This window comes from Thalassophryne amazonica, chromosome 21 (genome assembly GCF_902500255.1).
Source record: "Thalassophryne amazonica chromosome 21, fThaAma1.1, whole genome shotgun sequence".
NCBI classification, from domain to species: Eukaryota; Metazoa; Chordata; class Actinopteri; order Batrachoidiformes; family Batrachoididae; genus Thalassophryne; species Thalassophryne amazonica.
Window position 1 is genome coordinate 19,114,662 of NC_047123.1, and position 216,474 is coordinate 19,331,135.

Consider the following 216,474-nt stretch of genomic DNA (forward strand, 5'->3'; position numbering starts at 1 on the left):
TAAATGGGTACTTTAGAGCAAAATATATGAAGTATAGTAATGAAAGTCATAAATAAATAGACAGACAAAAATTATCTCACTCACCTTCAACCGCGTACTCCAATTAAGGGCTGGGGGGGTACACCCTGGACAAAACACCAGTCTGCCGATGTGCCACATATAGACAAACAAACAAATTCACACCCACATGCATGCCTGTGGACAATTAGCAAAGTTTCCAGTCCACCTAACCGGCATGTCTTTGGATGTGGGAGGAAGCTGGAGCACTCGGAGGAAACCCACGCAAACATGGGGAGAACATGCAAACTCCACACAGATGGGCCACAGGTGGGAATCAATCTCACGGCCTTCTTGCTGTGAGGCAACAGTGCTAACCACTAAGGCACCGTGCTGCCACAAAAAGTATCTATAAATAGATAATACAACAAATAAATAGAAAAAATGTATGACAAATAATTAAGACAAGATATTCATAAATAAAAAAGTAAATACAATAAGTGTAATAATTGAGTAATCAACTCAACATTCAGATTAAGTTTTGTCTGGTCAATCAGCCAATTTATCCATCCATCCATCCATCCATTTTCTATAACCGCTTGCTCCATTTAAGGGTCATATATATTACACATTTTGTTAATTTGCAAGAAATAAAAGACCTTCAACGTGAAAAGGGTGATTCTTTAACTACGGGCACTATTGGCCTTGTAAATGTAATTTCCACCACACCATTGCCTTACAATATAAAGCGCCTTGGGGAAACTGTTTGTTGTGATTTGGCGCTATATACATGGGCTCTGATGTCACTGTTTATCTCCATAGAAACTACCCAAACAATCTTTCATACAAACTGTTTAAAGGGACATTACAGTGTTGTGGTGGAAATTACGGCAATAGTGTGGGACAACTATTTTGTTTAAAAAAAATCACAACAGTTGTATGACATTGAATACCCCAGTTATGTTTTGATTATTTTACTGATATTTTATTCAGAGATATTTTAAAACATTAGAAAAAACATTTCTTTACCATTCATTTTTATCATTGAAGATCAAAAGTCTGGGTGTGGGACAAGCACAAAACGGCAATATTTGCATATAATGATGCTGAAAAAAGGTGAAAAAGTCATCATAGACTACTAGAACAAATTTCTTAACACACTTTCATTGTAAAGATAACTATAAAAGTGCGAAATTTCCCCTTTTTTCTGTTTTTCATACAATATGATCAAAGGACATAATAAGTGCCCGTAGTCTAAGAATCACCCAAAAATGTTTTGTTGTAATGTAGTTGGGTAACGTGAAGAAATTTCTTGTGGGAGTTTGGTGGCACCATAATGTTGGCCATAATGTTTGTTCCACATCGCCATCTCATCCTCAAGCAGGTTAATCATTTACTGGCTACAGATACACAATGCATGATGGATAATGGACAATGGCAGAGTGTGAAATATGAACATGCAAGACACTGTAGCCAGATATTATTTATCTCTTATGAGGGACCAACGGTGAAAGGTATGGCGGTCAGTACAGGGCGTGTACAGTAGCAGATGGCTCATTACTATACCTTGACAAAATAGCTATTACAATATATCTCTAACATTGTAAAAACATATTTTGCTGAGTATTTAAAGGCTGACTTCCTTTTACATTGTTTGCATATTGATTTACTGAACTTTATTGCCTCAGCCAGTGGCTCTGCCTGGAAACACAGGGGTCGCTTTCAGAGATCATTGCAGTGTTTGGGCTTTAAATGCACACTCAGAGTATTTGCTTTGAGCAAAGGTCTGAAGCCCAATGATGGAGATATTAACCACAGTTGTTCCTCGACAGACCAGAGCTCACAGACAACACGAGCGAGGTCAGAAGTCCAATTCCATATTTGGCAGCAGCAACATTCTCTCTTTGCAAGATAATGACATCATCACCATATTTTTCTGGACTTACTTTGAAGATATTCAAGTATCGTCTCATTAGTTTCACAAACTGGTCATAAAGTTTTACAACTTTAAATAAAAACATAGCAGCAATGGTGCAAATTGTGTCTTAGTAATAGACATTAAAATTCACATATTACGAAAGTTCCAAAGAACGTATCGCTGTCTGCTGTCAGCATTGATGCAGGTTTTTTTTTAAAATAATTTTTAAGTAACTCCTGATTAAATGTCTTTCAGTGAGTTTGGATTCTATGAATGCTAAATATTTTATTCACAACACAGATTAACATTAACAAAAGTACTGTTGATTATCTATGATCGATCAGTCATCAATTATCATCTATGATCAATTTGTCAGTGGTCGATCAACAGTGATTGGTCAATCGGTCATTGATTTCTTATCTATGATCGAGCTTTGATCATCTTTCTATCTACTCACTTCATTTTACAGACTACATACCTACAAGCCGAGGAAAAATGTTCTCACATTTGAATTTAAAAAAGAAAATGATGAAAAAAAAAACATGTACACTAAAGACTTAAGAAGTTTACAGTTTCACATTTCACTGGAGCAAATCTGTGCGCTCATCTGGATTAGCAAAAACATTTGCATAATTGATGGTTGTGGGATATTTATTAATGACAGGTTTAACTCTGAACTTTTTTAAATGGAGCTATTTTATTCATATGTATATACAACCCCTGGCAAAAATTATGGAATCACCGGCCTCGAAGGATGTTCATTCAGTTGTTTAATTTTGTAGAAAAAAAGCAGATCACAGACATGACACAAAACTAAAGTCATTTCAAATGGCAACTTTCTGGCTTTAAGAAACACTATAAGAAATCAGGAAAAACAAATTGTGGCAGTCAGTAACTGTTACTTTTTTAGACCAAGCAGAGGGAAAAAAATATGGAATCACTAAATTCTGAGGAATAAATTATGGAATCACCCTGGAAATTTTCATCCCCAAAATTAACACCTGCATCAAATCAGATCTGCTCGTTAGTCTGCATCTAAAAAGGAGTGATCACACCTTGGAGAGCTGTTGCACCAAGTGGACTGACATGAATCATGACTCCAACACGACATATGTCAATTGAAACAAAGGAGAGGATTATCAAACTCTTAAAAGAGGGTAAATCATCATGCAATGTTGCAAAAGATGTTGGTTGTTCACAGTCAGCTGTGTCTAAACTCTGGACCAAATACAAACAACATGGGAAGGTTGTTAAAGGCAAACATACTGGTAGACCATGGAAGACATCAAAGCGTCAAGACAGAAAACTTAAAGCAATATGTCTCAAAAATCGAAAATGCACAACAAAACAAATGAGGAACGAATGGGAGGAAACTGGAGTCAACGTCTGTGACCTAACTGTAAGAAACCGCCTAAAGGAAATGGGATTTGCATACAGAAAAGCTAAACGAAAGCCATCATTAACACCTAAACAGAAAAAAACAAGGTTACAATGGGCTAAGGAAAAGCAATCGTGGACTGTGGATGACTGGATGAAAGTCATATTCAGTGATGAATCTCGAATCTGCATTGGGCAAGGTGATGATGCTGGAACTTTTGTTTGGTGCCATTCCAATAAGATTTATAAAGGGGTGATTCTTTAACTACGGGCACTATTGGCCTTGTAAATGTAATTTCCACCACACCATTGCCTTACAATATAAAGCGCCTTGGGGCAACTGTTTGTTGTGATTTGGTGCTATATACATGTGCTCTGATGTCACTGTTTATCTCCATAGAAACTACCCAAACAATCTTTCATACAAAGTGTTTAAAGGGACATCACAGTGTTGTGGTGGAAATTACGGCAATAGTGTTGGACAACTACATTTTGTTTAAAAAAATCACAACAGTTGTATGACATTGAATTCCCCAATTATGTTTTGATTATTTTACTGATATTTACTGATAAAACGATAAAACGTTTCTTTACCATTCATTTTTACCATTGAAGATCAAAAGTCTGGGTGTGGGACAAGCACAAAACGGCAATATTTGCATATAATGATGCTGAAAAAAGGTGAAAAAGTCATCATAGACTACTAGAACAAATTTCTTAAAACACTTTCATTGTAAAGATAACTATAAAAGTGTGAAATTTCCCCTTTTTTCTGTTTTTCATACAATATGATCAAAGGACATAAGTGCCCATAGTCTAAGAATCACCCAAAGATGACTGCCTGAAGAGAACATGTAAATTTCCACAGTCATTGATGATATGGGGCTGCATGTCAGGTAAAGGCACTGGGGAGATGGCTGTCATTACATCGTCAATAAATGCACAAGTTTATGTTGATATTTTGGACACTTTTCTTATCCCATCAATTGAACGGATGTTTGGGGATGATGAAATCATTTTTCAAGATGATAATGCATGTTGCCATAGAACAAAAACTGTGAAAACATTCCTTGCAAAAAGACACATAGGGTTAATGTCATGGCCTGCAAATAGTCCGAATCTTAATCCAATTGAAAATCTTTGGTGGAAGTTGAAGAAAATGGTCCATGACAAGGCTCCAACCTGCAAAGCTGATCTGGCAACAGCAATCAGAGAAAGTTGGAGCCAGATTGATGAAGAGTACTGTTTGTCACTCATTAAGTCCATGCCTCAGAGGCTGCAAGCTGTTATAAAAGCCAGAGGTGGTGCAACAAAATACTAGTGATGTGTTGGAGCGTTCTTTTGTTTTTCATGATTCCATAATTTTTTCCTCAGAATTGAGTGATTCCATATTTTTTTTCCCTCTGCTTGGTCTAAAAAAAGTAACCGTTACTGACTGCCACAATTTTTGTTCCTGATTTCTTATAGTGTTTCTTAAAGCTAGAAAGTTGCCATTTGAAATGGCTTCAGTTTTGTGTCATGTCTGTGATCTGCTTTTTTTCTACAAAATTAAATAACTGAATGAACATCCTCCGAGGCCGGTGATTCCATAATTTTTGCCAGGGGTTGTATATGATGCAGTGCATCTGGAAAGTATTCATGGCACTTCAGTTTTTCCATGTTTTATGTTACAGCCTTATTCCAAAATGGAGTAAATTCTTTTTTTTTTATCTCAAAATTGTGCTCACAACACCCCATAATGACAACATTTTGCTTTGTTTTTTTGGGGGGGTTTGCAATTTTTTTTGCAATTTTTTAAAAAAGAAAAAAGAAATCACAGGTTGGATGGAGAGCATCAGTGCACAGCCAATTTCAGATCTCTCCAGAGATGTTCAATCAGTTTCAGGTCTGGGTTCTGTCTGGGCCACTCAAGGACAGTAACAGAGTTGTCCTGAACCCACAAATTTGATATCTTGGCTATGTGCTTAGGGTTATTGTCCTGCTGAAAGATGAACTGTCGCCACAGTCTGAGGTCAAGAGTGCTCTGGAGCAGGTTTTCATCCAGGATGTCTGTGTACATTTCTGCATTCATCTTTCCCTGAATCCTGACTCATCTCCCAGTTCCTGCTGCTGCTGAAAAACATCCCCATAGCATGATGCTGCCACCACCATGGTTCACTGTAGGGATGGTGTCTGGTTTCCTCCAAACATGACACGTGGCATTCACACCAAAGAGTTCAATCTTTGTCTCATCAGACCAGAGACGTTTGTTTCTCATGGTCTGAGAATCCTTCAGGTGCCTTTTGGCAAACTCCATGTAGGGTGCCATGTGCCTTTTGCTAAGGAGTGGCTTCACTCCATCACACAGGCTTGATTGGTGGATTGCTGCAGAAGTGGTTGTCCTTCTGGAAGGTTCTCTTCTCTCCACAGAAGAATGTTGGAGCTCTGACAGAGTGACCATCGTCGTCTTGGTCACTTCCCTGACTAAGGTCCCTTCTACATCAACTGCTCAGTTTAGACAGGGGCCAGCTCTAGGAAGAGTCCAGGTGGACCTGTACTTCTTCGATTTATGGCTGATGGAGGCTACTATGCTCATTGGGACTTTCAAAGCAGCAGAAATGTTTCTGTACCCTTCCCCAGATTTGTGCCTCGACCGTGGGACCTTATATGTAGACAGGTGTGTGCCTTTCCAAATTATGTCCAGTCAACTGAATTTACCCCAGGTGGAGTCCAATTAAGCTGTAGAAACATCTCAAGGATGAACAGTGGAAACAAGATGCACCTGAGCTCAATTATGAGCTTCATGGCAAAGGCTATGAATACTTATGTACATGGGATATATTAGTTTTTTTTAAATATTTAATAAATTTGCAAAAGTCTTAAAAAAACTTTTTCACATTGTCATTATGGGGTATTGTGTGTAGAATTTTGAGGAAAAAGATGAATTTCATCCATTTTGGAATAAGGCTGTTACATAACAAAATGTGGAAAAAGTGAAGCGCTGTGAAAACTTTCTGGATGCGCCGTATGTAACATGTCATATGTTAACAGATGAGCTCCACATCTGGATCTGAATCAATAATAATAACTTTTATTTATAAAGAATGCATGCTCTTGATAAGAAGGATCTTATCACAATTTCTTAGTGATTATCTTTTAATTCTCCAAACAAAAAAATGATAATTATCACGGCCTTGCTGATGATCATATTTCTGATCATTGTACACAAGTGGATGCTTTTGCCCCCCTGGTACCATTCTAGTGCAGGGAATCCTTTAACCAATGAGCATCATGACAAATACAGTATTGTTATGAATATAACTTAGAAAATAGATCACTATAAAATGGAGTCATCTTATATTCAGGGATTAAACCTTTACATGTAATATACATATGCAATAGTAGTTGGTGCCAAATTCCAGAAGTGTGTGCTTCTCAGGAGTGAAGTGTCCCGTCCCTCTAGCTTATGGTGCTGAATGACAGACATAATGATCATCATGAAACAAAGAACACCTCAAAAATTCAGTATGTTAACAGCACCTGAGAGGAAGTTATGCAAACTTTAAACTTAATTGCGAGAAATGCAGCAAATCATCAAACAACTCTCAAACAGCCAAGAAATAGGGTGAAATCTAGGCAAGATGACTTGCCTGTAAAGAAATAAATAACCACTCACCTACCTCCACGACAAAAGCTTTTATATATGCTAATAATCAAAAAAGCTTATGCGGTTCACAAAAGTGAAAGTCTGGTCATAAAATGTGCTTTAATTAGCATTATTTGCAAATAAAAAGCATTTGTTTTATAAGTATTTTGTTTTCAGAAAGTCTTTTTTCCCCACAATTATGGCTTAGGGGGAGGCTTCACCTTTTAAACATGGTTGTCTTAAATTCAGAACAATTTGGTATATAAATAATCATGTACACTTATGTATAAAACCTTGAAAAAAGCAACTCTTGCAAGATGGTTTTGCTGCTTTGTTTTCTGTGACAAACTCTTGGAGAGGGTGAAGTTTTACATTTTAAACCAATATTATTATGCAAAATCTTAAAATAAAATGCTTGTGACCTTCTGCCTACTCATTGCCATCTCTCCGAGTATTATCTACTGTATCAGCAACACAGTTGGACAGTTGTGATTACGCATCAGTTGCTGAGGGCTGTCATTGGTTATGCAACCTCTCTCCAGTGGTGCGGAGCGTGTCACGAGCTGTGTTCTCTAAAATCCTCATGTGGCTGCAAGCACATGTGACTTTAAAGAAATTGTCCCTTGAAAGATATGTAAAGAACATGAATGAAATGTAATTTGATTCTAGGCAAAAGGAAAAAATGTCACCTGAGGTAAACAAGTTGTTCCCATTATTCCATATCAAATATGTAACATTGTTGGCACTCTGTGGGCCTGCATAGACCCACATGATCTTTCAGTAAATTTTCTCAAATTTTGGAAAATCGTTAGTTGAGTTAGTAGGATTTTTAAAAAAGCTATAGTTTGGTTATCATACTTAGTTACTACATTGTGTGTTAACATATGTCATAGAATCAAATGGATCTTGACTGGTTTGCCTCTTACTTTAGAGACCAAACTGTCAAAACTCAACATTTTAAAAATCCTACTATCTGAACAAAGGATTTTCATCACCTTTTATCAAAACTGGACCAACTTTAATTTTTGGCACCTGTACAAACTGGTCTTTGGTGGCCTTTGTCACCATTTTTGCAGTTTTTAACCCCATAACTCCAAAACATTCCGTCATAGAAAGTAGTTGAAACTATATCTTTTTGTAATCCTTATGATCAGGCAATTAATGTAGTATACTTTTTAATATGATTGGTACATTTTAATAGTTTGACCTCTTTGTAGGCTTTCATTGATCCCTTACCTGGCTATAGCTACCATGCTGTGAAGGTTATCATGCATTTTTTTTTTTTTTTTATTGTTCATGGTATACTGAGTTTGAATCATACATAAGTGCTGTGCTGTGGGGAAAAAAAGAGCACCTCAAAAACTCAACACGTTAACAAGAACTGAGGGGAAGTTGGGCAAACTTCAGAGTTATTGTGAGAAATGCAGAAAATCATCAAACAACTCTCAAGCAGCCAAGAAATATGGTGTGAAATGTAATTTACAGTATGAAGAGGCCTTTCCTGAAAATAAGCAAGTTCTTTCTATTAGGTGATACTGATTTGGTTGTAATTATCTGTGGACTAAATTGGGCTAAGTTCCTGATTGTTTCAGTTTTGCAGTCATAATGTCAGGTCCCCTGCTCAGAACCCACATCACATTCCTTTCACATCCACATGCACCATGTTTAGCTACAACAATATGAGTACATATCTGCTCTGATGATCCAGACAAAGCTTCGTGACACAGCCGGCATGCAGGGGGTCGATCGTCAGGGGGACATCTAATCCTCAGTGACACAGAAGCAGCGCTGCAGTTTTGACATTAATCTGTGCCGAACTCGGAAACATTTTCAAGGGTCTCAGTCGATCTTTCTAGACAGAAGAGCACAATTGCAGCTGCCATAATGGCAGTGATTTGATAGCTCTTTGAATAATTTAAACACATCTCGGGCTGCAGTAAAAACTCCAACTGGCTCTGCTGCATCTGCATCCAAGTAATTTAACATCAGTGTGCCACTTCAGTGTGACAATTACATTTTCTTATTCTCCTTAAATCAGGTAGTAATACAGTTTTGTCTCCGACAGTGACAAGGTTTTTCTGTTTCTGAGCTAAATTTTAAAAGGCATCATAAAAGATTTATTGTGCAGCAAGGTTAAAAAACAATGTGTGTGTGTGGGGGGACACACACGACTGTTTTATGGCTGTCAAAGCAGAGTCGAGGTTCCAAGGTTGACATATGACAGAGTCTCCCCGAAGCGCCGACCACACTCTTACGAGAGAGCGTGTTGCTTTTTCCAGATGTGACTGTAACATACAGTGACACTGTAAGAACAAGTCGCCAAATGGAAAAAGTAAGAATTTAAAGTGAATTTATCCTAAATCTAATGAATCAGAATCATGGTTTAGTGAAAAATATTAATAAAAATAAGTAAGTAAGTAAGTAAACTTTATTTATATAGCGCCTTTCACAGACAGGGGTCACAAAGCGCTTTACAAGGTAAAACAATAAAAATATACAGTAAAACACTCAGTACTAAAAGAATATTGGCCATGAAAAGCCTGTTTAAAAAGTAGAGTCTTTAGTTGCTTTTTGAACATCTCAAGAGTCCAGGGATCGCAGGGACAGAGGGAGTTCGTTCCAGAGACGAGGCGCTACGGCTTTAAAAGATCGGTCTCCTCAAGTTTTAAAGGAGGTTCGAGGAACCATCAACAGGTTCTGACCTAAAGATCTGAGGCTGCGGGCTGAGGTGTAGGGCTGAATCAAGTCAGCAATGTAATCAGGAGCCTGACCATGTAGTGCTCTGAAAGTCAAAACCAAGATTTTAAAATTAATTCTGGAGGCAACAGGGAGCCAGTGGAAGGATTCCAAGATAGGCGTGATGTGGGCTCTCCTGTTGGTTCGGGTCAGAAGCCTCGCAGCAGAATTCTGGACATACTGCAACCGATTTATCTCCTTCTTACCCAGGCAAGTGAACAGGCTGTTGCAATAGTCCAACCGCGTGGAGACAAAGGCATGGATAATTTCCTCTAATTCTTTCTGTGACACCAACTGTTTAAGTTTGGCGATATTTCGCAGTTGAAAGAAACAATTCTTCACAAGCTTGCTTGCGTGCTGAGCAAGAGACATTCCTTCATCGAAAATAACGCCAAGGTTTCTAAGGCTTGTTTTTGCCGTTAAGCCCAAGTCACCAAGGAGGCTCCTGATAACAGGAACAGCACTGTCAGGGGCAACAATAAGTGTCTCAGTTTTTTCAGAGTTCAGTTGCAGACGGTTTCCATTAAGCCACTTCTTCACCTGTGACAGGCAGTCAAATAAAGAGTTCAGTTTGTGGACTTCTGAAATCTTAAAGGAACAGTACAGTTGTAAGTCGTCCGCAAACAGGTGGTAGGAAATATCCCTGAAGTCCTGAATCAACTGGCCGAGGGGAAGGACATACAATTGAAACAGCAGTGGCCCCAAAACAGAACCTTGCGGGACACCATACTGTAAAGCAGCTGTTTTTGATAGTTTATGGCCAGCCAACACAATACATAAATAAAAAATAACTTACTCTACAATAATAATACTCTACAATAATCATAATACTCACTCTATATAAATAATAACTCTGGACTCTCTGGTGACGGTGGCAGAGAAGAGAACACCGGACAAATTGCTGGACATTATGGATGATGCCAGTCACCCTCCGCACACCGTCATCAGCAACCAGAGGAGCCTCCTCAGCCACAGACTGCTTCTTCACAAGTGCAGGACCAACAGGCTGAAAAACTACTTTGTCTCTCAGGCCATCAGACTGTACAACTCCTCACTCAGGGAGAGGAGGGGTAACAGGAAGACAGAGGATGGGAATGAGAGGAGCAGTAGTAGCCAGTAAACCAGTATTGATCAGTATGTCAGTTATTTTTACATTTATATTTGCAAACTGTTTTTTTTTTTGTTTTGTTTTTTGCACTTTCACTTTTGATACCCTTTGTGCTTCTTATCCTGTGTGCTATGAGGCAATGCTGCTGGAACCTCAATTTCCCTAAGGAAGTCAATAAAGTTCTATCTAAACTAATCTAATCTATTTTTTAAAGCTGTGTGTGAGTGTGTATGAGGATATTGAATAAAATTTAATTGAGAATTTGGAATATAACTTGACAATATTTCATGAATTTGAATCTGTCGAGAAAGAGAGAGACGTGCACATATATACATCGGTAACACATCGGTAATTTCTGTGTCATGTAACAGTTATGACAGTGTCATAAACATTATTATGACGATACCTTCAAGTAAAATGTTACTCATACAACCCCTGGCAAAAATTATGGAATCACTGGCCTCAGAGGATGTTCATTCAGTTTTTTAATTTTGTAGAAAAAAGCAGATCACAGACATGACACAAAACTAAAGTCATTTCAGATGTCAACTTTCTGGCTTTAAGAAACACTATAAGAAATCAAGAAAAAAAAAACTGTGGCAGTCAGTAACGGTTACTTTTTTAGACCAAGCAGAGGGAAAAAAAATATGGACTCATTCAATTCTGAGGAATAAATTATGGAATCACCCTGTAAATTTTCATCCCCAAAACTAACACCTGCATCAAATCAGATCTGCTCGTTAGTCTGCATCTAAAAAGGAGTGATCACACGTTGGAGAGCTGTTGCACCAAGTGGACTGACATGAATCATGGCTCCAACACGAGAGATGTCAATTGAAACAAAGGAGAGGATTATCAAACTCTTAAAAGAGGGTAAATCATCACGCAATGTTGCAAAAGATGTTGGTTGTTCACAGTCAGCTGTGTCTAAACTCTGGACCAAATACAAACAACATGGGAAGGTTGTTAAAGGCAAACATACTGGTAGACCAAGGAAGACATCAAAGCGTCAAGACAGAAAACTTAAAGCAATATGTCTCAAAATCGAAAATGCACAACAAAACAAATGAGGAACGAATAGGAGGAAACTGGAGTCAACGTCTGTGACCGAACTGTAAGAAACCGCCTAAAGGAAATGGGATTTACATACAGAAAAGCTAAATTAAAGCATCATTAACACCTAAACAGAAAAAAACAAGGTTACAATGGGCTAAGGAAAAGCATTCGTGGACTGTGGATGACTGGATGAAAGTCATATTCAGTGATGAATCTCGAATCTGCATTGGGCAAGGTGATGATGCTGGAACTTTTGTTTGGTGCCATTCCAATGAGATTTATAAAGATGACTACCTGAAGAGAACATGTAAATTTCCACAGTCATTGATGATATGGGGCTGCATGTCAGGTAAAGGCACTGGGGAGATGGCTGCCATTACATCATCAATAAATGCACAAGTTTACGTTGATATTTTGGACACTTTTCTTATCCCATCAATTGAAAGGATGTTTGGAGATGATGAAATCATTTTTCAAGATGATAATGCATCTTGCCATAGAGCAAAAACTGTGAAAACATTCCTTTGAAAAAGACACATAGGGTCAATGTCATGGCCTGCAAATAGTCCGGATCTTAATCCAATTGCAAATCTTTGGAAGTTGAAGAAAATGGTCCATGACAAGGCTCCAACCTGCAAAGCTGATCTGGCAACAGCAATCAGAGACAGTTGGAGCCAGATTGATGAAGAGTACTGTTTGTCACTCATTAAGTCCATGCCTCAGAGACTGCAAGCTGTTATAAAAGCCAGAGGTGGTGCAACAAAATACTAGTGATGTGTTGGAGCATTCTTTTGTTTTTCATGATTCCATAATTTTTTCCTCAGAATTAAGTGAGTCCATATTTTTTTCCCTCTGCTTGGTCTAAAAAAGTAACCGTTACTGACTGCCACAATTATTTTTCCTGATTTCTTATAGTGTTTCTTAAAGCCAGAAAGTTGCCATTTGAAATGACTTTAGTTTTGTGTCATGTCTGTGATCTGCTTTTTTTCTACAAAATTAAACAACTGAATGAACATCCTCCGAGGCCGGTGATTCCATAATTTTTGCCAGGGGTTGTACAGTAGTACTAGTAGGAATTGTGTTTGTGGGATGGGGTTGTGTGTGTGTGTTAGGGGGTTGTGTGGGGGTGTTGCCATGGTTACCGTTGCTCGGCAAATTTAACGCGATACCATGTTAGTGCAAATTCTTTTAATGCCAGTAATTATTTGGACGCACAGTTAACGCACACACCTTCTGTGACCCTCAGCCGCTCTGTAGTTTGGGACATCAGGAAGTGTGTGTGTGATCAAGGTATTTTTTTGATCACCGATCTGTATCTGATCAATTAAACCAAATCACCAGAAGTCACCAAATATGTGCACGCACGCTGTCAGGCTTTGCTAAAAGCCCTGTGCCCACTCTTTAAACAGTGCATGTCAGTCTCACTCTGTTTCATAAGCACTGAGAGCTAGATGTGGGCGGATCAATCCTAATATCGATAATATCGATACCAATGCTGGTATTGATATTGAACGATCCTCATGTAAAAAGATCAATACTCAAGCTTTTTTCTCTCCTGCACGCACTGACTGCTGTGCACGCAGATTCATCAACGTCTACTCTGTCTGTAAGAGCAGCGCTGCGCTGTGTCACACAACACAGAGCAGCACACCATTGTATTGTGGTTTGTCAGCACTCTACCTCAGGAGATTTTAAGTTGTGTTGAGTGATTTTTTTTTTTTAACAAAAATGTTGATTGTGATAAAATATTTTGTTGTCACATTCAATGTTTGGCGAAATTCTATCCTAGGTCTTTTGGATCCTTTGGATCTATGAAGCTTAAATATGAAAAAGTATCGGTATCGGTATTGATATCGGTGATACTGGGCCTGTATTTACTTGGTATCGGATCAATACCAAAATTCCCGGTATCGCCCACCTCTACTGAGAGCTGTGACAGGCCCAGAGCTGCATGATGAAAGTTTAACAAAACATTTCACAGCACTTGAAGTACACACAGTCTGAACGTGCGTGTGATATTACCTTCCTCCCGACCAATTGTAGCGATTTCCACAAAAAAATTAATGAGTTTTCCTGAAGCAGTAAACTTCGATGGTCTCAGATGAGGCCCACCTGGAAGTAGAAAAAGCTGCAGTTCTTTGAGTGGCCACATGAGGGTGGCTCCAAAAGCAAACAGGTTCAAGTCCATGTCCAACATAAGAGCAGAAATAAACACGTTTACAGGCTAGTGTTGCCACTGTTATGTAGAAAAGTTACTTAATTAGTTACTTTTTTAGTTACTTTATACAATTAATTCATTAGCAGCTTTATGCAGTTTCTTTATTAGCTTCTGCTGACACTTGTAACTAATCAGTAATGGAACTAATAAGGTAACTAGTAAGCTGACTTGATTACTCTTAAGATTGAGTAATCAACAAAGAAACTAAACAGCAAAGTAACTAATAGTTACTTTTCTGAGTACTCAATCTTAAAAATAACCAAGTTAGATTACTAGTTACCTTATTAATTACATTCACCAGCTGTGGACAAGTTGTCTGCAGCTGCTAATGAAGTAACTGTATAAAGTAACTAATGAGTAACTTTTCAAAGTTACTGTGGCAACACTGGGTACCAAAACGGTTTTTGGTCTTGAAAGATCGTTTAAACGCCTGAGGGGTTTTTTTCTGACTTCTTAGTTTAAGATTTTTTAAGCCATAAAGTTCTGCATAATTAGGGGTGTGGTCACTTTGAGTGACAGCTGCTGAGCTAGGCACGTCTGACTAACACAGCGTCTTTAGCTCAGAGGCCGCTTGATGCAGCCATTAGCTGTCGAGGAAGGTTGTATCTGTCATTTTGAGCATTTTATTCCAAACATCTGGACTAATATGGCTTGTTGTGTGGTGAAATGTCTGAACAAGTCATCTAAGATGTTCCTGCTGCAATATTTGTGTTGTGAGATTCTTGTCTAATGGCGTTAGCAATTCTAGCATCTATCGGTAGCCGGATCCATTAAGTCCATTTAAAGCACAATTACTGAGAAAGTAAGTAGCTCATAACTTTTTATGTCCACACCAAAGCAAACTGTTATGACAACCACTATGCAGTGGCAAATATGATTGAATAAACACCAAAAACTGAAGTTAGCTTGTTAGCTTAGCTGGTTCAGTTTTGAAGATAGGGGTGTGTTCTGACGTCTTTCGTCACACAGTGGAGCCACTCACGCACCACTTCTTTATATATATGACATCAGCAGAGTCCGCACTGCCTCAACATGGCAACGCCCAGATACAGGCTTCATATGGGCTGTTCTGGGTCTCTATGGAAACCCTGTGGGTGACATAACACAGGCTATGTCCAGTACATATATATATATATATATAGTGGGGGTTTTTTCCTCACCGCCATCTGTTTAACTCCTATTTACTGAGGCAGTGTACAGATACGGAACCGTAGAAAGGTGTCAAAAGGGCCCTGCCCTGTTGTGTGGGCCGCTGAAGAGGAGGTACTGCTGGCCCACCACCACCAGAGGGCACCCTGCCTGGAGTGCGGGCTCCAGGCACCAGAGGGCGCTGCCACCTCACAGGAGCAGCCGGGGTGACAGCTGTCACCTACGACAGCTGTTACCAATCATCTGATCCGCAGCGGTATATCTGCAAGACGTCATCTCCACTTCTTTGCCGAGATATCGCTCTACCGAGGAGGTAATGTATCCAGCCAATCATATTGTCTTTTGACCATAAATACTTTTTTGCCTTCACGCAGAGAGTGAGTAGAACAGCAGGAGACTGTATTGGACCCCTTTTGGATAAGTACTCACATTCCTGCACTAACAGTGTTTTCTTGACGAGAGGTGGAGGTGGTTTTTCCACCATACGTGTTGCTGGGTGCAGGCGCACCCACATCTGACTGTTTCTGTTCCTCGCCAGCAGTACCAGATCCGACAAGCGGAGGCAGTGGCCACCTGGGAGTTCGGGACTTGGCGGCTCCAGTATTCCCGGGGTTCGGTGGCGGAGGAAATCGTGTGGTTCCGGTTCTGCTTGGGACAGACGTCTCCTATCTTTGAGCCTGCCCACATGACACCTTTGTGATTCGACTTTATTGTCTATTGTTGTAATCGGTTGTGTTTGTTGTGCTTATTTCACAACAGTAAAAGTGCTATTTGACTTCCTCCATTGTCCGTTCATTTGCGCCCCCTGTTGTGGGTCCGTGTACCTACACTTTCCCAACAGGATATCTCAGCCACGTCATGGATCCCGAGAGGCGTCAACCGGCTGTTGAACGGCCAATGGAAGAACAGGGCGCACAGGCGTCCGCAGGAGGAATGATCGGTGAGTTGCAGCGAATCCTCACCGCTTTCACGGCTCGGTTGGATCTAATGACCGAGCAGAACGTCCTCCTTAACCGCAGGGTGGAGGCTCTCGCCGCGCAGGTGGAAGCGCGCCCTCAGGGCGCTGCTGCGGCTCTCCCTCCTGTCGACCCTGTGCGTAACAGTGACGTTCCACAGGTCGTTCAACGACCCCTCCCACCTTCCCCGGAAGCATACATAAGCCCTCCAGAGCCGTACGGAGGTTGTGTGGAGACGTGCGCGGACTTTCTTATGCAGTGTTCGCTCGTCTTCGCACAACGTCCCGTCATGTATGCGACTGATGCCAGCAAAATAGCTTATATGATAAATCTGCTTCGCGGTGAGGCACGCGCTTGGGCTACAGCGCTCTGGGAGCAAAATTCACGGCTCCTTCAGACATATGATGGGTTTGTGAGGGAGTTCAGAACAGTGTTCGATCACCCAAATAGAGGAGAGACCGCTTCAGCCGTGCTGCTGTCAATGAGACAGGGGCGCCGGAGCGCAGCTGCTTATGCAGTCGACTTCCGCATCGCGGCTGCGAGGTCCGGCTGGAATAGCACTGCCCTCCGCGCCGCCTTCGTAAACGGACTGTCGTTGGTCCTAAAGGAGCACCTGGTGGCTAAGGACGAACCGCGGGATTTAGATGGGCTTATTGATCTCGTTATAAGATTAGACAATCGGTTAGAAGAACGCCGTCGGGAACGAGACGAAGGGCGTGGCCGGGCACGCGCCGTCCCTCTCCCTTCCAGCTCCGACCGAGCTCCGCCCTCCCCACGCTCCACGGCCCCTACGCTCCGTGTGGTTACAGCTCCCCCTGCTGATGAAGCTATGGACACGAGCAGGGCCACATTTAGACCACCGGATAGACAGAGGAGGCTGGTCCGCAGAGCGTGCTTTGTTTGTGGCTCGATAGAGCATCAGGTGAGGGACTGCCCCGAGCGGTTAAACTCCAACGCCCGCCCCTAGAAACTGGGCTAGGGGTGGGCCAAGACATTCACGTGGGACACACCCATATTGCCACACGACTCCCGGTTACAATCCTTTATGAGGATTTAACCCTTCAGGCCCCAGCACTGGTGGACACGGGCTCTGAAGGGAATTTGCTAGACAGCAAATGGGCCAGGGAGGCAGGGCTCCCTCTGGTGGCACTTACTTCTCCTGTGCAAGTACGGGCACTAGATGGCTCCCTACTCCCTTTAATCACACATAAGACACCTCCAGTAACTCTGGTGGTGTCAGGGAACCACCGGGAGGAGATCGAGTTTTTTGTGACTCCTGCCACCTCCCGCGTGATTCTCGGGTTCCCCTGGATGTTAAAACACAATCCCCGGATCGATTGGCCGTCCGGGGTAGTGGTTCAGTGGAGCGAGACCTGCCATCGGGTATGTTTAGGTTCCTCGGTTCCTCCCGGTTCCCAGGCTAAGGAGGAGGTCAGAGTCCCGCCCAATCTCGGGACAGTGCCGGTGGAGTACCATGACCTTGTGGACGTGTTCAGCAAGGATCTGGCGCTCACCCTTCCCCCGCACCGCCCGTACGATTGTGCCATTGATTTGGTTCCAGGCATTGAGTTTCCGTCCAGCAGGCTGTACAACCTCTCACGACCTGAGCGCAAATCAATGGAGACCTACATCTGGGACTCATTAGCTGCCAGGTTGATCCGGAATTCCACCTCCCCGATGGGTGCAGGTTTCTTTTTTGTGGGGAAAAAGGATGGCGGACTACGTCCATGCATTGATTACAGGGGGCTGAACAAAATCACGGTTCGTAACCGATACCCATTGCCCTTGTTGGATTCAGTGTTCACGCCCCTGCATGGAGCCCAAATGTTCACTAAGCTAGATCTTAGAAATGCGTATCACCTGGTTCGGATCCGGAAGGGAGACGAGTGGAAGACGGCATTTAACACCCCCTTAGGTCACTTTGAGTACCTGGTCATGCTGTTCGGTCTTACAAACGCCCCCGCGACGTTCCAAGCATTGGTTAATGATGTCTTGCGGGATTTCCTGCACCGATTCGTCTTCGTATATCTGGACGATATACTCATCTTTTCTCCGGATCCTGAGACCCATGTCCGGCATGTACGTCAGGTCCTGCAGCGGTTGTTGGAGAACCGGCTGTTTGTGAAGGGTGAGAAGTGCGAGTTCCACCGCACTTCTTTGTCCTTCCTGGGGTTTATCATCTCCCCTAACTCCGTCGCTCCTGATCCGGCCAAGGTCGCGGCGGTGGGAGACTGGCCCCAACCCACCAGCCGTAGGAAGCTGCAACAGTTCCTCGGCTTTGCTAATTTCTACAGGAGGTTCATTAAGGGCTACAGTCAGGTAGTTAGCCCCCTGACAGCCCTGACCTCACCAAAAGTCCCCTTCACCTGGTCGGATCATTGCGATGCCGCGTTCAAGGAGTTGAAACGGCGCTTCTCGTCTGCACCCGTTCTGGTGCAGCCCGATCCTAGTCGCCAGTTAGTGGTTGAAGTGGACACCTCGGACTCAGGGATAGGAGCTGTGCTTTCCCAGAGTGGGAAGACCGATAAGGTCCTTCACCCGTGTGCCTATTTTTCCCGCAGGTTGACCCCGGCCGAACGGAACTATGACGTCGGCAGTCGAGAACTCCTTGCGGTGAAAGAGGCTCTTGAAGAGTGGAGACATCTGTTGGAGGGAACGTCTGTGCCATTCACGGTTTTCACTGACCACCGGAACCTGGAGTATATCAGGACTGCCAAGCGGCTGAACCCCAGGCAAGCCCGCTGGTCACTGTTCTTCGGCCGTTTTGACTTCCGGATCACCTACCGTCCCGGGACCAAAAACCAGAGATCGGATGCCTTGTCCCGGGTACATGAAGATGAAGTCAAAGCGGAGTTGTCGGATCCACCGGAACCCATCATCCCGGAGTCCACTATCGTGGCCACCCTCACCTGGGACGTAGAGAGAACCGTCCGGGAGGCCCTGGCACGAAGCCCGGACCCCGGAACTGGGCCGAAGAACAGACTCTACGTCCCACCAGAGGCTAGGGCTGCAGTCCTGGACTTCTGTCACAGCTCCAAGCTCTCCTGTCATCCAGGGGTGCGAAGAACCATGGCAGTTGTCCGGCAGCGCTTCTGGTGGGCGTCCCTAGAGGCCGACGTCCGGGATTATATCCAGGCCTGCACCACCTGCGCCAGGGGCAAGGCTGATCATCGCAGGGCTTCGGGACTGCTCCAGCCGCTGCCCGTGCCTCATCGCCCCTGGTCCCACATCGGCCTGGATTTTGTCACGGGCCTCCCGCCATCCCAGGGCAACACCACCATCCTCACGATAGTGGACCGATTCTCCAAGGCGGCCCACTTCGTGGCCCTCCCGAAGCTCCCGACGGCCCAGGAGACAGCGGACCTCCTGGTCCACCACGTCGTCCGGCTGCATGGGATTCCAACAGACATTGTCTCCGATCGCGGTCCCCAGTTCTCCTCGCAAGTCTGGAGGAGCTTCTGCCGGGAACTGGGGGCCACGGTGAGTCTCTCATCCGGGTATCCTCCCCAGACCAACGGGCAAGCAGAACGGGCCAATCAGGAGGTGGAACAGGCCCTGCGTTGCGTGACGGCCGCGCACCCGGCGGCCTGGAGTACCCATTTGGCCTGGATCGAGTATGCCCATAACAGCCAGGTGTCGTCAGCCACCGGCCTCTCCCCTTTCGAGGTGTGTCTGGGGTACCAGCCTCCTTTGTTTCCGGTGGTTGAGGGAGAGGTCGGTGTGCCCTCGGTCCAGGCCCACCTGCGGAAGTGCCATCGGGTGTGGCGTGCCGCCCGTTCTGCTTTGCTGAGGGCCCGGATAAGGACGAAAGCCCATGCAGACCGTCGGCGGACCCCGGCTCCTACGTATCGGCCAGGGCAGGAGGTGTGGTTGTCAACAAAGGACATTCCCCTCCAAGTGGTCTCACCTAAACTGCAGGATCGGTACATCGGTCCATTTAAAATCCTCAAGGTCATCAATCCAGCCGCGGTGAGGCTTCAGCTTCTGACCTCACTGCGGATCCATCCCGTTTTCCATGTGTCCCGGATTAAGCCACATCACACCTCACCCCTCTGTACTCCGGGTCCGGCACCACCTCCTGCCCGGATCATCGATGGCGAGCCGGCTTGGACTGTGCGCCGGCTCTTGGATGTCCGTAGGATGGGCCAGGGCTTCCAGTATTTGGTGGACTGGGAGGGGTACGGCCCCGAAGAACGCTCCTGGGTGAAGAGGAGCTTCATCCTGGACCCGGCCCTCCTGGCCGATTTCTACCGCCGCCACCCGGACAAGCCTGGTCGGGCGCCAGGAGGCGCCCGTTGATGGGGGGGGTCCTGTTGTGTGGGCCGCTGAAGAGGAGGTACTGCTGGCCCACCACCACCAGAGGGCACCCTGCCTGGAGTGCGGGCTCCAGGCACCAGAGGGCGCTGCCACCTCACAGGAGCAGCCGGGGTGACAGCTGTCACCTACGACAGCTGTTACCAATCATCTGATCCGCAGCGGTATATCTGCAAGACGTCATCTCCACTTCTTTGCCGAGATATCGCTCTACCGAGGAGGTAACGTATCCAGCCAATCATATTGTCTTTTGACCATAAATACTTTTTTGCCTTCACGCAGAGAGTGAGTAGAACAGCAGGAGACTGTATTGGACCCCTTTTGGATAAGTACTCACATTCCTGCACTAACAGTGTTTTCTTGACGAGAGGTGGAGGTGGTTTTTCCACCATACGTGTTGCTGGGTGCAGGCGCACCCACATCTGACTGTTTCTGTTCCTCGCCAGCAGTACCAGATCCGACAAGCGGAGGCAGTGGTCACCTGGGAGTTCGGGACTTGGTGGCTCCAGTATTCCCGGGGTTCGGTGGCGGAGGAAATCGTGTGGTTCCGGTTCTGCTTGGGACAGACATCTCCTATCTTCGAGCCTGCCCACATGACACCTTTGTGATTCGACTTTATTGTCTGTTGTTGTAATCGGTTGTGTTTGTTGTGCTTATTTCACAACAGTAAAAGTGCTATTTGACTTCCTCCATTGTCCGTTCATTTGCACCCCCTGTTGTGGGTCCGTGTACCTACACTTTCCCAACACTGCCCCCCTTGTTAGAACAAAGCTACAGTTACATTAGCTACAAGCAACAGCAAACGACAGAGGCAAAGTATAAATCTAATATGTTTCTCATATATTTTGTAAAAGTTAGGAAAAATAAACACTTCTAAATCTAAAAACGCGGGTTATGTAACCAGATAACACCCCTGAAGTGATTTACAAGACATCTTACAGAGATGTTAGCGTGCACGCCCTGTGAACGCCCATCAAGCAACAAAGCTAAGTGGATGTCACCGTTAATTGTAACTCATGCGATCAAGGTCCATTTTTGAAGACACTTTAAAACATCTTTTTACAAACAACAATAATGAGAATGAATATATTATAGGGTGCACCCTGCCTCTTGCCCACTGGGCGAATGTATTGGCTCCAGCTCCCCAATGACCCTTAAGTGGATTTAAAAATATATGGATATGGATGGAGAGATATGGCAACAAATGTTGTCTTCTCTATCTACTCTGACAGTTTTGCAATGAGAATTAGCTCGCACTATTGATGGTCTGGCTCACTGGGATGTTTTCATGTCATTGAAGTGTGAATGAAAGGGACTATATCTTCTCCACTTCTTCTGGGCTGGCATTGTGGTAACTCAGTAGTCATATGGTTGTTTGGTGTTATTGAGATCTCTTTTGATTGAACCACCTGCAGTCCTTCTCTATCAAATTAGCCTGGTACACGTACCTGTTAGTCATGTGTTTGTTCTGATAGCAGGCTCACTGGTGATCCAACACCGAACAATTCATCAAGCTGAAGTTTGACGTCAGTCTGTTCACCACAATTGTCCCAGTTGTTTATTCAAGGTACATTTAATTTGTTCTGTTCCAAGAAAACTCTCAGATTATCCAGCAAAAAGAACCAGAGAGAGGGACAGATGGAAGGAGAAATAACAACAGCACGCTGCACACATTTTTTTTTACTGTGCGCTTACATATTTCTAGGTACACAGACCCAGCCCAGTCTATAGGCAGTATAGACATTTGCTCAGGGGGGCACCACAAATAAGAGAAAAGAATAAAGTCAACTTTCACCATTCTTATACAAAAACTAGTTAATACTATTTATCTTTTAATAATTTGTATATGTCATGGACATGAACAAGCGAAGCTCTTCAGCATCTCACCATGTCATTTAGGTAAATACTTCAGGGAAGCATTAGCATGGCTAAAACCTTTCAGCTTCTGGGGGGCGGGGCAGAGCTCTCCCCCAGACCCCCGCCTTTTTAAGCATTTTTCTTTATTTGCCTCTCACATGCCTGGAAATTGAATAAACAAATTAAATTGTGTGAAATATCAAGTGTTCCAATACTTTTGAGGGCAACTGAGAAACACTAAGGAGCAGCATCTTACATCTCATATATAGTGCAGCAGATAAGAGAATATTTAGAGTGGAATCCTGCAAATGGTGATACAAGCATCAAATTTGGCACAAATAATCCATAAACATTAACTCGTTTGAAAAAACTGATTGGCCACTTGAATTTTCAATAGGCAGTCAGGTAGGGGTCAATTGAAGAATTACACAGGAGCCAAAATTAAAAAAAGCTCCAATCATAGAGAAAACTACCACACATTATTTGCCTGATCATAAAGATTCCAAAAAGGTATAGTTTGGACTATCTGTGACTGAATTCTATGGAGTTATGGGGTAAAAAACAGAAAGAATGGTGACAAAGGTCAGTTTCAGTTTCTACAGGGGTCAAAAGTTAAAGTTGCTCCAATTTTGGTAAAAAAAAAAAAAAGACGCAAATTATTGGTTGACTTAATCTGGTTTTAAAAAGTAACAGTTTGCATCATGTGTCATGCTTAGTTCATGTTACAGGGTAACATATGTCACATGTCATAGAATCCAATAGACATTGACCTTGTTTGACCTTTTCTTTGGAGACCAAACATTCAGCACTGTCAAAACTATTCTATTTATTAATCCTGTTAACTTGCATCACTTTCTACCAAAATTAGAGCAACTCTTTACCTTTTGACCCATTTACAAACTGAAATTGACTGTTGTTACCATTCTTGCAGTTTTTACCCCAAAACTCCATAACATTCAGTCATAGATAGTCCAAACTATACATTTTTGGAATCTTTATAATCAGACAAGTAACATGATGTAGTTTTCAATATGATTGGAGCATTTTTAAATTTTGACCCCTGTGTAATTCTTCAATTGACCCCTACCTGTCCGCCTATTGAAAATCCAAGTGGCCAGTCATTTTTTTAATAGTGTAGTGTCTAAGCTGTATTTGTGCTGAATTTGATGCTTGTATCACCATTTGATGGATTGTTTCTGTTATCTGTTGCACTAATAAGCCAACAGAGCATGAACCAGCTGCTGTCTGTTAGCTTAAACATGTGTATATAAGACCCTCTGAATTAAAGCAGAAATGCTGCTTTTAACAACCTGGACCTCATTTTTGGCATAAAATATGGTTGTTTACTCACCAATATAAGTTTGGTGTGATTAGAAGTCCATAGTTCAAAACGACGTGTTCAGTTCAATTCTGAGGCAAACATTTTTCTTCTTCTACTAAGGTTGATTAGAACTTTTTGTGGTACACAGCACCAACTACTGGACAGGAGGAACCTTGCAGTCGATGTGAGTCAGTAATTTCAAAATGCAGCTCTTTCAACCAGACGTGTGGTGCCTTGACATGTCAATCATCTGTCTCCAATCAGATTTTAGGGGAGTCCAGTGAAATCCCGGCCTCCGCTTTAGCTCCACCCATGCCAGGAAGTGTTCAACATTTGACATTTCCTGTTTCACTGTGACTGAAAATTTGGCACTTCCTGTTGAGTGTGAGCTTGCCAATGAGTTCCCACGAGATTCTGTGAGATCTTGTCTGTCAATCCAGGGAAGTGTTTGACATTTGACTTTTCCTGTTTCACTGTGGATTAAGAATTTGGCACTTCCTGGTGGGCCACAGTGTACCATGAGCGAGCTTTGTGCCGCTGCGTACCGCTTCACTCGTATAAAATAAATATAAGCCCATATTGATTTAACGGCTATTAAACAATGATAATAGCTTCTTCATTGCACCCCCCCCCCCCAAAAAAAAAGTGTCTGATGAGCCCTTCCAGGTCATTACATCATTGCAGCATAACATCCTTGGCTGGGGGTGTAACCTGTGATGGACAGGTGTCCCATCCATAGGAAGTCATTGACTCTTATCTTCTTCAAGAATCCAAAGGATAAGAACTACACAGGCCTCAGGGTCGATATAGGACTTGTGTCTTTGTCTGCAGAACATTACACTAACAGGAAACAGGTAAAAAATGGGTCTCATCAGGTCCGCAGTTGACATTTTGATGCCATCAGCTGATGCCATCAACATGTCAACAAATCACAAGCTGGCATGGCCCAAAAACCTGGACTCATGTCAGAAGCCGTACAGGCAGAACGATTGCGGAGGAGATGGGGGGGGGGGGCTGTTCCACAGTTAGACAGCTGTACAGCTGGAGGTCACAGTTACATAATGACACTAATGTCAGACCATCACACAAGATGAGTGCGCCTGTTACTGGGTGTGCCACTTTCCCTCAGTTATGAAAAAAAAGTCTATATAGCAGATATGCTGCTCGAAAACACTGCATCAAAATGTTCAGAACATTACAAAGGTAAAGTGCAGATCACAGTGGGAGTCCTCGCTACAGAAAATCATCCACTGCTTCTGTGATTGACTCCTGAACGCTGTGTATGACTACTATCATCTCTGTTTATGAGTCACGATGGAAGTGAAACAGTGGCAGCGAGATTTCTTTGTTTTTATTTTTAAATCCTAAATGGATGAAATTGCTAGCTTCTTTTTGCTCGCCGGTTCTGTTGCTGGCCAGAAATCGGGTAATTATCAAGATGGTGGAAGTCCAAGCGCACACACACACACACACACACACACACACACACACACACACACACACACACACACACACACACACACACACACACACACACACACACACACACGTAAGCACAAATTTAAAGTTTATAGGCCGCGTCATTGGTGTCGCTGGTACCGAAATATTGGTATTTCTCACTGGAACATTTATGTGATCCACACGAAGTTGCTGGAGATCATTGCCAGCATATATATGTATGTATGTATGTATGTATGTATGTATGTTATGGCATGCCAAACAGGAAAATATGAGAACATTGAATGAAAACTTGAGAATATTGAATGAAAACTTGAGAACATTGAATGAAAACTTGAGAATATTGAATGAAAACTTGAGAATATATATATATATATATATATATATATATATATATATATATATACACACACACACACAAGTTTGGGTAGGATTACTTTGAAATGTAATCCAAAAGTAATCAGATTACAAGTGATCCAAATGTATGTACATACATACATGTAATCCACATGTATTCCTTCAAAGTAATCCTACCCCAACCCTGTATATATATATATATATATATATATATATATATATATATATATATATATATATATATATATATATATATATATATATATACAAATACAAAATACAATCCAATTGGAATACTTTGGATTTCTTGCAATATAAACACTTTTTGTGTTACTTCAAAGCCAATTACTGAAAATTATGTGCTTCACACAAAAAATGGACACAACCACAGTATTTATTTAAAATGCCATATAAATTATACTATATTGTGATTTTTCTTTTCTTTTTTTTTTTGACCTGTTGAATTAAAGCTAAAAGCCTGCAGTAGGAACACGTGGATTGATTTATTTCGTCTCCACTGTGATAGTGTATACAGAGAGAGAGAGAGAGACAAAATGACAAAAAATGTGTCACTGTCCAACTACTTATGGTCCTGAATGTAGCAGGTTCCTACCTAATTATCTTATGTTGGCCCACTTGCATGCAGCACTTTGTAGAGTATGCGAATTAGTGCTTTGCTTTCACCTACGGCTGCTTTCACTCTTGCACAGGTGACACAAAAAGCACCACCAAGAAAAGCGAAAAGGAGTTGATGGCTAAAAAAAAAAAGAGTGAGATGCCTTAAGTATCTGCTATTTTCCTGATGTTTCATCTGCTGTCAGGGAGAGAAAAGCTCCAGGTGTTGCTCAAAAAAAAAAAAAAAAAGTCAATCTACCTGCAATCTTGTCATTTAAATGTCACTAAGTCTGAGAATCCATACTGAGGCTTGCACATTTTCAGGGTCGCTACCTCTCTTAATGCCAAACATATATTGAATTTTATTGTATTGACTTCTAATGCATTTTAGTAGGAGGCCAGAAAAGACTGGCATTAATCACTTCTGAAAAGTATGAATCTTAACTGCAGGTTCAGCATGTGACAAAATTGATTTAATCTTTGCAATATTTTGCAAATGCAAAAAGGTTGACCTTGGTATTGCTCTCCTATAAACATCAAAGGAAAGTGCCTGATCAAAGGTCACACTAAGATCTGGAGCAAGATCACTGAGCTGAATGATACGGGAACCGTGATATAGTGATCATATGGATACCTCAACCTCGCAGTGGTTGAGAACACACAGAAAGATGCCATGCATATATGTTCAAAAGTACATCATAGAGCATCATTTCATTTTTTTGGTGAATTTTATATTTTAGTTTCTAAATCTACCTGTCAGACATCATCTGTGGCCTTAAATCGGTAACTCTGTGATATCCGGCTGCAGTTCTGGCTGTAATTTGGTGTCGTTTGTTCACATTGTGTTCAGTTGAGAGATGCACCGCAGATTTTTTTTTATTTTTTTTATTTTTTTTTTACACTGAGACTCTTCAAAGCTCAAGTTCTCGGTGCCACCTGTGTGTGAATGCAGCACCTGCCCGAAATGAATGAACACCTCAGAAAAGTAATCTGGCACAGTCTAACACGTGATACTCTTTAAACCAGACCGACACATTTAATTGCATAATTTAAAGTCAGCATTATGCAAATTAGCTTTTGGTTGTTATGGTAACCCCTGCTGTTTGCAATAGGCCTATGCTTTACGCCAAATTTAGTCAGCGGCTGCATGTAATTATATCCATTTCTCTTTGCTGTTTACCATTAGTGATAGAAAAATAACTCTTTACATGAAAATTTTGTATTAATATTTGGGCCACTGTTTCATGGCACAAAATCAACACTGTAAAAGTTTACTTCGTTGTACATACAGTGCCCTTCAAAAATATTGGTACACGGTATTTTACATATTGTAATTTATTTGTGCCATTTCAAATACAAAAATAAAAAAATAAACAAATTCTAAAATTATCTTCCTTAAACTCAAACTGAAAGCAAATCTGTACAACTTGATATAAATTATTTAAAAATATAAACGCCAAGATGATGAGTTGTATAAGTAATGGAAGGCTTTGGTATAATACTTTTAAATAATCAGTTTTATTGCCAGTTTTCTTCAGACAGGTCAGGGGATGGATACATGAACATTTCCAAGTCACTGAATATGTCTTGGACTTTATTTACATCAATTGTGAAGAAATACAAACAGTATGGCACTCTGTGGTAAATCTGTGTGGAGCAGACAGATCTCAAAACTGAGTGACTGTGCAAGAAAGAGAAGAGTGAGGAAAGCCACCAAGACACCCAGACAACCCAGAAGAAGTTACAGACTTCTGTGGCTGTGATTAGAGAAATTGAGAACTATCTACTCCACACAGATTTACCACAGAGTGCCATACTGCATAACTGATGTACATAAAGTCCAAGATGTATTCAGTGGCTTGGAAATGTACATGTATCCATCCCCTGACTTGTTTGAAGAAAACTGTCAATAAAACTGATTATTTCTAACAATCAATCAATCAATCAATCAATCAATTTTTTTTATATAGCGCCAAATCACAACAAACAGTTGCCCCAAGGCGCTTTATATTGTAAGGCAAGGCCATACAATAATTATGTAAAACCCCAACGGTCAAAACGACCCCCTGTGAGCAAGCACTTGGCTACAGTGGGAAGGAAAAACTCCCTTTTAACAGGAAGAAACCTCCAGCAGAACCAGGCTCAGGGAGGGGCAGTCTTCTGCTGGGACTGGTTGGGGCTGAGGGAGAGAACCAGGAAAAAGACATGCTGTGGAGGGGAGCAGAGATCGATCACTAATGATTAAATGCAGAGTGGTGCATACAGAGCAAAAAGAAAAAGAAACAGTGCATCATGGGAACCCCCCAGCAGTCTACGTCTATAGCAGCATAACTAAGGGATGGTTCAGGGTCACCTGATCCAGCCCTAACTATAAGCTTTAGCAAAAAGGAAAGTTTTAAGCCTAATCTTAAAAGTAGAGAGGGTGTCTGTCTCCCTGATCTGAATTGGGAGCTGGTTCCACAGGAGAGGAGCCTGAAAGCTGAAGGCTCTGCCTCCCATTCTACTCTTACAAACCCTAGGAACTACAAGTAAGCCTGCAGTCTGAGAGCGAAGCGCTCTATTGGGGTAATATGGTACTACGAGGTCCCTAAGATAAGATGGGACCTGATTATTCAAAACCTTATAAGTAAGAAGAAGAATTTTAAATTCTATTCTAGAATTAACAGGAAGCCAATGAAGAGAGGCCAATATGGGTGAGATATGCTCTCTCCTTCTAGTCCCCGTCAGTACTCTAGCTGCAGCATTTTGAATTAACTGAAGGCTTTTTAAGGGGGCAATTATTTATGCAACACATCAACTTTGCTTTTATATTTTGAATTAATCCATATCAAGTTGCAGAGATTTGTTGTCAGTTTAAGGAAGATAATTTTCATTTTTTTGTTGTTGTTGTTTTTTTGTATTTTTTGTAATTTTTGTATTTGAAATGGCATAAACAAATTAAAATGTGTGAAATACCAAGTGCTCCAATACTTTTTTACACTGTGTAGCAGGAGTCAGTTAAACTTGGCGATGACGTTACATTATCATTATTTGCTCCATTACTACTGAGATAATTTTTTTTTTATCACAACTATAAAGATTGACTTATCTCCTTTGTGTCTGTGGGTGTGGACACGAAGGACAGGTGATGTATATAAAAGTATAAAAAGTAAAACGTATAAAAAATAAGCTGGAGACAAGATGGGACAAGCGATTTAAAGTAACAAAAAAAAGATCTCAAGTGACTGGAGAAGATTTGTGTGATTGTAGCAGCATAGGTGCAAGTGTGGTGATTATATAATGTATATACCATCACAGCAGTGAGTGGACTTGGGGACTCACGTCTTACCTTTAGTTATGTAATGCTTCAGTACGGCTGAGCTGCAAAGTTAGAGCTGATGAAAACAGGAGTGACACAGATAGCTACAATACTGAATCACTGGAATAAATAAAATAAATAAATAAATAAATAAATAATGCTAGCCTCAATATAATAAAATAAAATATGTAAACTATAGCTTTGGAGCACAGAAATACAAATTATTACTTTTTTTTCTAAACAAAAAATAGTTTGGATAGACTCCAGCACCCCCATCACCCTTAATTGTAGTCAGTGGGTATACAAAATGAAAATATATATATATATATGTATAAAGTCAGTTTTTATTTCAGGTTTACGTATGTTAAATATTCCTGCAATAAGTAAAAAAAAAAAAATCCAGGAAACAGCCCGTTGGAGACTTGTGACATATGTAAAGGGGCTCCAGCTTCTGTCTGCCGCGTCCAACTAATCTGGGCAACAGGCACAGGTATACAATAAATAACATAAATAAATAATGAACATAAAAAATGATGCTCCCTGTTTCTAGGTTTTTGTTTGTGTTTGCTCCCCCCCCCCCGCATACCCTTCTCTCTTGTTTCAAATAGTTTTCAATTGTTTGTGATGATATCCTAGAATTATTTATTTATTTATTCATTACTTTACCCCCCCACCCCCCCAAGAGGGGGAATGAAGTACTGTTTTGAGCGGCTCTGTATGTGTGTGTGTTTTCGCACTTGACAATACCTGCAATGTTGTGTAACTGATGAACTGATTGACAGACCTTCATGACTGGGTCACTAGCCCAATTGATATTTTGATAATAAAATATGTATACATGTATATTTGAAAAATGTTTATATATATATATATATATATATATATATAATTTGATAGAATTTTTATAATGTTTATTTTCACCAATGATTTGATAAAAATAGTTTTGACAAGTTTTATCAAATAATTTGTGAAATGAAAAAATATTTAAAAAACTCTATAAATGTATATATACTCAACAAAAATATAAACGCAACACTTTTGGTTTTGCTCCCATTTTGTATGAGATGAACTCAAAGATCTAAAACTTTTTCCACATACACAATATCACCATTTCCCTCAAATATTGTTCACAAACCAGTCTAAATCTGTGATAGTGAGCACTTCTCCTTTGCTGAGATAATCCATCCCACCTCACAGGTGTGCCATACCAAGATGCTGATTAGACACCATGATTAGTGCACAGGTGTGCCTTAGACTGCCCACAATAAAAGGCCACTCTGAAAGGTGCAGTTTTGTTTTATTGGGGGGGATACCAGTCAGTATCTGGTGTGACCACCATTTGCCTCATGCAGTGCAACACATCTCCTTCGCATCATCCGTGAAGAGAACACCTCTCCAACGTGCCAAACGCCAGCGAATGTGAGCATTTGCCCACTCAAGTCGGTTACGACGACGAACTGGAGTCAGGTCGAGACACCAATGAGGACGACGAGCATGCAGATGAGCTTCCCTGAGACGGTTTCTGACAGTTTGTGCAGAAAATCTTTGGTTATGCAAACCAATTGTTTCAGCAGCTGTCCGAGTGGCTGGTCTCAGACGATCTTGGAGGTGAACATGCTGGATGTGGAGGTCCTGGGCTGGTGTGGTTACATGTGGTCTGCGGTTGTGAGGCTGGTTGGATGTACTGCCAAATTCTCTGAAACGACTTTGGAGACGGCTTATGGTACAGACATGAACATTCAATACACGAGCAACAGCTCTGGTTGACATTCCTGCTGTCAGCATGCCAAGTGCACGCTCCCTCAAATCTTGCGACATCTGTGGCATTGTGCTGTGTGATAAAACTGCACCTTTCAGAGTGGCCTTTTACTGTGGGCAGTCTAAGGCACACCTGTGCACTAATCATGGTGTCTAATCAGCATCTTGGTATGGCACACCTGTGAGGTGGGATGGATTATCTCAGCAAAGGAGAAGTGCTCACTATCACAGATTTAGACTGGTTTGTGAACACACACACACACATATATATATATATATATATATATATATATATATGTGTGTGTGTGTGTGTGTGTGTGTGTGTAAAAATTATACATTTTGTTTTATTTATTTTCACATATTAGTTGATAAAAATATGGGCAAAACCATTTTTGGGGTGCCAACTTTTTTCCATACTTGATTTTATTTTAAATATAATAATTGTAATATGTTAGTATTGTTCAGAAAATTCTCTCTCATTATCTCACAGTCTCATTTATTGTTATATTCCACTAATTGCATGAACAGGGTGAGGTCTGCTAGCTACGATCACCTTGTTATATGTTATTTAATTTTTGTTTTTTTACAGTTTGCATTTCATAATGTCTTTACAGTGTCATCATAGCAACATGCATATGTTTTGATTACAAATAATTTGACTGATTTCAGTTTCACAGCGTGTCCCTCTACTGGTTGCAAAGATATGCTTGAAAATGGTATTTCGACAATATTTTAGATGACCTTGACCTTTGACCTGATTTGTTCCAAAGGTTAGTAGTCTACAGACACTCGTCTATGGAATATTTCTACCCAGTTTGGTGGAAATCTGCTCACTTGTTTCTGCTCACGCAATTATTTTGTACAAAGTTGGACACACACATGCATATACAACACCGTGCACTATACCGCTGCCGTACACAGAGAAGTTTTAAAATATGATTTGACACACAGATGAGCAAACTACTGTTTTAAATTATGTCATTTTATTGTAATTACAGAGAAAAGACATACTTTAATTGTTGAGCCACACAGAGCTGTTTGCAGTCTTTATCTGAGCGATGTTGAACAGTTCAGCCAAAGTGTGTATTCCAGAAAAAAAAAGTGCAAATGTATGTGACTATTGAGAAAAGACAAAAAGAAAAACTTTAAAACTGATGAGTGATGCTGTAAAACTCAAGTGCGCGAGGTGATGTCATTAATTTGTGAGTCGTACCACTGTCATGATCAATCAGAAATGATATGATTTGTAGTTAAACGTGAAGACACAAAGAGTGAAATAGGGCACATCATTTCTTAATGCAATAAAATGCTGTGAAGCAATTGAAAAAATAAAATAAATAAAACTGTGCACTGATTTCCTGTGTTGTGAAACAGAAACTGAGAAACTGTGCATCTTCTAAGGTGCAGCAGTGACTGATCTATAAATGCTACGGTGCACAAAGTTGTGCATGGAAACATGCGACTAGGTCCACAAGTATTTGGACAACAATGCAGTTAAATTATAGCTTCTTTTTTCACCTGTTTGTTTGTGAACAGCCTGCAACCCACATTTTTTCATATATAGTTCTGAAGTTTTTTTTTTTTTTTAGAGGATTCCTATCCTGATAGGCAAGAACTGATTAAATTTTTCTAGGTCATAGGTCAAAGTCAGGAAAAATATTGGAAAAATCCCTATCCTTTAACATTGAACAAATGTTCAAAAATTTATAACTGTTAAAGACAAAATTTCTTTCATATTTGACAGCATTATGCAGGATGGTATCCTTTATTTTTACAATGAGGTGCAAACTGGCACTCTCAGTGAGTAGACTAAGTTTGATCCGCATCTAACATGTATTGCGGATTTAGTGGATATTATATTATGAAAAGCCACTTCTAACAGGACTTTGACCTTGAAATTTTTTTCCAAGTTAAAAATTTATGGAATTGGACACTAGTGTTGGCGGAAGTTAGCGCTCTAGTTATACATGGTTGCTACATTTTCAGAGGAAAACAGCAACCAGACAGACAGAAATCATCACTTTTACAGTGACCTATTTGGGGGTGTAACATGAACATTTCCATGTCACTGAATATAACTTAAATTTTATTTACATCAGTCAATAAGAAATACAAACAGAACAGTGCTGACGGCGCTTCTCAAAAATGGAGTGACCGTGCAACAAGACAGCATGTGTGAGGGAAGCCACCAAGCCAACCAGGCAACACTGAAGGAGTTACAGGCTTCTGTGGCTGTGATTGGAGAAACTGCTGCAGCTTTTATTTACTGTATAACCGGTTATACAGCTTCACAGTCGAGGGGAGCAGAGATGGATTTTCATCAAAAGAACATGCACAATTTCAGCTACAGTTTGCCAGAAGGCACATGGGAGACTCAACCCTGGATTTTCTTTCTGCAAGTCCTTCTCTGTGCCACTCCACCTAGAGGTTGTCACTGGTGATGCAAGGAAAAGTTACATGATGCACAGTTTCTATAATCACAGCCTCAGAACTTGATAACCTCCTTGGTGGCTTCCCTCATTAGTCACCTTCTTGCGTGGCCACTCAGTTTTTGAGACCTGCCTCCTCCACAAACATTTGACCATACAGTACCATCTATTTAATTATTGAGGTAAATGAAATCAAAGGCATATTCAGTGACTTGGAAATGTTCATGTATCCATCCCCTGACTTATCTCATGAAAACTGGCTGTAAAAGTGATGATTTGCATTATTATTCATCCTTACATACAGTGATGTGATCAGGGGAAAAAAAATGACATCACTGCCCAAATACCTATGGACCTAACTGAAAAGGTACATAAAGTAGATGCAAAGGAGGAAACCACACAAAAAAAGACATTTACAGTGTTTTGTACACAATACAACAGTGAGTTCTGACAGAAGTACCATTAAGCACAATATCTTCTATATTAATTCCATATTAATTAAAAATAATGATCAGCTATGTGTTTCAGTATTTTCCTGTAGGAAAAATAATCTGACTTGTACCTGAATATGAGTTGACACACAGGACAAGACACTGAGATTACAAAGTTCCTCTGGAAAAAATAGACTTTTCCTATGAGTGAAATGTCCCATTATATACAAATTTCACTGCTATGAATACAAAACCTTCATTAAATCCTTTTTTTTTTTACAAGACTATTGCAATGCACGATTACTCTTAAAATAATGTTTTCTGGAGTGCATTATTTACATTTTGTACACCTCCTGTCCCTAGTAAAATCACCTCACAGTGCAACTTTTCATGAGCAGAACATTTACTGTGCAAAAGTCTCAAGCACCCAAGTAGTTTTATAAGTGAGACCGTAAGATTACACACACTGGTTTAAAACGTTCCAGCCCATTTTGCCCCAAATCCACACATTCCATGTCCAGATATCATATATGTGGTCACTTGGAACGCCTAATTTATTTTTAGGTAGCTTTATTTTTAAATAATGTAATACAATATGTGCTGGTAGTGTCGACTTTAATTCAAGAGGTTCACCAGAAATATAGTGTCCTCCAAAAATATTGGAGCATTTGGAATTTCACACATTTTAATTTGTTTATGCCATTTCAAATACAAAAAATACAATAAATACAATAAATAAAAATATATAGAAGTATAGAGGAGGGTTTTCTTAAAAAGAAGACCTGAAAGTTCATCTACAATTTACCACAAAGTACATCTGGAAGCCTAGATTTGATGTTTTGGTGAAAGAAGATCCTCCTCTATATCACTTCATCATGAAACTGTATAACTGGTGGTACAAAATGCAAAACATGCACTGTGCATAATTTCTCCAATCACAGCCACAGAAGCCTATAACATTTGGGTTGTGTGGGTGTCTTGGTGGCTTTCCTCACTCTTCTCCTTCTTGCAGAACTCTCTACTCCACACAGATTTACCATAGAGCGCCATACTGTTTGTATTTCTTTATAAATGATGTAAATAAAGACCAAGACATATTCAGTGACTTGGAGATGTTCATGTATCCATCCCCTGTCTTGTCTGAAGAAAACTGTCAATAAAACAGTTATCTACAGGTATTATACAAAAGCACTCCATTACTTATGCAACCCATCATGTTGGGTTTTATTTTTTTAATTTATTTATATCAAGGTGTAGAGATTTGCTTTCAGAAAGAGTTTAAGGAAGATAATTTTAGAAATTTTTATTTATTTATTTAATTATTTATTTGTATCTATTGTATTTTTGTGTTTGAAATGGCATAAACAAATTAAAATGTGTGAAATACCAAATGTTCCAGTACTTTCGGAGGGCACTGTAACATCAACAGTTTATGAAGTACAGGTATTTGTATAAATAGTTCCTTCATATTTAGAAGCCACAAACAACTGGACAAATGATATAAATTATTTTTTGTAAAAAAAAAAAAAAAAAAAAAAAAATCACTTTTACAGCCAGTTTTCTTTAGACCCCTCAGGAGATGGATACACAAACATTTCCAAGTCGCTGAATATGTCTTGGACTTCACTGATATTAAGAAACAGAAACAGTATAGTACTCTGTCTTAAGCGGGTATTTCTTAAAGTAAATAGGTGTGGGAAGCCACCAAGACATCATGAAAACTCTGGAAAAAGTTATAGAATTCTGTAACTGTTTGAAAAGACTGTACATACTCTTGCCTGTTTTTTTTTTTTTTCTTTTTTTTTCAGGCAGCTTTACTTTGCCATCACCAGCTGCTGCTTCATGGTGGAGTGGAACCAAAAAGGACTTAAATGGGAGGAACAAAAACAAGAAAGCATCAAATCTAGGTTTGAGTCTCCCATGTGCCTTCTTCGTCTGCTATCTGACTTCATGTCTTCTTTTTAAGAAAATACTTCTCTGTGTCACTCCACAGTGAAGCTGTATAACAGAGTTTTCATGGTGTCTTTGTGGCTTCCCTCACCAGCCTCCTTCTTGCACTTCTCATTCAGTTTTTGAAACCTGTCTACTAACTGAAAATACAAACTGTGGATAAAATGACCATGATTCTGAAATGGCTACCATTGTAGCCCTTAAATTAAAGCGAAAAGTCAACACTACAAGCACATCTTCTTTTCAACCCCGTGATGGTGTGTACACAGGCTAAATTACATAAAAGGTGACATCATCCAAATATTTATGGGCCTGACTGTAAGAAAACTTGGAAAAATCTTTCTATCCTCTATCTCAGACTAATTTGACTTGATTATTTGCTTTTGCTCTTAAACGGCAAGAAGCTGCCAATTTTACAATTTTTTAACACAGGCACAACTACCCCAGTTAATGTCTTTTTTGTTGTTGTTGTTTGTTTTGTTTTTGTTGTTTTGTTTTTGCAAATTACTCATTCAAAAGCCATTATAACAATTTCTCGAATCTGTTCATGCTGTTTAAAGAAACAATCAACTTGGTATAGGCAAACCTTAACCCAATAAAAATCTAACATCTTGATCTTGAATAAGGGGCACTCTTCCTCTGTTGTTTGTGACAGCAATAGTCATAATGCTGCCACCACATGGCAGGTAGTGTTACTGCAGCGTTTTCACCATCCACACGGAGAAGCCGTCAACATTTTAGATTTTTGCAACTGTGGAAGGTATCTTTAAAAACCACATTTTAGGCCATGAAAAATAAAGAATTAGTACGAAAGTGAGGTTAAAACACAAAGATAAAAAAGGACCCTCAGACAGTGAAATACTCTCGCCTTATTAGTTTGGCATTGATGACGATTAATTCTGTTCTGTACATGGTTCTGTCAGGTCATGATATCTGATCTGTTTTGTCCCAAGTATTGAACAATTTGGTCCTTGACTGACACACAACCCTTAGTAGTTTAATCCATGTTGCTCTGATGTGTTTGAGTAAGGCAGTTATGACCAATGAAAAGGTGATATATGGCTTGATATTATTGTTTAATTAATAGCGGATATGTGCATATCTTTAACCAATTTCTTAAAATAGCCAGTCTAAATGAGTTTGACCTTTCAGTACCTCCCAAGGTCAAAGGTCTATATGACTAAGTATTGGTGTTTCATATTAACTATCGGTGAAAGCTCTTTGTTTAAGCACTTGGACAAAATTTAGACTTTGGATTGTGATGTTGACTTTTGACCCATCTTTCCTCAAATGCCAGTCTCTTTGTCACTGGTTGACCCTCAGTTATTCCACCGAGACTGATCCATGTTGGACGACCAAAACTGGAGTTATGTTGTTCTCTCTCACTCACTCACACACACACACACACACACACACACACACACACACACACACACACACACACACACACACACACACACACACACACACACACACACACACACGACCAGAAACAATGGGTCTCGTGTAGTTATTAATTGTTACTTTTCAGTAATCTTATGTGAAAATGATGTAATCATTATGACTGACTTAGTAACACACATAGTGTTTGGTGATATGAAATGTGCAGAATTGGGGAAAATTTGTTTTTTAAATGTTTTAGCCAAAATGTACGGTATGAAAATTCTGTATTCACTGTAGATTTTTTTTCACTTCATAATTAAGTGACCAAAAGACCATACATGAATTTGCCAAATCATAATTTCTGAAATGTTATTTAATTATTTTTTTATTTTTTTTATTTTTACTTTTTATGCCTCAGACTTTTGCACATCACAGTAATTTTTGTTTCATGACCAAAAAAAAACAAAAAAAAAAACAGTAAATGATGATATATATATATATATATATATATATATATATATATATATATATATATATATATATATATATATATATATATATATATATATATATATATATATCACATTCAATGTCAGGCTTCAGAGTTGCAGAGCTGCACATTTTTGTCCCTGTGATCAATACTTACAGAGTTTGTGTTACAAATGTGTTATTATCTAGTGTAATTCCTATTGGCATCTTTAAAAATGGGAGTCTGAAGTGGTTTGTGCTTCATGAGTTGATGTCTCCATCTGCCTCTTCAATCCTAGAAGTTCTGGATACCCCTGGTATGTACAGTCCATAGAGTACAACAATGGGCAGAGCCTCTGTCACCACACTGGATACAGTTGTATGCAAATGTTTGGGCACCCCTGATAATTTTAATGATTTTCCTTTATAAATCATTGGTTGTCTGGATCAAAAATTTCAGTTAAATATATCATATACCTGACGAACACACTGATATTTGAGAAGTGAAATGAAGTTTCTAGTTTTTACAGAAAGTGTGCAATAATTATTTAAACAAAATTAGGCAGGTGCATAAATTTGGGCACCCATGTCATTTTAATGATTTGAATACATTTAGCACTAATTATTGGAACATAAAATTGGTTTGGTAAGCTCACTGACCCTTGACCTGCTTGCACAGGTGAATTCAATCATGAGAAATGGTATTTAAGGTGGCCATTTGCAAATGTTTGCACTCTTTGCATCTCTTCAAATGAGTGGCAACATGGAAGCCTGTAAACAACTCTCAAATGACCTGAAAACAAAGATTGTTCAACATCATGGTTTAGGGAAGAATATAAAAAGCTATCTCAGAGATTTCAGCTGTCAGTTTCCACTGTGAGGAACATAGTGAGGAAATGGAAGACCGCAGGCACAGTACTAGTTAAGGCCCGAAGTGGTAGGCTAAGAAAAATCTCAGATAAGCTGAAGAGAAGGATAGTGAGAACAGTCATAATCAACCCACAGACCTGCTCCAAAGACCTACAACATTATCTTGCTGCAGATAGTGTCGTTCAACTATACGGGGCACAAGGAGATGCTGTGTGGGAGAGTAATGCAGAGGAAGCCTTTTCTGCGTACACACCACAAACAGAGTTGCTTGAGGTATGCTAAAGCACATTTGGACAAGCCAGCTTAATTTTGGAATAAGGTCCTTCGACTGATGAAATTAAAATTGAGTTATTTGGACATAACAAGGGGCGGTATGCATGGCTGAAAAAGGACACAGCATTCCAAGAAAAACACTTGCTACCTACAGTAAAATTTGGAGGTGGTTCCATCATGCTGTGGGGCTGTGTGGCCAGTGCAGGTACTGGGAATTTTGATAAAGTTGAGGGTCACATGGATTCCAGTCAATATCAGCAGATTCTTGAGAACAATGTTCACAAATCAGTGACAAAGTTGAAGTTGCGCCGGGGCTGGATCTTTCAACAAGACAACGACCTTAAACACTGCTCAAAATCTATGGCATTCATGCAGAGGAACAAGTACAACGTTCTGGAATGACCATCACAGTCCCCAGACCTGAATATTATTGAAAATCTGTAGTGTGATTTTAAGTGGACTGTCCATGCTCGGAAACCAACAAACCTGAGATGTTTTGTAAAGAAGAATGGTCCAAAATACCTTCAACCAGAATCCAGACTCATTGGAAGCTATAGGAAGCGTTTAGAGGCTGTTATTTCTGCAAAAGGAGGATCTACTAAATATTGATGTATTTTTCTGTCGGGGTGCCCAAATTTATGCACCTGCCTAATTTTGTTTAAAGAATTATTGCACACTTTCTGTAAATCCTATAAAATTCATTTCACTTCTCAAATATCACTGTTTGTCTGCTATATGACATATATAACTGAAATTGCTGATGCAAACAACCAATGATTTATAAAGAAAAACATGGAAATCATCAGGGGTGCCCAAACTTTTACATACAACTGTAATTAAGAGGGACTTAACCCATATCATGAACTCCTCACAGGGTCTAGATGGAGCTGCGGCGTTTGAGTCTCTTGTAGGTGTTGATGGTGTGTAGTCCAGTGGACATGGAGCTGATGCCCGAGTGGGGCTGCAGGCTGCACATGCAGCCGTTTGAATGAAGGGGGTTGGAAAACGCCTCCCCCTGCTCCATGTAGGTGTCCGACGTGGAGAGATCACGCGGGATGATCATAGGTATGGAGTACTGCAGCTTCTCTCTACTCTTGTACCAAAGGCAGGAGCACATGGACTGGAAGTGGAGAACCTCAGCGTAAACATTTCGTAGACCCCGACTCGCAGGTCCTCCCCCGCTCCCTCCAACCGCGCTCCCTCTACCACACCCCGATGGCGTGGACGGAACGGAGGTTGGGTCTACAGAGCAATTCTGGTGTCCACCCGCTTGCCCGTTATGTGCAAGGAGAGCGCGTTGCTCAGCGTCTCTCTTCTCATCCTCGGAGTTCATGGTCATGAAGCGCAACACGGCCAGATTGAGGAAGGCGCCAATGACGGCCAGGCCCGTCAGGATGTAGATGAAGCTGAAGGCCACGTAGCCGCGCTTGTTCTCCAGAGCGTGTTCGTTCTGCAGGGCCACATAGTCCCCGAAGCCAATGGTGGTGAGCGTGATGAAGCAGTAGTAGAAGGCTTGGAAGAAGCTCCAACCCTCAAAGTGGGAGAAAGCGAGCGCCCCCACGCAGAGCGTGCTCATACAGGATATGAAGCCAATGGTCACCATGTTCATCATGGAGACTTCAGTGCGCCTCATCCCAAGGCACTTTTTCAGGCGGTGGAGCAGGTACCTCACAAAGGTGTTGATCCGCTCGCCAACACTCTGGAACATGACCAAGGTGAGCGGGATCCCCAGGAGAGCATAGAGCATGCAGAACACCTTCCCTCCATCGGTGCTGGGAGCCGCATGGCCATATCCTAAGGGAAAGAGAAGAAGTTACTGGGGCAGAACTAATTAAACCCACAGTGCAGAAGGCTGGAGGCTGGTATGAGCCTCAAAACTGGACGAGACAGACAAACCCTATTTGTATTCTTCAAGCAGCAGTTCTGCACTCGGAGACGGTCCTCAATTCACGACAACAGAATGAAGCTGAAGATGAGAATGCAAAAGCAGTGCTATGGGAATTGCCAAGTACTGGTGTCGTGTATTTGTGGTGGTAGGGGGTTGGGGGGTAGATGACTCTAAATAATTCATTGCCCATTGGGCTCTGTGGACTGCTTTCAGCAAGTGGCACCAAATTAGTCTCCTACATGTTTATAGTTCCAACAAACATAAATTAGGTGTTGAATATTCCTCCTGTTTTGAACAACACGCCTGCATCTCCTGTTGGAAAATAAAAATCTGAAAAAACAAACCCATTGAAATCAAGCAGCTGCTTGCTACTTGTATAAATTTAGTTATTATACAATCTGAAGTTCACTGTATGTAAAACAGTGAAGTGGCTATATTTGAAATTATAGGTTGACAAAGATGAGAAACAATCACCAATATTTTACATGCAAATATTTCAACTTTTGGGTTTTGTATAACCAGTAAATCTCATCACAGCTACCTCAAGAGATGGGTGTCCTCATCAAGTCCCCCAGATCTGCATAATAATGAGTCCCAATCCCATACTTGGATTTTCCTAAATATAACACATGCACCCTCACACATGTAAAAGTCAATCCAGTGTGTATGCTTGACAGCTGAACAGCTCTGTAATGTTCCATCCAAGCTGCTCCCTAATGTTTGATTTAATTATTTTTAATTGATTTTTAAAAAATAAACAGTGATTTTTCTTTTTTTTAAATGTCATATAAATACTACTTAGTGCTGCATTGTAGTAGTAAAACTAGAATACTCATGAACTGGAGCCTGTGTTTTAGTTGTTAAAAATATATTCATCCTCAATAATAGTGTAGTAGTTGTAAAACTATTATAATAATACATTTTTTAAAACGTTAAATCATTTCATCCCCCAAGTTTGGTCTAAATCGGCTCAAAAGTCAAGTTATTTTCTTGACCCACGTGGGCGTAAAGGACCAAAAACAGTATTTCTTCATGTGTTACCACTACATATGCTGGGAAATAAGAAGGGTTTAGTGTGAGAAAGGTTCAGACAGTGAACGTATATAATGTTAGTTTATTAATTTCTTCAAATTTGCTGCTAGTGCAGCAGATAACTCAAACAATCATGCAAATGGTGATAAAAGCATCAAATTCGGCAGAAATACTCCTTTGACACTCCTCTTTTGAAAAAACCAATTGGCCACTTGACTTTTCAATCGGTGGTCAGGTAGGGGTCAATTGAAGAATTACACAGAGGTCAAAACTAAAAGATGCTCCAATCATATTGAAAAATATTCCACATTATTTGCCTGATCACAAAGATTCCAAAAGGGTATAGTTTGGACTATCTGTGGCTGAATTCTATGGAGTTACGGGATAAAAACAGCAAGAATGGTGACAAAGGTCAGTGTCAGTTTGTACAGGGGTCAAAAGTTTAAGTTACTCCAATTTTGGTAAAAAAGTGATGCAAATTATGGGTTGAGCTAATAGGATTTATAAATGGAATAGTTTTGACAGTGTTGAATGCTTGGTCTCCAAAGTAAAGGTCAAACAAGGTCTACCTCTATTGGATTCTATGACGTGACATATGTTACCCTGTAACGTGATAAGTAAGGATGACACATGGTCCAAACTATTCCTTTTTAAAACCGCGTTAACTCAACTAGCAATTTGCATTACTTTTTGCCAAAATTGGAGCAACTTTAACTTTTGACCCCTGTACAAACTGACACTGACCTTTGTCATCATTCTTGCTATTTTTATCCCGTAACTCCATAGAATTCAGTTACAGATAGTCCAAACTATACCTTTTTGGAATCTTTATGATCAGGCAAGTAATGTGGCATAGGTTTCAATATGATTGGAGCATCTTTTAATTTTGACTCCTGTGTAATTCTTCAATTGACCCCTACCTGAACACAAACTGAAAATTCAAGTGGCCAATCGTTTTTTTCACCATGTGCAGGATTTCGCTCTAAATATTCTTTAATCTGCTGCACTATGCACTTTAGATTGTAAATTAATCTGAAATGCAATTTAAAGTTGGCCACATTAACACATCAGTTTAAACGTGTTAATCTGTTTTCTCATTTTGAATTGTATTATTATACAATTTATATATTTATATTTATTTATATATTTTGTTTGTTTTGTGGTGTTTTTTAACAATGTGGCAAAAGATGAGCAACAATACAGCCCCAAAAATAAGATTACTGGCAAAGTGCTAATTTAATTAAAGGGTGAAACTGATGTTGGGATTAGAGTAAAGTGTGTCACAGATCAGAGGAGGAACTTTCCATTTATTTGCTTTCTATAAAAAGACAATGGATGACAAATCAGTAATAAACTGTCGGTGACGTGCACTGACCAAAACAGCCACTTAGAAAATACTGCACTCAACCATCTCCGATTTCAGATTTGACATGACTCACACAGTCTGTCACTGAGTGATTCAGTTTGCACTCTTATTGTTTTTGATAATACAGCGCATCAATTTCACAATGTTGACCGTCTCCCCTCCAACAGCACATTTCAGCTCAAGTGTCAGCCTGTGTCTCATAATGTCATATTTCCACCTGACATGAGGCACATTGCGTTACCTAATCAAATCAAATCAATTTTATTTATATAGCACCAAATCACAACAAACAGTTGCCCCAAGGTGCTTTATATTGTAAGGCAAGGCCATACAATAATCACGGAAAAACTCCAATGGTCAAAACGACCCCCTAGGAGCAAGCACTTGGCAACAGTGGGAAGGAAAAACTCCCTTTTAACAGGAAGAAACCTCCAGCAGAACCAGGCTCAGGGAGGGGCAGTCTTCTGCTGGGACTGGTTGGGGCTGAGGGAGAGAACCAGGAAAAGACATGCTGTGGAGGGGAGCAGGGATCGATCACTAATGATTAAATGCAGAGTGGTGCATACAGAGCAAAAAGAGAAAGAAACACTCAGTGCATCATGGGAACCCCCCAGCAGTCTAAGTCTATAGCAGCATAACTAAGGGATGGTTCAGGGTCACCTGATCCAGCCCTAACTATAAGCTTTAGCAAAAAGGAAAGTTTTAAGCCTAATCTTAAAAGTAGAGAGGGTGTCTGTCTCCCTGATCCGAATTGGGAGCTGGTTCCACAGGAGAGGAGCCTGAAAGCTGAAGGCTCTGCCTCCCATTATACTCTTACAAACCCTAGGAACTACAAGTAAGCCTGCAGTCTGAGAGCGAAGCACTCTATTGGGGTGATATGGTACTATGAGGTCCCTAAGATAAGATGGGACCTGATTATTCAAAACCTTATAAGTAAGAAGAAGAATTTTAAATTCTATTCTAGAATTAACAGGAAGCCAATGAAGAGAGGCCAATATGGGTGAGATATGCTCTCTCCTTCTAGTCCCTGTCAGTACTCTAGCTGCAGCATTTTGAATTAACTGAAGGCTTTTCAGGGAACTTTTAGGACAACCTGATAATAATGAATTACAATAGTCCAGCCTAGAGGAAATAAATGCATGAATTAGTTTTCAGCATCACTCTGAGACAAGACCTTTCTAATTTTAGAGATATTGCGCAAATGCAAAAAAAGCAGTCCTACATATTTGTTTAATATGCGCATTGAATGACATATCCTGATCAAAAATGACTCCAAGATTTCTCACAGTATTACTAGAGGTCAGGGTAATGCCATCCAGAGTAAGAATCTGGTTAGACACCATGTTTCTAAGATTTGTGGGGCCAAGTACAATAACTTCAGTTTTATCTGAGTTTAAAAGCAGGAAATTAGAGGTCATCCATGTCTTTATGTCTGTAAGACAATCCTGCAGTTTAGCTAATTGGTGTGTGTCCTCTGGCTTCATGGATACATAAACCTGGGTATCATCTGCGTAACAATGAAAATTTAAGCAATGCTTTCTAATAATACTGCCTAAGGGCAGCATGTATAAAGTGAATAAAATCAGTCCTAGCACAGAACCTTGTGGACCTCCATAATTAACCTTAGTTCGTGAAGAAGACTCCCCATTTACATGAACAAATTGTAATCTATTAGATAAATATGATTCAAACCACTGCAGCGCAGTGCCTTTAATACCTATGGTATGCTCTAATCTCTGTAATAAAATTTTATGGTCAACAGTATCAAAAGCAGCACTGAGGTCTAACAGAACAAGCACAGAGATGAGTCCACTGTCTGAGGCCATAAGAAGATCATTTGTAACCTTCACTAATGCTGTTTCTGTACTATGATGAATTCTAAAACCTGACTGAAACTCTTCAAATAGACCATTCCTCTGCAGATGATCAGTTAGCTGTTTTACAACTACCCTTTCAAGAATTTTTGAGAGAAAAGGAAGGTTGGAGATTGGCCTATAATTAGCTAAGATAGCTGGGTCAAGTGATGGCTTTTTAAGTAATGGTTTAATTACTGCCACCTTAAAAGCCGGTGGTATCATATTTAAGATCGAAGCATTAATTAATGGTAGGGCTTCCTTGAGCAGCCTGGTAGGAATGGGGTCTAATAGACATGTTGATGGTTTGGATGAAGTAACTAATGAAAATAACTCAGACAGAACAATCTGAGAGAAAGAGTCTAACCAAATACCGGCATCACTGAAAGCAGCCAAAGATAACGATATGTCTTTGGGATGGTTATGAGTAATTTTTTCTCTAATAGTTAAAATTTTATTAGCAAAGAAAGTCATGAAGTCATTACTAGTTAAAGTTAAAAGAATACTCGGCTCAATAGAGCTCTGACTCTTTGTCAGCCTGGCTACAGTGCTGAAAAGAAACCTGGGGTTGTTCTTATTTTCTTCAATTAGTGATGAGTAGTAAGATGTCCTAGCTTTACGGAGGGCTTTTTTATAGAGCAACAGACTCTTTTTCCAGGCTAAGTGAAGATCTTCTAAATTAGTGAGACGCCATTTCCTCTCCAACTTACGGGTTATCTGCTTTAAGCTGCGAGTTTGTGAGTTATACCACAGAGTCAGGCACTTCTGATTTAAAGCTCTCTTTTTCAGAGGAGCTACAGCATCCAAAGTTGTCTTCAATGAGGATGTAAAACTATTGACGAGATACTCTATCTCACTTACAGAGTTTAGGTAGCTACTCTGCACTGTGTTGGTATATGGCATTAGAGAACATAAAGAAGGAATCATATCCTTAAACCTAGTTACAGCGCTTTCTGAAAGACTTCTAGTGTAATGAAACTTATTCCCCACTGCTGGGTAGTCCATCAGAGTAAATGTAAATGTTATTAAGAAATGATCAGACAGAAGGGAGTTTTCAGGGAATACTGTTAAGTCTTCAATTTCCATACCATAAGTCAGAACAAGATCTAAGGTATGATTAAAGTGGTGGGTGGACTCATTTACATTTTGAGCAAAGCCAATTGAGTCTAATAATAGATTAAATGCAGTGTTGAGACTGTCATTCTCAGCATCTGTGTGGATGTTAAAAATCGCCCACTATAATTATCTTATCTGAGCTAAGCACTAAGTCACACAAAAGGTCCGAAAATTCACAGAGAAACTCACAGTAACGACCAGGTGGACGATAGATAACAACAAATAAAACTGTTTTTTGGGACTTCCAATTTGGATGGACAAGACTAAGAGTCAAGCTTTCAAATGAATTAAAGCTCTGTCTGGGTTTTTGATTAATTAATAAGCTGGAATGGAAGATTGCTGCTAATCCTCCGCCTCGGCCCGTGCTACGAGCGTTCTGGCAGTTAGTGTGACTCGGGGGTGTTGACTCATTTAAACTAACATATTCATCCTGCTGTAACCAGGTTTCTGTAAGGCAGAATAAATCAATATGTTGATCAATTATTATATCATTTACTAACAGGGACTTAGAAGAGAGAGACCTAATGTTTAATAGACCACATTTAACTGTTTTAGTCTGTGGTGCAGTTGAAGGTGCTATATTATTTTTTCTTTTGAATTTTTATGCTTAAATAGATTTTTGCTGGTTATTGGTGGTCTGGGAGCAGGCACCGTCTCTACGGGGATGGGGTAATGAGGGGATGGCAGGGGGAGAGAAGCTGCAGAGAGGTGTGTAAGACTACAACTCTGCTTCCTGGTCCCAACCCTGGATAGTCACGGTTTGGAGGATTTAAGAAAATTGGCCAGATTTCTAGAAATGAGAGCTGCTCCATCCAAAGTGGGATGGATGCCGTCTCTCCTAACAAGACCAGGTTTTCCCCAGAAGCTTTGCCAATTATCTATGAAGCCCACCTCATTTTTTGGACACCACTCAGACAGCCAACAATTCAGGGACAACATGCGGCTAAACATGTCACTCCCGGTCCAATTGGGGAGGGTCCCAGAGAAAACTACAGAGTCCGACATTGTTTTTGCAAAGTTACACACCGATTCAATGTTAATTTTAGTGACCTCCGATTGGCGTAACCGGGTGTCATTACTGCCGACGTGAATTACAATCTTACCAAATTTACGCTTAGCCTTAGCCAGCAGTTTCAAATTTCCTTCAATGTCGCCTGCTCTGGCCCCCGGAAGACAATTGACTATGGTTGCTGGTGTCGCTAACTTCACATTTCTCTAAACAGAGTCGCCAATAACCAGAGTTTGTTCCTCGGCGGGTGTGTCGCCGAGTGGGGAAAAATGGTTAGAGATGTGAACGGGTTGGCGGTGTACAGGGGGCTTCTGTTTAGAACTACGCTTCCTCCTCACAGTCACCTAGTCGGCCTGCTTTCCCCGCTGCTCGGGATCTGCCGGAGGGGAACTAATGGCGGCTAAGCTACCTTGGTCCGCACCGACTACAGGGTCCTGGCTAGCTGTAGAATTTTCCACGGTGTGGAGCCGAGTCTCCAATTCGCCCAGCCTGGCCTCCAAAGCTACGAATAAGCTACACTTATTACAAGTACCATTACTGCTAAAGGAGGCCGAGGAATAACTAAACATTTCACACCTAGAGCAGAAAAGTGCAGGAGAGACAGGAAAAGCCACCATGCTAAATCGGCTAAGAGCTAGTAGCTGCGCTAAGCTAGCGGATTCCTAAAAACACACAAAGTGAATCATGTGTAAATAATTTAGAGGTGATTCAGCAGAGGGAGTGCTTTAGTTAAGGCACGTGAAGATTACACTGGGAAACAAATCGTAATCTAGATAACTAGATCAATCTAACTGCGCAGATTAAACAGCTAACAGATACAGAAAATCACCGCTGTGCTCCGGAACAGGAAGTGATACAATACCGCAGTGAGAGCCAACCACCAGTAGAGGCAAGCAAGAGTCACCCGTATTTCACCTAATGAAATACGGTGGCCACATGTGGACTTGTTGCACACAGGAGCTGAGAGGCGGCGCTTTGATAACAGTCAGAATGGAAATTTAATTCTCTTCTGTCACCCCGACCTGCACAGTTGAGCCATCTGTCTGTCTGTTGCCAAATCTGTTTAAAGCTTTTCCACTTGTGCTGCCAAAAATGAGTCGTTACAACTGATGAATGTCCTTGTGGAAGGAGAAACCCTAATGCTGCTCCCCGTCTGGGAAGAGAGGAAGGAAGCAGCTGCATCAGATTATTTTTTTCTTCTGAGCACCGCCTATTTTTGTCGCATTCGCGCAAATTGGCCGGTTGGTATTTTAGTAATATCTTTAGAAAAAACAATCAAATTTGTGAATTTAGACCTTACTCGAACCCACTCGAGTGAACATTGTTTACCAACAATACAGAATTCTCTATGGTCACATGACCCCCCCCCCCCCCACACACACACACCAGTAAGGTCCACAAGTATTTGGACAGTAACCTATTGAGTAATTATAGACGTATTTGTACACAGTCCCTCAACTATCACAAAATAAATGTTTTTTATGTAAATCATCACTTTTACAGCCAGTTTTCTTCAGACAAGATGCATTTTAAATAATCAGAATGACTCCATTTTTTAATCCTATTAGTGCACCTTTAATTTTTGAGCCATGTGCAAAATTAAATGGGCCTTTCTCAGAATTTTAAGTGTTTTATCCCAAAATTCCATAACCTTTAGGGATCATGCACACTATAATGTTTGTAAATATGAAGATCACACAAGTGATAGGTATCTGTTGACAACTTCAGCGTTCTAATCACACAAATCATGTTATATTTTTCAATACGACTGGAGCGTTTTCATTTTTGACCCCTGTCCAAAATGAAATAGGCCTCTGTTAGCTTTCTTCTCATTTTTAACCTTATAAGTTGAGTCTCGGGACCCCCCCCCCCCCCCCCCCCCCCCCCCCCCCCGGAGCTAGCGGCTGTGCGGGATACTGCTGCGGCCACTCCAAACTCACATTGCCTCAATTCTGAGGTGATTGGTTGTGAAGATAATTCCGTTGCACTTGTTGTAATGACAATAAAATCTATCTCTCTAGCTAGGTAGCTAGCTAGGTATAACTCCGTAAAGGCCCCTTCACACATAACACGGAGTTGGGCAAACCAGGAGGAATCAGCCAAACCTGATAAATTTGAGCTGCTGTCAGGAGGGATAGACAATCGAGCAGGCGTGAATGAATGGCGTTCACCTGCCTCCTGAAAACCCAGAATGTGGCACGAAGCCGGTTCGAATGGATCGGGCAAAGTTGGACGCCATTTGTGTGGCATTCCGTCAATTCGGACGCCATTTGTGTGGCATTTGCTGGCATTCAGGCAGTTTGGATGTGATTTGTGTGGCATTCGATGGCATTCAGGCAGTTTGGATGCCATTTGTGTGGCATTTGGTCAGTTTGGACATGACATTTGTGTGGTATTCAATAGCATTTGGTCAAATCGGTCACTAGTCGTACAACACACCCAATGGCTGTTTGTGTTGCTGGGGGAGGGGGGCCACACAACACACCCGATGGCTGTTTGTGTTGCTTGGGGGGGCACACGACACATCCGATGACCATTTGTGTTGCTTGGGGGGGGGGCACGACACACCCGATGGCCGTTAATGTTGTTTTGGGGGGGGTACGATACGCCTGATGGTTGTTTGTGTTGCTGGGGGGGGACACACGACAATGCAATGTTGCAGTTTTCATCATGAATGCATTTTTAAAATTTGATCCTGTATAGTTTTTGACTGACCCCTATCTGGCTTAAGCCACTCTGGGATGTTCATCACACATTTTTGTGCCGACTGTGTGGCGTTCTCAGTCTGGATTGTGTTTCGTCACCTTCGGTGGAAGCAATTAACTTCAAATTGGCTGCAGACTCGCGGATCATTTGAAATCCAAAGATCACTTTCACCTTCCTCTTTGTGTAAAATTTCAATTCAAAATCTCTCACTGGTGGCAGTAAATAAACACAGTGGGATTCATTAGAGGAGAATCAGAACAGATTTCTCAGGTGAAACCAGAGGATGAGCTGCAGGGCTGTTGGAGAGCTCTCTGCTGTGGAGACTTGGGGACGACTGGAGTGACGACGGCACTCATCACAAGTGCACACAGAAGCCGGAGGCGACACTGACTGCGGCACTGCGGTGTGAGAGAGTGAAAGCATCCACATGACTGGCTGATCCTCTCCTTCAAGAGCATGTCTTGATGAGGCAGGACATCTCATGACTTACGCTGTGCGCACGGTGCAGCCACCAGGGCCAACCGTGTCTGTTTGCATCAGTTTCAGTGACGGCCAAGGCAAGCTAAATGCGCAATTTCAGCCCTTTAAAAAGTGATAAGAGAACAGACCAAAGATGTGGAAAACGGATTTGCTGGTTGCAGTCCATAATACAAGGCATCCGAAGGGCGACGTATACCCTGTGCATGCATGTAATACTTTATAATATTTGCAGCATTATCATAATGTCAGTCAAACCATTTGATCATCTGGAGATACTCGCCAAAGGAACATTCCTAAGAGGCTCGTTCATCTAACAAAAGGCTTGGAAGAAACACCAAATGTTGACATTATGTGTCTGCTCGGCCTCCAGTTCTGGCAGTCACTTTATTATTTTATTTTTTATTGATTTCTGGGGACAATTTGCTCTTGCCAACAAGATGAAGAGCCCAAGAAAACTGCCTCGCTGATAGAGCAGAGTCTGTAAGTAATATATGATTACTTTGAACAAATGGGCAAACCATTTTATCTGGAGTCTCCTTGCAAGGTCACCTGCCTACTCCAGACAGATTACAGTACCATACTGTTTGTATTTCTTAATGACAGACACCCTGTGCATTACTGTGCACGCTACACACCACAATATAAATGTACAAGTAAATATAGATGTTATATATCTGCTATGACATCATCATCAAAGTCATTCATATCAATCAATCACAAATATTTTGCTGATCAATATATACTGCAGATCACCCATCTAGACTTCTTGGTTGTTGAGATATACAAAAAAGGTATTTTTTTTTTGTGGGGGAGTGAGGGGGGAAGAATAAGACCATGTTTCTTTGACCTTTGACAAAACTACTCCAAAATCTAATCACCTCTATATATCTGTCTATGTAATGTCCCCATCAAGTTTGAAGACCATCAAACCAGTTATCTTTTCCATAGACCAGACCTGGGCAAACTGCAGCCCTTTGCATGTCTCTGTCCGGCCCTCATGAGGTCTGTGATTATTATTACATATATTAAAAATGTCAAGTCTGTGTGTTGCAAATCATTAGAAAGGTTTATTTAGGTATATTTAAATATTTACATATTATTACAATAATAAAAATTACCTATAAAAGCTATTAAATAGGTAATTTTTTGTAAAATTTGTAATGGGAGACAGGGAGATTTCGATGGTGTGGCCCTCGGACATAATTCAGGTTCCCTATGTGGCCCCTTGTAAAAATTAACTGCCATAGACACGCGCACACACATGCCAACAAAATCAATACCCTGCTGTCTCTCCTTCCATAATGTGTGGGGGTAATGATTGGTGTAAATTTAGCCCAAAATATATTCAGTGACTTGGGAATGTTTATGTATCCATCCCCTGTCTTGACTAAGTAAAGCTGGCTGTAAAAGTGATAATATGTATTAACAATCCTTTCATTTAGACCTCTGAAAATGAAGTCACTATATATACAAAACATAGCCGTATTGCTTAAATGGTTAATGCTATGTTTTTGTTAAACCTCTTGAAATAAGTGTTGACACAAATACGATGTGCAAATTTAAGAAAAAAAAAGTCACTGTCCAATTACTTATGGACCTCACTGTACAGTATAAATGACCATAAAGATGTCATGGTACCAAACTGAGTGCAGTTTTTATGAACAAGAAGACACGTTGCACACATTATGTACTAAGTATTGCTGACTTACGGAGTCTTTGAAGAAGTGACCTCGGGATGCAGCGTCACTAGTAGAAATGCTAGTAGCGGTTTCAGTCTTACTGATAATGTTTTCAGACATCTTTACACCCTGCAGAACCGACAGTGTCAGTGTGTGAACTCGGCACTGCAGAGGTCAGTAAGAAAACTCTTAATGTTGTTGTTTTCCCGTTATAGTACATGGCGGTATTAGATTAAGTACTGATCACATTACGTTTCTGTTCAGTATTGATTTTACAGTTCCTGGTGCATTTTAAAAACAGATGTTCCTAGGCTATGGAAAGGCCAAGACATGTACCCTGTAAAATGCACTAAATTAATCTATACCATAAAACACCTAGGGTGCATGTGTGTGTCTGTTCGTGAACTTCCCACTAGTCGTACGGTCCACTAGTCCTACGGTCCACTAGTCCTAGTATTAAGGAGCGCATGTTGAAATTGTTTTTACATTTATGGTAGGCTATATGTTGCACGAAAGTAGGTTAAGTAATTTTATAAAAGTGTGACAATTAAAAAATACCCATTTAATTATGGTGAATTACCATTATTTGTTGATTTTCAATTCAACAATTTATAGACAACAGTGCAATTAAAGGGAATTAATGGTGCATATCATCAGATTCATATGTTTTATAAATGAAATAATGCAGGATCTGATTTGTTAGCTATTACATTTATTTCTAAACTTTAAAATCAATTTGAGGTTGTAATATACACCATCAAATAATATAAAGGGGTTCAGACTCGTGGACCCTCCACTATGTGTCTATCACTCCTTCAATGATCGTTATCCCAATTAACCAGTACTATATGTCAAACTATTACAAATATTTTACAATAATGTTAACCATAAGCATTGACCTGTGTGACTTCTAAATTCGGACATTGTTTTCAAGATATGGGAACGATTACATTATGGCGCTCACCTTGGTCATGCAGTCAGCCATAGTCTGAAAATAAACTCGAAAAAAAAAAATTCTTCTTCTTCTTCGTGTCCACTAATAATAGTGGATTTAGAAGTGCTTACAGCCACTGCAATTCTTGAGTGCTGCAATCAGGATATCATTGATTCCATAAAGATCACAGCATCATCTGCAAACTCTCTCAGTAAACCTCTCCTTATAGCAACCAAGGCACCTAAGCCGCTCATTTCCACAACCCAACCAAAAACCCAGTCTGCGCAAGCATTGATAGGTGTAAGACCCAGAACACATCCCTGAGGAATGCCAGTTTTAAGTTTCTGCTCCGTTCTGTAAAGCTCTCACGGTACTTGTGTATAAGCTGGCTGTGATGTTCAGCAACTTCTTGGAGACCTGAAAATTCTCAGGATGTCCCACAGAGCAGTCTGGTCCACGGAATCAAACACTTTTACTCAGCAGAGTCATGAAAATGTATATGGCTTATCCTGTTCAGAGTGCAAGTACACTTGTTTAGGTCTGGGGGAGGCAAATTAACAACTCAGACATGGTGAGTGCAACCAAAGTATTCCAATAATTTACAACTCTGCTAAGAGGACAAGACACAATGTAACAAATTCCATCCGCAATGTGGGAAGTTGCTCAGAGGTGTTCCAAAAACCAAAATACTCAGCCATATATGGTTGGCCTCGTTCTTCCAAATTCAGGTTGTATCTACAGTCGCCTCTTTGTGATGTCGCTCTTATCTGCATTTACACCATTACCAAAATGCCACACAGAATGTTCAGTACAAATGTGAACATAAACACAGACGTCTCGCACGCTTTGTGCAGGCTGTCTGTGAGCAGCGGCCCGCGATCCCTCCAGTCACCGCGGTCACCTCAAGTTCTTTTCTGACTCCAGCTGTACTGAGCCAAAGACACCAGTACACGACCTGACAACCTCGACAGCAAGCGTCAAACACGATAACACCCAAAGATGTTCAAGAAAAAGCTGAAGGTGACATTTCCCGTGCGTAGTGTCCCGTCTCTGTCTGAGGGGAGGGCCCACTGCACCCAGACGCATCAAACTCTAGACAACCCCGCAAATGTTTATCCAGGGGTTCAAACACAGCTCTGCCCCTCCCATGTTCCTCCGTTAGTCTGTTCAGTTTTTGCTCCATGAGGTCTTGCTGACAGCTGCAGTATCCAAGTTTGTGAAAACCCCATTTTTCAAATTACAATAAAATATCAGTATTTAAAGCTACAGTATGTAGGATTTGGGGGTGTTTGTTATTAGCATCTGATCGCAAATGGACCTTTACAGATATTTGCGACCATATAACAGCATGAACGTCCGCAAATCATCAGACACAAGGGGGTTATTCCCATTATTAATGTTAGCATTATCCCATATTTAGTGCTAACAGCTAGCAGCGTGCACGACCAGTGTTCTGTCAAATTGTGCGTCTCATTGCATAAATCGACAGTTCCGTATTGTGACAATATTGCACATGTGCAGTTGCGCGGAGGGCTGGCCTGTCGACAGGAATGATATGTCGTCAGAACACCGGTCAGGCCGCAGAATAATACATCCAAATGTGAAACAGTTGAATATTTTGCCACCGTTACCCCAATATTATACGGTCTGAAATCTCACATGCTTAACCAATCAGATTTGCAGAAAAATGTATTTGGATTAGAAATGTGTATAATTACTTGCAACAAATAATTGACGTGTTTTCATAATCTTAAAATGAGCTTAAATATCTATATGGGAGTGGATCCCCTCATGGAGGCTGCCATGTTGATACAATAGCCCAAAAGGGACACACTTAGTCCAGCTTGCCCATTTTGCAGTGGAAGACTAAAGAAAAAGAGGAACTAGTCGCTAGCTGTCAGTGCCAGCTAAAAAGTTTTAGAAACCTAATTTTTGGTGATTTATGAATGTAATTTATGAATTTTTGGGATGCTACATATTCGGGACATATTCAGGAGTTCAAGCAGCGACGGTCTCAATGGGTTGCTATGGTAATCCGATCGACATTGCTGCTGTAGCGGTAGCACTAAGGAATTTAAGCAGACAGGGATTAACAGAGATGATTGGGTTAAAATTATTAATCTTATATTCGATAACGGCAATTCCAAACTGGCTTATTGCTAAAGAAACAACTTTTACCCAGATTAACATTAGCTAATATGGCTGATTTATCAGCTGATTCAGCAATTAAAAATGAATTACAAATCATAAAATTCACAAAATAAGTCTGTCAAGTGTAAAACTGTATGCATTTCACAAAAAAGTTTAAATTATAAAAATTGCTCTTACATTTGTCTCATGAACAGTGCATCTGGAAAGTATTCACAGCACTTCACTTTTCCCATATTTTGTAATGTTACAGCCTTTTCCCAAAATGCCGTAATTTCATTTGTCCCCACAAAATTCTACTCACAACACCCCATAATGACAACATGAAAAAGGTTTTTTATTTTTATTTTTGCAAATATATTAAAAATAAAAACTAAGAAATCACGTGTATGTAAGTATTCACACCCTTTGCTCAACACTTTGTTGATGCACCTTTGGCAGCAATTTCAGCCTCAAGTCTTCTTGAATATGGTGCCACAAGCGTAGCACACCTATCTTTGTGCAGTTTTGTCCATTCCTCTTTGTAGCACCTCTCAAGCTGTTGTGTGGGCTGCCAGAAGAGGAGGTACTGCTGGCCCACCACCAGAGGGCGCCCTGCCTGAAGTGCGGGCTTCAGGCACGAGAGGGCGCTGCCGCCACGGACACAGCCGGGGGTGACAGCTGTCACTCATTATCTCATGACAGCTGTCACCCATCTACGCTTCATCATACTACTCCATAAAACTCGAACGTCATCTCCACCTCATTGCCGAGATATCATCTACCTGTGAAGGTAATTTCTCTGCTGACTTAAAACTAAATAATAGTCTGAACTGTTTTGCAGCCGTTTTCCTGTGGTGTGCCTTATCTGCTGGATTGGCGTTTGGTGTGAACAGCGACGGCTTCGCTTCACACCCAAACCAGATAAGTGGTTTAACAGGAGCTGCACGAGTGTGTGATTAGAGGTGGAGGTGACTTTCCACCTTCTGACTGTTTTTGTTACTGGGTGTGCACACACCCACATCTCACTGTTTGTGCTCCTCGCCAGCAGTACCAGATCCGACAGTCGGGGACGGTGATCACCTGGGAATTCGGGACTTGGCGGCTCCAGTATTCACCAGGTTCGGTGGCGGCGGAAATCGTGTGGTTCTGGCTCTTCTCAGGACAGACGTCTTCTATCCTCGAGCCTGCCCACACGTCACCTTGGTGTATTGACTGCTATCATATTCTGAGATTGTCTGTATAATCGTTGTGCACATTCACAACATTAAATTGTTACCTTTTGGCTCATCTATTGACCGTTCATTTGCGCCCCCTGTTGTGGGTCCGTGTCACTACACTTTCCCCAACACAAGCTGCATCATGTTGGATGGGGAGCGTCGGTGCACAGACATTTTCAGATCTCTCCAGAGATGTTCAATCAGATTCAGGTCTGGACTCTGGCTGGGCCACTCAAGGACATTCACAGAATTGTCCTGAAGCCACTCCTTTGATATCTTGGCTGTGTGCTGTGGTCATTGTCCTGCTGAAAGATGAACCGTCGCCCCAGTCTGAGGTCAAGAGCGCTCTGGAGCAGGTTTTCATCCAGGATGTCTCTGTACATTGCTGCATTCATCTTTCCCTCAATCCTGACTAGTCTCCCAGTTCCTGCTGCTGAAAAACATCCCCACAGCATGATGCTGTCCTGTCACCACCATGTTTCACTGTAGGGATGGTGCCCGGTTTCTTCCAAACATGACGTCTGGCATTCATGCCAAAGAGCTCAATCTCTATCTCATTAAACCAGAGAATTTTGTTTCTCATGGTCTGATAGTCCTTCAGGTGCCTTTTGGCAAACTCCAGGTGGGCTGCAATGTGCCTTTTACTAAGGAGTGGCTTCCATCTGGCCATTCTACTGTTCAAGCCTGATTGGTGGATTGCTGTAGAGATGGTTGTCCTTCTGGAAGGTTCTCCTCTCTCCACAGACGAATGCTGGAGCTCTGACAGAGTGACCATCAGGTTCTTGGTCACCTCCCTGACAAAGGCCCTTCTCCCCGATGGGCAGCCATCTCTATGAAGGGTCCTGGTGGATTTGAACTTCTGCCATTTATGGATAGAAGTGGATAAAATCCATTTTTTTTTCCCTCAAAATTCTACACACAAGACCCCATAAATGACAATGTCAAAAAAAAGTTTTTTTGAGATTGTTGCAAATTTATTAAAAGTAAAAATAAAATTTAAGAAATCACATGTACATAAGCATTTACAGCCTGTTTCCACTGATCATCCTTGGGATGTTTCTATATCTTAATTTGAGTCCACCTGGGGTAAATTAATTTGAATGGACATGATTTAGAAAGACACACACACACACACCTGTCTACATGTAAGGTCCCACAGTTGACAGTGCATGTCAGCGCACAAACCAAGCATGAAGCCACTGTGCTCACTGGGACCTTCAAAGCAGCAGAAATGTTTCTGTACCCTTCTCCAGATTTGTGCCTCGAGACGTCTTGGAGGTCTACAGACAATTCCTTTGACTTCATGATGGTCAGTGATTCCAGCAAAGGCTGTGAATACTTATGTATATGCGATTTATTATTTGTTGTTTTTTTCTCACTACCAACAAAACCTTTTTCACATTGTCATTATGGGGTATTGTTTGTAGAATTTTGAGGAAAAAATATGAATTTACTCTATTTTGGAATAAGGCTTGAACATAAAAATGTGGAAAAAGTGAGGCGATGTGAATACTTTCCGAATGCACTATAAACGAGACCCCAGATGTGTACAAAGCTGACTCTCTTACACAACAGGGAGAGGAAACATGTGCATGGGTTGCATGTGTGTAGTGTCCAAATAACAATTTTCTTATGTTTTTCATTGAGAAATATCATCATGTGCAATCGATCTATATATTTAAATCATGTAACTTCAACAGACTTTTATTTTTGTGCATACGAATCACATAGTAACATAGTGAACATACAAAAGTACTCACAACTAATGACTGGGAACACAAAACTCTCCTATTGCATAGGAAATGATAGGAAATGATGCACACCAGGACATTAAAATAAATTTGTGTTTATCAAAGTAAAAATAATAATAATAAAAAAAAATCAATGTTTAAGGGTTATGGAACAAGAGCTTATCTAAAATTAATCATTTCAAATATTTCTTTTTTCAAGCACAAGTGCTGTTAGCAGGATTTTAAGTTATTTGTCTCCACTGTGGTTGGTTAGAATTGGATTTTAAGGATCCATGTAGCACAGGGGCCTGTGGCCCACGTTCATCCACCCGTCTGCATTATCCCTGTCTAAACACCAGAAACACATTTGTGATGGCGACTGAAGACTACACGCTTCTTGGTGTTTATGTTACAGCCGTGGCTTCATACATCCTAAGTGTCAGTAAAAGGAAATAGGTGAAGCAGTTGTCCTTTTTCTTTTTCTTTGACAATACAAATATTATGGCACATTTAGTCTGTTACAAACCAGAGAACTTGTTTATTTTTGCACTCTGTCTTTTCGTTTATTGCAGATGATGGAAGAACTGAGCCATATCACGAGGATCTCTCAGAGGACCATAGTGGCGATTTCGAGGGGGTGCTGAGAGGGTTGTAGACACCCCCCCCCAGCCACTGAAAAAAAGGTGTGATTAAAACATGGGTCTTTAGATTAGAAATTAGATTAGATTTTAGATTAGAATTTCCCTTGGGAAGACTCCCCCAGGGAAATTGATGTTCCAGCAGCATTGTATAGCAGCACACAGGGTAAGAAGCACACAAAGTATCAAAAGTGAAAGTAAAAACAACAACAAAAAAACCCAGTTTGTAAATATAAATACACAAATATAAATTCCAGACATACTGATTGCTACTAGTTTGCTGGCTACTACTGTTCCTCTCATTTTCATCCCGTCTTCCTGTTACTCCTCCTCCCACCGAGTGAGGAGCTGTACATTATGATGGCCTGAGGGACAAATGAGTTTTTCAGCCTGTTGGTCCTGCACTTGGGAAGTCTTGAGTGCATGATTGATGGATGCTGGTGCTTGCAGAATTAGAATAACTACAGTAAAAAAAAAGTGCATTTATATTGATGACTAGAGTTTGTATTTAGGATAATTCTATAGTAGCGGAATTACAATCACAGCAAATTTTAATAGTCAGATAAAACATGGCTCGATATTGCTGTTATTACTGTAGAATTGCCCTTTAGCTTCCCAGATTGCCTTAAGATGCAGGAAAAGGTGACAGATTTTTTTTGTTTGTTTTTTATTTTTACTGGAGGTACACCCCCAGACCCCCTTAGTGTAGGGGGTGTGTCTTCAGCTTGAGTGACAGGAAAAACATATATATATATAATATATTTAATTTTACAATTTGAAATTATAAATAATTTGATTTAATAAGATATTTGCAAAAATAGCCTTTGTCCTGTAGTTGTAGTTTTTAACACTTTACACAGTGTATTAAAAATACAGAATGAACAGTTTCTCAGTTTAACATGTAATCTGTCACATACAGTCATTATGTTGAATTACAGTGTGGTTTATTGTAATATTCACTGGTAAACACTTTGCCATTAGTCAATCAGGAAACCAGCTTGATTCCGATTGGAAGATGGTCATCCTTGAGCTACATTAGGTTTTTCATGAAATCCATTTCTTCAGGCACTCGTGGAGCCGGTCAGTGATTCCATCAAGCATTATTTCACTAAGTGAAAGTAATTTATGGGGTTCTGGTAGGAACTCCAGATCTGGAAGAAAACACCATTTAATCCATGTTTAATTTATTAACTCGGTGTGTCAGAGTGTGAAATGCTGTGAAGACTGTTTCAGCAAATTTTATTTATTTATTTTTTGTGGGGGGGTGGGGGGGGGGTGGTGGTGGAAAAGATTTGATTTTAAGGCACAGGTTTGAATTTTAAAATCTATTTTAAATAATTGCTCAAATGATTTAATGCATTTCTTCTCCCATAGTATGATTATTTTCAAACACTATGTAGTTTTATAGTTAATATATATATATATATATATATATATATATATATATATATATATATATATATATATATATATATATATATATATATATATATATATATATATATATATATATATTAGTTAAAATGTACAAAACAGCACTAGAAAATTCTGGGACATTTTTGTTTTGTCTTTTAATTGCTCATTTGGTTGGGTCCTGTCTTTCCATTAATAGCATTTTTTTTTTTTTTAATCCAAACAAAATTCCATCATTTCCACCTTGAGGTCTCCTTTCATGACACAGTCATAAAAGGAGACTTGGACCTCTAAGACATTTGAGCTGCTGTATTTCTGCACACTTAAAATTTGCAACAATTTAAGTAAATTTGAAATTTGGTGAAACAAACCAAAAAAGGATTTTTAAGTAGTGGTTTATTCCACTTAACCATCAATATGAAAGCAGGATAACATCAAAACTACTGCACGGAGTTTGACAAAATGTTCACCACAAATACATATTGGGCCATGGAAGAGCCCATTAAATTTTCAAGGTGATCCAGATCTGGATCTGGATTCTGGGTCAGGTTTCACTTTATATAGGCTTTGAAGGATTACTGTTAGCAGGTTTATGTCAAAATTACTGCAGGGAGTTTGACAAAATTTTCACCACAATTACATATTAGGCCATACAAGAACCCATAAATTTTGGAGGTGATCTGGATCCTGATCCGGATTCTGGAGCAAGTTTCACTTTATATAGGCTTTAAAGGATTACATCAAAACTACTTCACGGATTCTCACCAAATTTTCACCATGGATACATATCAGGACATGGAAGATTCCATTAAATTTGGGAGGTGATCTGGATCTGATTCTTTATTCTGGATCAGGATTTATCTTTATATAGGCTTTGAAGTATTACGTCAAAACTAGTTCACGGATTCTCAATAAATTTGCACTACATAAAGATATTAGGGCTTGGAAGACTCCACTGAATTTTGAAGGTGATCTGGAGCCGGATTGGCGGCTGTTAGAAATCTCTGATTGCTTTTGTTGCAAGTTTGCATCTTGCACTGAAAGCTAAACCAGATTCTACACAATTCTGTCTGTGTTCAGAACGTAAAATAGTAAGAATAATTTAATCAAACAGGAAACAACAACTCTGTTCGTCTAGTCAGGGAGTGAAAGAGAAAATGACACAGTGAGAGAGGTTTGGGTTCCAGGATGGATCCTGACGTAAGGGCAGAGGAGACATGCATCAGTTAAGCGTCTGCCTGGGTTCACTTTGTGTTGCCTCCAAATCGGGCCTGGGGGCGTGAGTTCTCATCCCATCGCACAGCTGAGGCCCGAACACTACACATTCACTAAAACCAATTCACCTAACTTATAGCATAAAACCCTCCGGACATCACACAGGCCGCCGGCGACATTCACACATCATCCCTGAGGACTTCACTCCCCAGCAGGCTGTGACCACCCAGCAGACTCTGGTGTTTTGCTTTCACTGTGAAAAAAAAAAAACCCTTCCAGGGTTCATTTCCAAGCTTACTCCTGAGGTTCCTTTTTAGGGGATATGAGAGGAAACCTTGGCAGGCCGCAGTTTTCCATGAGGTCAGTAAGCAAGGCATTCGGAGCAGAGTGTGAGATCTCATGGAGGGTTAGATAATTAAATAAATCACGTGATTTATGTACCTGATACACAGCTGAAGCTGATTTGTTTTGAATCTCACAAGGCGCTCGCACACTGTACACAAGGACACAAGGAAGAGGGGGCGGAGCCACGTGGACTTCACTGGAACGCTGTTTCATTTTTTCCAGACTTTGCTATTTTACAGGCAAAAAGTTGCGTCACCTCACCATCGTTTAAAGGAATAATCCCCCTTTTTTATTTAAACCATGAAAATGATTTTCTTTGGCACTGCTATAATTTTTTCCCTTAATATAAGCATATCACCAATATGATCAAAATTCACCTGGTCTGGGAACAATTTAGAATTTTGACCCATGTGGGTTAAAATACAGTGACAAGATGCAGTGACACACATTTTGTGACAGCCTGACCGATAAATCCTTTGTCAGTTCCAGCTGACTGAGCAGTGTAGAAATCTGTGCTCACAGTTGCAAGCCAACATGTGAAAACACACTATGAACAATAATACAAAATTACAGCCAACGAAGGAAAAATTGTTAAAATGGTAAAGACCACTAATGTTAATGACTATACGTATCTTAATCTGCTTTGAGCAAACCTCAATCACATATTTTCACCCCAATCCAGAAGTGCAGTTCCTTTACAGGCTGCTTGAGGCTGCCACCAAAACAGAGCACATTCCCATAGAAGCCCATGTTAAAATGTTCAATTCTAGAGCAGAAATACAGTTTGGTACAAAAAATGGTTTCTATTTGTTTGACATATTTTATTACAAACACCAGGGCCTGGTCTAATCTTGTTTAGTCAACTAAACTCACATAGTCGACTAATCTTTTGATGTTAGTCCTTGCGCAATGCCCTTAGTTGGCTAAGTTTCACATTAGCTGACTAAATTGTTTAGCCTGATACAGAGGAGGATAATCTTATGTTAGTCAACAAAATTTCAGTGTCTTATCTAAAAAATGGCAGCTATCATGTGTCACCAACAGATGGAGCAGGAAGCAAAGAGAGTATTGCAGCGGGAGCAATTGTTCCAAAACCGGAATAATCCATTGGAGATGTTTACGGACGCCGAGGCCGGGAGCGCTTTCGCTCTGGTGCAGCAGACTTGGCCATGTTTGTAGCAGATGACCAACCCAGAAGTAAACAAAACTTTTGCGCAATGGAGGCGTTTCTTCACAATGCCACTGGCAAGGCTGCTTATCCCCATGAAAATCTTTGACTAACGTTCAACAGCTAATCTACAACTTTAGCTGTCGATGTGAAATGGAGATTAGACAGCTAATGTTGGGTGACTAACCTTAGTTGACTAAGTAAGTTAAACAGACTAAAAATTAGTCTTCTTTATGAAACTGGGCCCTGGAATAATCTGCTTTATGTGGTGAAACGTCCAAATGGATCATGTGATAATATTCACGCTGATTATAATTTTGTTGGATATAATGTTGAATGCTAACAGCATTAGCACTTTTAGCAGCTGTCGGTAGCTTCATCTGTCAGGTCCACTTAATATACAAATAGTGAGAAAATAAGTGGCTCATCACTTTTAATGTCTGCACCAAAGTAAAACATTAGGAGAACCACCGCACAGTCCCACAAAAATATGATTTAATAAACACCCGAGCCGAGGTTAGTCTGTTAGCTTAGCTAGTTTGGACTCGGAGAGGGGCTTGTTCATCGCAAACTGAGCGACCCATGCCATTTCGGCTGTTCTCAGTCTGTATAGAAAACCAGTGTGTGACATCATGCAGGCTTTGTCCAGCACATACAGTTTATGGCTTTGAGACTATTAGCCTACATAATTTGATTGTCCAAATTTTCTTTATGTCCTTAAAACAAATTTCATTTCATACTGCATTAGCTCATGAAATCATGGTGAGGACTCATTCATTGACATATCATCATATCTGATTTTAGAATCATCAAATATCAAAATCAGTATCAGTATTAAATATCAATCCTTGAATGGCAATGCTGAGAAACGACACCATTTAAGGGTCGAATAGCACAGTTTTGTTTTGCTTTTACAGGTTTATTGTTAGTTGTGAATACTAATTTTATTTCCAGTTAGCATGTTTGCCAAAATGAGTCAGAGATTTTATCATAGCCTTATTAGACTATATCTGTATTCTTTCCAGTTGTAACATGGAAATTCCCAGTTCCCAGTTTCCACTGACTACATCATGGACTTGTCATGTGCAAGATCTCATGGATCAAAATCAGAATATTTGCCATGGATTCACCCCAAAATAAAAACTTTATTGACACAGAAATAAAGGTCATTTATAATACATAAAGTTCAACACAAAATACTTTGTCAGTTTTGTGGAAAATTGAAAAGAGACTACATCTTTAAACACACACACACACTTTTATCCTTGTCAACATATTTTCACACCATCTCGCATGTGATTCTCTGTGCTTCATCAGTCATAATCCTGGCCGGGATGTCTAACAACCGCCAATAAAAGCCTCACTTATCAGTTAAACTCAGTCCACTCACATTTTCTTGACAAACACGCCCACACCAAACTTTTCCAAGATGCAATGATCCCAATGCAAAGCACAAGCTGTGCTCTTACTTTGAAATACAATTTAAACTCACTTCAGTTTGCCAGGCGTCTTTTAACACCATTAACGCACGTGATTGCAGCCAAATTAATTTAAGCCTAAATGTCATGGTGGGTTTTAGTGACTAACTTTCAGTGACAACCTTTACAATTTTTTTCATATATTTTTAACATGTCAAAGAACAATGTTTATGTAATTAATAAGCATTAAGAAGTTTGTTTGTTTTTGATTGACCAGAAGAGTTGTTCCTCCTCACTTTGGGAATTGTTCCTGTACCCAAGCTTTTAGGAAGTCAAGTCTCATAGCTGACATATTTCTTTCTGGTGCTCTGTTTGGGCTATGTGCTTTTAAAAAAAAAAAAAAATTTTCTCTGGCCACTTGAGGACCACACAGCTGTCAATCAACAGCATTGAAGATGATATAAAGCTTAATGAATGCCATGTGACAAATCACCTGACCATGAAATTCCCTTATGAGCCTGGATTACGTCATCCATATTAGCTACTGATGTCACTGATGATGCTGTAGATCATTTTTGGTAAACCAGTGTGGGACCTAAAGAGCAGGGACGTCTAGTCCTGAGCCCAGTGTGGATTGGGAGAAAAGTAAATTCACATACACACCATTAACTGCCTTATTTTATGCTCAAAGCATCAATTGCGAAAATGTACATGAGTGGGTGAGTGAGTGAGTTTGTCCATCCCAAGCAGCTTGTGTAGGCAATAACTCCAAAACAATTAAAGCTATCGTCTCACACGTTTTCAACTTAAAAGAGCATATAATGAGGACAAATTAAAAAAAATCTGGTGAACTTGTTGCACCACTTCAATAGAAAAAGCAACTTTGTTTAGCCTGTATCATATCTCATTGATATGTCTGCCACCTGCTGCTCAAATCATGGTTCTTATGTGTTTTGAAACCTTTGAAACATGTGAATACATTGTTGCACTGCTGCCTGCTGGATAGTTCAGAACCAAAGATCCAGATGAAATTCTGAATTTCACATGTAAAGACTCCAGGCAGTGGAGAAAGAGACTAAACTGGGAACTATATAAAAAATATAATAGTAATAATAAATCTGGGCATTGACACCAGTGACCATCAAGTACTACATAGGACACATTTCTTCTTGTTCTTTCTGAAAATGAAAAGACTATGTAAATGGCTACAATTCCTATGTGATTAATACATTTTTTACCCCCCCCCCCCCCCCCCCCATCCACTTATACATTAAGCTGAAAGTCTACGCTACATGTTGATTGTCTTATTAAACCACTGTAGTGGTGTACAGCAGCACAATGACAGGCACTGTGCAAATATTTATGTACTTCTGACTGCATGCCAACTGTTGTAAGATAAGACAATAACTCTGAATAGCTATGTTTGTTATGTATTCATCCTGCAGAAAGGTAGGAAAGGTGTTTTGTGGTGCACCTCAGTGGTCTCAGTCTACGGCTGAAGGTGCTCTGACAGGACGTCGGTGCGGCATGCAGAGGGTGGGAGGTGTTGTCCAGGATGCTGAGCAGTTTCCTCAGCATCCTCTCTGTATGGAATGTATTTCTACATTACAAAAAATGGTTGTCTTCTACAAAGAAAAAACAAAACAAAACACTGACCGACAACAGCACCCACATGGTAAAAATGATGGAGGAGATGCAATCACATGTTCAATTGTATGTTAACACAAATTGTGGATCATCCAATCACGTGACAGCAACTCAATGTATATAGGCATCTCAGCATGGTGAAAATGGCTTGTTGATGTCATACGTCAGAGGAGAATGGGCAGACTGGTTGACTGGGCGACTGTATGATGCTATAATGTCATTATGAACCAACATCTCTGAGGACTGTTTCCAACACCTCGTTGAATTTATGACACGAAGAATTAAGGCAGTTCTAAACGCAAAAGGGGGTCCAATCCGATACTAGAAAGGTGTACCTAATAAAGTGGCCAGTGACTGTATAAGCAATATGTATTCATGTGCATTTGGAAATAAGTATGCAGAAATCCTGGACCTTTTTTGTGGTTGTACGCCACATACGCCCATGACTGCTGGTATTATTACCACCATTTTTAACACTTGCCTGCCTTGTACTTTCCCTCACTCTCACATTCCGTCTTTCTAACTTTCCACTTGTTGCTGGTCATATCCGTCCTCGCTTTGTAGCTTGTGCACGTTCACCTTGCCTGTGTCACTGTGTCACCTGATTCCCCTAAGACGTATGCACACGACGTGGACTCCGTTCAGCGTGTTCAGCTGCTCTTAGGAAGCAGATGTTGTCCTGAGCTGTTGGACAATCGCACATATCGATTTACACAACCAACACAATGACGCTGTGAAGGAACAAAAACCGCAGTGCCGTGGCAAACATCAGCACCTGATTACACAGGCGACTTTAATTAATGCCATTAAATGTCCCAGTAAGAATGTGTACTGAAGGATTTTGTTTATTAGCCTAATTAATTCTAATGTATAAGGGCTTGCATCATATTCTGGAGCCATACACAACCACAGGATGACACAATACCAGTCCCTGTTACACCATGGTCATAGAGACACTAAGAGGATTTTATGTGCTCTGTAGATGCAGTTTTGTGCATGTTCAAAACTGCCATATTTCCTTTACTATATCATATCGTGCATTCCATGGTGTTACATACTAGTTCTCGTCTTAACATATTGCTTCCATTTTGTTCCAGTTGTTTGAGCTCGATATCTGCGCCACTTGGCCCTGACTTCTTGTTGGAGTCCTATTAGCTCTGGTGTCCACCATGACGGCTTCTTACCAGGCTTCCAGGTCTTCTGCGGACAAGCCATCTCATAGGCCCTCAACATAGTCTCCTGTAAACTTCAGTTTCTAAATCTTGTACAGTCTTAATTCGGACAATTCTACCCCCCAAGAGGGATGCCAGGGTTTTCCCAATCTGTCCCCCTAGGGTTCTATAAACTACTGGTTCTGTAATTCCTGCCTTCAATGTGAAGTGGAGTTGTTGATGGTCTGACATTGACTGCTCCTTTGAAACAGACCAGATACTGACTCTATCTATTAGGTCCATAGAACCTACTGTAATATCAATGACGTCCTCTTTGTTCAAAACACAGAAGGTTGGTTCACTGCCCCGATTAAATACAAAGAGATTATTGGCCACCAGAAATTCTAGTAAGGCCCTACCCCTCGGATTTGTGTTAGAGCTCCCCCAGCCTACGGGTGCCACACAAACACGGGGAGAACATGCAAACTTCACACAGAAAGACCACAGGTGGGAATCAATCCATTGGCCTTCTTGTTGTGAGGCAACAGTCATAACCACTAAGCCACCAAGCCACCCTATTTATTTTTATACATTAAAATATTTTTAAGTTGTTTTTAAGTGTGAATTTTTTCTTCATTGTTTTTGTGTCCCTAAGAGCCTGTGTACGTATTTAGCAATTTGAGGCGTGCTATTTTCCAAAAAATTATACATGCAATTGAATGCAGTTAATTTTGATTAATTAATTGCAAAGCTTGTAATTAATTAGATATTTTTCTTAATTGCCAGATAGCACTTTATATATATATTATATATATATATATATAATATATATATATATATATATAATATATATATATATATATATATTATATATATATATATCCCTAATCCTTGGTTGGATCCTCTTGCTTGCCTCTACTGGTGGTTGGCTCTCACTGCGGTATTGTATCACTTCCTGTTCCGGAGCACAGCGGTGTTTTTCTGTATGTGTTAGCTGTTTAATCTGCGCAGTTAGATTGATCTAGTTATCTAGATTACGATTTGTTTCCCAGTGTAATCTTTACGTGCCTTAACTAAAGCACTCCTTCTGCTGAATCACCTCTAAATTATTTACACATTATTCACTTTGCGTGTTTTTAGGAATCCGCTAGCTTAGCGTAGCTACTAGCTCTTAGCCGACTTAGCATGGCGGCTTCTCCTGTCTCTCCCGCACGTTTCTGCTCTGGGTGTGAAATGTTTAGTTATTCCTCGGCCTCCTTTAGCAGTAACGGTACTTGTAATAAGTGTAGCTAATGACACCCGGTTACGCCAATCGGAGGTCACTAAAATTAACATTAAATCGGTGTGTAACTTTGCAAAAACAATGTCGGACTCTGTAGTTTTCTCTGGGCCCCTCCCCAATCGGACCGGGAGTGACATGTTTAGCCGCATGTTCTCCTTGAATTGCTGGCTGTCTGAGTGGTGTCCAAAAAATGAGGTGGGCTTCAGAGATAATTGGCAAAGCTTCTGGGGAAAACCTGGTCTTGTTAGGAGAGATGGCATCCATCCCACTTTGGATGGAGCAGCTCTCATTTCTAGAAATCTGGCCAATTTTCTTAAATCCTCCAAACCGTGACTATCCAGGGTTGGGACCAGGAAGCAGAGTTGTAGTCTTACACACCTCTCTGCAGCTTCTCTCCCCCTGCCATCCCCTCATTACCCCATCCCCGTAGAGACGGTGCCTGCTCCCAGACTACCAATAACCAGCAAAAATCTATTTAAGCATAAAAATTCAAAAAGAAAAAATAATATAGCACCTTCAACTGCACCACAGACTAAAACAGTTAAATGTGGTCTATTAAACATTAGGTCTCTCTCTTCTAAGTCCCTGTTGGTAAATGACATAATAATTGATCAACATATTGATTTATTCTGCCTAACAGAAACCTGGTTACAGCAGGATGAATATGTTAGTTTAAATGAGTCAACACCCCCGAGTCACACTAACTGTCAGAATGCTTGTAGCACGGGCCGGGGCGGAGGATTAGCAGCAATCTTCCATTCCAGCTTATTAATTAATCAAAAACCCAGACAGAGCTTTAATTCATTTGAAAGCTTGTCTCTTAGTCTTGTCCATCCAAATTGGAAGTCCCAAAAAAACCAGTTTTATTTGTTATTATCTATCGTCCACCTGGTCGTTACCTGTGAGTTTCTCTGTGAATTTTCAGACCTTTTGTCTGACTAGTGCTTAGCTCAGATAAGATAATTATAGTGGGCGATTTTAACATCCACACAGATGCTGAGAATGACAGCCTCAACACTGCATTTAATCTATTATTAGACTCTATTGGCTTTGCTCAAAAAGTAAATGAGTCCACCCACCACTTTAATCATATCTTAGATCTTGTTCTGACTTATGGTAATGGAAATAGAAGACTTAACAGTATTCCCTGTAAACTCCCTTCTGTCTGATCATTTCTTAATAACATTTACATTTACTCTGATGGACTACCCAGCAGTAGGGAATAAGTTTCATTACACTAGAAGTCTTTCAGAAAGCGCTGTAACTAGGTTTAAGGATATGATTCCTTCTTTATGTTCTCTAATGCCATATACCAACACAGTGCAGAGTAGCTACCTAACTCTGTAAGGGAGATAGAGTATCTCGTCAATAGTTTTACATCCTCATTGAAGACAACTTTGGATGCTGTAGCTCCTCTGAAAAAGAGAGCTTTAAATCAGAAGTGTCTGACTCCGTGGTATAACTCACAAAATCGTAGCTTAAAGCAGATAACCCGTAAGTTGGAGAGGAAATGGCGTCTCACTAATTTAGAAGATCTTCACTTAGCCTGGAAAAAGAGTCTGTTGCTCTATAAAAAAGCCCTCCGTAAAGCTAGGACATCTTACTACTCATCACTAATTGAAGAAAATAAGAACAAACCCAGGTTTCTTTCAGCACTGTAGCCAGGCTGACAAAGAGTCAGAGCTCTATTGAGCCGAGTATTCTTTTAACTCATAACCATCCCAAAGACGTATCGTTATCTTTGGCTGCTTTCAGTGATGCCGGTATTTGGTTAGACTCTTTCTCTCCGATTGTTCTGTCTGAGTTATTTTCATTAGTTACCTTCATCCAAACCATCAACATGTTTATTAGACCCCATTCCTACCAGGCTGCTCAAGGAAGCCCCTACCATTATTTAATGCTTCGATCTTAAATATGATCAATCTATCTTTGTTAGTTGGCTATGTACCACAGGCTTTTAAGTGGCAGTAATTAAACCATTACTTAAAAAGCCATCACTTGACCCAGCTATCTTAGCTAATTATAGGCCAATCTCCAACCTTCCTTTTCTCTCAAAAATTCTTGAAGGGTAGTTGTAAAACAGCTAACTGATCATCTGCAGAGGAATGGTCTATTTGAAGAGTTTCAGTCAGGTTTTAGAATTCATCATAGTACAGAAACAGCATTAGTGAAGGTTACAAATGATCTTCTTATGGCCTCGGACAGTGGACTCATCTCTGTGCTTGTTCTGTTAGACCTCAGTGCTGCTTTTGATACTGTTGACCATAAAATTTTATTACAGAGATTAGAGCATGCCATAGGTATTAAAGGCACTGCGCTGCGGTGGTTTGAATCATATTTGTCTAATAGATTACAATTTGTTCATGTAAATGGGGAATCTTCTTCACAGACTAAAGTTAATTATGGAGTTCCACAAGGTTCTGTGCTAGGACCAATTTTATTCACTTTATATACATGCTTCCCTTAGGCAGTATTATTAGACGGTATTGCTTAAATTTCATGTTACGCAGATGATACCCAGCTTTATCTATCCATGAAGCCAGAGGACACACCAATTAGCTAAACTGCAGGATTGTCTTACAGACATAAAGACATGGATGACCTCTAATTTCCTGCTTTTAAACTCAGATAAAACTGAAGTTATTGTACTTGGCCCCACAATCTTAGAAACATGGTGTCTAACCAGATCCTTACTCTGGATGGCATTACCCTGACCTCTAGTAATACTGTGAGAAATCTTGGAGTCATTTTGATCAGGATATGTCATTCAAAGCGCATATTAAACAAATATGTAGGACTGCTTTTTTGCATTTATGCAATATCTCTAAAATCAGAAAGGTCTTGTCTCAGAGTGATGCTGAAAACTAATTCATGCATTATTTCCTCTAGGCTGGACTATTGTAATTCATTATTATCAGGTTGTCCTAAAAGTTCCCTAAAAAGCCTTCAGTTAATTCAAAATGCTGCAGCTAGAGTACTGACGGGGACTAGAAGGAGAGAGCATATCTCACCCATATTGGCCTCTCTTCATTGGCTTCCTGTTAATTCTAGAATAGAATTTAAAATTCTTCTTCTTACTTATAAGGTTTGAATAATCAGGTCCCATCTTATCTTAGGGACCTCGTAGTACCATATCACCCCCAATAGAGCGCTTCGCTCTCAGACTGCAGGCTACTTGTAGTTCCTAGGGTTTGTGGGAGTAGAATGGGAGGCAGAGCCTCAGCTTTCAGGCTCCTCTCCTGTGGAGCCAGCTCCCAATTCAGATCAGGGAGACGGACACCCTCTTCTACTTTTAAGATTAGGCTTAAACTTTCCTTTTTGCTAAAGCTACAGTTAGGGCTGGATCAGGTGACCCTGAACCATCCCTTAGTTATGCTGCTATAGACGTAGACTGCTGGGGGGTTCCCATGATGCACTGTTTCTTTCTCTTTTTGCTCTGTGTGCACCACTCTGCATTTAATCATTGGTGATCGATCTCTGCTCCCCTCCACAGCTATGTCTTTTTCCTGGTTCTCCTCCCTCAGCCCCAACCAGTCCCAGCAGAAGACTGCCCCTCCCTGAGCCTGGTTCTGCTGGAGGTTTCTTCCCTGTTAAAGGGAGTTTTCCTTCCCACTGTAGCCAAGTGCTTGCTCACAGGGGGTCGTTTTGACCGTTGGGGTTTTACATAATTATTGTATGGCCTTGCCTTACAATATAAAGCGCCTTGAGGCAACTGTTTGTTGTGATTTGGCGCTATATAAAAAAAGCGCCTGTTCAATAATCTCATCTGGATTCACAAAATTCAATCAATCAATCAATTTTTTTTATATAGCACCAAATCACAACAAACAGTTGCCCAAGGCGCTTTATATTGTAAGGCAAGGCCATACAATAATTATGTAAAACCCCAACGGTCCAAACGACCCCTACAGTGGGAAGGAAAAACTCCCTTTTAACAGGAAGAAACCTCCAGCAGAACTAGGCTCAGGGAGGGGCAGTCTTCTGCTGGGACTGGTTGGGGCTGAGGGAGAGAATCCAGGCACTAGTACGTTGTAACTTCCGGATGTTCGTAGACCTTAACAGCTTCAGTTGTGTTGAACATCTTTAAACAGGGTATTCCTATTGAGTACAGCTTGAAACATGCTTGATTAAGCCATTTCGTCCAGCTTTTGCACTTTTTGGATCGCGGGCAATCGTAGTAGAATGGCACCCTGTGGAATAAGGGTGTAAGAAACGGTGTGTGTCAAGACTGGACCTGTTCTGTCATTTCTGTGTCCACTATCCTGTCTGGGAATCAACAAGAGACAATCTTCTTCTCTACTGAGGGATAGCAACAATTGTAGTAGGACTCCCCTGCTTGGGATGCCAGTCTGACACAGGTTACTTCCCCCGCTAAGGGTGTTACCCATTTCCAGTTGGGTGAATGGAGATGATGTGGGAGGAAGTGTGCTGTCCAGTGACACAAAGGGGTAGCGTCAGTGGGATGGAATGATTTCTTTGCCATTATGTGAACATCTAGAGATCATCTGAAGCATCACTAGCGTGGAACCAGTTTCCCTTCTGGTATTTTCTGAACAGCTCCAATGCTTAAAATACACTCTTGACAGTCAATCCATTAGAGTAAATTACAATGAACAGTAAAAATCTCTGCACCACTTTCCAGCATCATATATCCAGGAGGTGGATTGGGATCAAACACATCACCTTTATCAGATGTGATATTGGGATTATTCCTCAGAAAACAGGTTAGCAGCCTGTTGTTTTAGCCCACAGTTGTCCCAGGGCGCTTGGATTTGCATGGATATTAAATGTGGACTCATAAGCTTGCGCTGGCCTCTCAGCCCTCAGGGGTAATATGACTCACCTATCATTGTTACCGTTATTATCCATTAGGCCCCAGTGTGCGACAGCCCAGTTCATCCACGTTGGCTTGTCGAGAGATTAAGCAGATGCTCGAAACAAATTCCCCTGGGAGACAAGCCCATAAATCAGGCGAGCTACGGTCTCTCTGTGCTGTCGGACCCAATCTCATTCCGGCGATGTGAGCCAGTTGGTGTAGCGTAAAGATAACGCAACACCCAGATTACCAAAACATTCAACACAATCCCTCTTTCTCGACTACAAGCCGTGAGAAAATCACTTCGGGTTGTTATGACGAGGACAGCAGTACGAGCCCCCGATACGGGTGAACTGTAAACATAGCATTAGCTTCTTGCCCCTCACCTCAAAGTTGAGGCGCTTTTCATGCTAATGTGGAAAGTTTTTCTTTTTTTTCCATTGCAAAGAAGAAGTATGTTTGATTTAGGACCTGTGTTTACAGAGACTGTAAAGCTGAAACTCCCTGGACGCTGCACAGACGACTCAGTTTGAGGACATAATCAACATTCGGCCTGCTAGCTAAAAGCAAGGTGCGAGAGCCACGTTTCATGACGTATTCCTCAGGGAGATGTTTGCTATCTGGGAATTACATTTTTAGTAACAGAGGATATGATATGATTTTAGTTTTGGGGCCCTGAAGTGCAGGACACATTAAACTGCATCTGTTGTTGATATTTATTTGTATAATTTCAAACCAACCAGTAATAATTTGTGCTTCATCAAGATATTTAGCTGAAACACAGTGAATGTTGTCTTCGATTTCTCAGTCATTCGTTCACTGTTAAGCCATTTATGATGTGATTTGTTATTATTATTAAATCTAATTTGCTAACAAAATATAAACGCAACACTTTTGGTTTTGCTCCCATTTTGTATGAGATGAACTCAAAGATCTAAACTTTTTCCACATACACAATATCACCATTTCCCCTCAAATATTGTTCACAAACCAGTCTAAATCTGTGATAGTGAGCACTTCTCCTTTGCTGAGATAATCCATCCACCTCACAGGTGTGCCATATCAAGATGCTGATTAGACACCATGATTAGTGCACAGGTGTGCCTTAGACTGCCCACAATAAAAGGCCACTCTGAAAGGTGCAGTTTTATCACACAGCACAAATGCCACAGATGTCGCAAGATTTGAGGGAGCGTGCACTTGGCATGCTGACAGCAGGAATGTCAACCAGAGCTGTTGATCGCGTATTGAATGTTCATGTCTCTACCATAAGCCGTCTCAAAGTTGTTTCAGAGAATTTGGCAGTACATCCAACCAGCCTCACAACCGCAGACCACATGTAACCACACCAGCCCAGGACCTCCAAATCCAGCATGTCACTTCCAGACGTCTGAGACCAGCCAATTGTACAGCTGCTGAAACAATCGGTTTGCATAACCAAAGAATTCTGCACAAAACTGGTCAGAAACCGTCTCAGGGAAGCTCATCTGCATGCTCGTCGTCCTCATCGGGGTCTCGACCTGACTCAGTTCGCGTCGTAACTCGACTTGAGTGGGCAAATGCTCACATTCGCTGGCGTTTGGCACGTTGGAGAGGTGTTCTCTTCACGGATGATGCGAAGGAGATGTGTTGCATGCATGAGGCAAATGGTGGTCACACCAGATACTGCCTGGTATCCCCCCCCAATTAAACAAAATTGCACCTTTCAGAGTGGCCTTTTATTGTGGGCAGTCCTAAGGCACACCTGTGCACTAATCATGGTGTCTAATCAGCATCTTGGCTATGGCACACCTGTGAGGTGGGATGGATTATCTCAGCAAAGGAGAAGTGCTCACTATCACAGATTTAGACTGGTTTGTGAACAATATTTGAGAGAAATGGTGATATTGTGTATGGAAAAAGATTTAGATCTTTGAGTTCATCTCATACAAAATGGGAGCAAAACCAAAAGTGTTGCGTTTATATTTTTGTTGAGTATATTTCTGTCTTTCTGCTTATTGTTCTCTAGCTATTTTTTTGTCTATATTAAGGCCATATATATATATATATATATATATAGTTTGTGTGTGTATGTATACAGTTGTATGCAAAAGTTGGACACCCCTGATAATTTTCATGATTTTCCTTTCTAAATCATTGGTTGTCTGGATCAGAAATTTAGTTAATATATCATATAGCAGATGAACACACTGATAGTTGAGAAGTGAAATGAAGTTTCTAGTATGTACAGAAAGTGTGCAATAGTTCTTTAAACAAAATTAGGCAGGTGTATGAATTTGGCCACCCCATCAGAAAAAAATACATCACTATTTAGTAGATCCTCCTTTTGCTGAAATACCAGCCTCTAAACACTTCCTATAGCTTCCAATGAGAGTCTGGATTCTGATTGAAGATATTTTGGACCATTCATCTTTGCAATACATCTCAGGTTTGTTGGTTTCTGAGCATGGACAACCCGCTTAAAATCACACCACAGATTTTCAATAATATTCAGGTCTGGGGACTGAGATGGTCATTCCAGAATGTTGTACTTTTTCCTCTGCATGAATGCCTTAGTAGATTTTGAACAGTGTTTAGGGTGTCTTGTTGAAAGATCCAGCCCCGGCGCAACTTCATCTTTATCACTGATTCTTGAACATTGTTCACAAGAATCTGATTCCCAGGACCTGCACTGGCCACACAGCCCCACAGCATGATGGAACCACCTCCAACTTTTACTTTAGGTAGCAAGTATTTTTCTTGGAATGCTGTGTTCATTTTCAGCCATGCATACCGCCCCTTGTTATGTCCAAATAACTCAATTTTAGTTTCATCAGTCCACAGCAGCTTATTCCAAAATGAAGCTGGGTTGTCCAAATGTGCTTTAGCATGCCTCAAGCGACTCTGTTTGTGGCGTGTACGCAGAAAAGGCTTCCTCTGCATTACAGCATCATACAGCATCTCTTTGTGCAAAGTGCGCTGTATAGTTGAATGATGCACAGATACACTATCTACAGCAAGATCATGTTGTAGGTCTTTGGAGCAGGTCTGTGGGTTGACTATGACTGTTCTCACCATCCTTCGCTTCAGCTTATCTGAGATTTTTCTTGGCTTGCCACTTCGGGCCTTAACTAGTACTGTGCCTATGGTCTTCCATTTTCTCACTATGTTCTTCACAGTGGAAACTGACAGCTGAAATCTCTGAGGTGGCTTTTTATAGCCTTCCCCTAAACCATGATGTTGACAATCTTTGTTTTCAGGTCATTTGAGAGTTGTTTAGAGGCTCCCATGTTGCCACTCACTATAAGAGATGCAAAGAGGAGAAACATTTGCAAATGGCCACCTTAAATATCCTTTCTCATGATTGGATTCACCTGTGTAAGGAGGTCAAGGGTCAATGTGCTTACCAAACCAATGTTATGTTCCAATAATTAGTGCTAAATGTATTCAAATCAATAAAATGAAGGGTGCCCAAATTTATGCACCTGCCTAATTTTGTTTAAATAATTATTGCACACTTTTTGTAAATGCTAGAAACTTCATTTCACTTCTCAAATATCAGTGTGTTTGTGTGTTATATGATATATTTAACTGAAATTTCTAATCCAGACAACCAATGATTTCTAAAGGAAAATCATGGAAATTATCAGGAATGCCCAAACTTTTGCATACAACTGTACATCTCTGCATCTCTATTTTTCACTGTCAGCATTGCATATCTACTTATATTTGCAGCTGGTCATCTGCTCTTTCATCTGTCTGTGTACAATTGTAAAGTTTGATTGTTTTAATACAAAATTTCAAAAAATAGTAACTGTTAACAAAAACTTTAATCCCTGGGAGGATATATTGTTGAGCGTCACCAGTGTAATTACTCACCTGGAGAAAGAAGAAGTGATTCCATTAACCTTCTGAGTTCCTTTTAAAATCTTTCCTATGGCACAATCTTTTATTAAAACAACAAACCACAGCTTATAACCACTATACTTCATGTAATCATGTCCTAGCTGTCTGTGTGGTGGCAGATTACAACCCCCCCCCCCCCCCCCCCCCCCCCCCCCCCCCCCCCCCCCGGAGCTAGCGGCTGTGCGGGATACTGCTGCGGCCACTCCAAACTCACATTGCCTCAATTCTGAGGTGATTGGTTGTGAAGATAATTCCGTTGCACTTGTTGTAATGACAATAAAATCTATCTCTCTAGCTAGGTAGCTAGCTAGGTATAACTCCGTAAAGGCCCCACACATAACACGGAGTTGGGCAAACCAGGAGGAATCAGCCAAACCTGATAAATTTGAGCTGCTGTCAGGAGGGATAGACAATCGAGCAGGCGTGAATGAATGGCGTTCACCTGCCTCCTGAAAACCCAGAATGTGGCACGAAGCCGGTTCGAATGGATCGGGCAAAGTTGGACGCCATTTGTGTGGCATTCCGTCAATTCGGACGCCATTTGTGTGGCATTTGCTGGCATTCAGGCAGTTTGGATGTGATTTGTGTGGCATTCGATGGCATTCAGGCAGTTTGGATGCCATTTGTGTGGCATTTGGTCAGTTTGGACATGACATTTGTGTGGTATTCAATAGCATTTGGTCAAATCGGTCACTAGTCGTACAACACACCCAATGGCTGTGTTGCTGGGGGAGGGGGGCCACACAACACACCCGATGGCTGTTTGTGTTGCTTGGGGGGGCACACGACACATCCGATGACCATTTGTGTTGCTTGGGGGGGGGGCACGACACACCCGATGGCCGTTAATGTTGTTTTGGGGGGGGTACGATACGCCTGATGGTTGTTTGTGTTGCTTGGGGGGGACACACGACAATGCAATGTTGCAGTTTTCATCATGAATGCATTTTTAAAATTTGATCCTGTATAGTTTTTGACTGACCCCTATCTGGCTTAAGCCACTCTGGGATGTTCATCACACATTTTTGTGCCGACTGTGTGGCGTTCTCAGTCTGGATTGTGTTTCGTCACCTTCGGTGGAAGCAATTAACTTCAAATTGGCTGCAGACTCGCGGATCATTTGAAATCCAAAGATCACTTTCACCTTCCTCTTTGTGTAAAATTTCAATTCAAATCTCTCACTGGTGGCAGTAAAAAACACAGTGGGATTCATTAGAGGAGAATCAGAACAGATTTCTCAGGTGAAACCAGAGGATGAGCTGCAGGGCTGTTGGAGAGCTCTCTGCTGTGGAGACTTGGGGACGACTGGAGTGACGACGGCACTCATCACAAGTGCACACAGAAGCCGGAGGCGACACTGACTGCGGCACTGCGGTGTGAGAGAGTGAAAGCATCCACATGACTGGCTGATCCTCTCCTTCAAGAGCATGTCTTGATGAGGCAGGACATCTCATGACTTACGCTGTGCGCACGGTGCAGCCACCAGGGCCAACCGTGTCTGTTTGCATCAGTTTCAGTGACGGCCAAGGCAAGCTAAATGCGCAATTTCAGCCCTTTAAAAAGTGATAAGAGAACAGACCAAAGATGTGGAAAACGGATTTGCTGGTTGCAGTCCATAATACAAGGCATCCGAAGGGCGACGTATACCCTGTGCATGCATGTAATACTTTATAATATTTGCAGCATTATCATAATGTCAGTCAAACCATTTGATCATCTGGAGATACTCGCCAAAGGAACATTCCTAAGAGGCTCGTTCATCTAACAAAAGGCTTGGAAGAAACACCAAATGTTGACATTATGTGTCTGCTCGGCCTCCAGTTCTGGCAGTCACTTTATTATTTTATTTTTTATTGATTTCTGGGGACAATTTGCTCTTGCCAACAAGATGAAGAGCCCAAGAAAACTGCCTCGCTGATAGAGCAGAGTCTGTAAGTAATATATGATTACTTTGAACAAATGGGCAAACCATTTTATCTGGAGTCTCCTTGCAAGGTCACCTGCCTACTCCAGACAGATTACAGTACCATACTGTTTGTATTTCTTAATGACAGACACCCTGTGCATTACTGTGCACGCTACACACCACAATATAAATGTACAAGTAAATATAGATGTTATATATCTGCTATGACATCATCATCAAAGTCATTCATATCAATCAATCACAAATATTTTGCTGATCAATATATACTGCAGATCACCCATCTAGACTTCTTGGTTGTTGAGATATACAAAAAAGGTATTTTTTTTTTGTGGGGGAGTGAGGGGGGAAGAATAAGACCATGTTTCTTTGACCTTTGACAAAACTACTCCAAAATCTAATCACCTCTATATATCTGTCTATGTAATGTCCCCATCAAGTTTGAAGACCATCAAACCAGTTATCTTTTCCATAGACCAGACCTGGGCAAACTGCAGCCCTTTGCATGTCTCTGTCCGGCCCTCATGAGGTCTGTGATTATTATTACATATATTAAAAATGTCAAGTCTGTGTTGCAAATCATTAGAAAGGTTTATTTAGGTATATTTAAATATTTACATATTATTACAATAATAAAAATTACCTATAAAAGCTATTAAATAGGTAATTTTTTGTAAAATTTGTAATGGGAGACAGGGAGATTTCGATGGTGTGGCCCTCGGACATAATTCAGGTTCCCTATGTGGCCCCTTGTAAAAATTAACTGCCATAGACACGCGCACACACATGCCACAAAATCAATACCCTGCTGTCTCCTTCCATAATGTGTGGGGGTAATGATTGGTGTAAATTTAGCCCAAAATATATTCAGTGACTTGGGAATGTTTATGTATCCATCCCCTGTCTTGACTAAGTAAAGCTGGCTGTAAAAGTGATAATATGTATTAACAATCCTTTCATTTAGACCTCTGAAAATGAAGTCTATATATACAAAACATAGCCGTATTGCTTAAATGGTTAATGCTATGTTTTTGTTAAACCTCTTGAAATAAGTGTTGACACAATACGATGTGCAAATTTAAGAAAAAAAAAGTCACTGTCCAATTACTTATGGACCTCACTGTACAGTATAAATGACCATAAAGATGTCATGGTACCAAACTGAGTGCAGTTTTTATGAACAAGAAGACACGTTGCACACATTATGTACTAAGTATTGCTGACTTACGGAGTCTTTGAAGAAGTGACCTCGGGATGCAGCGTCACTAGTAGAAATGCTAGTAGCGGTTTCAGTCTTACTGATAATGTTTTCAGACATCTTTACACCCTGCAGAACCGACAGTGTCAGTGTGTGAACTCGGCACTGCAGAGGTCAGTAAGAAAACTCTCAATGTTGTTGTTTTCCCGTTATAGTACATGGCGGTATTAGATTAAGTACTGATCACATTACGTTTCTGTTCAGTATTGATTTTACAGTTCCTGGTGCATTTTAAAAACAGATGTTCCTAGGCTATGGAAAGGCCAAGACATGTACCCTGTAAAATGCACTAAATTAATCTATACCATAAAACACCTAGGGTGCATGTGTGTGTCTGTTCGGGAACTTCCCACTAGTCCTACGGTCCACTAGTCCTACGGTCCACTAGTCCTAGTATTAAGGAGCGCATGTTGAAATTGTTTTTACATTTATGGTAGGCTATATGTTGCACGAAAGTAGGTTAAGTAATTTTATAAAAGTGTGACAATTAAAAAATACCCATTTAATTATGGTGAATTACCATTATTTGTTGATTTTCAATTCAACAATTTTATAGACAACAGTGCAATTAAAGGGAATTAATGGTGCATATCATCAGATTCATATGTTTTATAAATGAAATAATGCAGGATCTGATTTGTTAGCTATTACATTTATTTCTAAACTTTAAAATCAATTTGAGGTTGTAATATACACCATCAAATAATATAAAGGGGTTCAGACTCGTGGACCCTCCACTATGTGTCTATCACTCCTTCAATGATCGTTATCCCAATTAACCAGTACTATATGTCAAACTATTACAAATATTTTACAATAATGTTAACCATAAGCATTGACCTGTGTGACTTCTAAATTCGGACATTGTTTTCAAGATATGGGAACGATTACATTATGGCGCTCACCTTGGTCATGCAGTCAGCCATAGTCTGAAAATAAACTCGAAAAAAAAAAATTCTTCTTCTTCTTCGTGTCCACTAATAATAGTGGATTTAGAAGTGCTTACAGCCACTGCAATTCTTGAGTGCTGCAATCAGGATATCATTGATTCCATAAAGATCACAGCATCATCTGCAAACTCTCTCAGTAAACCTCTCCTTATAGCAACCAAGGCACCTAAGCCGCTCATTTCCACAACCCAACCAAAAACCCAGTCTGCGCAAGCATTGATAGGTGTAAGACCCAGAACACATCCCTGAGGAATGCCAGTTTTAAGTTTCTGCTTCTGTAAAGCTCTCACGGTACTTGTGTATAAGCTGGCTGTGATGTTCAGCAACTTCTTGGAGACCTGAAAATTCTCAGGATGTCCCACAGAGCAGTCTGGTCCACGGAATCAAACACTTTTACTCAGCAGAGTCATGAAAATGTATATGGCTTATCCTGTTCAGAGTGCAAGTACACTTGTTTAGGTCTGGGGGAGGCAAATTAACAACTCAGACATGGTGAGTGCAACCAAAGTATTCCAATAATTTACAACTCTGCTAAGAGGACAAGACACAATGTAACAAATTCCATCCGCAATGTGGGAAGTTGCTCAGAGGTGTTCCAAAAACCAAAAATACTCAGCCATATATGGTTGGCCTCGTTCTTCCAAATTCAGGTTGTATCTACAGTCGCCTCTTTGTGATGTCGCTCTTATCTGCATTTACACCATTACCAAAATGCCACACAGAATGTTCAGTACAAATGTGAACATAAACACAGACGTCTCGCACGCTTTGTGCAGGCTGTCTGTGAGCAGGCCCGCGATCCCTCCAGTCACCGCGGTCACCTCAAGTTCTTTTCTGACTCCAGCTGTACTGAGCCAAAGACACCAGTACACGACCTGACAACCTCGACAGCAAGCGTCAAACACGATAACACCCAAAGATGTTCAAGAAAAAGCTGAAGGTGACATTTCCCGTGCGTAGTGTCCCGTCTCTGTCTGAGGGGAGGGCCCACTGCACCCAGACGCATCAAACTCTAGACAACCCCGCAAATGTTTATCCAGGGGTTCAACACAGCTCTGCCCCTCCCATGTTCCTCCGTTAGTCTGTTCAGTTTTTGCTCCATGAGGTCTTGCTGACAGCTGCAGTATCCAAGTTTGTGAAAACCCCATTTTTCAAATTACAATAAAATATCAGTATTTAAAGCTACAGTATGTAGGATTTGGGGGTGTTTGTTATTAGCATCTGATCGCAAATGGACCTTTACAGATATTTGCGACCATATAACAGCATGAACGTCCGCAAATCATCAGACACAAGGGGTTATTCCCATTATTAATGTTAGCATTATCCCATATTTAGTGCTAACAGCTAGCAGCGTGCACGACCAGTGTTCTGTCAAATTGTGCGTCTCATTGCATAAATCGACAGTTCCGTATTGTGACAATATTGCACATGTGCAGTTGCGCGGAGGGCTGGCCTGTCGACAGGAATGATATGTCGTCAGAACACCGGTCAGGCCGCAGAATAATACATCCAAATGTGAACAGTTGAATATTTTGCCACCGTTACCCCAATATTATACTGTCTGAAAATCTCACATGCTTAACCAATCAGATTTGCAGAAAATGTATTTGGATTAGAAATGTGTATAATTACTTGCAACAAATAATTGACGTGTTTTCATATCTTAAAATGAGCTTAAATATCTATATGGGAGTGGATCCCCTCATGAGGGCTGCCATGTTGATACAATAGCCCAAAAGGGACACACTTAGTCCAGCTTGCCCATTTTGCAGTGGAAGACTAAGAAAAAGGAGGAACTAGTCGCTAGCTGTCAGTGCCAGCTAAAAAGTTTTAGAAACCTAATTTTGGTGATTTATGAATGTAATTTATGAATTTTTGGGATGCCTACATATTCGGGACATATCAAGGAGTTCAAGCAGCGACGGTCTCAATGGGTTTGCTATGGGTAATCCGATCGACATTGCTGCTGTAGCGTAGCACTAAGGAATTTAAGCAGACAGGGATTAACAGAGATGATTGGGTTAAAATTATTAATCTTATAATTCGATAACGGCAATTCCAAACTGGCTTATTGCTAAAGAAACAACTTTTACCCAGATTAACATTAGCTAAGTATGGCTGATTTATCAGCTGATTCAGCAATTAAAATGAATTACAAATCATAAAATTCACAAAATAAGTCTGTCAAGTGTAAAACTGTATGCATTTCACAAAAAAGTTTAATTATAAAAATTGCTCTTACATTTGTCTCATGAACAGTGCATCTGGAAAGTATTCACAGCACTTCACTTTTCCATATTTTGTAATGTTTACAGCCTTTCCCCAAAATGCCGTAATTTCATTGTCCCCACAAAATTCTACTCACAACACCCCATAATGACAACATGAAAACGGTTTTTATTTTTATTTTGCAATATATTAAAATAAAAACTAAGAAATCACGTGTATGTAAGTATTCACACCCTTTGCTCAACACTTTGTTGATGCACCTTTGGCAGCAATTTCAGCCTCAAGTCTTCTTGAATATGGTGCCACAAGCGTAGCACACCTATCTTTGTGCAGTTTTGCCATTCCTCTTTGTAGCACCTCTCAAGCTGTTGTGTGGGCTGCCAGAAGAGGAGGTACTGCTGGCCCACCACCAGAGGGCGCCCTGCCTGAAGTGCGGGCTTCAGCACGAGAGGGCGCTGCCGCCACGGACACAGCCGGGGTGGACAGCTGTCACTCATTATCTCATGACAGCTGTCACCCATCTACGCTTCATCATACTACTCCATAAAACTCGAACGTCATCTCCACCTCATTGCCGAGATATCATCTACCTGTGAAGGTAATTTCTCTGCTGACTTAAAACTAAATAATAGTCTGAACTGTTTTGCAGCCGTTTTCCTGTGGTGTGCCTTATCTGCTGGATTGGCGTTTGGTGTGAACAGCGACGGCTTCGCTTCACACCCAACCAGATAGTGGTTTAACAGGAGCTGCACGAGTGTGTGATTAGAGGTGGAGGTGACTTTCCACCTTCTGACTGTTTTGTTACTGGGTGTGCACACACCCACATCTCACTGTTTGTGCTCCTCGCCAGCATGTACCAGATCCGACAGTCGGGGACGGTGATCACCTGGGAATTCGGGACTTGGCGGCTCCAGTAGTCACCAGGTTCGGTGGCGGCGGAAATCGTGTGGTTCTGGCTCTTCTCAGGACAGACGTCTTCTATCCTCGAGCCTGCCCACACGTCACCTTGGTTGTATGACTGCTATCATATTCTGAGATTGTCTGATAAATCGTTGTGCACATTCACAACATTAAATTGTTACCTTTTGGCTCATCTATTGACCGTTCATTTGCGCCCCCTGTTGTGGGTCCGTGTCACTACACTTTCCCCAACACAAGCTGCATCATGTTGGATGGGGAGCGTCGGTGCACAGACATTTTCAGATCTCTCCAGAGATGTTCAATCAGATTCAGGTCTGGACTCTGGCTGGGCCACTCAAGACATTCACAGAATTGTCCTGAGCCACTCCTTTGATATCTTGGCTGTGTGCTGTGGTCATTGTCCTGCTGAAAGATGAACCGTCGCCCCAGTCTGAGGTCAAGAGCGCTCTGGAGCAGGTTTCATCCAGGATGTCTCTGTACATTGCTGCATTCATCTTTCCCTCAATCCTGACTAGTCTCCCAGTTCCTGCTGCTGAAAACATCCCACAGCATGATGCTGTCCTGTCACCACCATGTTTCACTGTAGGGATGGTGCCCGGTTTCTTCCAAACATGACGTCTGGCATTCATGCCAAAGAGCTCAATCTCTATCTCATTAAACCAGAGAATTTGTTTCTCATGGTCTGATAGTCCTTCAGGTGCCTTTTGGCAAACTCCAGGTGGGCTGCAATGTGCCTTTTTACTAAGGAGTGGCTTCCATCTGGCCATTCTACTGTTCAAGCCTGATGGTGATTGCTGTAGAGATGGGTTGTCCTTCTGGAAGGTCTCCTCTCTCCACAGACGAATGCTGGAGCTCTGACAGAGTGACCATCAGGTTCTTGGTCACCTCCCTGACAAAGCCCTTCTCCCCGATGGGCAGCCATCTCTATGAAGGGTCCTGGTGGATTTGAACTTCTGGCCATTTATGGATAGAAGTGGATAAAATCCATTTTTTTTTTCCCTCAAAATTCTACACACAAGACCCATAAATGACAATGTCAAAAAAAAGTTTTTTTTGAGATTGTTGCAAATTTATTAAAAGTAAAAATAAAATTTAAGAAATCACATGTACATAAGCATTTACAGCCTGTTTCCACTGATCATCCTTGGGATGTTTCTATATCTTAATTTGAGTCCACCTGGGTAATTAATTTGAATGGACATGATTAGAAAGACACACACACACACACCTGTCTACATGTAAGGTCCCACAGTTTGACAGTGCATGTCAGCGCACAAACCAGCATGAAGCCCACTGTGCTCACTGGGACCTTCAAAGCAGCAGAAATGTTTCTGTACCCTTCTCCAGATTTGTGCCTCGAGACGTCTTGGAGTCTACAGACAATTCCTTTGACTTCATGATGGTCAGTGATTCCAGCAAAGGCTTGTGAATACTTATGTATATGCGATTATTATTTGTTGTTTTTTTCTCACTACCAACAAACCTTTTTCACATTGTCATTATGGGGTATTGTTTGTAGAATTTTGAGGAAAAAATATGAATTTACTCTATTTTGGAATAAGGCTTGAACATAAAAATGTGGAAAAATGAGGCGATGTGAATACTTCCGAATGCACTATAAACGAGACCCCAGATGTGTACAAAGCTGACTCTCTTACACAACAGGGAGAGGAAACATGTGCATGGGTTGCATGTGTGTAGTGTCAAATAACAATTTTCTTATGTTTTTCATTGAGAAATATCATCATGTGCAATCGATCTATATATTTAAATCATGTAACTTCAACAGACCTTTTATTTTGTGCATACGAATCACATAGTATACATAGTGAACATACAAAAGTACTCACAACTAATGACTGGGAACACAAAACTCTCCTATGCATAGGAATGATAGGAATGATGCACACCAGGACATTAAAATAAATTTGTGTTTATCAAAGTAAAAATAATAATAATAAAAAAAAATCAATGTTTAAGGGTTATGGAACAAGAGCTTATCTAAAATTAATCATTTCAATATTTCTTTTTTCAAGCACAAGTGCTGTTAGCAGGATTTTAAGTTATTTGTCTCCACTGTGGGTTGGTTAGAATTGGATTTTAAGGATCCATGTAGCACAGGGGCCTGTGGCCCACGTTCATCCACCCGTCTGCATTATCCCTGTCTAAACACCAGAAACACATTTGTGATGGCGACTGAAGGACTACACGCTTCTTGGTGTTTATGTTACAGCGTGGCTTCATACATCCTAAGTGTCAGTAAAAGGAAATAGGTGAAGCAGTTGTCCTTTTTCTTTTTCTTTGACAATACAATATTATGGCACATTTAGTCTGTTACAAACCAGAGAACTTGTTTATTTTTGCACTCTGTCTTTTCGTTATTGCAGATGATGGAAGAACTGAGCCATATCACGAGGATCTCTCAGAGGACCATAGTGGCGATTTCGAGGGGGTGCTGAGAGGGTTGTAGACACCCCCCCCCAGCCACTGAAAAAAAGGTGTGATTCAAACATGGGGTCTTTAGATTAGAAATTAGATTAGATTTTAGATTAGAATTTCCCTTGGGAAGACTCCCCCAGGGAAATTGATGTTCCAGCAGCATTGTATAGCAGCACACAGGGTAAGAAGCACACAAAGTATCAAAAGTGAAAGTAAAAACAACAACAAAAAAACCCAGTTTGTAATATAAATACACAAATATAAATTCCAGACATACTGATTGCTACTAGTTTGCTGGCTACTACTGTTCCTCTCATTTTCATCCCGTCTTCCTGTTACTCCTCCTCCCACCGAGTGAGGAGCTGTACATTATGATGGCCTGAGGGACAAATGAGTTTTTCAGCCTGTTGGTCCTGCACTTGGGAAGTCTTGAGTGCATGATTGATGGATGCTGGTGCTTGCAGAATTAGAATAACTACAGTAAAAAAAAGTGCATTGATATTGATGACTAGAGTTTGTATTTAGGATAATTCTATAGTAGCGGAATTACAATCACAGCAAATTTTAATAGTCAGATAAAACATGGCTCGATATTGCTGTTATTACTGTAGAATTGCCCTTTAGCTTCCCAGATTGCCTTAAGATGCAGGAAAAGGTGACAGATTTTTTTGTTTGTTTTTTATTTTTACTGGAGGTACACCCCCAGACCCCCTTAGTGTAGGGGGTGTGTCTTCAGCTTGAGTGACAGGAAAAACATATATATATATAATATATTTAATTTTACAATTTGAAATTATAAATAATTTGATTTAATAAGATATTTGCAAAATAGCCTTGTCCTGTAGTTGTAGTTTTTAACACTTTACACAGTGTATTAAAAATACAGAATGAACAGTTTCTCAGTTTAACATGTAATCTGTCACATACAGTCATTATGTTGAATTACAGTGTGGTTTATTGTAATATTCACTGGTAAACACTTTGCCATTAGTCAATCAGGAAACCAGCTTGATTCCGATTGGAAGATGGTCATCCTTGAGCTACATTAGGTTTTTCATGAAATCCATTCTTCAGGCACTCGTGGAGCCGGTCAGTGATTCCATCAAGCATATTTCACTAAGTGAAAGTAATTTATGGGGTTCTGGTAGGAACTCCAGATCTGGAAGAAAACACCATTTAATCCATGTTTATTTATTAACTCGGTGTGTCAGAGTGTGAAATGCTGTGAAGACTGTTTCAGCAAATTTTATTTATTTATTTTTGTGGGGGGGTGGGGGGGGGTGGTGGTGGAAAGATTGATTTTAAGGCACAGGTTTGAATTTTAAAATCTATTTTAAATAATTGGCTCAAATGATTTAATGCATTCTTCTCCCCATAGTATGATTATTTTCTAAACACTATGTAGTTTTATAGTTAATATATATATATATATATATATATATATATATATATATATATATATATATATAATATATATATATATATATATATAATATATATATATATATATATATATATTAGTTAAAATGTACAAAACAGCACTAGAAAATTCTGGGACATTTTTGTTTTGTCTTTTAATTGCTCATTTGGTTGGGTCCTGTCTTTCCATTAATAGCATTTTTTTTTTTTTTTAATCCAAACAAATTCCATCATTTCCACCTTGAGGTCTCCTTTCATGACACAGTCATAAAAGGAGACTTGGACCTCTAAGACATTGGAGCTGCTGTATTTCTGCACACTTAAAATTTGCAACAATTTAAGTAAATTTGAAATTTGGTGAAACAAACCAAAAAAGGATTTTTAAGTAGTGGTTTATTCCACTTAACCATCAATATGAAGCAGGATAACATCAAAACTACTGCACGGAGTTTGACAAATGTTCACCACAAATACATATTGGGCCATGGAAGAGCCATTAAATTTTCAAGGTGATCCAGATCTGGATCTGGATTCTGGGTCAGGTTTCACTTTATATAGGCTTTGAAGGATTACTGTTAGCAGGTTTATGTCAAAATTACTGCAGGGAGGTTTGACAAAATTTTCACCACAATTACATATTAGTGCCATACAAGAACCCATAAATTTTGGAGGTGATCTGGATCCTGATCCGGATTCTGGAGCAAGTTTCACTTTATATAGGCTTTAAAGGATTACATCAAAACTACTTCACGGATTCTCACCAATTTTCACCATGGATACATATCAGGACATGGAAGATTCCATTAAATTGGGAGGTGATCTGGATCTGATTCTTTATTCTGGATCAGGATTTATCTTTATATAGGCTTTGAAGTATTACGTCAAAACTAGTTCACGGATTTCAATAATTTGCACTACATAAGATATTAGGCTTGGAAGACTCCACTGAATTTGAAGGTGATCTGGAGCCTGATTGGCGGCTGTTAGAAATCTCTGATTGCTTTTGTTGCAAGTTTGCATCTTGCACTGAAAGCTAAACCAGATTCTACACAATTCTGTCTGGTTCAGAACGTAAAATAGTAAGAATAATTTTAATCAAACAGGAAACAACAACTCTGTTCGTCTAGTCAGGGAGTGAAAGAGAAAATGACACAGTGAGAGAGGTTTGGGTTCCAGGATGGATCCTTGAGTAAGGGCAGAGGAGAACATGCATCAGTAAGCGTCTGCCTGGGTTCACTTTGTGTTGCCTCCAAATCGGGCCTGGGGGCGTGAGTTCTCATCCCATCGCACAGCTGAGGCCCGAACACTACACATTCACTAAAACCAATTCACCTAACTATAGCATAAACCCTCCGGACATCACACAGGCCGCCGGCGACATTCACACATCCCACTGAGGACTTCACTCCCCAGCAGGCTGTGACCACCCAGCAGACTCTGGTGTTTTGCTTTCACTGTGAAAAAAAAAAAAAACCCTTCCAGGGTTCATTTCCAAGCTTACTCCTGAGGTTCCTTTTTAGGGGATATGAGAGGAAACCTTGGCAGGCCGCAGTTTTCCATGAGGTCAGTAAGCAAGGCATCGGAGCAGAGTGTGAGATCTCATGGAGGGTTAGATAATTAAATAAATCACGTGATTTATGTACCTGATACACAGCTGAAGCTGATTTGTTTGAATCTCACAAGGCGCTCGCACACTGTACACAAGGCCACAAGGAAGAGGGGGCGAGCCACGTGGACTTCACTGGAACGCTGTTTCATTTTTCCAGACTTTGCGATTTTACAGGCAAAAAGTTGCGTCACCTCACCATCGTTAAGGAATAATCCCCTTTTTTATTTAAACCATGAAAATGATTTTCTTTGGCACTGCTATAATTTTTTCCCTTAATATAAGCATATCACCAATATGATCAAAATTCACCTGGTCTGGGAACATTTAGAATTTTGACCCATGTGGGTTAAAATACAGTGACAAGATGCAGTGACACACATTTTGTGACAGCCTGACCGATATAATCCTTTGTCAGTTCCAGCTGACTGAGGCAGTGTAGAAATCTGTGCTCACAGTTGCAAGCCAACATGTGAAAACACACTATGAACAATAATACCAAATTACAGCCACGAAGGAAAAATTGTTAAAATGGTAAAGCACTAATGTTAATGACTCTACGTATCTTAATCTGCTTTGAGCAAAACCTCAATCACATATTTTTCACCCCCAATCCAGAGTGCAGTTCCTTTAAGGCTGCTTGAGGCTGCCACCAAAACAGAGCACATTCCCATAGAAGCCCATGTTAAATGTTCAATTCTAGAGCAGAAATACAGTTTGGTACAAAAATGGTTTCTATTTGTTTGACCTATTTTTATTACAAACACCAGGGCCTGGTCTAATCTTGTTTAGTCAACTAAACTCACATAGTCGACTAATCTTTTGATGTTAGTCCTTGCGCAATGCCCTTAGTTGGCTAAGTTCACATTAGCTGACTAAATTGTTAGCCTGATACAGAGGAGGATAATCTTATGTTAGTCAACAAATTTCAGTGTCCTTATCTAAAAATGGCAGCTATCATGTGTCACCAACAGATGGAGCAGGAAGCAAAGAGAGTATTGCAGCGGGAGCAATTGTTCCAAAACCGGAATAATCCATTGGAGATGTTTACGGACGCCGAGGCCGGGAGCGCTTTCGCTCTGGTGCAGCAGACTTGGCCATGTTTGTACGCAGATGACCAACCCAGAAGTAAACAAACTTTTGCGCAATGGAGGCGTTTCTTCACAATGCCACTGGCAAGGCTGCTTATCCCATGAAAATCTTTGACTAACGTTCAACAGCTAATCTACAACTTAGCTGTCGATGTGAAATGGAGATTAGACAGCTAATGTTGGGTGACTAACCTTAGTTGACTAAGTAAGTTAAACAGACTAAAAATTAGTCTTCTTTATGAAACTGGGCCCTGGAATAATCTGCTTTATGTGGTGAAACGTCCAAATGGATCATGTGATAATATCACGCTGATTATAATTTTGTTGGATATAATGTTGAATGCTAACAGCATTAGCACTTTTAGCAGCTGTCGGTAGCTTTCATCTGTCAGGTCCACTTAATATACAAATAGTGAGAAATAAGTGGCTCATCACTTTTAATGTCTGCACCAAAGTAAAACATTAGGAGAACACCGCACAGTCCCACAAAAATATGATTTAATAAACACCCGAGCCGAGGTTAGTCTGTTAGCCTTAGCTAGTTTGGACTCGGAGAGGGGCTTGTTTCATCGCAAACTGAGCGACCCATGCCATTTCGGCTGTTCTCAGTCTGTATAGAAAACCAGTGTGTGGACATCATGCAGGCTTTGTCCAGCACATACAGTTTATGGCTTTGAGACTCATTAGCCTACATAATTTGATTGTCCAAATTTTCTTATGTCCTTAAAACAAATTTCATTTCATACTGCATTAGCTCATGAAATCATGGTGAGGACTCATTCATTGACATATCATCATATCTGATTTTAGAATCATCAAATATCAAATCAGTATCAGTATTAATATCAATCCTTGAATGGCAATGCTGAGAAACGACACCATTTAAGGGTCGAATAGCACAGTTTTTGTTTTGCTTTTACAGGTTTATTGTTAGTTGTGAATACTAATTTATTTCCAGTTAGCATGTTTGCCAAATGAGTCAGAGATTTTATCATAGCCTATTAGACTATATCTGTATTCTTTCCAGTTGTAACATGGAAATTCCCAGTTCCCAGTTTCCACTGACTACATCATGGACTTGTCATGTGCAAGATCTCATGGATCAAAATCAGAATATTTGCCATGGATTCACCCCAAAATAAAAACTTTATTGACACAGAAATAAAGGTCATTTATAATACATAAAGTTCAACACAAAATACTTTGTCAGTTTTGTGGAAAATTGAAAAGAGACTACATCTTTAAACACACACAACACTTTTATCCTTGTCAACATATTTCACACCATCTCGCATGTGATTCTCTGTGCTTCATCAGTCATAATCCTGGCCGGGATGTCTAACAACCGCCAATAAAGCCTCACTTATCAGTTAAACTCAGTCCACTCACATTTTCTTGACAAACACGCCCCACACCAAACTTTTCCAAGATGCAATGATCCCAATGCAAAGCACAAGCTGTGCTCTTACTTGAAATACAATTTAAACTCACTCAGTTTGCCAGGCGTCTTTTAACACCATTAACGCACGTGATTGCAGCCAAATTAATTTAAGCCTAAATGTCATGGTGGGTTTTAGTGACTAACTTTCAGTGACAACCTTACAATTTTTTCATATATTTTTAACATGTCAAAGAACAATGTTTATGTAATTAATAGCATTAAGAAGTTTGTTTGTTTTGATTGACCAGAAGAGTGTTCCTCCTCACTTTGGGAATTGTTCCTGTACCCAAGCTTTTAGGAAGTCAAGTCTCATACTGACATATTCTTTCTGGTGCTCTGTTGGGCTATGTGCTTTTAAAAAAAAAAAAAAAAATTTTCTCTGGCCACTTGAGGACCACACAGCTGTCAATCACAGCATTGAAGATGATATAAAGCTTAATGAATGCCATGTGACAAATCAACCTGACCATGAAATTCCCTTATGAGCCTGGATTACGTCATCCATATTAGCTACTGATGTCACTGATGATGCTGTAGATCATTTTGGTAACCAGTGTGGGACCTAAAGAGCAGGGACGTCTAGTCCTGAGCCCAGTGTGGATTGGGAGAAAAGTAAATTCACATACACACCATTAACTGCCTTATTTTATGCTCAAGCATCAATTGCGAAAATGTACATGAGTGGGTGAGTGAGTGAGTTTGTCCATCCCAAGCAGCTTGTGTAGGCAATAACTCCAAAACAATTAAAGCTATCGTCTCACACGTTTTCAACTTAAAAGAGCATATAATGAGGACAAATTAAAAAAAATCTGGTGAACTTGTTGCACCACTTCAATAGAAAAAAGCAACTTTGTTTAGCCTGTATCATATCTCATTGATATGTCTGCCACCTGCTGCTCAAATCATGGTTCTTATGTGTTTTGAAACCTTTGAACATGTGAATACATTGTTGCACTGCTGCCTGCTGGATAGTTCAGAACCAAAGATCCAGATGAAATTCTGAATTTCACATGTAAAGACTCCAGGCAGTGGAGAAAGAGACTAAACTGGGAACTATATAAAAAATATAATAGTAATAATAAATCTGGGCATTGACACCAGTGACCATCAAGTACTACATAGGACACATTTCTTCTTGTTCTTTCTGAAAATGAAAAGACTATGTAAATGGCTACAATTCCTATGTGATTAATACATTTTATTACCCCCCCCCCCCCCCCCCATCCACTTATACATTAAGCTGAAAGTCTACGCTACATGTTGATTGTCTTATTAAACCACTGTAGTGGTGTACAGCAGCACAATGACAGGCACTGTGCAAATATTTATGTACTTCTGACTGCATGCCAACTGTTGTAAGATAAGACAATAACTCTGAATAGCTATGTTTGTTATGTATTCATCCTGCAGAAAGGTAGGAAAGGTGTTTTGTGGTGCACCTCAGTGGTCTCAGTCTACGGCTGAAGGTGCTCTGACAGGACGTCGGTGCGGCATGCAGAGGGTGGGAGGTGTTGTCCAGGATGCTGAGCAGTTTCCTCAGCATCCTCTCTGTATGGAATGTATTTCTACATTACAAAAAATGGTTGTCTTCTACAAAGAAAAAACAAAACAAAACACTGACCGACAACAGCACCCACATGGTAAAAATGATGGAGGAGATGCAATCACATGTTCAATTGTATGTTAACACAAATTGTGGATCATCCAATCACGTGACAGCAACTCAATGTATATAGGCATCTCAGCATGGTGAAAATGGCTTGTTGATGTCATACGTCAGAGGAGAATGGCAGACTGGTTGACTGGGCGACTGTATGATGCTATAATGTCATTATGAACCAACATCTCTGAGGACTGTTTCCAACACCTCGTTGAATTTATGACACGAAGAATTAAGGCAGTTCTAAACGCAAAAGGGGGTCCAATCCGATACTAGAAAGGTGTACCTAATAAGTGGCCAGTGACTGTATAAGCAATATGTATTCATGTGCATTGGAAAATAGTATGCAGAAATCCTGGACCTTTTTTGTGGTTGTACGGCCACATACGCCCATGACTGCTGGTATTATTACCACCATTTTAACACTTGCCTGCCTTGTACTTTCCCTCACTCTCACATTCCGTCTTCTTCTAACTTTCCACTTGTTGCTGGTCATATCCGTCCTCGCTTTGTAGCTTGTGCACGTTCACCTTGCCTGTGTCACTGTGTCACCTGATTCCCCTAAGACGTATGCACACGACGTGGACTCCGTTCAGCGTGTTCAGCTGCTCTTAGGAAGCAGATGTTGTCCTGAGCTGTTGGACAATCGCACATATCGATTTACACAACCAACACAATGACGCTGTGAAGGAACAAAACCGCAGTGCCGTGGCAAACATCAGCACTGATTACACAGGCGACTTTAATTAATGCCATTAAATGTCCCAGTAAGAATGTGTACTGAAGGATTTTGTTTATTAGCCTAATTAATTCTAATGTATAAGGGCTTGCATCATATTCTGGAGCCATACACAACCACAGGATGACACAATACCAGTCCCTGTTACACCATGGTCATAGAGACACTAAGAGGATTTTATGTGCTCTGTAGATGCAGTTTTGTGCATGTTCAAAACTGCCATATTCCTTTACTATATCATATCGTGCATTCCATGGTGTTACATACTAGTTCTCGTCTTAACATATTGCTTCCATTTTGTTCCAGTTGTTTGAGCTCGATATCTGCGCCACTTGGCCCTGACTTCTTGTTGGAGTCCTATTAGCTCTGGTGTCCACCATGACGGCTTCTTACCAGGCTTCCAGGTCTTCTGCGGACAAGCCATCTCATAGGCCCTCAACATAGTCTCCTGTAAACTTCAGTTTCTAAATCTTGTACAGTCTTAATTCGGACAATTCTACCCCCCAAGAGGGATGCCAGGGTTTTCCCAATCTGTCCCCCTAGGGTTCTATAAACTACTGGTTCTGTAATTCCTGCCTTCAATGTGAAGTGGAGTTGTTGATGGTCTGACATTGACTGCTCCTTTGAAACAGACCAGATACTGACTCTATCTATTAGGTCCATAGAACCTACTGTAATATCAATGACGTCCTCTTTGTTCAAAACACAGAAGGTTGGTTCACTGCCCCGATTAAATACAAAGAGATTATTGGCCACCAGAAATTCTAGTAAGGCCCTACCCCTCGGATTTGTGTTAGAGCTCCCCCAGCCTACGGGTGCCACACAAACACGGGGAGAACATGCAAACTTCACACAGAAAGACCACAGGTGGGAATCAATCCATTGGCCTTCTTGTTGTGAGGCAACAGTCATAACACTAGCCACCAAGCCACCCTATTTATTTTTATACATTAAATATTTTTAAGTGTTTTTAAGTGTGAATTTTTCTTCATTGTTTTTGTGTCCCTAAGAGCCTGTGTACGTATTTAGCAATTTGAGCGTGCTATTTCCAAAAAATTATACATGCAATTGAATGCAGTTAATTTTGATTAATTAATTGCAAAGCTTGTAATTAATTAGATATTTTCTTAATTGCCAGATAGCACTTTATATATATATATATATATATATATATCTATATATATATATATATATATATATATATATATATATATATATATATATATCCCTAATCTTGGTTGGATCCTCTTGCTGCCTCTACTGGTGGTTGGCTCTCACTGCGGTATTGTATCACTTCCTGTTCCGGAGCACAGCGGTGTTTTTCTGTATGTGTTAGCTGTTTAATCTGCGCAGTAGATTGATCTAGTTATCTAGATTACGATTTGTTTCCCAGTGTAATCTTTACGTGCCTTAACTAAAGCACTCCTTCTGCTGAATCACCTCTAAATTATTTACACATTATTCACTTTGCGTGTTTTTAGGAATCCGCTAGCTTAGCGTAGCTACTAGCTCTTAGCCGACTTAGCATGGCGGCTTCTCCTGTCTCTCCCGCACGTTTTCTGCTCTGGGTGTGAAATGTTTAGTATTCCTCGGCCTCCTTTAGCAGTAACGTACTTGTAATAAGTGTAGCTAATGACACCCGGTTACGCCAATCGGAGGTCACTAAAATTAACATTAAATCGGTGTGTAACTTTGCAAAAACAATGTCGGACTCTGTAGTTTTCTCTGGGCCCCTCCCCAATCGGACCGGGAGTGGACATGTTTAGCCGCATGTTCTCCTTGAATTGCTGGCTGTCTGAGTGGTGTCCAAAAAATGAGTGGGCTTCAGAGATAATTGGCAAGCTTCTGGGGGAAAACCTGGTCTTGTTAGGAGAGATGGCATCCATCCCACTTGGATGGAGCAGCTCTCATTTCTAGAATCTGGCCAATTTTCTTAATCCTCCAAAACCGTGACTATCAGGGTTGGGACCAGGAAGCAGAGTTGTAGTCTTACACACCTCTCTGCAGCTTCTCTCCCCCTGCCATCCCTCATTACCCATCCCCGTAGAGACGGTGCCTGCTCCCAGACTACCAATAACCAGCAAAAAATCTATTTAAGCATAAAATTCAAAAAGAAAAAATAATATAGCACCTTCCACTGCACCACAGACTAAAACAGTTAAATGTGGTCTATTAAACATTAGGTCTCTCTTCTTCTAAGTCCCTGTTGGTAAATGACATAATAATTGATCAACATATTGATTATTCTGCCTAACAGAAACCTGGTTACAGCAGGATGAATATGTTAGTTTAAATGAGTCAACACCCCCGAGTCACACTAACTGTCAGAATGCTTGTAGCACGGGCCGGGGCGGAGGATTAGCAGCAATCTTCCATTCCAGCTTATTAATTAATCAAAAACCCAGACAGAGCTTTAATTCATTTGAAAGCTTGTCTCTAGTCTTGTCCATCCAAATTGGAAGTCCCAAAAACCAGTTTTATTTGTTATTATCTATCGTCCACCTGGTCGTTACTGTGAGTTTCTCTGTGAATTTTCAGACCTTTTGTCTGACTTAGTGCTTAGCTCAGATAAGATAATTATAGTGGGCGATTTTAACATCCACACAGATGCTGAGAATGACAGCCTCAACACTGCATTTAATCTATTATTAGACTCTATTGGCTTTGCTCAAAAAGTAAATGAGTCCACCCACCACTTTAATCATATCTTAGATCTTGTTCTGACTTATGGTATGGAAATAGAAGACTTAACAGTATTCCCTGTAAACTCCCTTCTGTCTGATCATTTCTTAATAACATTTACATTTACTCTGATGGACTACCCAGCAGTAGGGAATAAGTTTCATTACACTAGAAGTCTTTCAGAAAGCGCTGTAACTAGGTTTAAGGATATGATTCCTTCTTTATGTTCTCTAATGCCATATACCAACACAGTGCAGAGTAGCTACCTAAACTCTGTAAGGGAGATAGAGTATCTCGTCAATAGTTTTACATCCTCATTGAAGACACTTTGGATGCTGTAGCTCCTCTGAAAAAGAGAGCTTTAAATCAGAAGTGTCTGACTCCGTGGTATAACTCGCAAACTCGTAGCTTAAAGCAGATAACCCGTAAGTTGGAGAGGAAATGGCGTCTCACTAATTTAGAAGATCTTCACTTAGCCTGGAAAAAGAGTCTGTTGCTCTATAAAAAAGCCCTCCGTAAAGCTAGGACATCTTACTACTCATCACTAATTGAAGAAAATAAGAACAACCCCAGGTTTCTTTTCAGCACTGTAGCCAGGCTGACAAAGAGTCAGAGCTCTATTGAGCCGAGTATTCTTTTAACTCATAACCATCCCAAAGACGTATCGTTATCTTTGGCTGCTTTCAGTGATGCCGGTATTTGGTTAGACTCTTTCTCTCCGATTGTTCTGTCTGAGTTATTTTCATTAGTTACTTCATCCAAACCATCAACATGTTTATTAGACCCCATTCCTACCAGGCTGCTCAAGGAAGCCCTACCATTATTTAATGCTTCGATCTTAAATATGATCAATCTATCTTTGTTAGTTGGCTATGTACCACAGGCTTTTAGGTGGCAGTAATTAAACCATTACTTAAAAAGCCATCACTTGACCCAGCTATCTTAGCTAATTATAGGCCAATCTCCAACCTTCCTTTTCTCTCAAAAATTCTTGAAAGGGTAGTTGTAAAACAGCTAACTGATCATCTGCAGAGGAATGGTCTATTTGAAGAGTTTCAGTCAGGTTTTAGAATTCATCATAGTACAGAAACAGCATTAGTGGAAGGTTACAATGATCTTCTTATGGCCTCGGACAGTGGACTCATCTCTGTGCTTGTTCTGTTAGACCTCAGTGCTGCTTTTGATACTGTTGACCATAAAATTTTATTACAGAGATTAGAGCATGCCATAGGTATTAAAGGCACTGCGCTGCGGTGGTTTGAATCATATTTGTCTAATAGATTACAATTTGTTCATGTAAATGGGGAATCTTCTTCACAGACTAAAGTTAATTATGGAGTTCCACAAGGTTCTGTGCTAGGACCAATTTTATTCACTTTATACATGCTTCCCTTAGGCAGTATTATTAGACGGTATTGCTTAAATTTTCATTGTTACGCAGATGATACCCAGCTTTATCTATCCATGAAGCCAGAGGACACACACCAATTAGCTAAACTGCAGGATTGTCTTACAGACATAAAGACATGGATGACCTCTAATTTCCTGCTTTTAAACTCAGATAAAACTGAAGTTATTGTACTTGGCCCCACAAATCTTAGAAACATGGTGTCTAACCAGATCCTTACTCTGGATGGCATTACCCTGACCTCTAGTAATACTGTGAGAAATCTTGGAGTCATTTTTGATCAGGATATGTCATTCAAAGCGCATATTAAACAAATATGTAGGACTGCTTTTTGCATTTATGCAATATCTCTAAAATCAGAAAGGTCTTGTCTCAGAGTGATGCTGAAAAACTAATTCATGCATTTATTTCCTCTAGGCTGGACTATTGTAATTCATTATTATCAGGTTGTCCTAAAAGTTCCCTAAAAAGCCTTCAGTTAATTCAAAATGCTGCAGCTAGAGTACTGACGGGGACTAGAAGGAGAGAGCATATCTCACCCATATTGGCCTCTCTTCATTGGCTTCCTGTTAATTCTAGAATAGAATTTAAAATTCTTCTTCTTACTTATAAGGTTTTGAATAATCAGGTCCCATCTTATCTTAGGGACCTCGTAGTACCATATCACCCCAATAGAGCGCTTCGCTCTCAGACTGCAGGCTTACTTGTAGTTCCTAGGGTTTGTGGGAGTAGAATGGGAGGCAGAGCCTTCAGCTTTCAGGCTCCTCTCCTGTGGAGCCAGCTCCCAATTCAGATCAGGGAGACGGACACCCTCTCTACTTTTAAGATTAGGCTTAAAACTTTCCTTTTGCTAAAGCTTACAGTTAGGGCTGGATCAGGTGACCCTGAACCATCCCTTAGTTATGCTGCTATAGACGTAGACTGCTGGGGGGTTCCCATGATGCACTGTTTCTTTCTCTTTTTGCTCTGTGTGCACCACTCTGCATTTAATCATTGGTGATCGATCTCTGCTCCCCTCCACAGCATGTCTTTTTCCTGGTTCTCTCCCTCAGCCCCAACCAGTCCCAGCAGAAGACTGCCCCTCCCTGAGCCTGGTTCTGCTGGAGGTTTCTTCCTGTTAAAAGGGAGTTTTTCCTTCCCACTGTAGCCAAGTGCTTGCTCACAGGGGGTCGTTTTGACCGTTGGGGTTTTACATAATTATTGTATGGCCTTGCCTTACAATATAAAGCGCCTTGAGGCAACTGTTTGTTGTGATTTGGCGCTATATAAAAAAAAGCGCCTGTTCAATAATCTCATCTGGATTCACAAAATTCAATCAATCAATCAATTTTTTTTTATATAGCACCAAATCACAACAAACAGTTGCCCCAAGGCGCTTTATATTGTAAGGCAAGGCCATACAATAATTATGTAAAACCCCAACGGTCAAAACGACCCCTACAGTGGGAAGGAAAAACTCCCTTTTAACAGGAAGAAACCTCCAGCAGAACCAGGCTCAGGGAGGGGCAGTCTTCTGCTGGGACTGGTTGGGGCTGAGGGAGAGAATCCAGGCACTAGTACGTTGTAACTTCCGGATGTTCGTAGACTTAACAGCTTCAGTTGTGTTTGAACATCTTTAAACAGGGTATTCCTATTGAGTACAGCTTGAAACATGCTTGATTAAGCCATTTCGTCCAGCTTTTGCACTTTTTTGGATCGCGGGCAATCGTAGTAGAATGGCACCCTGTGGAATAAGGGTGTAAGAAACGGTGTGTGTCAAGACTGGACCTGTTCTGTCATTTCTGTGTCCACTATCCTGTCTGGGAATCAACCAAGAGACAATCTTCTTCTCTACTGAGGGATAGCAACAATTGTAGTAGGACTCCCCTGCTTGGGATGCCAGTCTGACACAGGTTACTTCCCCAGCTAAGGGTGTTACCCATTTCCAGTTGGGTGAATGGAGATGATGTGGAGGAAGTGTGCTGTCCAGTGACACAAAGGGGTAGCGTCAGTGGGATGGAATGATTTCTTTGCCATTATGTGAACATCTAGAGATCATCTGAAGCATCACTAGCGTGGAACCAGTTTCCCTTCTGGTATTTTCTGAACAGCTCCAATGCTTAAAATACACTCTTGACAGTCAATCCATTAGAGTAAATTACAATGAACAGTAAAAATCTCTGCACCACTTTCCAGCATCATATATCCAGGAGGTGGATTGGGATCAAACACATCACCTTTATCAGATGTGATATTGGGATTATTCCTCAGAAAACAGGTTAGCAGCCTGTTGTTTTAGCCCACAGTTGTCCCAGGGCGCTTGGATTTGCATGGATATTAAATGTGGACTCATAAGCTTGCGCTGGCCTCTCAGCCCTCAGGGGTAAATATGACTCACCTATCATTGTTACCGTTATTATCATTAGGCCCCAGTGTGCGACAGCCCAGTTCATCCACGTTGGCTTGTCGAGAGATTAAGCAGATGCTCGAAACAAATTCCCCTGGGAGACAAGCCCATAAATCAGGCGAGCTACGGTCTCTCTGTGCTGTTGGACCCAATCTCATTCCGGCGATGTGAGCCAGTTGGTGTAGCGTAAAGATAACGCAACACCCAGATTACCAAAACATTCAACACAATCCCTCTTTCTCGACTACAAGCCGTGAGAAAATCACTTCGGGTTGTTATGACGAGGACAGCAGTACGAGCCCCCGATACGGGTGAACTGTAAACATAGCATTAGCTTCTTGCCCCTCACCTCAAAGTTGAGGCGCTTTTCATGCTAATGTGGAAAGTTTTTCTTTTTTTTCCATTGCAAAGAAGAAGTATGTTTGATTTAGGACCTGTGTTTACAGAGACTGTAAAGCTGAAACTCCCTGGACGCTGCACAGACGACTCAGTTTGAGGACATAATCAACATTCGGCCTGCTAGCTAAAAGCAAGGTGCGAGAGCCACGTTTCATGACGTATTCCTCAGGGAGATGTTTGCTATCTGGGAATTACATTTTTAGTAACAGAGGATATGATATGATTTTAGTTTTGGGGCCCTGAAGTGCAGGACACATTAAACTGCATCTGTTGTTGATATTTATTTGTATAATTTCAAACCAACCAGTAATAATTTGTGCTTCATCAAGATATTTAGCTGAAACACAGTGAATGTTGTCTTCGATTTCTCAGTCATTCGTTCACTGTTAAGCCATTTATGATGTGATTTGTTATTATTATTAAATCTAATTTGCTAACAAAAATATAAACGCAACACTTTTGGTTTTGCTCCCATTTTGTATGAGATGAACTCAAAGATCTAAAACTTTTTCCACATACACAATATCACCATTTCCCTCAAATATTGTTCACAAACCAGTCTAAATCTGTGATAGTGAGCACTTCTCCTTTGCTGAGATAATCCATCCCACCTCACAGGTGTGCCATATCAAGATGCTGATTAGACACCATGATTAGTGCACAGGTGTGCCTTAGACTGCCCACAATAAAAGGCCACTCTGAAAGGTGCAGTTTTATCACACAGCACAATGCCACAGATGTCGCAAGATTTGAGGGAGCGTGCACTTGGCATGCTGACAGCAGGAATGTCAACCAGAGCTGTTGATCGCGTATTGAATGTTCATGTCTCTACCATAAGCCGTCTCCAAAGTTGTTTCAGAGAATTTGGCAGTACATCCAACCAGCCTCACAACCGCAGACCACATGTAACCACACCAGCCCAGGACCTCCACATCCAGCATGTTCACTTCCAAGACGTCTGAGACCAGCCACTTGTACAGCTGCTGAAACAATCGGTTTGCATAACCAAAGAATTTCTGCACAAACTGTCAGAAACCGTCTCAGGGAAGCTCATCTGCATGCTCGTCGTCCTCATCGGGGTCTCGACCTGACTCCAGTTCGTCGTCGTAACCGACTTGAGTGGGCAAATGCTCACATTCGCTGGCGTTTGGCACGTTGGAGAGGTGTTCTCTTCACGGATGATGCGAAGGAGATGTGTTGCACTGCATGAGGCAAATGGTGGTCACACCAGATACTGCCTGGTATCCCCCCCCAATTAAACAAAATTGCACCTTTCAGAGTGGCCTTTTATTGTGGGCAGTCTAAGGCACACCTGTGCACTAATCATGGTGTCTAATCAGCATCTTGGTATGGCACACCTGTGAGGTGGGATGGATTATCTCAGCAAAGGAGAAGTGCTCACTATCACAGATTTAGACTGGTTTGTGAACAATATTTGAGAGAAATGGTGATATTGTGTATGTGGAAAAAGATTTAGATCTTTGAGTTCATCTCATACAAAATGGGAGCAAAACCAAAAGTGTTGCGTTTATATTTTTGTTGAGTATATTTCTGTCTTTCTGCTTATTGTTCTCTAGCTATTTTTTTGTCTATATTAAGGCCATATATATATATATATATATATATATAGTTTGTGTGTGTGTATGTATACAGTTGTATGCAAAAGTTTGGACACCCCTGATAATTTTCATGATTTTCCTTTCTAAATCATTGGTTGTCTGGATCAGAAATTTTAGTTAAATATATCATATAGCAGATGAACACACTGATAGTTGAGAAGTGAAATGAAGTTTCTAGTATGTACAGAAAGTGTGCAATAGTTCTTTAAACAAAATTAGGCAGGTGTATGAATTTGGCCACCCCATCAGAAAAAAATACATCACTATTTAGTAGATCCTCCTTTTGCTGAAATACCAGCCTCTAAACACTTCCTATAGCTTCCAATGAGAGTCTGGATTCTGATTGAAGATATTTTGGACCATTCATCTTTGCAATACATCTCAGGTTTGTTGGTTTCTGAGCATGGACAACCCGCTTAAAATCACACCACAGATTTTCAATAATATTCAGGTCTGGGGACTGAGATGGTCATTCCAGAATGTTGTACTTTTTCCTCTGCATGAATGCCTTAGTAGATTTTGAACAGTGTTTAGGGTCGTTGTCTTGTTGAAAGATCCAGCCCCGGCGCAACTTCATCTTTATCACTGATTCTTGAACATTGTTCACAAGAATCTGATTCCCAGGACCTGCACTGGCCACACAGCCCCACAGCATGATGGAACCACCTCCAACTTTTACTTTAGGTAGCAAGTATTTTTCTTGGAATGCTGTGTTCATTTTCAGCCATGCATACCGCCCCTTGTTATGTCCAAATAACTCAATTTTAGTTTCATCAGTCCACAGCAGCTTATTCCAAAATGAAGCTGGGTTGTCCAAATGTGCTTTAGCATGCCTCAAGCGACTCTGTTTGTGGCGTGTACGCAGAAAAGGCTTCCTCTGCATTACAGCATCATACAGCATCTCTTTGTGCAAAGTGCGCTGTATAGTTGAATGATGCACAGATACACTATCTACAGCAAGATCATGTTGTAGGTCTTTGGAGCAGGTCTGTGGGTTGACTATGACTGTTCTCACCATCCTTCGCTTCAGCTTATCTGAGATTTTTCTTGGCCTGCCACTTCGGGCCTTAACTAGTACTGTGCCTATGGTCTTCCATTTTCTCACTATGTTCTTCACAGTGGAAACTGACAGCTGAAATCTCTGAGGTGGCTTTTTATAGCCTTCCCCTAAACCATGATGTTGAACAATCTTTGTTTTCAGGTCATTTGAGAGTTGTTTAGAGGCTCCCATGTTGCCACTCACTATAAGAGATGCAAAGAGGAGAAACATTTGCAAATGGCCACCTTAAATATCCTTTCTCATGATTGGATTCACCTGTGTAAGGAGGTCAAGGGTCAATGTGCTTACCAAACCAATGTTATGTTCCAATAATTAGTGCTAAATGTATTCAAATCAATAAAATGACAAGGGTGCCCAAATTTATGCACCTGCCTAATTTTGTTTAAATAATTATTGCACACTTTTTGTAAATGCTAGAAACTTCATTTCACTTCTCAAATATCAGTGTGTTTGTGTGTTATATGATATATTTAACTGAAATTTCTAATCCAGACAACCAATGATTTCTAAAGGAAAATCATGGAAATTATCAGGAATGCCCAAACTTTTGCATACAACTGTACATCTCTGCATCTCTATTTTTCACTGTCAGCATTGCATATCTACTTATATTTGCAGCTGGTCATCTGCTCTTTCATCTGTCTGTGTACAATTGTAAAGTTTGATTGTTTTAATACAAAATTTCAAAAATAGTAACTGTTAACAAAAACTTTAATCCCTGGGAGGATATATTGTTGAGCGTCACCAGTGTAATTACTCACCTGGAGAAAGAAGAAGTGATTCCATTAACCTTCTGAGTTCCTTTTAAAATCTTTCCTATGGCACAATCTTTTATTAAAAACAACAAACCACAGCTTATAACCACTATACTTCATGTAATCATGTCCTAGCTGTCTGTGTGGTGGCAGATTACAATAACTTTCATTTTCAGGTCACAAGACAAGAAACTGCATCCAGTGGCACAACCTGATTGAAGAGAGAGTCTATACGGCAAAACCAGTCAGTCTACTGTACACACAGGTCCACCTTACACATCTCCTTAGCCTTTGTGTCTCATTCAGTGGGCAGAGTGATAAGCTTCAATACTCTCCATTGTCTGCACACTTTCCACATGAGGAAACAGAAATAGTGTTTGCTCAAATATGACAACAGGCAAATGTGCAAGCAGCACATAAAATACAGTGTAACCGTCTTCAAAATGACAGGGTGATTGGACTGGCACACCTTTGAAAAGGTTTCTGTAATATTTTATTCATTTGTCATAATGCAAAAATTCCTACTGCCTTGCCTACAATGACACTGGTCAAAAAAGAAAGAAAGAAAGAAATTCTTGTATAGACTTTGAGAACTGATTTAGGGTAATTTTGGGATGCTGAATCCAAATCTGACCTCAGATTTCCTCTATCACATCACGTTTTATTTATTTATTTATTGCAAGATGTATGTTCCTTATTGATGGATTACGCAAAAGTTGCTCATTCACTCACGGGTTTGATGCCATTAATCCTGCACAAAGACAGTTTCAAAAGCATAGTTTTTAAACCATGTTTGCGAAATGTGAACAAGAGCTGTAATATCGTTTATGGCACCGAAGAGGTGTGCGAGACTGCAGCTTTTATGTTTCCATATCTCAAAACGTGATATGATTGGCAAAAACTAACACCAGATTTGGATACGGTGCCCCCAAATTACACAAAATCCGTTGAAAACTCCATGCAAGAAAAATCGTGTTGACCAGTGATAATTTAAAAGATAAGTAGTTTTAGAAAGCATTGTAATTGCATTTGCCAAGGGGTTTTCACTGATATCTGTTTATTGTCATTAAGATTCTAAAAAAAACAAACAAAAAAAAATTCTGTTGACAGATTTCTAGGCAACTTAGTGCGGCCAAGAAATAGTGACATTTTGGTGCTGATTCAAATCTATTAAAAAAATAAATAAATTCTTTCTGCTCTAAGGTCGCAACACTTCAAGACAGGGGTCATAACGCTTTGACACCAGGTCACAGTGCTTCAACACTGGGGAGCTGCAGTTTGAGACTGGGACGTGGTGCTATGACACTCAGGCACAGCATTACAACACCAGGGTGCGCCACTACTTCACTGGGTTGCAGCACTGCCACATTGGGCCAATGAACTCAAAAAAACTCATGCATTGGATGAACTCAATTCAATTATGAGTAGAATTTCCATCTAATAAATATGTGTAGCCCCAACTCAAATAAAGCACATCCATGCAAGATAATTGAATTTAATTTAGTTGGGACTACATATATTTATTAGTTCATCCAATTAGTCATTTCACTCAAAAACTGACTCATTGGATTGGATTTCCATCTAATAAATATATGTAGTCCCAACTCAAACACATCCATACAAAATAATGTAATTTAATTTATTTGGGACTACATATATTTATTAGTTCATCCAATGAGTCAGTTGTTGTGTGATACACTCAAAAAAACTGGCTCATTGGATTGGATTTCCATCTAATAAATATATGTAGTCACAACTAAATTAAATTACATTATCTTGCAAGGATGTGCTTAATATGAGTTGGGGCTACATATATTTATTAGATGGAAATACTACACATAATTGAACTGAGCCATTTTCTGAGTGTGCGTGCAGAGGAATTTCAATTAATAATTTCAATAATTTGATTTAACCCGGATGATCCTAGGAGCTATGTTGTCGGGGGCTTTGTGCTCCCTGTAGGGTCTCCCAAGGCAAACAGGTCCTAGGTGACGGGTCAGACTAAGGGCAGTTCAGAACCTCCATGACCAGTAAAAAATCAAGGACCGAGATGTCGCCCGGTATGGCGGAGCCGGGGCACCACCCTTGAGCCAGGCCTGGGGTTGGGGCTCGCGCGCGAGCGCCTGGTGGTCAGGCCTTAGCCCATGGGGCCTGGCCGGGCTCAGCCCGAAAGAGCGACATGGGCCCGCCCTCCTGTGGGTTCACCACCTGCAGAGGGGGCCATGGGGGTCGGGTGCAGAGAGGATTGGGTGGCGGTCGAGGGCGGGTGGCCCGACGGCCCGGTCCATGCTCACAGCCCCTGGCTCACCTCCACGCACAGCTTGGGCTCTGATACCCAACTCCTGGAGAGGGGCTGGACGCTTCATTTTTCTGGTGTTGCCCACGGGGAGAGGCGGAGACCTGGGGTCGCATTGCTTATTGCTCCCCAGCTCAGTCGCCATGTGTTGGAGTTCACTCCAGTGAAGGAGAGGGTCGCGTCCCTATGCCTTCGGGTCGGGGACAGGTCTCTCACCATTGTCTCGGCCTACGGGCCAAGCGGCAGTGCAGAGTACCCAACCTTCCTGGAGTCCCTGGCAGGGGTACTAGATAGCGCTCCGACTGGGGACTCCATTGTTCTCCTGGGGGATTTCAATGCCCACGTGGGCGGCAACAGTGAGACCTGGAGGGGGGTGATCGGGAAGCATGGCCTCCCCGATCTGAACCCGAGTGGTGTTCAGTTGTTGGACTTCTGTGCTAGTCACAGTTTGTCCATCACGAATACCATGTTCGAGCACAAGGGTGTCCATAAGTGCACGTGGCACCAGGACACCCTGAGCCGGAGGTCGATGATCGACTTTGTAGTCATATCATCTGACCTTCGGCTACGTGTCTCGGACACTCGAGTGAAGAGAGGGGCAGAGCTGTCGACCGATCACCACCTGGTGGTGAGTTGGATCCGCTGGAAGGGGAGGAAGCTGGTCAGACCTGGCAGGCCCAAATGTATCGTGAGGATCTGCTGGGAACGACTGGCAGAACCCTCTGTCAGCGAGGTCTTCAATTCCCACCTCCGGGAGAGCTTCTCCCAGATCCCGGGGGAGGTTGGAGACATGGAGTCTGAGTGGACCATGTTCTCCACCTCCATTGTTGATGTGCCCGCTCGTAGCTGTGGTCGCAAGGTCTCTGGTGCCTGTCGCAGCAGCAATCCCCGAACCCGGTGGTGGACACCGGAAGTAAGGGATGCCGTCAAGCTGAAGAAGGAGTCCTACTTATCTTTGTTGGTAGGTGGAACCCCAGAGGCAGCTGACAGGTACCGGCAGGCCAAGTGTGCCACAGCCCGTGCGGTCGCAGAGGCAAAAACTCGGGTCTGGGAAGAGTTCGGGGAGGTTATGGAGGAGGACTACTGGTCGGCCTCGAAGAGATTCTGGCAAACCGTCCGACGCCTCAGGAGGCGGAAGCAGCTCTCCACCAGCACTGTTTACGGTGGGGGTGGGGAGCTGGTGACCCTGACTGGGGATGTTGTCTGGCGGTGGAAGCAGTACTTCGAGGATCTCCTCAATCCCATCATCACGTCTTCCGAAGGGGAAGCAGAGACTGGGGACTCAGAGGCGGACTCATCCATTACCCAGGCCGAAGTTCTGTTCATTATTTTTATGGACAGAATTTCTAGGCGCAGCCAGGGTGTAGAGGGGGTCTGGTTTGGGAACCACAGAATCTCATCTCTGCTGTTTGCGGACGATGTGGTTCTGTTGGCTTCGTCAAATCAGGACCTTTAGCGTGCACTGGGGCGGTTTGCAGACGAGTGTGAAGCGTCCGGGATGATAATCAGCACCTCCAAATCTGAGGCCATGGTTCTCGACCGGAAAAAGGTGCTTTGCCCTCTTCAAGTCGGTGGAGTGTCCTTGCCTCAAGTGGAGGAGTTTAAGTATCTCGAGGTCTTGTTCACGAGTGAGGGACGGATGGCGCGTGAGATCGATAGACGGATCAGTGCAGCATCTGCAGTGATGCGGTCGCTGTATCGGACCGTCGTGGTGAAGAGAGAGCTGTGGAGGGGGCAAAGCTCTCGATTTACCGATCAATCTACGTTCCGATCCTCACCTATGGTCATGAGATTTGGCTCATGACTGAAAGAACGAGATCGCGAGTACAAGCGGCCGAGATGAGTTTCCTCCGCAGGGTGGCTGGGCGCTCCCTTAGAGATAGGGTGAGGAGCTCGGTCACTCGGGAGGAGCTCGGAGTCGAGCCACTGCTCCTCCACGTCGAAAGGAGTCAGTTGAGGTGGCTTGGGAATCTTTTCCAGATGCCCCCTGGACGCCTCGCTGGAGAGGTGTTCTGGGCACGTCCCATTGGGAGGAGGCCCCGGGGAAGACCCAGGACACGCTGGAGGGACTACATCTCTTGGCTGGCTTGGGAACGCTTTGGGGTTCCCCCGGAGGAGCTGGGGGAGGTGTGTGTGGATCGGGAGGTCTGGGCGGCTTTGCTTGAGCTGCTGCCCCCGCGACCCGACTCCGGATAAAGCGGAAGAAAATGGATGGATGGATGGATGGATGGATAATTTGATTTTCAAGAGAATAGAATAGAAACTTTATTGTCATTATACATACAGACAGTCACACGTGTGTGTGTGTGTGTGTGTGTGTGTGTGTGTGTGTGTGTGTGTGTGTGTGTGTGTGTGTGTGTGTGTGTGTGTGTGTGTGTGTGTGTGTCTACATTTAACCCATCCTAATTACAATTAGAGACAATCCAACCATTAGGAGCAGTGGGCAGCCACAGTACGGCGCCCTGGGACCAACTCCAGATGTAGATGCTGCCTTGGTCAGGGGCAGAGAAAGGAGCAGATCTTAAATAAGCATGCTTTTGAGAGATGGCAATATCAGTTTCTCATAGAATGATGCGTGGGCTTTAATTGTAACTAACAAATATTACATGTTGATACACATATGCTGACATTTCTAAATCTGGGAGAACACAAGTCCTCACAGTTCTCACTTTTATGGTTTGAGCGTCCGGGAGGATGTCTGTGATGATGAACCAGAATACTCTGTCACTGTACTATGGTATTGTTTTGAACGTGGCTGAAAAAATAAATTTTGTCTATTGTGACTTTTGACATACTTTGCTCACATTCCTGGCCAACGATGATCAGACGCTGGTTTGTCACGGTTATAGAACGTGACCTTCTGGGATGTGTTTTTGGCTCAGTATCCTTCACACTGTCTCAGTTATTGTGTACTTTGTTGCACACCTCTTGCTTTTTTTGTTTTAGCAGCGATGTGGCCCATCTCAGTTAATCTCAAATTTCCGCTGGAAGGATTATGACATTAACTGAGCTCTCTCACTCTCCAGTCCTCACTAAAAGCTCTGGGTTGTGCAGAGGCACATAATTCATTATTTCAGGACATGAGATGATAACATTCTTTGATTCACGGGGAAAAAAACAAGCGTTACACTAGCTGTTACGTACTAGAGTGAGAATAGGAAGCTATGATTCAGTTTGTCATGCTATAGACATACATGGTGCACTTCATATGGTTTATTTTTTATGGCTTGGGAAATAATCAGGAGGAATCATGAAGCGAAAGCGCACACGCTACTTGATTATTTTATTTGGTCCGACTCCAACAGCTGGATCATGAAGTCTAATGAATACAAAGTCATGTTTTGTTTAGCGAGTCAAGCGAGGACCAAACTTTCCATCGAGGCAGCCGTGTATAAAGTAGACAGCTACAATAAGTAAACATCCCATGGTCATGTGAACGGGGCAGGACCGCCAATGAGAGTCACTTCTAGCAACATTCTCAAACGCAACTCACGTACAAAAACCTCTCCCAGGCAATAATATCTTTTGTTTGTCTTTTTAGCGTCAGGTGGTTCCTACAGCTCTTGTTTGTAATTCAAAGATGATACCAAAAACAGTTAAATTTCATCACGAGAAATTTTAAAGACAAAATTCTTGAAAGATACATAAAGTGCTGTCAAGTAAAAATTTTTATCGTACATTTATCTTCAATCCAAGCTGCTTCTTCATGTTTGTAACCATTTTTTATTTTTAAAAAAATGTAATAAACAGATTTTTCTTTGGTCTCATCAATTCCACTTAGTGGAGAACTGTAGTAGTAAAACTAATCGCAAATTTATTGTTGTGAAAGTGTCGTGACACGGACCCACAACAGGGGGCGTTAATGAACGGACAATGGATAAGCCAAAAGTAACAATTTAATGTTGTGAATCGCACAACGACGTACAGACAATAACAATATGGTGACTGTCAATCATACACCAGGTGACGTGTGGGCAGGCTCGACGATAGAACACGCCTGGCGAGAGAAGAGCCGGATCCCACACAGCTTCCCGACCAACGGAGCTGAAGAACACCGGAGCCGCCAAGCCCTGCGCCCCAGGTGGCCGCTGTCTTCAGCAGTCAGACCCGGTACTGCTGGCAGAGAACAGAGACAGTCCTGATGAGTGTGAGTTCGCACACTCAGTAATCCCACAGTCTGTATACAATTGGGAGGGAGAACCTCCACCTCCAATCACACACTCGTGCAGCTCCTGTCTAACCACTTATCTGTTTGGGGTGTGAAGCGAAGCCGTCGCTGATCACACCAAACGCCAATCCCACAGATAAGGACACACCACAGGAAAACGGCTGCAAAGAAGTTCAGACTATTAGTCAGTGTTAAGTCAGGAGAGAAGTTACCTGAATGGTAGCTGATTTCTCGGCGGGGAGGTGGAGTTGCAGTCCGGCCTTTATGGTGGTGGTGATGAGTAGTGGATGAGTGACAGCTGGTACGGATGATGAGTGACAGCTGTCACTCCTGGTTGCTCCGACGCCCTCTCGTGCTTGAAGCCCGCACTTCAAGCAGGGCGCCATCTTGTGGTGGTGGGCCAGCAGTACCTCCTCTTCAGCGGCCCACACAACAGGACCCCCCCCTCAACGGGCGCCTCCTGGCGCCCGACCAGGCTTGTCTGGGTGACGGGTGTAGAAGTCGGCCAGGAGGGCCGGGTCCAGGATGAAGCTCCTCTTCACCCAGGAGCGCTCTTCGGGGCCATAACCCTCCCAGTCCACCAGATACTGGAACCCCCGGCCCTTTCGACGGACGTCCAGGAGCCGGCGTACCGTCCACGCGGGCTCCCCGTCAATGATCCGGGCAGGAGGCGGCGCTGGTCCCGGGGCACACAGTGGTGAGGTATGACAGGGCTTGAGTCTCGACACATGAAACACGGGGTGTATCCGCAGTAAAGCTGGCAGCTTCAGCTTCAGTGCGGCCGGACTGAGGACTTTGAGGATGGGAAAAGGTCCAATGTACCTGTCCTTGAGTTTGTGGGATTCCACCTGCAGGGGGATGTCCTTAGTGGATAGCCAGACCTCCTGCCCGGGCTGGTATGCAGGGGCCGGGGAACGCCGGCGGTCTGCATGGGCCTTAGCCCTCGTCTGGGCTCTGAGCAGGGCAGAGCGGGCGGTACGCCACACCCGATGGCACTTCCTCAGATGGGCCTGGACCGAGGGCACCCCGACCTCTCCCTCCACGAGTGGAAACAATGGGGCTGGTACCCCAAACACACCTCAAACGGGGAGAGGCCGGTGGCAGATGAGACTTGGCTATTATGAGCGTACTCGATCCAGGCCAGATGGTCACTCCAGGCCGTCGGGTGCGTGGAGGTCACGCAGCGGAGGGCCTGCTCCAGTTCCTGGTTCATCCGCTCTGCCTGCCCGTTCGTCTGGGGGTGGTACCCAGACGAGAGACTGACGGTGGCCCCCAGTTCCCTGCAGAAACTCCTCCAGACCTGGGAGGAGAACTGAGGACCATGATCCGAGACAATGTCTGATGGAATCCCATGCAGACGCACGACGTGGTGGACCAGGAGGTCTGCAGTCTCCTGGGCCGTCGGGAGCTTCGGGAGGGCCATGAAGTGGGCCACCTTGGAGAACCGGTCCACTATCGTTAAGATGGTGGTGGTGCCCTGGGACAGCGGGAGGCCCGTGACAAAGTCCAGGCCAATATGAGACCAGGGGCGACGAGGCACGGGCAGAGGCTGGAGGAGGCCTTGGGCCTTGTGGTGGTCGGCTTTGCCCCTGGCACAGGTGGTGCAGGCCTGGACATACTCCCGGATGTCGGCTTCCATAGACGCCCACCAGAAGCGCTGCCGGACCACTGCCACGGTCCTTCGCACCCCTGGATGACAGGAGAGCTTGGAACCGTGACAGAAGTCAAGGACCGCAGCCCTGGCCTCTGGTGGGACGTACAACTTGTCCTTCGGACCTGTCCCCGGGTCCGGGCTCCGTGTCAGGGCCTCCCGGACGGTCTTCTCCACGTCCCAGGTAAGGGTGGCCACGACAGTGGACTCGGGGATGATGGTGTCAGGGGGGTCTGACGGCTCGGTCTTGACCTCCTCTTCATGCACCCGGGACAGGGCGTCAGATCATTGGTTTTTTGTCCCGGGGCGGTAGGTGATCCGGAGGTCAAAACGCCCGAAGAACAGCGACCAGCGGGCTTGCCTGGGGTTCAGACGCTTCGCGGTCCGGATGTACTCCAGGTTCCGATGGTCCGTGAAAACCGTAAAAGGTACCGATGCTCCCTCCAACAGGTGTCTCCACTCCTCAAGAGCCTCCTTCACCGCAAGAAGTTCCCGATTGCCGACGTCATAGTTCCGTTCAGCTGGGGTCAACCTGCGGGAAAAGTAGGCACATGGATGGAGAACCTTGTCGGACTCCCCGCTCTGGGATAGCACGGCTCCTATCCCTGAGTCAGAGGCGTCCACTTCAACTACGAACTGGCGCTTGGGATCGGGCTGCACCAGAACCGGTGCACTCGAGAACCGGCGTTTCAACTCCCTAAACGCGGCTTCGCACCGATCCGACCAGGTGAAGGGGACTTTTGTGGAGGTCAGGGCTGTCAGGGGGCTAACTACCTGACTGTAGCCCTTGATGAACCTCCGGTAGAAATTTGCAAAACCGAGGAACTGTTGTAGTTTCCTACGGTTCGTTGGTTGGGGCCAATCTCTCACCGCCGCAACCTTGGCCGGATCAGGGGCGACGGAGTTGGAGGAGATTATGAACCCCAGGAAAGACAAAGACGTGCGGTGGAACTCACACTTCTCGCCCTTCACAAACAGCCGGTTCTCCAACAATCGCTGTAGGACCTGACGTACATGCTTGACATGGGTCTCAGGATCCGGAGAAAAGATGAGTATATCGTCTAGATATACGAAGACAAACCGATGCAGGAAGTCCCGCAAAACGTCATTAACCAATGCTTGGAACATCGCAGGCGCATTGGTGAGGCCGAACGGCATGACCAGGTACTCAAAGTGACCTAACGGGGTGTTAAATGCCGTCTTCCACTCGTCTCCCTCCCGGATCCGAACCAGGTGATAAGCATTCCTCAGATCCAATTTTGTAAAAATTTGGGCTCCATGCAGGGGCGTGAACACTGAATCCAACAGAGGTAACGGGTATCGGTTGCGAACTGTGATCTCGTTCAGCCCTCTGTAATCAATGCATGGACGGAGTCCGCCGTCCTTCTTACCCACAAAAAAGAAACCAGCACCCATCGGGGAGGTGGAGTTCCGGATCAACCCGGCAGCTAACGAGTCCCGGATGTAGGTCTCCATTGATTCGCGTTCCGGACGTGAGAGGTTGTACAGCCTGCTGGACGGGTACTCAGCGCCCGGTATCAAATCAATGGCACAATCGTACGGACGGTGCGGGGGCAGCGTGAGTGCCAGATCCTTGCTGAAGACGTCAGCAAGGTCGTGGTACTCGGCTGGCACCGCCGCCAGATTGGGGGGGACTAAAACCTCCTCCTTAGCTGTCACACTGGGTGGAACCGAGGATCCTAAACAGTCCCGGTGGCAGGTTTCGCTCCACTGAACCACAACCCCAGACGACCAATCAATCCAGGGATTATGTTTTAACACCCATGGAAAACCCAAAATCACTCGGGAGGTAGAAGGTGTTACATAAAACACAATCTCCTCCCTGTGATTCCCAGACACCACCAATGTCACTGGCTGTGTCTGGTGTGTGATTAGTGGAAGAAGGGTGCCATCTAGTGCCCGCACCGACAATGGTGACGGTAAGGCCACTAGAGGGAGCCCAACCTCCTTTGCCCATCTGCTATCCAGCAGATTCCCCTCCGACCCCGTGTCCACCAGTGCTGGGGCGTGAAGGTTTAGATCCCCACTCAGGATCGTGACTGGGATACGTGCAGATCGTCGGGGTCTCCCCACGTGGGTGTTGTGACCCACTCTTAGCCCAGTCTCTAAGGACGAGTGCTGCTGTTTTGACCGTTTGGGGCATTCTCTCTGTGTGTGCTCGGTAGAGCTGCAGAGAAAACACTCTCCATGGATCAGCCTCCTTTGTCTCTGATCTGATCGCTTTTTGGCCCTGCTCGTTTCCCTAGCAAAGTCAGCAGGTGGAGCTGTCGTCACGTGGAGAGCCCTGGCAGCGGAGCGTGGGGAAGTCGGCTCCCTTTCGGACCCGGGAGGAAGAGGGATGGCTTGTGCCTGACCACGCCCTTCGTCTCGCTCCCGTCGGTGTTCTGTTAATCAGTTGTCTAACCGTATAACCAGGTCGATAAGCCCATCTAAATCCCGCGGCTCGTTCTTCGCCACCAGGTGCTCCTTAAGGACCAGAGACAGTCCGTTTACAAAGGCGGCGCGGCACGCAACAGCATTCCAGCCGGCTCGCGCTGCCGCGATGCGGAAGTCGACTGCATACTTCGCTGCGCTCCGATGCCCCTGCCGTATCGACAGCAGCACACTTGAAGCGGTCTCGACTCCATGAGGGTGGTCGAACACCTGTCGGAACTCCCTCACAAACTCAGTATAAACAGTTAGGAGCCGTGAATTCTGCTCCCAGAGCGCCGTAGCCCAGGCGCGTGCCTCTCATCGAAGCAAACTTATAACGTAAGCCACCCAGCTAGCGTCTGACGCGTACATGACGGGACGCTGTGAAAAGACGAGCGAGCACTGCATCAAGAAGTTTGCGCACGTCTCCACACAGCCTCCGTACGGCTCCGGAGGGCTTATGTATGCTTCAGGGGAAGGTGGGGGGGTTCGTTGAACGACCAGCGGAATGTCTGTTTCTGGCACACGGTCAGCAGGAGGAGGTGCTGCAGCAGCGCCCTGAGCATGCGCTTCCACCTGGGCGGTGAGACTCTCCATCCTACGATTGAGAACACTGCTCTGCTCGGTAACTAAGTCCAACCGAGCGGTAAAGGCGGTTAAGATGTGCTGCAGCTCACCCAACACGCCTCCTGCTGGCACCTGTGCACCTCGCTCTTCCATTGGCTGTTCAAGCGATGGTTGACGCCCCTCGGGATCCATGACGCTGCCGAGAAATCCTGTTGTGAAAGTGTCGTGACACGGACCCACAACAGGGGGCGTTAATGAACGGACAATGGATAAGCCAAAAGTAACAATTTAATGTTGTGAATCGCACAACGACGTACAGACAATATGGTGACTGTCAATCATACACCAGGTGACGTGTGGGCAGGCTCGACAATAGAAGACGCCTGGCGAGAGAAGAGCCGGATCCCACACAGCTTCCCGACCAACGGAGCTGAAGAACACCGGAGCCGCCAAGCCCTGCGCCCCAGGTGGCCGCTGTCTTCAGCAGTCAGACCCGGTACTGCTGGCAGAGAACAGAGACAGTCCTGATGAGTGTGAGTTCGCACACTCAGTAATCCCACAGTCTGTATACAATTGGGAGGGAGAACCTCCACCTCCAATCACACACTCGTGCAGCTCCTGTCTAACCACTTATCTGGTTGGGGTGTGAAGCGAAGCCGTCGCTGATCACACCAAACGCCAATCCCACAGATAAGGACACACCACAGGAAAACGGCTGCAAAGAAGTTCAGACTATTAGTCAGTGTTAAGTCAGCAGAGAAGTTACCTGAATGGTAGCTGATTTCTCGGCGGGGAGGTGGAGTTCCAGTCCGGCCTTTATGGTGGTGGTGATGAGTAGTGGATGAGTGACAGCTGGTACGGATGATGAGTGACAGCTGTCACTCCTGGTCGCTCCGACACCCTCTCGTGCTTGAAGCCCGCACTTCAAGCAGGGCGTCATCTTGTGGTGGTGGGCCAGCAGTACCTCCTCTTCAGCGGCCCACACAACATTTATCTTCAATCCAAGTTGGTTCTTCATGATGTTTGTAACCATTTTTAATTAAAAAATGTAATAAACAGATTTTTCTTTAGTCTCATCAATTCCACTTAGTGTAGAATGATATTTTATTTGTCTCATTACTATTATTACTGTTTAGCCCCATTTAAAAAATAGTTTAGTGAGAACAGCAGTGCAGGCTAACACGTTTGAAAGTCCCATTTCTGCCAATTGAAGGATTAAATACATTTTTTAATCGCGAGAATCTCCGTCACCAGAGAAGCCAAAAACATGATGGCTTAATGCAATCTGCAACCTCACCACTAGATGGCATTAAATCCTCCACACTGTAGCTTTAATATACCTTGCATATATACATATAGCATACATCAGGACAAAGACTTATTACATTTTCACCAAATATTGCACCATCAAGCAGCAAAACCCAAAAGAAGCACTTTTTATCCACTCACTAGTCGCTTAGTCGTTACAAAATGACGTCATTGAGCGACGGCCCAAAGCCGCTTTTCTCTTTGGTCATTTCAAAAATAGCTTTGACTTGCCTTTTGAAATCCACAGTATCAGTCTCGTTGTGTCTGCTGATGCCTGCAGCTGATGAGTTATATTCTTTGCGCACTCATCCACTTATTGCACTCATCTCTTAAGCTGACTGAATGATAACGATGATACTAATGTAAGTCATTACCATCAATAATTCAGGATGTGCCGCTGGAAGTTTATTAATACCTGCTGCCAAAACAAAGATTTAAAAAAAGAACAAATTATGAGATTTTCTTCTTTTTTTTTTTTTTTTTTAATGAATGTTAATGCATCCTGGTTCAGTGGCTGCTGTGGAATATGAAGGCAAATCATATTTTCTCATCAGTCTGAGTCTTTGAGCACAACTGAATCTTTTGATTCATTTGTATTCAGTTCCTCTCTGCTCGCCAGATTACAGATTCAGAGACCGTGAACAATAACCGCCGCGTCACAGCAAAGCTCTCCTATTGTCAAACGCAACTCGCATTTACTGAGGGGAGACGATGAAATAAATAATCCATGAAAAGGAAAAAAAAAAAACAATTTAACAGCGGATGATTCACAGTAATAAAAATCCAAACACAATGTGATCCTTTGAGGAGGCTGTTGGTTTTTTCTTTAAACAATCCACACATGAGACACCAAAATCAATACTTCTGCTGTGAGATTTGAAAGGTAGTGGTTTGATATTATCTCTATTCTCTAATAGTTCCTGCGTGAATGCAGACAGTAACGGCCAATCTGGTATTTGACCCCAATCACTTTGACCTTCACCCAAATGACTGACCTCTGCAATTCAACTGTGTGTGCGTGACAGTGGATCCAAAACAGGTTGAAAATCAAATTCCGTGATCTTTACTCAATTTCAGGGTCAACATTCACTCACATACCAGATTTGGTAAAAATCTGCAAAACGACCTGGGAGGAGGAGGAGACCAATAAAGAGATATGAAGACATATTCTGGGCCCTATTGATTGACCTTTGGCATATATATATATATATATATATATATATATATATATATATATATATATATACGAGGGCTGTCAATAAAGTAACGGTCCTTTTTATTTTTTCAAAAACTATATAGATTTCATTCATATGTTTTTACGTCAGACATGCTTGAACCCTCATGCGCATGCGTGAGTTTTTCCACGCCTGTCGGTGACGTCATTCGCCTGTGAGCCCTCCTTGTGGGAGGAGTCGTCCAGCCCCTCGTCGGAATTCCTTTGTCTGAGAAGTTGCTGAGAGACTGGCGCGTTGTTTGATCAACATTTTTTCTAAACCTGTGAGACACATCGAAGTGGACACGGTTCGAAAAATTAAGCTGGTTTTCAGTGAAAATTTTAACGGCTGATGAGAGATTTTGAGGTGAGATTGTCGCTTTAAGGACTTTTCACGGTGCGAGATGTCGCGCAGCGCTCTCAGGCGGCGTCATCAGCCTGTTCAAGCTGAAAACCTCCACATTTCAGGCTCTATTGATCCAGGACGTCGTGAGAGAACAGAGAAGTTTCAGAAGAAGTCAGTTTCAGCATTTTATCCGGATATTCCACTGTTAAAGGAGATTTTTTTAATGAAAGACGTGCGGACGGGTCCGCGCGTCGGGACGCAGCCGCCGCGACGCTCCGCCACAGGAAAAACACCTCTGTTGAAAGCCTTAAGGACAAGTTGGAACATGTCCTGCCTGTTAAACAATTTCTCATATACTCACTCCACTGAAAGCCATCAAAAGCCGCCTGGATTTTACAAATGGTTATCAACAGGGAGGTGTTTTTCCTGTGCTGCCGCACCGCGTCGGCTGCGTCCCGACGCGCGGATCCGTCCGCACGTCTTTCATTAAAAAAATCTCCTTTAACAGTGGAATATCCGGATAAAATGCTGAAACCGACTTCTTCTGAAACTTCTCTGTTCTCTCACGACGTCCTGGATCAATAGAGCCTGAAATGTGGAGGTTTTCAGCTTGAACAGGCTGATGACGCCGCCTGAGAGCGCTGCGCGACGTCTCGCACCGTGAAAAGTCCTTAAAGCGACAGAATCACCTCAAAATCTCTCATCAGCCGTTAAAATTTTCACTGAAAACCAGCTTAATTTTTCGAACCGTGTCCACTTCGATGTGTCTCACAGGTTTAGAAAAAATTTTGATCAAACAAAGCGCCAGTCTCTCAGCAACTTCTCAGACAAAGGAATTCCGACGAGGGGCTGGACGACTCCTCCCACAAGGAGTGCTCACAGGCGAATGACGTCACCGACAGGCGTGGAAAAACTCACGCATGCGCACGAGGGTTCAAGCATGTCTGACGTAAAAACATATGAATGAAATCCATATAGTTTTTGAAAAAAATAAAAAGGACCGTTACTTTATTGACAGCCCTCGTATATATATATATACACACACAAATTTTGACTTTTGACCCCAGTGACCTTGACCTTTGCCAAACCCCTTTTAAGGAAATTCTGGGATTGACCGTTGAGTATCTGTGATGACGAGGGTGGTCGGGGTGATTCAAAGATCAACCAAAGAATCATATTTTTATTAGAACCGGTGCCAGTAATGTCGACTTCTAGTTTTCACAGATTTTGAAACTTTGCTTCACAAAATAATTCACTTTCGTAACACCAACAAAGGGTTTACATTCGCTGTCCCCGTAATGATCTCAAGAATCAGAAACATTGCCTTTTGACAGGAGTTGTTTGTTTTGATTGAATGGTCAATTGTGTCAAACATTCACTGTTTTTGCAATGCTTGAAACAGTAACTGAAACAATTGCTTTACAAAAATAAATGTTTTGAAACACTTGAAATTGTAATAAACCAATAGCATTAGACAATGAGTCATTATCATTTACTGTTTCTGAAAGACCAGAAATGGCAATTAACCAGTTGCTTCTGAAAATGAATCACTGTTTTGAAACACTTGGAATTTTAATAAATTAAACACATTAGACAATGATCTGGAATATTTGAAACACTCAGAAGCCTAAATGAAACAACTGCTTCAGACGAAAACAGTTGTTTTGAAACATTTGAAATGTTAATGAACAAATAACCAACACAGTAAATGAAACCATTTTTTTCAGAAAAAATTATTCTTTGTTTTGATAACTTAGTGGTAATAAGCCACGCGTCAGGCATTGATCAGTTTGAAAAGGTAAATGAGGCACTTGTGCTTGGGACACTGAATCATTGTTTGGCAAAATGTGAACTGGTAATCTGACAATGGATTGATTCACTGTTTTGAAACACTTGAAATGTTCATGAACCAACTGTTCATATCATGATTTGCTGTTTTTGAAACACTCAAAACACAAACAGTACCTTCATACTGCATTGTCTCAAAAAGCCTTAAACAATAAAGTGTTTCACAAAAGTAGTGTATTTTCAAAAGTCAATTACATCAGACTATGAATCTTTGTTTTGAAACATTTCAAATGATAATCAATTGCATCAGAGAAATCTGATTTTGAAACACTGTAAATGTCAAATCAAACAACTGTTTCAGACCATGCTTCATTGCATCAAAAAACTTGAAACAATTCACTATATCATGAAAGGAGTCTCCATTTTTCAAAAAGCTCCAAAGTAAATGAAACACTTCAGAAAATGTCAGTTATAAAATGCTTGAGAGCTTAACAGAAACACTTGCTTCATTGTGTCAAGGCTTAGAAGACATTAGTGTTCCAAGCTAAATGTGAAAAACACTTGATTTGTTGTTTTGAAATGCTATTCACAAACTCTATGTATTCTAAATAACTGAGTGTATCCTGAACTTTATCAATTCATTATTATTATCTTTTTTATTTATTTAATTTGTTGATTGCGGGGGCTATACTTTTTTACAGCTACACAACAATGCAACAAATAGTTTTAATATGGAACTACAACTTATAGACAGTATTGTTTTACTGGCATTGCATCCTCATTGTGCTCAGTATTCGACCTGCATTTTATTTTTTTCCTTCGTATTTATTGTTAGAAAATTTGGATGTCTGATTTCATGTCTTAAAAATCCATCTTTGATCTCGTATTTGTCTGCATATAAATGGGTGGTATATGTTTTTATCTTGTTATGGTGCCTCTTTGTCTAGTCTATGAGTATGGCTGTGTACCTTTTTTGTGTACTGTATAAAGTAGCCAGTGTTAATCTTGTATGTCACGAGGGACTGGAGTTGTAATTAATACTTAATGGTGCACTGAAGAAACAATTAGCGTATTTATAGCATCTACTTGTCTTGGAATTACACAACGAAGCTACAGACACCCAAAATATGTCCATGTATACAAGTACACCTGATGCCTTTACCTGAAAGAGTTACATCAGTTAAATCAGTTAGAGTTAGATCTGATCACTAAATAGATAGAAACTGCTGCAAAGAACAAATCATAAGGAAGTGCGTGACTTATTCCTCATCTTAACAACCTCCTAGGTTTTGGCACACAAAGCAGCTCGAAGTGGCTGGAGTTGGGCTAAACACTTGTAGACCTAGGTTCAGTTTCTAATCACACTACCTGTCTGTGTTAAAAGGGGAATATAATAATGAAGGGGAAGTCATTAAGCTTTGGTTAACTTTGCTGCACCGATTTGGTTGAAAAAGCACCTTTGGTTTGCTAACGTAATAACCCGAGAGTGGTGTCTGCTACCTGCTAGATGGTTGGTGGATGCCGGATTGATGATGGATTAGAAGCAGGTGTGGTTGCCATTGAGAGAGACAGACCGTTTCAGCACATAACTGTATTAATTCAGAAAAGTAAACCATTATGTTTTAATTGTTTCACAGTGGTTGTGTTTTAAAATTCCAAAAAAGTCACACAACCCAGCAGAAAGGATTTTATATGAATTTAACCACCAATGAAAGATCAGAGAAGATGATTAAGATACATATTGGGATTTGTGAGAAAGAGAGCATTTATAGGTACTAAAATTGTACAAGAAATAATTATTTTATGATTGTTTAAAAAAAAATTGACTCTGCCACACAACCCAGCAGAAAGGCTTTTGTATGAATTTAACCATAAAAGAAAGACATCAGATATTGTTAAGCTACATAATTAATGGGGTTTGTGACTCATAGAATTAAATCATACTTTTTTGATTGTTTCATAGTGGTTGCGTTCTAAAATTCCAAAAAACAGTTACACAACCCAGCAGAAAAGATTTTATATTAATTTAACTGTCAACGAAATATCAGAGGAGATGATAAAGCTACATATTGAATGGGGTTAGTGAGAAAGACAACATTTATGCATAGATAGGTACTAAATTGTAGAAGAAATCATTATTTTATGATTGTTTAAAAAAAAATTGACTCTGCCACACAACCCAGCAGAAAGGATTTTGTATGAATTTAACCATAAAAGAAAGACATCAGAGATTGTTAAGCTACATAATTAATGGGGTTTGTGACTCATAGAATTAAATCGTTATTTTTTTGATTGTTTTATAGTGGTTGCGTTCTAAAATTCCAAAAAACAATAATGAATGGGGTTTGTGAGAAAGAGAGCATTTACAGACAGAAATGTACTAACTCATAGAAGTAAATCATTATTTTATGATTGTTTCACAGCGGTTGTGTTTGAAAACACAAAATACACAGTCATACAAAACAGTCAAAATTCCACACAACCCCAAAGAAAGGATTTCTTGTGAATGGAACCAAAGCAGACACTCCTTCAGTCATTGTCATTCTCTCGCAACATATTTTGAAGTTATGTGTAGCTTGACATTCGCTTGATTATCGGTTTCTTTCATTTCCATAGCCCAGGTTTGTTGGCCATCACTGCTTATTGCATGCAAATTGTTGCAAATATAATTTACAACAGAATGTAATTCACAAACAAAACAGAGCTCCATGCATATTTGGCAGATTATCCATCCTTGGCAACGGTAAGCACTCTAATGGCTGCTTTATAGTGCAGTTTGTTACCTCTACCACTTGACAAAGAAGAGTGGAAGTTATGCAATCACTCCTCTGCCTGTGTTTCTCATACTTTAACTCAAAACTCAGAGGGCGTATTTTTATCAGTTTTTGCAGAGAGACAGACAGGTTGATTACATTTTGAGACGGGTCTGCATATGATTCAAAATCATTTGTGCAGTATTTTCCTTTTATCTCCAGAACCAGCCTGGTGACATCATAAAGATCTGCATGTATGCTGTACAAGGGACTATTGACCCAAGCGTCAATCTGCAGAGTGCACTTGATTTAACAACGACCTTAAAAGTGTCATAAAGCTGACACAATGGTTGTAAAATTTTTGAAATGTCACTATCAGTGAAGCATGTGCTGGTAATAATTTGAATTATCAGCAGGATATATGCAAATAATAAGAGGGTTGGTGACGCAATGATGCTTTGAGACTTTTGCTGTAAGCAGAGATGGAATAATAAATAAGAATAAACTGCATCCTGGAGGTGTCTCTGTTTTGACATCTGCTTCTTATCTAGTTATTTAGCTTCTCTGTTTGGATGGCTAATACATGTGATTCAAGAAAACATCCCAGTAAGAAAGATCTGTAGAATATGATCAGAAGGCTCCTCTGTACAGAGTTTGAAAAACAAAATGTGTTTTGCCTGAACTGCTCACAGCATAGGGTTTGGATGAGTGGGAGAGTGAGTTAGTCAGTCCATCCCAACCAACTTGTGTAGACAATAACTCAAAAACAAAAAATGTTATCATCTTGTAACTCACCAAATAAAAAGAACATACGAGGACAAACGATACTGCAGCATCTGGTGAACTTTGATACCTCATACTGATCAAAAGAACAACTTTGTTTTGCCTGTTAATATCCCACAGATGTGACTGCCACCTACTGGATTGTTAGTAGCTGCTGAATAAATTTTCAAAAACTAAGAACAGCTGTGGTTGAACTGACAGGTTGTCAGCATCCTGAGCACTGGATATGTGGTGTCTTCCTCAATGGGTTGTGCCCAGCTAATAAGCTAGCAGCCAGAGGGAGAAATACAATGTGTACTGCCTAGCTAACAAACTAGTAACTGCATCCATAAATATGACGAACTCTGTCCGGCTAACAAGCTAGCAAGCACAGGGAAAAATTATGATATCCACTGGTCAGCTAACAAGCTCATTTTTCTATCATATTCCCAGCCACATGGATAGAATACGTGGCTGGGGATTGTACCAAATCATTTAAGCCAGGGGTGCCCACACTTTTTCAGCTTGCGAGCTACTTTTAAAATGACCATGCCTCTATTATAAACACCAAGCATACACTGACGCATCAATTAAACTCTGGTGCAGTAGTAGTAAAACCTAGTCCCAGAGTAATACTGTCTTAAACATTTTAGTTGTTAAAATGATGATGATGATTATTATTATTATTATTATTATTGTTATTATTATTATTGTTGTTGTTGTAAGTAGTATTACTATTTAGTAGTACGAAAAAATGTCTTCAAAAGTGGACCTTTAATCTAGGGGTGTTGCCCCCCCAACACCCTCTTTCCATCTGGATTCACCCCTGGTTTGCCATCTGAGCAGGAAGAATTGATGTTATATATATATATATATATATATATATCCCCTTAACGCCTGAATTTATATAGCTGTATATAAAAAAAATGTTTTGTGTGTGTTTTTGCCTATAAGTAGATGGTAAATAATGTTGACATTATTAATTTCACTTTTGCGCAAAAAAATAAATAGTAATTTTTGTATTTTGGTAATAATTTATGTTATAATGTTATAATAATAATAATGGTATGTTGCAAATTTGCGACAACAGGCATACTGGTCAATTTGGTATGTTGCATATTTGAGTCAAATATTGTAGCATATATGCGACAATAGGCATTAAGGGGATATATATATATATATATCTTAGTTGTCTCCCTGTTCTAACACACCTGAATCCAATGAAAGACTCGTTAGCAGGATTTCAATTTGTCTTTCACTGGATTCAGGTGTGTTGGAACAGGGAGACAAGAGTGTCAGGAAGGTAGATCTCGAGGACCGAACTTGGGCACCCCTGTTTGGCTCAACTTATGTTGTGGTTTGGTGTTATATAAATAAACTGATATTAAATTGAACTGGGGAAGGGATGTAATCATTTTGGTGTTGAATGCCATTATCAGCAACCAAAAAGCAAAATTTAAGAAATAAAATGTAATTTAAATGAAAAAAAATGTTTGACAAAGTATTGTACTTGTGCCAATTCAACATGCAGATCCACCTTGGATTTGCTGTGGCGACCCCAAGTGCAAACAAGGGAGCAGCCGAAGGGACTTACTTTATTGTATTGGGATCTTCCCCATTATTTTGTCCCTATAAGCATTTATTGTAACTTTTTAAGGGGGTTACAGAAACATGTTGGGTTTTATTGATGCTAAATTTAAACTTAAACTATATTTTTGATTCAAATTTAAAAGGTGAAATTAAATATAAAATGACATTTTTGATTAAATGTTATGGAATTAGGTTTCCCAACACTATTTTGTCTGTTATTGTTACTTTTTAGGTTTTAATTTGGCCTCACTGATTTTGACAGTTCTTGCAGCACACGTGCAACTTTTTTTGCATGAAAACTTGCAGAGATGACGGCGTGAATTCATGCTCTTCTTACCTATGGTGGTGATCACGGTGATGGCGAAGTAAAAGGAGCCGGCGAACTGCCACTGCACGCCGGCTTTGTGCGGCTTCAGCTGCAGCACCACCTTCTCCAGCTTGTCGAAGTCCCACGTGGACAAGTTGAAGGTCCTGAGTAACTCCTCTCTGCGGAGGTCCACCTTCCTCCTCTGGGCTGTCTCCTTTTGGGACTCCAGCACGTTGAAAATCGCGGCACCGATGAGCAGGTAGGTCAAAGTGCAGATGATGAGGGCGAGAGTCCGCACGTTCTGCCTCTTCATGATGCGGGGGGAGGATGAGGGGGTGTCAGGGGGAGAGCAGGGCAGTCAGCGGGGGCCTGGAGGACGGAGAGCTCGGCTCTGTCATGGCTGTGACGATCTGACCGAGCAGAGGAGCTGCAGGAGACTTTATGAGGAGAGGAGCTGTTCATTCAGCACCACCTCTCTCTCTCTCTCTCTCTCTCTCTCTCTCTCTCTCTCTCTCTCTCTCTCTCTTCTCTCTCTCTCTCTCTCTCTCTCTCTCTGTCTTAAAGAGGTTATACAGTATTATACACTTTTTCAGTCAAAAAATGTCACCAGTGGCACTTGCAGGAAATATTAATATGGGGGGGGCGTGTCAGTAAAAATGTTGGAATGGGACCAAGCAGAAATCTGTGGTGCAAAAAATAAATAAATAACAAATATGAAGCCAACACAGAAATGCCAAAACCTGCAGTTCTACCACACTCTAAGAAATAAAACGTTGAATTTAATAAAATTAAGGCAACGTTTTCCACATAACATTGTGAATTAAGTGCAAAACAATATTATAGTTGAAATTAATTAAATCAAATGAAACATTATTACTTAAATCCATAAAATTAACAATTGCAAGTATATTAAAAATAATACTATTAGTTACATTTAAAACCCCTGTGTTTCATTTCTTAGAGTGCTGAAGACTCAACAGGTTAAAGAAAATAGGTGAATACAGAGTTCTAAATTTGGTTAGGCCTCACTCCCTGTTGCAGCAGTAGGATGAGCCAAGAGACAGGGGGTGGAGCCCATCCCCCACTGCAGACAGAGACCAGCTGGTGGCAGTGGGGAGGTGGAGGGAGCGTTAGGTGGACAACTGAAAAACAGCAAGAGTTGAGTGAGAGACTGTGTCCTGTTGGTTTGTGGTGATGATTAACAGTAATGCCCAGGGCTGTGAATTCAGGCAGATTTAATCATGGGGGGTTATTGTTGTACTCTGTAATCGTGATCGTCACTAGTTTTTAAAATGTCTATCGCAAAGTGTACTTTTTTAACAACATTGTGCAAGTTTTATAAGTCCGATCTGTGTGTTACAGATACAAATCTGTGTCATCGGAGCCGCAAAGTTGGCAAAGAATAATCCACCTATCAAAGCATGGCTGTTATGGCAGTTGTCGTAAAGCGGGACTGGTTGGTTGCTATGACGATGCTGTGTGCCTGCTCCAAGGTAAACATAGCATATGGACATCGCATACTTTAAGCGTCATTAAGTTTTTAAAAGAAGAATTTTGCGGCATGTCTGTGTCACAGAGCAACGTCAGAGAGAGGGAACGTGGCAAGAAACATGGTTCCAAAAAGTTTAATAAGGACAAGAATCCGTGGAATTGGTGCTGGGTTCGTCATCATGAACACAGATAAAAGAAACGGGAAAAGCTCAGGTGAAGCTCAAGAAACACGGTAAGAATTATTTTTTTTATCTCAGGAAAATAAACATTGCACTGTTCAAACAGGATGTCAGACAAGATTAGGTGACTTATTTAAATTAATGTGCGCTTTCTTTCAGTGGAAAAAAGACATTTGAATAGATTTGCAGGAATTCACACAAGGATATAAGTGACTTTTTTACTAGATGTTATTGATATGATATTATGTTATTGATATGAAATCTTGGAGTCATTTTTGATCAGGATATGTCATTCAATGCGCATATTAAACAAATATGTAGGACTGCTTTTTTGCATTTGTGCAATATCTCTAAAATTAGAAAGGTCTTGTCTCAGAGTGATGCTGAAAAACTAATTCATGCATTTATTTCCTCTAGGCTGGACTATTGTAATTCATTATTATCAGGTTGTCCTAAAAGTTCCCTGAAAAGCCTTCAGTTAATTCAAAATGCTGCAGCTAGAGTACTGACAGGGACTAGAAGGAGAGAGCATATCTCACCCATATTGGCCTCTCTTCATTGGCTTCCTGTTAATTCTAGAACAGAATTTAAAATTCTTCTTCTTACTTATAAGGTTTTGAATAATCAGGTCCCATCTTATCTTAGGGACCTCATAGTACCATATCACCCCAATAGAGCGCTTCACTCTCAGACTGCAGGCTTACTTGTAGTTCCTAGGGTTTGTAAGAGTAGAATGGGAGGCAGAGCCTTCAGCTTTCAGGCTCCTCTCCTCTGGAACCAGCTCCCAATTCAGCATGACAGCATTTTCAGTTTTTGACCCCTGTGTAAATCCTCAATTTCTTCCTGTTAAAAGGGAGTTTTTCCTTCCCACTGTCGCCAAGTGCTTGCTCACAGGGGGTCGTTTTGACAGTTGGGGTTTTTCTGTAATTATTGTATGGCTTTGCCTTGCAATATGAAGCGCCTTGGGGCAACTGTTTGTTGTGATTTGGCACTATATAAATGAAATTGATTTGATTTGATATTTTACTGCGATTTTCAAAATATTCTATAAGCTTTAGCTATGGTTTTTGAAATGCTTTAACGGTATTTTCAGTCTTCATATATTTCATGTAGTTTAATTGTTCTGAGTTAATGGATAATTTGATTTACAATTAAAAGGAAAATCATTCTAGGTCCAACTTGCACATCATATTCTTTTATTTTGACATTATCTTTGACATCTAGGATCATTTAAATATGCACTTCTTTTGAGGTTTTTTTTTTCCAGGAGATGCTGAAAATGTATCATTAGATACAAAATTAATTTGGTTACTGGGGCCCCACGGGCCCTAAACCCCGGCTGGCTTGGTTTGGGATTATGACTATTAGTCAATTAGCTGCTTCTGAGTGACTCAGAATTGTGAGTCTTCTGTAGAACCATAAGCTGGGCTGCATTTCTTCAAGTGGCCACATGAGGCTGGCTTCTAAATTGAGTCAATCCCATAGAACCTCATGTTAAAATGTACAACTTTACAGCAGAAATCAGCAATGAAAGTTTTCTGTATTTGGGCTTCCAGGTTTTTCAACCAAGCCAATATTCTGGGAAATAGAAGTTAGTGCACTATATACAATTTTTTTCCCAGAAAATCTTTAAAACATTATTTTACAATCAAATACATCCTGGCTAATATATTGGTTAGCCGATAGAATTGGCTGATATGAGCATTTCACAAACATATCTTTATCAGGATTATTTTTGCTAATATGAAGATGTTTTCAGAATGAACACGCAGAAAAACATTTAGGCTGTTTGAAATGGTGTCAATACATAGTTTTTTTTTCCAGCAGAGGGGGCTCCAAAGGCATTGTTTACAATGCTGTCAAGCGTGGCTGGGACCCCATCACCACTTCGTGACATTAGTTACAAGAGACAGAGGCAAAGCAACCAGTTGCAGTTCTTTTTCAATCAGTGTGGGTATTTTACAGCAACAAAAAACAAGTGGTTGCTATGCCACCAGCTAGGCGGGGCCAAAATAGACAAGAAGTGTATTTTATGCAGATGTTGAGCAACGTGACACAAGGACTGCCAATCAAGAATGGAGGCAATGTGATGGCAGCATGATGTACACTGGTTGGTTGTTGGTTATATTTATATTCTTTAATAATAAAGTTCATGTTTAAACTGTAAAACATCCAGCCTCAATTACATTTCTTTATTGTAAGACTTTAACAATGAAATGCGAGGAATCATTGCCATTTGAATGTATTGGTATCAAAAAAAATTTTACTCCCTAATACTGGTATCGGCCCAACAAAAAGTCCATATCGGTATGGCTCTACAATTGAATCTTTTTGCTTTTGATATAGCTGCATTGACCTTTTTTTTTTTGTTTGTTTCATTTCGCTCTTTTGACCAAGCGACGGATGAACCAACATAAAATTCAATGAATTCAACAGTAAATCTGATCAGAACTGTACTGTCCACTGTGTGTTTGTAGAATAAGGGTCTCCACAATCCAATATCAGGGTGTTTTCATGTTTAAAACCCAGAATCATTGTGTCATATCAGCTATTTTTTGCCCTTAACATTCCACGGCATGGTGTTGGAATTCCATTTTTTTTCAATAATGAAAATTAAAAAAAAAAAATTGTAATATATAAATTTTAAATGTTACTAAACATGCCACATTAATGTGGATTAAAATTCCTAGCAGCAACGATATTTGTGTCTCGTTGTCTCAATGTACTGATGCAGAATGATGGACACAGTGATGATTGGCTTTCTGAAAGCCAAAATGTCAAGCGAAAGTCCAACAGGGGCTAAATAAAATGACCTTCAGTGTCACCAGTTTCCAGGCAGCATTTCCCCAATGTGACGTGTGTCATGGAGATGGAGACGCTGTGAAGAGGTCAAGGTGACAATCCAAATCCAGTCCTTGTTATTCCTTTTTACTGCCCAAAAACATGCGTTCCCATGCAGCAACCAAGTTCTCTGTATAGACACATTTTTGCAATGACCCCAGAAGAACATTTAATTGATGTTATTCATTAGATTTTGTTTTTATATATACTGAATGTAATAAAAAATGTTTGTAAGATTATTCAGGGAACACTGGCTCATTCAGTATTTTGATTAAAGACTGTGGCACCGAGACAACTCTGGGGGAAAAACAATTCACATTTATTTTTACAAACTGGCATTTATGGGGGGGGAGCTAAACTGAAACCATTGTATTTATTACCATCAAAACTAGAAAAAAGTTGTAACAGTAAGAACATAAGGAAATAAATCTGAAAACTTAGGGGTCGTCTTATAATTGTGGACTAAAGCTATACATGTCATATATACAAAACAGTAGGTGGTGACAGAAATCTTTTATGAACAAGTATCTGCATCGGCTAAGAATAGGCAAAAGTCATGGAGTGAGGTAATTTCCTAAAAATTGCTGTATTTTAACACCACAATTACATATCTACACAGCTTTAACAATATCACCACAAGAACCAGCATAAAACAATCATATTCCTCACAAAGCAAGTGTTCTTCTGTTCCCACATCAGGGTTACCCCCTCCCAATTTTATTTCAACAATGGTCGCATCTTACTTCCTCTGCTCAAACTGCCTGAGAAAAAATTTTATTTTTATAAAGAGAGCAGCAGAATCACAACACGCCGTGCAGTGTGCATTCCCACCTTTATAGTACTCAGAAATCTAAAAACAACTCTTTAGGGTTCAAGTACCCAATGATAGTCTAGAAAGTTATGCCTGTGGAGATTTGATCGACTGACACAGCCATGGTTGGCCAGTTTGTACCACTGTTTATTGTACTACTGCTTTATGCAATCTAGCCTTTTTTCCACCTTTTTTCTCAAGATGGCTTCATTAGCATTAATTTCAAAAACAAGATTTGGTCTTGAGAAAGTATTTGTCCAAAAGTGTGTCCTGAAAAAGGGTGGGTTGTTTTATAATCAAGACCATCTTATATTTGGCCCAATACGGTAATTCCCTACAAACTGAGGCAAAGCTAAAATAAATGCAATGCTGATGGGGGTTTTTGTTGTTGTTGTTTTGTTTTTTGGGTTGTTTTTTTTTTTTAGTTGCCATGCTCAGGAGTCACCTGTGCCTTCCTCATGAAAATAAATTTATTATTTTGTTACTGTTCAACTAAAGGTCAAGACACGTGTCTGAAATCTGTTTTATAACTCTGTGACAAATGATGACATCTGTATTACACCTCCCTGCCTCTGTCATTGACTGATAGATCCTGGCTGATCTTAAGTTCCACACAGACAGCCGTGCCAAAAATAGCTTTCGTTTCAATAACGAGGCCAGTCAAGTCAACCGTGACTGAACCTGCACAAATCCTTCTTTCACAAACTGAAGTGCTTCGTGCTTCCTGCAGATCAATGCAACAATTAATCCATGACACACAAACTCTGTGCTCTGTGCCACATCAGCACAACATACATTATACATGAAGCATTTAAAATTAATCTATTTCCTGACATCTATAAAATGATTCCATTTCTGCACTATATATTATTATTAATGGTCACATTTTGTATCTAAACTCTAGAGCATGGGGATAAGAGACTTGAAGACCTGAAATCACCCTCAGGAATCCGAGCACTTTGACCCATAAAACATTTTCTGGTGGCACGTTCTGTCCCCCGGCTGATTGTGTGCAGGAGACTGAGGCCAGGCGTATTACACACATTGTAGACAGGGTGAAATGTACTTAAAGCTATAGGATTTTGTTGTGAAAGTGTAGGAACACGGACCCACAACAGGGGTGCAAATGAACGGACAATGGAGGAAGTCAAATAACACTTTACTGTTGTGAATGAGCACAACAAACACGGCAGGTCACAATAGTATGCAATGAAGTCAATTTACAGAACGTGTCATGTGGGCAAGCTCGAAGATAAGAGACGTCTGTCCAAAGCAGAACCGGAACCACACGATTTCCTCCGCCACCGAACCCCGGGAATACTGGAGCCGCCAAGTCCCGAACTCCCAGGTGGCCACTGCCTCCGCTTGTCGGATCTGGTACTGCTGGCGAGGAACAAAAACAGTTAGATGTAGGTGTGTTTATACCCAGCAACACGTATGGTGGGAAATCCACCTCCACCTCTCGTTGAAAAGTCTGCTGTCAAAAAACACAAAGCAACAATATTCTTCTGTCGAAAAGAAAACATGATTGGCTGAGCTCGTTACCTCCTAAGCATAGCGATATCTCGGCAAAGAAGTGGAGATGTCGTCCTGCTGATATACGATTGAAGATCAGATGATTGGTGACAGCTGTCACAGGTAATAAGTGACAGCTGTCACCCCGGCTGCTCCTGTGAGGCGGCGGCGCCCTCTTGTGCCTGGAGCCCGCACTCCAGGCAGGGTGCCCTCTGGTGGTTGTGGGCCAGCAGTACCTCCTCTTCAGCGGCCCACACAACAGGATTTATGGCATTTATTAGCAGAAATGGAAAATAACATTCATAACCATCTGTTCATTAGTGTATAATTACGTACAACAGCAACCCCCCCCCCCCCCATTATCTATTATGTTGCCACAGAAAATGTGTCATTGCTGTATTTTAACCCACATGGGTCAAAATCCCAAATTGTTTCCACAGAAGGTCAATTTTAATCATATTGGTGATATAAAGTTGTATATTTAAATACTAGAGATTTATAGTGGTGATGAAGAAAACTGTTTTGTGACAAACAGTTTTTAAAAATATCAAAGCAGCTACACCTTTAACATTGCATTTTTAAAGATAAAATGTCAGGGTCATGGAGCAGATAATGTAAAATCATTCATCCGTCATGGTGGTTGTCATGATATTATTCAGCATATCTGGTCAATTGGCAAAAATTAAAGATGGTGGCCATTTTCCAAGATGGCCACCAAAATGACCTATATTGAAAATCAATTTTTGCATAGAAATACTCCTATCTGATCAATTAATATACTGATGTCAAATTCCATTTTTATATTTTATTTGCTATTTATGGTATTTATTATGTTTTATTTTGCTCATGTGCCAAATTAAAGTGAAGTTTAATACATTTACTATTACTGGGTTCCACCTAGCATATTTTTGAAAGTGTTTTTCTCTTAAAACTACTGCATGTAGGCCAATTAAAATGTATTATGTGTTGAGTAAATTGTGTTGTAATTTCAATATCTACAAGCAAAAAAGACAAATGGCAATTTATGCCACTAAGAGTGTCATACTGTTGTTAGAACATGAAAAATTAAATTGGGGGAACACGCACGGACACACACAAGGACACATGCTAACAGCACACACAAAGACAGAAGGCCACACGAGTGACAGAACAGACATGAAACAAAAACAAATAAAAATAAAAACCCATGAATATATAGCCCTATGTTGTCTGAAAGAGGCCAGCAGGGGCCTCTCACCCCAGATATAAAACAGACTGGGTAGCTGCATTGCGATTGTTGGGGAGATGAGCAGTGAGAGAGCAGGTGAAACCACATGAGTGTTCTGTCTAAAGATTCACGTTGTAATAAAGGTGACGTTCGGTTCCAAAGACGTAGTCTTTTTCTGGAAGATCCACATTTTACACTTCTGGACACCACAAGCTCCACAACAGGTCCATTGTGATACGAGCACTTCAATGCAAAAACAATTTTTTTTTCAGTAGGTCATTTTGGGGGCCATTTTGGAAAATAGCCACCATTTTGGATTTTCAAGTGGCAGCTGACCAGATTTCTTAAGTACTATATTGGGAATCAAACTGCCAAATTTGGTGCTTGTACCTGTATTTGCACAATTTTGCTGTAAAATTGATATTATCTGCTTCACTAAATCTTCAAAACAAAAGTCTATACTTCCAGCTGAAACATTGCTCCTAAGGACCTCCTGGCTGAAATATGTCCACGTCTATAAGTAATATACTCGTATATGCGTGTACATTAGAGCTGAAACAACTAACTGAGTTAATCGATTAAATCGATTATTAAAATAGTTGTCAACTAATTTAGTCATCGATTAGTTGCTAAATACCTTTGTTTTACCGCAAATGTTTCGTTTCTTCCATATAATCAACTGAGCTTTGCTTTGAATCTTGAACCAGTGAAGGAGTGCTTCGAGCTGCTGCTTCGTTGGTTTCATTTGTTTTATTTCGCTTTATCTTAATTTTTTCCCACTAAAACCCTAAAGAGCATATGTCTGTGCGGAATATTTACCTTTTTTATGTTAAACTGACCTGTTATGGTCTTCTGAAACAGTTGATAGATGTATTTTATGCTAACGCTGATGCTAACGTGTTAGCATGTCTTTGACGTTTTTAATGTTAAAGTTAGCATTAAGCTGCTGGCATTTCAGCATGTTTGTGCATTTGTTTTCTGTATAATAATTAGTGGCTCATGTTTGTTGTCGTAAAAGTGTCAAATGTATTACAAATTATAATATTTTTTAATTAATTTTTATTTATATATTAATAATAATAACAATAATAATAGTAATAATAACTACAATATGCTACAATACAATTTTTGAGAAGGAGACATGAGTCACATGTGTCATTGTGAAATGACCACATAGTTTACAAGTTATACAGAGAATGTTGCGCATATAATGAGTCAGGCTCCAGTTTGATTTAGGTTTTATGGTTAACTGGTTATGCTAATTGCTCATTTGCTGCAACAAAAATACCTCTTTTTTCACCATATATTTTATAACATTTATATGTTTCAATGTTGTTTTATGGCAACTCAGCACTTTGATAAAGCAATGCCATTTGAAATAATTATTTTTGTTCTTTATTATAAACTGTTCTATTCTTTATTATTTTATATTTCAACAGCCAAGGGACATTTGACAATTTGTTGATTTTCAAGTATTTTATGTTTTCAAATAATGTTCTGTTGTTAAATAAAGTGATGGAAGGAGAGAAAAATTGTTTCCCTGGTACATTTAAAAAAAAAAATCCCCGGTAATCTGATTAATCAATTAATCGTGTCGAAACCCCATCAGATTCATCGATGATCCAAATAATCATTTGTTGCAGCCCTACTGTACATGTGTAAGTATATAAACCAATACTAATGCATTAAGGCCAAACAGCATCATGGTAGCTTTGCAGTCATTAATGGTGCTTTAGGGTTTTTAAAGAGCACATTACATAATGTACCAATATGAGGACATCATTAAAGGCATGTCATACAGACTCAAACACCCAGGGGCCGCATCCCCAAAGCATCCTGGGAAAAGTGCCTTCCAGCTGGCTTTATCTCATTACATGAGGTTCAGTGTGGCCTTCAGCTTCTCACTAACATTCAGTTCATGTCTCTTGTTTTACTGTCATTTGTTACTTCTGTTTTACACTTGATATTTATAACAAAAAGTCCTCCAAATTGGAGGAAATCTATCAGTTTATTTAATGTTTATTTGTGTAAGGACAAGTGTGCAGAATGGGCCGATGCCACACACACTAAAGCAATTATAGCCTAAGATAAAACATACAGATGGAAAATATAAAACGCAATCTCAACAGCAAATCTATATATTCAAAGCCAAGTGGCCTCGGTGTATGTGTGTGCATGCATGTGTATGGCTTCGATCACGGAGAAACTGGGGAGACATGACATTTGCCATTTGGTAAGCTTGTATATTTTCGGTCAAGGTTGAACACCGCGAAAAAGGAAGGTTGACAGGACTAATATGTTTGGAGAAATTATGGATATAAATACACAACAAAAGTGAACAATGGATGTTAATAATTACATTCTGGAGTCACACACTATTCCAAATCATTATAGAAACTTTTCATAATTTATTACCCATCTTAAAAGATGTCAGCTGCCTATTTTATAAACACTACCCAATCTAGAGCCCGTGGATCCCCACACGCAACACGTTAATACATACTTTAAATTCAATTCAATTCAATTGATTAATTTATATAGCGCCATCTCAAGACAGAGTCACCCCATGGCGCTTCACATAACAACACAAAGTAATTTAAGATCAAAATTAAAATAAAGAAGGGCACAATAAAAGGATAAAACACAGTAGAATAAAAAGAAATTACAAGGCAAACATAAAAACAGAATAGATTAATGATTTAAAAGTCTCCACCGTGTCAGACTGCCTAATAACTGCAGGTAGATCATTCCAAAGAGTAGTTCCATGGTAGGAAAAGGCTCCATACCCCACAGATTTTTTTGTTCACCCTCAGAATACACAGAAGCCCTGCAAATGCAAGGGCTGTGCAGGTATGTAGGGCTTAACCAAGTCCGCCAGGTAGGAAGGTGCCAGTCCATGAACAATGTTATAAACCAGCAACAGGACTTTAAAATCTGATCTGGCAGAAATCGGAAGCCAATGAAGGGACGCCAGAATGGGTGTAATGTGGTCAAACTTTCTACTTTGTGTCAATAGTCTGGCAGCAGCATTCTGCACCAATTGAAGACCCCAAATGCTAGACTGCGGCAGATCAGAAAATAAAGCATTACAATAATCCAGTCTGGAAGAAATAAATGCATGTATCAAAGTCAGCATCAGCCATAGACAGGATGGGAGGAATCCTTGCTATGTTTCGCAGATGGAACAACAATGGTCTGAAATATGTTTAAAAACATATTTCAGACCACAAAACTTCATGACTGTGTGACTGATCTGACTTTATGAGTCTTACCTGTTCTTCACGATGTAACATTAAATGGCACAGTGTGTTTTAGTTCATCTGGAACTAATTCCATCCTGATCTTCATTGGATATTTTATACTATCAAACCTGCATAACACAGAATGAAGCTGAGACTTCTAATCTGCATTCCCTTATTTTTTTCCCATATTTTGGATTTTTATTGAGGAGTTTCTTTCAGTATTATGTTTGAAGACCAAACACTTGACTGCCCCTGTTACCATTGGAGCCATTTTAGAATTCCTTTTTACATTTTCTAATTTAAGGCCTCTTAATTAAACTTTCTCCTCTAGCTTCATGATGTTAGTTTGAGTCTATATTACTACATCTGGCACTGCTTCCACCTTTTTCCCTTTACCAGCCACATACACCCCAATTATTATTATTATTATTATTGTTTGCAATAAATGAGGGCCGTACCTGCCTGTGATTGAGAAACTACTGGTATTTGCTGCCGCCTTGTGACTACAATGAGAAGCTTCATCATAGGTTTTATTATTATTTTAACTAGGTAATAGTGCATTTTAATGTTATATGTAGCAGGAAAAAAATATTTACCCTTCTGAAATAAACAAACAAACAAACAAAAACAAACTCGAGGAAAACAGTTGCCTTGTAGAGTTTAATGATGTTGCAATGGACGATTTGAGCTCATCCCAAGTGTTTATGAAAACACAAACAGGTATAAAAAAGTATTTAAAATATTAATAAAATTGCAGTATACATTTGCGCTGGTTACTATTGCAAAATAAATAAATAAAAATAATAAAAAAAATTTAAATAAATAAAATGTTTTGCTCGGTGCAGTGCTGTAATATTACCTGTAGGTGGCGAAAGCGCGCAGTCATTACATTTTTACTTTACTTTATTGTGTTGTTGCCCTTCAGAGATTGACTATATTTCAAAAGTACACATTGACAATGTTTCCAAATCGGAGAAAATAACTTTTTTTTATCTGAAAGCTACAGAATGACTGGCGCGCTTTAGTTCTTTTTCACATCTTTTACTGTTCGACGTCTTGGAGACGTCAGGAAAGGAGGCGGCGCTTGTCTTCAGCCGCACGCGCTCACGTCTACAACTTTTTTCTTCTTCTTCTTTTATCTCCTGCTGCTGCTCAGAATTGCTCCTCTGAACCTCCTGAGAAACTCTTGTCAGCATGGAAAGGTCCAAAGGAGAGGAGCTGACCCCTGCACAAGCCGCATCTTTGTTTGGGACAAACGAGCCTGAGAGTCAAAACAGACACACTGACCGAGGCAGGAAGAAGCGCGCCACCTACTGGAAGGTCATCATTGGGGTACGTCCAAAATATTCTGCATATTAAATTTATTTTTAAAAAATACACATAATGCAGTCGTTGTGCTCATGTATTTTTGGGTGCCACCAGTTGTCTTTGTTCAAATAGATTTGTACATACAGTTAAAAAAAAAATGGAAACAAATTTTATGTGTGTGTGTGGGGGGGGGGATTGGAAAGTTATTGTTAATGTTTTTCAAAAGTTGAGTTTATCAGAAGTTTGTGTGCAAAACAGAGTCTACACCCTAGTTTAAAGATGAATTAAACAGCAGAAACTGGACTTTTAAAATGTTATAGTCAAATGTTTCCAAGTATTAAATTGTTGTTTTAATGCTCTTGGTGTTAAAACCTTACACAGAGTCTGAGGGGGAGGAGTTTGTCAGAATGAGCCATAGCATAGGCGGTGGAAGCAGGAGGACATAGGGGGTAACGCCCCCGTTCCCCACGTTTGACTTCTTATTTTCATAAACTAATTTGAAAAAATTGTTATCTACTCAAATGGTGTAACAGTATAAAATTTAATATACAAAACACACAAATACGGCAAGAAATGATTTATTGCCGCTGCTGATTCAGTAGGGCAGGCGCATATTATAACTGGTCTCAACACTAGGCTTCGTTTAAATGCCTGCAGGTTTATGGGGGGTCTCTGTGACAAAATAAAATATTCAAATTGGACGAATTGGTCAGTTCATCTAGTACGTTTTCTCTATGAAACAGTACATCTTGCATATCTGACAGAACAACAGGCTGGATTTCCATATGCTATGTTGCCGTTGTGTCTGTGGTCAGTTGGGCTTGTGATACATGCACAGAGCTGATAGACACCACTCAAGTCAATGCTTCCTTTTCCAATACTTCTGCACCAGGATGTTTCAGTTGCAGCAAAATGTACGTACCTTCGCTTCTTTATTGTTCTTATTGTCAGAGACCAGAACAGTTTGCTCTCACACCCAAGAAGTTAACCACCATCCACATCTGAGCTTGTAGTACATCTTTGCAGCCTACATTGATTTTCACAAAGTGTTTGATTTGGTTAATCAGGCTGCCTTCCAAGACATCCTGAGTGGAAAAAAAAAGAGTCATTCTGCAAAAAGGAGACAGCTGAGGGAAGCCATGAAGATACAATGACAACTATGAAAGAGTTCCAGGCATCTGTGGATGTGATTGGAAAAACTGTGCATGAGGCAACATTTGTCGCCTATGTTTCGCCACAAATCTTCATAATAGTGAAGTGGAACGGAGAGGGGTTTTCATACAAGAAAACTTACAGATTTACCGTACAGACAGTACTATACTGTTGGCATTTCTTAATGATTAATGTAAATAAAGTCTAAAGCATATTTATGACTTGGAAATGTACATGTATCCATCCCCTGACCATTTACATATTACATGTTAAAATGTATAAAAATGCCTGTAATTCCTGAATGGCTGATGCAACATTGTACCTGAACCCATTTCTTTATAACTCAAAGTCTACACTACAAGCACACCTTGAAGATTTCATTTCAGCTCTATTTTGTTGGTGCACACAGGCAAAACTACAAAAATTGTCACTGTTCAAACACATAGGGACATTACTGTACTAACTACTTGAAAGATGATCTGTGTAGGCGTTTGACTGTGCCAAATTTTATGTCTAAATATGGTGGGGAAAACCTCTGAAACAACATGTAGTGTTGCCAGTTCTTTGAAGCACTAAATAGGGGAGCTACATCTGGGATGCATTAAGCATTGTAAATAATGACTTTACTGCAGCAAGAGAAAGAATTAAAAAGTCAACTGAAAGAATTTGACTTGGTCAATGCTATGTCAGTGAAACATGCAAGTTTTTGGTAAACAAGTCCAACAAAACAAGCTTAATGATGAAGCAGTGTTTTTACCTCCAGCAGGCCCTGGAGAAGCGCTGCGGCCTGCATGGCACTGATTGGACATATGTGGAAAGTTCAAAGCCTGGACAAGTATATGTTCTGTCCTGTCATGCACCAGTTGCATGTTACACTCGCGTGGTGTTATTTTTGGTCTTGCAGATAGATGATTGTAGTGTCTTAAGAACCAGGCAGTTTGTGTATTTACCGTACATCCGGAAAGTATTCACAGTGCTTCACTTTTTCTACATTTTGTTATGTTCCAGCCTTATTCCAAAATGGAGTAAATTCCTTTTTTCCCCCAAAAGTCTACTCACAACACCCCATAATGATAACATTATTTTTCCAAGTACAGAAATGGTAAACACACACACACACCCATTTTCAACCGCTTAGTCCAATTAAAGGTTGTGGGGGGCTGGAGCCGATCCCAGCGGTTATAGAGCGTGAGGCGGGACCCAGGACAGGAAGCCAGCCTGTCCAAACAGTAAACAATGGCTAGTTAAATACAGTCATTACAGAAAGTGTTATTATTAAACAGAAATCCATCAAATTTTATTTATTTATTTATTTTTTTACAATAAGTACAACAAATTAATGTGAAATGACTGGAAGATATATTGCACAAGATTTTTGACAATATTGCATATAACTCTGAATAACTGTATTCGTTGTGTTGTACTCATCCTGCAGAAGGGGGAGGAGGAATTATGCAATTATACAATTATCCAGTATGGTGAGCAGTTTCCTCAGCATCCTCCTCTCTGACACCTCCACCACAGACTCCAGCTCAACCCCCAGGACAGAGCCAGATCTCCTGATGAGCTTGTCGAGTCTGTTCATGTCAGCTGCCTTCAGCCAACTGTCCCAGCACACTACAGCATAGAAGATAATGCTGGAGACCAGCAAGTGATAAAACATCTGCAACATAGCTGTATCTGATAAAAATAAAATTAGCCATGCAGCATCTGTAAAATGCACACAGAGCTATTTTTAGCCATAAAAGTGACGTGACCTCAGGTGCTAACTATTACCTGTCTGAAGGTCACTCCACCTGTGTCCACTTCATGACTTACTCCTCAAAATATTATCTTATTCCACCTCAAAATATTATCTTTGGAAAATCTGTCCACCTAATAAGCAACACTGGTCATGTGACTACATCCTTGCAAAATACATATTTTAACCATTTTGATGTACAGTAGTGTTCAGAATAATAGTAGTGCTATGTGACTAAAAAGATTAATCCAGGTTTTGAGTATATGTCTTATTGTTACATGGGAAACAAGGTACCAGTAGATTCAGTAGATTCTCACAAATCCAACAAGACCAAGCATTCATGATATACACACTCTTAAGGCTATGAAATTGGGCTATTAATAAAAAAAAAGAAAAGGGGGTGTTCACAATAATAGTATTCAGTCAGTGAGTTCATCAATTTTGTGGAACAAACAGGTGTGAATCAGGTGTCCCCTATTTAAGGATGAAGCCAGCACCTGTTGAACATGCTTTTCTCTTTGAAAGCCTGAGGAAAATGGGACGTTCAAGACATTGTTCAGCTTGCCTCTACTGGTGGTTTGCTCTCACTGCGGTATTGTATCACTTCCTGTTCCGGAGCACAGCGGTGTTTTGCTGTATCTGTTAGCTGTTTAATCTGCGCAGTTAGATTGATCTAGTTACCTAGATAACGATTTGCTTCACAGTGTAATCTTCACGTGCCTTAACTAAAGCACTCCCTCTGCTGAATCATCTCTAAATTATTTACACATTATTCACTTTGTGTGTTTTTAGGAATCCGCTAGCTTAGCGCAGCTACTAGCTCTTAGCCGGTTTAGCATGGCAGCTTCTCCTGTCTCTCCTGCACTTTTCTGCTCTGGGTGTGAAATGTTTAGTTATTCCTCGGCCTCCTTTAGCAGTAATGGTACTTGTAATAAGTGTAGCTTATTTGTAGCTTTGGAGGCCAGGCTGGGCGAATTGAAGACTCTGCTCCGCACCGTGGAAAATTCTACAGCTAGCCAGGCCCCTGTAGTCGGTGCGGACCAAGGTAGCTTAGCCGCCGTTAGTTTCCCTCTGGCAGATCCCGAGCAGCCGGGAAAGCAGGCCAACTGGGTGACTGTGAGGAGGAAGCGTAGCCCTAAACAGAAGCCCCGTGTACACCGCCAACCCGTTCACATTTCTAACCGTTTTTCCCCACTCGGCGACACATCCGCCGAGGATCAAACTCTGGTTATTGGCGACTCTGTTTGAGAAATGTGAAGTTAGCGACACCAACAACCATAGTCAATTGTCTTCCGGGGGCCAGAGCAGGCGACATTGAAGGAAATTTGAAACTGCTGGCTAAGGCTAAGCGTAAATTTGGTAAGATTGTAATTCACGTCGGCAGTAATGACACCCAGTTACGCTAATCGGAGGTCACTAAAATTAACATTGAATCGGTGTGTAACTTTGCAAAAACAATGTCGGACTCTGTAGTTTTCTCTGGGCCCCTCCCCAGTCGGACCGGGAGTGACATGTTTAGCCGCATGTTCTCCTTGAATTGCTGGCTGTCTGAGTGGTGTCCAAAAAATGAGGTGGGCTTCATAGATAATTGGCAAAGCTTCTGGGGAAAACCTGGTCTTGTTAGGAGAGACGGCATCCATCCCACTTTGGATGGAGCAGCTCTCATTTCTAGAAATCTGGCCAATTTTCTTAAATCCTCCAAACCGTGACTATCCAGGGTTGGGACCAGGAAGCAGAGTTGTAGTCTTACACACATCTCTGCAGCTTCTCTCCCCCTGCCATCCCCTCATTACCCCATCCCCGTAGAGACGGTGCCTGCTCCCAGACCACCAATAACCAGCAAAAATCTATTTAAGCATAAAAATTCAAAAAGAAAAAATAATATAGCACCTTCAACTGCACCACAGACTAAAACAGTTAAATGTGGTCTATTAAACATTAGGTCTCTCTCTTCTAAGTCCCTGTTAGTAAATTATATAATAATTGATCAACATATTGATTTATTCTGCCTTACAGAAACCTGGTTACAACAGGATGAATATGTTAGTTTAAATGAGTCAACACCCCCGAGTCACACTAACTTCCAGAACGCTCATAGCACGGGCCGAGGCAGAGGATTAGCAGCAATCTTCCATTCCAGCTTATTAATTAATCAAAAACCCAGACAGAGCTTTAATTCATTTGAAAGCTTGACTCTTAGTCTTGTCCATCCAAATTGGAAGTCCCAAAAACCAGTTTTATTTGTTGTTATCTATCGTCCTCCTGGTTGTTACTGTGAGTTTCTCTGTGAATTTTCAGACCTTTTGTCTGACTTAGTGCTTATAGCTCAGAAAAGATAATTATAGTGGGCGATTTTAACATCCACACAGATGCTGAGAATGACAGCCTCAACACTGCATTTAATCTATTATTAGACTCAATTGGCTTTGCTCAAAATGTAAATGAGTCCACCCACCACTTTAATCATACCTTAGATCTTGTTCTGACTTATGGTATGGAAATTGAAGACTTAACAGTATTCCCTGAAAACTCCTTTCTGTCTGATCATTTCTTAATAACATTTACATTTACTCTGATGGACTACCCAGCAGTGGGGAATAAGTTTCATTACACTAGAAGTCTTTCAGAAAGCGCTGTAACTAGGTTTAAGGATATGATTCCTTCTTTATGTTCTCTAATGCCATATACCAACACAGTGCAGAGTAGCTACCTAAACTCTGTGAGATAGAGTATCTCGTCAGTAGTTTTACATCCTCATTGAAGACAACTTTGGATGCTGTAGCTCCTCTGAAAAAGAGAGCTTTAAATCAGAAGTGCCTGACTCCGTGGTATAACTCACAAACTCGCAGCTTAAAGCAGATAACCCGTAAGTTGGAGAGGAAATGGCGTCTCACTAATTTAGAAGATCTTCACTTAGCCTGGAAAAAGAGTCTGTTGCTCTATAAAAAAGCCCTCCGTAAAGCTAGGACATCTTACTACTCATCACTAATTGAAGAAAATAAGAACAACCCCAGGTTTCTTTTCAGCACTGTAGCCAGGCTGACATAGAGTCAGAGCTCTATTGAGCCGAGTATTCCTTTAACTTTAACTAGTAATGACTTCATGACTTTCTTTGCTAATAAAATTTTAACTATTAGAGAAAAAATTACTCATAACCATCCCAAAGATGTATCGTTATCTTTGGCTGCTTTCAGTGATGCCGGTATTTGGTTAGACTCTTTCTCTCAGATTGTTCTGTCTGAGTTATTTTCATTAGTTACTTCATCCAAACCATCAACATGTCTATTAGACCCCATTCCTACCAGGCTGCTCAAGGAAGCCCTACCATTATTTAATGCTTCGATCTTAAATATGATCAATCTATCTTTATTAGTTGGCTATGTACCACAGGCTTTTAAGGTGGCAGTAATTAAACCATTACTTAAAAAGCCATCACTTGACCCAGCTATCTTAGCTAATTATAGGCCAATCTCCAACCTTCCTTTTCTCTCAAAAATTCTTGAAAGGGTAGTTGTAAAACAGCTAACTGATCATCTGCAGAGGAATGGTCTATTTGAAGAGTTTCAGTCAGGTTTTAGAATTCATCATAGTACAGAAACAGCATTAGTGAAGGTTACAAATGATCTTCTTATGGCCTCAGACAGTGGACTCATCTCTGTGCTTGTTCTGTTAGACCTCAGTGCTGCTAATGATACTGTTGACCATAAAATTGTATTACAGAGATTAGAGCATGCCATAGGTATTAAAGGCACTGCGCTGCGGTGGTTTGAATCATATTTATCTAATAGATTACAATTTGTTCATGTAAATGGGGAATCTTCTTCACAGACTAAGGTTAATTATGGAGTTCCACAAGGTTCTGTGCTAGGACCAATTTTATTCACTTTATACATACTTCCCTTAGGCAGTATTATTAGACGGCATTGCTTAAATTTTCATTGTTACGCAGATGATACCCAGCTTTATCTATCCATGAAGCCAGAGGACACACACCAATTAGCTAAACTGCAGGATTGTCTTACAGACATAAAGACATGGATGACCTCTAATTTCCTGCTTTTAAACTCAGATAAAACTGAAGTTATTGTACTTGGCCCCACAACTGAAGTTATTGTACTTGGCATTTATTTCCTCTAGGCTGGACTATTGTAATTCATTATTATCAGGTTGTCCTAAAAGTTCCCTGAAAAGCCTTCAGTTAATTCAAAATGCTGCAGCTAGAGTACTAACGGGGACTAGAAGGAGAGAGCATATCTCACCCATATTGGCCTCTCTTCATTGGCTTCCTGTTAATTCTAGAATAGAATGTAAAATTCTTCTTCTTACTTATAAGGTTTTGAATAATCAGGTCCCATCTTATCTTAGGGACCTCATAGTACCATATCACCCCAATAGAGCGCTTCACTCTCACACTGCAGGCTTACTTGTAGTTCCTAGGGTTTGTAAGAGTAGAATGGGAGGCAGAGTCTTCAGCTTTCAGTCTCCTCTCCTGTGGAACCAGCTCCCAGTTCGGATCAGGGAGACAGACACCCTCTCTACTTTTAAGATTAGGCTTAAAACTTTCCTTTTTGCTAAAGCTTATAGTTAGGGCTGGATCAGGTGACCCTGAACCATCCCTTAGTTATGCTGCTATAGACTTAGACTGCTGGGGGGTTCCCATGATGCACTGAGTGTTTCTTTCTCTTTTTGCTCTGTATGCACCACTCTGCATTTAATCATTAGTGATTGATCTCTGCTCCCCTCCACAGCATGTCTTTTTCCTGGTTCTCTCCCTCAGCTCCAACCAGTCCCAGCAGAAGACTGCCCCTCCCTGAGCCTGGTTCTGCTGGAGGTTTCTTCCTGTTAAAAGGGAGTTTTTCCTTCCCACTGTCGCCAAGTGCTTGCTCACAGGGGGTCGTTTTGACCGTTGGGGTTTTTACATAATTATTGTATGGCCTTGCCTTACAATATAAAGTGCCTTGGGGCAACTGTTTGTTGTGATTTGGCGCTATATAAATAAAATTGATTGATTGATTGAAGAACAGCGTAGTTTGATTAAAAAGTTGTTTGGAGAGGGGAAATCTTAGACGCAGGTGCAAAAAATTATAGACTGTTCATCTATAATGATCTCCAGTGCTTTAAAATGGACAAAAAAAACAGAGACGTGTGGAAGAAAATGGAAAACAACCATCAAAATGGATAGAAGAATAACCAGAATGGCAAAGGCTCACCCATTGATCAGCTCCAGGATGATCAAAGACAGTCTGGAGTTACCTGTAAGTGCTGTGACAGTTAGAAGACGCCTGTGTGAAGCTAATTTATTTGCAAGAATCCCCCGCAAAGTCCCTCTGTTAAATAAAAGACATGTGCAAAAGAGGTTACAGTTTGCCAAAGAACACATCAACTGGCCTAAAGAGAAATGCAGGAATATTTTGTGGACTGATGAGAGTAAAATTGTTCTTTTTGGGTCCAAGGGCCGCAGACAGTTTGTGAGACGACCCCCAAACTCTGAATTCAAGCCACAGTTCACAGTGAGGACAGTGAAGCATGGTGGTGCAAGCATCATGATATGGGCATGTTTCTCCTACTATGGTGTTGGGTCTATATATCACATAGCAGGTATCATGGATCAGTTTTGATATGTCAAAATACTTGAAGAGGTCATGTTGCCTTATGCTGAAGAGGACATGCCCTTGAAATGGGTGTTTCAACAAGACAGTGACCCCAAGCACACTAGTAACCAAGCAAAATCTTGGTTCCAAACCAACAAAATTAATACCTCACAGATGTGAAGAAATCATGAAAAATTGTGGTTATACAACTAAATACTAGTTTAGTGATTCACAGGATTGCTAAAAAAGCAGTTTGAACATAATAGTGAGTTTGTAGCATCAACAGCAGATGCTACTATTATTGTGAACACCCCCTTTTCTACTTTTTTTTACTAATAGCCCAATTTCATAGCCTTAAGACTGTGCATATCATGAATGCTTGGTCTTGTTGGATTTGTGAGAATCTACTGAATCTACTGGTACCTTGTTTCCCATGTAACAATAAGACATATACTCAAAACCTGGATTAATCTTTTTAGTCACATAGCACTACTATTATTCTTAACACTACTGTATTCACTATCAAAGTCCACAAAAAGACTGATTTCACACTGTAAAAAATTACATTTTCCTCCATTCATTTTAGGGGCGTGGCCTGAGATGATGTCAGTAAAATTCATATTCCTCGCAGCATGAGGTTTCTGAGCTTTTATCAGAGGCAGGTGAAATCATGCTAAATTCCCCATGTTAATGACTGAATTTCTCAGCACATATGGCACCAAAACAACAAAATACATCAGTAGTTTCATAATTCTTTATTTATATAGAATAGTCAGCTCATTTGACATTTTATTTACTAGTGATACGCACTTAACACTGTTAAATAAAGCAGAATAGTTTTGTTGCCACACCTCAGCTATCTTATCAGCCCTAGAGACACCCTCTGTGACACAGGGGATTGGTGCATTGGCCTTTTTTAAAGCTCTCACCTCACCACCTCATTTTGGTGTCAGGTGAAGATTCAACCAGACAGCCAGCCTGTTGACTTTCACAACCCACAAAGACCATGTGTAAAGGTTTTCCCACATACAAGTCATAGAGGGAGCTCAGACACTACGTGCACATGTCCAGACACCATGCACACACTCATTGTTGTGCCTGTCTGGAAAGTCCAAGTCTTATGAATGTGAATCCAAATTCTACAATAAAAGTGCAAAACTTGAACAACTACTTGATACATGAATGGGGCTGTGCCTTTGAGACTGACTGCAGCAACTTGAAAAAGAAGTAATGAGCATTAAATTAGATTAAGTCCTTATAGACACTGAGGCCTATTGGGCTGGTGTTTACCTCCGGTTTCCAAATTCAGTTAAACAAGAATAAAATCAACACATGTGAATGACTATGCAAGATATGAATCAGCAGGCATCTCACCTGGCAAAAGTTAGGAAAATTCTGAGGGTTTTTTTCCCCCAAGAGCATGGTCGGACCACCAGCTGCCTCAGTTCAGCCCACGCTCAGCTCAGAATGTCCCAGAACAGGCTTAGCGCACCTCAGGGTGTCTTCAGTTCATTGACAGTGAGGAGGAAATCAGATGAATTGCACCAAGCCTGCATCTGACTGCCTGAATTGGACCGAGGCAGCTGGAATGCATCGTGTTGATTTATGTGGGGCTCAGCTGGTTGGGTTCAGAATGACTTGAAACTTGCTTTGATGTGCCTCCACTTTGTATTGAAACTTTTGGATCCAGGGATCTTGTTATTCTAGAGTATCGAGAGTATTATCTTCCGGTGTTATTACATGCTCTGTCAACTTTATTTGTTGGAATGGCTACAGCAGATGGTCACCCCACTGAGTCTGGTCTGCTTCTGCTTTCTTTTAGTACATTAAGGAAAAACTTCCTTAGTTTTTTTTAAACACTGTCTCCAGTGCTTAGAGGAGGAAGCTGAGTGGGATAAGGAGTTGGGTTACCAATATGTAGAGCTGAGTTTGATTCCCAGTCATGTTAACCTTCTGTGTTCTTGGACAAAACTCTTTATCAGGATCATCTCCCCCAACCAATGGGGAACATTTCACATATTGAGTCAAATTTGGGGCCCTCTGGTGCACTCTTGTCATGAATGAGCAGTTTATTTATTAATTAACTTATTTTTGAATATTTAAATAAATAGATTTTCTTCTGTAAGGCTCATAAATTCCACTTAGTGCAGTATTACAGTAGTAAATCTTGTACACAGAGTAATATTAATTGAACAATGTTTTAGTTGAACTATTATTATCATTATCATTAGTATTAGTATTGTTATTATTATTACATTATTAAGTGAAAAATGTATTTAAAAATGGACCTTTACTCTGGTGGGGGAAGGGTGGGGGGGTTGCCTTACCAGGAGGAAACCAGACACAACAAGGAGAAAAATTATTTTTATGTGGGCATCACAACCTGATTTGCTGGTAAGAAGGGTATATCACATGCACCATGCATCAGAAACACACTTGGTGCATGTTAGAAGCAAAGGAGAACTAAATCTGTTTAAAACTTGCTTCGCTGTGACAGAGTGATAACAGATGCTGGCTGTTATTGCTGCATTGGCGCTGAACTAATGAAACAAAGTGAGACTGACAAGCACTGTTGATGATCTGTGTGTATACAACAGAATCTGGTTGGTTGCCATCCATGTGCTGGCCAATGCGATCCCAGTTGTTGCAGAAAATTGCAGTTCTCTAGATAACATGTAGGTCATAAGCACTTTTCCTCATGGGGTGGGTAAGGTCTTGATGTTACTTGTGATCTGGTACTGTTGATTTGGTAATTTGAATGTAACTGTAAATATCCCACACAGTTTTGTTTTGTTTTTTGTCACAAGTGACTGAGTGACTAAAAGGAACAGGGACTTTCAAGACCTGTAACATGCTTTAAAATGAGGTTTGAAGCCACATATTCAAACTCCAAATCCAAATTAATAACTCCTGCAGTCCTTAATGTGGGCTTCATCCTGTGTAGCAGTAATGACCGTTGACCATTCCCTCAGAAAATAAACTGAAAGAGATGAAACTTCCATGACTGGCGTCTTTGAACCGCCCCTCTAATTACAAAGTCCTCGCCTCCACCGAGCAGCCGCTGAGCAAAGCCCGAAGCAGAACTGAGGCTTCATTTTGCTTTGCAAATTACAGACGGTCAATACCAACCAGTAGACTGGAGTAAAGTTAAACAATTAAATAAATGAATAAAAATGAAGGAACAAATGGATCAGTAGAGGGATATAGGAAAAGTCTTTGTGACTTTGTGTTGTTTTATAGCTTACATTAAAATACAAGATGTTTTATGTTGTGTTTATGAGATCGCTGATTTCTCTTTTTGTGAAATACTAGAAGTTGAAACACTGGAAGCTGATGGACTGAGATCAGTGACGTGTTTCTAACATCTTGCTTTTACATTTGATGCACCAAATTCAAGAGTAGACTCTAAATATCTTTCCTGTGGACATGATGATTGAAGTGTTACATTTCCTCTCTGGTTTGTAGGTCCCGCTGCTCTTCCTCCTGATTATCATCTTGGCTGTTGTGATTTCTTCAAAACAGCGCACCAGTGGAAACAGTAAGCAGGATCATACTGTCTCAGCAATTCTTAGTTCTAAACAGGTTTTTCTGCATTTTCTCCACCTTTTCCTCTTTGTGTTCTCTCACCAAGTGTAGGAGCACAAAAGCGTTTTTAATGAATAATATTACACTTTATGTAATTGTAATTAGAAATAATCTTTTGGGATTCAAATTCTACATCTGAATTTTTGTCCTTGCACATTGTAGTAGTAGTAGTACTAGGTGGGAGATTATGCTTGTCTTAGTCTATGTGTCTGGACACATTCTCATAAATATTTGGAAGATTCTTTACAGTTATACCATAGGTACCATCTGGGTAGGAGATTAACAGATTTTCGTCTTATTGAGCACACAAATTTATATAATGATGATGATGGTAATAATACTCAAGTTATCTTTTGAACACTATAATTTACGGATGACACAAGGTAGACACTTTATACTTACACCAAAGATACTTCCTATAGAGTAGATGAACTGATTACATTTCAGCCCTGTGTTTAGTACATATTTTAGAGGTGAAAAAAGTGTGGGCTCCATCATCCATAAATGGAAGACGGGCGGATCTACCAGGACTCTTCCTATAGCTCGCCACCCGTATAAACTGAGCAATCGGGGAAGAAGGACCTTAGTCAGTGAGGTGTGCAAGAACCCGAAGGTCACTCTGTCAGAGCTCCAACATTCATCTGTGGAGAGAGGAGAACCTTCCACAAGGACAGCCATCTCTGCAGCAGTCCATCAATTTATATAGTGATCATGATGGTAATAATACTCAAGTTATCTTTTGAACACTATAATTTACGGATGACACAAGGTAGACACTTTATACTTATACCAAAGATACTTCCTATGGAGTAGATGAACTGATTACATTTCAGCCCTGTTTAGTACATATTTTAGAGTTGAAAAAAGTGTGGGCTCTGTCATCCATAAATGGAAGACGGGCAGATCTACCAGGACTCTTCCTAGAGCTGTCAACCCGGGGAAGAAGGAGCTTAGTCATTGAGGTGACCAAGAACCCGAAGGTCACTCTCTCAGAGCTCCAGCATTCATCTGTGGAGAGAGGAGAACCTTCCAGAAAGACAACCATTTCTGCAGCAGTCCACCAATCAGGCCTGAACAGTAGAGTGGCCAGATGGAAACCACTCCTTAGTAAAAGGCATGTGACAGCTTGCCTGGAGTTTGCAGAAAGGCACCTGAAGGACTCAGACCATTGAGAAACAAAATTCTCTGGTCTGATGAGACAGAGATTGACCTCTTTGGCGTGAATGCCAGACGTCATGTTTGGAAGAAACCAGGCACCATCCCTACAGTGAAACGTGGTGACAGGACAGCATCATGCTGTGGGGATGTTTTTCAGCAGCAGGAACTGGGAGACTAGTCAGGATTGAGGGAAAGATGAATGCAGCAATGTACAGAGACATCCTGGATGAAAACCTGCTCCAGAGCGCTCTTGACCTCAGACTGGGGTGACGGTTTATCTTTCAGCAGGACAATGACCACAGCACACAGCCAAGATATCAAAGGAGTGGCTTCTGGGCAACTCTGTGAATGTCCTTGAGTGGTCCAGCCAGAACCCAGACCTGAATCTAATTGATCATCTCTGGAGAGATCTGAAAATGTCTGTGCACTGACGCTCCCCATCCAACCCGATGGAGTTTGAGAGGTGCTGCAAAGAGGAATGGACAAAACTGACCAAAGATAGGTGCACCAAGCTTGTGGCATCATATTCAAGAAGATTTGAGTAATTGCTGCCAAAGATGCATCAACAAAGTATTGAGCAAAGGGTGTGAATACTTACGTACGTGTGATTTCTTAGTTTTTATTTTTAATATATTTGCAAAAAAAAAAAAAACATTTTCTTTTGCAAAAATTTCAAAAAACTGTTTTCATGTTGTTATTATGGGGTGTTGTGAGTAGAATTTTGAGGGAAAACAGAAATTTACAACCACTTTGGAATAAGGCTGTAACATAACATAATGTGGGAAAAGGGAAGCGCTGTGAATACTTTTTGGAAGCACCGTATTTACAGCAACAGGGAAGGAGGGTCAAATTACCAGCTGGCAGCCAAGAAAAAGGGAGACTGAGAGCGAAACAGACAGAGCTGCACAGACGTATGGATATGATTCCACCAGGGTGCTGTCGCAAAACACATTGTAAACACACTTTTAAGACGGACAGGAATGTTCACCCAGGGGTCAGGATATTTACTCCAGGAAGAGATGAGCTATAGATTCCATGTGGTTGGACGTGGGCAGCGATGACAGTACACTCTCTGTTGCAAAACTCTGAGCAAAAATGCCCCCATTCCATTTTAGGGGCAGCAGTGGCCGCTGCGGGTTGCTGCGCTCCGTTTGGGCGGGGTGCTTCCTTCACTGTGGTGTTTCGTAACTTACAGTCCTTACTTCTCCAACACAAAGAGCGTTTTGGACAGGGTAACTTTGAATGAGGTTCTCCTGCCCATACTCTTATTTTGGAATGCACTAGGGCTTCTCATACTTTGAAATCTTCCACAACGCTCCTTCCTCAGCAAATAAAACTGTAGGAACGGTGGAGGCTCACAGTGTGTAAGTTCACAACAGGACGTCATTCCTTGAGATGGAGCATCCCCATGTTCGTTGTCCCGTTGACCGCCATCCAAACCACACTACTGGCCCAGAGAGACGGTGGGGAGGGGCTTTCTCACCAAACGCTAAGATTCCCTCTGTCATCTGTCTAGTCAGCAGCAGACTTGACAGATGCATCGACAGCAGCTCCCAGAGCATGTTGGGTGGACGCGGCCCTATGCCTCGTCTAAAACATCCAGACTCCCTTCATAGTACCAAACAATCTGTGTGTTAAGTCTGTTAGAATGTCATCTTATTTCTATAATAAATTATCTAAAAACTAGAAGACACTCAGAGAGCGCGAACCTCCGTCTAGGCCACATCTTGCTTAAAGTTCATCTGGATCCTGGATCCAAAATATGTTCGAGATCAAATTCAAAATAAAATCTGTCATTTTCTAGGCTGTTATCCATCAGCTCACCAAATTTCATCAACATCCTCTCCATAAAGTATAGAGTTAAATGTTGCTGTATCTCTAACATGCTTCTGGATCCAAAATATGTTCTGGATCACATCCAAAATAGAATCACTTATTTCTGGGAATGTTATCTGTTTGTACAACAAATTTCTTTGAATTTGTATCATCAGTTTTTGAATTATCCTGCTCACAGACAGACAGACAAACAACATTACCTCCCTGGCAGGAATAATAATAGTTAAAATTCCTAGTTATTTATTTAGAATGTCATATTTATTTGTAGGTCAATGATTCACATACACTCGTTGACTCCTTGAAACTATATGGAAGATTGCAGAAGCTTTTAGAAATTACAAGAGTAACTTTTAAAAACTTTGGAGTATGTAAGTCACATACAGTGCTTCAAGATAAATGTGCATGCTTGGCAGTGCACAAACCTTGTGCAACTAAATGTGAAGTGCAACGTCCGCTGTCAGCTTGGAGGGTAAAGGATGTGATTAACCCATAACCCCCCCACACACACACATACACACGCATACACTTTATTATTAATTAAGAAATTATACTGTGCAGCTAGCAAAGTGGAGTTGGACATGCTCCAAAATGTACTTACGGTATGCGCTTTAGGCAGTGCTATAAATCAAGATAGGGCCCTTAACCTCAAAAACAGAAATATGACAGTGTAGCAAATTGATCCAGGTTATTTCAATTTCTAATTGAATATATTTTATCATTTCTGCAAAGTGTCTGTGCCCATAATTCTAAGAATTTGTCAAATGCCTCAACTTTGACACAGGAGGAGCTTTTCAAAGTACTTTCTGTGAGACAAACATTCAAACATGAGGGTTTATCCAAATTTGCCTTGTAAAATGTTACTTAAGTCTAAAACTTCACTTTAAGCACTTTGATAAATATGTTTTGAAGATGCAATATTTGAATTTTTACCTTCCCCTCTCAGATACACATACAAAATAAAGATTGACTCTGTGCTTTATGCGCTTTTAGGCGCAGTGTTTGCTTTGGTTCATTGATGTTTAGCTTTTATTGACTTACAGACATATTTCCCTCTTTTGCAGCTGGGTCCTGGCTGGAGTTGTCGCTTGAGGATACTGAGCAGCCACAGTGTCCACCAGGGTAATGTGATATTCTTCAGCCTGTCTGTGCAATACTTTTTCACAATGGTTTGTTCCCGCGGGTGAATGAAATTGTTTCAATGTGTCACCCGCAGTTGTCCTGAGTCCAAGATATTTTTCTGAGTAAAGATGTTAGAGGAAATGAGTCAGGAGAGGGAAAAACACACACTTGTAGCTTTCAGTCTGGCTGTCCAGCTTGTGTACCACAGATTTTTTGGAGTTTGCTGGGGAAAAACAAACAAACAAACAGAAAAAAAGTGGGGAAAAAGTCATTTTCTCTATGAAAACTGAGGTTGCATGGAGTATTCGGGCATATTAGTCATTTTTGTGGCTAAACATGTGTCGCTTGTTTGTAAGGGTGTAACCCCAGACTTATTACACTGTGGTAAAGCGAAGACTGGCTCCAAAAGATGGCGCTTTTGGTTGTTAAATCTATGATGTCAAAATAAGCTCAGCTCAAAAGCTCTTATTGCTTTCAACATGTTTTTATATGCCACAGGTTAAAAACTCTTCGAGGGTCATTATGATACAATGAGGTGGTGTGAAAACTTTAACCACCAGGGAAGTCACAAGTTGACTCATCTACTTTTGGCTCATCCGTGTCCATCTCACCCTGTCCTCCGAGTCTTTCTCTATCACTTGCATGTCCTCCCTCACCTCATCCATAACCGTCTTCTTTGGCCTTCTTCTTCTCTTCTTGCCTGGCAGCTGCATCATCAGCATCCTTCTTCTGGTGTGACCTGCATTCCTCTTCTGCACATGCCCAAGCTATCTCAGTCTTTTTCTCTCTCACTTTGGGCCCTATCTTCGCCGGGCACCAAGTAGCATGAAGCACCAATGAAATTGCGAGTGCACCAAACACTTTTCATTGGAGCAAATTAAAAACACTTTTGCAATGGCACAAATTTACAAAACCTTTTTTAATAAAATATTTAAAACTTTGAAAAAACTCAGAAAAAAAATTTTGATTCTATGGATCAAATGTCAAGACTCACTCGTCTTCAACTTACTCCAGCTAAGGGTCACGGGGGGGTGCTGGATCCTATCCGAGAGGTCATAGGACGTGAAGCAGGGTACACCCTGAAACAGGACACCAGTCTGTTGCAGGGCCATATGTAGACAAACAAACACATTCACACCCACACACACAAATTTTGAAGTCTTCAGTCCACCTAACCTGCATGTCTTTGGATGTGGGAGGAAGCCGGAGCACCCGGAGAGAACCCACGCAAACACAGGAAAGACATGCAAACTCCACACAGAAAGGCCACAGGTGGGAATCCATCCATTGACCTTGCTGTGAGGCAACAGTGTTAACCACTGATCCAACATGCTGCCAAAATTGACAAGACTTTTTCAGTAAAATAACGGAAAAGAAAATTTTTACTAAGAAAAAAATTTCATTGGATCATGCAATACTTTAGTCAGTACAACTAATTTATCCTTTAATTTTGCTGCAGGTGCACAGAACATTTTTTCATTGCTTGATTTCTATTTTTTTTCCAGTGAAACTAAATGTTTCCAGTAGAAACATTTTCAAAAGTTAGTTGTATGCGGACATACCTGTTTTTCAGCAGAACATATACAAAAGGTTTTTTGAGTTGCGTTATAAAAATTTAAACTACAAGTGCACAAACCTTTTGTCAGTAGAACAAATTTACACCATTTACATTTTCAGTTGAACAAATGATAAAATCTCAGTTCAGTTGTAAATGCACAATTTTTTTTCTTTTTTTTTTGCCAATAACATATTAAACTTTTTTCAGTGAAGTATACTTACAAAACTTAATTCAGTTAAACTGATTTAGAAAACATTAGTTGCAGGTGCACAAAACATTTTTGGAGCATATTTACAAAACGTTTTTCAATGAAACAAATTTAACCCCCAAAAATAAAAAAATAAAAAATTTGTAACAAATTTACAAAACTTCAAATGAGTGTGTACAAAATTTTGTTCTTATTTTTTTCTTTATAAAAATGTTATTTGTATAATAATTGTATATGTTATTTAAAATTTATAAAAATTTAATTGCATGTGCACAAACCTTTTTGTGCAAATTTACAATTTACAAATTTACAACTTTTTTTCAGTGAGCTGCATTTCACAAAAGTATCAACACAAGTGCATATGAATTAATGCAGTGTTTTCACCCTGTAAATATATATATTTACGGGTGATTCTTTAACCATGGGCACTATTGGCCTTGTAAATGTAATTTCCACCACACCATTGCCTTACAATGTAAAGCGCCTTGGGGCAACTGTTTGTTGTGATTTGGCGCTGTATACATGTGCTCTGATGTCACTGTTTATCTCCATAGAAACTACCCAAACAATCTTTCGTACAAACTGTTTAAAGGGACATTAGTGTTGTGGTGGAAATTACGGCAATAGTGTGGGACAACTACATTTTGTTTAAAAACATCACAACAGTGGTATGACATTGAATTACCCCAATTATGTTTTGATTATTTTACTGATATTTTATTCAGAGATATTTTAAAACATTAGAAAAAACGTTTCTTTACCATTCATTTTTATCATTGAAGATCAAAAGTCTGGGTGTGGGACAAGCACAAAACGGCAATATTTGCATATAATGATGCTGAAAAAAGGTGAAAAAGTCATCATAGACTACTAGAACAAATTTCTTAACACACTTTCATTGTAAAGATAACTATAAAAGTGTGAAATTTCCCCTTTTTTCTGTTGTTCATACAATATGATCAAAGGACATAATAAGTGCCCGTAGTCTAAGAATCGCCCTTAAATGACTACGTGTAATGCAGCAGTCTTTTCCTGCGAAGATATGTTCCACATCTTTAAAGAAAACCAAAATCTGCAGAAATTAAAGTACCACTCATGGCCTGCAGTCTGTTTTCAGTAATCACATTTCTCATCCTGTTCCATATGAGTGTGCGGGCTTGTTTTTTTTTTTTGTTTGTTTTTACTTGATTTCTCCTTTTTCCAACACGGTCAAAGAGCTGCTTTGTATTCTTAGACACAGATGTACTGTGTTGCACCACGGGTGCCAAAGATAGCATCTTCTGCTGATTAATTTTTCCATTTCCCCTTTTTCAAATTGACATCATTCTTTTTCTTTGTTGTCTCCCTCAGCTTTTCCAGGTCTCCGCTCATCCTGGTGTCCTTGGATGGCTTCCGGGCGGAATACTTGAAAACGTATAACAACCTCCTTCCTGTGATCAACAAGTTACGTAAGTCACTGACAAACATTTGAATCCAGAACTCACCGGGGTTTAGACCATCCTTGTGTGACTGAATTTCACTGTATACAGGAAAGTCTGGAACAACGACGCCCCACATGAGGCCGGTTTATCCCACAAAGACCTTCCCAAACCATTACACCATAGTAACTGTAAGTCCATTGTTCTTTGCTTATCAGTTTAAGCTTTATTCATGTTAAACATTTAGTCAAATTGTTTATCTGACATCCTCTTAGTGGACTGTGTTTCCAGACCCACCTTCCATGATCTTCCATCTGTGGAATTTAGGGCTTTTCCAGCCTGTGCAGTGTAACCTAGAGAGACCATGAGCACGTTCTGTCACACACTACACTTGTGGAGAGTAAACACAGCTGAAACACTGGATTTGACTTGGACTGAAGAATAAATGCACTGCAAGGAAAACATAATAATCCCTAAATAATCATGTTTATATGAAAAGGAGAGTTTACAGGAGGTCAGTGTTCAGACCGTCATACCCAGGCAAAGCCTTTATTGAGGATGCTTTAACCTACAAGAGTACTTGGGGATTGATTCACCAACTTTTTCGTTTCAGAACACACATTTCCATCTGTACCATTGCAAATGCACATAACCCGTGCTATTTTCTTTGTATTGTTTGATTCTGACACATTTACCATCTGAAGCCCCTCTCACACATAAGGTGTGTGCACGTCTTGTTATCAACATCCATTGGTGTCCTGTACCTGCTGCGCACACACTTGCCCTCAATACCGGCGACTGCCAACATTTACCGGGTGTTTAATGCCATTTACTGTATCGTACTTTGTCTGTTTTCTTTTATTTCATCATGGATTTGGCATTTCTAAATAACCTGGTATTTTTCAGCCTGTCGTGCAGACTGCATGTGCAGTGCTCTGTATGCACCACTCTGCATTTAATCATTAGTGATCGATCTCTGCTCCCCTCCACAGCATGTCTTTTTCCTGGTTCTCTCCCTCAGCCCCAACCAGTCCCAGCAGAAGACTGCCCCTCCCTGAACCTGGTTCTGCTGGAGGTTTCTTCCTGTTAAAAGGGAGTTTTTCCTTCCCACTGTAGCCAAGTGCTTGCTCACAGGGGGTCGTTTTGACCGTTGGGGTTTTACATAATTATTGTATGGCCTTGCCTTACAATATAAAGCGCCTTGGGGCAACTGTTTGTTGTGATTTGGCGCTATATAAAAAAAAAAATTGATTGATTGATTGATTGATTGTGCGTAGTGAGTTAGTGGTGTGTAATGGGAGACCGGGCGATAAGTGAAGTTGAGTGGCAAGTGTTGTGAACATGACCCAAACACTCGCCACACCCTGATGATTGCCGGTGTCGCCGACCAAACAGCTACCCTAAAAATCTGTCTGCCCTGCCTTTGCTATGCATGCATCATTTCAGAGCGTCAGCAGGGATTCAGAGATGTGTCAGAATCAGAGAGTCAGTCTCAGACCCGCTGCCGTGTCGCGCTGATGACTCTCCCGTCTTTTATTGTGAAATAATGCTGAATTAATGTAGAAATGATTGTTGTACAAAAGCTTCAGATATCTGTTGCTGAGATAGATGATGACTGGAGTGCAGTTTTAAGCAAAAACGAGGTGATAATCAGTGAATTGCTGCTGACTCTCTGAAATGATGCATGTGCAGTGAAGAAAGGGCAGACAGATTTTTAGAGGGGACCGTTCAGTCAGCGACACCGGAAGCATTGTGGCAATCTGTGGCTTGTTCCTGGAGAGTAGTGGGATGTTTACGATGGATAGTGCTACACATGCCTCTGAAAGCCTTGTGTGAAAGAAGGACTTTAGTCTGCATCAGTACACCAAAAAAAGAGATTGATTGTCCAAACTCTGCCTGATCCGAGATCCACTGAGTGGCTCAATGACGCCTAAGCAGTGGGTCACCCCTCTGAGTCTGGACTGCTTGAGGTTTCTTCCTCAGTATCATCAGAGGGAGTTTTTCCTTACCGCTGTCAGCTGTGTGCTTGCTGTAGGGGTTGGTAAGGTTAGACCTTATTCATTTCAATTTAATTTAATCAGCTTATAAAGCGCCAAATCACAACAAAAGCTGCCTCAAAGCGCCTCACACAGAACCTGTCAATATAAAATTGAAAATAAATAAGTAAAAATAAAAAAATTCAAATACATAATTAAAAACACAAGTAAAAAATAAAACAGATTAAAAAAAATAATAAAAGTTATTCATAAGAAAGAGAGTAAAAATAGGTTTTAAGTCTTGACTTAAAAATGTCCACGGACTCCGACTGCCTCACGGTCACAGGAAGACCATTCCACAGAGTTGGTGCATGATAGAATGATAGAAAAAGCTCTTTGACCCGCTGACTTCTTCTACCCTGGGAACACAGAGTAGTCCCGCATCCTGCGACCGCAAAACCCGGGCCGGCACGTAGGGTTTCACCAGATCGGCCAGATAAGATGGCGCCAGTCCATGAACAACTTTATAAGTCAATAACAAAACGTTACTTGTGTGAAGCACCTTGAGGCAGCTTTGTTGTGATTTATATAAACTGTCATTGTCATTGTGTCAGATGGTTACTTAGGGAGACTCAGATGAGGAGTGTCACTTGCCTTGTGAGGGAGCATCAACAATGACATTTTCATCATGTGGTGCATTTATCTGGATATGATCCACCAGGCAGGTACCTCAGTGTTGAGGACTCCAGCAGTTAGAGAAGGTCAAGGGGATGCCCATGAGGTGGTGAATGGATCTTTTGTCTGCCTTGGTGGTTGCCATCCAGGACCCAAGTTCAGACTGTAATGTGATGAATGTGTCTTTGCGCGGAACCAGCGTATGATCCCATAACACTGGAGAACCTCACTATGAATCCCCACAGGTATATTTAACTGTGTTCATGCATTTGTCTTTTGGATTCTGCAGGGTCTTTACCCCGAGTCTCATGGCATCGTGGACAACAAGATGTACGACGTGACCCGAAATGCTTTCTTCAGTTTGAAAATGGAAGAGAAATTCAATCCAGTGTGGTACCAAGGACAGCCGGTATGTAACTAAACGCATATTTAAAACGGTGAGACCGCAAGAATGGAAAGGTCTTCAGCAATATGGTTTAAAATTTTGGAACATTTCCTGAAAAAACATGAAACTGTGCAACAGTATTGTTCAATAAGTTAGAAAACTAAACTGACTTACTCTGCTGAGATGATGTTATTCTACATGCTGTAATTTGCCTTCTGTGGTTGATCCAGACACGTTTTGTTTACAACACTGGGACTCATTGCGAAGAGTCTTAACTGCGCTTCTTGATATAATTATAGATTCTGCAATATGACGGGGGCTTGTTCAGATGGTTTGCGGGTTTAACTTTAATGAGAAGCCTCGTAAATCTCTTTCTCCATCTGTGTGACACATGCCCCTCTTGAAAATGAATCATGCAAATAAAAGAAAGCGCAAATGAAGCAGATGAACAGTGACCCCTTGTTTTGAAAAACAAGGTTCGGTCAGATCGGCACACAGAAATGATCACACAGACTGCATTTTGCTAGAATAAAAAGGCGTATATTTATTCCCCACAAAAGCAGTTACATCAAACACAAGTGGTTGCAGCGCATGAAATATCTCTTCTTCTCTTACCGTGACGCCTTTAAGGTGGAGAGCCAACACCTTCGGTAAAGTGCGCTTGTCAACCGGCTGGGCGTTCGTACGTTAACCCGCAGCAGACTCTGTCGGAGCATGGCTCTGCCCCCTCTTTTCTAGTGTGTGCGCAAAGGGAGGGTGAGTGGCCATTTCAAACTCCCTGGCGCACATAATTCCTTTAATCAACAGGCATCAAAAAGGTATTTCCTTTTGCAAAAACATAATAACCCCAGCTCTTCACTCCCAGTTCAGAATGACCCCAGCATGCTTCACTCCCAGTCGTTAGTGGCTAAAAAAACAAAGTTGTGCAATCAGTGTAATAATAACAAGTACATCATTAGGGTTACTTTAAGATATGGGCAAAACAACATAATCTTTTTCTCCACACACCCCTGCAGAGAGAATTGCAGTGCTTGATGGCATTCAGGTGTTGTTCTCTTCTAGCAGGATGTCTGTTATCTTTGTGCACCCTCAGTGCGTTGAATGTACTGATAAAATGGAGCTGAACTCTCCTCCTCCCTTTCCTCTTCTCATCCACATTTCCCACTTTGCTCTCTTCAGGTTTGGATCACAGCCATGCAGCAAAATGTAAAAACAGGAACTTTCTTCTGGCCGGGCTCAGATGTAGCTATTAATGGCACCTATCCCAACTTCTTCGAGTTCTTTGATTGGTAAGCGTGATGTCGTTTACACTTCATAAGAGTTAAGTTCATGTATATTTGGACTTTACACTGCAAGCATGGGCATGGGGAAGAACGGGCTGAGTGAGCATAGCCTTTATCAGCACAACTGTGTAGTACCAAAATGCTTTCCACTAATCGCGAATTAGCAACACGTTGTGCGCGGATCTGTAAACTTGCCAGAAAATCTCTCACTAGAGCTGCAGAAATCACACTGCACTATCTTGCAGTCAAGTCCCAACCTCCGGTCCTGATGAATGAAGCAAACACAGAAGTGGCAAATCTAGCAGCTAGTTGAGTGGTCATTTGAGGCTGGCTCCAAAACAGAGTCACTCCACATAGACCCCCATGTTAAAATTCCCAATTTTCAAGCAGAGCTAAACATGTTTAAAGCCTGGTACAAGTAAACTTTTTTTTGTTGTTGTTGTTGTTTTTTAGTAACTTGCCATTTTAGGATTCATTGTCATAAAGTTATGAATAATTAGGTGCGTGGTCACTTTGAGTAACAGCTAGTGTGTGCTGGTGAGTCATGTTCAGGGCCTCGCTAGCACAGATCACGAACGGTGGCTGCTAGCTGTTGGTATCTATCCATATCAGTCTTTCTGGGCATTTTATTACAAATATCTGTAATAATATGTCTTGCTGTGCTGCTAATTGTACTAACACACCATCTAAGAAGTCTGTGCTCCAGTATTTCCATCAACGACTTTTTGAGTTATTTCATTTGTATGCTAGCACTATTAGATGGTATCATAGCTTGTTGACATTAGCACCACTCTGACATGGGTGCATGTTTGGGTTTTGTTTGTGCCACCCAGGGTGCATCAGTCTCGCCTACACTAAACTTTTTTTTACCCAATTATGGGTTGGCCAAGCGTTAGGCAGAGTTAGCACTGCCAAGATGGCGGCACCCAGACCCGCCCCATTTGGGCTGCAAACCCTCTCTTCAGAAAGCCTGTGGGTGATGTCACAAATGGTTTGTCCATTGTTTTTACAGTATCTGGTTTTAGGATACCAGAGCTCTTAACGGGGATGTCGGATGCAAAACACGACTAATTAGTTGACTATGTACAACCCATTTGCACTTTCCACCTGACTTTGTACTCAAATGAAGTGCTTAAATAGCAAAGTGGAGTTGAACACTTCCCAAATACACTTAGATTGTCCACTATACACCTATAGGATAGGGCTCCTAGGATTTAAATGTCACATGTCTCTCAGAGTTCAGTTCAGTTGGAGTTTGTGGATGAAGCAAACTGATGAGTGTTTTTTTATGTTGAAGAATAAATATATTTGTGTCTACAGGAACATTCCATTTGAGAAAAGAGTATCAACACTGCTTGAGTGGCTCAGTTTACCTCAGGAAAAACGGTAACACATTCACTTCCTCTTTTCTGTATCTGTCATAAACGATATCCACCAACGTTTTTATTTCAGTGTTGCTGTTGTGATTTCAGACCTGACTTTTACACTTTGTATCTGGAGGAACCGGACACAGCCGGCCATCGTTATGGTCCAGAAAGTGCTGAGGTTCGCCATTTACTGCAACTAAAAGCTGCAACTATGATTTGGTAGTTTGACTAGAACATTAGACTTGACTGAAAGATTTTTTTTAAAGTGTAATCCCTCAATAAGATATTGAATACAACTCATGCAAATTATATTAAGAGGTGGCGCACAGTGCACTACATCTAACCACAATACACGAGTTGATTTTAAAGTGTGTTTTGTTTTGTTTTTTCTAACTCGTCTTTTCCTTCTAGGTCAATCAGGCTTTACAGAAAGTGGACAGGATTTTGGGCATGTTGATGGACGGACTGAAACAGCGAGATCTGCACAATTGTGTCAATCTGATCATCACGTCTGACCATGGTGACATAAACACACAGCTTCCATACACCCATCACCATGTGAATTTACATCACTACATCTTATATCTTAAAACATTGAGTCATCCATAAATTATTACCCTGTCTATACATTTTTATCCGTCATCTGTACTAGTGCAGCAGATAACTGAAGCAATCGTTCAAATGGTGAAACAAGCACCAAATTTGGCACAAATACTCCTTAAACATTAGTCTTTGAAAAAACCCGCTTGCTACTTGAATTTTCAAAAGGCAGCCAGGTAGGGGTCAATTGAGGATTTACACAGGGGTCAAAAACTGAAAATGCTGTCATCATATTGAAGCCTATACCACGTTAGTTGTCTGATCATAACGATTCCAAAATGGTATAGTTTGGGCTATCTACGAATGAATGTTCTGGAGTTATGGGATAAAAACAGCAAGAATTGTGACAAAGGTCAGTTTCAGTTTGTACAGGGGTCAAACGTTAAAGTTACTCCAAGTTTGTAAAAGGTGGTGCAAATTATTAGTTGAGTTCATAGGTTTTCAAAAAGGAATAGTTTGCACCATGTGCCATCCATAGTTATCATGTTATGGGGTAACATATGTCACATGTCATAGAATCCAATGGACGTCAACATTGTTTGACCTTTACTGTGGAGACCAAACATTCAGCACAGTCAAAATTATTCCATTTAATAATCCTATTAGCTCAACCAATAATTTGCACCACTTTTTACAAAAATTGGAGTAACTTTAACTTTTGACCCCTCTACAAACTGAAACTGACCTTTGTCACCATTCTTGCTGTTTTTACCCCATAACTCCAGAACATTCATTCGTAGATATTCCAAACTATACCTTTTTGGAATCGTTATGATCAGACAAATAACGTGGTATAGGTTTCAATATGATGAGAGCATTTTCAATTTTTGACCCCTGTGTAAATCCTCAATTGACCCCTGCCTGGCTACCTTTTGAAAATTCAAGTGGCAAGCGGGTTTTTTCAAAAGACTAATGTTTAAGGAGTATTTGTGCTGAATTTGGTGCTTGTTTCACTATTTGAACGATTCCATTGTAAATATTCTGTTATCTGCTGCACTATACGTTTAAATCTGCATGGTTGGTGTCCACATGGCTTGTTGCTAGGCAACAACCCAGTGTTGGGCTTATGTTTCCGCTGGTGTGTTAGCCAGTCAGGTGACTGAATTAGCCAAGACTTTTGTGAAGTGTCAAAAGACGTCACATGGTGTGCACAGGGCGTTGGATAATACTGGATAGTTAACGTGTGAAATAATTTCATTATCATGGTTTGTGTTTTATTTGACCTGTACGCGACCTGTTGCTAGGTAATCACATATTCTGGTTTTGAGTATTTTAGAACATGACAGCTCCTTCCCATGACAAATACTGTGATATTTATTTCACCTGTTTCAAATCTTTGTTTACTTTGTAATAGTACCTGTGAGCATGAAGACAGTGTCAGTGTGACGTTTGACGATAATGACCTTGACCTCTGGCTGACCTTGCCAAAGCAATTCTGGAATCCACTTAACTGTGTACCATATTTTGTTCTAATCAGGCTGAAAACAAAATTCCTTGAATATGACCTTTGCCCGTATGAATTCTTAAAGGGTAATTTCAGGGTCAACCTTCAATGACATACAATGTTTGGTAGAAACCAACAGCAGGCCAACTAACAAATAGACACGCCCTAAGCATCAATGATTAACTTTTGGTAAATTTGACCTTGCTGTGCAATTCTAGAAGCCACCTTCATATATGTGGCAAGTTTGGGGTAAATCGTAGTCAAAAACACATTTGGAACTTTGACCCCAGTGAACTTGACTTTTGCAAAACAAACCTTTTAAGGGCAATTCTGGGCTTAAGCATCATCCACATATCAACATTCGTGTAAATCAGCCAAAGGAACAGGGAGGAGTAGTGGAACAAACAGACAAAGTAAAATTTTGACCTTTGACCGCAGTTTCCTTAACCTTTGCCAAACAATCCTTTTAAGAGCAATGCCTGCATTCTTCTTTATACACATACTAAGTTTGACGGTAATCTGTCCACGGTCCTGGGAGTAGGAGGAGAAGAAGCAGACAAATGTTTTTTAGATTACAGCGTGATTATGTCCTGTAAAATATTACAATGAACATCAGTTGTTCTTTGAAAATTTCCCAATTTCCTCACAAACTTTATTAATTTCATTAGCTATGACTATAGGCATCATGTTAAAAAGTATACTTTATATATTAAAGCTGTATGGCCTTTGAGTTTTTTTAGATTTAAGTCATAAAAATAATTTTCTTTGGCACGACTATAATTTTATTCCCTAGCATTTAAATAAGGGATTCATAATTCATAATATGATCAATTCAATCAATCAATTTTTTTTTTTTATATAGCGCCAAATCACAACAAACAGTTGCCCCAAGGCGCTTTATATTGTAAGGCAAGGCCATACAATAATTATGTAAAACCCCAACGGTCAAAACGACCCCCTGTGAGCAAGCACTTGGCTACAGTGGGAAGGAAAAACTCCCTTTTAACAGGAAGAAACCTCCAGCAGAACCAGGCTCAGGGAGGGGCAGTCTTCTGCTGGGACTGGTTGGGGCTGAGGGAGAGAACCAGGAAAAAGACATGCTGTGGAGGGGAGCAGAGATCAATCGCTAATAATTAAATGCAGAGTGGTGCATACAGAGCAAAAAGAGAAAGAAACACTCAGTGCATCATGGGAACCCCCCAGCAGTCTAAGTCTATAGCAGCATAACTAAGGGATGGTTCAGGGTCACCTGATCCAGCCCTAACTATAAGCTTTAGCAAAAGGAAAGTTTTAAGCCTAATCTTAAAGTAGAGAGGGTGTCTGTCTCCCTGATCTGAATTGGGAGCTGGTTCCACAGGAGAGGAGCCTGAAAGCTGAAGGCTCTGCCTCCCATTCTACTCTTACAAACCCTAGGAACTACAAGTAAGCCTGCAGTCTGAGAGCGAAGCGCTCTATTGGGGTGATATGGTACTACGAGGTCCCTAAGATAAGATGGGACCTGATTATTCAAAACCTTATAAGTAAGAAGAAGAATTTTAAATTCTATTCTAGAATTAACAGGAAGCCAATGAAGAGAGGCCAATATGGGTGAGATATGCTCTCTCCTTCTAGTCCCCGTTAGTACTCTAGCTGCAGCATTTTGAATTAACTGAAGGCTTTTCAGGGAACTTTTAGGACAACCTGATAATAATGAATTACAATAGTCCAGCCTAGAGGAAATAAATGCATGAATTAGTTTTTCAGCATCACTCTGAGACAAGACCTTTCTAATTTTAGAGATATTGCATAAATGCAAAAAAGCAGTCCTACATATTTGTTTAATATGCGCTTTGAATGACATATCCTGATCAAAAATGACTCCAAGATTTCTCACAGTATTACTAGAGGTCAGGGTAATGCCATCCAGAGTAAGGATCTGGTTAGACACCATGTTTCTAAGATTTGTGGGGCCAAGTACAATAACTTCAGTTTTATCTGAGTTTAAAAGCAGGAAATTAGAGGTCATCCATGTCTTTATGTCTGTAAGACAATCCTGCAGTTTAGCTAATTGGTGTGTGTCCTCTGGCTTCATGGATAGATAAAGCTGGGTATCATCTGCGTAACAATGAAAATTTAAGCAATACCGTCTAATAATACTGCCTAAGGGAAGCATGTATAAAGTGAATAAAATTGGTCCTAGCACAGAACCTTGTGGAACTCCATAATTAACCTTAGTCTGTGAAGAAGATTCCCCATTTACATGAACAAATTGTAATCTATTAGACAAATATGATGCAAACCACCGCAGCGCAGTGCCTTTAATACCTATGGCATGCTCTAATCTCTGTAATAAAATTTTATGGTCAACAGTATCAAAAGCAGCACTGAGGTCTAACAGAACAAGCACAGAGATGTTCTGTTAGACCTCAGTGCTGCTTTTTTAAGAGTGAGTTTTTTAAGATTTAAGTCATAAAAATAATTTTCTTTGGCACGACTATAATTTTATTCCCTAGCATTTAAATAAGGGATTCATAATATGATATTGCCAATATGATCAAAATTCCTGCTGTTTGGAAACAATTTAGAATTTCAACCCCTGTTGGGTCAAAATTCAAGAGATGAAATGCCATGACGGCGCCTTCCAATCGGAGTAGAGGAAAAACGGCATGACATCAGCTGGTTGCTCCCTCAAACAAAATGAGCCAAGATGGTGGAAAATGCTCCCAAACAGCTCATTTCTGTATAAATCTAATATGTTTCTCATATATTTTGTAGCCATTAGCAAGAAATAAACACTTTTAAATCCAAAAACGGTTTGTGAAACCAGATAACACCTCTGAAGTGATATACAAGACATCTTACAGAAGTTAGGTTGCATGGCCCATGAACAAGCATCAAGTAAGTAGGCCACATCACAGGTGATCTCAAAACCTCAAGGCATGCACACACGCTACTCCTCCTGTAGTTTGCCTAGTGTTTGAAGGAAGAAACAGTATTTGCCATTAAATTCCCCCTCAGAAAAAAAAAGTTTTCTTCATTAAAATGAGATGTAATTTTGCAATGTTACAAAGATGAACATATATTATAATGCTTGGAATTTAGTGGAAATTAAATTGTCAGTTTTTTAAATTTGAAGGGCCGTACAGCTTTAAGCAATGAAAACATTCAGTTGTTGTTGTTTTTTATATTTTATTATAACCGTGAACAAATGGCCTTGATGTAACTATAATGAAAGAACATTCAGTGTTGCAAAAGGATCATATTAAATACATAATATCTGTAATATTGTCATTTGGATTTGAGGTCAATATGATGAGAAGAAAGTTGGAATTAAATATATAAAAACTATTTTATAATTGTTTGAAATGAAGTTCCACAGACGTTTTTCTTTTGGGCTGACTAAGATAAAACTGTAGCAGGTGTTTTAAAAAGTTTGTACAAGAGGCCCAGACGCTGTTTGCATATATGTCTGCACCCACTTGTGGTGAAGTGCAATAAAATACAAACCACTCTAAGGATCACACGCAAAATACAACATATCATACATGCCGTTATGTTTTGGATAGAACTTTATTGATCCCTTGGGAAGACTCCCTCTGGGAAACTGAGGTTCCAGCAGCATTGTACAGCAGCACACGGGGTAAGAAGCACAGAGAGTATTAAAAGTGAAAGTTTAAAAAAATTGCAAATATAAATATAAATACCAGGCATACTGGTTTACTGGCTACTACTGTTCCTCTCCTTCCTGTCCTCTGTCTTCCCGTTACTCCTGCTGCTCCTTCTTCCCTTTGTCTTCTTAAAAAAAGCTCAATCACTGGGAAAAAGTTAACCTATTTTAATATATAATACATTTAGTATTTATAATACATTGTTACAGCAAGATGAATGTGAGCTACAACGACCGCTGAAGGCGTGAGGCGGCCTGTTCCGTAACCATATCAATGTCAGCCAGTCATACCGTTGCTACTTTAACAGTGTTACTCAACAAAGGAGATTAACACTATTTTTAGAAGCAATTATAAGTCCTGATAATATCTCTTGTCTTAACATTCACGTCCTTGTGATCTGGTCCAGGCTTCCGAGCGCTCTGTGGTTTCACAGCACTCAGTCATACTGTAGCATCAGCTTCGAGCCTGTGCGCGAGAGAGGAGCACTTTTGTGGGTTAGTGTCAGCCTCAAATATTTGTTTTGGGTGAGCCAGTGCACCTTTTGCAGGGAAACAGACGAACACGGAGGAAGTGCTGATGATACACAAGTGCTGTCTGGGTGCAAAAGCAAGCAAAGTGCTTCACCGCAACCAAGTTGCTTTTTACATCTTCGGATAATGTGATTTGTAATCAGCTGCGTTAAAGGTCATCAAACACATCATCTCCAAAAGAGGAAATTGATTTGACTGTCTGAACATTTCTGGTTCTGCCGACGAAGCAGAAAAATAGGAATGATTCACCACTGTTCATGACAGTCTACTAGAAATGTTGAAGTACACAGTAGCAGATTTGTGCAATATATTTCCACAGCCTTGCCACTCTGAACACACCAGAATCTTTAAAATGAAGCAGCGTCAGCCCTGATTAGGACTTGGCTCAGAGACTACTTGGGAACACCAGGAGTGCTCATATGGAGTGATTTCAATCAATCAATCAACAACTTTATTAATCCCACAGTGTCTCTTCTGATTTGACCCAATCAGAAACTAAAACACTTGTAAAGTCTCCATTCCAGTCCTTTCTTGATGTCAGCCACTTCGTCTCTCTGTCGCTGGTACATCTCATGGATGCTCTTGGTCTTCCACAATACCTCCTGCTCCTTATCCAGCCCAGTCTCACGCCTTTTTTGTTTACGTGCTGGTTTTGTTTTTTATTTTACTATTTCTGTCCATATACTTTCTATAATCATATCACCCCTGCTGTCGTCACGCCATTACGTGATGCCATCACGTAATGGCGTGAGATTGGGTTGTCCTGATCACAGTGTGTCTTCAGCTGTCTGAGGCGCTCTCGTCTCAGCTTATCTTGGGTGTGGGTTATCTTTCTGATCACAGATGCTCCTCATTTCATCCTGGATTGTGGCTCTGATGTTCACTAATCCTCGCTTTCCCTGTTTTTGTATATAGAGCTTCAGGGTGCTGGATTTTGGATAGAAACCTCTGTGGATTGTGAGACGTTTTTGTGTCTGTGTCTTCAGTGGCAACTATCTCCTCCTGTGGTACTCGGGTCTGCTCAGCCAATCAAGAGCTTACAGACACCTGAATGAGCTAATCAGCTTGTGGCAGAACAGGGAGAGATGGAAAATGTGCAGGTTAAGGGGGTACCTGAAAGCCAGAGTTAGCAATTCTAAATATCCCCATTGGATCAAACATTTGACCTCGACTTTTGAACCATTTTTCTGTAAATCAAATCAAGTTATCCTTGGCTGACCACGAGTCACTCCACCAAGTTTTGGTCCATTATTTTTTTTCACATTCGGATGCACAGGATGAACACACAGGAAGGAAAATGGTGCCGCCCAGGTGCTACAGCTGCATTCTTTATGTGTGTCATGTGTGGTGGACTCTGGATTGAAGGAAGGAGGGGGGGAATCAAATTTAAGACCTTTGATCCCAGTGACCTTGACCTTTGCTGAAGCAAACCCTTTAATGGCAGTTTCCAGGTTTGACCTTCATCCACGTACCAACTTTGATTGAAATTGGACAAAGGATTTGGGAGGAGTGCCGGAAAACAGACAGGCAAACACTGCTCACATTGTAATATAATTTGACCTGTTTTGTTTTGTGTCAGGCATGGAGGAGGCTACGTGCGAAAAGGCGATGTATGTGTCATCCTTCCAAGAAAATATAGATGACTTCACTGTCATCTCAGGCGCCGCCGCTCGCATTCGACCAAAGCGCCTCCCGGAGGATTTCTTTTCCTGTGAGTTCCTGTCAATAACACGATCAGTGAGCCCAACCTTGTCCTTGTTAAGAATTCCTATTTGTTTCTTTTCCCAGTTGACTACGAGGGATTGGTGAGGAACCTGTCGGTATGTGGAGCATTTCAGAAGCCGTGGTGACTTTTGTATTGATAAGAAGAAAGGAAGCATTATCTGCTTGCTTGAGTTCATGTCAATCAGCTCATTCTTTAGCTGCTGAATGTTGATTTTCTTTGTCCGTGTCTTTTATGAAGTGCCTGATCCCGAACCAGCCAATGAGGCCTTACCTCAAAGAAAACCTCCCCAAGCGGCTGCACTTTGCCAGAAACGTCCGCATAGAGAGGGGCCACATCTATATGACGTCGGGCTGGCAGGCGGCACGGTAACTGAGCCACCGCCTTATTAATTCAGAGCAACAACTATTGTTTCAGGAATGTCTGGAATTGAACAAAAATCCCAAACGAGCATTCTGCAGTACCTATAAACTTCAGACAGATTTACCATGCAGTACCATAGTGTTTGTATTTCTAAATGAACTATGTTAATGAAGTCCAAGTCAGTGACGTGAGAATGTTCATGTATCCGTCCCCTAACTTGTCTAAGGAAAACTGGTTGTAAAAGTGAAGATTTGTAAAAACAATAATCCTAATTTGTCCAATTACTTATGTGCTCTAAAAATAAAGAGAATGTATATTAAAAATGGCTGTAATTCCCCCAATATTTAAGTGATAATTTTTAAAAACATTTGAATTAAAGATGAAAGTCGACTCTACGAGAGCATCTTGACTGTTTCATGTCAAGTCCATTGTGGTTGTGTACAGAGGCAAAATTACAGAGGTTGTCACTGGTCAAATATTTGTGGACCTGACTGTACTAAATCTCAATATAGAGGCAGCATGTTCATTGTTTTCATCCCTGTTTGTTTGTTTGTTTGTGATCAGCCTGGAGCATATCATATATATATATATATATATATATATATATATATATATATATATATATATATATATATATATATATATATATATATATATATATATATATATATATATATATATATATATATATATATATATATATATATCTCATTTCATATATCATTATGACATTTTTACTAAAGATTCATATCCTGATAGGCAAAAACTGATTACATTTTCAAGGTCAACATCAGGAGAAATGGAAAATTGTAAAAAAAATCCCTAACTTTAACATTGAACAAATTTTCAAAGATTCATAACTCTGTTAAAAATGATCAGATTTATTTCATATTTGAGAGTGTTATGTGGGATTGTATCTTTTATTGACTGACAAAGTTTAATCCAGATCTGATCCAGACTGTGGATTTTGTGGATATTTGAATTTAATATTGAAAACTCCATTTGGTGTACATTTTGCATTATATCTCAATCAAAAGTACCTCAGTCACTCTCATTTGTGACACTGAGATGCAACCTGGCACTCTCAATAAATAGACAAAATTTGATCCGCATCTGATCCATATTGTGTATTTCGCAGATATTTGATTGTAAAATTGAAAAGCCCTTTTGATCTATTTTTTGTATTGTACTTTAGTTTATGAAAAGCCACTTCTAACAGGACTTTGATTTTGAAATTTTTTTTCAAGGTAAAAATTTGTGGAAGTGGAGACTAGTGTTGGCGGAGGTTAGCGCTCTATGAGTGCGGTGCTCTAGTTGTCTATAGTTGTGTCCATACCACTTCCCAGCAACAGTTGTGGTTACCATTATCCTTGTTAAGTAGGAATTTATGTCCAACAGTAGATGCAAGGAGGAGTCAGATTTACAACCCCTGAGAGAGCCAATCAGGTTTAAGAGGATGCCCCAGTCCCAGAATGTTCTATTCCTTGTCAGACCTGACATTTTCACCAAAGTGTTCTTACAATTTGTTTTTGAGTAATCAAAGACCCAAAATCACAATGGGAACAAAAATTGTTCAGTTTTATGTGTTTGTTTTGTGTCTTTCCTCAGTCAAAAAAACGAACTCAAGTACTGTCAGGGTGGATTCCATGGCTCAGATAACCTCTTCAAGAATATGCAGGTGAGACTCTGGGTGGATGTGTGGGATTGTCACATTAATCTACATTTTTCTGTTTAGATTAAAAAATTGTATATTCTATCATTTTATTGACCCAGAAGAAGTATTTAGTTTATTTTGGAAGTTGCTAATGTCGCGGAGTTAACTCAGCCACATGGGGTGTGCAGCCAGTACATTCTGAGTGCCGGTCCCAAGCCCGGATAAATGAGGAGGGTTGCGTCAGGAAGGGCATCCGGCATAAAACAAGCCAACCCAACTATGCAGACTCGGAATCGAATTGCCATACCGGATCGGTCGCGGCCCGGGTTAACAACGTCCGCCACCGGTGCTATTGCCCAACAGGGTGCCGGTGGAAATTTGGCTACTGCAGGGCAAAGACGACGAAGAAGAGGAGGAAAACGTTGCCACAAACAGCGGGAGAAGAAGAAAACTAGAAGGGTGAAAATGAGAGTGGGGACTTTGAATGTTGGTAGTATGACTGGTAAAGGGAGAGAGCTGGCTGATATGATGGAGAGGAGAAAGGTAGACATATTGTGTGTGCAAGAGACCAAGTGGAAGGGAAGTAAGAGCAGGAGCATCAGCGGTGGGTACAAGTTGTTGTACCATGGTGAGGACAGGAAGAGAAATGGTGTTGGGGTCATTTTAAAGGAAGAGTATGTTAAAAGTGTGTTGGAGGTTAAGCGAGTGTCTGACAGGGTGATGAGTGTGAAGTTGGAAATTGAAGGGGTGATGATGAATATCATCAGTGCATATGCCCCACAGGTAGGTTGTGAGATGAAGGAGAAAGAAGATTTCTGGAGTGTGTTAGATGAGGTGGTGGAGAGTGTGCCCAAGCATGAAAGAGTGGTGATAGGAGCAGACTTCAATGGGCATGTTGGTGAAGGGAACAGAGGTGATGAGGAAGTAATGGGTAGATATGGTATCAAGGATAGGAATGGGGAAGGACAGATTGTAGTTGATTTTGCAAAAAGGATGGAAATGGCTGTGGTGAATACCTACTTTAAGAAAAGGGAGGAGCACAGGGTAAGATAAGAGTGGAGGAAGGTGCACACAGGTGGACTACATTCTTTATAGGAGATGCAAGCTAAAAGAAATCAGAGACTGTAAGGTGGTGGCAGGAGAGAGTGTCACTAGACAGCATAGGATGGTTGTTTGTAGGATGACTTTAGAGGTAAAGAAGAAGAAGAGAGTGAGAGCTCAACAAAGGATCAGATGGTGGAAGCTGAAGGAGGAAGACTGTTGTGTGAAATTTAGTGAGCAGGTGAGAGAAGCACTAGTTGGAGGGGAAGCAATTTTGGACAACTGGAAAAGTACTGCAGATGTGGTGAGGGAGACAGCTAGAGCAGTACTGGGTATGACATCTGGACAGTAGAAGGAAGACAAGGAGACTTGGTGGTGGAATGAAGAGGTCCAGGAAAGCATAAGGAGAAAGAGGTTGGCGAAAAAGTTTTGGGATAGTCGGAGAGATGAAGAAAGTAGACAGGAGTACAAGGAGATGTGGCGTAAGGCAAGAAAAGAAGTGGCAAAAGCAAAGGAAAAGGCATATTGCGAGCTGTACAAAAAGTTGAATAGTAAAGAAGGAGAAAAGGACTTGTACCGATTGGCCAGACAAAGGGACAGAGCTGGAAAGGATGTGCAGCAGGTTAGGGTGGTAAAAGATGCACATGGTAATGTGCTGACAAGTGAGGAGTGTGTGCTGAGAAGGTGGAGGGTATATTGTGAAGAGTTGATGAATAAAGAAAATGAGCGAGAGAAAAGGCTGGATGATGTGGTGAGAGTAAATCAGGAAGTAAAAGCGATTAGCAAGGAAGAAGTGAGGGCTGCTATGAAGATGATGAAGAGTGGAAAGGCAGTTGGTCCAGATGACATTCCAATGGATGCATGGAAATGTCTAGGAGAGATCGCAGTAAAGTTTCTAACCAGATTGTTTAATAAAATCTTGGAAAGTGAGAGGATGCCTGAGGAGTGGAGACGAAGTGTGCTGGTTCCTATTTTCAAGAACAAGGGTGATGTGCAGAGCTGCAGTAACTACAGAGGCATAAAGCTGATCAGCCACAGCATGAAGTTATGGGAAAGAGTAGTAGAAGCTAGGCTTAGAAAACAGGTGAAGATCTGTGAGCAGCAATATGGTTTCATGCCGAGAAAGAGCACTACAGATGCAATGTTTGCTCTGAGAATACTGTTGGAAAAGTACAGAGAAGGACAGAAAGAGTTACATTGTGTGTTTGTGGACTTAGAAAAAGCTTATGATAGGGTGCCAAGAGAAGAGTTGTGGCATTGTATGAGGAAGTCTGGAGTGGCAGAGAAGTATGTTAGGGTAGTGCAGGACATGTACAAGAATAGTGTGACAGTGGTGAGATGCGCAGTCGGAATGACAGACTCATTCAAGGTGGAGGTGGGATTACACCAAAGATCAGCTCTGAGTCCTTTCTTGTTTGCAGTGGTGATGGACAGGTTGACAGATGAGATCAGACAGGAGTTCCCATGGACTATGATGTTTGCAGATGCCATTGTGATCTGTAGTGAGAGTAGAGAGCAAGTTGAGTCTAGTCTGGAGAAGTGGAGATATGCTTTGGAGAGAAGGGGAATGAAAGTCAGTAGAAGCAAGACTGAGTACATGTGTGTGAATGAGAGGGAGCCCAGTGGAATAGTGCAGTTACAAGGAGTAGAAGTGGTGAAAGTAGATGAGTTTAAATATTTGGGGTCAACTGTTCAAAGTAATGGAGAGTGTGGTAGAGAGGTGAAGAAGAGAGTGCAGGCAGGGTGGAGTGGGTGGAGAAAGGTGGCAGGAGTGATTTGTGACCGAAGAATATCAGCAAGAGTGAAGGGGAAAGTTTACAAAACAGTAGCGAGACCAGCTATGTTGTATGGTTTAGAGACAGTGGCACTAACAAAAAGATAGGAGGCAGAGCTGGAGGTGGCAGAGCTGAAGATGTTGAGATTCTCTTTGGGAGTGACAAGAATGGACAAGATTAGGAATGAACATATCAGAGGGACAGCTCAGGTGGGACGGTTTGGAGACAAAGTCAGAGAGGCGAGATTGAGATGGTTTGGACATGTGCAGAGGAGGGACCCAGGGTATATAGGGAGAAGGATGCTGAGGATGGAGCCACCAGGCAGGAGGAGAAGAGGGAGACCAAAGAGGAGGTTTATGGATGTGCTGAGAGAGGACATGCAGGTGGTTGGTGTGACAGAGGAAGATACATACAGAGGACAGGGTGAGATGGAAACGATTGATCTGCTGTGGTGACCCCTAACGGGAACAGCCGAAAGACAAAGAAGAAGAAGAAGCTAATGTCGCGGAGTTCCCAGTGGAATCTTTTCTGCACCTGAGTCAACAAATTCAGCTCACATTGCACATCAAACATGACACTAGAGTTATTTGGTACATCAGACTACTTAGTAGAGAAGCTTGAATCTTCGACTGGACTGGGTTGCTTGACGCGGGGACGTTTCGCTTCAAATCGCAGAAGCTTCCTCAACTAAAATTCTTGCTTTGGTAGTCTGACTTCTGTCTTGACTCTTGTAGAGAAGAATAACAGAAGCCACAAAAGCTGGAGTTTTAAACGTAACCAGACCCCTCCTACCGAGAGGCAGACTGCTATTGGCTAGTGACTAACATTTGCTCTAATTAGCACCTATTGTGCTCTAGTTAGCACCCTCCTAATGACAGGGCAGCTGTCCCACCTAACGATGGGACTGACGTCTCTCCTGACGACTCTCCTGATGACGTGAATAACTCATTACCATGAACAAAAGACTGAAACTGCTTAGACCTGAGTATCCCATTGTAAACAGGGGACAAAGTGTGTCTCAGCAACCCAGTCCAGTCGAAGATTCAAGCTTCTCTACTATGGAAACCACCTGGACAACTGAGAGCCTTCACAGGAACAGACTACTTAGTTACTATGAAGTAAGAACAAGCACAATCAGAAATGATCCATCTTGGTTACTGGGCAGCTTACACACTGAATGCTGTGGAATAACACCGCACCATTCCCATTTCAGACATTGGAGTGGGAATCCTAAATGACTGTGGATGTTTAAGGTGCAGTTCTGCTTGGCTACCACTTGGTGGCATGTCCAGCCTATATTGGCACACACACTCGCTGTATGAGCTGTGACAACAATTCCTCATCCTCTTCATGTTTTTTGTGTTTTGTCAGTAATAGAGCACATTTGAAATTCCCAAATTGAGCTGAATGGGAAAGTGTCTCTAAATTTTTGATGGGTACTGTAAATTTTTTAAAACTAACCAAAACAACAACCAAAACCTGATCTAGTTGCTAATTAAAAAAAAGTCACAAAATTAACAACAAACAAGAGAAAATGATCATTTAATAATGAATTGATCTACATGATGTTCTTCTTAACCCTAGGATCTTTGCATTATTTTTGTTGCATTATAAATATTGAATTTATAGTATACATTAATTTTTTGTGCAGCACTGCAAATTTGCTCATAAAATTACAGTGTAAAAGCAGAGTTGCACTCAGAATGGACACAAATGTCATGGGAATACTGGGCCTTCAGTTATTTCTGTGAACTGTTGTTTTTCTGGGACAAACTGATTGTACATTTTGTATCAACAAAAATTGGTGCACAGGTTTTAGTTTATTTTCTGAAATCAACACAAGGTCAAAAATAGAAGAACAGCACACATAATATTTGGCTGAATGTCTCTTTGCAAATTTCACCTTGATCAGGTGCTTGTAGTAGCCATCAACAAGCTTCTGGAAGAGTTCCAGTTGGATATTTGACCCACTGTTCTTGGCAGAATTGGTGGTTTAATAAACATTTTTGGTTTTCGGGCACAGGCTGACAGACAGATTTTTTTTTTTTTTTGAAATAGGATTGACGTCAGGACTGCAGGGTCCATTCCAAAGCTGTCAGCCTGCTTTATCCATTCCACAACCAGCTTTTGTGCTTGGTCGTTGCCTTGTTGGAACAACCAACCATGTCTATATTTCAGTTGTCTCTCTGATGGTTTGAGGTTTTAGCTGTGACTACTGTGGTAGACCTTCTTCATTATTCTATCCATTTTGTGCAATGCCTCAGTTTCACCAGCAGTAAAACCATCATTCCTAAGAATTGGACCAGCCTTCTTGGGTTGTTGTGACCAAACAGCTTTATCTTTGTCTCATCTAACTATAAAACTTTCCTCAAGAATTTTTTTCTTTTTTCATATGGTCAACTACAAACTTTAATCAAGCTTAAGGGTATCAATTTTAGAGCAGGGTTTAGTTATTTTTTTGGATGGCAGCCTCTCAGCCCATGATGATGCAAAACTCACTTTACTGTAGACAGTAACACTGGTGGTCCAGCAGCTTCCCATTCATTGCAGATCTGTACCTTGATGGTTTCTAGGATGTTCCTTACCATTCAAGCTAATTTCCTTTCAGCTGATGGTGACAGTTGAGTCTTGTTCCAGTTGTTGGTAAAGTGGTTTCACCTCCCAATAAACTGTACTTACGTACAACTGTTGGAACTGATGATCTTGCAAAGTCCTTTTGTTTAGAAATGGCTCCTTCTTAGTTCTCAGTTCTTCAGTCAGCTGCTTGGACTTTCCCAGTGTACTATGTGTTGGTCAGTCAAAGGAGTTGTGTCAAACAAAGCCTTTTTATGTCAGCACAGAGAATAATATACTACCAGTTGTAGTTGGTAGGAGTTTTAGAGTCCTCATAGAACTTTCAGCACCATCATAATCTAAGTGGGTGTATGTATATGTCTGCCCCTCTGTTGCTTGATCAACATCTAAAGTAATTTTCAACTTGTGCACCAAATTCTTTTCTTTTTTTTTATTAAAGGCATGCTGTGCAATTATACAGTTCTAGAAAAAGACCAAGTCAAAGAAACAATAGAAAGCCCCTGTCTTGTACATGATGAGTGTATGTAAACATATGTGTGTGACTAGAGAGATGGATATTAACATTAAGGCAAATTGCTAGGAAATCTGCTTTAAAAAGCCAAAGAAAAACAAAAAAACACCTCACCGTATTTGTTGAAGTCACGGTCAGAAATAAACACGGGTTAAATACAAACTAATATTCCCAAAAAATTCTGTGAATCTCCACTAAACACTAATTGTACTTGTTCAACTTTACACTTGGACATTTTATGCTTCAACCTGAGTTTAAGCGTTTAAGAGTAAGAGTTTAAACATTGTTGCGCCTGCTTACAGGCAGCATTGAGAAAAACACTTCTACAAAAATTGTCAAATCCCACACGATATTTATTTCTCAAATGGAAATCTTTAATTTACATTTTGGAGGTTATATAAGGACATTTATAAGAAAAAGGCATAGCTTTGTTTCAGTTTTTTATATATATTCATGAATGACCTGTTTGTGTTATTGAGTGTTTGATGGTTATGAAGACTTTAAATGTGGTTTTTGCTTCACAAAGTATTCATTGGTGTTGTTTACATCATTTTAAGTACAATAGTACTATAATGTCACTTTATTTTTTTATAAATATCTTAAAACATGTGTAGTATATTTATGGTTGTCAATTTTTTTGTTTTATTTTGTTTTTGTTTTTTTAGGCGATCTTCATTGGTTATGGCACAGATTTTAAAAGGAATACTACAGTGCCACCGTTTGAAAACATCGAGCTTTATAATCTCATGTGCGGTGAGTTATTTTACCGTAGAGTGTGTTGTATAGTTGTTATTAATTTCTTCCATTTAGGTGATTGTTTTTTCCACTTATATCTGTTTGTCAGTGGTATTACTCAAAAAGTATTGGGCCACTTTACACAAAATTCTATGGAAAAGAGTCGGGAGTTAAACTGACTGGAAATGGGAGCAGATCCACACATTGGCTGAACAAAAAAATTATTAAATGCAAACATTTTTTATAAAGTTGTCCTACAAGTACTGTCTGGAATAGTTTCTGTTCAATTTTGATGAAGATATGGAAAAAATAGATAGAGCAAAGTCCTTTTGTTGAGTTTTGTATTTATATGTTTATTTGTATTACATGATAGGATAATATATGGGCAATTTCACATTAAAGGGCTCCCAGTATGTGTCACGGGGGTCAAAAATAAATATGTTACTTGTCACAGAAACAAATCCCTAATAAAAGCAGAAGTGTATATGCCATTGGATTCAGATGCATTCAATTCTCCAAAACTACCTTGTGAATCTGACCCCACACTTTGTTGTCTTGGACAAGATTTGTAACGAAGAGAAGTCACGTTTTATAACATGCACAATACTGTTGCAACATTCTATATAATTTAACCCTTTTATATATAGGTCAGGAATCTTATACAGTAACTCTAAAGGAATAAACGTGGTGTGTTGTTAGTTTTGTATTGAAGGGGACATTTTTTAATGAAATTTCCAAGATCCAAGAGTGTTAAAAAGTACATTTGTTGAAAAAAATCTCCACTGTCATTAAATAAATGGACGAGATAGTATTGGTGGGTACTGAAGGACAGGTTTTTATATTAAATATGGTCCTGCCTTTTATAATTTAATAACAGTGCAAGTAGAAATATCCACATGCTTTTTTTTGAAACACAATTTACACACAAAACAAGCATATTTCCAGCCATAACCTTTTAACAAATCACGGTAGAGCTTAGATAACTGGCATGATTATTCACCACGTGGGCCTGGCGTACAAGAAACTAATATTATTGAAATAACCTTTTTTAGATTGTGTGTCAGTGGGACTAATTTAGACAAATAGTGATGATCACATAGTCTGCTTGATTATAAACAACCATATGTTAAGATTGCGAACTGTATCTCTCCACCTTGTTACTGCCACAATGGGTCCTATCTTGACGATCTATGGTGCACTGTTTACACACATAGTGTAAGTGCTTTTAAGACACATCAAGCTCAACTTTGCTACTTGCACGTTGGTAATCTGAGTGAAATACAAGGTGCAGGATGCAAAGGGGTTTTATTTAGTCACTTCCCATATTTTCCGGACTATGTAGCACCGGAATATTAATCGCATCTGTCCAAAAACACACCACGTCCAAAATGCCGTGGCTGATGTTCCCTCACAATGCAAATGACACTCCTGATCAGAGTCTCCATAAGTAACTGCTTGTTTAACACAGAGTCCTTGTAGCGGTACTCAAGGATCCTCCAAAGACATCTAGTACCAAAGACAAACAGTTGTCACCTTAGGCCACTGGTTAGCTTTTAATTTTTGTTTTAAAATCCGTTTTTTGTATTCCTGTGTATACAAGCTGAGTGTACAAGCATTATGAGCACACCTATGTAAGCCACATCTGAATATCATACCAAAAATAGTACTTGACTTTTGGCTAGATTTTGTTGGTCTGTGGCACAATCGCGTTCTGCGGCCTCACGATCGCAATCCACTAACACCGTGCCTGACCACACCTCATTTTAAGACAGTTATGCCCATGGGCACACTGATGAATGCAAGTACGTTTGGTATTTATAGAACATGGGTTCAAGGCTTGAAAATGAGGCTTTTGCTGTGTGCTGCTTTGCACCAAGTGCAACATAGGATCCTTGTATTTTCAAGCCAGAGTTTCATTATTATGTGAAACAGTCAGATGGCATGCTGTCCATGATTGTCTGAATCCCTTCTTCCTAATTTGTCATGTTCTCGCTGTCTTTCCAGACCTCCTTGGTATTCAACCAGCTCCAAACAACGGGACCCACGGCAGTCTGAACCACCTGTTGAAGCATCCAATACACCTGCCGGTTCACCCAGCACAGTTTTCCCATCAGACGCCCTGTGAGGCCAGCCAACCCGTCCCCACCGAAAACCTGGGCTGCACCTGTAGAACCAAGCAGTGGGTACGTGCCACATCAGCAAATCATATTTTTCAAGATGTTTCAATACATTTAAACGGGTCCCACAATTTGTGCGCCAATAAATCATTTTTTAGCTCTAAAACTGCTCATTCCAGACTTCTTTGACATATTTCCACAGCCTGTTTCCTGTTGGCTATGCGAAACAAACCGAAAACACAGAGATAAAGGAGGTGGCTAAAACCGTCATCTGTTCTGAAGGCTAAATTAGCTTCCTGTGATCTGTTAACAGAGTTGAAGGGCAGGTCTGAACCACTCTTTTGTCAAAGTTCAAATATAACAATAGTGAGGCAGCTTAAGTCAATATAACATAAGAATCTTTCACGTGGTGATACAAGCACCAAATTTGGTACTTATGTACCAAATTTGACATTTGAAATATCAAAATGTATGTATTCTGACCAGAAGAACTTAATAGTATCAGTGTCATTCCAAAATGGCCACCATTTTTAAAAATGGCAGCCATTTCATGACTGAAAATGCATATTTATGACACAGCCAACTGTCCGATCATGTTATTACATATTACATACAAAACCTTGCCATCATTGTTGTAATACAATGTTAACTAGTTCTTGTTCTCAATATTATGAATCAGAGTGATGCCATAGCACAACCAGGGCACACTGGTGGCATCATTGCTGTGAGACTCAGCATGGGGTTCAGTGTCGGCTTGTAGTACAGTAGCTGTAGTTTTAGTTTACCATCTATTGTAGTATACTCACTACAGTTTTCAGTAATTCAGTGTCCCAAATGCTATCTAATAAGCCCCTGTATATAGCTTAACTAGAAATTTAGTTAGTTGTAGAATAATAGTTAGATAGCCGCACCTGAATCGACAGGATGTGCCAGCGCGGGAGATCCGAGCCAAGGGTAATGGGGCATCAGTTACCCGGATGGTGTACAGATCGCATGGGACTTAAATGGCACTGGATGAACGATCGGGCTATGTGTAGGGCACAAGATGCCTGAACCTTGTTGTATCCCATACCTCAATGTGCTTTGATATTTCATACGGTTGGGTGTTAAAAGGATAGCCCAAAATTCAAACATACTCATCAAAATATGAGAGGACAGACATAGTTTTTGATGTTTACTGGACTTCAAGCTTAAAGGCTGAGACAAGGTCAAGAAGGGGTAAAGGAGATCGACGTAGAGTGACTGACAAAACCAAGCTTCCATCTAACTGGAAACGTTTTCTGCGAGACAATGACAACAAGACTGAGCTTTTTGAATTCCTGGCTGACAAGATAGTATCCCTGTGTGCTGAAAATCTTGTAATTGTGACCAAAGGCAAAGAGACTCTGTCCAACAAACCCATCAGTCTGGAGAGCTTGAGCCCGTGCAACCATGAAGAAGCTGACACCAGAATCTTCACACATGCTCTTGATGCAACCAAGCAAAAGGCAAAATCTGTGTTAGTTAAGGCAAGTGATACAGATATTCTTGTTGTTGCAGTCAGCAATTTTGCAACTCTCCAGGATGCAGGATTGGAAATGATGTGGATTGAGTTTGGCCATGGTCATTCCATCAGGTGGTTGCCAATCCATGACATTGTGTTGAATCTTGGCCCAGAGAAATCCAGTGGTATGCTGTTCTTCCATGCCTTCAGTGGCTGCGATGTTGTATCATCTTTCCGTGTTTCTGTGTAGGCTCTCAGTTGTCCAGGTGGTTTCCATAGTAGAGAAGCTTGAATCTTCGACTGGACTGGGTTGCTTGACGCGAGGATGTTTCGCTTCAAATCGCAGAAGCTTCCTCAGCTAAAATTCTTGCTCTGGTGGTCTGACTTCTGTCTTGACTCTTGTAGAGAAGAATAACTGCTATAGTCACCAGCCTATAGTAGTCTGCCTCTCGGTAGGAGGGGTCTGGTTAGGTTTAAAACTCCAGCTTTTGTGACTTCTTGATTATTCTTCTCTAGAAGAGTCAAGACAGAAGTCAGACCACCAGAGCAAGAATTTTAGCTGAGGAAGCTTCTGCGATTTGAAGTGAAACGTCCTCACGTCAAGCAACCCAGTCCAGTTGAAGATTCAAGCTTCTCTACTATCACCTTTCCGTGGCAAAGGCAAGAAAACAGCATGGCAAGCATGGGACTTTTGTCCTGAAGTGACCCATGTCTTCAATAAGCTCAGTAACTATCCAGCAGTCATAGAAGATGTTGATTTGAACATTCTTGAGAAGTTTGTCATCATTATGTATGACAAGAACAGCACTGCAAACAAGGTTGATGAGGCAAGACTGGACTTGTTTGCGCGGAAACAGAGACCGTATGATGCCATTCCACCGACAAGTGCATGTAAAACGGTCTGTCTTCCAAGCTGCCTGTATATGGGGACAGGCTACTGTGTGTGAAATGCAAATTGAAAGTCCTGCCAACTGGGGTTGGATAAAAGATGGTGAGATCTGGAAAGTTCTGTGGTCAAAGTTTCCTGCAGTTGCACAGAGTTGCCAGCAATTGACAAAATGTGGATGCAAGACTGACTGCCGAGGAAGATGCAAATGCTATCGCTTCAGCCTCAAGTGTACACAGTTATGTTCCTGCAAATGTGATGACTGAAAAGAACTTATGCAAACTGTACATCAACAGAGACGTTGTTTCATACCAAAGCAACAAACATGTAATCATTGGTGTTATGTTTTTGGAAATTTAGCAGATTGCAAACATCATTGAACGAGTGTTCATTTACGTAATTTACATAAAATTACCTGATTTTTCAATATGTTTTTGGTTTTTGACTGCATAATTGGATTTTCTAGGCTCCAAATCATATATTTCCATTGCTACATCTTCCAGATATGGTTATTCAATTAAAATATAGGTAAAACAAACTTAAAAACCAGTTCGATTGGCGGCCATCTTGGAAAATGGCGGCCATTTTGTTGTTTTTTTTACCTGGATAGCGACCTTTTCTGAGAGTAGGTCCTGAAGCACCTCTGTTCCAAATTTAGTGCTTGTATCACCAAGTGAAAGATTATTTGAGGTATCTGCTGCACTACAAGGAAGTCATCAGGAGATGCCATAAAATTAAAACTTGTGCCATGAAGGGCCACGGCGATGTTAGTTCAGTGACAGAATTTAAACAAACATCACAAAAACAAGAGTGGTTATGATATTCCAGCAATCCTGATGAATCTCACTTCACCTGGGACGATTATTATACAGAGATTAAATTTGATAAGGTCCTCAATAAGCACATTATTCTTGTATCTCTCCATACTAACGATCACACGAGTCACTTTAATGATGAAATTTTAGCTTGGGTTAGTGTACTTGCCTCCAAAACAGAAGCTCTATTGTTCAACGCCACTCATGCCCCTTTCTCCATGTGCGTCTGGTGTTATGTTGGGAAGAGCATCAAGCATTAAATATGTGCCAAGTCAACATGTGAATGCACGCCGGCTTTGCTATAATGGCCTCTGAGCAAAAACGGGAACAGCCAAAAGACATCAGAGAGAAAACTTTTTACCTCCCACCCTCAGCGAACAAACGCATGTTTACTCACTGAAGCTTTAGAACAAACATGTCTGGACCTATTTCCTCCAAGAGAGTCCCAACCTCTTGAGACTTGTATCTGTACTTGTCTTGTTAGAACTCAGACTTCAGTAGCATAAACCCCCATATCTTACTAAAGTGATTACAGCATCTAATTAGCATTAAGCAAACACCAGTCTATTGGTTTAAGACCTGCTTATGTCACAGACCGCCATTTGTAATGTTAACAGTGAATCTTTAAACCGACAGACATAAAAGTCTAGATTCCTGTAATTTTCTACTTTTAAATTCAGACCAAACTGAAGTTATTTTGTTTAGCCCTAAATACACAGAAGCACTCTCTAAAGCTAATGTAGATAAATAATGTAAGATTATTTACAGTAGTGTTCAGAATAATAGTAGTGCTATGTGACTAAAAAGATTAATCCAGGTTTTTTAGTATATTTCTTGTTACATGGGAAACAAGGTACCAGTAGATTCAGTAGATTCTCACAAATCCAACAAGACCAAGCATTCATGATATGCACACTCTTAAGGCTATGAAATTGGGCTATTAGTAAAAAAAAGTAGAAAAGGGGGTGTTCACAATAATAGTAGCATCTGCTGTTGACGCTACAAACTCAAAACTATTATGTTCAAACTGCTTTTTTTAGCAATCCCGTGAATCACTAAAGTAGTATTTAGTTGTATAACCACAGTTTTTCATGATTTCTTCACATCTGCGAGGCATTAATTTGATTGGTTTGGAACCAAGATTTTGCTCATTTACTGGTGTGCTTGGGGTCATTGTCTTGTTGAAACACCTATTTCAAGGGCATGTCCTCTTCAGCATAAGGCAACATGACCTCTTCAAGTATTTTGACATATCCAAACTGATCCATGATACCTGGTATGCGATATATAGGCCCAACACCATAGTAGGAGAAACATGCCCATATCATGATGCTTGCACCACCATGCTTCACTGTCTTCACTGTGAACTGTGGCTTGAATTCAGAGTTTGGGGGGTTGTCTCACAAACTGTCTGTGGCTCTTGGACCCAAAAAGAACAAATTTACTCTAATCAGTCCACAAAATATTCCTCCATTTCTCTTTAGGCCAGTTATAATGGTAAATGGACTGCATTTATATAGCGCTTTTCCATCTGCATCAGATGCTCAAAGCACTTTACAATTATGCCTCACATTCACCCCGATGTCAGGGTGCTGCCATACAAGGCGCTCACTACACACCGGGAGCAATAGGGGATTAAAGACCTTGCCCAAGGGCCCTTAGTGATTTTCCAGTCAGGCGGGGATTTGAACCCAGGATCTTCTGGTCTCAAGCCCAACACCTTAACCACTAGACCATCACAGTTGATGTGTTCTTTGGCAAATTGTAACCTCTTCTGCACATGTCTTTTATTTAACAGAGGGACTTTGGCCTAAGTAGTGGTTCACCCCTTTGAGTCTGGTCTGCTTGAGGTTTCTTCCTCAATATTATCAGAAGGAGTTTTTTTTCTTACTACTGTCGCCTGTGTTCTTGCTCTAGGGGTTGGTAAGGTTAGACCATACTTGTGTGAACCGCCTTGCAGCAGCTTTGTTGCAGTTTTGTGCTGTATAAATTAAATACATTGAAATCCAGGTTGCCTCAACTACTCCCTATACACAATTGGTCCAAACCATAGGCACATGTGTGTAGGCATTAGAAAAATAGATCATATTTCTCCTGTATTGGGTTCTCTGCAATGGCTCCCTGTAAATGGTAATGTCCCCTCCATAGAAACTTGTTCTTCTTGAGGTTTCTTCCTATTAAAAGGTAAAAGGTTTTTGTGCTTTTGTTCTTTGCTGTTGTTTTGTTTTGTTTTGTTTTTGGGTGGAAGGAATGATGGTTCTCAGTCAATTATATCAATCAATCAATCAACTTTTTTCTTGTATAGCGCCAAATCACAACAAACAGTTGCCCCAAGGCGCTCCACATTGCAAGGCAAGGCCATACAATAATTATGAAACACAGTCTACGTCTAAAGCAACATAACCAAGGGATGGTCCAGGGTCACCCGATCCAGCCCTAACTATAAGCCTTAGCGAAAAGGAAAGTTTTAAGCCTAATCTTAAAAGTAGAGAGGGTATCTGTCTCCCTGATCTGAATTGGGAGCTGGTTCCACAGGAGAGGAGCCTGAAAGCTGAAGGCTCTGCCTCCCATTCTACTCTTACAAACCCTAGGAACTACAAGTAAGCCCGCAGTCTGAGAGCGAAGCGCTCTAATGGGGTAATATGGTACTACGAGGTCCCTAAGATAAGATGGGACCTGATTATTCAAAACCTTATAAGTAAGAAGAAGAATTTTAAATTCTATTCTAGCATTAACAGGAAGCCAATGAAGGGAGGCCAACACGGGTGAGATATGCTCTCTCCTGCTAGTCCCCGTCAGTACTCTAGCTGCAGCATTCTGAACCAACTGAAGGCTTTTTAGGGAACTTTTAGGACAACCTGATAATAATGAATTACAATAGTCCAGCCTAGAGGAAATAAATGCATGAATTAGTTTTTCAGCAACACTCTGAGACAAGACCTTTCTGATTTTAGAGATATTGCGTAAATGCAAAAAGGCAGTCCTACATATTTGTTTAATATGCGCTTTGAATGACATATCCTGATCAAAAATAACTCCAAGATTTCTCACAGTATTACTAGAGATCAGGGAAATGCCATCCAGAGTAACGATCTGGTTAGACACCATGCTTCTAAGATTTGTGGGGCCAAGTACAATAACTTCAGTTTTATCTGAGTTTAAAAGCAGGAAATTAGAGGTCATCCATGTCTTTATGTCTGTAAGACAATCCTGCAGTTTAGCTAATTGGTGCGTATCCTCTGGCTTCATGGATAGATAAAGCTGGGTATCATCTGCGTAACAATGAAAATTTAAGCAATACCGTCTAATAATACTGCCCAAGGGAAGCATGTGTAAAGTGAATAAAATTGGTCCTAGCACAGAACCTTGTGGAACTCCATAATTAACTTTAGTCTGTGAAGAAGATTCCCCATTTACATGAACAAACTGTAATCTATTAGACAAATATGATTCAAACCACCGCAGCGCAATGCCTTTAATACCTATGACATGCTCTAATCTCTGTAATAAAATTTTATGGTCAACAGTATCAAAAGCAGCACTGAGGTCCAACAGAACAAGCACAGAGATAAGTCCACTGTCCGAAGCCATAAGAAGATCATTTGTAACCTTCACTAATGCTGTTTCTGTACTATGATGAATTCTAAAACCTGACTGAAACTCTTCAAATAGACCATTCCTCTGCAGGTGATCAGTTAGCTGTTTTACAACTACCCTCTCAAGAATCTTTGAGAGAAAAGGAAGGTTGGAGATTGGCCTATAATTAGCTAAGATAGCTGGGTCAAGTGATGGCTTTTTAAGTAATGGTTTAATTACTGCCACCTTAAAGGCCTGTGGTACATAACCAACTAACAAAGATAGATTGATCATATTTAAGATTGAAGCATTAAATAATGGTAGGACTTCCTTGAGCAGCCTGGCAGGAATGGGGTCTAATAAGCATGTTGATGGTTTGGATGAAGTAACTAATGAAAATAACTCAGACAGAACAATCGGAGAGAAAGAGTCTAACCAAATACCGGCATCACTGAAAGCAGCCAAAGATAACGATACATCTTTGGGATGGTTATGAGTAATTTTTTCTCTAATAGTCAAAATTTTGTTAGCAAAGAAAGTCATGAAGTCATTACTAGTTAAAGTTAATGGAATACTCAGCTCAATAGAGCTCTGACTCTTTGTCAGCCTGGCTACAGTGCTGAAAAGAAACCTGGGGTTGTTCTTATTTTCTTCAATTAGTGATGAGTAGAAAGATGTCCTAGCTTCACGAAGGGCTTTCTTATAGAGCAACAAACTCTTTTTCCAGGCTAAGTGAAGATCTTCTAAATTAGTGAGACGCCATTTCCTCTCCAACTTACGGGTTATCAGCTTTAAGCTACGAGTTTGTGAGTTATACCACGGAGTCAGACACTTCTGATTTAAAGCTCTCTGTAATGAAACCTATTCCCCACTGCAGGGTAGTCCATCAGGGTAAATGTAAATGTTATTAAAAAATGATCAGACAAAAGGGAGTTTTCAGGGAATACTGTTAAGTCTTCTATTTCCATACCATAAGTCAGAACAAGATCTAAAATATGATTAAAGTGGTGGGTGGACTCATTTACTTTTTGAGCAAAGCCGATAGAGTCTAATAATAGATTAAATGCAGTGTTGAGGCTGTCATTCTCAGCATCTGTGTGGATGTTAAAATCGCCCACTATAATTATCTTATCCACTAAAATGAACATTAAATCGGTGTGTAACTTTGCAAAAACAATGTCGGACTCTGTAGTTTTCTCTGGGCCCCTCCCCAATCAGACCGGGAGTGACATGTTTAGCCGCATGTTCTCCTTGAATTGCTGGCTGTCTGAGTGGTGTCCAAAAAATGAGGTGGGCTTCATAGATAATTGGCAAAGCTTCTGGGGAAAACCTGGTCTTGTTAGGAGAGACGGCATCCATCCCACTTTGGATGGAGCAGCTCTCATTTCTAGAAATCTGGCTAATTTTCTTAAATCCTCCAAACCGTGACTATCCAGGGTTGGGACCAGGAAGCAGAGTTGTAGTCTTACACACCTCTCTGCAGCTTCACTCCCCCTGCCATCCCCTCATTACCCCATCCCCGTAGAGACGGTGCCTGCTCCCAGACTACCAATAACCAGCAAAAATCTATTTAAGCATAAAAATTCAAAAAGAAAAAATAATATAGCACCTTCAACTGCACCACAGACTAAAACAGTTAAATGTGGTCTATTAAACATTAGGTCTCTCTCTTCTAAGTCCCTGTTGGTAAATGATATAATAATTGATCAACATATTGATTTATTCTGCCTAACAGAAACCTGGTTACAGCAGGATGAATATGTTAGTTTAAATGAGTCAACACCCCCGAGTCACACTAACTGTCAGAATGCTCGTAGCACGGGCCGGGGCGGTGGATTAGCAGCAATCTTCCATTCCAGCTTATTAATTAATCAAAAACCCAGACAGAGCTTTAATTCATTTGAAAGCTTGTCTCTTAGTCTTGTCCATCCAAATTGGAAGTCCCAAAAACCAGTTTTATTTGTTATTATCTATCGTCCACCTGGTCGTTACTGTGAGTTTCTCTGTGAATTTTCAGACCTTTTGTCTGACTTAGTGCTTAGCTCAGATAAGATAATTATAGTGGGCGATTTTAACATCCACACAGATGCTGAGAATGACAGCCTCAACACTGCATTTAATCTATTATTAGACTCTATTGGCTTTGCTCAAAAAGTAAATGAGTCCACCCACCACTTTAATCATATCTTAGATCTTGTTCTGACTTATGGTATGGAAATAGAAGACTTAACAGTATTCCCTGAAAACTCCCTTCTGTCTGATCATTTTTTAATAACATTTACATTTACTCTGATGGACTACCCAGCAGTAGGGAATAAGTTTCATTACACTAGAAGTCTTTCAGAAAGCGCTGTAACTAGGTTTAAGGATATGATTCCTTCTTTATGTTCTCTAATGCCATATAACAACACAGTGCAGAATAGCTACCTAAACTCTGTAAGGGAGATAGAGTATCTCGTCAATAGTTTTACATCCTCATTGAAGACAGCTTTGGATGCTGTAGCTCCTCTGAAAAAGAGAGCTTTAAATCAGAAGTGTCTGACTCCATGGTATAACTCTCAAACTCGTAGCTTAAAGCAGATAACCCGTAAGTTGGAGAGGAAATGGCGTCTCACTAATTTAGAAGATCTTCACTTAGCCTGGAAAAAGAGTCTGTTGCTCTATAAAAAAGCCCTCCGTAAAGCTAGGACATCTTTCTACTCATCAGTAATTGAAGAAAATAAGAACAACCCCAGGTTTCTTTTCAGCACTGTAGCCAGGCTGACAAAGAGTCAGAGCTCTATTGAGCTGAGTATTCCATTAACTTTAACTAGTAATGAGTTCATGACTTTCTTTGCTAACAAAATTTTAACTATTAGAGAAAAAATTACTCATAACCATCCCAAAGACGTATCGTTATCTTTGGCTGCTTTCAGTGATGCCGGTATTTGGTTAGACTCTTTCTCTCCGATTGTTCTGTCTGAGTTATTTTCATTAGTTACTTCATCCAAACCATCAACATGTTTATTAGACCCCATTCCTACCAGGCTGCTCAAGGAAGCCCTACCATTATTTAATGCTTCGATCTTAAATATGATCAATCTATCTTTGTTAGTTGGCTATGTACCACAGGCTTTTAAGGTGGCAGTAATTAAACCATTACTTAAAAAGCCATCACTTGACCCAGCTATCTTAGCTAATTATAGGCCAATCTCCAACCTTCCTTTTCTCTCAAAAATTCTTGAAAGGGTAGTTGTAAAACAGCTAACTGATCATCTGCAGAGGAATGGTCTATTTGAAGAGTTTCAGTCAGGTTTTAGAATTCATCATAGTACAGAAACAGCATTAGTGAAGGTTACAAATGATCTTCTTATGGCCTCGGACAGTGGACTCATCTCTGTGCTTGTTCTGTTAGACCTCAGTGCTGCTTTTGATACTGTTGACCATAAAATTTTATTACAGAGATTAGAGCATGCCATAGGTATTAAAGGCACTGCGCTGCGGTGGTTTGAATCATATTTGTCTAATAGATTACAATTTGTTCATGTAAATGGGGAATCTTCTTCACAGACTAAAGTTAATTATGGAGTTCCACAAGGTTCTGTGCTAGGACCAATTTTATTCACTTTATATATGCTTCCCTTAGGCAGTATTATTAGACGGTATTGCTTAAATTTTCATTGTTACGCAGATGATACCCAGCTTTATCTATCCATGAAGCCAGACGACACACACCAATTAGCTAAACTGCAGGATTGTCTTACAGACATAAAGACATGGATGACCTCTAATTTCCTGCTTTTAAACTCAGATAAAACTGAAGTTATTGTACTTGGCCCCACAAATCTTAGAAACATGGTGTCTAACCAGATCCTTACTCTGGATGGCATTACCCTGACCTCTAGTAATACTGTGAGAAATCTTGGAGTCATTTTTGATCAGGATATGTCATTCAAAGCGCATATTAAACAAATATGTAGGACTGCTTTTTTGCATTTACGCAATATCTCTAAAATCAGAAAGGTCTTGTCTCAGAGTGATGCTGAAAAACTAATTCATGCATTTATTTCCTCTAGGCTGGACTATTGTAATTCATTATTATCAGGTTGTCCTAAAAGTTCCCTAAAAAGCCTTCAGTTAATTCAAAATGCTGCAGCTAGAGTGCTGACGGGGACTAGAAGGAGAGAGCATATCTCACCCATATTGGCCTCTCTTCATTGGCTTCCTGTTAATTCTAGAATAGAATTTAAAATTCTTCTTCTTACTTATAAGGTTTTGAATAATCAGGTCCCATCTTATCTTAGGGACCTCGTAGTACCATATCACCCCAATAGAGCGCTTCGCTCTCAGACTGCAGGCTTACTTGTAGTTCCTAGGGTTTGTAAGAGTAGAATGGGAGGCAGAGCCTTCAGCTTTCAGGCTCCTCTCCTGTGGAACCAGCTCCCAATTCAGATCAGGGAGACAGACACCCTCTCTACTTTTAAGATTAGGCTTAAAACTTTCCTTTTTGCTAAAGCTTATAGTTAGGGCTGGATCAGGTGACCCTGAACCATCCCTTAGTTATGCTGCTATAGACGTAGACTTCTGGGGGGTTCCCATGATGCACTGTTTCTTTCTCTTTTTGCTCTGTATGCACCACTCTGCATTTAATCATTAGTGATCGATCTCTGCTCCCCTCCACAGCATGTCTTTTTCCTGGTTCTCTCCCTCAGCCCCGACCAGTCCCAGCAGAAGACTGCCCCTCCCTGAGCCTGGTTCTGCTGGAGGTTTCTTCCTGTTAAAAGGGAGTTTTTCCTTCCCACTGTAGCCAAGTGCTTGCTCACAGGGGGTCGTTTTGACCATTGGGGTTTTACATCATTATTGTATGGCCTTGCCTTACAATATAAAGCGCCTTGGGGCAACTGTTTGTTGTGATTTGGCGCTATATAAAAAAAAAAATTGATTGATTGATTGATTGATTATCTGAGCTAAGCACTAAGTCAGACAAAAGGTCTGAAAATTCACAGAGAAACTCACAGTAACGACCAGGTGGACGATAGATAATAACAAATAAAACTGGTTTTTGGGACTTCCAATTTGGATGGACAAGACTAAGAGACAAGCTTTCAAATGAATTAAAGCTCTGTCTAGGTTTTTGATTAATTAATAAGCTGGAATGGAAGATTGCTGCTAATCCTCCGCCCCGGCCCGGGCGGAGGACTAAGTCTAAACCTGCTCAACATGTAAAATAATGCATTTTGCGATGTTGCAATGTAAATAAAATTGAGTTTGAAACTAGATGTATCAGGCCCACATGTTGGTGCTTTAGACATACATAATCAGAGAAATGTGACAGTTTGACCATGTTTAAAATGAATCACCAACCATATTTAATTGTTAAATGTTGATTAAAAACAGATTTTACGTGTATAATATTTAACAGAAAACTTACATAATAAGTTATGATTCACTTCTACCTTTGCACAATAAAATCTCAGTCAGAACCGGGAGTGTAGCAACAATAAATTGTTCAGAAATACTGTGTCTGTTGAAATTTATTAACGCATTAAGGTGTCATAAATGTATTGTTTTATTTAATACAAGCAAACTGAGAAAGACATTTTCATTTCAGGAGATGACAATGAACATGCAGCTCCTGAATAGTTCCAGTAAGTATTCTTGCTTTCTTTCTGCAGTAGATCTCTCTCTCTCTCTCTCTTTCATTTATATATATATATATAATCTGTGTGTGTGTGTATACGTGTGTTTATATGTATGTGTATTTATAGGTAATATTAATTTCTTTTAATCAGGTGATAAAACCTTCCTCCGTCACAGACACCATCCTTATGGCACCCCTACAGTCGTCCAGCCAGATATCTCTTTTTGTCTCCTTTACCACACTGAGTACCTCAGTGGATACAGCAAAGACCGCCTCATGCCTCTGTGGGTGTCTTACACGATTCCTCCTCTGGTGAGCCTGCTATATCTTCCATCCACATAGAAAGTTCTGGTTTAGCTTCTGCTGTGGTGAAAAGTTTGGCGCTGACACGTAAGACATTGTTTCATATCTGAGTCACAGCGCAAGAAGCACTTGCTCATCTGCTAATGTAAACCTGGAACACTTTTTGACTTTCTCATTATGCAGCTGAGATTTAGTGCAAATTTTGACCTCAGAGTGACGGAGGCGCCAATGCCCAAGAGATTATAAACTATTTGGTGCTTTCAATAATAACTTATTTATACAGCACTTTCCAGTACATAGTTACAAAGTGCTGTACAGCATCTTTACAAAACTGTTCAAAAAGACACAAAATACCACCTATTCGTGGATTGGCTAAGATTTAGGTGGAGTCTGGCACTGCCAAGATGTCAACATTTGGAGCTGCCCCATTTGAGCTTCAACAGCGCTCTTGAGAAAATCTGTGAGTGACACCACAGAGAATACAGTGTATTATGTCAACATGCTTGCAATAAAGAGAAAATCTACTAATTACGGCGTGAATTAAAGCTTTGTTTAAAAATTTAAAGTACTACACAGAGGTTGACTTAGTTGTCTCAGCGGGGAGATTATTAGAGAGAAAAAGAGATACAGTCTCTCCCTTATTTAGCAGGAGTTGGGGAAAAACTACAGAGGATCTTCAGACAGCACAAAATCCCAGTTTACTTTAAACCTGGTAACACTTTGAGACAGAAATTAGTTCACCCTAAGGACAGGATCCCTAGTTAAAAACAGAGCAATGTAGTGTATTCTGTCAGATGTCAGATGAAAACTGTAAGGAACACTACATAGGTGAGACGAAGCAGCCGTTGTACAAAAGGCTAAACTAGCACCACAGAGAGGGCGCCAGTGGACCTCAGTCTGCAGTTCATCTCCACCTTAAAGACAATAACCACACATTTGAGGACAAGGAAGTTAAAATCTTAGCCAGAGAAAAGAAATGGTTTGGGAGGGAAGTGAAGGAAATAGGGATGTGAATCGTACAACAACTCATGATTCAATTTGATTACGATTCTTGGGGTGACGATTCGATTCAGAATTGATTCGATTGAAAGAGCTCTGAGAAATAGATATATTACTTAAAAAATGTTTATGTTTAAGAAAATGTAGCTTTACAATGTTAATAAAGTGAATCTACACTCAACAAAAATATAAACGCAACACTTTTGGTTTTGCTCCCATTTTGTATGAGATAAACTCAAAGATCTAAAACTTTTTCCACATACACAATATCACCATTTCCCTCAAATATTACAACCCCTGGCAAAAATTATGGAATCACCGGCCTCGGAGGATGTTCATTCAGTTGTTTAATTTTGTAGAAAAAAAGCAGATCACAGACATGACACAAAACTAAAGTCATTTAGGGGCGCTTTATATTGTAAGGCAAGGCCATACAATAATTACGTAAAAACCCCAACGGTCAAAACGACCCCCTGTGAGCAAGCACTTGGCGACAGTGGGAAGGAAAAACTCCCTTTTAACAAGAAGAAACCTCCAGCAAAACCAGGCTCAGGGAGGGGCAGTCTTCTGCTGGGACTGGTTGGGGCTGAGGGAGACACAATTCTTGGAAGCTGAAAATGTCCCAGTTCTTGCATGGCCGACATACTCACCAGACATGTCACCCATTGAGCATGTTTGGGATGCTCTGGACCGGCGTATACGACAGTGTGTACCAGTTCCTGCCAATATCCAGCAACTTCGCACAGCCATTGAAGAGGAGTGGACCAACATTCCACAGGCCACAACTGACAACCTGATCAACTCTATGTGAAGGAGATGTGTTGCACTGCATGAGGCAAATGGTGGTCACACCAGATACTGACTGGTATCCCCCCCAATAAAACAAAACTGCAACTTTCAGAGTGGCCTTTTATTGTGGGCAGTCTAAGGCACAGCTGTGCACTAATCATGGTGTCTAATCAGCATCTTGATATGGCACACCTGTGAGGTGGGATGGATTATCTCAGCAAAGGAGAAGTGCTCACTATCACAGATTTAGACTGGTTTGTGAACAATATTTGAGGGAAATGGTGATATTGTGTATGTGGAAAAAGTTTTAGATCTTTGAGTTCATCTCATACAAAATGGGAGCAAAACCAAAAGTGTTGCGTTTATATTTTTGTTGAGTGTAGATGTAAATTTACTTGTCTGCTTTGCTTGTTCAGAGTTGGCTGGTAGTTTAGCGACGCGCTGGTCAGTAGTAGTAGCAGAGACCGCTGCTCCACTTCTTTTAGCTCCGGGTCATGCCGTAGCATGTGGGCTTGCGGATTTGAAGTGTTTCCGAAGTACTTGACTTTCATTTTGCAGATTTTGCACACTGCATAAGTCATATCAAGCTCCTTCTTACGCAGCAAATAATAAAATCCAAAATGCGCCCAAACATTTGCCTTCAGCAAAGACGGTGCTGGCTGAATTAGCTCTTCGTCCGCCATGCTGTAGTACGGATGCTGTAGTATGGAGGATGTTGCCTGACAAACAGTACACTCAGTGAGTAAATAAGAAAATGTTTAAAAAAATGCTTTTTAAAAATCAATTCTTGGACATTTTGGGTCGAATCAGAATAGTAATAAATAAGAATCGCGATTCGGACGTGAATCGATTTTTTTTTCCAACACCCCTAGAAGGAAGCATTGTATGTGAAAGTTGAAACCCAGCCTTAACCGGGGTGGGGGTCTGAGACACGCTTTGTCCCCTGTTTACAAAGTGGTACTCAGGTCAAAGCAGTTTCAGTCTTTTGTCCATGGTAATGAGTCATTCACGTCATCAGGAGAGTTGTCAGGAGAGGCGTCAGGAGAGGCGTCAGTCCCATCGTTAGGAGGGACAGCTGCCCTGTCATTAGGAGGGTGCTAACTAGAGTACAATAGGTGCTAATTAGAGCAGTTGTTAGTCACTGCCAATAGCAGTCTGCCTCTCAGTAGGAGGGGTCTGGTTAGGTTTAAAACTCCAGCTTTTGCTGGCTTCTGTTATTCTTCTCTACAAGAGTCAAGACAGAAGTCAGACTACCAGAGCAAGAATTTTAGCTGAGGAAGCTTCTGCAATTAGAAGCGAAACGTCCTCGTGTCAAGCAACTCAGTCCAGTCGAAGATTCAAGCTTCTCTACGGCAGAAAAAGAACATAATATGAGGAATCCCTGTAGCTTGCTGCCTTCTTTTTCACCTTTGTGAAACAGAGTAAAACCTGCAGTTTGTAAACACAGAGCACGGGAAGGTCCAAAAGGCACTTCAACCTCTCTGATATAAGAAGGCACACCACTGTTTTGTATTTTGTGTATTAGCAACAAAATCTTAAAATGGACATCTGACGGAATGAGGTGAACATCAGCGGAATATGATCAACTCTCAGCTGTAGCATAACATTTTCAAGTTTTCAATTCAGTTTGTCTTTTTCTTCTTTTTTAAGACAAATCAGTGAGAAGAACTGATAGAAACAAAGAGTTGAGATGAGAGGCTTTGATACGTTAAACAGGACTTGAAGGTGACTCAATAACGTTGCGCACTCATAAGGTGCAAATGAAATCACGGCACAGCGGCATAAATTTGTTTGACAGCTGAGTAAGAAAATACAGTGTTTAACTAGTTTCATATTTAATTTTTGGAAATGGCCCAGATTGGTTTGCAAATTATTTTATTATTTGATTGTGGAACAGAACCTGGGGGCGAGGCGGCCCAGTGGGTTGAATTTTATGTGTCGTCGTGTCGCCCTGTGACGTGTTTTGATGCTGAACTTTTAGGTCTGTAATCATGGGCCGAAAATTACTACCAGTTTTTCTTCCTGCAACTTTTTATTTCCATGAGCAAGGGATGGAGGTGGGGGACGAGAGACTATTTTAGGAGCGCGGTGACAGAATCAGAAGTGCGCCCTCACTGACCTCATGAAAAGCAAAACTGAGCCAAATGAGCTTATGCAACACTTAAGAGTACTGGTCTGGAGTCCCGGTTTTGTCCACCACAGACTGACTGCTCTCTCTGTCTCCCTCCCTCCCCCTCTGTCTCTCAGACAACCGTCCGACCCCTGACCCCAGAGCACAAGGTGTGCATACATGCTGACGTACGAGTGCCAAAGCTCAACAGCCAGCTGTGTCTGCGATACTCGGACAACATGACCGTGACTTACGGCCTGCTGCACCCTCCAAGTGAGTCAGTGTGTGTGTGTGTGTGTGTGTCATCCCCAGCTGGGTGTCGAATTCAGGCTGACATTTTCCAGTGCTGTGTGAGAACACATTCCCAAGTAAAAAATGCGCCTGTGCTTTAGAAACGCATCCGCCTTCCCAGACACGGTCGATAATGCGCTTTGTGTTCCGAAATGGAATTGTGGCCACAGGTAAACGGAATTCTTCATCCAAAGGAGGTGACAAACTGCTGGCGCAGCAGTCACAGAGGAGGTTTGAGTCTGTCTTCCTTCCTGCCTTACAGTGAATCTCCGCTGTGATATCAGTCATCAGGGATCAAGTGCACAATATGCGGAAAACAACTCACTCATGCTGGTGACAGTTTTGGCACTCACCATTTTTTGGCCTTCTGCATGTGTTTCCTGAATTTGATTAATTCTGGGGGAAAAAACTGTATCATGGAGTAACTTTTTATTATCTTGTATTACCACGTTTTCTCGACTATTTGTTGCATTGGAATATTAGTCACATCTGTCCAAAGATGCATCAACAAGAGTTAAAAAACATATGTGCTACTGCTCCATGCAACAAGAAGCAAAATGCCTTTAGTCAGCATTGTTTTATAACTGAAACACTTTGTTAGGGAGCAAAGGTTAACAGGCTAATTATTGTAGGAGGCACAAAGAACTCAAAAGTTAACTGCATATTAAATACATCTCACTGAGCAGATAAACATCAAGGTGTATGTTTACCTCACTAAATGTAAGCAAACTTTTTAATTGATTATACATTTTTTAAACCATTGGAGTTAGCCTTACCTTAGCCTAGCCATGCTCCTCATTGTGTTGGCTGTCCCACAAAGTGCAAACGTTTCAGTGCTGAGTAAAGATTATTGCTTCTCTGTATTTGAGACTGTGGTCCTTCAGTTTGAGTGTATGATTTATTAATTTCACTTGTCCTCTCAGACCCATCACGATCTCCTTATTAAGATTTTCTTCTTCTTGTTAAACAGCGGGTGACATCCATCTTAATGGTGCATTACCTCCACCCTCTGCTCCAGAGTGTGTATCAGACCATACCTTATTCAGTAGCAGCTTGTCACATGTGAAAAGAGTGCCATCTTGTGGCCAAAGAAACAATGAGATAAGCGGTTGAAGATGAGTGAGTGAGGTTACTTCAAAATCTAAATCGCAGCTCCGGCCAAATAAATAAAAATATAAAAAGCACGATTTATAATCCAGAAAATATGGTATATAGAAATGATGTCCATTACTTTGTCCATGGATCAGTCATACTTTACTGTGTCCACAATAACTTTTCACCAAATTTAAACTGGACATCAATTTGCCACAGACCTGTTTTGTCACAAACTCACCAAAGCAACCACAGATAAAAGCATTTGCAAAGAAAATATTAATCTAAATCAAATTATATGGGATCCACAAACTTTTTATTTCTGTCCTTGAAGATTAAACTTGCTAAACCTTGCACAAATTCAGGGTTGGCATCAGTAAAGCAGGATAGGGTAAGTATCGCCCTTGTTTACGTCCAAAAAACTAATAAATATAAGTGGTTGGACGGGTTGCTAGCATATTGTTAGCATCCCAGCGCTTCATCAAGCAATTCTTATATTGTGCTCATGCTGGTCTGGCATTGATTTTTAATAAATCCTGTGTTGTCTCATAAACTTTGATTTATTTAAGTTTGTTTAATAGATGCAGTTCTTACAAAACCTGCCTTTTGCAACTCTTTAGTAATTTAACTCCACAGCTTAATTTTTCCTTTTTGTATCTTCAGATTTTTCCGTAAATTTAGATAAGTAGGCAAGAAAAAAAAGAGCATTTCTTTTGAAGACAGCTGAACAAACTTTGAGTTCTCTGTTATCAATTTTCTTCTAGACACGTTCTGACTTGCTGTTTACTGCAACATTGTTTTTCTTCACACCAAGGTCATCTCACTGTTCACTCTTCGGGTTCTGCTAATATCAAGTTCATAAGGAGAACTAATATCTGGGGTTCTGTACCAGTTCTCTTTTGGTGGAAATATGCTGTGTTCAAAATTAGGATCTTGAACCTTCATAGATCAGGTTCTGCCTCGGTGGAACTTGCCTGGTTTTTACATTCTCGTGTTTTGTCCCCTGCAGGTCTGAGTAGTGAAGAACATGACGCAGACTCGCTCCTCATAACCAACGTCACACCAATGTTCCCAGCATTTAAAGGTGAGTCACTCTGGTATTACTGTTGGCTGCTTGATTTGTGCTGCGAGATCTGTCTCTGCTAAATTAACGTTGGGATGCTCAAAGATTTGGCACTTTGTAATGTAGCCGTTATGTTTTACAACAATTAAGACATTGTGGCATTGAGAAGTCCAAACAGTCAGGTGTTATTTTGCCTTATTCTACTTATAAACATGTTTTAAGCTATGCAACAGTACAAAGTCATTGTTTCATATTTCAAAATTTTCCACATACTCTATCAGAGACTGGTCAGGGTTACAGGTATGCCAGTCCAGGACCCGTACCCTCTTCTTCTACAGTCATACCTTTGTAATGTGTGCAGAATGTGATTTTTGTTTTCATTTGTCCCTGTTGCTCTATGTCCTTTTCCACATTAATGCTTTGATCACAGAAGTGTAAATAAATTACATTTGTCAAGGGCACTGACACAATCCCATACCATGACAGACCCTGACGTTTGGACTTGTTGCTGATAACAGTCTGGATGGTCCTTTTTATTCTTGATCTGAAGCACCTGACATCCATTTCTTCCAAAAAAATGTGGATTACTGATTTGTCTGGCCGCAATGCACAACGTGTGATGGTCAAACCCAAATACATCCAAGCCCAGAGAACACCTTGCCCCTTCTGGACATGGTTAACATAAGGCTTCTTTTTTACACAATACTGTGTAGTCTTAAATGAAATTTGTGAATGTAACTCTGTATTGTAGTGCTTGACAAAGGTTTTTCAAAGTAATCCCTTGCCCATCTGGTTATATCGGCTATTGATGACTGAGGCTTGGGCTGTTTCCTTTTATGCACTGAAATTTCTCCAGATTGCTTGAATGGCTTAATGATATTACACACTTTTGAGTACAAAATATGCAAATCCCTTTCTATTATTCTTAGAGGAAAACTGTTTTTAAACATTTCAGTAATTTCTCGAGACCCTCTGCTCGTTGCCGCTCAAACACTCAGCCTTTTGTGAATACTGTTTTTTAACCAAACCACGACTACAATAATTTATTATTTTATTTATTATTTCCCTAAATTGCTCCTGTTCCAGCTTTTTTTTTTTGGAATGTGTCACTAGCCTTAAATGCAAGAATTAACGCATATTAACAGTCAGTTTGCAGATGCTTCCCCCTGGTGGAAAATGAAGGTGGTGCACAGAAGAGAAAATGCTCATTTGAAACTCTAACATATATTAATATTATTGAATAAGCTTAAGTTTTACAACTAGATGAAGTGATTCTTCATCTGTGACAGTTTATAGAGCACAAAAAACAACACTGGCATTTGTTCTGATATGTTATTGTAAAACTGAAAGACTTTTGTTTGTGTTATTCATTCTGTCTGCAGATGTTTGGACCCATTTTCACGAGGTCCTGCTTCCAAAATATTCAAAGGAGCTGAACGGCGTCAACATCATGAGTGGGCCCATTTTTGATGAAGACTACGACGGACATGTTGATGCACATAAAGTGATTTCACAGTAAGGCGGCCGCACACTGAAACACTTTGTGGTCAGAGTGCATGACTTATCATGAATTTGTGAGTTACATATGCATGGCTTCATGTATTTTCATAAATTATCAGGAATTATGGTGACTTAAAAGTTTTTCATGCGTGACATCATGCACGAACAACACGCCAATTAAAGCATTCACTAGAGTGAGTTCATCATCATGAATTATGGTCTGTTAATATGGTATTAAAAATGTGGGATGAGATTAAATCAGATAGAATATATTGGTCCCTTGGGAAGACTCCCTCAGGGAAATTGATGTTCCAGCATCATTGTATAGCAGCACACAGAGTAAGAAGCACACAGAGTATCAAAAGTGAAAGTAAAAAAAAAAAAACAGTTTGCAAATATCAATATAAATACACGAATAAATAAACATACTGATCGCTACTGGCTTACTGGCTATTACTGTTCCTCTAGTTTATCTATCTATCGATCTATCTATCTATTGTCTTTCTGATGCCTGATTCTGTTTTTTCTCTCTGTTTAAGGTGCAGCTCCATCAAGAGATGGGAGTTGTGTTCGTGTTGGCGATCCTCCTGTCCTGTGCGCCAATAGCATTTATTGTATATTCGTCCGTGAATTGTTCTGTAATTTATGTCTGTAGCATGGCCCAAGCAGAGGGTCACCCCTTTGAGTCTGGTCTGCTTGAGGTTTCTTCCTCAGAGGGAGTTTTTCCTTACCACTGTTGCTCTGGGGGTTGGTAAGGTTAGACCTTACCTGTGAGAAGCACTTTGAGGCAACTCTGTTGTGATTTGGCGCTATATAAATGAAAATAAATTGAAAAAATAAAATGAAATTGAAAAATCTATCTATCTGTCTATCTATCTATCTATTTATCTATATAGATAGATAGATATAGGGTGTGTATTCGTATTCAGGATATTTGGAACAGTTGCCATAGTCATTTTTTGTAGTATTGATACTCCATTTGGTCTTTTAGGTTTCTCTCTCTCTTTCTTCCCTCAGACAGTGAGTTGTAAGACAGGTCACTCAATGCCCACATTAGCGCCACCTAGTGTTGCCAGTTTAGCAAATTTGTTGTCAGATTTCGTGGCCTTTTGACCTTCCCTAGGGACTAAAAATCCTTTATAGCAGCTAAACAACAAATCTGTTCTCGTATAAATTAAGTGAGGTTACATCATCATGTAATGTAGTGACTTTTAGCGACATTTCAGATTTTTTTTTTCTTTTTTTTTTTCTTTCTTTTTTTTTGGGTAACACTGCTCATTCACGTCAGTTGAGTACAGACAGCGTGGCTGTGGTGTGTTGCATGTTTATTAGCTTCCTCCACTTCCTGTGCCTGTGGACTGCATCGACCTGTCGTGTGTTTTTCCAGGAATGAGGCGCCCATCCCGACACATTTCTTTGTGATCCTGACCAGCTGTGGGGACTCGACCTTCACCCCTGTGGAATGTGAGGGTCCATTGCAGGCCACCTCCTTCATCCTGCCCCACAGGTCCGACAACAGCGAGACCTGCGCTGTGAGTAGCACCGCCCACCGCTCCTCTTGCTCATCGGATTATCTGACACACTTCTGTGGAAACCTGAAACAGACTGATTATTAACGTCCTGTCCGCTTTTGTCTGTTTCTTCAGAAGGGGACAGACTTCATGTGGGTGGAAGAATTTGTGCAGTTTCACACGGCTCGAGTTCGAGATATCGAGCTCCTGACCGGGCTCAGCTTCTACCACGATAGGTTATCTGTGCAAGAGACTCTACAGCTCAAAACATTTGTGCAGACACACCAAAGAATCTAATTCAATTGCTCAAGGAATTCATGGCGCTCCGCTCAGCAGGGAGCAGTGTGGAGCGCTCTCCTCTCAGTGGATTTAACGGCTGCCTCGCTTGTAAAAGTTCAACCAAAGTCCATCTAGAATTTTTTTAATGCAAACTTTATGAAGTCTACACTTGGTGAAGCCATGTATTTATTATTGATGATACTCCTGATTGCAACTGTGTGGTGGAATATGGGATAAATTCAGAGGACATTTTTATAAGTGACGCTGCAGAGCGCTCAGTCACAGACGACGAAGTGGGACAGGAACCAAACGAAAAGGGAAAAAGAAACAATCATCTGTTTGTCGGGCAGCATTTCCAGAGGATTCCTGCTACACTTTGTGTGTCACATGGTGGTGATGTGGAGAATTTTAAAAATCAACACTAAGTTTGAGAACAGAGTGTTTCACGCTGCAAAAAGATGATTCCCAACGCTGCATTTGTGCACTTATTGACAAACTATTACTTGTCAAATGTTATATGTATATGGTGTATATGGTTTGTTTGCTTGTTTTGTTTATTCATTATTTTTGGGAATTTGGACATTATTAGATTAGATTTTTTTTCTTTATGCTTGATTAGCTCCACTGAGGAGGTTCGTTTTCCCCGTGTCTTTTTGTTCGTTGAGTGTTTGTTTGTTTGCGTAACATGTTTTGTATTTGTTTGCAAAAACTAAGTAACAATTTAGTGAAATTTGCTGGAGGGGGGTGAAGTATGCACCACAGAAAAGCACTTGAATTTTGGTGTTGATCCAGATCAAAGAGCAAGTCAAAGCTCAGCATAAAGGATCAAACTTCCCCAGCACTTCCGAACAGCATCAATCCCGCTCAAAGGCTAATTACTGTATGTTTAAGTATCAAGTCTCAGTGATCAAGATCAAACCTTAGCATAAAGGATCAGAGTACGATGCTGAGAAATAAATATTAGCTTTTGGGGTCAGAGATCAGTGATCAAAACCATGATGAGGATCAAAGCTCAGTAAATATCAACAGCAGTAATCAGGCTCAAAGGTCGAAATCAATGGTCAGGGTCAAAATCAGCAATCAAGCTCAAATGTCATCCTTAAGTTTCAAAGGTCAGGACCAAATGGCACATATATAGATCAAATCTCAGTGAACAAGATTAAAATCAGTGATCGAGACTAAAGATCGGCATTAACAATCAAAGTACTCTGTTCAGAATGCAACATCAAAGCAAAGTGAGCAGGTTTAAATGTCAGGATCAAAGTTCAATCAGATTCAAAGTTTGAATCAAACAGCAATCGTCAGGATCAAATGGGGTCAATCAATCAATCAATCAATTTTTTTATATAGCGCCAAATCACAACAAACAGTTGCCCCAAGGCGCTTTATATTGTAAGGCAAGGCCATACAATAATTATGTAAAACCCCAACGGTCAAAACGACCCCCTGTGAGCAAGCACTTGGCTACAGTGGGAAGGAAAAACTCCCTTTTAACAGGAAGAAACCTCCAGCAGAACCAGGCTCAGGGAGGGGCAGTCATCTGCTGGGACTGGTTGGGGCTGAGGGAGAGAACCAGGAAAAAGACATGCTGTGGAGGGGAGCAGAGATCGATCACTAATGATTAAATGCAGAGTGGTGCATACAGAGCAAAAGAGAAAGAAACAGTGCATCATGGGAACCCCCCAGCAGCCTACGTCTATAGCAGCATAACTAAGGGATGGTTCAGGGTCACCTGATCCAGCCCTAACTATAAGCTTTAGCAAAAAGGAAAGTTTTAAGCCTAATCTTAAAAGTAGAGAGGGTGTCTGTCTCCCTGATCTGAATTGGGAGCTGGTTCCACAGGAGAGGAGCCTGAAGGACAAACCCTAGGAACTACAAGTAAGCCTGCAGTCTGAGAGCGAAGCGCTCTATTGGGGTGATATGGTACTACGAGGTCCCTAAGATAAGATGGGACCTGATTATTCAAAACCTTATAAGTAAGAAGAAGAATTTTAAATTCTATTCTAGAATTAACAGGAAGCCAATGAAGAGAGGCCAATATGGGTGAGATATGCTCTCTCCTTCTAGTCCCCGTTAGTACTCTAGCTGCAGCATTTTGAATTAACTGAAGGCTTTTTAGGGAACTTTTAGGACAACCTGATAATAATGAATTACAATAGTCCAGCCTAGAGGAAATAAATGCATGAATTAGTTTTTCAGCATCACTCTGAGACAAGACCTTTCTAATTTTAGAGATATTGCGTAAATGCAAATGTCAGTGTTCAGTAATCATGATCAAAGGCCAAGATTAGGATCAGAATTTATTTCTTACAATTAAAATGAGTCAGTCAACATTAAAGTTCAGCTGTCAGGATCAAATAACAATCGTCAGGGTAAAAGGCAGAGGAATGCGCTTTATCAAGTGCCCTTCAGGTTTGTTTCTATGTCTACTTGAATTTCTCACATATGGAAAAAAATCTGTCACACAGTTTTGTTTTGTTTTTGTGTGTGTGTGTGTTTGGTTAGTTACTGTAAGTGAAGGATTTAAAGTCCTTTTTTTTTGGCCATTTTTTGGGGGGGGGGGGGGGGTTGCTCTCTGTTTGACACGTGTAAAAATAAATACATTTTCCAGTTGTGCAGGCATGGACCAATACACAATTTCTAATTAAAATTTTTCTACAGTCACCTTGTGCCCCCCCACCCCATTTTAAACTGATTACACACAGATAAGAGCGTCGTGGAAACACTTTGTTCCTCTCCTGTGGAACCAGCTCCCAATTCAGATCAGGGAGACAGATACCCTCTCTACTTTTAAGATTAGGCTTAAAACTTTCCTTTTCGCTAAGGCTTATAGTTAGGGCTGGATCGGGTGACCCTGGACCATCCCTTGGGTTATGTTGCTTTAGACGTAGACTGTGGGGGGTTCCCATGATGCACTGTTTCTTTCTTTTTTTGCTCCGTATGCATCACTCTGCATTTAATCATTAGTGATCGATCTCTGCCCCCCTTCTCGGCATGTCTTTTTCCTGGTTCTTTCCCTCAGCCCCAACCAGTCTCAGCAGAAGACTGCCCCTCCCTGAGCCTGGTTCTGCTGGAGGTTTCTTCCTGTTAAAAGGGAGTTTTTCCTTCCCACTGTGGCCAAGTGCTTGCTCATAGGGGGTCGTTTTGACCGTTGGGGTTTTTCATGGTTATTGTATGGCCTTGCCTTGCAATATGGAGCACCTTGGGGCAACTGTTTGTTGTGATTTGGCGCTATATAAGAAAAAAGTTGATTGATTGATTGATTAACTTTGTGCTCACAAACAAAAAATGAAACTACAAATTCAGACCAGTAAATACTCGCTGGTGTGTGCGTGCGTGTATGCATGTGAAAAGGAAAGAGCTGGATAACGTGCGCTTTGCTCTGTGTATGAAATGAACCACTTCCTTTGAGTGAACACGTCAGCCGTGTGATCAGCCTGAAAGAAAGAAGGTGCAGCTTTACTCTGACCTACTTCTCATGTCAGACTCCTTTTCATGCTGCTGTAGAACGTCCTCAGTCAGCGCTGTTGTGTCCGCTGAGGGATTTTTAAATTGATTCTGCCTTTTTGTATCAAATATGACACTGTCAAAGCCTAGAATGGCACTAATTAGAGCGCACACTCCAGTGCCAAGATCCGATACGACCTGTTGTGCAGCACCATTTCTTTTATGCATCTTGTAAAATGCAGCAATTAAATGTTGCTGAACCTAAATGACATTTAAAGGTGTGCTCCTTTCAATTTTACATGAAAATGAAAAATGTGCTTTTATTGAAATCTAAAGTACCTTTATTTCTGTGGTATATTACAAAATAGTTAATTCTTAATTTAATAGTTGTTTTATTATTAATTTTATCTCACACTCCAGCAAATATATTGACTTCACTTTGTGGCATTTTGGAGACGACATGAAGGAGGAAGTACATGTGCAAGATGTATATTTAATAGAAATTGGGAATTCTAAATTTCCAACTTACAACCACCTCATCTTGACAATTCAAACAAAAACATTGTGACTGTAACATGATTATTGCCAACTGACACAGCAGAACTGGGTGACTATTGTTTCACTTGTCCAGCAGCTGTCCAGCAAAACTTGAAAAATGTTGAGTTTTCATCCCAGATTCTTCCCAGCGGGATCTCTAATTGCTGATGCTTAATAGCTGTGTCCAGTGCTGTCTGTCTTTTCATTTTACTCTGTGTTTTTGGCAATTGTTCAGCTCTGGAATGCTGGGAAACTGAGTTTCGCAGTCTTCTGGTGTCTTGTTGCTGGATTCTGACCCACATGGGTTAAAAGTTTTCATTTATTCCATACAACATGAATTTTGATCATATCTGATTAAAAGATAGTGAGTCCTTTATTTGTATTTGAACTAACAAAATTATAGTGGTGCCTATAGTAAAGCACCTTGGGGCAACTGTTGTGATTTGGCGCTATACGAGGTCTGTCCATAAAGTATAGGTCCTTTTTATTTTTTTCAAAAACTATATGGACGTGCGGACGGATTGCAGCGTCGGCTCGCAGCCGCCGCGACGCTCCGCCACAGGAAAAACACCTCCGTTGGAAGCCTTAAGGACAAGTTGGAACATGGCCAGCTGTTAAACAATTTCTCATATACTCACTCCACTGAAAGCCATCAAAAGCCGCCTGGATTTTACAAATGGTTATCAACATGGAGGTGTTTTTCCTGTGCCGCCGCACCGCGTCGGCTGCGTCCCGACGCGCAGACCCGTCCGCACGTCTTTCATTAAAAAAAATCTCCTTTAACAGTGGAATATCCGGATAAAATGCTGAAACCGACTTCTTCTGAAATTTCTCTGTTCTCTCACGGCGTCCTGGATCAACAGAGCCTGAAATGTGGAGGTTTTCAGCTTGAACAGGCTGACGACGACGCCTGAGAGCGCTGCACGACGTCTCGCACCGTGGGAAGTCCTTAAAGTGACAGTATCACCTCAAAATCTCTCATCAGCCGTTAAAATTTTCACTGAAAACCAGCTTAATTTTCGAACCGTGTCCACTTCGATGTGTCTCACAGGTTTAGAAAAAATTTTGATCAAACAAAGCGCCAGTCTCTCAGCAACTTCTCAGACAAAGGAATTCCGACGAGGGGCTGGACGACTCCTCCCACAAGGAGTGCTCACAGGCGAATGACGTCACCGACAGGCGTGGAAAAACTCACGCATGCGCACGAGGGTTCAAGCATGTCTGACGTAAAAACATATGAATGAAATCCATATAGTTTTTGAAAAAAATAAAAAGGACCGTTACTTTATGGACAGACCTCGTATAAATAAAATTGATTTGATTTGATACTGGTGCAGAAAAAAATTTTTTGAATTAAGTTTTTACAATTATCGCTAAATTCCTGTTAAGTCATTTTAGTGGGGCGGTATAGCAAAGTTCATTTTGTGATAAAAGCATGGTGTTATGTGTCGACGCGGGTTGAGGAGCGGACCTGCGTCTGACGGAACCCAGCGCTAAAATAACCAGAAAGCGGTTCCAATAACAAAACAATTTATTTTTCCACCCTTTGGTGCATAACAAAGTGTACGAACAAAAGCTGCGTCAGTCTGGCGGAGTGAAGGATGGCACGCTCTCCAGCGCCCAAAAGGATCGAAGCCCGGCGCTTCTGGACCCACGTTCACCGCCAAACACCCCCCAGGTGGACACGACAAACCGACTCTCTGCGAAGGATAGAAAAGGTGAGGTAAGTCAGCAGCTACAACTAATATCCTTCAAAAGGCACACACTATCAGCAACACATTCAGGTCTGTATTTAAGCTTTATGTAAATGAGCAGCTTCTCACAACAGGTGGAGGATCATCAGTCCACATGCCACGGCAGTGAGAAGTGAGCTGCACAATTCTCATCAAAGTTCAAATATACTGCGTAACAAAATACCAAGTTACTGTTAACAATTATTCAGATAATCACCTCTGATGTGTGCTGACAGCATGTGTCCCTCACCCTTCCTGCTTCACAGGCACGATGTGTCAAACCCAGGCGCGGTCCTCAGCGTCTCACAAACGAACATCACAAGGTCAAGTTCCCGGCAATTCTGCTTGAATCACACATGACTTAAATGCAGAACGCCATCTCATTATCTGCTTCAGCTGAAAGTCTTTAAGGTTGCACGTGAGCACCATCCACAGGTGCTGCACATCATGTTGATGAGGGTGAAGGACTCTTCTGCCAGCACCTTCTCCACAGACAATAAATCAGTTTGCATACCACCTGGAGAGCAAAGAAAAGAACACCAAAATGTCCAGCCACACCCCCCCCCCCCCCCCCCAACACACAACACATGGAATTTGTCACACATATTCTAAATTAACTAATTTTTTTTTTTTTTTCAGATATGGCGCCATCCTGGAGCTGACCTCTAATGAGCTACAGGGGTCAGTAAAGAATTACACAGGGTCAAAATTTAAAAATGCTCCAATCATGTTGAAAACTATACCACATTATTGTTCTGATCATAACGATTCCAAAAAGGTATAGCTTGGACTATCTATGACTGAATATTCTGGAGTTATGAGGTAAAAACAGCTAAAATGGTGACAAAGGTCAGTTTCAGTTTGTACAAGGGTCAAACGTTAAAGTTGCTCCAATTTTGGTCAAAAATGATGCCAAATTATTGGTTGAGTTAATAGCATTTTAAAAAGGAATAGTTTGCACCATCTGTCATGCTTAGTTACGGGGTAACATACTGTATGTCACATGTCATAGAATCCAGTGGACATCGACCTTCTTTGACCTTTACTTTGGAAACCAGCATTCAACACAGTCAAAACTATTCCATTTATTAATCCTTTTATTTCAGCCAATAATTTGTATCACGTTTTACCAAAATTGGAGTGAGAGCTCACGGTGCAATTGTGTGGTTCTTATTTGGAATTTGTTTGTGGTGATCATTTTGGCTTTCAGCCCAAACTTGCTGGTGTCACTCACTGTGTTGAGGGTAGGAAACATGTCAGGTGCCGTGTGATTGCTCATACACATGATTCTCAGGCTCTCTTTTTAGCCCCTCCCACACACACACATACACGCACACACGCAAGCCCTCAGTTTGGCTGTGACTGTGAACTCACACCCTCACTTCTCGGACATTTCGTCACCATCTGCCGGAATCATTTTCCTCAGCAGAGCAGAGATGAGTGTGTGTGATCTGATGTGACCATCAGCACAAGTAAAAGCCTCCGACCCGACCGTTGTGGAATACCAGAAGTAAATCTGTTACGCGTCAGATGCTTCAGCACCATAATTAGAAGTCTTGGCTGAAGAAAGAACTTGCAATGGGTTGTTACGCCTGCTTGAGCTCCACACCTTCAGGATTGAACAACTTGATCCGATTGTCTCATTGTGTTTTGTTAACCGACAGATTCTCTCTGTGTTTCACACATCTGTCCATTTACCTGCAATTTCAGTTTGCATTTAGTCACAATCTCTCAAAGTACTAATATTTATTACTGCGTTGTGTTTACACACTAAAAGAGAAATAATTTCCTCATTTGTAAAAACAATTCTGAGGTATTATTTCATCAGTTCATCTCCATAAATCCGTTTCTAGAGGCACTCGTACCTGCTAATGCTTGTAGTTTGATTTATTCTCAGAATTTTTGACATAGCTGAAATTGTATATTAACTTTTTACTTAACATTTCAAGTTTATTTGCAACTTTTTTTAACCTTAATGTGGCCTTAATACTAAGTAAGCATGAACATACCAAATGTGTTGTTTATATACATATTAGAAATAAAAGTTACATTCATTTCAGTTCAGTCAGTAATGTGCATGTGGCCAGTGTAGTGAGTACACAATATACAACTTGTTTATATGATCCATTGCCTACTTGATTTGTTGAAGACTCGATGTTATCATCCGGCTCCTTTATTCTGAATATTTGTACTGGAATTGTTCCTGAAACCTAATTCTAATCTGTTCTTTCCAAAATTCTTGGAAAAAGAAGACGCTTGTTAGGCCACATCACTCCACAGATATCGTACTAGTTGAAGTAGTAAAGGGTCTGTTATCAGCTACTGATACAGATTCTAAGTCGGTTTTACTATTATTCTGTAAATAGTCAATAAGGGTGATAGCAATCTCACATTTGACCCCAGTTACCTTGACCTTCATCCATATGATTAACCTTTGGTTGACCTTCCTTGGGCAGTTCTGGAATCCATCTAAGTGTGTGCCAGATTTCGTGCAAATCAGGTTGGATATCACCTTGACCTTTGCCATAGTGAATTCTTAAGAGAAAATCAGGGCCGACCTTCACTGACATACCAAGTTTGGTAGAAATCAGAAAACCGATCTGGGAGAAATATACCAATAAAGTTTACATTGTTTCATCCATGAAATGGTCCAAATACACTCAACAAAAATATAAACGCAACACTTTTGGTTTTGCTCCCATTTTGTATGAGATGAACTCAAAGATCTAAAACTTTTTCCACATACACAATATCACCATTTCCCTCAAATATTGTTCACAAACCAGACTAAATCTGTGATAGTGAGCACTTCTCCTTTGCTGAGATAATCCATCCCACCTCACAGGTGTGCCATATCAAGATGCTGATTAGACACCATGATTAGTTTATATTTTTGTTGAGTGTATATAAAGAGAATTGAATTAACAATGATCTAAATGGGAGAAAAGTGTGAAATCCTGTGTTAAAGGCTGAAACGTGAAAATTTTTTTAACTTTTTTCTGAGATGAGTTTAATTAATTAACTACAGACTGTAGTTATTAATTACATTTTTTTAATAATGGTGGTGGTATTTATTTTAAATTTTATATTTATTTCTTGTCATGTTAATGCAAAATTATTTATTTGCAGCTGTTTTTGAATAATTAATAATAATATTAATTTAATACTGAGTATTGAGAAGTTATTTTGTTAATAAAGTGACACTGACAAATTCTGAATTATTGTTCATTTCAGGGGGATGGGGGGGGGGGGGGGGGTCACCACAAAGCATTTGTGCTTTGGGCACTCAAATGGCTAGCACCGGCCCTGGTGGGAGAAAACCGGGGTACCCGGAGGAAACCCACACAGACATGGGGAGAACATGCAAACATCACAACACAGAAAGGGAGGGAAGCAATCCCACGGCCTTCTTGTTGTGAGACACCACCAGTGCTAACCACTAATCCACCGTGCCACCAGGGAACACACCTTCATAGGTGTGCTGAGTTTGTTGCAAATCTGAGTTTAAAAAAATAATAATAATCTTGACCTTTGGCCCCAATGGGGGACCTCTGGTATATTTGATCTTGCTTGGGCAGTTGTTGAATCCAGCTATATGTGGTTGAACATCATCCAGATATCAAGTTTGTTGAAAACAGCCAAAGGAACTTGTAAGCGTAGGGGCAACAGACAGGCAAATGTTGCTAAAATTCTAATATGATTTGATCTTATTCCTGCATTCAACATTATTGACCACAATTTATTGTTGGAAAGAACTGAAAAATTTGGTAAGCATCCCTGTATGAAGTATGGGATACCTCAGGGTTCTGTTCTTGGCCTACTACTATTTTCCCTTGACATAGAACTTCTTGATTAAATTATACAGTAGTGTTCAGAATAATAGTAGTGCTATGTGACTAAAAACATGAATCCAGGTTTTGAGTATATTTCTTATTGTTACATGGGAAACAAGGTACCAGTAGATTCAGTAGATTCTCACAAATCCAACAAGACCAAGCATTCATGATATGTACACTCTTAAGGCTATGAAATTGGGCTACTAGTAAAAAAAAAGTAGAAGAGGGGGTGTTCACAATAATAGTAGCATCTGCTGTTGACGCTACAAACTCAAAACTATTATGTTCAAACTGCTTTTTTAGCAATCCTGTGAATCACTAAACTAGTATTTAGTTGTATAACCACAGTTTTTCTTGATTTCTTCACATCTGTGACGCATGGAGTCAACTAACTTGTGGCACCTTTCAGCTATTATTCCACTCCAAGATTCTTTAACAACATTACACAATTCATTCACATTTCTTGGTTTTGCTTCAGAAACAGATTTTTTGATGTCACCCCACAAGTTCCCAATTGGATTTAGGTCCAGGGATTGGGCAGGCCACTCCAAAACATTCATTTTGTTGGTTTGGAACCAAGATTTTACTCGTTTACTAGTGTGCTTGGGGTCATTGTCTTGTTGAAACACCCATTTCAAGGGCATGTCCTCTTCAGCATAAGGCAACATGACCTCTTCAAGTATTTTGACATATTCAAACTGATCCATGATACCTGGTATGCGATATATAGGCCCAACACCATAGTAGGAGAAACATGCCCATATCATGATGCTTGCACCACCATGCTTCACTGTCTTCACTGTGAACTGTGGCTTGAATTCAGAGTTTGGGGGTCGTCTCACAAACTGTCTGCGGCCCTTGAACCCAAAAAGAACAGTTTTACTCTCATCAGTCCACAAAATATTCCTCCATTTCTCTTTAGGCCAGTTGATGTGTTCTTTGGCAAATTGTAACCTCTTCTGCACATGTCTTTTATTTAACAGAGGGACTTTGCAGGGGATTCTTGCAAATAAATTAGCTTCACACAGGCGTCTTCTAACTGTCACAGCATGTACAGGTAACTCCAGACTGTCTTTGATCATCCTGGAGCTGATCAATGGGTGAGCTGTTGCCATTCTGGTTATTCTTCTATCCATTTTGATGGTTGTTTCCATTTTCTTCCACGTGTCTCTGTTTTTTTTGTTGTTGTTGTTTTTGTCCATTTTAAAGCATTGGAGATCATTGTATATGAACAGCCTATAATTTTTTGCACCTGTGTATAAGTTTTCCCCTCTCCAATCAACTTTTTAATCAAACTACACTGTTCTTCTGAACAATGTCTTGAACGTCCCATTTTCCTCAGGCTTTCAAAGAGAAAAGCATGTTCAACAGGTGCTGGCTTCATCCTTAAATAGGGGACACCTGATTCACACCTGTTTGTTCCACAAAACTGACGAACTCACTGAGTGAATGCCACACTACTATTATTGTGAACACCCCCTTTTCTACTTTTTTTTACTAATAGCCCAATTTCATAGCCTTAAGAGTGTACATATCATGAATGCTTGGTCTTGTTGGATTTGTGAGAATCTACTGAATCTACTGGTACCTTGTTTCCCATGTAACAATAAGAAATATACTCAAAACCTGGATTAATCTTTTTAGTCACATAGCATTACTACTATTCCGAACACTACTGTATGTAGCCGTGAAACTGATGTTCAACGTCATGCTGATGACATGCAGCTTTACATGCCTGTTTGTGCAAGTGATCTCTCTCACACTGTGAAGTTGGAGGTGTTCCTGGTTGCGGAGACAAACTGGGTGTCATTAAATTTTGTACTTTTGAATTCAGAGAAAACTTGGTTAATTGTTATGATCAATTATGTCATTACGTGGTTCATCATAGTGACATGTTAAAAAATCTTGAGGTGACTTTAAAAAAAAATCATGTTTTTTCTTCATATGACACTGCCGTTTTTCCCACCATTTACGTAACACTGCAGTGATGACATGCATCCTGTCTTTGGTTGATGCTGAAATGCTGGTTCATG

General features: G+C 40.8%; 2 protein-coding genes across 2 annotated transcripts; one reads left to right on the top strand and one right to left on the bottom strand.

The window, feature by feature from the left end:
• Nucleotides 1-39,764: 39,764 nt before the first annotated feature.
• Nucleotides 39,765-126,708, bottom strand: kcnk3a (potassium channel, subfamily K, member 3a). Its single transcript, XM_034162468.1, has 2 exons — nucleotides 126,242-126,708; nucleotides 39,765-40,716 (listed from the first exon to the last, which is right to left on the bottom strand). Exons 1-2 carry the CDS (start codon nucleotides 126,522-126,524, stop codon nucleotides 39,800-39,802), a joined length of 1,200 nt encoding a protein of 399 aa, XP_034018359.1. The 5' UTR covers nucleotides 126,525-126,708; the 3' UTR covers nucleotides 39,765-39,799.
• Nucleotides 126,709-138,588: 11,880 nt separating this feature from the next.
• enpp1 (ectonucleotide pyrophosphatase/phosphodiesterase 1) lies at nucleotides 138,589-206,299 on the top strand. Its single transcript, XM_034162277.1, has 23 exons — nucleotides 138,589-138,829; nucleotides 150,755-150,827; nucleotides 154,930-154,987; nucleotides 158,104-158,201; nucleotides 158,283-158,362; nucleotides 161,112-161,231; nucleotides 162,387-162,496; nucleotides 163,811-163,876; nucleotides 163,963-164,035; nucleotides 164,269-164,377; nucleotides 171,658-171,789; nucleotides 171,867-171,898; nucleotides 172,042-172,169; nucleotides 173,773-173,842; nucleotides 180,385-180,472; nucleotides 182,459-182,637; nucleotides 194,922-194,958; nucleotides 195,103-195,263; nucleotides 199,290-199,425; nucleotides 201,545-201,619; nucleotides 202,981-203,113; nucleotides 204,486-204,630; nucleotides 204,745-206,299. Exons 1-23 carry the CDS (start codon nucleotides 138,692-138,694, stop codon nucleotides 204,904-204,906), a joined length of 2,403 nt encoding a protein of 800 aa, XP_034018168.1. The 5' UTR covers nucleotides 138,589-138,691; the 3' UTR covers nucleotides 204,907-206,299.
• Nucleotides 206,300-216,474: the final 10,175 nt, after the last annotated feature.

Excerpts from the sequence above, each read along its gene's own strand:
- kcnk3a (XM_034162468.1), bottom strand. The coding sequence starts at position 126,524 with ATGAAGAGGCAGAACGTGCGGACTCTCGCCCTCATCATCTGCACTTTG. Across the intron at positions 40,717-126,241 it reads CACCGTGATCACCACCATAG|GATATGGCCATGCGGCTCCC; the intron begins GTAAGAAGAGCA and ends TCTTTCCCTTAG.
- enpp1 (XM_034162277.1), top strand. The coding sequence starts at position 138,692 with ATGGAAAGGTCCAAAGGAGAGGAGCTGACCCCTGCACAAGCCGCATCT. Across the intron at positions 164,378-171,657 it reads GATCATCACGTCTGACCATG|GCATGGAGGAGGCTACGTGC; the intron begins GTGACATAAACA and ends GTTTTGTGTCAG. Across the intron at positions 171,790-171,866 it reads CCCGGAGGATTTCTTTTCCT|TTGACTACGAGGGATTGGTG; the intron begins GTGAGTTCCTGT and ends TTCTTTTCCCAG.